The following is a 203,611-nucleotide window of genomic DNA, read 5'->3' on the forward strand; positions in this document are numbered from 1 at the left end:
TGCCAAACTACATTCATTCTATAGTGTAGATGCACCCTTTGGCAGAGGCTTGCTAAGGACCTTGGGAAACTGCAACTCCCATTATTCCACTGCCTTGAGTTATGGCATTTCAAGCGGTGCCAAACTACATTCATTCTATAGTGTAGATGCACCCTTTGGCAGAGGCTTGCTAAGGACCTTGGGAAACTGCAACTCCCATTATTCCACTGCCTTGAGTTATGGCATTTCAAGCGGTGCCAAACTACATTCATTCTATAGTGTAGATGCACCCTTTGGCAGAGGCTTGCTAAGGACCTTGGGAAACTGCAACTCCCATTATTCCACTGCCTTGAGTTATGGCATTTCAAGCGGTGCCAAACTACATTCATTCTATAGTGTAGATGCACCCTTTGGCAGAGGCTTGCTAAGGACCTTGGGAAACTGCAACTCCCATTATTCCACTGCCTTGAGTTATGGCATTTCAAGCGGTGCCAAACTACATTCATTCTATAGTGTAGATGCACCCTTTGGCAGAGGCTTGCTAAGGACCTTGGGAAACTGCAACTCCCATTATTCCACTGCCTTGAGTTATGGCATTTCAAGCGGTGCCAAACTACATTCATTCTCTAGTGTAGATGCACCCTTTGGCAGAGGCTTGCTAAGGACCTTGGGAAACTGCAACTCCCATTATTCCACTGCCTTGAGTTATGGCATTTCAAGCGGTGCCAAACTACATTCATTCTATAGTGTAGATGCACCCTTTGGCAGAGGCTTGCTAAGGACCTTGGGAAACTGCAACTCCCATTATTCCACTGCCTTGAGTTATGGCATTTCAAGCGGTGCCAAACTACATTCATTCTATAGTGTAGATGCACCCTTTGGCAGAGGCTTGCTAAGGACCTTGGGAAACTGCAACTCCCATTATTCCACTGCCTTGAGTTATGGCATTTCAAGCGGTGCCAAACTACATTCATTCTATAGTGTAGATGCACCCTTTGGCAGAGGCTTGCTAAGGACCTTGGGAAACTGCAACTCCCATTATTCCACTGCCTTGAGTTATGGCATTTCAAGCGGTGCCAAACTACATTCATTCTCTAGTGTAGATGCACCCTTTGGCAGAGGCTTGCTAAGGACCTTGGGAAACTGCAACTCCCATTATTCCACTGCCTTGAGTTATGGCATTTCAAGCGGTGCCAAACTACATTCATTCTATAGTGTAGATGCACCCTTTGGCAGAGGCTTGCTAAGGACCTTGGGAAACTGCAACTCCCATTATTCCACTGCCTTGAGTTATGGCATTTCAAGCGGTGCCAAACTACATTCATTCTCTAGTGTAGATGCACCCTTTGGCAGAGGCTTGCTAAGGACCTTGGGAAACTGCAACTCCCATTATTCCACTGCCTTGAGTTATGGCATTTCAAGCGGTGCCAAACTACATTCATTCTCTAGTGTAGATGCACCCTTTGGCAGAGGATTGCTAAGGACCTTGGGAAACTACAACTCCCATTATTCCACTGCCATGAGTTATGGCATTTCAAGTGGTGCCAAGCTGCACACATTCTATAGTGTAGATGCACCCTTTGGCAGAGGATTGCTGAGGACCTTGGGAAACTACAACTCCCATGATTCCATAGCCTTGAGCTACAGCACTTCAAGTGGTGCCAAGTTGCATATGTTCTATAGTGTAGATGCACCCTTTGGCAGGGGATTGCTGAGGACCTTGGGAAACTACAACTCCCATTATTCCACTGCCATGAGTTATGGCATTTCAAGCGGTGCCAAACTACATTCATTCTCTAGTGTAGATGCACCACTTTGGCAGAGGATTGCTAAGGACCTTGGGAAACTACAACTCCCATTATTCCACTGCCTTGAATTATGGCATTTCAAGTGGTGCCAAGCTGCACACATTCTATAGTGTAGATGCACCACTTTGGCAGAAGATTGCTGAGGACCTTGGGAAACTACAACTCCCATTATTCCACTGCCATGAGTTATGGCATTTCAAGCGGTGCCAAACTACATTCATTCTATAGTGTAGATGCACCCTTTGGCAGTGAATTGCTAAGGACCTTGGGAAACTACAACTCCCATGATCCTACTGCCTTGAGCTATGGCATTTCAAGCAGTGCCAAGTTGCATATGTTCTATAGTGTAGATGCACCCTTTGGCCAGGGGACCCTGGGAAACTACAACTCCCAAGATGACATCACATGGAGCCAGGACATTTCAAGCGGTGCCGAACTGCATTCGCTCCATAGTGTAGATGCACCCATTGACGGGATTGCTAAGGACCTTGGGAAACTACAACTCCCATGATTCCACAGCCTTGAGCTATGGCATTTCAAGTGGTGCCAAGTTGCATATGTTCTATAGTGTAGATGCACCACTTTGGCATGGGATTGCTGAGGACCCTGGGAAACTACAACTCCCATTATTCCACTGCCTTGAGTTATGGCATTTCAAGCGGTGCCAAACTACATTCATTCTCTAGTGTAGATGCACCCTTTGGCAGTGAATTGCTGAGGACCTTGGGAAACTACAACTCCCATGATCCCACAGCCTTGAGCTATGGCATTTCAAGTGGTGCCAAATTGCATATGTTCCATAGTGTAGATGCACCACTTTGGCATGGGATTGCTAAGGACCTTGGGAAACTACAACTCTCATGATTCCACTGCTGCAAGCTATGGCATTTCAAGCGGTGCCAAACTACATTCATTCTATAGTGTAGATGCATTCTTTGGCAGAGGATTGCTGAGGACCTTAGGAAACTACAACTCCCATTATTCCATAGCCTTGAGTTACAGCACTTCAAGTGATGCCAAGTTGCACACATTCTATGGTGTAGACGTACCACTTTGGCCGAGGATTGCTGAGGACCTTGGGAAACGACAACTCCCGGGATGCTGTCACATGGAGCCAGGACTGTTAAAGTGGTGCCAAACTGCATCCACTCCTTTTGCACTTTCCAGTTTGTTTTGCAATTGAATGTAAAGTGGAGTTAATCGGGAAGTGCCGGATCGGGACGATGTTGCCAATGTCCTTTTCTCTGCTTTAATGAGGAGCAATACTTGAAACGTCAGACCCTGTGTCCGTCGCGTGGTGATAAAATAAAAGGGGTCTTTTGAGTTTATTTACTGATGTGTCAATAAAGTTATTTTTCTACTGTCAAAACCTGTGGTTTGTAGTGTCGTGATGTTACGGCAGTCTACCATTGTTCCCATTTTTAGCAAGGCTACGATGCAAAAAAGACACCGAATCCTTAAAAAACGGAGATTGTGCATTTATCCAGAATGTCTGCCAATATTGTATACATTCCTTTATTCACAGCATCCCTGCTGGCTTACGTTACAGATGAAAATAAATGGCACTAATAAAGGCTAATAATAATGAAGTTTTTAAAAGTTATGCAATTTGATTAAAATATTCATTTAACATAGTTGAAACGTAATGATTAAAAAGTACCAACATCCTTAGCATTGCAAACTGTTTATTATTCTGAATGTCTCCGTATTTGCGGACTAGAAAGCTAGTATTATTATTACATTATTATTATTATTACTATTATTATTATTATTATTATTATTATTATTATTATTATTATTTCCCTGCTTCATCTCTCCAGAAGGAGACTCAAAGAGGCATAACAAAAGCATTCGCATACATTATTATTATTATTATTATTATTATTATTATCATCATCATCATCATCGCTATTTATTTCCCTGCTTCATCTCTCCAGAAGGAGACTCAAAGAGGCATAACAAAAGCATTAGCATACAACATTATTATTATTATTATTATTATTATTATTATTATTATTATTATTATTATTACCATATATACTCGAGTATAAGCCGACCCGAATATAAGCCGAGGTACTTAATTTTACCACAAAAAAACTGGGGAAACATTGACTCCAGTATAAGCCGAGAGTGGTAGATTTCAGAAATAAAAACAGATACCAATAAAATTACATTAATTGAGGCATCAGTTGGTTAAATGTTTTTGAATATTTACATAAAGCTCAAATTTAAGATAAAACTGTCCAACTCCGATCAGATCATTATTCTCATCTTCTTCAATGTAAATGTGCTTATGTATCCTTTTAATAATAATAGAGTAAAATAATACATGTAATAATAATAATAATAAATATAGGAAAATAATACAAGTAATAATAAATAGAGTAAAATAATAAATGCAATAATAATAGAGTGAAATAATAAATGTATTAGTAATAATAATACAAATAGAGTAAAATAAATGTAATAGTAGCAACAATAATAGAGAAAAATAATAAATGTACCATATATTTTTGAGTATAAGCTGACCCAAATATAAGCCAACCAGGACCCTCACCCGAGTATAAGCCGAGAGGGGCTTTTTCAGTCTTAAAAAAAGAGCTGAAAAACTAGGCTTATATTTGAGTATATACAGTATCTGTGGAAAGTCCTGGGTGAGAGAAGAACTCTTGTCAGTTGGAGGCCAGTGTGAATGTTGTAGTTAATCACCTTGATTCGCATTGAATAGCTTCATCTCCTGGCTTCTTCCTGCCTGGGGGCATCCTTTGTTCAGTGTCGTTCACTGCCCCTGGTTGATTCATGTCTGGAACTTCTCTGTTTTCAGAGTGTCGCTTCTCATTTACTGTTCTGATTTTTGAGTTTTTTAATACTGGGAGCCAGAGTTTTCCTACCTACCTCTTTCCTAATCTGTATTGTATAAAACTATTTGCACCTTTCTGGCCCACTACCCTTTTTAGGAGCCAACCCAAGTTTTTATCAAAGTGTGCTTATTGTTTATTGGTATATGTGATTTTATTTGTTTATTATTTGTTTTTATTGCTGAGTTTTATATTGCTTGTTACCTGGGCTTGGCCCCATGTAAGCCGCCCCCGGTTATAAAAATAAAATAATTATTATTATTATTATTATTATTATTATTATTATTATTATTATTATTATTATATACTGGGGTTATACTTGAGTATATACATTACTATTAGCAAAACATATGCATTTAAAATTAAACTCATTTCAGTCCTGGTCCATGGGGTGAGATTCCTCGAGTTGGAAGGGGACCCCAGAGGCCATCTAGTCCAATCCCAACAAGAGAATATATTTCTGCCAAAAAAAAACCACACTGGGATTGTAAAGGCTTGGCCAACTGAATAACCGATGACATTTAACTCTATTTCCAGGCTAAGGTCCCAACGAGTTCAAACCAATGGAGGAAATGACTTTCCTCCTAAAGAATGCTTGGTGGGTGAGACGGCCTCTTTAAAACGCATTGCCTGCCATGGAAGAATGCAACCCAACCTGTTTCTGCTTCACAGGGTTGCATTGTGGTGCATCAATGCGCACAACTATTTTGGGCCCTTGAGCTTCAAAAGGCATTTAATATCAAAGGACTATCTATGGTGCATCACTAAAAAATAGCCTTCCACCTTCCCAGTTCAGAAACGGAAATCCCGATGAATCCTCTGCCTTCCCACTTTTTCCAGCTGTTTTTAAAACGTCCTGGTTTCTTTCTCCTCCCCTCCCCTTTTGTCCTCAGCTCGCTTCAACTCAATTCAGGACGTATCCATCTACACTTCAGGGATGAATGCAGTTTCACTGCCATGGCTCAATGTCATGCAATCATCGGAGCTGTAGTTTCCCAAGGCCTCCTCTGCCCAAGAACGCTGGTGTTTTGCCAAACTGCATTTCAACAGCATTGAGCCACGGCAGATCAATTGGGGGCCAAAATGCATTCATTCTGTGGTGCAGATTCACCCTTATTAAAACTACAACTCCCAGAATTCCATTGTACTCAGCCAAGGCAGTCAAAGCGATGTCTGTGCCCAATTGCATTTATTCCATTGTCTTCTCCAGAAGGTCCTTGGGAAACTGCAACTCCCAGGAATTCATCTCATTGACTATACCAGCAAAAGTGGTGCCAAAAATGCATTAATTCCATTGTCTCATCTAGAAGGATAACTATGACTTTCTGGGCGAAGGACCTTGGGAAACTCCCAGGATCCCATTGCATTGAACCATGGCAGTGAAAGCGGTGCCAAACTGCATTAATTCCATCGTCTCTTCCAAAAGATCTCCTATGACTTTCTGGGTGAAGGACCTTGGGAAACTACAACTCCCAGGATCCCATTGCATTGAACCATGGCAGAGAAAGCGGTGTCAAAAATGCATTAATTCCATCTTCTCCTCCAGAAGATCTCCTATGACTTTCTGGGTGAAGGACCTTGGGAAACTACAACTCCCAGGATCCCATTGCATTGAACCATGGCAGTGAAAGCGGTGTCAAAAATGCATTAATTCCATCATCTCCTCCAAAAAGACTGCTATGACTTTCTAGGCCCTGGGAAACTACAACTCCCAGGATTCCATCTCACTGAACCATGGCAGCAAAAGTGTTGCCAAAAATGCATTAATTCCATTGTCTCCTCCAGAAGAACTCCTATGACTTTCTGGGTGAAGGACCTTGAGAAACTGCAATTCCCAAATTTCTGAGTTTCTGGGCAACTGACCTTGGGAAACTACAACTCCCAGGATCCCATTGCATTGAACCATGGCAGCGAAAGCGGTGCCAAAATGCATTAATTCCATTGTTTCCTCCAGAAGGATAACTATGGCTTTCTGGGCGAAGGACCTTGGGAAACTACAACTCCCAGGATCCCATTGCATTGGACCATGGCAGTGAAAGCGGTGCCAAACTGCATTAATTCCATTGTCTCTTCCAAAAGAACTCCTATGACTTTCTGGTTGAAGGACCTTGAGAAACTTCAATTCCCAAATTTCTGATTTTTTGGGCAACTGGCCTTGGGAAACTACAACTACAGGATCTATTCTGTTTATAATATGTTGTCATTTTCTGTGTAGCAAAGGCTATTATTTAGGGGAAAACATACATTATCATGTACAGAATCATGAATGGCAATTCCTGAATTGCAAACAGTCTTCAAAATTATGCCTTCTCTGTAGACTTTCAAGAATATTAATTTATTGTTTCCTTCAAGAAGAAAACTAGCAAAGGATCGACTATTTCAGTCTTACATGAAAGTTCAAATAAAAATTCAGACTGGATTCCCTCTCCCACTAATACAAAAGCTATAGCTCCCACTGAAAATATCAGTTCTCTTCTGAGAATATTCATAGAAACTAACATTTGTTATTAATTAATTACAAAAGGCCTTCGATGTTTAGTTGTTGCTGGATTGATCTATCTGTCTTTTCCATAATAGTCCCATTGTTGTTGTCTTGCCATTTTATACCGCACTTTATTGTCCATTCAACTGTAAAATTTCCTTTTTCCATTTCGTAACACTCTGCACTTTCCCTGGGATCTACGAATTAGTCTCCTGTTTTTAACACTGTATCCTGCTTGTTGATTTTAATGATTGTTTTTATTGACGTTGATGTTTTTTACTGGGATAATTGTTTTATTGCTTTGTTACTGTTATTTGTTTGTTTTATCGGGCCTGGCCCCATGTAAGCCGCCCCAAGTCCCTTCGGGGAGATGGGGCGGGGTATAAAAATAAAGTTATTATTATTATTATTATTATTATTATCATCCCATTGCATTGAACCATGGCAGCGAAAGCGGTGCCAAAATGCATTAATTCCATCTTCTCCTCCAAAAGAACTGCTATGGCTTTCTGGGTGAAGGACCTTGGGAAACTGCAACTCCCAGGATCCCATTGCATTGAACCATGGCAGCGAAAGCGGTGCCAAAATGCATTAATTCCATCTTCTCCTCCAAAAGAACTGCTATGGCTTTCTGGGTGATGGACCTTGGGAAACTGCAACTCCCAGGATCCCATTGCATTGAACCATGGCAGCGAAAGCGGTGCCAAAATGCATTAATTCCATCTTCTCCTCCAAAAGAACTGCTATGGCTTTCTGGGTGAAGGACCTTGGGAAACTGCAACTCCCAGGATCCCATTGCATTGAACCATGGCAGCGAAAGCGGTGCCAAAATGCATTAATTCCATCTTCTCCTCCAAAAGAACTGCTATGGCTTTCTGGGTGATGGACCTTGGGAAACTGCAACTCCCAGGATCCCATTGCATTGAACCATGGCAGCGAAAGCGGTGCCAAAATGCATTAATTCCATCTTCTCCTCCAAAAGAACTGCTATGGCTTTCTGGGTGAAGGACCTTGGGAAACTGCAACTCCCAGGATCCCATTGCATTGAACCATGGCAGCGAAAGCGGTGCCAAAATGCATTAATTCCATCTTCTCCTCCAAAAGAACTGCTATGGCTTTCTGGGTGATGGACCTTGGGAAACTGCAACTCCCAGGATCCCATTGCATTGAACCATGGCAGCGAAAGCGGTGCCAAAATGCATTAATTCCATCTTCTCCTCCAAAAGAACTGCTATGGCTTTCTGGGTGATGGACCTTGGGAAACTGCAACTCCCAGGATCCCATTGCATTGAACCATGGCAGCGAAAGCGGTGCCAAAATGCATTAATTCCATCTTCTCCTCCAAAAGAACTGCTATGGCTTTCTGGGTGATGGACCTTGGGAAACTGCAACTCCCAGGATCCCATTGCATTGAACCATGGCAGCGAAAGCGGTGCCAAAATGCATTAATTCCATCTTCTCCTCCAAAAGAACTGCTATGGCTTTCTGGGTGAAGGACCTTGGGAAACTGCAACTCCCAGGATCCCATTGCATTGAACCATGGCAGCGAAAGCGGTGCCAAAAATGCATTAATTCCATTGTCTCCTCCAGAAGAACTCCTATGACTTTCTGGGTGAAGGACCTTGGGAAACTACAACTCCCAGGATCCCATTGCATTGAACCATGGCAGTGAAAGCGGTGTCAAAAATGCATTAATTCCATCTTCTCCTCCAAAAGAACTGCTATGGCTTTCTGGGTGAAGGACCTTGGGAAACTGCAACTCCCAGGATCCCATTGCATTGAACCATGGCAGCGAAAGCGGTGCCAAAAATGCATTAATTCCATTGTCTCCTCCAGAAGAACTCCTATGACTTTCTGGGTGAAGGACCTTGGGAAACTACAACTCCCAGGATCCCATTGCATTGAACCATGGCAGTGAAAGCGGTGTCAAAAATGCATTAATTCCATCTTCTCCTCCAAAAGAACTGCTATGGCTTTCTGGGTGAAGGACCTTGGGAAACTGCAACTCCCAGGATCCCATTGCATTGAACCATGGCAGCGAAAGCGGTGCCAAAATGCATTAATTCCATCTTCTCCTCCAAAAGAACTGCTATGGCTTTCTGGGTGATGGACCTTGGGAAACTGCAACTCCCAGGATCCCATTGCATTGAACCATGGCAGCGAAAGCGGTGCCAAAATGCATTAATTCCATCGTCTCCTCCAAAAGAACTGCTATGGCTTTCTGGGTGAAGGACCTTGGGAAACTGCAACTCCCAGGATCCCATTGCATTGAACCATGGCAGCGAAAGCGGTGCCAAAATGCATTAATTCCATCTTCTCCTCCAAAAGAACTGCTATGGCTTTCTGGGTGATGGACCTTGGGAAACTGCAACTCCCAGGATCCCATTGCATTGAACCATGGCAGCGAAAGCGGTGCCAAAATGCATTAATTCCATCGTCTCCTCCAAAAGAACTGCTATGGCTTTCTGGGTGATGGACCTTGGGAAACTGCAACTCCCAGGATCCCATTGCATTGAACCATGGCAGCGAAAGCGGTGCCAAAATGCATTAATTCCATCTTCTCCTCCAAAAGAACTGCTATGGCTTTCTGGGTGAAGGACCTTGGGAAACTGCAACTCCCAGGATCCCATTGCATTGAACCATGGCAGCGAAAGCGGTGCCAAAATGCATTAATTCCATCTTCTCCTCCAAAAGAACTGCTATGGCTTTCTGGGTGATGGACCTTGGGAAACTGCAACTCCCAGGATCCCATTGCATTGAACCATGGCAGCGAAAGCGGTGCCAAAATGCATTAATTCCATCGTCTCCTCCAAAAAAACTGCTATGGCTTTCTGGGTGAAGGACCTTGGGAAACTGCAACTCCCAGGATCCCATTGCATTGAACCATGGCAGCGAAAGCGGTGCCAAAAATGCATTAATTCCATTGTCTCCTCCAGAAGAACTCCTATGACTTTCTGGGTGAAGGACCTTGGGAAACTACAACTCCCAGGATCCCATTGCATTGAACCATGGCAGCGAAAGCGGTGCCAAAAATGCATTAATTCCATCTTCTCCTCCAAAAGAACTGCTATGGCTTTCTGGGTGATGGACCTTGGGAAACTGCAACTCCCAGGATCCCATTGCATTGAACCATGGCAGCGAAAGCGGTGCCAAAAATGCATTAATTCCATCTTCTCCTCCAAAAGAACTGCTATGGCTTTCTGGGTGATGGACCTTGGGAAACTACAACTCCCAGGATCCCATTGCATTGAACCATGGCAGCGAAAGCGGTGCCAAAATGCATTAATTCCATCTTCTCCTCCAAAAGAACTGCTATGGCTTTCTGGGTGAAGGACCTTGGGAAACTGCAACTCCCAGGATCCCATTGCATTGAACCATGGCAGCGAAAGCGGTGCCAAAATGCATTAATTCCATCTTCTCCTCCAAAAGAACTGCTATGACTTTCTGGGTGAAGGACCTTGGGAAACTGCAACTCCCAGGATCCCATTGCATTGAACCATGGCAGCGAAAGCGGTGCCAAAATGCATTAATTCCATCTTCTCCTCCAAAAGAACTGCTATGGCTTTCTGGGTGAAGGACCTTGGGAAACTGCAACTCCCAGGATCCCATTGCATTGAACCATGGCAGCGAAAGCGGTGCCAAAATGCATTAATTCCATCTTCTCCTCCAAAAGAACTGCTATGGCTTTCTGGGTGAAGGACCTTGGGAAACTGCAACTCCCAGGATCCCATTGCATTGAACCATGGCAGCGAAAGCGGTGCCAAAATGCATTAATTCCATCTTCTCCTCCAAAAGAACTGCTATGGCTTTCTGGGTGAAGGACCTTGGGAAACTGCAACTCCCAGGTTTCCATGGCATTGAGTTCAAGAGCATTCCCTCCAGAGTGCAGAGAACCCAGTGGAGCAACACCGCCCCCGTGTGGCCAGTCGAAAGAATGGCCAGGAGGGCTGCACCTGGCCAGGTAGGAGTTTAGGATGCAGTAAATCACACTAAAAGTGCCTCTGCACCGCTTCCTTCTTTCTCCTTCTTCCTCCTTCCTGCTATTTGAGTATCTCTTTGCCCTTTTTTGGGGCCATCAAGGTGAGCAAAGCAAGGCGGGGCTCCCAAGGTGAGATATATGTACACAGGTGAACATATGGTTGCATCGGCAACAACCAGATCAACAAGTACAAAGAGTCACCGTCTTCTATTTCCAGCCTGGAGATCCCCAGGACAAACCCTGGCTTTGCATGTCTTTCCCTTCCTTCTTGGGACGCACTTCTTCCTGGGCTCAGCTGAAGATTTGAGCTTGGAAAAACGTGCCTTTTTTTTAGCAGAATGTGGAATAACGGGAATGGCAGGAAGTCACTTTCCTGGCCTTGTGAGACCTGCCATAAGCCAAATAGTACTATCGGTAAAGGTCAAGGTTTCCCCTGATGTTAAGTCCAGTCGTGACCGACTTTGGGGGTTGGTGCTCATCTCCATTTCTAGGCCGAAGAGCCAGCGTTGTCCGTAGACACCTCCAAGGTCATGTGGCCATTGGCATGACTGCATGGAGCGGCATTACCTTCCCGCCGGAGCAGTACCTATTTATCTACTCACACTCTGGGGGTTGGTGCTCATCTCCATTTCTAAGCCGAAGAGCCGGTGTTGTCCGTAGACACCTCCAAGGTTGTGTGGCCACTGGCATGACTGCATGGAGCGCCGTTACCTTCCCGCCGGAGCAGTACCTATTGATCTACTCACACTCTGGGGGTTGGTGCTCATCTCCATGTCTAAGCCTAAGAGCCAGCATTACCCATAGACACCTCCAAGGTCATGTGGCCACTGGCATGACTGCATGGAGCGCCGTTACCTTCCTGCCGTAGCAGTACCTATTGATCTACTCACACTCTGGGGGTTGGTGCTCATCTCCATGTCTAAGCCTAAGAGCCAGCATTACCCATAGACACCTCCAAGGTCATGTGGCCACTGGCATGACTGCATGGAGCGCCGTTTCCTTCCCTATTGATCTACTCACATTTGCATGTTTTTGAACTGCCAGGTTGGCAGAAGCTGGAGCTAACAGCTGGCGCTCACTCCGCTCCCGGGATTTAAACCTGCAAATTCAGCAGCTCAGCGTTTTAACACACTTCACCACCGGGGCTCCACCGGTGAGACTCTACTGCATTCAAAACCATTTAACCTACTGATGCCTCAGTTAATGTACAGTAGAGTCTCACTTATCCAACATAAATGGGCCGGCAGAACGTTGGATAAGCGAATATGTTGGACAATAAGGACAAGCCTATTAAACATCAAATTAGATTATGATTTTACAAATTAAGCACCAAAACATCATGTTAGACAACAAATTTGGCAGAAAATGTAGTTCAATAGGCAGTAATGCTACGTAGTAATTACTGTATTTATGAATTTCGCACCAAAATATCATGATATATTGAAAACATTGACTACAAAAATGTGTTGGATAATCCAGAACGTTGGATAAGCAAATGTTGGATTAGTTTTTGGTTTTGGTTTTTTTCTTGTCAGGAGCAACCGGAGTTGCTTCTGGAGTGAGAGAATTGGCCATCTGCAAGGACGTTGCCCAGGGCACATGGCCCAGATGTTTTGATGTTTTACCATCCTTGTGGAAGGCTTCTCTCATATCCCTGCATGGAGCTGGAGCTGATAGAGGGAGCTCATCCACGGTCTCCCTGGGTGGGATTCGAACCTGGCAGCTTTTGGGTCAGCAACCCAACCTTCAAGCCTTCAAGCCATCGGAGCCTGTTGGATAAGTGAGACTCTATTATAATTTTATTGGTATCTATTTTTATTTCTGAAATTTACCACCCTCGGCTTATACTTGGGTTAATGTTTTCCCAGTTTTTTTGCGGTAAAATTAGGTGCCTCGGCTTATATTCAGGTCGGCTTATACTCGAGTACAACAACAACAATTCTTTATTGATTAGTCACTTTTGACCATATCAAGACATGTAAAACATACAATACGTACACACTTACACATACATACAATAAAACCATGTAAAGATACAAAACATCCTGACCTGCGGCCTAATAACTCGCTCCTAGATAATTGTGCAAATACAAAGTAGAAAGGTTAAAATTAGTAATTTCCTAAGGTAAGATTTGAACGAGGACAGGGGTAAGTAAAACAAGTGTCTTGTCCATAGTAAATGTTAAGTTTGGCCTGGATCTTTTGACCCAAATCGGGATTTTAATATTATTGTGCATATTGACTTTTATGACTGTTTTTAATCATGTTGAAGTTTTACTGCTCGGTTTAATGTTTTATCTGATTTGTGCTGTCGTGTCTGGGCATGGCCCCATGTAAGCCGCCCCGAGTCCCTCCGGGGAGATGGGGCGGGATATAAGAATAAAATTATTATTATTATTATTATTATTATTATTATTATTATTATTATTATTATTATTAAGTTTGGATTTTGTTAATGGCAATAATGTCTCCGCTCTCAGCTTCCATCTTCTCATGAATGGCCAGCGCTTTTTGTGTAAAAAGGGCCACTTTTAAAATAGAGTTTTTATCTGAACCCTGTAGAAGGATATGCAATTTCTCCTTATTCTCTGAGTATGGCTCTCCAGCAGAGGGTCTAAATAGAGAGATCGGATCCTGTTGTAATTCTTAATTTTTTAAGAAAAAGTGTTCTGAGTCCTCCACTTCTGCAACAACCTCATGGCACCCACAGGTTCTCTTCGTATAGGGGATATTCTGATGTCTACCTAGCTTGGACTTAATGTCGAGCTGCTCGAATCTAGCCCGGGTAAAAAGTTTTCTAATATATAATGGAAGAGTCAAGAAGAGGTAGGTTTCCATGCCCATGTTGCATTTAAATTCAGCCAGGTATGGAGTGGCTCTAGGTTGCGCTATGATCATAAGATCATTTTGTGCAGCAGTGTCGAGGGCTCTTTGGTATACAATTGAGCACACTTTAGCCCCGAAATTTATTAGCTCGTGTGGGGCAAAACCTATAAAACTGACAGTGTGACCGAGTCTGCTTAGCCATGATGACCACTCTTTATGATTTTCTTGCTCTAATAGGTATATGGCTGGAAGTCTATGTGGTTGCATTTGTCTTGTTTTGTACCACCAATTAATCTACCTCTTCAGGATTACTATGGAAATTGGGGGAACTCCCATCTCTTATGTTGTTTGGGCCTCTGCTCCATGTAAGCCGCCCCGAGTCCCCACGGGGAGATGGTGGCGGGGTATAAATAAAGTTTTATTATTATTATTATTATCTCTGCTCTCACAACAGCGGACAGGGATGATCTCTCCACACCTAAGCCAATTTTCAAGTGACGAAGTTGGAACCTTTCTGCCAATGCCAGATCTTGATCCCCCCATATTTCAGCTCCATACAAAGCAATGGGGAACACCTTGGCCTTGAGAACCTTCAGAAAGGGACGTAAGGATCCCGGGAATATACGCGAGTATATACGGTATATAATGTCCAGGGTGGAAAAAGAACCCTTATCTATTGAAGCCGATGTGAATGTTGCAATTAGCAAGCCTGAATAGCATTGCGTAGCCTCGCGGCCTTACGGGAATGTCATGATTACGGCCACAGGCGAGGAGTGTCCGACTTTAAAACGTTCAAAACATGAAATGTCCAGTGCCGAGCTCCTCGCCTTATATGGCGGGGAGCCTTGGGTGTGATGCCCGAAGGCGGAAAGCAGGCCTCTCTTGTGCAGGTAGCGGCCTGTCCCTGTCGAATTGAGTTGTTTGTGGCCAAGCGTCGGAACCACTGCGGTGAACTCTCTCTCCGAGCCGCTTGCCGTTTCCTCTCCTTCGAGATACGTCTCTCTCTCTTGCCTCCACCTTCTTCTTCTTCTTCTTCCTCCTCCTCCTCTTTGGTGGCAAGCGTCCAGGTGCTCCTCCCAAGGCAGGTTGTGCCCGTTCTTTCTCAACCTGGGCTCACCTGGGCTCACCTGGGCTTCTCTCTTCCGGCCTCGGGGCCATGGCCTCTCACGCAAGTCCTCTCCGCTTCCCCCCTCGGTGGTCCTCGGCCCCCCCGCTCCCTGGACAAAGCCCTCCAAGGCCTGGCCAAGCTCCAGCAGCTGGTCAGCCAGCCCCGCCTGGGCCTGCGGAACAGCCCGCCACACTTCCCACACCTGCTCCTCCAAGCCTCGCTGGGCCTCCAGCGGGTCCAGGAACGGCACGGCAAGGAGGGCTCGGCACGGCTCCTGGAAGAAGGCCAGTATCTCCCCGTCTTCCTGGCCAATTTGCAGGAAAAGATCAAGCAGACGGTCCGGCTCTTCAAGGCGGAGAAGGAGGACGTCTTCAAGGAGGGTTCGCCGGCCAGGTAAGAACCATAGAAGTTAGCATTCTGGTAGCATTCAGAAAGAGCTTGGAAACCTGGCTCTTCACTCAGGCCTTTGGCTAAAGATGGCTCATCCCCATCACAATCCTGTATCTGTGACCATTCTTGTACTGGTTTGCACTTTTTACCTATGTCAACTTGATATAGACACAGGGTCTACTACTCCCATCCCAATTTGCACTTCCAAGAATTTGCAGCACTTTATCAGTCACCTCGTGTTTACAATACAGCAGAGTCTCACTTATCCAACACTTGCTTATCCAACGTTCTGGATTATCCAACACATTTTTGTAGTCAATGTTTTCAATATATCATGATATTTTGGTGCTAAATTCGTAAATACAGTAATTACTACATAGCATTACTGCATATTGAACTACTTTTTCTGCCAAATTTGTTGTATAACATGATGTTTGGGTGCTTAATTTGTAAAATCATAACCTAATTTAATGTTTAATAGGCTTTTCCTTAATCTCTCCTTATTATCCAACATATTCGCTTATCCAACATTCTGCCGGCCCGTTTACATTGGATAAGTGAGACTCTACTGTATTTATATGGTGCACCTTACCCAGTCTACTTTTACAACCTCTCCATTTTAATCCATGTTTTTATTACCCTGTTTCCCCGAAAATAAGACCTAGTAGAATTGCTGAATTCCTAAATATAAGGCCTCCCCTGAAAGTAAGACCTAGCAAAGTTTTTGTTTGGAAGCATGCCCATCGAACAGAACACCAGAGCATGCAGGATTTGTAAATGTACATACCATAGAGTGTTGTACATGGAAATAATGGTAATAACAAGAAATTCTTGATAGGATTCACAGTTTATCTGGTTATGCTGGTTTATGATGACAACTACTGTACAACATATAATGTTCATTTTTGGTTCAATAATAATAATAATAATAATAATAATAATAATAATAATAATAATAATAATAAAACTTTATTTATACCCGGCCACCATCTCCCCACGGGGACTCGGGGAGGCTCACATGGGGCAAGGCCCAACGAGCACAATTTACAAAAACAGCAGCATAAATACATTGAACAATATACTAAAAAAAATAAAACACAGTAAGACAATAAAACAAGAGTTAATACAGCAGTAATAATATCAATCAACCATCAAGTACAATTTAATCGACTTCATTGGTGGTGGTGGGGGGGGACTGCAGCAGCAATATAAAATATAAATGTAATTCAATAAATAAATAAATTCAATAAATAAATTCAATAAATGTGAATTCTTCTTCATGGAAAGATAAGACATCCCCTGAAAATAAGACCTAGCACATCTTTGGGAGCAAAAATTAATATAAGACACTGTCTTATTTTGGGGGAAACATGGTAGTTCTTGTCATTTGTTTTTATTGGCTAATGTTTAAATATTTATAACTGTGCATGTTCTTAGTCTATTGTTATGTTTTATATTGCTATTGTTTTTATTTGGGCTTGGCCCCATGTAAGCTGCCCTGAGTCCCCTTTGGGGAGATAGAGGCAGGGTATAAAAATAAAGTTGTTGTTGTTGTTGTTGTTGTTGTTGTTGTTATTATTATTATTATTATTATTATTATTATTATTATTATTATTATTATTATTATGCATTGCACCTTGTTAGCCTTATTCCTCTCCCTTAGTCTGAAGATTGAAGTACCAACTATACCGCTCCAGGGCATTGAACATGTTTTAATTGTTTTTAAATTGTTGTTGTTTGCTTTTTTGATGTACTGTATATACTCAAGTATAAGCTGACCCGAATATAAGCCGAGGCACCTAATTTTACCACAAAAAAACTGGGAAAAACAATGACTCCAGTAAAAGCCGAGGGTGGTAAATTTCAGAAATAAAAATAGATACAATAGAGTCTCACTTATCCAACACTCACTTATCCAATGTTATCCAATGTGCGTGTCACCTGGGATGGCGACATCAATGATCCAAACCTTTTTCTTGTCCGCAACTGTGATGTCTGGTGTGTTGTGTTCCAGAACTTTGTCAGTCTGGATTCGGAAGTCCCACAGTATCTTTGCGTGATTATTATTATTATTATTATTATTATTATTATTATTATTATTATTATTGAATCATAGAGTTGGAAGAGACCACATGGGTTCTGGGCCATCTAACCCAACCTGTTATGTTACTGTATACAAAAAACTGAGTTTTTGCAAGGACCAACAACAAGGTTAAGAGTGAGGTACAGTAGAGTCTTGTGCTAAACCACTGAGCTGTTGAATTTGCAGACCAAAAGGTCACAGGTTTGAATCCGGGGAGCGGAGTGAGCACCCACTGTCAGCTCCAGCTTCTGCCAACCTAGCAGTTCGAAAACATGCCAATGTGAGTAGATCAATAGGTACTGCTCCGGTGGGAAGTTAATGGTACTCCATGCAGTCATGCCAGTGGCCGTTTGTTTTGTAAATAAGTCACTGAATTAAGCTATATTTTATTTTGAATGCTGAAAAAATATAGTTTCTCCTACATCTGGATAAAGCTGTTTATTTTCTTCTCTGCTGAAACTCTGCTATAAAGAGTAGAGGAAGTTTCTTTTTGCCTCAATTAATGAAATTTTATTGGTATCTATTTTTATTTCTGAAATTTACCACCCTCGGCTTATACTAGAGTCAATGTTTTCCCAGCTTTTTTGTGATAAAATTAGGTGCCTTGGCTTATATTCAGGTCGGCTTATACTTGAGTATATATGGTATATACATTATTTAACCTACTGATGCCTAGCTTAATGTAATTTTATTGGTATCTATTTTTATTTTGAAATTGACCAGTAGCTGCTTTATTTCCCACCCTCGGCTTATACTCGGGTCAATACATTATCCCAGTTTTTTGTGGTCAAATTAGGTGCCTCGGCTTATATTCAGGTCGGCTTATACTTGAGTATATATGGTATATACATTATTTAACCTACTGGTGCCTAGCTTAATGTAATTTATTGGTATCTATTTTTATTTTGAAATTGACCAGTAGAAGCTTTATTTCCCACCCTCGGCTTATACTCGGGTCAATACATTATCCCAGTTTTTTGTGGTCTAATTAGGTGCTTCGGCTTATATTCGGGTCGGCTTATACTCGAGTATATACGGTAGTTAAAATATAAAATATGACATACTAAGTGCATACATAGTACATAGTAAGTACATAAACAATAGTATAAAAACAGAGGAACAGGAACATTGTAGCTAAAATAAATCAACCAAAATAGATGCAACCTTATTGCAATTTGAGACACATAGAATTCATGTTTGGGGAGCAATGCCTTTGCTTTTGTTATTTCTTCTCCCAGCTACGCTTTCTAGCCTTAAAACCCTGCCCATCCTATATATATATGAATGATGGAATCACGGCAGCGGACAAAACAACAAAACTAAACACCCCACAACCTTGAAAATTGACAGCACAACCCCTCATCCACGCCTCTGGGTTGATACAACAAAAAGAAAAGAAAAATAAAGTCCTAATTAGAGGGAGAGGAATAATTGTTTTTATCCAATTGCTGCCAGTTAGAAGGCTAAGCTCCGCCCACTTGGTCTCCTAGCACCCACTTACCCCGGGGACAGGCAGAGTTAGGCCTCATTTAGGCCTCTTCCACACTGCCTATAAAATACAGATTATCTGATTTGAACTGGATTATATGGCAGTGTAGACTCAAGGCCCTTCCACACAGCTATATAACCCATTTATAATCGTATTTTATCTGCTTTGAACTGGATTATCTTGAATATTTCCCATACCACTATACTTTGCCACAGCAACGCGTGGCTGGGCACAGCTAGTATATATATAGGCTTTGCAAAACTGCAAAACATACATACACACACACACACACACACACACACACACAAATACACACCATTTGTGTGCAAATTCTGCTTGCTGGCTGGCTGGCTGGACTTTGAGCTGCTTTTATCAGTTGCTGGGGAACAAAAGCCTCTCTGCTCCGGACTCTTAAGACCCGAGACCAAAACATGGCTCTGGGTCAAGGGAGTGTTTGTGTCCACAAAAGAGAAGTTATTCTTATAGAGAGTTTGCAAGGGCTTCCTGGGAGTTATAGCTTTACAAGACCTTTCGCCTTCCTTGCCTGACCAAACTACAAATCCCTCATCTTCCCTTGGCCAAAATACCACAACCTACATTTTTAAAAATAATCTCGCTTTGCGTTATTTCTGAATAAACGCACAGCTGTGCTTCTTGCAACCTCCAACAGATAAGAAGTAACTGAGTTGCTTTGAGAGATAAAGCGAGGTATAAATAATATTATAAAATAAAATATTATCAATATTATAAAATATTATAAATAATAATATCTGTATTTTGTAGAAATACATTTAAAGGTGTGTATTTTATATAATTGCTAAGTGTTTCTAGATCTGTTGTAACCCACCTCGAGCCACTTGGAGAGGCGGGTAAGAAATAAAATAACAACAACAATAATAATAATAATGATATGAACATTCTCTCTTTGCATTATTTGGGCTTACCGCAACCTTCAGCAACTCAAGAGACGAGCATTGGTTGATTGATTAATCAGTTGATTGATCGATTGATTGATTAGTGGATTGATCAATTGATCAGTTGATTGTTCAGTCGATTGATTGGTCAGTGGATTGATCAATTGATTGATTGGTCAGTTGTTTGATCAGTTGATTGACTGATTGGTCAGTGGATTGATTGATTGATTGATTGATTGGTCAGTTGATTGATCAATTGATGGTTGGTCAGTTGTTTGATTGATCAGTTGTTTCATTGATCAGTTGATTGATTGATTGGTCAGTTGATTGATCAATTGATTGGTCAGTTTGATTCATCAGTTGATTGATTGGTCAGTGGATTGATCAATTGATTTATTGGTCAGTTGTTTGATCAGTTGATTGATTGATTGATTGGTCAGTTGATTGACTAATCAGTTGCTTGATTGATTGATCAGTTGGTTGGTTGATTGATTGGTCAGTTGTTTGATTGATTGATCAGTTAGTTGACTGATTGATTGATTGATTGGTCAGTTGATTGATCAATTGATTGATTGGTCAGTGGATTGATCAATTGATCAGTTGATTGATTATTAAATTGATTGATTGATCCCTTCTTCTCTCTTGGCAGGAGGTCTCTGACAAAGCTTTCCCTGATCTTCAGTCACATGGTGGCCGAACTCCAGGCGCTTTTCCCGGATGGACAAGACCAAGGAAATACCTACCAACTCAAGAAACCAGAAGCCCAGGCCTTTTGGAGGGAGACGTGGGGCTCAAGGTGAGCAGAGGGAAACAAAACCCTCCCTGCGAGGCGGGTGGGCTTCACACCTGTGGAACGAATACCTTCATGTATTTCATAGATGGAAACCAGGGCTGCATCCGTATTGTAGAATGATTGCAGTTTGATGCCACTTGGAACTGCCATGACTCCATGCAATAGGATCCTGGGAATTATAGTTTTACTAAGGGCGAACCAGCACTGCAGGTTTAATGTGATTTTGGCCCCACTTTGGGCACCATGGCTCCAGGCTATGGAATCAAGGGAGTCCATACCTGGCGCTCTTGGGCAGAGAAGGCAAAATAATAATAATAATAATAATAATAATAATAATAATAATAATAATGACGAGAAACAACAGGAAAAACTCAGCTGCTATCAGGACCTCAAGATTGAACTTCAAAGACTCTGGCAGAAACCAGTGCAGGTGGTCCCGGTGGTGATGGGCACATTGGGTGCCGTGCCAAAAGATCTCAGCCGGCATTTGGAAACAATACACATTGACAAAATCATGATCTGCCAACTGCAAAAGGACACCCGACTGGGATCTCCGTGCATCATCCGAAAATACATCACACAGTCCTAGACACTTGGGAAGTGTTCAACTTGTGATTTTGTGATATGAAATCCAGCATATCTATCTTGTTTGCTGTGTCATAATAAAATAATAATAATAATAATAATAATAATAATAATAATAATAATAATTCTATTTATTACCCGCCTCTCCTTACGGCTTGAGGCAGAGTGCAACATACATCATAATACTAAAGTGTGTTCCATAAAAGCACATATCGAAATGTATTTCAATACATAGAATCAAAACGAAAATGCAAAGAATGTAGAAGGTGGGGACCTTGAGAAACTGCAACTCCCATAGCATTTCAAACAGTATTCAAACAATATTCATTACACAGTGTAGATGTACCCTTGGAAGTCTCTCCATCACAGAAAGTGATAGAAGGCCAAGCTGACATCATCACCATTATTATTATTATTATTATTATTATTATTATTATTATTATTAATTTGTTAGTTATCTTTCTCCATTAAATAATGTAGCTGCACCCTTGGAAGCCTCTCCATCAAAGGGGGTGATATAAGGCCAACTGACATTATCACTATCACCATTATTATTATTATTATTATTATTATTATTATTATTATTATTAATTTGTTAGTTATCTTTCTCCATTAAATAATGTAGCTGCACCCTTGGAAGCCTCTCCATCAAAGGGGGTGATATAAGGCCAACTGACATTATCACTATCACCATTATTATTATTATTATTATTATTATTATTATTATTATTATTATTATTAATTTGTTACTTACCTTTCTCCAAGACTTGAAGTGGGGTACAACATAGTGGGGTACAAAATACATATAGAAAGCATATGACCACTAAAAGACGCAGAACAAAGATTAAGTAAAAAGCTTGCAGGGAATTTATTTACAAATACAGTTTGGAAAGTTATTTTCTAAGACATATTGTTGTTTGTCTTTGCTTTGTTTTGAAAAATTACGCTATGTAACAAAATTTGAAACAAAATGCTCTGTTCCTGGTTTGAAAGTGTTATTTCCTGTTTAATTGTGCAGCACTTACTTTGAAAATAGTTGTTCTCCTCCAGAAACTTCATTTGCATGGCCACAAAAAAGGATGAACCGGTTGGAAGACTAGAGCAAAATGTGCTATAGTAGGATGTCCATAAAAACAAAGTTTTACATAGTATAATAATAGTATACTATTATAATTAATATAATATAATATGATAATTAATATAATAAAATACAATATAATATACGAGGGTTGAATGAAAAGTAATGCCTCCATCTACATTACTTGGGTTTGGATGGGAACAAGCCAGTGCCTGCCGCAGACCAGGACTGCCTTCTGTTGAGGAGTTATGAAGGTGGAGGCATTACTTTTCATTCAACCCTCGCAATATTGTGCTGCAGAATATCCTTCCCGCAGAAACAAAGTTTCGGCAGTTTCATAAACTTTCCCCATGTTTTTATGATAGAACCAATTTGAAAATGACATTGATAACCCAGGAACAAAAATATGTTACACAGTGTAATAATAATAATAATAATAATAATAATAATAATAATAATAATAATAATAATATACAATAGTAATATAATAATACAGTATAATAATATAATTATAATACAATGTAATCTATATATATATAAAGGAGTGATGGCATCACGGCGACCCACAAAACAACAAAACTACAGGCCCCCCAACCTCGAAATTTGACAACACAACCCATCATCCACGCCTCTAGGTTGATACAACAAAAAGAAAAGAAAAATAAAGTCCTAATTAGAGGGAGAGAAATAATTGTTTTTATCCAATTGCTGCCAGTTAGAAGGCTAAGCTCCGCCCACTTGGTCTCCTAGCAACCTACTCAGCCTACCCAGCCTCTCAATAATAATAATAATAATAATAATAATAATAATAATAATAATAATAATAATAATACAATCCTAAGGTTAGCAGATACCCCTAAGGGTCATCCAGTTCAACTTCCTTATATCATGCAGGAGGACACAATCCAACCACTCCTGACAGATGCCCATCCAATATCTGCACAATAATAATACACATCAAATCATAGCATCAGACAGTTAGTAGACACCCCTAAAGGCCATACAGTCCAACCCAATTCTGCCATGCAGGACACAATCCAAGCACTCCCGACAGATGGCCACCCGGCCTCTCAATACTAATACTAATACTAATACTAATAACAACAACATCACCATACAATCCTAAGGTTTGGAGTGATCATGCAGATCAACTTCCTTCTACCATGCAGGATGACACAATCCAAGCACTCCCGACAGATGGCCACCCGGCCTCTCAATACTAATACTAATACTAATAATAATAATAATAACAACATCACCATACAATCCTAAGGTTTGGAGTGATCATGCAGATCAACTTCCTTCTACCATGCAGGATGACACAATCCAAGCACTCCCGACAGATGGCCACCCGGCCTCTCAATACTAATACTAATACTAATACTAATAACAACAACATCACCATACAATCCTAAGGTTTGGAGTGATCATGCAGATCAACTTCCTTCTACCATGCAGGATGACACAATCCAAGCACTCCCGACAGATGGCCACCCGGCCTCTCAATACTAATACTAATACTAATACTAATACTAATACTAATAACAACAACATCACCATACAATCCTAAGGTTTGGAGTGATCATGCAGATCAACTTCCTTCTACCATGCAGGATGACACAATCCAAGCACTCCCGACAGATGGCCATCCAGCCTCAACAAGTTCTCACCACCAGACAACAGCACAGCAACGCGTGGCTGGGCACAGCTAGTAATTAATATAATAGAATATAATAACGTGCTGCAGGATGTCCCTCCCGCAGAAGCAAAGTTTCTGCAGTTTAAAAGACTTTGCCTATGTCGTAGAACCAATTCAGAAATGACATTGATAACCCAGGAACAAACACAGTGTCATGGCAATGCTTTTCTTCTTGAAGTGGCGCTTTGCATTGCATTCGACTTCAATATGCAACTGGGCAGACTGCAGGGTTTTGCATCTCTCAGGAGTGGATTGCATCGAGCCATTGCAGCCAAAGTGGATTGAATCCGCATTGTTTCTGCAGTGCAGACACTCCGTCCTTGTCTCTCCATTTGCAGGAGCCTGGTGTCCTGGGCCGAATTTCGGGAGGGCCTCCACCCGGTGCACCCCATTGAACCCGGCGCCATGGCCATGGCCTTGAAGTCCACCATCGACCTCACCTGCAGCGGACACATCTCCATCTTCGAGTTCGACATTTTCACCCGCCTCTTCCAGGTGAGTCCCGGTCCAAAGGAACTTATTTGTGGGCTCAACGTTAGGATTCTTCTCCCCCCCCCCCAATGAAGCCCGTAGCCAAGGGGGCAGTTTAGGGGTTCAAACCACCCCCTAAATCTTTCAGATCAAATAAACAAAACAAAATCTGGTTTACTCATGGATTTTAACTGCTTAACCAAATCCCCTTCCAAGTCTATGAGAAGCAAGCATTAATAATAATAATAATAATAAAACTTTATTTATACCCCGCCACCATCGACTTGGGGCGGCTTACATGAGGCCATGCCCAGAGCAATACAATATAACAAAATATAAAAACAACACATCATAACACATTAAACAATACAATAGATAATAATATACATTACAACACAAAATCAGAGTCCTTCCATAACTGCAACAATGATCTCAACCAATTTTTGATTATTCAGATGTCATTACCTACCTTTCTACCAATTTACTGTATATACTCGAGTATAAGCCTAGTTTTTCAGCCCTTTTTTTAAGACTGAAAAAGCCCCCCTCGGCTTATACTCGGGTGAGGGTCCTGGTTGGCTTATATTTGGGTCAGCTTATACTCGAGAATATATGGTACATTTATTATTTTTCTCTATTATTATTGGTATTATTACATTTATTATTTTTCTCTATTATTGTTGCTACCCTTACAGTAGAGTCTCACTTATCCTTCTCTTATCCAACATTCTGTATTATCCAACACAGTTTGCCTTTTAGTAGTCAGTGTTTTTGTAGTCATTTTTTCAATACATTGTGAAGTTTTGGTGCTAAATTCATAAATACAGTACAGCTATTACTATGTAACGTTCCCACATATTGAATTGCTTTTTCTGTCAATTTGTTGTAAAACATGTTTTGGTGCTTAATTTATAAAATCATAATGTAATTTGATGTTTAATAGGCTTTTCCTGAATCCCTCCTTATTATCCAACATTTTCGCGTATCCAACGTTCTGCCGGCCCGTTTATGTTGGATAAGCGAGACTCTACTGTACATTTATTTTACTCTATTTTTATTATTATTATTAATACATTTATTATTTCACTATGATCTTATTATTATTACATTTATTATTTTACTCTATTATTATTGGTATTATTACACTTATTATTTTTCTCTGTTATTGTTGCTACTATTACATTTATTTTACTCTATTTTTTATTATTATTATTAATACATTTATTATTTCACTCTGATCTTATTATTATTGCACTTACAGTAGAGTCTCGCTTATCCAACATAAACAGGCCGGCAGAACGTTGGATAAACAGGAGAGATTAAGGAGAGATTAAGGAGAAGCCTATTGCACATCAAATTAGGTTATGATTTTACAAATTAAGCACCAAAACATCATGTTATACAACAAATTTGACAGAAAAAGTAGTTCAATATGTAGTAATGTTATGTTGTAATTACTGTATTTATGAATTTAGCACCAAAACATCACAATGTATTGAAAACATTGGCTACAAAAATGCGTTGGATAATCTAGAATGTTGGATAAGTGAATGTTGGATAAGTGAATTCTGGATAAGTGAGACTCTACTGTACATTTATTATTTCACTCTGATCTTATTGTAATTACATTTATTATACTGTATGCTGGTTTTATATCTGTAAGCCGCCCCGAGTCCCTCTGGGGAGATGGTGGCGGGGTACAAAAATAAAATTATTATTATTATTATTATTATTTTACTCTATTTATTATTACATGTATTTTTCCTGTATTTATTATTATTATTATTATTATTATTATTATTACATGTATTATTTTACTCTATTATTATTAAAAGGATACATAAGCACATTTACATGAGAATAATGATTTGATCAGAGTTGGACAGTCTTATCTTCAAGTTGAGCTTTATGTAAATATTCAAAAACATTTAACCTATGGATGCCTTAATTAATGTAATTTTATTGGTATCTGTTTTTATTTCTGAAATTGACCACCCTCGGCTTATACTGGAGTCAATATTTTCCCAGTTTTTTTGTGGTAAAATTAGGTGCCTCGGCTTATATTCGGGTCGGCTTATAGTCGAGTATATACGGTATATAGATTATTATTACCACCATCATCATCTCATACCTTTTAATGTTAGTGTATTCTTATTTTGGGGAGGGGGTTAAGCTATCTATGCCTATACCCCAGGTGTCCCCTCCCCGAACTTCAAGGGCCGTATCTTTTTGGCACTTTTCTCCTTCGTTCGTTCTTTCTTTCTTTCTCTGCGTTTCCAGAGAGAGAAGGCCACGATGCGATGCGCTGACCACAGGGCAGGATGTGGCTTTGGGAGGTCCATCGCTCAAAGCTTCCATCCGTGGGAGGCGATGCCGTGGGTCACTCACCCGTTGCCGTGGCAACAACAGGCCTTGTTTCCGCTCCTGAAAAGGTGCAAAGACACACTTTGCAGATCTCGGCTCAGATTAAACCATTGAGCGCGCTGTTCCTTTAAGGAGGGCGAAAAGACACATGCATTTCCCCTCCAGAAGAGTCAACAACAAGTCCCAGCATTTGCAAAAGTACCAGAAGTCCTTTCAATGGCCAACGCAGGGGATGAGGGTTGATAGAGTGGAGTCATAAAAAGATCCAGAATAACCTGAACCGATGAGAGAGCTGAGCCCAAAACGAATGAGCGTCAACAGGGAGAAATAGAAAGGTTAGGGGACACATACGTACATATAGAAATTTACCACTCTCGGCTTATACCGGAGTCAATGTTTTCCCAGTTTTTTTGTGGTAAAATTAGGTGCCTCGGCTTATATTCGGGTCGGCTTATACTTGAGTATATACGGTAATTTTATTGGTATCTCGTCTTATACTGGAGTCAATGTTTTCCCAGTTTTTTTGTGGTAAAATTAGGTGCCTCGGCTTATATTCGGGTCGGCTTATACTTGAGTATATACGGTAATTTTATTGGTATCTCGGCTTATACTGGAGTCAATGTTTTCCCAGTTTTTTGTGGTAAAATTAGGTGCCTCGGCTTATATTCGGGTCGGCTTATACTTGAGTATATACGGTAATTTTATTGGTATCTCGTCTTATACTGGAGTCAATGTTTTCCCAGTTTTTTGTGGTAAAATTAGGTGCCTCGGCTTATATTCGGGTCGGCTTATACTTAAGTATATACGGTAATTTTATTGGTATCTCGGCTTATACCGGAGTCAATGTTTTCCCAGTTTTTTTGTGGTAAAATTAGGTGCCTCGGCTTATATTCAGGTCGGCTTATACTTGAGTATATACGGTAATTTTATTGGTATCTCGGCTTATACCGGAGTCAATGTTTTCCCAGTTTTTTTTTGTGGTAAAATTAGGTGCCTCGGCTCATATTCAGGTTGTCTTATACTCGAGTATATACGGTAATAATAATAATAATCATCATCATCATCGTCATCATTGTAACAATAACAATTATAATAATAATCTCCAGCCCTGGCCAACATTGCTGAAGAACTGGAGCTACCTTGCGGTGACGCACCCAGGATACATGGCCTTCCTCACCTATGACGAAGTCAAGGAGCGCCTCCAGACCTACACCAACAAGCCGGGCAGGTAACAAATACAAATTTATGACTATTATTATTATTGACACAAGGACATAGTATGACACAGCAAACAAGATGTATATGCTGGATTTCGTATCACAAAATCACAAGTCGAACACTTCCCAAGTGTCTAGGACTGTGTGATGTATTTTCGGATGATGCTGCAGATCCCAGTCGGGTGGCCTTTTGCAGCTGGCAGATTGTAATTTTGTCAATGTCCATTGTTTCCAAATGCCAGCTGAGATCTTTTGGCACGGCACCCAGTGTGCCCATCACCACCGGGACCACCTGTACTGGTTTCTGCCAGAGTCTTTGAAGTTCAATCTTGAGGTCCTGATAGCGGCTGAGTTTTTCCTGTTGTTTTTCGTCAATGCGACTGTCACCTGGGATGGCAACATCAATGATTCAAACCTTTTTCTTTTCCACAACTGTGATGTCTGGTGTGTTGTGTTCCAGAACTTTGTCAGTCTGGATTCGGAAGTCCCACAGTATCTTTGCATGTTCATTTTCCAATACTTTTGCAGGTTTGTGATCCCACCAGTTCTTTGCTGCTGGGAAGTGGTACTTGAGGCATAAGTTCCAATGGATCATTTGGGCCACACAGTTGTGCCTCTGTTTGTAGTCTGTCTGTGCGATTTTCTTACAGCAGCTGAGGATATGATCAATGGTTTCGTCAGGTTCCTTGCACAGTCTGCATTTCAGCTGATTTTTCAATCTTGGCCTTAATAGCATTTGTTCTGATGGCTTGCTCTTGGGCTGCAAGGATCAGCCTTATTATTATTATTATTATTATTATTATTATTATTATTATTATTATTATTATTACCATCATCATCATCATCATCTCTCCTTGGGCGTTCCCTAGTGTCTCCCTCCGGTACTGATGGTCCCTTTCACATTACATTCAGCAGGAAATGCTGCTTTGCTTTCAGCCTTTTGAAATTTTAGATAAGCATTAGATTCAAGTACATACATTATGTTATTATTATTATTACCATCATCATCATCATCATCCCTCCTTGGGCATCCCCAAGTGTCTCCTTCCGGTACTGACGGATCCTTTCTGCTCCTCTTTCTCTTTCTCCTTCCAAAGCTACATCTTCCGGCTCAGCTGCACCCGGTTGGGCCAGTGGGCCATCGGCTACGTCACCGAGAACGGGACCATCCTGCAAACGATTCCGCAAAACAAGCCCCTTTTCCAGGCCTTAATCGACGGACACAAGGAAGGATTGTGAGTGATGGGGCATCCAGAACAGGGCAGAAATGGGGCCGTTGTCCTTGTGAAGGGAGGCTGTGATAGGGATGGCAATTTGGCACCAAATCTGAAATGTCCGGTGTCCGGTGTGTGTATTTTGGAGACCATGGTTCTGCCAATGCACCTTCCAAATTCCAAAAAAGAGGATCCGTGCAAAAATGTACAAACTTCCGAATTCTCACCGTGACCTGTTTCCTTTCCTTTCCAGCTACATGTATCCCAACGGAAAAAACACCAACCCAGACCTGTCAGAATTGACGGAAGTCGTCCCTCGAAGCCGAATCCGGGTCAGCCAGGTAAGTCTAACCCAGTGGTTCCCAGACTTATTTGGCCTTCCGCTCCATTTCCAGAAAAAATATGACTCAGCACTCCTTGGAAAGGGGGGCGTGGCTTAGAGGGGTGGGTGTGGCTCTTGCTCAAGAGGGCGGGACTGAGCCTCTCCCCTAGTCCAAGATGCAGGGCTGGGAGGGGGAGGTGGGCGCGGCCACAAATGGGCAGCCAGGACTGGGATGGGCGGAGTTACGAGCTCTGAGGCAGGGCTGAGCTTCTATCCCTGTCCTGGATACAGGGGGCGGGGCTAGAGGAGGGGGCGGGGCCTCTTCCCAAGTGACTGATGGGGATGAACCTCTATTCCCTGCCCCCGTGTTCTAACAAGCGCCTCAGGAGAGATATAGAGGCTCAGCCCTGTCTCAGGCTCTTGGGAAGAGGCCCCACCCCCACCCCTAGCCCCGCCCTTTAGTCCTAAAAGGCCTCTCAGGAGAGGTATAGGGGCTCAGCCCTGTCTCGTGCTCTTCAGAAGAGGCCCCGCCCCCACCTGAAGCCCCGCCCTTTAGTACTAAAAGGCCTCACAGGAGAGGTATAGAGGCTCAGTCTTGTCTCGTACTCTTGGGAAGAGGCCCCACCCCCTCCTAAGCCCCGCCCTTTCATCCTAAAAGGCCTGTTAGGAGAGGTATAGAGGCTCAGCCCTGTCTCAGGCTCTTGGGAAGAAGCCACGCCCACTCCTCTAGCTCCACCCCCGTGTCCTAACAAGTGCCTCAGGGGCTCAGCACTGTCTCCAGCACTTGGGAAGAGGCCCCGCCCCTCCCCTGGCCCTGCCCCCAAATGCACCTGTGGCCATCACCGCCCCCCTGGATCGCTGCAGCGCCCACCAGGGGGCGGTAGCGCCCACTTTGGGAATCGGCAGTGTAGTCAATATATCCATTTGCCGTCTTTCAGGAGCAGTTTGAGCTCTACTGCCAGGTGGGCTCCACCTTCCAGCTCTGCAAGATCTGCGCCGAGAACAACAAGGACGTCCGGATCGAGCCTTGTGGGCACCTCCTCTGTCGCGGGTGCCTGGACGCCTGGCAGGTGGGGCCATGACCCCGGACCCCAAACCTTTTTGGGGGGTCCAGCACCACGACCATTTGGTCAAGGGGCAAGAGCAGTGGCTATTGCAATGACATCCTTCCAAAAAGCTGGGCAATAGCTCTTCCTTTCATCCTGTGTCTTGTCTCCTTCCTCTCGTTCTTCTCCATTCTCCTATCTATTTCCTTCTTCTATTTCCTCTTGTTTTTCTATATCGATTTTGCTGCTTTGAGGCTCCTTGCACAGAGAGAAAAAGCGGGCTACAAATAGAGTCTCACTTATCCAAAACTTGCTTATCCAAGCTTCTGGATTATCCAACGCATTTTTGCAGTCAATGTTTTCAATATATCGTGATATTTTGGTGCTAAATTCGTAAATACAGTAATTACAACATAACATTACTGCGTATTGAACTACTTTTTCTGTTAAATTTGTTGTATAACATGATGTTTTGGTGCTTAATTTGTAAAATCATAACCTAATTTGATGTTTAATAGGCTTTTCCTTAATCCCTCCTTATTATCCAAGATATTCGCTTATCCAAGGTTCTGCCAGCCCGTTCAGCTTGGATAAGTGAGACTCTACTATAAATATCATCATCATCATCATCATAATTTTCCTCCTCCTCCTCCTCTATTTCATTTTTTTCTTCCTTTTCTTCTTCTTCCTTGTCTTCCTTTTCCTTCTTTTCCTACTTCTTTTCCTTCCACATCCTCTGTTTGTCCTCTTTATCCTTTCATTTCTTCCTTTTTCTATGTTCCTTTCTTTTCTACATTCTCTCCTACTTCCTCTTGATTCTCTTCTTTCTGTCTTTCTTTCTGTCTTTCTTTCTTTCTTTCTTTCTTTCTTTCTTTCTTTCTTTCTTTCTTTCTTTCTTTCTTTGGCTACATATAAACAAAGCCTTGAAATGAGGGAAAACCCCAAGGCCTCCGGGTTCATCTTCATTTCCTGCAACTGCTTCATTTAAACCTTCATTTCGCTAAAATTCCAGCAAAGTTTGAGGCCTCACTTCTTTTTCATTGCAGAGACCTGATGGTGCATTAATGCATTGACGCATGAATTGCATCATTCCTGGGTGTCGTATTTGGATACCTGCCCTCCTGGGTAGAGAAGGCAAAACTTGCAAAACTACAACTCCCAGGATCCCATAGCATGGAAGGCTGGTTTCCTGCTGCTCCAGAGATACAATGGAGCCATGAGTTCAAATGGCAGGAAAAGATATTACAGTAGAGTCTCACTTATCCAAGCCTCGCTTATCCAAGCCTCTGGATTATCCAAGCCATTTTTGTAGTCAATGTTTGCAATATATCGTGATATTTTGGTGCTAAATTCATAAATACAGTAATTACTACATAACATTACTGCGTATTGAACTACTTTTTCTGTCAAATGTGTTGTATAACATGATGTTTTGGTGCTTAATTTGTAAAATCATAACCTAATTTGATGTTTAATAAGCTTTTCCTTAATCCCTCCTTATGATCCAAGATATTTGCTTATCCAAGCTTCTGCCAGCCCATTTAGCTTGGATAAGTGAGACTCTACTGTATTCGTAAACATTAGGAAGGCATTCCTGATGGTTAGAAAATACAGTCTGCTGCCCAGGAATCCCATGGAGTCTCCTCCTCTGGAGATTTTTAAGCAGAGGCTGGATGGCCATCTGTTGGGAGGGCACAAGTGGTGTCTTTTTGCAAAATGGAGTTGGATTAGATGGCCCTTAGGGGTCCCTTCCAACTCTACAATTCTACAAGGAAGATCCATTAGCTGAAAGCTTGGAATGATTGGATCATGTCTTACTTGCTAGAATGAGGTTGGACTGGATGACCCTTAATATAAATAATAATAATAATAATTACGAATGGGACCCTGAAGAAGGAGACAGAAGGCCTGATCCTTGCAGCCCAGGAGCAAGCCATCAGAACAAATGCAATCAAGGCCAAGATCGAAAAATCAGCTGATGACCCAAAGTGCAGACTGTGCAAGGAAACCGATGAAACCATTGATCATATCCTCAGCTGCTGTAAGAAAATTGCACAGACAGACTACAAACAGAGGCACAACTATGTGGCCCAAATGATTCATTGGAACCTATGCCTCAAGTATCACCTCCCTGCAGTTAAGAACTGGTGGGATCACAAACCTGCAAAGGTTGTGGAAAATGAACACGCAAAGATACTGTGGGACTTCCGAATCCAGACTGACAAAGTTCTGGAACACAACACGCCAGACATCACAGTTGTGGAAAAGAACAAGGTTTGGATCATTGATGTCGCCATCCCAGGTGACAGTCGCATTGAAGAAAAACAACAGGAAAAACTCAGCCGCTATCAGGACCTCAAGATTGAACTTGAAATACTCTGGCAGAAACCAGTGCAGGTGGTCCCGGTGGTGATGGGCACACTGGGTGCCGTGCCAAAAGATCTCAGCCGGCATTTGGAAACAATAGACATTGACAAAATTACGATCTGCCAACTGCAAAAGGCCACCCTGCTGGGATCTGCACGCATCATCCGAAAATACATCACACAGTCCTAGACACTTGGGAAGTGTTCGACTTGGGATTTTGTGAGACGAAATCCAGCATATCTATCTTGTTTGCTGTGTCATACAACGTCGTTGTGTCAATAATAATAATAATAATAATAATAATAATAATAATAATAATAATAAACTTTATTTGTTTTCCACCCTATCTCCCCAGGGAGACTCAGGGCGGATTCCAACAGACAACAGACAACTATCTATCTATCTATCTATCTATCTGTCTTATCTATCTATGGCCATCTAACTATGGCTACATGGCCATCTTTTAAGAAAGATCGGATGGTGTCTTTTTTCCCAGAACGGGGTTGGACTAAATGGCCCTTGTGGGCCCTTCCTATCTATCTATCTATCTATCTATCTATCTATCTATTTATCTATCTATCTATCTAATCTATCTATCTATCTAATCTATCTATGGCCATCTACCTATGGCTACATGGCCATCTTTCAAGAAGTATTGGATGTCTATGACTGACAGGTGTGTCCTGACCGTTGGCCTCCAACCTGGGCCAGTTGTTCTAACAGAGCTGTTCTTATCCGTCCCGGCAGCTCTCCGAAGCACATACCTGTCCCTTCTGTCGCCGGAAAATCTGTGGCCACGTGGACATCGTGATCGACCCCTTCACATTCGAGGAGAAGGCCCCCGGGGTGGAGGAAGAGGAGGGCGACGAAGGGGACTTGGAGGACATCGAGGCCGTGCTGCAGGAGCTGGTGGCCGCAAGGCAAGCCAAAGAGGTCAGCGGGAGAGGGTCCGCAAACTGGGCAACCTTGCCTCCTTCAATACGAGGGTTGAATGAAAAGTAATGCCTCCACCTTCGTTACTTGGGTTTGGATGGGAATATTTTAATAAACCAAACACAGAAATAATCCTTAGAATGTGCTCTTTAACTACCACTATTCACTTCTCCACATCATCACCAGACAATTGGATACATTTCTGCCAACGATGAACAAGGAAAACAGGATAACAACAACAACAATATTGTTGTCATTATTATTGTGTTGTTGTTGTTGTTGTTGTTGCTATTGTTGTTGTTGTCATTTCCTGCGCATAAAATGCAGTCTTTGGAGGAAAAACCCACCATGCAAATTTTCTGCAGAATACAAAATCTGAATTGCAGATAGTCCTCAGAAACTGTTCCCAGAGAAAGACTTTCTTGCAAAGGGGAGAAAGTTCCCATTGCAAGAAAGACATTGCTTCCTTTGAGAATAAAATTAGCAGAGAGTTCAGTCTTTGGCCAGGACTTGACCGGAAAGGGAAGAGAGGGGTGGCTTGATCGGGATTAGATCCACTCAGGACTTTCTCCTTCCAGAGTGCCGCAAATGCCATTTCTGCGACCTGGCCGGATCCTGGGTTCGAATTACCCCCGCTCCCTCCTCGGACGAATCTTCCGCGGCAGAAGGAGATGCCTTTGCCCAACCCAGACTATCAGGTGAGTGAAACCCTAGAAATTGTGGGCATTGTAGTTTCACAAAGGGCACATCTACACTGCAGATTGACAGGGCTTGAAATGTGATGGCTCCATGTTATGGAATCCTGGAATGTTGTCGCCTCTTTGGCCAAGAAGACCTTATAAAGCTACAACTCCCAGGATTCCATAACATTGAGGCAAGGCAGTTGAAGCAACGTCAAACTGCATTCATTCCACAACCTTCATCCAACCTTCCAACACCTTTTATTGTATGTATATTATGTTAATGTGTATTGACTTCGATGTATCCTGCTTCGAGTCATTATTATTATTATTATTATTATTATTATTATTATTATTATTATTATTATTATTTTATTATGACACAGCAAACAAGATAGATATGCTGGATTTCATATCACAAAATCACAAGTCGAACATTTCCCAAGTGTCTAGGACTGTGTGATGTATTTTCGGATGATGCACGCAGATCCCAGTAGGGTGGCCTTTTGCAGTTGGCAGATCGTAATTTTGTCAATGTCTATTGTTTCCAAATGCCGGCTGAGATCTTTTGGCACGGCACCCAATGTGCCCATCACCACCGGGACCACCTGCACTGGTTTCTGCCAGAGTCTTTGAAGTTCAATCTTGAGGTCCTGAGAGCGGCTGAGTTTTTCCTGTTGTTTTCCGTCAATGCGACTGTCACCTGGGATGGCGACATCAATGATCCAAACCTTTTTCTTTTCCACAACTGTGATGTCTGGTGTGTTGTGTTCCAGAACTTTGTCAGTCTGGATTCGGAAGTCCCGCAGTATCTTTGCATGTTTATTATTATTATTATTATTATTATTATTATTATTATTATTATTATTATTATTATTATTATACCTTACTGGTGGGTAATAAATCATATTGTTGTTGTTATTCAACTTTGCTGGCAAGTAACATCATCATCATCATCATTATTATTATTATTATTATACCTTACTGGTGGGTAACAAATCATAATGTTGTTGTTGCTGTTATTCAACTTTGCTGGCAGGTTACAATCATTATTATTAGGCAATCTGTAGAATACAGTTCAAAGTCTTTATAGAAAATAGCACAAAGTATCTAAAATAGCATAACCTTAATCTTGTGTCTCTATCTAAGGAAAACTCTTCTCCCTCGCTGCCAGAGCCAACTGGACTTTGTTGATGTTCACCTAGACTTGTGAAAGGTCATCCTTATCACTAACTTCAGCTTCCCTGTTAATCTGCGGCCTTTCTAGCAGTTCAGAGCTTCCAACATTTCCTTGATCAACCTGCTGAAATCTAAATCCCCCTTCATCATCAGACTGAACCACAACACCCATAGCCTTAAGCCACAGCAGTTCAAGTGGGGCCAAACTGCATCCATTCCACAGTGTAGATGAGCCTTGAGTGGGTCTGAAATACGGATAACCAACCAATTGACCACTTGCTTTCCTTTTTCCAGAGTGACTCTTCTTCCGACTGGGTCCGGAGCCGTCCCTTGCCGCGGCTTCCCCCGGACGGTCCAACGACATCGGTCCCTTGGGACGCGCCAGGACCCTCCCCACTTTTGGGGGCTCAACAGGAACCTCAAAACCTGAGCCGATGAGCGACGAACGGGAGAGACGGACAGGTGAGGATCCCTCTTTCCAATCCAGTTGATGAATCAAGCCGATCGTTGGATCCAGGTGGACGGAGAAAGTGTTACGCCATCCATACCGGAAGCCCACGCCTTGGCCAAACGGGACCAACGCTTAGAAATTGGGCATTGGTTTATTGAGGACTGGTCATCCCATTTCGGCAAAAGGAACAGAACAATGACTCGTTTCTTCATCTCACGGTCTCCAGACTTCTGGATCAGGAAGGATTTAGGGAGTTGCAAAGTGTGAAATCTCTTCCAAGGAATGCTGTGGAACAGTGGTTCCCAAACTTATTTGGCCTGCTGCCCCCTTTCCAGAACAAATATTACTCAAAGCCACTTGGAAAGTGGGCGTGGCTTAGAGGGGGTGGGCGTGGCTCCTGCTCAAGAGGGCGGGGCTGAGCCTCTCCCCGAGTCCAAGGTGCAGGGCTGGGAGGGGGAAGGGGAGGTGGGCGGGGTCACAAATGGGCGGCCAGGACTGGGATGGGCGGAGTTACGAGCTCTGAGGCAGGGCTGAGCTTCTATCCCTGTCCTGTGGAGCCTGCCAGGACACCGGGGGCGGGGCTAGAGGAGGGGGCGGGGCCTCTTCCCAAGTGTCTGAAGGGACTGAACCTCTCTACCCCTCCCCCTGTGTTCTAACAAGCGCCTCAGGAGAGATATAGAGGCTCAGCCCTGTCTCAGGCTCTTAGAAGGAGGCCCTGCCCCCAAACCCTAGCCCCGCCCTTTAGTCCTAAAAGGCCTCTCAGGAGAGATATAGAGGCTCAGCCCTGTCTCAGGCTCTTAGAAGGAGGCCCCGCCCCCTTCCCTAGCCCCGCCCTTTAGTCCTAAAAGGCCTCTCAGGAGAGATATAGAGGCTCAGCCCTGTCTCAGGCTCTTAGAAGGAGGCCCCGCCCCCTTCCCTAGCCCCGCCCTTTAGTCCTAAAAGGCCTCTCAGGAGAGGTATAGAGGCTCAACCCTGTCTCATGGGAAGAGGCCCCACCCCCTTCCCTAGCTCCGCCCTTTAGTCCTAAAAGGCCTCTCAGGAGAGATATAGAGGCTCAGCCCTGTCTCAGGCTCTTAGAAGGAGGCCCCGCCCCCTTCCCTAGCCCCGCCCTTTAGTCCTAAAAGGCCTCTCAGGAGAGGTATAGAGGCTCAACCCTGTCTCATGGGAAGAGGCCCCACCCCCTTCCCTAGCTCCGCCCTTTAGTCCTAAAAGGCGTCTCAGGAGAGATATAGAGGCTCAGCCCTGTCTCGCGCTCTTGGAAGGAGGCCCCGCCCCCTTCCCTAGCTCCGCCCCCTTTGTCCTAATAGGTGCCATCACCACCCCCCTGGATTGCTGCAGTGCCCACCAGGGGGCGGTAGCTCCTACTTTGGGAATCACTGCTGTGGAATATGAAGGAATTCCAGCCCAAGGATGATGCCATTGTTGTGTCGAAAGGCCTTGAAAATGCTTAGAGAGGACCTACGTTGTGGGAAGGCATGCGTTTGGCAAGCATCGTGGCTGGGAAATGCTCACACTGCAACACCCACATCCAGGACATCGCCATGCGGTTGAGTTCCTCTCTGGTTTACATGCGCCGTCGTTATTTCACTGTCCTCTTTTTCACCTTGAGTCCCAGTTTTGTGGGAAAATAGGAAATATTATTATTATTAATCATAACAACACTATGTAACAAGGTATTTGTTCCTGGGTGATCAATGTCATTTCCTTATTGGTTCTATCATAAAACACACAGGAAAAGTTGATTAGACTGCACAAACTTTGTTTTTACACGACATCCTGTCGCACATTTCGTTCTAGTTTCTCAGTTCATACAGAGAGTAGAGTCTCAACAATTCAACATAGTTTGTGCCACCATCAACAAAGATTTTGTTGTATAACAACTACAGTAGAGTCTCACTTATCCAAGACTCGCTTATCCAAGGTTCTGGATTATCCAAGGCATTTTTGTAGTCAATGTTTTCAATATATCCTAAATTCGTAAATATAGTACAGTAGAGTCTCACTTATCCAAGCTAAACGGGCTGGCAGAAGCTTGGATAAGTGAATATCTTGGATAATAAGGAGGCATTAAGGAAAAACCTATTAAACATCAAATTAGGTTATGATTTTACAAATTAAGCACCAAAACATCATGTTATACAACAAATTTGACAGAAAAAGTAGTTCAATACACAGTAATGTTATGTTGTAATAACTGTATTTATGAATTTACCACCAAAATATCATGATATATTGAAACATTGACTACAAAAATGGCTTGGATAATCCAGAAGCTTGGATAAGCGAGGCTTGGATAAGTGAGACTCTACTGTAATTGCAACATAGCATTACTGCGTTTTGAACTACTTTTTCTGTCAAATGTGTTGCAAAACATGATGTTTTGGTGCTTAATCTGTAAAATCATAACCTAATTTGATGTTTAATAGGCTTTTCCTTAATCCCTCCTTATTATCCAACATTTTCACTTATCCAACATTCTGCCGCCCCATTTAGCTTGGATAAGTGAGACTCTACTGTATTTTTTTAAAACCCTCTAAAATCAGGACAGTAAATAAAGAACAACACTCTGAAAACTGGGGAAATCTAGACAGGAAACAATCAGGGCCAGCTAACACGCTCCCCAGGCAGGAAGCTGCCATACTTTGAAGCTGCAAGGCTATTCTATGCTAATCAAGCTGTCCAATGGAAACACACATGCCTGGAACAGACAAAGGTTCTTTCTTTCTCCCACCCTGGACATCATTCCACAGGGATATATATATATATATAAACCCCACTGGCCTTGTTTCCAACAGACCTCACAACCTCTGAGGATGTTTGCCATAGATGTGGGCGAAACGTCAGGAAAGAATGCTACTGGAACATGGGAAAACTCACAGCAACCCAAATACTTGTTATTTGTGCTCATGGTTCCAACTAGATGAAGTTCTCACTTTGCCCTGAAGGTGGCGCCCATAGTCCATCCAAGAACTTGAAGCTTCACGTTCAAATTTCCTTAAACTCACAGCACCCCAATAATAATAATTTTATTACTATAAGTATTATTATCCCCATGAATCCTGGGAGCAGAGTGAGCTCCCACAGTTAGCCCCAGCTTCTGCCAACCTAGCAGTTCGAAAACATGCGAATGTGAGTAGATCAATAGGTACTGCTCGTATTGGCGGGAAGGTAACAGCGCTTTATGTAGTCATGCCTATGGCCACATGGCCTTGGAGGTGTCTATGGAAAACGCCGGTTCTTTGGCCTAGAAATGGAGATGAGCACCAACCCCCAGAGTCGGGCACGACTGGACGACCTTTACCTTTGCTTTATTATTGTTAGAAGATACAGGTACTTGATGTACCATATATACTCGAGTATAAGCCGACCAGAATATAAGCCGAGGCACCTAATTTTACCACAAAAAAACTGGGAAAACATTGACTCGAGTATAAGCCGAGGGTGGTAAATTTCAGAAATAGAAATAGATACCAATAAAATTACATTAATTGAGGCATCGGAAGGTGAAATGTTTTTGAATATTTACATAAAACTGTAATTTAAGATAAGACTGTCCAACTCTGATTAAATCATTATTCTCATCTTCTTCCATGTAAATGTGCTTATGTATCCTTTTAATAATAATAGAGTAAAATAAAACATGTAATAGTAAGAATAATAAATACAGGGAAATAATACATGTAATAATAAATAGAGTAAAATAATAAATGCAATAATAATAAGAAGAAGATCAGAGTGAAATAAAAATGTATTAATAATAATAAAAATAGAGTAAAATAAATGCAATAGTAGCAACAATAATAGAGTAAAATAATAAATGTAATAATACCAATAATAATTGAGAAAAACAATAAATGTACCATATATTCTCGAGTATAAGCTGATCCAAATATAAGCCAAGCAGGATCCTCACCCGAGTATAAGCCGAGGGGGGCTTTTTCAGTCTTAAAAAAAGGGCTGAAAAACTAGGCTTATACTCGAGTATATACAGTACTTCCTCTCTACAATTATGGATGGAAGGAGCATCCAATGCGTGGGGGACCTATGGACTACACAACCCAGAATCCACTAAGCTAGAACTTCCAAAGGCTTTGGATTCCCATTCCCAGTATCCTCCTTATATTTATATATCCAAACCTTGCTCTTCTTCCCCACCAAAATGCTGCAAGGTAGGACTTTGAAACCATTAGGAACAGGGCTTTTATTGGACTGCAACTCCCAGCATCCCCTATATATTCTGGCCTTGGTAACCTCTGAAATGTTGCAAGCGAGGACCTCCAGAACAGGAAAGAAAGGGATTTGACTTTGGACAGTGACTCCCAGGTATGCTTCCTTGGGATGCTGGGAATGGCAGTCCAAAAGGATGGCCAAGGGATCTAGGTTCGGCTTCAGAGTCTTCCGAGATCCATGGGGTGGGTCCCATAAGTCAACATGAGAGCATTGATCTTTCCCGGAATAGGAGCTGATCTCAGCCGTCCTTCCGGAGCCACTTCTTTCCCCCAAAGGCAACGGATCGATATATTCCTCCACTGAAAGCGCATAAAGCATCTCCGGATGATAGGACAGCCATGAACACAAGCCTGGTCCTGTATGGCATATATGGCGTATATTTTCATCTGGGAATAGATGATTTTTGGTGCCTGTTTGAGGGCCTTTTCAGGGTGCGTTCCTCCAAACGTGGTCATTGCTAATAGTCAACACGGATTTACCAAAAACAAGTCATGCCAGACTAATCTGATCTCTTTTTTCGATAGAGTTGGATTGATACAGGGAACGCCGTGGATGTAGCCTATCTGGATTTCAGTAAGGCCTTCGACAAAGTCCCCCATGACCTTCTGGTAAGGAAACCAGTCCAATGTGGGCTAGACAAAACTACGGTTAGATGGATCTGTAATTGGCTAAGTGAACGAACCCAAAGGGTGATTCTCCCCAAAGCGTCGTCTTCATCTTGGAAAGAAGTCATGAGTGGAGTGCCATCCACAGGGTTCCGTCCTGGGTCCAGTTCTGTTCAACATCTTTATTAACGACTTAGATGAAGGGTCAGAAGGCACGATCATCAAGTTTGCAGACAGGACCAAACTGGGAGGGATAGCTAACACTCCAGAAGACAGGAGCAGAATTCAAAACGATCTTGACAGACTAGAGAGATGATTGGCCGAAACTCACAAAATGAAGTTCAACAGGGACAAATGCAAGAGACTTCACTTCGGCAGAAAAAATGGAAATCAAAGATACAGAATGGGGAATGACACCTGGCTTGACAGCAGTACCTGAGAAAAAGATCTTGGAGTCCTCGTGGACAAGAAGTTAAACATGAGCCTACAATGTGATGTGGCGGTGAAAAAAGCCAACAAGATTCTAGCCTGAATCAATAGGAGTCTAGTGTCATGCTCCCCCTTATTCTATTCTGCCTTGGTCAGACCACTTTACCTGGAATCACACTGTGTCCAATTCTGGGCACCGCAGTTGAAGGGAGATGTTGACAAGCTGGAAAGCGTCCAGAGGAGGGAGACTAAAATGATCAAGGGTCTGGAGAACAAGCCCTATGAGGAGCGGCTTAAAGAGCTGGGCATGTTTAGCCTGCAGAAGAGAAAGCTGAGAGGAGACATGATAGCCATGGACAAATACGTGAAGGGAAGTCCTAGGGAGGAGGGAGCAGGATTGTTTTCTGCTGCCCTGGAGACTAGGACGCGGAACAATGGCTTCGAACTACAGGAAAGGAAGGAGATTCCACCTGAACATCAGGAAGAACTTCCTCACTGTGAGAAGGTCTGTTCAGCAGTGGAACTCTCTGCCGCGGACTGTGGTGGAGGCTCCTTCTTTGGAGGCTTTTAAGCAGAGGCTGGATGGCCATCTGTCGGGGGTGCTTTGAATGCGATTTCCTGCTTCTTGGCAGAATGGGGTTGGACTGGATGGCCCACGAGGTCTCTTCCAACTCTACTATTCTATGATTCTATGATTCTGCATTTTCCTAGGTCTTCTGTGTTATCCTTAACCTCAAGGGGATCCTCCAATTTCCAAATGAATGGCTTTTCCTTTAAGCCACTGCTAGATGACCTCAAGGGGATCCTACACTTTCCTATAAGTGGCTCTTCTTTGAGACACTGCTAGATGACCTCAAGGGGACCCTCTACTTTCCAAATAAACGACACCGAGCCAGTGCTAGGTGGCTCAAGGAGCAATAATAATAATAATAATAATAATAATAATAATAATAATAATAACAACTTTATTTTTATACCCTGCCTCTATCTCCCGAAAGGGGACTCAGGGCGGCTTACATGGGGCCAAGCCTGAATAAAAACAATAGCAATATAAAACACACAATAGACAAGAGACATGCACAATTAAAAATTTAAACTTTAACCAATAAAGTAAACGACCAAAACTTAATAAAAACATGGATTAAAATGGAGAGGTTGTAAAAATAGACTGGATAAAGTGCACTAGCCATCCGTTTTCCAAACAGATGGCCCTTTCTTTGAGCCACTGCTGGATGACCTCAAGGGGCTCCTCGACTTTCCAAATAAATGACCTCTCTTGATGATATCTGCAGTTTTGCACATCTCTGCGAATCTACTTCTTGCAGAAAGAGGGGCCTTCCTGTATATTCATAGTTCATAATATTAAAAGGGGAGATGGGGTCCCATAGTGCTGTAAAAAGAGCAAGGATGGAGGGCCAGAAGCCAAGGAGCAGCACCCCCACTTTGCAGGGCGGGTTTGGCCTCTTTCTGCCCTGGCTTTGTTCAGATGTGGGCCAAGAGGAAGCAGAGGAAGACGAGGATGCTTGTTTCCACGGCAACGGAGGAAGCCTTTTACTCAATGGGTGGGCAAAGGGGGGGGGGCACTGCCTGGGGGTACGGCAACACCGAGGAGAGTCACTGAGGAGGAAAGATGGGGTTTGACAGAACCAGGGGGTGAGAGAATAGGCCGGGGCTGCAATGCAGAAAAGGCGGCCTGAGGCGGATTGTTGATTCCATGCGACCCCCATCGAGACCCCATTGCCCTTCCCCACCCAGAAACCTCTCGCTCTCCGCTTGCATCAAAATCATGCTGTATATGGACTTATAAACAAATCCAATGTGGTATCTGTACCTGTTCAGGACCTGGATCAGACAGGTGGGCTTCCTCAAGGGGTACAAGAAAACCGCACTACAAACTAGAGCTGACAGCTGACACAACAAAACATTGCATGGAAAGTTCCTTGACAAAATTGAAGGAAAAGCTGATCAGGAGAAGACCTGGCTCTGGCTCACGAATGGGACCCTGAAGAAGGAGACAGAAGGCCTGATCCTTGCAGCCCAGGAGCAAGACATCAGGACAAAGGCAATTAATAATAATAATAATAATAATAGAAGACCTGGCTCTGGCTCACGAATGGGACCCTGAAGAAGGAGACAGAAGGCCTGATCCTTGCAGCCCAGGAGCAAGACATCAGGACAAAGGCAATTCAGGCCAAGATCGAAAAATCAGCTGATGACCCAAAATGCAGACTGTGCAAGGAAACCGACGAAACCATAGATCATATCCTCAGCTGCTGTAAGAAAATCGCACAGACAGACTACAAACAGAGGCACAACTATGTGGCCCAAATGATTCATTGGAACTTATGCCTCAAGTACCACCTCCCAGCAGCAAAGAACTGGTGGGATCACAAACCTGCAAAAATATTGGAAAATGAGCACGCAAAGATACTGTGGGACTTCCGAATCCAGACGGACAAAATTCTGGAACATAACACACCAGACATCACGGTTGTAGAGAAGAAAAAGGTTTGGATCATTGATTTCGCCATCCCAGGTGACAGTCGCATTGACGAAAAACAACAGAAAAAACTCAGCCGCTCTCAGGACCTCAAGATGGAACTGCAAAGACTCTGGCAGAAACCAGTGCAGGTGGTCCTGGTGGTGATGGGCACACTGGGTGCCGTGCCAAAAGATCTCAGCCGGCATTTGGAAACAATAGACATTGACAAAATTACGATCTGCCAACTGCAAAAGACCACCCTACTGGGATCTGCGCATCATCAGATAATACATCACACAGTCCTAGACACTTGGGAAGTGTTCGACTTGTGATTTTGTGATACAAAATCCAGCATGTCTATCTTGTTTGCTGTGACAGAATAAAATAATAATAATAATAATAATAATAATAATAATAATAATAATAATAATAATAATATTCTGCCTTGGGAATATGGATATTATTATTATTATGCCTTGGGAATGTAGGTATTATTATTATTATTTTATTGTATGACACAGCAAACAAGATAGATATGCTGGATTTCATATCACAAAATCACAAGTCGAACATTTCCCAAGTGTCTAGGACTGTGTGATGTATTTTCGGATGATGTGCACAGATCCCAGTCGGGTGGCCTTTTGCAGTTGGCAGATCGTAATTTTGTCAATGTCTATTGTTTCCAAATGCCGGCTGAGATCTTTTGGCACGGCACCCAGTGTGCCCATCACCACCGGGACCACCTGCACTGGTTTCTGCCAGAGTCTTTGAAGTTTAATCTTGAGGTCCTGATAGCGGCTGAGTTTTTCCTGTTGTTTTTCGTCAATACGACTGTCACCTGGGATGGCGACATCAATGATCCAAACCTTTTTCTTTTCCACAACTGTGGTGTGTTGTTGCTGTTATTATTATTATTATTATTATCATTATTATTATTATTATGCCTTGGGAATATGAGTTATTATTATTATTATTATTATTATTATTATTATTATTATTATTATTATTATGCCTTGGGAATATGGGTTATTATTATTATTATTATTATTATTATTATTATTATTATTATGCCTTGGGAATATGGATATTATTATTATGCCTTGGGAATATGGGTATTATTATTATTATTATTATTATTATTATTATTATTATTATTATGCCTTGGTAATATGGATATTATTATTATGCCTTGGGAAAATTGGTATTATTATTATTATTATTATTATTATTATTATTATTATGTCTTGGGAATATGGATATTATTATGCCTTGGGAATATGGGTTATTATTATTATTATTATTATTATTATTATTATTATTATTATTATTATTATTATTATGCCTTGGGAATATGGATATTATTATGCCTTGGGAATATTGGTTATGTTTATGATGATGATGATGATGATGATGATGATTATTATTATTATGCCTTGGTATTATGGGTAGTAGTCGTCGTCGTCGTCATCTTCGCTGCCATCATCGTCATAGTTTATGGTTGTTTATACCCCGCTGCCAGGAGAGAAATCCACTTCTTGCAAAGTTGAGAAGCATTAAAGCAATGCTCTCAATGCATGCAATCAAAACATGGGTAGGGCTTGGCATGGCTTCCTAGGCACCCCAAAGAGGAGCAGCCAGTTGCTGGGAACCTCCCAGTTGCTAGGAAAAGCCAGACTCCAAAGGGAAGGAAATGCATCCAGCCCTTTCCGCCCCATAATGAAGCCAGGCCCAACTTTGGCACACAGCTGCCCCCGGCCATTAGGAATAGCCAGCCTCTGGGGAGCAATGCGCGGCACACGCCCAATGCACACACAAATAAACTTCTAAGGGTGCGCCGAATGCAGTTTGGCATCACAGTTCGGCCTCAGGGCGACAGTCGCTTCTTCCTTTGGAGGTTTTTCGAAATTGAAGTTAGACGAGTCATAGAATCATAGAATCATAGAATAGTAGAGTTGGAAGAGACCACATGGGCCATCCAGTCCAACCCCCTGCTAAGAAGCAGGAAATGGCATTCAAAGCACCCCCGACAGATGGCCATCCAGCCTCTGCTTAAAAGTCTCCAAAGAAGGAGCCTCCACCACGGCCCCGGGGAGAGAGTTCCACTGGTGAACAGCCCTTCTCACAGTGAGGAAGTTCTTCCTGATGTTCAGGTGGAATCTCCTTCCTTTCCTGTAGTTTGAAGCCCTTGTTCCCTTGCGTCCTAGTCTGCAGGGCAGCAGAAAACAAGCTCCCTCCCTCCTCCCTATGACTTCCCTTCACGTATTTGTCCATGGGTATCATGTCTCCTCTCAGCCTTCTCTTCTGCAGGCTAAACATGCCCAGCTCTTTAAGCCGCTCCTCATAGGGCTTGTTCTCCAGACCCTTCATCATTTGAGTCGCCCTCCTCTGGACGCTTTCCAGCTTGTCAACATCTCCCTTCAACTGTGGTGCCCAGAATTGGACCCAGTGTGATTCCAGGTAAAGTGGTCTGACCAAGGCAGAATAGAATAAGGGGGAGCAGGACTTCCCTGGATCTAGACGCTATTCCCCTCTTGATGCCAGAATCCCATTGGCTTTTTTAGCAGCCGCATCACATTCCTGGCTCATGTTCACCTTCCTCCCCACGAGGACTCCAAGGTCTTTTTCGCACACACTGCTGTCAAGCCAGGCATCGTCCCCCATTCTGTATCTTTGATTTCCATTTTTTCTGCCGAGTCTCTCTAAGGACTGCTCTAGTAAGGTCTCCTCCCTGTATGATAGAATGAGGCTGGACTAGATGACCTTTGGGTTTCCCTTCCCACTCTAGCGGATTATGGACTGCCTTGGAGGGCAATGAATTCTCCTTCTGGGGAAGTCTTTCAAACCAAGGTTAGACGAGGCTCTTTCCAAAGATCATCACCATTATTATTATTATTATTATTATTATTATTATTATTATTATTATTATTATTTAGATGATCCTTGGATTTCCTTCCACTTCTAATAGCCTATGGATGGAGCCCATTGGAGGTCTTTCAAACCGAGGTTAGATGGGCCTCTTTCAGGAGTGCTTTAGTTGTGGATTCTTGAACGGTCAAATGGAGTAGGACTAGAAGACCCTTGGAATCCTTTCTAACTCGAATGGATTATGGATACAATGAACTCTCCTTTGAATGTCCTTCAAACCCAGGTTAGATGGGCCTCTTTCTGGAGTGCATTAGTTGTGGACTAGATGACCCTTATAGGCTACCTTGGAAGGCAATGGACTCTCTTACTTTGGAAGTCTTTCAAACCATGGTTAGATGAGCCTCTTTCCGGAGCAGTTTAGTTGTGGACTAGATGACCTTTGGGGGTCTCTTCTGACTCTAGTGGATCATGGACTTCCTTGGAGATCATTGCTCTCTCCTTCTATAGAAGTGTTCAAACACAGGTTGGATGGACCTCTTTCTGTAGCGCTTTAGTTGTGGACTAGATGACCTTTGGGGGTCCCTTCTGACTCTAGTGGATCATGGACTTCCTTGGAGATCATTGCTCTCTCGTTCTTTAGAGGTGTTCAAACCCAAGTTGGATGGACCTCTTTCCAGAGTGCTTTAGTTGTGGACTAGATGACCTTTGGGGATCTCTTCTGACTCTAGTGGATCATGGACTTCCTTGGAGATCATTGCTCTCTCGTTCTTTAGAGGTGTTCAAACCCAAGTTGGATGGACCTCTTTCCAGAGTGCTTTAGTTGTGGACTAGATGACCTTTGGGGGTCTCTTCCGGCACTCTCCTTTGAATGAATTTCAAACCCAGGTTAGATGGGCCTCTTTCTGGAGTGCTTTAGTTGTGGACTAGATGACTTTTGGGGGTCTCCTCCAGCACTCTCCTCTGAATGTCTTTCAAACCCAGGTTGGATGGACCTCTTTCTGGAGTGCTTTAGTTGTGGACTAGATGACTTTTGGGGGTCTCTTCCAGCACTCTCCTCTGAATGTCTTTCAAACCCAGGTTAGATGAGCGTCTTTCCAGAGCGCTTTAGTTGTGGACTAGATGACCTTTGGGGGTCCCTTCTGACTCTAGTGGATTATGGACTTCCTTGGAGATCATTGCTCTTTTCTTCTTTAGAAGTGTTCAAACCCAAGTTGGATGGACCTCTTTCCATAGTGCTTCAGTTGTGGACTAGATGACCTTTGGGGGTCTCTTCTGACTCTAGTAGATCATGGACTTCCTTGGAGATCATTGCTCTCTCCTTTAGAAGTGTTCAAACCCAGGTTGGATGGACCTCTTTCTGGAGCGCTTTAGTTGTGGACTAGATGACCTTTGGGGGTCTCTTCTGACTCTAGTGGATGATGGACTTCCTTGGAGATCATTGCTCTCTCTTTCTTTAGAAGTGTTCAAACCCAGGTTGGACGGACCTCTTTCCAGAGTGCTTCGGTTGTGTCTTCCTCATTGGGTTGGGTTAGATGACCTTTGGAGCCCCTTCCTTCCAGCTTGTGCTCCTATGTGCCTCTGTTTCAAGCAAGACAAATGCACCGAGTGGGATCTTTGCCTTGGGAATTCTCCGGCGGCCTTGCTCCTTGTATCCCCATAAGCATCTCTGCACAGCGCGTCCTTTCTTCCGGCCAAGTTTGCAGAATCCTTGGCTGGAGGCCTCGGGCGGCACTCAGCAAAAGGCGAGGCCGCGTGCGTTTGTGTCTTACATTTACCTAACAATCATCCGGGGAGCCGGAGCCTTGTAAATAATGCACGAACATTTATGATCTCGGCTTTCGCGGCGTTCAATAATGCAGCCGCTGTGTGTAATCTGCAATGTGAGACCTTATAAGTGTGTGTGTGTATATATATATATATATATATTCTCTCTCTCAAAAGGAAAAGATCCAGACATCGCCTGCCAGGAATCGAGTGTGAAAACTTCAGAGTTCTTTTCTCAGGAGGAAACGCAATGCAAAGGATGGAGAGGCAAGAAAATGGCCCTGATGCTTAACCGCTTGTCTTCGACTTTTCCATAGCCGCATCTACACTGTAGATTTAATACGGTTTGGTGCCACTTGAACTGCTATGGCTCAAGGCTATGGATCCCCAGGATATGTAGTTTAGCCTCTTAGCAAGCTACAACTCACAGGAAGCCATAGCATTGAACCAAAGCCATTTTTTTTTTCATGTCAGGTGCGATTTGAGAAACTGCAAGTCGCTTCTGGTGTGAGAGAATTGGCCGTCTGCAAGGATGTTGCCCAGATGCTTTGATGTTTCTACCATCCAGCTGGAGCTTACAGAGGAAGCTCATCCACGCTCTTCTCAGGTTGGGTTGGATTCGAACCGACAACCTTCAGGTCAGCAATCCAACCTTTAAGTCAGCAGTCCTGCCAGCACAAGGGTTTAACCCACTGTGCCACCAGGGGCTCCATACCAAGGCCAAACTGTGTTAATTCCACAGTGTAGAATGGGTGCACCATAAGATATTTGATGATCTTGGACACATTCAGGTATCCTTCTTGAGACTGACACCCTTAGGCTTTGAAGGCCTCGGAAGCTAAGCAGGGACAGCCCTGGTTGGCATTTGGATGGGAGACCACAAGGAATTACAAAGACAAGTATCCACTGTTTCAGATGTCATTAAACCTATATTTAGTCCAATGCATCAATATAAATACAGATACAAAAAAGCATTGCTATATACTGCTTGCCTTTTGATATTTAATATTTCGATCTTTCTATTTAGAGCCTCTGCTGGAGAGCCACACTCGTTTAGAGAATAAGGAGAAACTGCACATCCTTCTACAGGGTTCAGATAAAAACTCTTATTTTAAAACTGACCCTTTTTACGCAAAAAGCGCTGGCCACCCGCTAGAAGATGGAAGCGGAGAGCTGTGATATTAATGCCAATAACAAAATCCAAATTTAAAATTTACTATGGACAAGCCACTGGTTTTACGTACCCTTGCCCCCGCTTATACCTTACCTTAAGGGAATAATGAATTTTAATTTTAATCTTTTTATTCTGTATTTGCACAACTACCTCGGAGTGAGTTGGTAGGCCTGCAGGCTGGGATGCTTTGTATCTATACATGGTTTTACTGTATGTATGGGTAAGTGTGTACATTTTGTATGTTTCACATGTTTTGATATGGTCAAAATTGACTAATCAATAAAGAGTTGTTTTTATTTCTATATAGTTTTGGCCACCTTGGAGAGCTCTTACCAGGCCATTTTCAAACCTGGAACCAATTCTCCGGCCCACTAAAACGAGACCGAGAATTACGCTTGCCTTTTGGTATTTAAAAGCACAGGAGCCAAGGCGAGAGAGAAAGTTGGCCTCTTGAGGAACGAAGATTACGAAGTTGGGAAGAAATAGCAACACAGCTTCTGGGATGAATCAACCCAACCGGAGAGGGGCGTAGGGCCCATTTTGGAGGAAATGGTGAAGGATGTCATGATTCATAAAAGTTTCCAAAGGGAAGTCTTGTAATTGGGAACTTCCGGAAAGGAATCTGCAAAGAATGGGAAACGGAGAGACCGAGGCCTGGAGGGTGTGAGATTCACCATCCTTTCCAAAAATGAAGGCAAATGCAACACAGAGGGCATCCCGGCACAGCAGAATTAATACCATTTGTTACCAGTTGGGTATAAGGGCCCCCGGTGGCGCAGCGTGTTAAAGCGCTGAGCTGGTGAACTTGCCGACCAAAAGGGGTGGGAGACAAAAAATAAAGTTATTATATTATTATAGTTCATAAAACCAATTCAACAATGTAGAATGAACCCAAAATGCATTCCTTTGGACGTTAGGACCACATTCCTTGGTTTTGCACATTTAATTCCTTGCTTTTGCAACTTTTGCAACTTTTGCAACTACAGCAGGCTGGGCGAACAGAGGGCCAAAAATAGGCCCCAATTATAAAAGACGGGAGCCGGCTTTCTGACTACCTTGTAAGGCTAAAAACGAAATATGCAAGCAAAATAAAAATAAATGGGAAACGGAGCCAAGTTTTCTCCAAGTTTCCTTTCCCAAGAAGAAAGAATGCTGGAACATCTGCAAAAAAAACTGATGCTAAAAGGAGATGTTTTGGTTGCACTTTCCCTGCAGAACGAATGCGGTTTGGCACTGCTCGAACCGTCAAAAGCTCCATGTGATGGTAATCCTGGTAGTTGTAGTTTTTCAAAGTCTCAAATCTTTGCTGAAGAGTGCAAACTACAGCTCTTAGGATTCCTTCACTTCACTTCATTTCTTAATGAGTCGCTCTCCACCCGAGTGCTCCGAGCGACTTACAATTTAAAATATCATTCCACAATATAAAAACATTCAACATAAAAACATTCAACAGTGACTATTTGGCAAATTCGATCTGATCTACTCAAATGCACAACCAAAGAGCCAAGTCTTGAGCGCTTTTACAAAAGGTCGCAACTCCGACATTGCTCTAAGATATGGAGGCAATGAGTTCCACACAATTGGAGCATCGGTCGAAAAGGCTCTACTATGCCTTGTACCTCCCTAGGGCCCAGTACGTATAGGAGATTTTCCTGGGAGGATCGAGGTGACCACTGATGGAAGAAAGGAATGAGGTGGTCCCTAAGATATAATGGTCCTTGGCCATTTCGAGCTCTAAAGGTCAGGACCAGTGTCTTGTAAGAGATCCAATGTTCTATTGGTAGCCAATGCAGTTGTTTCAGAATCGGTGTAATATGGGATCTTATAGATGATCCCGCTAGCAGCCTGGCCGCCGCATTTTGGACCTTTTGGATCTTCTGGGTTTTTGTCTTCGGAAGGCCGGCGTATAAGGCATTACAATAATCCAACCTAGTGGTGACTGTTGCATGGATGACAGTTGCCAATGTTTCTGTCGAGAGGTAGGATGCCAATTTCCTTGCCGGGCGAAGATGAAAAAAGGCCAGTGATCTGAGCCTCCAGAGTCAGCGATGAGTCCAACACAACCCCAAGGCTTTTAACAGTAGCAGACGGGACCAGAACTTCCCCATCAAAGTCAGGCAGTGACTGGATTAACTCTGGTGGCTGGCCAGGCCAGAGTATCTCAGTTTTTGCGGGATTCACTTTTAGTCTACTTCAGGGGTCCTCAAACTTTTTAAGCCGAGGGCCGGTCCACAATCCTTCAGACTGTTGAGAGGCTGGATTATCATTTAAAAAAAATACAAACAAATTCCGATGCACACTGCATATGTCTTATTTGTAGTGCAAAAACAACAACAACAACAAGAACAATGAAAGAACAATAAAATATTTAAAAATAAAAACAATTTTAGCCAACATACATTTATCAGGATTTCAATGGGAAGTGTGGTCCTGCTTCTGGCCAATGAGATAGTCAAGTTAATTAGGGTTGTTGTTGTTGTTGTTGTTGTGTGCCTTCAAATCATTTCAGACTTTGGGTGAGCCTAAGTCTAAAATTTATTTATTATTTATTTACTGCATTTATTTACTACATTTGTATCACACCCTTCTCACCCCAAAGGGGACTCAGAGTGGCTTACAAATTATATGTACATACAATATATTATATTATTAGCATAGCACAATATTAGCATTATATATTACTATATTGAACTATACCACTATACTTTAATTTTATTAGTAATATTATATGTAATATAGAATATAGAATTAATATTATTATATGGTATTATTATTAGTGTTATATTGTATTACATTATAATATTATCAATATTATATGTATATACAATATATTATATTATAAAACTGAGAGCGGGGGCCAGGTAAATGACCTCGGAGGGCCGCATCCGGCCCCCGGGCCTTAGTTTGGGGACCCCTGGTCTACTTGCTCGCAGCCAACTCATCACTGCTTCCAAACACAGCTTAAAGTTCTCGGGAACCGTGGTTGTCCCAGGTTCGAGATGCAAGCGTAGCTGGGTATCATCTGCATACTGGTCGCACTCTAGGCCAAAGCTCCGCACGAGTCCAGCAAGTGGTCGGACGTAGATGTGAAATAACAGGGGCGAAAGGAGAGCACCCTGGGAAACTCCACAGCCAAGGCAGGAGCTCTCAGAGCTTTGGCCTGACCACTCCACCCTCTCTCTCCGGTCCCAGAGAAACCAATTGAACAATTTGAGAGCTAAACCTTGTACACCAGACATAGGCTTGAGCTGTTGCAGTTTGCGTGGGGTCAGTCTGCAAAACTACAACTCCCAGGATTTTAAAAAAAGCGAAATATACTCCCAAAGCCAGGCAGAAGTTACAATATTTTCTTTTAATGGCTAATGTACAGTGTAATGTGGGGGACAAAAGGGCAGCAGGCAGTAGACATTGTCCGAAGGCGGCAATGGAGCGATGGCATCGGATTTTGGGGTCACCATGGCCAGTTATTTTGGGGTATCAACTGACCGGGGTTGCCAACTGACCGGGGCTCTTGTGCTTTAAACAAGAGCTGGTTTCGCAGCAAGAAAAGAAAATCGGCGGATCAATTGCATGGAACCAAAAGGGGTCTCCAGAGGTCATTTAGTCTCACTACAGTAGAGTCTCGCTTATCCAAGCCTCGCTTATCCAAGCCTCTGGATTATCCAAGCCATTTTTGTAGTCAATGTTTTCAATATATCGTGATATTTTGGTGCTAAATTCGTAAATACAGTAAATACTACATAGCATTCATGTATAATGAACTTTTTTTTCCTGTCAAATTTGTTGTAAAACATGATGTTTTGGTGCTTAATTTGTAAAATCATAACCTAATTTGATGTTTAATAGGCTTTTCCTTAATGCCTCCTTATTATCCAAGATATTTGCTTATCCAAGCATCTGCCGGCCCGTTTATCTTGGATAAGTGAGACTCTACTGCATTTACTCTTTTTGCATTGTTTTTGTGTTTCATCTTCCCTGCAAATCCCATCCGCCATAGCTCCAAAGCCTCGCCTCATTTTCCAAGAGGCAACACCATTAAATATACCACGTTTTAAAAAAAAAAATCATAAAAAGTCCCCCCCCCCAAAAAAAAAGCCAGTGTCTTGACCAGACAAGTGCAAGGAGAAAATAAAAAAAAGTGGGCAAAGAAACACACCGCAGGCAAAAGCCCCAGCGAGACTCAGTCCTGTACAGACACACACTCACAAAAATATGCCATATATATAGATACGCTGTAGATCTATGGAGAGTGAAACAAACCAATACAATTCCATGGGGAGAGCGTCAAAATGAAGGTGGGCATGGACCCCAAAGGGACACAAGGAAGGGGGTGAAGCCAGGGTGAAGTGGCCGCCTCGAAGGGAAGGAAGGAAGGAAGGAAGGAAGGAAGGAAGGAAGGAAGGAAGGAAGGAAGGAAGGAAGGAAGGAAGGAAGAAGGAAGGGAGGGAGGAAGGAAGGAAGGAAGGAAGGAAGGAAGGGGGAAAAACCTGAGCAGAGGAGACGTCAAGAGAAAGGAGAAAGAACGTAGCTGGTTATGATGGGAGACTGAAGCATGGAAGGGTTGTTTTCTGAAAAGTGGGGAGAAAAAGAGGGAGTTAACGAGTAAGAAGACCCAAGAGAAGGAAGGGAAAAAAGAAGGGAAAGAGAAGACAAAAAGGAACGAAGGTGAAATGAAGAAAGGAAGAAGGAGGGAAGGAAAAGAAGGAAGAGGAAAGATGGAGGGAGCTAAAGAAGGAAAGAAAGAAAGGTGAGAGAGGGAAGGAAGGAGAAAAAGGAAGAAAAGGGAGAGAGGGAAGGAAGGAAGGAAGGAAGGAAGGAAGGAAGGAAGGAAGGAAGGAAGGAAGGAAGGAAGGAAGGAAGGAAGGAAGGAAGGAAGGAAGGAAGGAAGAAGACAAAAAGGAAGGAAGGTGAGATGAAGAAAGGAAAAAGGAGGGAAGGAAAAGAAGGAAGAGAAAAGAAGGAGGGAGCTAAGGAAGGAAAGAAAGAAAGGTGAGAGAAGAAAGGAAGGAGAAAAAGGAGGGAAGGAAAGAAGGAAGAAGAGAAGGGAAAGAGAAGACAATTAGGAAGGAAGGTGAAATGAAGAAAGGAAGAAGGAGGGAAGGAAAAGAAGGAAGAAGGAAGAAGGAGGGAGCTAAGGAAGGAAAGAAAGAAAGGTGAGAGAAGAAAGGAAGGAAAAAAAAGGAAGAAAAGGGGGAGAGGAAAGGAAGGAAGGAAGAGGGAAGGAAGGAAGGAAGGAAGGAAGGAAGGAAGGAAGGAAGGAAGGAAGGAAGGAAGGAAGGAAGGAAGGAAGGAAGGAAGGAAGGAAGGAAAAGAAAAGGAGCGAGAAGGTCAAATGGAAGGAAAGAAAGGTAATGCTTACGGAGACTTTCCAGAAGCCCTGTCCTTTTCTTCCAGGAAACCTTGACATTTTGGGCCAAGAAAGAAGGCGAATCTCCTCTGTGGTTGAAGCAAACCTGTTCTGGGTTGTTGTATGTTTTCCAGGCTGTATGGCCGTGTTCTAGAAGCATTCTCTCCTGACGTTTCGCCCACATCTGTGGCAGGCATCCTCAGAGGTTGTGAGCTATATATAGAAGTGGGAGAAACGTCAGGAGCGAATACTTCTGGAACACGGCCATACAGCCCGGAAAACACACAACAACCCTGTGATCCTGGCCATGAAAGCCTTCGACAACACATCAAACCTGTCCTGTTTTCCTGCGTCTTGGCAGAACGGGGTTGGACTGGATGGCCTGCCAGGTCTCTTCCAACTCTAGGATTCTGTTCTTGGAAGAACAGCGTTTCTCTCCAAGGCAAGCGAAGCCAAAAGCTTTTCTCTTGTAACGGCATTGTGTGAAAGGAAGGAACTGTGCATGGCAACATCATCAGGATCAAAGCGGGAGGCCACAACGTAACACCAAAGGAAGGAACATACAGGGATGTATCAGTGGCGCAATGGAACATTTTTTGCATTTGGACGGGATATTCGGACACGTAATACATGCAAGTGGAACCCTCCTCCGTGAAATGAAATCCGTGCATTCTTGGGGAGGCAAGACAGAACCTTTTGCGTGATCTGAGAAAGTTGTGTCTTCGGTTTGCTCCGAATGACCAAGGCAGCATCGCGTTACAAAAAGGCAGTGCGTTTCCGGCAACAAAGGGATTGTGTGAGGTTGGCAACGAGGGGAAGCGGCCGAAGAAGAAGAGGGCACGGGACCAAACACAGATTCATCCGGCATTTTGAAAGGAGGAAGACGGATACGGATCCCGCCCTCCGGCACCCAAAGTCTGGACGTACGGACGCTCAATTTGCACCCGCGGAGGAGGCCGAATCGGGTTTGGCAGCCGTTTCCCATTTTGGCATCGTTGTCGTCATCTTCATCCTCCGAGGTGGACGTTGGGTCCGGTGCCGAACGGAAAGGAGAGAGAAAGAAGAGAGAGAGAAACGTTCTTCTGTTCTCAACACTGCAGGGAACGTGGGAAGGGAAAGAAATAAAGAAGGGTTAAAAAATCAAAGAAAGGAAAGAGGACGAGAACAATCAGCATCATGGCTTATTATATTATGCACTTTATTAAAAGGCATTGAAATCATGTATCTTTTTAGGCCTGACCTCCCTTTTACCCATAGTGGCTGATGTCTGTACAGTAGAGTCTCACTTATCCAACATAAATGGGCTGGCGGAATGTTGGATAAGCGAATATGTTGGATAATAAGGAGAGATTAAGGAGAAGCCTGTTAATAATACAGTAGAGTCTCACTTATCCAAGCCTCACTTATCCAAGCTTCTGGATTATCCAAGCCATTTTTGTAGTCAATGTTTTCAATATATCGTGATATTTTGGTGCTAAATTCGTAAATACAGTAATTACAACATAACATTACATCTGTTGATTTGTTGTAAAACATGATGTTTTGGTGCTTAATTTGTAAAATCATAACCTAATTTGATGTGTAATAGGCTTTTCCTTAATCCCTCCTTATTATCCAAGATATTCAATTATCCAAGCTTCTGCTGGCCCGTTTAGCTTGGATAAGTGAGACTCTACTGTAATAATAATAATAATAATAATAATAATAATAATAATAATAATAATAATTTTATTCTTATACCCCGCCCCATCTCCCTGAAGGGACTTGGGGCAGCTTACATGGGGCCAAGCCCGGACATCAACAATATAAAACAAACAATAAAACAAAACCATCAGCAATAAAAACAAGTCATAAAAATCACATGGAAAATATACTGATAAAATCTTGAATTGGATCCAAAGAAACTGGGCCGAAAGTGCAAGTTATGTCGGTTAAACATCAAATTAGGTTATGATTTTACAAATTAAGCACCAAAACATCATGTTATACAACAAATTTGGCAGAAAAAGTAGTTCAATATGCAATAATGCTACGTAGTAATTACTGTATTTATGAATTTAGCACCAAAATATAGTGATATGTATTGAAAATGTATTGAAAACATTGACTACAAAAATGCGTTGGATAATCCAGAACGTTGGATAAGCGAATGTTGGATAAGTGAGACTCTACTGTATTATTACTTCATTTGCTTGGTTATTTATGTCTTATTATGGTAATAAGTAACTATATGTTCTAAGCTTGATTATTGTATTTTATGGATTATTGTTAATGGTTTTAGATATTGTTGCTGTTTTTATTGATTTGTTTGGCATTGAATTTTGCCAGTTGTTGTAAGCTGCCCTGAGTCCCCTTGGGTGAGAACAGCAGGGTAGAAATGTTGTAAATAAAATAAAATAAATATTATATGCAATGTTTTTAATCTATCTTTTTATTTGACTGTTGTATCTTTGTTCTTAATTTTTGCCATGTGTTTTAAACCGTTTATACTTTGGCTCTTGTTTTGGGCTGTGCCCCTATGTTTGCCGTCCCGAGTCCCTCCGGGGAGATGGTGGCGGGATAGAAAAATAAAGTATTATTATTATTATTATTATTATTATTATTATTATTATTGTTATTACAGTAGAGTCTAACTTATACAACATAAACAGGCTGGCAGAACGTTGGAAGTTTTAAAGATTTTTTTTTAAAAGATGTTTTTAAAATGTTTTTTAAATTGTTGATTTTAGCCGGTTCTTGTAAGCCGCTCCGAACCCTAGGGGAGTGGCGGCATATAAGTTTGAAAAATAAAAATAAAATAAAAAATAAAAAAATAAGCAAAAATGTTGGATAATAAGGAGGGGTTAAGAAAAAGCCTATTAAACTTCAAATTACATTATGATTTTACAAATTAAGCACCAAAAACATCATGTTTTACAACAAATTGACAGAAAAAGCAATTCGATACACCGTAACATTATGTAGTAAATACTGTATTTACGAATTTAGCACCAAAACATCGCAATGTATTGAAAACATTTATAAAAACATTGGCTACTAACAAACTGACTACAAATAAAGATAGAATGTTGTAGTAACAACATTGTCAGAAGTTAAATTCGTAAAAGTTCCGTCCTTGCTGCCTAGAGAGACAGCTTTGGATCAGGGCGGGAGCCAAATTGTGTTGGATAATCGAGAACGTTGGATCAGCGAATGTTGGATAAGCGAAACTCTACTGTATGTAGTAACAAATACTATGGAGCCCCTGGTGGTGCAGCAGATTAAGCTGCTGAACTTGCTGACCAAAAGGTTGGCGGTTCGAATCCAGGGAGCGGGGTGAGCTCCTGATGTTAGCCCCAGCTTCTGCCAACCTAGCAGTTCGAAAACATGCCAATGTGAGTAGATCGATAGGTACGGCTCTGGTGGGAAGGTAATGGCACTCAATGCAGTCATGCCTATGGCGACATGACCTTGGAGGTGTCTATGGACAACGCCGGCTCTTCGGTTTAGAAATGCAGATGAGCACGAACCCACAGAATCGGACACAACTGGACTTAATGTCAGGGGAAAATCTTTACCAAAATTTGAAACTTTTTTTTGTTCCTGGTTTAAAAATGTTATTTCCTGTTTAATCGTGCCATCATTACTTTGAAAGTTGTTGTTCTACTCCAAAAACTCTGTTTTTATGGCACAAACTAGGCGGAATTGGGTGAGACTCCCTGAGATCTTCATTGAAAAGCTAGAGTGAAATGACAACGTTTGCGCAGTTTAATCCACTTTCCCTGTGTTTTTCTGACAGAGCCAAATAGGAAATGGCTTTGATAACCCAGGAACAAAAAACGTGTTACAGATAGTGTTATCGGGGCAGTTTCATGATGTAATGCTTTTGAGTCCGCCTTGGCTGCAATGGAATCTCAAGATTTGCAATTTGGGGAAGGGTGTTTCGTAAAACTACAGATCCCAAGATGGCATAAATGGGGGGGGGGGGGGCAGCTCTGGCTAAACTACAAATCCCAGAATATACAAGAAAGAGTTCTGGTGAAACTACAAATCCCTGGGTGTCTTAAAAGGAAGGCTCTGGCTGAACTACAAATCCCAGCATATCATACAAGAGAGGATTGTGGTGAAACTACAAATCCCTGAGTGGCATAAAAGGGAGGCTCTAGCTGAACTACAAATCCCATAATGTCATACAAGAACGGGTTGTGGTGAAACTACAAATCCCTGGGTGTCTTAAAAGGAAAGCTCTGGCTAAACTACAAATCCCAGAATGTCATACAAGAGAGGATTGTGGTGAAACTACAAATCCCTGGGTGGCATAAAAGGGAGGTTCTGGCTATACTACAATTCCCAGCATACCATACCAGGGAGGGTTTAGCCGAGCTATAAAACCCATGAAGCTGTAAAAAGGAGGGTTCTAGTGAAACTACAAATCACTGGATGCCACAAAAGGGAGAGTGTGGTAAAACTACACATCCCAAAATTCTGATCAAACTACAAATCCAAGGATGAAATAAAAGTGAGAGTCTGGTTAAACTAAAAATCCCAGGATGCCATAATTAGGGGACTGTATTAAACTACAAATCCAATGATGGTGAAAAGCTGCTGCTTTTGCAACCGAAGCAAAATCAGAGCTCAACAAACTCCCCAGAAAGTGGGACCAAAGTGTGGAAAAGCTTTCCCTGAGGACTACAACTCCCAGAATCCCCCTCCTTTTTCCGTTCACCTCGTTGGTGCCTCCTCCACCGCCACCGCCCCCTCCGTGGCTCAGGAGCCCCGTCTGTTCGTTCCGCCTGTCCGTCTTCATCTCCACCACCGTGTCATCGGGGCTCCCCTCTTTGGGCGTCCTGGAAAGGGTGGAAAACGGGGAATGATGATGATGATGATGATGATGATGATGATTATTATTATAATGATTGCAGGTCAACTACACATCCCATGACCTACAACTCCTATAAACCGTGATGAATTCTCCCCAAACCTTTCCAGTATGTTCAGTTGCTGATCGCTTCCTCTGTTTGCTGTGTGCCATAGGAAACGGTAGGAAAGGGTTAAGGGAGAGGCAGTGGGCGGGATCATGCAAATTCCACACCAATGGAGAAAGGAACAATGCCATAGGAAAGGGTAGGAAAGGGATAAGGGAGAGGCAGTGGGCGGGATCATGCAAATACCACACCAATGGAGAGAGTAAGGAACACTGCCATAGGAAAGGCTAGGAAAGGGTTAAGGGAGATGCAGTGGGCGGAATCATGCAAATTCCACACCAATGGAGAGAGTAAGGAACACTGCCATAGGAAAGGGTAGGAAAGGGTTAAGGGAGAGACAGTGGGCGGGATCATGCAAATTCCACACCAATGGAGAAAGGAACACGGCCATAGGAAAGGGTAGGAAAGGGTTAAGGGAGATGCAGTGGGCGGGATCATGCAAATTCCACACCAATGGAGAGAGTAAGGAACACTGCCATTGGAAAGGGTAGGAAAAGGTTAAGGGAGAGGCAGTGGGCGGGATCATGCAAATTCCACACCAATGGAGAAAGGAACACTGCCATAGGAAAGGGTAGGAAAGAGTTAAGGGAGAGGCAATGGACGGGATCATGCAAATTCCACACCAATAGAGAAAGGAACACTACCATAGGAAAGGGTAGGAAACGGTTAAGGGAGAGGCAGTGGGCAAGATCATGCAAATTCCACACCAATGGAGAGAGTAAGGAACACTACCATAGGAAAGGGTAGGAAATGGTTCTGGGAGAGGCTGTGGGCAGGATCATGCAAATTCCACACCAATGGAGAAAGGAACACTGCCATAGGAAAGGGTAGGAAAGGGTTAAGGGAAGGCAGTGGGCGGGATCATGCAAATTCCACACCAATGGAGAAAGGAACACTGCCATAGGAAAGGGTAGGAAAGGGTTAAGGGAGAGGCAGTGGGCGGGATCATGCAAATTCCACACCAATGGAGAGTGAAAGGAACACTGCCATTGGAAAGGGTAGGAAATGGTTGTGGGAGAGGCAGTGGGTGGGGTCATGCAAATTCAACACCAAATGAGTAAGGAACACTGGGATGTCTGTGGTGGAGGAAAAACAGAAAATCTAGGATGCAATAGTCCCTGAATGAAAGCCTTCCCTTGGGTGGTGTTTGTAGAGGACATTGGCAGGGCTCTTGAACATGTTCACGGTGCTCGCCATAACCTGCAATGTCATTGGAGGGAAGGCCATTGGTGTCTCCTGAGGAGTGGGAGCTATTTCTGGAATGGGAGGTTGACTGTGAAAGTGGACACCCCAGTCAGACATACATACATATTTTCACTTTTATTATCTATCTATATCAGTGGTTCCCAAACTTATTTGGCCTGCCGCCCCCTTTCCAGAAAAAATATGACTCAGTGCCCCCTGGAAAGGGGGGCGTGGCTTAGAGGGGTGGGTGTGGCTTCTGCCCCACCCCCACCCCACCCCTAGCCCCGTCCTTTAGTCCCAAAAGACCGCTCAGGAGAAATATAGAGGCTCAGCCCTATCTCAGGCTCTTGGGAAGAGGCTCTGCCCCCACCCCTAGCCCCGCCCTTTACTCCTAAAAGGCCTCTCAGGAGAAATATAGAGGCTCAGCCCTGTCTCAGGCTCTTGGGAAGAGGCCCCGCCCCCACCCCTAGCCCCACCCTTTAGTCCTAAAAGGCCTCTCAGGAGAAATATAGAGTCTCAGCCCTGTCTCGGGCTCTTGGAAGGAGGCCCCGCCCCCACCCCTAGCTCCGTCCTCTGTGTCCCAACAAGAGCCTCAGGAGAGGTATAGATGCTCAGCCCTGTCTCAGGCTCTTGGGAAGAAGCCACGCCCACTCCTCTAGCTCCGCCCCCTGTGTCCTAATAGGTGCCATCACCGCCCCCCTGGATCACTGCAGCGCCCACCAGGGGGCGGTAGCGCCCACTTTGGGAATCACTGGTATAGATGAATCTGCTGTGTGCTTTCCCTGCTGAGCAAATTGGGTCTTTGAGCCATGATAAAGATTGATTGATTGATTGACAGGACAAGAGGGGCTGGCTTGGGGGTCTATGTCACTCACAAGGACCTCTTCTCTCTGCTGCCGCAGGGGAGCTGCCCTCGCCGCTGCATGAAGTAGAAGAATCCCACGATGAGCAGCAACAACAGGACGCAGACGCAGACCGCGATGACCGCCACCGTGCTGCCGCCTTGGCTCTCCTCGCCGTCCACTGTTTGGGGAGAAAGGCGCCCGTGAAACCCGGGGACAAAAGACCCCGACAGAAGCCCATGTTTCCATGCCCCCAATGCGCCCACCCGGCTGCTTCTCAAGACCCACCTGTGCGAAGTTCGGGGTTTCCTAGGGCAGCGTGCGCAAGACGGGGAAAAGCAGTTAATGGCTTCAAACCCAGGCCCACGTCGCAAAATAAATCCATCCCATGCCCGGGTTTTGACAAAGGGGCCAAAACTAGTAGCCACGGCCCATATTAGAAAAGGGAAGAGGATGAGAGGAAGAAAGAAAGAAGGAAGGAGGTTGGAAGGAAAGAAGAAAAGAAGAAGGAAGTGAAGGAAGGAAGGAAGGAAGGAGAGAAGAGAAGGAAGGGAGGAAGGAAAGAGAGAAAGAAGAGAGAGAAGAGAAGGAAGGCAAGAAAGGCAAGAAAGAAGGAAGGAAGGAGGTTGGAAGGAAAGAAGAAAAGAAGAAGGAAGTGAAGGAAGGAAGGAAGGAAGGAGAGAAGAGAAGGAAGGGAGGAAGGAAAGAGAGAAAGAAGAGAGAGAAGAGAAGGAAGGCAAGAAAGGCAAGAAAGAAGGAAGGAAGGAGGTTGGAAGGAAAGAAGAAAAGAAGAAGGAAGTGAAGGAAGGAAGGAAGGAAGGAAGGGGAGAAGAGAAGGAAGGGAGGAAGGAAAGAGAGAAAGAAGAGAGAGAAGAGAAGGAAGGCAAGAAAGGCAAGAAAGAAGGAAGGAAGGAGGTTGGAAGGAAAGAAGAAAAGAAGAAGGAAGTGAAGGAAGGAAGGAAGGAAGGAGAGAAGAGAAGGAAGGGAGGAGATGAGAGAAGAGATGGAAGGAAGAAAGGAAAGAGAGAAAGAAGAGAGAGAAGAGAAGAGAAGGGAGGCAAGAAAGGCAAGAAAGAAGGAAGGAAGGAGGTTGGAAGGAAAGAAGAAAAGAAGAAGGAAGGGAAGGAAGGAAGGAAGGAGAGAAGAGAAGGAAGAGAGGGAGGAGATGAGAGAAGAGATGGAAGGAAGGAAGGAAGGAGAGAAAGAAGAGAGAGAAGAGAAGAGAAGAGAAGGAAAGCAAGAAAGAAGGAAGGAGGTTGGAAGGAAAGAAGAAAAGAAGAAGGAAGGAAGGGAGGGAGGGAGGGAGGGAGGGAGAGAGGGAGAAGAGAAGATCAGAGAAGAGAAGAGAAGAGAAGGAAAGAAGTATGGAGATGAGAGAATAGAAGGAAGGAAAGAAGGGGGCAGATGAGAGAAGAGAAGGAAGGAAGGAAAGAAAGAGAGAGAAGAGAATTGAAGAGAAGACAAGGAAGGCAAGAAGGAAGGAAGGAAGGGAGGGAGGGAAGAGAATGAAAGAAGGATGGAGATAAGAGAATAAAAGAAAGGAAGGAAAAAAGGAGAGAAGAAAAGAAAGAGAAGGAAGGGAGGAGATGAGAGAAGAGAAGGAAGGAAGAAAGGAAAGAGAGAAGAGAAGGAAGGCAAGAAAGAAGGAAGGAAGGAGAGAAGGAAGGAAAGAAAGGAGAGAAGAGAATGAAAGAAGGATGGAGATGAGAGAATAGAAGGAAGGAAGGAGAAAAGGAGAGAAGAAAAGAAAGAGAAGGAAAGAAGGGAGGAGATGAGAGAAGAGAAGGAAGGCAAGAAGGAGAAAAGAGAAGAGACGGAAAGAAGGAAGGAGATGAGAGGAAGGAAGGAAGGAAAGAAGGAAGGAAAGAAAGGAGAGAAGAGAATGAAAGAAGGATGGAGATGAGAGAATAGAAGGAAGGAAGGAGAAAAGGAGAGAAGAAAAGAAAGAGAAGGAAAGAAGGGAGGAGATGAGAGAAGAGAAGGAAGGCAAGAAGGAGAAAAGAGAAGAGACGGAAAGAAGGAAGGAGATGAGAGGAAGGAAGGAAGGAAGGAAGAAAGGAAGGTGAGAAGGAAGGATAGAAGGAAGGAAGACAGGTAGGCGGACTAAAGACTTACCTGCCGGTCCCGGAGAAGATGGTTGTGTTGGGGAAACTATGGGGAGAAATGGATCCATTAGGTTTGTGTATAATTATGTATTATATTTGTGTATAAAGCAGGTATGGGTCAACATGGGCCGGCCCTCCAAGTGTTTTGGACTTCAGCTCCCATCATTCCTAACAGCCTCAGGCCCTTTCCTTTCCCCCCTCAGCCGCTTAAGCGGCTGAGGGGGGAAAGGAAGGGGCCTGAGGCTGTTAGGAATGATGGGAGCTGAAGTCCAAAACACTTGGAAGGAAGGCCGAAGTTGGCCCATGCCCGTTATAAAGTCATGCCACTCACCCATCACAAACTGGAAGGTCTGCTTGTCCGATCCGTACTTGTTCTGGGCCCAGCAGGTAACACCGCTCTGAACCAGTTCAGGAGTCACTTCCACGGACACGGTTTTTGCAGAGAGATCCTGGGAAAAGATGCAAAGGTCACCGTGGCTGCGTCCACACCAGTGGTTTTCCCCAGATGTTTTGGCCTTCAGCTCCCAGAAACCCAAACCTGGCTGGGATTCCCGGGAGTTGTCGGCCAAAACATGCTTTGGTTGAGAACCACTGATCTACACGGTGCGATTAATGCAGTTTGGTTCCACTTGGCTCAAGGCTATGGAATTGTGGGAGTTGTAGTTTGGCACCAGCACAAACTACAACAAATGCAGCTCCCAGAAAGTTTTATTCCACCTGTAAACAAATCCTTGACCAAACTGCTAAACTTTGCAGAATTGGATCAATTGATTTGTCTCCTTAGAAATAAGACAATGCAGCGTTTTCAAAATAATTGGAAGCCTTTCGCAGAATATATTGGTAGAATGTATATATATAAAAGGGTAATGAAATTTCGGCCTATGACAAAACAACAAAACTACACATCCCCGAAACACTAAACTTGGCAGCACAACCCCTCATCCATGCCGCTACGTTCATACAACAAAAAGAAAAGAAAAATAAAGTCCTAATTAGAGGGAGAGGAATAATTGTTTTTATCCAATTGCTGCCAGTTAGAAGGCTAAGCTCTGCCCACTTGGTCTCCTAGCAACCCACGCAGCCCAGGGGACAGGCAGAGTTAGGCCTCAGGCCTCTTCCACACTGCCTATAAAATACAGATTATCAGATTTGCACTGGATTAGATTCCAGTGTAGACTCAAGGCCCTTCCACACAGCTATATAACCCATTTATAATCTTATATTATCTGCTTTGAACTGGATTATCTTGACTCCTCACTGCCATATAATCCACTTCAGTGTGCATTTTATACAACTGTGTAGAAGGGGCCTCCAGTTCTAAGCAGATAATATAATATTATAAATATGCAGTAGAGGCTCACTTATCCAACATAAACAGGCCGGCAGAACATTGGATAAATGAATACGTTGGATAATAAGAAAGGATTCAGGAAAAGCCGATTAAACATCAAATTAGGTAATCATTATACAAATTAAGCACCAAAACATCATGTTATACAACAAATTTGACAGAAAAAGTAGTTCCATGCACAGTAATAGTGGTAATTACTGTATTACAAATTTACCACCAAAATATCACAATGAATTTAAAACCCTGACTACAAAAACACTGACTACTAAAAGGCAGACTGCATTGGATAATCCAGAACATTGGATAAGCGAATGTTGGATAAGTGAGATTCTATTGTAATATATACCACCATACTTCGCCACAGCAATGCGTGGCCGGGCACAGCTAGTACCCCATATACTCGAGTATAAGCTGAGTTTTTCAGACCTTTTTTAGGACTGAAAAAACCCACCTCGGCTTATACTCGAGTGAGGGTCCTGGTTGGCTTACATTCGGGTCGGCTTATACTCAAGTATATATGGGACATTTATTATTTTTCTCTATTATTATTGGTAGTATTACATTTGTTAGTTTATTAATTTGTATTATTACATTTATTATTTTACTCTATTATTCTTATTGTTACTATTATATTGCAGGTTACAGCAAGCACATCCCAGGGTTCCTTTCTCTTCTATTTGCATGACCCCGCCCACTGCCTCTCCCTTAACCCTTTCCTACCCTTTTCTATGGCACACAGCAAACAGAGGTATTGATCAGCAACTGGTTTGGGGATAATTCACTATGATTTATAGGACCTGCAGGGACTGTATAGTTCACCTGAACTCTGAACCACATCATCTATGGACCATTTCGCATTTCTTCCAGAAGTAGGATGCCTGGTCTCCCAGTATCTGAGACTAACTGGTATCATGCACCATTCCCAGTCTGTCTGTTGCTTCCAGACTCACCTCTCCAGTGACGTTCCAGCGGATCTCCGGTTCGGGATGCCCCAAAACCGAGCAGGTCAGCTCCATTACTTGGCCCGGGGTGTGGTAATGGGCAACCGTTTGGTGTTGCTCCATCTCTGGTTTCCCTGGTGAGAAGAAGAGGCAGTCAGGGCATGAAAACAACCCACTTCACTCATAATCCCATAGCAGTCAGTCCTGGTAGCTAAAAGATATTCGCATGGGGCAAAACGTTGCATGCATGGGGCAAAAAGATGTCTGCACAGCTGAAAAAACATGTTCACATGGTGCAAAAAGATGCATGCCTGGTGCAAAAAAAATGCATGCACGGTACAAAAAGATGGTTTTTTTTTTTTAAAAAAAATAATCTTTATTAGTTTTAACAGATTAATAAAAAAGCAAAATCCCAAATTGAGCGAAAAAGAAAAGGAGAGAAAAGGTTATGAGAAGAAAGGAAGGAAATGTAAAAAAAAAAAAAAAAGATAAAAAGAGATTTTAAAAAGTAGACATAAAAATGACTTCTCGGCAGTTTCTTCAAGGTAATTTGCCTTTTCTTTCTTCCTTAATGGTACAAAAAGATGTTCACATGGTGCGAAAAGGTATTTTAAAAAAGGTAAAGGTTTCCCCTGTATTTAAGAATTTAGCACCAAAATATCGCAATGTATTGAAAACATGTATAAAAACATTAAAAAGGTAAAGATAAAGGTTTCCCCTGACGTTAAGTCCAGTCGTGACCGACTCTGGGAGTTGGTGCTCATCTCCATTTCTAAGCCGAAGAGCTGGCGTTGTCCATAGACATCTCCAGGTCATGTGGCCGGCATGACTGCCTGGAGCGCCTTTACTTTCCCGCCGGAGGGGTACCTATTGATCTACTCACATTGGCATGTTTTTGAACAGCTAGGTTGGCAGGAGCTGGGGCTAACAGCGGGCGCTCACTCCGCTCCCGGGATTTGAACCTGGGACCTTTTGGTCTGCAAGTTCAGCAGCTCAGCGCTTTAACACACTGTGCCACCAGGAGCACATGGTGCAAAAAGATGCTTGTACGGTGCAAAAAGAGGTTTGCAAATTTCAAAGATGTTTGCACAGCACTGAAGCCACATTGGAAACATTGGAAATCCCGCTGAGTGTTCAGAGCAGCCTCTCGTGGCCGCATCCCAAAGCGGGCCTGTTGTGGCCTCCGTCCCATGTTAACTTTCAAGCCTTTCCTCCCACCATTTTTGCATCCAAACTTTGCTGCTCACCTTCCACCACGACCTGGACGGATTGCTCTTTGTCCAAGCCGGGGATGCTGGCGATGGCAGCCTTGCAGGAGTACGTCCCTGCCATGTGGTAGGTCAGCGAATCCAGGGTCAAAGTGGCCCCTTTCCCGACCTCTTCCTCTCCCTGCAAACGGAAAACAGGAAGACAGGCAGGGCCTTCTTGGGGGTGGCTCTTACGTCTTGGGACTCCGTACCCAAGTCCTAGCCAGGGCCCACCCTGCTTAGCATCCCAAGATCTTTTGGAATCGGATGATTTCATGGTATTTCGCCTCTTTCTTAGGCGAGGAAGGTTCAGAGGTGGATTTGGCAACCCACCTCTGAAATGCAGCTGTGTCGGTTTCCCATCCAAGTCCTAGCCAGGGCTGACCCTGGTTAGCATCCCAAATCAAGACAGGATCTGCTATTAGCACACCTATAGCGTTGTACTGATTTATGCCTCTCCTTACCAATGGCCTTTATTCCTACACAGATTTTATCCCTTGCCCCAACTCTGAATATGTCCACGGCACTGGTCCGTTGTTGGATTACTGACTTATGATGTTTTTATATATTTTATGTATTAATTTTGGAATGTAATTTTATGCTATGTATTATTCTGTTTTTAGGGCTTGATCGCCATGTAAGCCGCCCCGAGTCCCTTCAGGGAGATGGGGCGGGATATAAGAATAAAGTTGTTGTTGTTGTTGTTATAAGTATGACACAGCAAACAAGACAGATATGCTGGATTTCGTTTCACAAAATCACAAGTCGAACACTTCCCAAGTGTCTAGGACTGTGTGATGTATTTTCGGATGATGCGCGCAGATCCCAGTAGGGTGGCCTTTTGCAGTTGTTGTTGTTGTTGTTATTATTATTATTTTATTGTATGACACAGCAAACAAGATAGATATGCTGGATTTCGTATCACAAAATCACAAGTCGAACACTTCCCAAATGTCTAGGACTCTGTGATGTATTTATTATTATTATTATTATTATTATTATTATTATTATTATTATTATTATTATTATATTGTATGACACAGCAAACAAGATAGATATGCTGGATTTCGTATCACAAAATCACAAGTCGAACACTTCCCAAGTGTCTAGGACTGTGTGATGTATTTTCGGATGATGCTGCAGATCCCAGTAGGGTGGCCTTTTGCAGTTGTTGTTGTTGTTGTTATTATTATTATTATTTTATTGTATGACACAGCAAACAAGATAGATATGCTGGATTTCGTATCACAAAATCACAAGTCGAACACTTCCCAAGTGTCTAGGACTGTGTGATGTATTTTCGGATGATGCGCGCAGATCCCAGTAGGGTGGCCTTTTGCAGTTGTTGTTGTTGTTGTTGTTGTTGTTGTTATTATTATTATTATTTTATTGTATGACACAGCAAACAAGATAGATATGCTGGATTTCGTATCACAAAATCACAAGTCGAACACTTCCTAAATGTCTAGGACTGTGTGATGTATTTTCGGATGATTCGTGCAGATCCCAGTAGGGTGGCCTTTTGCAGTTGACAGATCGTAATTTTGTCAATGTCTATTGTTTCCAAATGCCGGCTGAGATCTTTTGGCACGGCACCCAAAATGCAGACTGTGCAAGGAAACCGACGAAACCATTGATCATATCCTCAGCTGCTGTAAGAAAATTGCACAGACAGACTACAAACAGAGGCACAACTATGTGGCCAAAATAATAATAATAATAATAATAATAATAATAATAATAATAATTATTATTATTATTATTATTATTATTATTATTATTATTATTATTATTACCTTCAGAGTATGTGGAACAAAACAGAAATGGAGAAGGGGGAAAAACTTTGCCAAGAAAACTTGCAGCCCTAGAAGTGAGCAAGGACGTGTGTGGGAGCACCAATAATGTTTCAAAGAGTGTGCCAGATAGCAAAAGCACATCTTTATTGGGCACTAAGAATCAGAGATTATTCTGGAGCAGAAATAACTCACTCTGAAGGCTTAGAAAGAATGTTCTCCCATGTTTCTGTGTGTAACTTTGAGCTAGAATTGTGATTCTGCAAAGTTTCAGTCTGTCTGTCTGCCTCTTGATAGCACTGGCCTTCCACGAGACCTTGGCCCTCATACTCCGGTGCACTATTTATCTTTCAAAACATACCCAAAATTTGGAAAGACCCACAGTGCTCTAAACTTCACGAGGCCACATATGTCCCGCTTCTGTGCTAGGAAGATGCTCAAAGGGAGAACCCAAAGGACCGCAAATTTAAGACCCAGGACTCCATTCATAACCATAACTCTCTCTTGGAGAGCAATGCACAATCCTTCTTTAGAAGTTTTCAAACCCATGTTGGCAGGACCTTTTTCTGGAATGCTTCACTTGTGTCTTCCAGCATGGGGTTGGACTAGATGACCTTTGGAGCCTCTTCTAACTTATGTTTCTATACTCCTCTATCTCAAATATGACAAATACATCAAGCTGGATCTTTAATGAGGGAATTCCCTGGCGTTGTTCCACGTATCTCCATAAGCGTGGTTGCACACTAAGGTTGAAAACTACCAAACCAACACTATGTAGGAAGCTGTAGAGATAGATGGTCTAAGGTAGCTTGCGGTTTCCCCATATTGTTCCTATTTGTACATGTCAAAGTTTGGATCCTTTTGAGGGGACTAAGCTTGGAAACATTGGAGCTCCATGTCGGTTGGAGGATTCTGGCAAGTATAGTCCAAACTTGGAAATGGGTGTTTGAAGACATTGGAACGAACTTTGGAAATCATGGAGCACCAATGTTGGTTGGGGATTATGGGAACTATAATCCGAACTTGGAGATGGGACTTTGAGGACTTACTTTGGAAATCATGGAGCACCAATGTTGGTTGGGGATTATGAGAACTATAATCCGAATTTGGAGATGGGACTTTGAGGACAAGGGAGCTAACTCTGGAAACCATGGAGTACCAATGTCATTTGGAGGATTCTGGGAACTATAGTCTGAACATTTCTCCAAGCATGGAGATGGGACTTTGAGGACATGGGAGCTTAGTCTGCAAACCATGGAGTACCAATGTCATTTGGAGGATTCTGGGAACTATAGTCTGAACATTTCTCCAAGCATGGAGATGGGACTTTGAGGACATGGGAGCTAACTCTGGAAACCATGGAGTACCAATGTTGGTTGGGGAATTCTGGGAGTGACAATCCCCAAATTTCCCTAAATTTTGGAGATGGGATTTCGGAGACACTCTTCTCACCTTCTTCCATGACAATTCAGGTGTCCTGGAGCCACTACCGGAGCAGGTCAGTTCTATGTTTCCGCTCACGTTGGCCACCGCCATCTTCCTTGGAGTCACAACGACTGGGTCCAGATCTGGAGAGGATGCAAATGGGGTCATATTGAGGGTTTAGTCCTGAAGGTCTATGGGTTTCTCCCCCGGAACTCCCTGCTGGGTTACCCACAGTGGACGAAGATGTCCGCTTCCTTCTCCAGGTCCACTTCCGGTGGACTGTCGAAGTCCAGCACTTGACACCGGTACGTCCCGCTATCGGCTTTGGTGACACGACGGAGGCGGAGGACGCCGTCCGGATTGGAGCCCATGTCGCGCTGGACCTCTCCCTTTTCAGACGTCTGGACCCAACGGGTGAAGACGGACAGACAGAGAACCAAAGAAGAAAGAGCAAGATGAGCCTCATCAAAGTCCTGCACTAGAGACTAGGACCCAACGGAGCCATGGGTTCAAATTGCACGAAAGGAGATTCCACCTGAACATTTGGAAGAACTTCCTAATGGTTTAAAATATGAACTCACAGATTTTAAAAAAAAATCTTCTTTGAAAAATAGCATCTCCTGTTTAATCACAAACATCCTGTATTAATTCACCATACAGGTACATTTCTTATTAAAGTTAAGTAATAGATAAGATGTAGTTCTCTCTGTGTGTTGAGTATGCAGGGTATCATTCTTAATCAATAAGTGAGTTGTACTCACTTAAGTCCATAACTCACACTTCTCTACTGAAGTCCAAACAGCAGTATGCATCCACCTCCACTGAGGTATTAAGAGATACTGAATACAGAATGGAGTCCTGAGCCTGAACATGCTCAGTACAATCACATGTCTATAACTCTTCCCACACCAAAGAGGTATAGTCAAACTGGCAATTCAACAAACACATAGAATACAGTTTAGCAAACAAATTAATAGTGAAAGGCTTGGGAGGTTGCTATTTCCAACATACATTGCCTGGAGGACCTTGCAAATTCCTACTACTACTACTATCATTATTATTATGTTTATTTATACCCTGCTTCTTCTCTTCACAAGGAAACTAAAGCATTTCCATACCATTTAAAATCAAGAAATATACAGACATTAAAACAGGATTAAATATAATTGGTATTTAAAAAATCAGTTAAAATCCGTAAAAAAATTCAAAACTAAAACCCCCAGCAGCCCCCTGACTTGATCTTAACAACCAGAACGGAACCCAATACATGGAAGGCAAACCACAGGACGAGGGGTGGAAGGATGCAACTGAAGACCATTAAAACTATGAAACTCTGGATATGGGTTCCATAGTTACGGAGGCCTTACTTGACAAGTTTGCGTCAAGACCAAATTGGGAATTTGACACCAAATTCCCAATAGAAATTTGCTAGGTAGTCCTCCTATGGTCGGTTCCTGACGTCTATAGTGCAAGTTGGCAAAATGACAATTTGCTTGGATTGTCTTGCAAATTCCTATACCATTTTTTCCACTTTGATTGTATAGTTATGGGTTGCAATGTTATGGGGTCTTACTGCCCAGGCTTTGGACAAATCCCATCAACCCAAGGAGACCAAGGAAGGTCTTCTCAGTAGTTGTAGAAGAGGACGCCACCTCTTTGGGAAGGTCCGCGTCTCTTGCATTGTCTCCAAATGTGCCTGGAGACAGGTGGGACCAAGGGAGACCCCTCACCCCAAGGATCTTCAAACTCAGGTGGGCCCAGGTAGGCAAAGGACCCCTGCGGTACCTGCACTTTGAAGAAGAAATACTCGGGTGGCGGAGAGCCGTCAGCCTGGCAGTGGAACTCCACGTCGTCGCCTTCCTTGATCAGCTCTGGAGACGCCAGAGAGAACTGGACGTTCTCGGTGTAGTCTGGGATCAGGGAGAACGGGAGAAAAACAGGATGGCGGCTGCATCAAAGCCCTGAAGGCAGGGCCGACCCAAGGTAATTTTCAACTGTAGGCAAACAGAATTTTGGTGTCCCCTCCCCAAACCAATCACTGAAAAATAAAAAACTTTGGATAAGCGAATATGTTGGATAATAAGGAGGGATTAAGGAAAAGACTAAATAAAGAACAACACTCTGAAAACAGGGGAATTCCAGACAGGAAACAATCAGGGCAAGCTAACACCTCCCAACCAAGGATGCCCCAGGGAGGAAGAAGCCAGGCTTTGAGTTTGCAAGGCCATTAAATGCTAATCAAGCTGGCCAATTGCAACATTCACACTAGCCTCAAACAGACAAGAGCTCTTTCTCCCAACCAGGACTTTCCACAGGTATATAAACCCCACTTACCTAGCTTCCAACAGACCTCACAACCTCTGAGGATGCCTGCCATAGGTGTGGACCTGGCCCCGGAGGTGAGTGGGCCCAAGCCGAAACTTAGAGGAGGCAGAGGGTGTGTGTCCGGGTGCGTGCGCATGCGTGCATGAGTGCACACCCCTACCTCCTCTTGGCTTCGGTCTGGGCCTGCTCGGCTTCGGGCTGCAGGGGGGGTGCGCACACGCATGTGTGTGCACATGGGAGCACCTCAACTGCGCTCCCTAGAGAATGGCACAAGTGCCTGGTTCACCTCGCGGTTGAACCGCCTCTGCCTGAGGCAGAATACAGAAAAAAGGGGGTCTCTCTGGGGCATTTTTGGCAAGGAAGGCAGATCCCTCCGAGCCTGTTTCTGTGGCTCTCGAGATGCCCAAACGAGGAAGGGGAAAGAGAAGGAGGAGAGGAAGGAAAAGGAAGAGAAGGGGGAAAGAAGGAGGAGAGAAAGAAAGGCGAGGAGCAGTTGAAGGAAAGGAAGAAGGAGGAGAGAAAGGAGAAAGAGGAGAGGAAAAAAAGGAGGAGGAGGAGGAGATGTTGAAGAAAAAGGAGAAGGAAGGGAAGGAGGAAGAGGAGAGAAAGGAGAAGGAGGAAGGAAGGAAGGAGAGGAGGAGGAGAAGTTGAAGAAAAAGGAGAAGAAGGGACCAGTTATAATGCATTTAAAACCACAAACAAAGTTAAAAACTTGGCATTATGGTAATGTCCTTTGACCAGAAGCTGGTCACTTGGTGTCGCTATTAGAATGTCCTCCGTGGCGCATGTGGCAGGGCTCAGAAAGCATTGTAATCGGTGGCCTGTGGCTTGCTCTTCTCCGCACTCACATCCCGCAGACTCTCTTAAGGTCGGCTCTGCATCTCGTGGTGCCCAAGCGCAGTCTGTTCAGTGCCTTCCAAGTCCCAGGAGGGAGTCTCTAATCCGGCGTCAGCCACTGATTGAGGTTCCGGGTTTTAGCCTGCCACTTTTGGACTCTTGCTTGCTGAGGTGTTCCTGCAAGTATCTCTGTAGAATCTTAGAAAACGATTTCTTGATTTAAGGCATTGGCATGCTGGCTGAGACCAGAACAAAGTATGTCCTGGAGATGTCCATGCCTTGGTCCATTCATTGCTGGCTGCTGCTTCCCAACGGAGGACAGATGATACAATACCGGCTAAGCCAGTGATGGCCAACCTATGACACGCGTGTCAGCACTGACACGCCTAGCTATTTTTCCTGACACGCTGCTGCATGCAGATTGATTGGATGACTATGTCTTTGTGGCCAAATTTGGTGTGATTTGGTCCAGTGGTTTTGTTGTTTACTCCATGGGAATTATGCACATTACATTTATATATATATATATATATATATATATATATATATATATATATAAATATATCATTCAATTATTATTCTATTATTATTGTAGCATATTATCATATTATCACCATTATATTATTATATTATTCATTATTCATGACTACATTGAAACTAGAATAGAGAGAAATCGGCGTGGAAACTGCAAGAGGGACCATAGATCATTGTACATGAAAATAATGGTAAATAGTTTTTGATTTATTAAATACAGTTATATATTACAATTATACATTTTTGTTATTTAAACTATACATATTGCAAAATTATGGGTTTTTTCTCGAAGTGACACACCACCCAAGTCATGCTAGGTTTTTTTTGGTGAATTTTGACACACCAAGCGCAAAAGGTTGCCCATCATTGAGCTAAGCAGTATAATTTCTCCAGCGACGTAGGGCATAGACATCCTGTGATAATGCGTCATGTCTCTTTAAAGGCCACATCCACTGTTTTAAAGTGGTGAGATGTATTCCACGCTGGGCATGTGTATTCAGGAGCAGGTGGCAAAGTGCAAAGGCCGACGTCTTCACTGTGTCTGGTTGTGCCAGTCGGCTTTCAGATGATATTATTTCTAGCAGCCACTTTTTGCTTGATATTCAAGCAGTGCTTCTTGTAAGTCAGGGCACGGTCCAGAGTGACTCCCGGGTATGTTGTGCTGCAAGGCTCCAGTGGGATTCCTTCCCAGTTCCTTTGTCTGTTATACCCCAGCCACCTTTGGGTTCTGAACATGGTTCAGAAATGAACTTTGACCAGGATGAAGCTTATTCTGACTTTTTGCCCAGTTCTCCTTCAAGTTCCTTCCAATTACAGACCCCAGCTGTGGATAGCTCTGATGCTTCCTTAATTGGGAGAGATACTGAAAACATGACTCCCATGGAAGAACCAGATGTCCCGAGTTCCCCAGGGAATGTATCCTTTAACAGAAGGGAGTTTCTGCATCGCCAGAGATCAGAAAAACAAGGGCTTCGAAGGAGTCAACGTTTGGCATCTAGAGGGGATAATGGATAGGAGATTTCCTTGGAAACCTTGGGGAGTTAGTTTCCCTTCACTGTGATTAGATCTAAGTTCCATAAAAGTGTCTTGCACTGTGAACAATTTGTGGTGTCAACGTAGCGACTTCTGAGAACACTTCACTGTTTCCAGTTCCCTGATTCCACCAAGCCAAGTCTCCTGTTCCTGGCGGCCAAGCCGAACCGCGACTCCCGATTTAATCCGGAGTAAATTCACGTCATTGCCTTGTTCCTGAATCCAGATTGCTTTTAGCTTTGTCCTCTGCCTGCCTTGATATCCAAGACTTCCTAGTAACTTTGGACCTTGTTATTCACTCCTGCTTTCTTGTTGTTTCCCCGCTCAAGAACTTCCCAATAGTTTTGAGCGTGTTTCGAATTCTGGACTTTGGACAATAATATTGGACATATCTCTTCAACTCTTTGGTCTAATTCATACCATTTCTTAAAGGACTATTGCTCACTCATCCTTTCCACTTATTCTTTCCTGAATTTATTATTGTTTTAATAAAGATATTATATATATATTTTTCGTGTCAGGAGCAACCGGAGTTGCTTCTGGAGTGAGAGAATTGGCCGTCTGCAAGGACGTTTCCCAGGGGACGCCCAGATGTTTTTGATGTTTTACCATCCTTGTGGGAGGCTTCTCTCATGTCCCCGCATGGAGCTGGAGCTGATAGAGGGAGCTCATCCGCGCTCTCCCCGGGTGGGATTTGAACCTGGCAGCCTTCAGGTCAGCAGCCCAACCTTCAAGTCACAAGGCTTTTATCCCCTAGGCCACCAGAAGCTCCAAGATATTATATAATTATTGATCTCTGTTTGGTTTCCAGTGCTCACGCTGCCTTGGGGTGCAACACTGTCTGTTCTTAAGGTGAAAAACACACATCTGCATTTTAGATGGATTAGGGATCAGCTGGTTCTCCCTGTAATAGGCAGTAAGTGCAGCTAAAGCTTCAGAGAACTTCTGTTCAACTATTTCAAAGCTCCCTTCTTGGGCGGTGATGGCACGATCATCAGCATAGATGACGAATTATGCTGACGAGCATGCAACGAAGAAGGAGCAGAGAAAGAAGAAGTTGAAAGAAAGGAGAAGAAGGAAGAAAAAGGAGAGGAAGGAGAAGGAGGAGAGGAAGGGGAAGAAAACAAAAAGCAAAAGGGAAGCAAAAAGAAAAGGAAAGTGGGAGGGAAAGAGAAAGAAAACAGAAGGGGAAGGAATAGTCCTCTGGCTGGAAACCCTCCCAAAACTGCCCACCCCAGGCTTCCATCGGAAAGAACCACGGCAGTTAAAGTGGAATGAAAGCGCTCCAAATATGTAGTGTGGAAAGGATAACACTTAAGGATAACACTGGCAGGTTCTGCTCCTTACAGTGTAGCGTAACCTGGAAGGGCTCCGTCTCGGCGCTGCCGGCCTTCCCGTGTGGCATGGAATAGTTGACTTTGCACCGGAAAGCGGACTCCTTGTCCTCCTTCTTCAGGTGCATGTACAGAGTGCTGGAGAGGGAGAAGAGGCCCGAGGTTTCCTTCACCGTCCGCGAAACCACATACAACTCTGGGGACGAAGGGAGAGACAGGGTTCAAATGCAGCAACAGCAGCAACGGGGATGAAGCCATTGGCTCTCCAAAGCCACCCATCCTGCATCCAAAGACATTGGCGTGAAAATATTGCAAAGACGTGCACACCTATTGCGGTGAAGAGACGTCGGAATGTTTATTTAATTTATATTATTATATTATAACTGCTGCCACCACTTGTAAAGATGTTTATAATGCGGCTACCACTATGGGAAGATATAGCCACTAGCTACTTAGAGAGGAGACCTTTTAATTTTTGGTTTTCTTCCTTCTTCTTGTTTGTTTTTGATCATAATATATATATGACAGAAGCTGCAATGTTTAAAAGAACAATAACACGTTTATTCTGGCACAAAGCTTAATGGTTACAGTAACTTTCTCTTTAGAGGCACTTTGGTTAACAGTTGCAAAGCTAGAATGAGGTGTTTCAAATTTCTTAAAATGTCACTTCTTTCTTTACTGCTCTGAACAGCAGTCACCCTATGAATTACAATCACAGATTATCTGTCCCTCATCAGGAGACAGACTACTTTAAAATAAGTCACCAAACTTATTTTAAATTGACTCAAAAATAAGCATTTGAGTCTCCCTGACCCCTTCAACGGAGGGTCAGTCTTCACTGTACCTCATCAGGGCACAGACTCCCTTAAAATAAGTCACCAAACTTATTTTAAATTGACTCAAAATTAAGCATTTGAGTCTCCCTGATCCCTTCAACGGAGGGTCAGTCTTCACTGTACCTCATCAGGGCACAGACTCCCTTAAAATAAGTCACCAAACTTATTTTAAATTGACTCAAAATTAAGCATTTGAGTCTCCCTGATCCCTTCAACGGAGGGTCAGTCTTCACTGTACCTCATCAGGGCACAGACTCCCTTAAAATAAGTCACCAAACTTATTTTAAATTGACTCAAAATTAAGCATTTGAGTCTCCCTGATCCCTTCAACGGAGGGTCAGTCTTCACTGTACCTCATCAGGGCACAGACTCCCTTAAAATAAGTCACCAAACTTATTTTAAATTGACTCAAAATTAAGCATTTGAGTCTCCCTGATCCCTTCAACGGAGGGTCAGTCTTCACTGTACCTCATCAGGGCACAGACTCCCTTAAAATAAGTCACCAAACTTATTTTAAATTGACTCAAAATTAAGCATTTGAGTCTCCCTGATCCCTTCAACGGAGGGTCAGTCTTCACTGTATCTCATCAGGGCACAGACTCCCTTAAAATAAGTCACCAAACTTATTTTAAATTGACTCAAAATTAAGCATTTGAGTCTCCCTGATCCCTTCAACGGAGGGTCAGTCTTCACTGTACCTCACCAGGACACAGACTCCCTTAAAATAAGTCACCAAACTTATTTTAAATTGACTCAAAATTAAGCATTTGAGTCTCCCTGATCCCTTCAACGGAGGGTCAGTCTTCACTGTACCTCATCAGGGCACAGACTCCCTTAAAATAAGTCACCAAACTTATTTTAAATTGACTCAAAATTAAGCATTTGATTCTCCCTGATCCCTTCAACGGAGGGCCAGTCTTCACTGTACCTTATCAGGGCACAGACTCCCTTAAAATAAGTCACCAAACTTATTTTAAATTGACTCAAAAATAAGCATTTGAGTCTCCCTGATCCCTTCAACGGAGGGTCAGTCTTCACTGTATCTCATCAGGGCACAGACTCCCTTAAAATAAGTCACCAAACTTATTTTAAATTGACTCAAAATTAAACATTTGAGTCTCCCTGATCCCTTCAATGGAGGGTCAGTCTTCACTGTACCTCACCAGGGCACAGACTCCCTTAAAATAAGTCACCAAACTTATTTTAAATTGACTCAAAATTAAGCATTTGAGTCTCCCTGATCCCTTCAACAGAGGGTCAGTCTTCACTGTACCTCACCAGGGCACAGACTCCCTTAAAATAAGTCACCAAACTTATTTTAAATTGACTCAAAATTAAACATTTGAGTCTCCCTGATCCCTTCAACGGAGGGTCAGTCTTCACTGTACCTCACCAGGGCACAGACTCCCTTAAAATAAGTCACCAAACTTATTTTAAATTGACTCAAAATTAAACATTTGAGTCTCCCTGATCCCTTCAATGGAGGGTCAGTCTTCACTGTACCTCACCAGGGCACAGACTCCCTTAAAATAAGTCACCAAACTTATTTTAAATTGACTCAAAATTAAGCATTTGAGTCTCCCTGATCCCTTCAACTGAGGGTCAGTCTTCACTGTACCTTCTCAGGGCACAGACTAACTGCTTCTTTTTCAAACCTGCACTTCTCCACCAAAACGGCAGTTGGCTCCGCCCACTTCTCGATGGCAACCAACTCATGAGTGCAGAGTAACTAAAATATTGACCCTTTTAAAACGCAATTAAACATGACTTTTAAAACGCAATTAAACATGACATCTGTAAACTAAAAAATTCACATTTGTTGCACCTATCAATGGCATTGATATAAGAGATGCCACTGCCCGTCATGGGACTTGAACATCCTGGAACCAAACCAAGGCTCCACCACAAGAGAGACATAATCATTACATATTTTTAAACGGCATCCTGACCTTTGTTGTGTTCTGTGGAGGGATTGAGGAGGCGTCCATCCTTGTACCAGCTGATGGCTGGCACCGGGTGGGCATTTTTGCTGGTGCAAGTAGCTATCTGGGAAGGGGGAGAAAAAGAAGGCACTGAATTATTATTATTATTATTATTATTATTATTATTATTATTATTATTATTATTTTAATGCTTACAGCAACATTTTTTATATAAAAATGCAAAAGTACTTGGCAAAGAAACACACCAAAAAGCAAAAGCGAAAAAGCATTAGCACTGGCATTAAACACTTTGAGTAAAATCGCTAGGTAAGAACCAGCTGACATTGGTAATGTTCGAACAAAGAACTGCCAAAAACTGTTAAAGTTAAACTAAACAATCATTGTTGTTCCAGTACGACAGTTGGAAAAATAATAATAATAATAATAATAATAATAATAATAATAATAATAATAATAACAACCCTATCAGGACCTCAAGATTGAACTTCAAAGACTCTGGCCAAAACCAGTTCAGGTGGTCCCGGTGGTGATCGGCACATTGGGTGCCGTGCCAAAAGACCTTAGCCGGCATTTGGAAACAATAGAAATTGACAAAATTATGATCTGCCAACTGCAAAAGGCCACCCGACTGGGATCTGCACGCATCAGCCGAAAATACATCACACAGTCCTAAACGCTTGGGAAGTGTTTGACTTGTGATTTTATGATAAGAAATCCAGCATATCTATCTTGTTTGCTGTGTCATAATAAAATAATAATAATAATAATAATAATAATAATAATAATAATAATAATAATAATACAATTAGTCAGGATTTCCAAGCAGTATGTCATCATTTGGTTAACAGAGAGATATAGAAGAATAATATAACGTGCATTTATGATGAGTCTATATTCCATTAAGGCTAGTAATAAATCATGTTCTTACTCCTAGAATAGTATATTTTTGCTTTTTAGTACATTAAGAATACTTTTTAATGTATTTCCTTAGATGGTAGAATACAAATGCATGCATTTCAGGCAGAATTATCCTATGGTCTGTTGTATCACTTTTTTATTTTAGGAATGTTCTTTTATTAAATAAAATAAAGCATAATAAATTATAATATGCAGGCAGTGAGTCAGAGCATTTCTCATGCCGGCCACATGGCCTTGGATGTGTCTATGGACAACGCCGGCTCTTCAGCTTAGAAATGGAGATGAGCACCAACTCCCAGAGTCAGACATGACTGGACTTAACATCTGGGGTAACCTTTACCTTTACCTATAGACTAGGATGTCTTAATGAAAATACCAATGTTGAATCCATCCTGTTCTAATTATACTATCTATTATTCCAGAGGTCATCAATTAAACAGTCTAGCTCCCTGCTTTTCCGGTAAAGCACTCCCATAAGATATCCCAGAAATCTCCATGCTTATTCAGATATTCCCAGGAATATAACAATTTCTCCATAAATAAAGGCACTGAATTATTATTATTGCTTCTTCTTATAATTACGAGGGTTATCCAAAAAGTAGATTATGTTTTGGAATTAAAAATGAACAAAGTATAGGAGAAAACATGTACCATATGCAGTTGAAAGCCAGACCCAAACACCACTTCTCAACATAGTCGCCATTCAAATCTAGGCACTTATCATAGTGATGAATGAGCTTGGCAACTCCTTCCCCACAAAACTCTGCCACTTGCGCCCTCAAAAAGTATAGGAGAAAACATTTACCATATGCAGTTGAAAGCCACACCCAAATACCACTTCTCAACATAGTCGCCATTCAAATCTAGGCACTTATCATAGCGATGAATGAGCTTGGCAACTCCTTCCCCACAAATCTCTGCCACTTGCGTCCTCAAAAGGTATAGGAGAAAACATTTACCATATGCAGTTGAAAGCCACACCCAAATACCACTTCTCAACATAGTCGCCATTCAAATCTAGGCACTTATCATAGCGATGAATGAGCTTGGCAACTCCTTCCCCACAAATCTCTGCCACTTGCGTCCTCAAAAGGTATAGGAGAAAACATTTACCATATGCAGTTGAAAGCCACACCCAAATACCACTTCTCAACATAGTCGCCATTCAAATCTAGGCACTTATCATAGTGATGAATGAGCTTGGCAACTCCTTCCCCACTAAACTCTGCCACTTGCGTCCTCAAAAAGTATAGGAGAAAACATTTACCATATGCAGTTGAAAGCCACACCCAAATACCACTTCTCAACATAGTCGCCATTCAAATCTAGGCACTTATCACAGCGATGAATGAGCTTGGCAACTCCTTCCCCACAAATCTCTGCCACTTGCGTCCTCAAAAGGTATAGGAGAAAACATTTACCATATGCAGTTGAAAGCCACACCCAAATACCACTTCTCAACATAGTCGCCATTCAAATCTAGGCACTTATCATAGTGATGAATGAGCTTGGCAACTCCTTCCCCACTAAACTCTGCCACTTGCGTCCTCAAAAAGTATAGGAGAAAACATTTACCATATGCAGTTGAAAGCCACACCCAAATACCACTTCTCAACATAGTCGCCATTCAAATCTAGGCACTTATCATAGCGATGAATGAGCTTGGCAACTCCTTCCCCACAAAACTCTGCCGCTTGCATCCTCAACCAGCCGGTCAGCCATTCCCGCAGCTGCGCATCGTCGCCAAAACGCTGTGTTGAGGACACAAGCGGCAGAGTTTTGTGGGGAAAGAGTTGCCAAGCTCATTCGGTATGGAATGGCGAAGACTTGTTCCTGGTCAATAGGAACCATCCTATTGGTTCATAGACTAGAAAACGGATTTTATATTTAAAACAATAAATGCAGGGGGGGGGGGGGGATAATGAAGAAAACGGAAGGTTAAAGTCACCTCGGAAGCGAATTCTCCAGTCACGGAAAGGGTCGCCGTGTTCTTCTGGAGCTCTGGAGGTTCGGGAGAATCTGTGGAAAGATTGACATTTCGTCAGAGATGTTGGAAGGGACACAATGCCCATGTTGGGAATCGCATTTTTCAGCCTGGGGGTGGAAAATAGTGAGCGTTCGTTCCACACTTAGTCTCCAAGGGCTCCAAGCTTTGTGCAAATTGCAGACCTTTGCTGAAAGGCTGGGAATGCAAACAGGATATCAGCTGTGTTTGTTTGTCTCCAAGGCAAAAAAATAAAAGGGGAAGTTTGCGGAAATTTCCTCTTGCAGATAAAGAGACAAACCCATCTCCGTATTGCTTCAGGAATCTCCCAATGTTGGTCTTTGGGAACCTTTCCTTGCTGATAAGGACTTTGTTTTTGAAGAGAGGCAAATTTTACATTTTCTCCATTGTTTCTGTTCTTTTTATCACTGTCCTACCTGCTCCCCAGCCTTGAAACTACACACACACACACACACACACACACACACACACATATTAGAAAACAGATAAAAGGTCACATAGCCAACATTTTCTCAGTTCTCTTTATGATATCCATCCAACTAAGAGCTGGTGCAAAACTCCAGCTGTTTCATTTGGTGAAGGAAGTGTCATTTCAACTGGGAAAATGCTGTTTTTGCTGCAAAACTCACAAAACTCACAGACTAAATACTGTATATACTCGAGTATAAACCTAGTTTTTCAGCCCTTTTTTTAAGACTGAAAAAGCCCCCCTCGGCTTATACTCAGGTGAGGGTCCTGGTTGGCTTATATTTGGGTCAGCTTATACTCGAGAATATATGGTACACTTATTATTTTTCTCTATTATTATTGGTATTATTACATTTATTATTTTTCTCTATTATTGTTGCTACTATTACATTTATTTTACTCTATTTTTATTTTTATTATTAATACATTCATTATTTCACTCTGATATTATTATTATTATTATTATTATTATTATTATTATTATTATTGCATTTATTATTTTACTCTATTTATTATTACTGTATATACTCAAGTATAAGCCTAGTTTTTCAGCCCTTTTTTTAAGACTGAAAAAGGCCCCCACGGCTTATACTCGGGTGAGGGTCCTGGTTGGCTTATATTTGGGTCAGCTTATACGCGAGAATATATGGTACATTGATAATTTTTCTCTATTATTATTGCTACTATTACATTTATTTTACTCTATTTTTATTATTTTTATTATTAATACATTTATTATTTCACTCTGATCTTATTATTATTATTATTGCATTTATTATTTAATTCTATTTAATATTACTTGTATTATTTTCCTGTATTTATATTATTATTATTATTATTATTATTATTATTATTATTATTATTATTATTACATGTATTATTTTACTCTATTATTATTAAAAGGATACATAAGCACATTGAAGAAGATGAGAATAATGATTTTATCAGAGTTGGACAGTCTTTTCTTCAATTTGAGCTTTATGTAAATATTCAAAAATGTTTAACCTACTGATGCCTCAATTAATGTAATTTTATTGGTATCTATTTTTATGTCTGAAATTTACCACCCTCGGCTTATACTGGAGTCAATGTTTTCCCATTTTTTTTGGTGGTAAAATTAGGTGCCTCGGCTTATATTTGGGTCGGCTTATACTCGAGTATATACGGTAAGACCTGAATTGCAAACAGGCTTCGAAAGCGGTGCCGGTTTTCTAGCAAAACACAGCAATTTGCAGACATTATGCAACGCAAAGGAGACACTCAAGTCTTTGTTCCTGGGTGACTCTTCTCCAGGTGTTGTGCTCCAGGCGGGAGGGAAAGTGGCTTTTTGCAGGTAGGCAAATTACCTGTTGCCGGGCAGGAAAAAAAACCTGGCCGTCAGGAAGAAATAGATTCGGATAGATAAAAGAATGATGGAAAGGGTTATTGCAAGGGTGCATATCCCAGCACCGAGCCAATAGCCAGGAATGCTGGGGGTTCCAGTATGAATACAGGCAGTCCGATAGGTTCTGTAGGTTCGGTCTTAAGTTGAATTTATACATAAGTTGGAACAGTTACATTTTATAAGTGTAACTCCAGCCACACACACACACATATATCTATCCTATCCTATTGTATCCTATCCAATTTGTCATCGATCCAATCCTTTGGGCTTCACTCAAATCTACCATTTGCCAAAATATACAATCCTGTGATTTCTTTTAGATAGGTAGGTAGATAGCTAGATAGGTAGGTAGGTAGATAGCTAGGTAGGTAGGTAGATAGCTAGGTAGGTAGGTAGGTAGCTAGGTAGGTAGGTAGGTAGCTAGATAGGTAAGTAGCTAGCTAGCTAGGTAGGTAGATAGGTAGATAGATAGATATAGGTAGGTAGATAGGTAGGTAGGTAGATAGATAGATAGGTAGGAAGATAGGTAGGTAGGTAGATAGGTAGGTAGATAGGTAGGTAGGTAGCTAGATAGATAGATAGATAGGTAGGTAAATAGATAGGTAGATAGGTAGGTAGGTAGGTAGGTAGCTAGATAGCTAGATAGGTAGATAGATAGGTAGACAGGTTGGTAGGTAGCTAGATAGGTAGATAGGTAGGTAGATAGGTAGGTAGATAGGTTGGTTGGTAGGTAGATAGCTAGATAGCTAGGTAGGTAGATAGATAGGTAGGTAGACAGGTTGGTAGGTAGCTAGATAGGTAGGTAGATAGCTAGATAGGTAGATAGCTAGATAGGTAGGTAGGTAGATAGGTAGGTAGGTAGATAGCTAGGTAGGTAGCTAGGTAGGTAGGTAGCTAGATAGATAAGTAGCTAGCTAGCTAGGTAGGTAGGTAGGTAGGTAGATAGATAGATATAGGTAGGTAGATAGGTAGGTAGATAGATAGATAGGTAGGAAGATAGGTAGGTAGGTAGGTAGCTAGATAGGTAGGTAGATAGGTAGGTAGGTAGCTAGATAGATAGATAGATAGGTAGGTAGGTAGGTAGGTAGGTAGCTAGATAGATAGGTAGATAGATAGGTAGACAGTTTGGTAGGTAGCTAGATAGGTAGATAGGTAGGTAGATAGGTAGGTAGATAGGTAGGTAGGTTGGTTAGTAGGTAGATAGCTAGATAGCTAGGTAGGTAGATAGATAGGTAGGTAGACAGGTTGGTAGGTAGCTAGATAGGTAGGTAGATAGCTAGATAGGTAGATAGCTAGATAGGTAGGTAGGTAGATAGCTAGGTAGGTAGATAGGTAGGTAGGTAAGTAGGTAGTTAGCTAGGTAGATAGGTAGATAGCCAGGTAGGTAGGTAGATAGAAAGGTAGATAAGTAGGTAGGTAGGTAGTGAGGTAGATAGCTAAGGTGCTCAGCCCTGTCTCCGGCACTTCGGAAGAGGCCCCGCCCCTCTCCTGGCCCCGCCCCCGTGTCCTAATAGGTGCCATCACCACCCCCCTGGATCCCTGCAGCGCCCACCAGGGGGCGGTAGCGCCCACTTTGGGAATCCCTGCTCTAAATAAATGAACAAAGACCGGAACCCCTCCAGCACAGCGCCTCCCAGTCCCATCCCGCAGGTATCAAAAGCCACGGAGAGGTCCGAGCAGACCAGCAAGGTCCTGTGTGCTGTTTGTAACTCGGGGACGGCCTGAGCCTTCTATATCTGAACCCCGGAGCGGGAGGGATCTCACCGAAGACCTTGAGCTGGGTCACTCCCACGTCGGTCCCCGAGGAGGTGGTCACCTGGCAGAGGAACTCCCTCTCGTCGCCCACCTCGGCCGCCCGGATGACCAGGCCGTGCTCGGCGTCCATGGAGGCCCGGTCCTTGTACTCCGTCCCGCCGTCCACCCCTTGCTGACCACGCTCGTCATACGCCACGCGCCGCTGCGTCCCCGTTTTGTCCGTCTGGAACATAACCATCAAGTTACTATTATTACTCTATTTATTTATTTGTACATAACAACACAGCACACACGCATATTAAGTCCAAGTGTCTGGGATTCGTCTCTAACTATTGGGCTCGTCCCAAGGGCCTGGGATATTAGAGATATTTGCTTAGAATATTGGGGGACACCTGCTCGACCCCACAACCATTGTCTTGTGGGGTCCCGCAGGGGTCAGTACTGTCCCCCATGTTCAACATCTACATGAAGCCGCTGGGAGAGATCACCCGGAGTTTCGGGGTGCGGTGTCATCTGTACGCAGATGATGCCCAGCTCTGTCACTCCTTCCCACCTGTCACTCAGGAGGCTGTTCAGGTCCTGAACCGGTGTCTGGCCTCTGTGTCGGACTGGATGAGGGCCAACAAATTGAAACTTAATCCAGACAAGACAGAGGTCCTCCTGGTCAGTCGTAAGGCTGAACAGGGAATAGGGTTACAGCCTGTGTTGGACGGGGTCACACTCCCCCTGAAGACACAGGTTCGCAGTCTGGGGGTTCTTCTCCTGGACTCATCGCTGAGCCTGGAACCCCAAGTCTCAGCGGTGGCCAGGGGAGCCTTCGCACAACTCAGACTTGTGCGCCAGCTGCGCCCGTTCCTTGGGAGGTCTGACTTGGCCACGGTGGTCCACGCTCTGGTTACATCCCGTTTGGACTACTGCAACGCTCTCTACGTGGGGTTGCCTCTGAAGACGGCCCGGAAGCTCCAACTAGTACAACGGGCGGCAGCCAGACTAATAACTGGGGCGGCAAACAGGGAGCGTACCACCCCCCTGCTAAGCCAGCTCCACTGGCTGCCGATATGCTACCGAGCCCAATTCAAAGTGCTGGTCTTGACCTATAAAGCCCTAAACGGTTCTGGCCCAATTTACTTATCCGAACGTATCTCCTCATATGAGCCAGCTAGATCCCTAAGATCATCTGGAGAGGCCCTGCTCTCGGTCCCACCTGCCTCGCAGGTGCGGCTGGTGGGAACGAGGGACAGGGCCTTCTCGGTGGTGGCTCCCCACTCGGCTGTGGAACACCCTCCCCACAAATATCCGACAAGCCCCAACTCTTCTGGGTTTCAGAAAGGCTGTGAAAACATGGCTGTGTGCACAAGCTTTTAACGAGTAATATGATAACGTCGACATGGTCCGATTGAAGGCTAAAGCATGAGGTTTTTAGACAAATGGATCTAATTTACATATGTTTTAATTTTTATAATGTATTTTAATGATGTATTTTTATAGTTTTAATTGATTATATGTACTGTTTTTTGTTTTATTATTATGTTCTTGGCATTAAATGTTGCCAACTGTGTAAGCCGCCCTGAGTCCCCCCGGGTGAGAAGGGCGGGGTATAAATTCTGGAAATAAAAAATAAATAAATAAATTATATTATTATGCAATATTATTACAAGAGACTCTTGGTTAACAAGACCTCAAGCAACCAGCACTTTCAAGCAAATGGCAAAAATATCATCATCATCATCATCATCATCATCACACGTGACTCTATTAACCAGAACTCTAGGAAACAGAACTTTCAAGCAACCAGCAAATTATTATTATTATTATTATCAACACAACGACGTTGTATGGCACAGCAAACAAGATAGACATGCTGGATTTCGTTTCGCAAAACCACAAGTCGAACACTTCCCAAGTGTCTAGGACTGTGTGATGTATTTTCTGATGATGTGTGCAGATCCCAGTAGGGTGGCCTTTTGCAGTTGGCAGATGGTGATTTTGTCAATGTCTATTGTTTCCAAATGCCGGCTGAGATCTTTTGGCACAGCACCCAGTGTGCCCATCACCACCGGGACCACCTGTACTGGTTTCTGCCAGAGTCTTTGAAGTTCAATCTTGAGGTCCTGATAGCGGCTGAGTTTTTCCTGTTGTTTTTCATCTATGCGACTGTCACCTGGGATGGCAACATCAATGATCCAAACCTTGTTCTTTTCCACAACTGTGATGTCTGGTGTGTTGTGTTCCAGAACTTTGTCAGTCTGGATTATTATTATTATTATTATTATTATTATTACTATTATTATCACAAAAGACTCTCAGTTAACTCTCAGGTTCTGGAGCGGGTGGTTGCCACGCAGCTCCAGGAATTCCTCGATGACACTGATTTTCTGGACCGCTCGCAGTCTGGCTTCAGGCCTGGGCACAGCACCGAGACGGCCTTGGTCACCTTGGTGGATGACCTCTGCAGGGAACTGGACAGGGGGAGTGTGACCCTGCTGGTTCTCCTGGACATCTCAGCGGCTTTCGATACCATCGACCATGGTATCCTTCTGGGACGGCTGTCTGGGATGGGGCTTGGTGGCACTGTTTTGCAGTGGCTCCAGTCCTTCCTGGAGGGCCGTTCCCAGATGGTGAAGCTGGGGGACACCTGCTCGGACCCCTGGCCTTTGACCTGTGGGGTCCCGCAAGGGTCTATTTTATCCCCCATGCTATTTAACATCTACATGAAACCGCTGGGAGAGGTCATCCGGAGTTTTGGAGGGCGTTGCCATCTCTACGCAGATGACACGCAAATCCACTACTCGTTCCCATCTGACTCCAAGGAAGCCCCTCGGATTCTGAACCAGTGCCTGGCCGCTGTGGCGGACTGGATGAGGAGGAACAAGCTGAGGATCAATCCTGACAAGACAGAGGCCCTCCTGGTCAGTCGCGCGTCGGATCGGGGTATCGGGTGGCAATCTGTGCTGGACGGGGTCGCACTCCCCCTGAAATCACAGGTCCGCAGTTTGGGGGTCCTGGATTCAGCGTTGACGCTTGAGGCTCAGGTGTCGGCAGTGGCCGGGAGGGCTTTTGCACAACTCAAACTTGTGCGCCAACTGCGACCATACCTCGTGAAGTCTGACTTGACCACGGTGGTGCATGCCCTAGTTACCTCTAGACTGGACTACTGTAATGCGCTCTACGTGGGGCTTCCCTTGAAGACGGCTCGGAAATTACAACTGGTCCAACGCTCGGCTGCCAGATTAATAACGGGGGCGAGCTACAGGGAGAGATCTACTCCCCTGTTTAAGGAGCTCCACTGGCTGCCGTTCATTTTCCGATCCCAATTCAAGGTGCAGACCATCATCTATAAAGCCCTAAATGGTTTGGGACCCACCTACCTTCGTGACCGTATCTCCTACCATAAGCCTGCCCGATCGCTGCGATCGTCAGGGGAGGCCCTCCTGTCGCCACTGCCTTTATCCCAGACCCGCCTTGTAGGAACTAGGGAGAGGGCCTTTTCCGCTGTGGCCCCCCGTTTGTGGAACTCATTGCCCATTGAAATCAGGCAAGCCCCCACTCTTTCAGACTTTAGGAAAGATCTAAAAACATGGCTCTTCCGATGTGCTTTCGGAGAGTAACTGTTACACACTTTTTTGTTACTCCCCCCATCATCTATCCTCCAGACTGTTTGCTATTTTATGTCTCTGCTCCCCGTGGTTTTATTCTTATCTTTTTCTCACCCCAGGTTTTAACTGAGTGTTCATGAGGCCCGCCCTGTTATATTGCTTTTTTGATTTTGTGTTGTACTATACATGATTATTTTTGTATTGTTGTAATTGTATTATGATATGTTGTTTTTATATTTTGCTATATTGTATTGTCCTGGGCATGGCCCCATGTAAGCCGCCCCGAGTCCCCGTTGGGGAGATGGTGGCGGGATATAAATAAAGTTTTATTATTATTATTATTATTATTAACAAGACCTCAAGAAACCAGCACTTTCAAGCAACTGGCAAAAATATCATCATCATCATCATCATCATCACACTTGACTCTGTTAACCAGAACTCAAGGAAACAGAACTTTCAAGCAACCAGCAAATTATTATTATTATTATTATTATTATTATTATCATCATCATCATCATCATCATCATCATCATCATCATCACAAAAGACTCTCAGTTAACAAGAACTCAAGCAACCAGCATCTTCAAGCAACTGGCAAAAATTATTATTAAGAGTATTGACTATTGTTATTATTGCTTTCCTCTCTTAAATGAGTCTCAAAACGGTCCAAATGGGACTAAATTTCTTAGAGAGTTTTCCATTTTCTAAAATTTGTATTTTATCCAATTTCACTGCATTAATTCCAAATTGCATTTGTTCTAAGATTGCAACAATTTACGAGGGCTGAATGAAAAGTAATGCCTCCACCTTCATTACTTGGGTTTGGATCGGAATATTTTAATAAATCAAATGCAGGGTTTCATACTTGGCACTTCAACAACACAACCGTTCAATGCTAAGGCTTCTCCGTCTGAACAGGGTTCCATACTTGGCACTTTAACAACACAACTGTCCAATGCTAAGGCTTCCCCGTCTGCACAGGGTTCCATACTTCGCCCTTTAACAACACAACCGTTCAATGCTAAGGCTTCCCCGTCTGCGCAGGGTTCCATACTTCGCACTTTAACAACACAACTGTCCAATGCTAAGGCTTCCCCGTCTGCGCAGGGTTCCATACTTGGCACTTTAACAACACAACCGTTCAATGCTAAGGCTTCCCCGTCTGCGCAGGGTTCCATACTTTGCACTTTAACAACACAACCGTTCAATGCTAAGGCTTCCCCGTCTGCGCAGGGTTCCATACTTCGCCCTTTAACAACACAACCATTCAATGCTAAGGCTTCCCCGTCTGCGCAGGGTTCCATACTTCGCACTTTAACAACACAACCGTCCAGTGCTAAGGCTTCCCCGTCTGTGCAGGGTTCCATACTTCGCCCTTTAACAACACAACTGTCCAATGCTAAGGCTTCCCCGTCTGCGCAGGGTTCCATACTTCGCCCTTTAACAACACAACCGTTCAATGCTAAGGCTTCCCCGTCTGCGCAGGGTTCCATACTTGGCACTTTAACAACACAACTGTTCAATGCTAAGGCTTCCCCGTCTGCACAGGGTTCCATACTTCGCCCTTTAACAACACAACTGTCCAATGCTAAGGCTTCCCCGTCTGCGCAGGGTTCCATACTTGGCACTTTAACAACACAACTGTTCAATGCTAAGGCTTCCCCGTCTGCGCAGGGTTCCATACTTCGCCCTTTAACAACACAACTGTCCAATGCTAAGGCTTCCCCGTCTGCGCAGGGTTCCATACTTCGCCCTTTAACAACACAACCGTTCAATGCTAAGGCTTCCCCGTCTGCGCAGGGTTCCATACTTGGCACTTTAACAACACAACTGTTCAATGCTAAGGCTTCCCCGTCTGCACAGGGTTCCATACTTCGCCCTTTAACAACACAACCGTTCAATGCTAAGGCTTCCCCGTCTGCGCAGGGTTCCATACTTTGCACTTTAACAACACAACCGTTCATTGCTAAGGCTTCCCCGTCTGCACAGGGTTCCATACTTCGCCCTTTAACAACACAACCGTTCAATGCTAAGGCTTCCCCGTCTGCGCAGGGTTCCATACTTCGCACTTTAACAACACAACCGTCCAATGCTAAGGCTTGCCCGTCTGCGCAGGGTTCCATACTTCGCCCTTTAACAACACAACCGTTCAATGCTAAGGCTTCCCGCCAAATGGAACTAACTGTAGAGGAGAATCTACTGAACAAGTTAGGACCTGCCGCAGACCAGGACTGCCTTCTGTTGAGGAGTTACGAAGGTGGAGGCATTACTTTTCATTCACTCTTGTATATTATGAAATTGTAGTTGTTGTTGTTGTAGTGGTTGTGGTGGTGTTTATCCCCCCCCCCCTATTTTTCTCTGAATGAAGGAGACTCAAATGCCTCCTGAATCAATGGACACCAGGACTTCAACTCTTCCATGATGCTTATCAAGGAACTCTGTGGTGCCCAAGGCTACTCTCACATTGTCTTAAATTCAGCTTTGAGGGAAGGATAGATTTCTGAGAAACTTTCTGAATCTTTCTAGTAATGGGTTAAGTGCCTTCGGTTGAATACTCACAATGAACCACTCCACCAAGACGTAGCCGTCCCCATCGGTCCCTGTGTGACTGCACAACATGTGCACGTCTTGGCCCAAAAGAGCCTCAATGACCACCGGAACGGACACCCGGACTTCGGACCGGCATTCTGGAGGAGAAAAGAAGGAAAGCTTGGGTTATATTTTTCCCCAAAGAAGAAGAGGAAATGGGATGCTAACAAAACATCTAGAACAGGCATAGGCAAACTTGGGCCCTCCAGATGTTTTGGACTTCAACTCCCAAAATTCCTGTTAAGGGTAGAAAAGGGTACAACTCTTGTAAATCATGGGGAATTATCCCCAAACCTCTTGTTCAGTTGCGGATCAATTCCTCTGTTTGCTGTGTTCCATAGAAAAGGGTAGGAAAGGGTTAAGGGAGAGGCAGTGGGTGGGGTTATGCAAATTAAGGAACTCTAGGATGTCCATTCTGGAGGAAAAACAGAACATCTCGGATGAAATTGTCCCTGCATGAAAGACTTCACCTGGGTGGCGGGCAGGATGGTGTTTGTGGAGGACACGGGCAGGGTTTTGGCGACATATTCATGGCACTCACTATAACCTGCATGTCGGTGGAGGGAGGGCCATGGTGTCTCCTGCTCAGTGGGAACTAGAGTTGTTTGTGGAGGTGAGAGGTATCGCACCGCAGGTTAGTTTCACCTTGCTGAACACACCAGGCTGTACACAGGTTGAAGTCTTTGGTAGTTTACTAGCTGTGCCCGGCCACACATAGCTGTGGCGAAGTCTGGTGGTATGGAAAATAAAGTATTGAGGAATTGGTGGTAGTTAAGGTAAAGGGTAAAGGTTTTCCCCTGAGATTAAGTCCAGTCGTGTCTGACTCTGGGGGTTGGGGGTCATCTCCATTTCTAAGCCGAAGAGCCAGCGTTGTCCGTAGACTCCTCCAAGGTCATGTGGCATAACTGCATGGAGCGCCGGTACCTTCCCGCCGGAGCAGTATCTATTCATGTACTCTCATTTGCATATTTTTGAACTTTAGAGTTGACAGAAGCTGGGGCTAACAATGGGGGCTCTCTCCGCTCCCCCAATTCAAGCCTGCGACCTTTCGGTCCAGAAGTTCAGCAGCTCAGTCCTGAATATAATATAAGATTATAAATGGGTTATATAGCTGTGTGGAAGGGCCTTGAGTCTACACTGCCATATAATCCAGTTCAAATCATATAATCTGTATTTTATAGGAAGTGTGGAAGAGGCCTAGGTGAGGCCTAACTCTGCCTGTCCCCTGGGCTGAGTGGGTTGCTAGGAGACCAAGTAGGCAGAGCTTAGCTTTCTAACTGGCAGCAATTGGATAAAACCAATTATTCCTCTCCCTCTAATTAGGACTTTATTTTTCTTTTCCTTTTGTTGTATGAACGTAGAGGCATGGATGAGGGGTTGTGCTGCCAAGTTTAGTGTTTCTGGGATGTGTAGTGTTGTTGTTTTTTCCTAGGACGAAATTTCATTACCCTTTTATATATATAGACTAGCTGTGCCCGGCCACGCGTTGCTGTGGCGAAGTATGGTGGTATGGGAAATCATATAATCTGTATTTTATAGGTAGTGTGGAAGAGGCCTAAGTGAGGCCTAACTCTGCCTGTCCCCTGGGCTGAGTGGGTTGCTAGGAGTCCATGTGGGCGGAGCATAGCCTTCTAACTGGCAGCAATTGGATAAAAACAATTCTTCCTCTCCCTCTAATTAGGACTTTATTTTTCTTTTCTTTTTGTTGTATGAACGTAGAGGCATGGATGAGGGGTTGTGCTGCCAAGTTTAGTGTTTCTGGGATGTGTAGTTTTGTTGTTTTTCCCTAGGCCGAAATTTCATTACCCTTTTATATATATAGATTAGGAAATAGGAAATAAATACTTCTTAAAAAGCAAAAGTAAAGATCCAAAAGATTGTTGCAAAACCAAGGATAAAGAATAATCCAAGAAAACACTAGGCATCAAACAAGGTTCCATTAATACATGACAAAGTCCCATGAACTTGAACACACAAAGCTGCAAGATAATCCGAGAAAGCATGAGCTGCTTCTAGACCCAAACGAGACATTGCTTTTGACAAAGGTTCCTCTCTCAGCACACCCTTTAATATTTAATATTCCCTGCATAGAATGAACGCATTTCTTTGGCCTCTGACCTCTTTCTTGTTTGCTATTCTGACACTCCTGCGAACCCGAAATTCCAAACGGCCAGTTCCCTGTTGTGGGAATGCCTCCCTGGTCCTCATCTCTCACGGCAGGGACACTCTGAACCTGAATCCCATAATTCCCATCAGAGTCACCTTGAACCTGAATCCCATCATCTTGAACATCAGGAACCCGAATCCCACAATCCCCATCAGAGTCACTCTGAGACTCCAGCTGAGTCACAACAGGAGGTTGCCTGTGCAAGTGGACACCTCCTCCACATTTTTCACTTTTATTATGTGTATTGATAATGCAATTTGGAACGGCACTATATGGTCAGTGTAGAACCATATAATGCATTTGACTTGCATTGCATGGGTCTACTACTACCCATAGCATATAACGCAGATCCAGCCTGAAACTCTCCTCTCCTTGCAGAATTTCAAGCATGCCGACCCTGCTGAGTCGAGCTGTTCTGAAGACTCTCTCACCCTCCAGATTCCCAGCCCCGTCTCCTCTTTCCTGGCTAAAAATATCAGCGGTTGGCCACTCCTATCACTCATTTCTTGCTAGGAGCTCAGCGTCTGGGCAGCTTAGTCGAAAAGGAAAGTACGGGGCATCCTTATCATTCACTTGCTAGCAAGCAATCCACTTCATGGCTGCATTTGGATGCCTAAGAACACAACGACACTGCCGAATAATGTCATTTGAAAGCACATTATATGGTCACTGTCGAGTCATATAATGCAGTTTGGAAGCAGATAACCAACATCTTGGAGATGGGCGTTTTGTAAGGGTCTTAACTGGAGAGGTTTCACCTGGACAGCTGGAGATTGACCCTGTATGCACAATACAGGGTCAATGAGTCTATACTGGCCATATAATGCTGTTTCAAATTACATTATATGACAGTGCAGATGGAACTTGAGTTGCCTTTCTTAAACACTCAAGTTTCATTACGAGTAACTGCAATGGTTCAAAACAATATGCAAAACTGTCATATTTCCAAGCTTCAATTCAAGACCATTGGTTCGACTGTCCAAATATAGTGTCTGTTTTGGAAGCAAGGAGCCAAAAGCTTGGAGGTGGGCATTTCAGAGGAGCCTTACCTGGAGGAGAGTCACCAAGAGATGTTTAGGACTGAACCTCAAAGCTTTGGTTTACCAAAATACATAAATGGGAATTCGAACCACGATCTCCAGAGCTGTAGTCCGACACTCAAACTATTGCCTCTCCAAGGATTTTCATGCCTGGGATTTTTTTCCAAGGAGGTTGGCCATTGCCTTTGTCTGAATTTGATAGGATTCGAACCCTGCTCCTCCAGGGTCCCAACTCAACACTCAAACCACTCTGACACATCGTATTCCACCCAAAGGGGAGAAAACGCTGTTTAAGGTTATGTCTTGATGTTACTCTCTTTGTGACCAAGCACAATCCGAAGACCCAAAGACCTCAACGGCGGAGCAGGCGGAGGATAACATGGTACATGTTACAACGGCTGTGAAGGCGGAAGAAGGCTGCAACAGACTGAGAAGCCACTGTCGTTGTGTTAACCACACCACTGCTGGAACCTCACTCTGTGAAGACTGTGTGTTGACCGGCCGTGCACCGACCTCCACACATTAAAAAAAATCACGCACAGGCGTCTTCCAACAAAAATAAAAACAAACCTACAAAAGTCCCATGGCGATCAGCGAGTGGCGACGGGGGCAGGACTGTGAAATCTGGAAGCCCCTAGTCACAGACTGGCACATGGGCGGTGGATATGGACTCAGTCGTTCTACCTCAAGGACCGAGGCAGTTGAGTAGTCCGGCAGCTGTATCCATGACTGAGCAGCCCTTTTTAGGATCCGCTCTGCTCACCCCACACGGGGAAGGGGCTAGAAAAGGTGCCCTAAACATAGTCTGCCTCTCCTACCCTGACTGGACTGCCGCGTCCAGAGGGGTCACCACTCTGCGGCCAAAAAAGAAAAATGAACTTTGGAACATGGAACGTACGGACATTGTTAGATAACACTGACAGCGAGCGCCCCGAACGCAGGACTGCTCTCATTGCAAGAGAGCTGGGACGCTTCAAGATCGACATAGCAGCCCTTCAGGAGACCCGGAGAGCAGGAGAGGGGCAGCTGAAGGAAGAAAAGGGAGGCTACACCTTCTTCTGGAAGGGACTACCTGAAGAAGAGCGAAGAAGAATACACGGAGTTGGCTTTGCTATCAGAAACGACCTGGTGAAGCACCTGACTGAAGCACCCACTGGCATCAACGAACGACTTTCAACCCTCCGAATTAACCTTGCCAAAAACCAACAGGCAACCATCATATGCGCCTATGCACCAACTCTAGATGCTGACGAAGACATCAAGGAAAAATTTTACTGTCAGCTGGATACCATCCTATCGGAGATACCTAAGGAGGACAAAATCATCCTCCTGGGGGACTTTAACGCAAGAGTCGGAAGGGACTCTGACCTGTGGCCAGGGATCATAGGAAAAGACGGGGTCGGAAACAGCAACTCGAATGGCATCTTGCTTCTCACCAAATGCGGAGAGCACAACCTTGTCATCACCAACACGCTCTTCCGCCAGAAAAACAAGCTCAAGACATCATGGAAGCACCCTCGGTCAAAGCATTGGCACCTCCTGGACTATGTTATCACACGTGCCAGAGACCGCCGCGATGTGCTTCTCACAAGAGCCATGACAGGTACTGATGACTGCTGGACAGACCACAGGCTAATCCGATCCACGATGGCTATCAAGATCGTCCCCAAACGCAGACTCCAAGGAAGGAAAACAAGGCGAAAAATGAACACCCAAGCCCTTCAGGTGCCCTCCAAACGAGCCCTTCTCCAAACAACACTCAAAGATCATCTACCCACAGAACACCCCGAAAATGTTGAGGAACATTGGAACAAACTGAAGACCTCCATCATCACAGCCTGCGAAGAAAGCATTGGATACCTAACTAAGAAACATCAAGACTGGTTTGATGATAACGACAAAGAGATCCAACAGCTGATTGATAACAAAAGGAAAGCCTTCCAAACATGGCAGAGAGACACCAACTGTGCTGCCAAGAAAAAGATCTATGCCAGTGCAAAAGCCGAGGTCCAAAGAAGGACCAGAGAACTCAAGAACATCTGGTGGACAAAGAAGGCTGAAGAAATCCAACACCTTGCAGATACCCATGACGCTCAGGGATTTTTCAAAGCCACAAAGATCATTTATGGACCAAGAAACCATGGCATACAGCCCCTACGCTCATCAGATGGAACCAAAATTCTGAAGGACAAAACATCAATTGCACTACGTTGGAAAGAGCACTACCAGAACCTGCTGAATCGCAGCTCCAATGTGGCCGAAGAGACCCTCTCACAAATCCCGCAACAACAAACCAGGGATGAGCTTGCAGCACTGCCTAGTTTGGAAGAAGTCAGCAATGCCATCAGCCAACAAAAAAACAACAAAGCTAGCGGACCTGATGGGATTCCCGCTGAAATCTTCAAAGAGGGTGGACCTGAGCTGATGCAACAACTCCACCAGCTTATTGAAAAGGTGTGGATGACCGAGAAAATCCCAGCAGACTTCAAGGATGCCACCATCATCACCCTTTTCAAGAAAGGGGACAGAACAGACTGCGGGAACTATCGTGGTATCTCCCTTCTAACCTCCGCCGGGAAAATCCTCGCAAGAATCCTTGCAAACCGCCTTCTCCCTGTCTCAGAAGACACCCTCCCAGAATCCCAGAATGGCTTCCGCCCCTCCAGAGGAACAGTGGACATGATCTTCACTGCTCGACAGCTCCAAGAAAAATGCAGGGAACAAAACCAACCTCTGTACATGGCATTCATTGACCTTGCAAAGGCATTCGACACAGTGAATCGCAGCGCTCTCTGGACCATCCTCCAAAAAATCGGGTGCCCTGACAAATTTGTGAACATCCTGCGGCTCCTCCATGATGACATGATGGCAACAGTCTTGGACAGCAACGGCTCCCAAAGTGACCCATTTAAGGTTGAATCAGGTGTCAAGCAGGGATGTGTTATTGCCCCCACCTTATTTTCCATCTTCATCGCTATGATACTTCACCTTGTTGATGGGAAGCTTCCCACCGGAGTGGAAATCATCTATCGGACAGATGGCAAGCTATTTAACCTCAGCAGACTGAGAGCCAAAACCAAGGTCACCACAACATCTGTTATAGAACTCCAATATGCTGATGACAACGTAGTCTGTGCGCGTTCAGAAGAAGACCTACAAGCCACTCTAAACACCTTCGCAGAAGCATACGAGAAGCTCGGCCTCTCACTGAACATCGAGAAAACCAAAGTGCTCTTCCAACAGGCACCAGCTAATCCCTCTGCAAAGCCAGGAATACAGCTTAACGGTGCAACATTAGAAAATGTTGACCATTTCCGCTACCTTGGTAGCCACCTCTCCACAAAAGTCAACATCGACACTGAAATACAACACCGCCTGAGCTCTGCGAGTGCAGCATTTTTCCGTATGAAGCAGAGAGTGTTCGATGACCGGGACATCCGTAGAGAGACCAAGGTGCTTGTTTATAAAGCCATTGTCCTCCCAACCCTGCTCTATGCCTGCGAAACGTGGACTGTGTACAGACGTCACACCAAACTCCTGGAGCGTTTCCATCAGCGTTGTCTCAGGAAAATCCTGCAAATCTCTTGGGAAGACAGGCGGACAAATGTCAGCGTGCTTGAGGAAGCAAAGACCACCAGCATTGAAGCGATGCTCTTACGCCATCAACTCCGTTGGACTGGCCACGTTGTCCGAATGCCCGATCACCGTCTCCCAAAGCAGCTCCTCTACTCTGAACTCAAGAATGGGAAACGGAATGTTGGAGGGCAGGAAAAGAGATTTAAAGATGGGCTCAAAGCCAACCTTAAAAACTGTGGCATAGACACTGAGAACTGGGAAGCCCTGGCCCTTGAGCGCTCTAATTGGAGGTCAGCTGTGACCAGCAGTGCTGCGGAGTTTGAAGAGGCACGAACGGAGGGCTTAAGGGAGAAACGTGCCAAGAGGAAGGAGCGTCAAGCTAACCCCGACCGGGACCGCCTTCCACCTGGAAACCGATGTCCTCACTGCGGGAGAATATGCGGGTCAAGAATCGGTCTCTTCAGTCACCTAAGAACACACGCCCAAGATACCAAGGTTGGAAGACCATCGTCCTCGAACGTCGAGGGATCGCCTAAGTAGTAAGTTTGTGTTTGCACAACACAAAAGATAAGAAACTATATTAACCTTGGGAAAAACACTGAATGTCAGACTTCATGAAGTTCCTTTTTTGGCCCAGAAGACAGTCATGCAGGATGCAGAAGTCTGGGAATTGCAATCCAATCCGACACCAAGACAATTTCCTAACCCGTGCAATATCCTTCTGGACTTTGTGGCCACCGGGCTTTCTGCCGGCCTCATTTGCAGTCCGGATGCCTCCCTTCTTGGCACGGCATCTTTTCCAAAGAGCTACACGTTTGCCTCTAATTTGGGGCACCTTCTCAGCACGGCTCCTTTTTCCAGAGAATTGCATTTTTTGGTTCTAACTTTCAGCACCTTCTTAGCACGTCTTCTTTTCCAGAAAACTGCAGTTTTGAATTTTACTTTGGGCACTTTCTTGGATTTGTATTTTTACTTCGAACTTTGGGCACCTTCTGGATGGTTCTTCCAACTCTAGGATTCTACGAGTCTCTGATTCTATGACCTTCTTGGCATGGACTCTTTTCCAGAAAATTGTGGTGTAGCCTCTCACTTTGGGCACCTTCTCAGCACAGCTTCTTTCCAATGCACTGCATCCTTGCACCTAACTTTGGACACTTTTTTGGCTTGGCTTGTTTTCTTGAGAGTGACATATTTGAATCTAACTTTGGGCACCTTCTTAGCATGGCCTTTTAAAAAAGAAAAGCCACACTTTTACACCTATCTTTGGGCACCTTCTTGGCATGGTTGTTTCCCTAATGACACCTTTGCATCTAACTTTGGGCAACTTCTTTGCATGGCCTTTTAAAAAAGGCATTACATTTTTGCTTCTAACTTTGGGCACCTTCTAGGTGCTACCTATTTCTTAAAGAATCACACTTTGGCACCTAATGTGGGCACCTTCTTGGCATGGCCTTTTTAAAAAAAGAAATAACCACACTTTTGCACCTATCTTTGGGCACCTTCTTGGCATGGTTGTTTCCCTAATGACACCTTTGCATCTAACTGTGTGCACCTTCTTGGCATGGCCTTTTTTAAAAAGCATTACATTTTTGCGTCTAACTTTGGGCACTTCTAGGTGTTACCTATTTCTTAAAGAATCACACTTTTGCATCTAACTTTGTGCACCTTCTTGGCATGCCTTTTAAAAAAGAATAACCCCACTTTTGCACCTATCTTTGGACACCTTCTTGGCATGGTTGTTTCCCTAATGACTCCTTTGCATCTAACTGTGTGCACCTTCTTGGCATGGCCTTTTTTTAAAAAGCATTACATTTTTGCATCTTACTTTGGGCACCTTCTAGGTGTTACCTATTTCTTAAAGAATCACACTTTGGCACCTAATGTGGGCACCTTCTTGGCATGGCCTCTTTGCTAAAAGCAATGCATTTTGGTCTCTACTTGTGGGCATCCTGGCTTTTCCGGGGAGGCGCTTGCAACTAGAGCGGCCAATTTTGGCCTCGTTTCCTGCGACATTCTGCAAAAAAGACCCTCTTTTCTCCCTGTGAACCGGTCCCTCTCCCTCTTCCTTGGGCATCCCAGCTGGTTCCCTGGCGCTCGGCGGTTTGTGGGCGCTGGGCCTTGCCAGAGACCCCCCTTTCCTGCCCATCTTGGAGATGAAAGCCAGCCTTTTCCCCCACGGCCTTATTCGGAGGGGCTTATCCGGGAACAAAGCCCCCAGCGCCAGCCTGGAATCTCAAACAGCTGCTGCCTCGCCTCTCCGTGGGGCCTTTCATACGGCAGAGACCCCGGCAAACCCCGTGCCAAAGAGATGCATTATTCCTCCCCCTCCCCGTATATTTAAATTCACGATTGGCCTTAAGTGGGGCCAAAGGGAGATAATAACTGTCCGACGTTCGTCAGGGGTGCAAAAGGAAGGGAGGGAGGGGGGGGGGCGAGGGTGGGATAGAGATTTTCTTTTTGTTTAAGCAAATGAGAAAATTCCCACTAGGGCCGAACAAAGGAGAGCCGAGTCGAAAGTGGCCTTTTGGGCATGCACCGTAGTTGGGCAACAAGGCCATACATTTATTTATTATTTATTTGCGACATTTATATACCGCCCTTCTCACCCCGAAGGGGACTCAGGGCGGTTTACAAGTATATATACATACAATATATTATATTATACATCCATATCGCAATATTATTAGTAATATTGCATGTAATATAAATATACAATTATAATAGTGAATTATAATAATTATTACATTGTATTCAGAGCCGGCCCTAGGTAATTTTCAAGTGTAGGCGAAAAAAAATTTGGCGCCCCCCCCCCCAACCAATCACTGAAAAATAAAAGCGTTGGATAAGCGAAAATGTTGGATAATAAGGAGGTATTAAGGAAAAGCCTATTAAACATCAAATTACATTAAGATTTTACAAATTAAGCACCAAAACATCATGTTTTACAAGAAATCAACAGAAAAAGCAGTCTCGACTGTGCCCCCCCGTATGTTTTGCGCCCATTGTTGGACCGGCCCTGATTGTATTACATCATATTATTATTATTATTATTATTAATATTAATAATTATTAACATTTGCAGGAGGATGGAAATATCGGTGTTAAAGTGGCCACTATAACAACAACAACAACAACAACAACAACAACAACAACACAATTGGAACCATTATGGCTAATTATTGCAGGAATTATGATCTAGCATTGGGCTCCCAATTTATGGCAAACCAAAGGCCATTTCCAGGCAAGATTTGTTTGGAAACGGTTTGCCTCTGAGGCTGAGAGAGTGTGACTTTGCTCAAGGTCACCGAAGAGCTGAGCAGGGATTCGAACCCAAGTCTACGGAGTCACAGTCCTATATTCAAACTACCACATACAGTAGAGTCTCACTTATCCAACGTTCTAGATTATCCAACTCATTTTTGGAGTCAATGTTTTCAATACATCGTGATATTTTGGTGCTAAATTCGTAAATACAGTAATAGCATTACTGCATATTGAACTATACAGTATACAGTAGAGTCTCACTTATCCAACATAAACGGGCCGGCAGAACATTGGATAAGTGAATATGTTGGACAATAAGGAGAGATTAAGGAAAAGCCTATTAAACATCAAATTAGATTATGATTTTACAAATTAAGCACCAAAACATCATGTTATACAACAAAGTTGACAGAAAAAGTAGTTCAATACACAGGAGTTATGTTGTAATTACTGTATTTATGAATTTAGCACCAAAATATCATGATATATTGAAAACATTGACTACAAAAGTGTGTTGGATAATCCAGAACGTTGGATAAGCAAATGTTGGATAAATGAGACTCTACTGTATTACATTTATTTTACTCTATTTTTATTATTATTAATAATACATTTATTATTTCAGTCTGATGTGATTATTGTTACATTTATTATTTTAATCTATTTATTATTACATTTATTTACTGTATTTGTTAGCATTATTCCATTTATTATTTTACTCTATTATTATTAAAAGGATACATAAGCACATTGACATTGAAGAAGATCAGAATAATGATTTGTTCAGAGTTGGACAGTCTTATCTTAAATTAGTTTTATGTAAATATTCAAAAACATTTAACCTACTGAGGCCTCAATTCATGTAATTTTATTGGTATCTATTTTTATTCCTGAAATTTACCACTCTTGGCTTATACTGGAGTCAATGTTTCCCCAATTTTTTTGTGGCAAAATTAAGTGCCTCGGCTTATATTTGGGTCAGCTTATACTCGAGTATATACGGTAATATTGGTAATATCCGTTTGTCAGAAGCCAAGAGAGTGTGACTCATCTCGATGAGTTTCTTGGCTAGGCAGGGATTCGAACTCAGATCATTCTTAGGATAATCACCCACTTTCAATAATTTTCAGGATTCTACGTCTTCATCTGTGTTACGAAATTTAACGTATATGTACTAGCTAGCTACACTGCATTGTAGAATGCATGCAACTGGACCCCTCTTGCCACGGCTCAATGCTATTGAATCCTGGGAGTTGTAGTTTTCCTTGGCCAAAGAGTGCGTTGAATACTGAGATATCCAGCCTGCCTTTTTTCGGGGAGAAGTACAAAGAAATCTGGATGGAAGGAAATGGTGGCGGAACCTAAAACAAGCCCCTACAACTCCCTCTTTTGCACACGTTAAAACATGTCCATGTCATGCGCCCCGGAGTTATCCAACGTCTGGTGCCGGAACACGTTTTGCATTCCTGTTCTTTGCAACCCAGACTTTCCCTTCCGCCAAAACTCACTTTTTAAGGTAATTCCAATGAACTGAGAATGAATGCAATCTGGCATCACTCGAAAACTGCCATGCCTGAAGGCTATGGAATCCTGGGAGTTGTAGTTTTACTAAGGGCAAACCCACACTCTAGAACGAATGGAATCCTGGGAGTTGTAGTTTTACTAAGGTCACATCTACACTCTAGAACGAATGGAATCCTGGGAGTTGTAGTTTTACTAAGGGCAGATCTACATTCTAGAATCAATGCAATCTGGCATCACTCGAAAACTGCCATGCCTCAAGGCTATGGCATCCTGGGAATTATAGTTTTACTAAGTGCAAACCCGCACTCTAGAATGAATGGAATCCTGGGAGTTGTAGTTTTACTAAGGGCAGATCTACTTTCTAGAATGAATGCAATCTGGCATCACTCGAAAACTGCCATGCCTCAAGGCTATGGAGTCCTGGGAGTTATAGTTTTACTAAGGTCACATCTACACTCTAGAATGAATGGAATCCTGGGAGTTGTAGTTTTACTAAGGGCAGACCTACACTCTAGAATGAATGCAATCTGGCATCACTCAAAAACTGCCATGCCTCAAGGCTATGGAATCTTGGGAGTTACAGTTTTACTAAGGTCACATCTACACTCTAGAATGAATGGAATCCTGGGAGTTGTAGTTTTACTAAGGGCAAACCCAGACTCTAGAATGAACGAAATCCTGGGAGATGTAGTTTTATTAAGGGCAGACCTATACTGTAGAATGAATGGAATCTGACATCACTCAACCTGCCACGCCTCAAGGCTAAGGAATCCTGAGAGTTGTAGTTTTACTAAGGGCAAACCTACACTCCAGGATGAATGGAATCTGGCATCACTCGACCTGCCATGGATCAAGGCTACAGAATTCTGGGAGTTGTAGTTTTACTAAGGGCAGATCTACACCGTAGAAAGAATGGAATCTGGTGTCACTCGAACTGTCATGGCTCAAGGCTACGAAATCCTCAGAGATGTAGTTTGGAAAGGCACCAGCTCTCTTGGGCAGGCAAGGCTAAAGACCTTGGAGAACTACGACTCCCAGGAAGCCATAGCACTGAGCCTTGGAGGTTCAAGTGAGGTCAAACTGCATTCATTGGACAGTGAAGACGAACCCTCACTTGCACACCAAAGTCCCAAACATCTTCCAAAGCAACCAAGGCTTCTCCAAACAATTGCACGAAAAACACAAAAGGCCCGGGCGGGAGTGTTGCAATATGCCTAACAATGCAATAAGCATCTCGCACACATCGTGCGCAAGGCTAAATTGTATGCAAATGAGGTTTAATTGCGCATAAATAACTCCAGCAGGTTCGCCAGCTTGCCACGCTCCGCTTGGCGCGATTGCCGGAGCCGAACCCAGTCAGGTCTCAATTGACAGAAAGGCATTATTTGAATTAATCTCGCCCAGAAACCCAGGTGGCGGAGGAAGAAGAATCCAAAACGAAGCTGTAAAAATCCTTACATTGTGATCAGATCATTTTGCAATCTCTATAATCAACGGTAAATGGATGTTTTCCTAGAGAAAAAGGATTTTCACACACAGGCATCAGCTTAAACTTGGCTAATGGATTGGAAATAAATGTTGTCCTTTTCCATTTCGTTTTTCCCTTTCATTTCCTCCCCCATCTGAGTAGTGTCGTGCTATTATTATTATTATTACAGTAGAGTCTCACTTATCCAACACTCGCTTATCCAACGTTCTGGATTATCCAACACATTTTTGTAGTCAATGTTTTCAATATATCGTGATATTTTGGTGCTAAATTCATAAATACAGTAATTACTACATAGCATTACTGCGTATTGAACTACTTTTTCTGCCAAATTTGTTGTCTAACATGATGTTTTGGTGCTTCATTTGTAAAATCATAACCTAATTTGATGTTTAATAGGCTTTTCCTTAATCTCTCCTTATTATCCAAGATATTCGCTTATCCAAGCTTCTGCTGGCCCGTTTAGCTTGGATAAGTGAGACTCTACTGTATTATTATTATTGACATGACATAAGTCTGACACAGCAAACAAAATAGATATGCTGGATTTCGCTGTATTATTATTATTATTATTGACACAACAACGTTGTATGACACAGCAAACAAGATAGATATGCTGGATTTCGTATCACAAAACCACAAGTCGAACACTTCCCAAGTGTCTAGGACTGTGAGATGTATTTTCGGATGATGCGAATTGGATAAGTGAATATGTTGGATAATAAGGAGAGATTAAGGAGAAGCCTATTAAACATCAAATTATAATTTTACAAATTAAGCACCAAAACTTTATGTTATACAACAAAGTTGACAGAGAAAGTAGTTCAATACACAGTAATGCTATGTAGTAATTACTGTATTTACGAATTTAGCACCAAAATATCACGATGTATTGAAAACATTGACGACAAAAATGTGTTGGATAATCCAGAACGTTGGATAAGCGAGTGTTGGATAAGAGAGACTCTATGCTGTTGAACAAATGCAGTTTGACGCCACTTGTACTGCCACGGCTCAATAATATCAAATACTGGGAGTAGTAGTTTGGCGGATCACCAGTATGGCTTGGCAGAGAAGTCCTTGTCAAACTACAACTCCCATGATTCCATAGCGCTGAGCAGTGGCAGTCAAAGCGGTGCCAAAGTGCATTAATTCAACAGTGCAGAAGATGCACCAAATAAAAAAAAACAAGAACATATTTCATATTTCCAAGATTTGCAATGGAAGGATATAGCTTTGCAAGGTAAAAGCAACAACACTTCAGTCCTGTTAAATGCAGTCAGTTGTGACGGATTGCAAGGAGCATTTTTTTTTTTGCTTTTTTCAGCACAGTTGTGTGCAAACAAAGGAATGATGCCCTGTGTCCGTAGCTGCCAGTTGTCTCTGTTTAATCCCATCTCCATGGCTGCGTGTGTGGGCAAACCAGAGACCCTGAAATGCATTTTTTGCACCGTTCTGGTTTTGCAAAACGAGACTCGGGAAAGCTCTTTTCCTCCCTTTCAAAGCTCTTGGGTTGCTTTGGCTACAATGGCAGGGAATTGCACTCTGCACATGTTTGGGAGCATACTTTTCTCACCTGCATGGATTTTAAAGGGATGTTAAAGTGAAAAAAGAGCTTTAACATTGTGGCTCCATGCACAAGTTGCAATAAGCCATGGTTTGCACTTACTATGATTCATTGCTGAAGCCAGCAGGAAAACGATGTCTATTTCTAATCAGATTTCTGGAGAAACAAGCCACAATTAAGAGTCTGGGAGTCACAAGAAGCCATTGTCCAAACAAACCTAGTTTCCTATTTCTAGACAAACAAGCCAGGAATTAAACCACGATTGAGAGTTTGGACGTCTCAAGAAACCATTGGCTGAAACAAACCGGAGTTTGTGAACCACAAGCAAACGTGGGACTGTGACTGCACAGAACATTGGATAAGTGAAAATGTTGGATTATAAGGAGGGATTAAGGAAAAGCCTATTAAACATCAAATTAGGTTATGGTTTTACAAATTAAGCACCAAAACATCATGTTTTACAACAATTTTGACAGAAAAAGCAGTTCAATACACTGTAACGTTATAGTAATTGCTGTATTTACTAATTTAGCACCAAAACATCACAAAGTATTGAAAAGATTGACTACAAAAACATTGACTACTAAAAGGCAGACTATGTTTGATAATCCAGAATGTTGGATAAGTGAGATACTACTGTATTATTAAATTATGATTAGTATTATTGGAGCCCCTGGTGGTGCAGCGTGTTAACCTGCTGAGCTGCTGAACTTGTGGACCGAAAGGTTGAAAGTTTGAATCCGGGGAGCGGGGTGAGTGCCCACTGTTAGCCCCAGCTGCTGCCAACCTAGCAGTTCAAAAACATGCAAATGTGAGTAGATCAATAGGTACTGCTCTGGCGGGAAGATAATGGCGCTCCATGAAGTCATACCTATGGCCACATGACCTTGGAGGTATCTATGGACAATGCCAGCTCTTTGGTTTAGAAATGGAGATGAGCACCAACCCCCAGAGTGTGAGTAGATCAATAGGTACTGCTCTGGTGGGAAGTTAACAGCACTCCATGCTGTCATGCCAGTGGCCACATGACCTTGGAGGTGTTTATGGACAACGCCGGCTCTTTGGCTTAGAAATGGAGATGAGCACCGACCCCCAGAGTCGGACACGACTGGACTTAACATCCGGGGAAAACCTTTACCTTTATCTCTATCTAATAGTATTATTGTATTTTATGTCTTTATTTGCTGTTGTTCTAATGTCATATATTTTGGACACTATGTATTCACAATATGGCAAAACTGTAAGCCACTCTGAGTCCCCTTCGAGGTGAGATGCGCGGGATGAAATATTAGAAATAAAACAAATAATAAATAAATAAATCTTTCAGCTTCCCGGATCAAAAACGGATTTCTGTCCTCTCGAATTCGGGAAAACCGATCAGGGCCTTCACTGAAATCTGGGACACCGAAACTGACCAAGGTCTACCCGGATTGCACAAGCCTAGTTGCATAATGTGTTGGGTCCTTGGTATCAAAACCCAAGGGGCTAGATTCATAAATCCATACAATTCCATACAATACAAATCCACACCATTGGTTCTATCATAAAAAACCTAGGGAAAGTTGATTAAACTGCAAAAGCTTTATTGTTGCAGGAGGGACATAGAATCATAGAATCGTAGAGTTGGAAGAGACCTCATGGGCCATCCAGTCCAACCCCATTCTGCCAAGAAGCAGGAAATCCCATTCAAAGCATCCCCGACAGATGGCCATCCAGGCTCTGCTTCAAAGCCTCCAAAGAAGGAACCTCCACCACAGTCTGCGTCAGAGAGTTCCACTGGTGAACAGCCCTTCTCACAGTGAGGAAGTTCTTCCTGATGTTCAGGTGGAATCTCCTTTCCTGTAGTTTGAAGCCATTGTTCCCTTGCGTCCTAGTCTGCAGGGCAGCAGAAAACAATCTTGCTCCCTCCTCCCTATGGCTTCCCTTCACGTATTTGTACATGACTATCATGTCTCCTCTCAGCCTTCTCTTCTGCAGGCTAAACATGCCCAGCTCTGTGTGTTGTCGAAGGCTGGTGTTCTTACCATACATCAAGGGAACTACTGACCGCATAGGGAAGCTGATGAAGAAGCACAACCTACAAACTATCTACAGACCCACGAAGAAAATCCAACCAATGCTACGGTCAGCGAAGGACAAGAGGGATCCTCTCTCTTCTGCAGGAGTCTACCGTATCCCATGCAGCTGTGGACAAGTCTACATAGGGACCACCAAACGCAGCATTGCCCAAACAAGAGTCAAAGAACATGAAAGGCACTGCAGACTAATTCAACCAGAGAAGTCAGCCATAGCAGAGCATTTGATGAACCAGCCTGGACACAGAATACTATTTGAGAACACAAAAATGCTGGACCATTCTAACAACTATCATGTCAGACTACACAGAGAAGCCATCGAAATCCACAAGCATGTGGACAACTTCAACAGAAAGGAAGAAACCATGAAAATGAACAAAATCTGGCTACCAGTATTAAAAAACTCAAAAATCAGAACAGTAAATAAAAAGCAAAACTCTGAAAACAGAGGATTTCCAGACATGAATCAACCAAGGGCAGTTAACGACTCTAAACAAAGGATGCCCCAGAGGCAGGAAGAAGACAGCAGATAAGCTTTTCAATGCTAATTAAAGTGATTAACTACACAACATTCACACTGACCTCTCTCACCCTAGACTTTCCACAGATATATATTAACCTCTTTGCTTAGTTTTCTCCATACCTCACAACCTCTGAGGATGCCTGCCATAGATGTGGGCGAAACGTCAGGAGAGAATGCTTCTGGAACATGGCCACACAGCCCGAAAGACATACAACAACCATGCCCAGCTCTTTAAGCCGCTCCTCATAGGGCTTGTTCTCCAGACCCTTCATCATTTTAGTCTCCCTCCTCTGGACGCTTTCCATCTTGTCAACATCTCCCTTCTACTGCGGTGCCCAGAATTGGACTCAGTGTGATTCCAGTGTGATTCTCACCAAGGCAGAATACAATACAAAAGGAGCATGTCTTCCCTGGATCTAGACCAGGGGTCCTCAAACTTTTTAATTCGAGGGCCGGTCCACAATCCTTGAGACTGTGGAGGTGCCAAATTGTCATTTGAAAAAAATACGAACAAATTCCTATGCACACTGCATATGTCTTATTTGTAGTGCAAAACAACAACAGCAATGAAAGAACAATACAATATTTTAAAATGAAAACCATTTTAACCAGCATAAACCTATCAGGATTTCAATGGAAAGTGTGGTCAATGAGATAGTCTAGTTAATTAGGATTGTTGTTGTTGTGTGCCTTCAAGTCATTTCAGACTTTGGGCAAGCCTAAGTCTAAAATTATTATTTATTTATTTACTACATTTATATCTCACCCTTCTCACCCTGAAGGGAACTCAGGGCAGCTGTATGTACATACAAAATATTATATTATTAGCATAGCACAATATTAGTATTATATATTACTATATTGAACTATACCACTATACTGTAATATTATATGTAATATATAATATATAATTAATATTATTATATGGTATTATTATTAGTATTATATTGTATAACATTATAATATTTTTTATATATAATACTATATATTGTATTATTAAAACTGATATAAAATATTATATTATAAAACTGAGGGCGGGGGCCAGGTAAAGGACCTTGGAGGGCCGCATCCGGCCCCCGGGCCTTAGTTTGGGGACCCCTGATCTAGACGCTATTCCCCTATTGATGCGGGCCAGAATCCCATTGGCTTTTTTCGCTGCCGCATCACATTGTTGGCTCATGTTTAACTTTTTCCCCACGAGGACTCCAAGGTCTTTTTCGCACACACTGCTGTCAAGCCAGGCATCGTCCCCCATTCTGTATCTTTGATTTCCATTTTTTTCTGCCAAAGTGGAGTATCTTGCATTTGTCCCTGTTGAACTTCATTTTGTGAGTTTCGGCCAATCATCTCTCTAGTCTGTCAAGATCGTTTTGAATTCTGCTCCTGTCTTCTGGAGCGTTGGCTCTCCCTCCCAGTTTGGTGTCGTCTGCAAACTTGATGATCGTGCCTTCTGACCCTTCGTCTAAGTCCCCTTCCAGCGGAGTGGGATTCGAACCCGGGGGTCCGTCCAAAGCGTGGTCCGGAAAGCCCTCCAAATAGCCCTCCCTGCCTGGTCGTATCTCCTTTGAAGCGCAATCCCGTCTCCTTATCGGTTCCCGACGGAGGGGATTCGGATGGAGACCCTCGGCACAAAAGATGCCCGGCGGCCACATCTGAGCCCCTCTGCTCGTCCGTCTGGACCCCGGCCAAGGCGGAGTGACAGATTAGCCTCATTAGCCAGAGTCCCCTCGCCGTGGGGACGCCGCGATTGACAGCTGGGGCTAAAACCACAGACCGGCAAGGCAGACCCCCTCCCCATTAGCACCCACTGCCTCACAAGCCCCCGCCAGACATGAAGGCCAAGGAAGGACGGATTAAGGACGAGTGTCCAATCGCATCACCTCCGGGTTTCTCCGGGACCCTCAAAAGGGATGGAGAGACATCTCTCTCTACTCCGGGCTGAACTCAATGTTTACAAGATCTTGCGGCACTTCTGGGTGCAGCCCAATGGTTCAGGATCCCGGGAGACATAGTTTTGCATGGTCCTTGGCATTGCTGCCAATCAGTCGTGGCGCCTTGCCAATCTACAAAGATTTGCAGCTTGTGCTGTGCATTATTCTTATCATTATTCCCATTTGATCTGGTTTGTTCTTGATCCACCCCTGTGAGCTTTGCGCAAGTGTACCATTTGCCAAATTATTATTACAGTGGAGTCTCACTTATCCAACATAAATGGGCCAGCAGAACGTTGGATAAGCGAAAATGTTGGATAATAAGGATTAAGGAAAAGCCTATTCAATGCCAAATTATTTATTTATTATTTAATACATTTATATCCCACCCTTCTAACCCTGAAGGGGACTCAGAGCAGCTTACAAATTAAATTTATATACAATACAGTAGAGTCTCACTTATCCAACATAAATGGGCCGGCAGAACGTTGGATAAGTGAAAATGTTGGATAATAAGGATTAAGAAAAAGCCTATTCAATGCCAAATTATTTATTTATTATTTAATACATTTATATCCCACCCTTCTAACCCTGAAGGGGACTCAGAGCAGCTTACAAATTAAATTTATATACAATACAGTAGAGTCTCACTTATCCAACATAAATGGGCCGGCAGAACGTTGGATAAGCGAATATGTTGGATAATAAGGATTAATAAAAAGCCTATTCAATGCCAAATTATTTATTTATTTATTTATTTATTATTTAATACATTTATATCCCACCCTTCTAACCCTGAAGGGGACTCCGAGCGGCTTATAAATTAAATTTACATACAATACAGTAGAGTCTCACTTATCCAACATAAATGGGCCGGCAGAACGTTGGATAAGCGAATATGTTGGATAATAAGGAGGCATTAAGGAAAAGCCTATTAAACATCAAATTAGGTTATGATTTTACAAATTACGCACCAAAACATCATGTTATACAACAAATTTGACAGAAAAAGTAGTTCAATACGCAGTAATGCTATGTAGTAATTACTTTATTTATGAATTTAGCACCAAAATATCACGATATATTGAAAACATTGACTACAAAAATGCGTTGGATAATCCAGAACGTTGGATAAGCGAGTGTTGGATAAGTGAGACTCTACTGTATTCCTATTTGATCTGGCTTGTTGTTGATGCACCCTGGTGAGCTTTCCGCAAATCTACCATTTGCCAAATTTGGCAAATTATTATTACAGTAGAGTCTCACTTATCCAACATAAACGGGCCAGCAGAATGTTGGATAAGCAAATATGTTGGATAATAAGGAGAGATTAAGAAAAAGCCTATTAAACATCAAAATAGGTTATGATTTTACAAATTAAGCACCAAAACATCATGAAAGAAAAAGCAGTTTAATACACGTTAACGTTATGTAGTAATTACTGTACGAATTTAGCACCAAAACATCGCAATGTATTGAAAACATTGACTACAAAAACATTGACTACTAAAAGGCGGACTGCGTTGGATAATCCAGAACGTTGGATAAGCGAATGTTGGATAAGTCAGACTCTACTGTACTATGTGTTGTCGAAGGCTTTCATGGCCAGAATCACAGCGTTGTTGTGTGTTTTCTGGGCTGTGTGGCCATGTTCCAGAAGCATTCTCTCCTGACGTTTCGCCCACATCTATGGCAGGCATCCTCAGAGGTTGTGAGGTATATACTCACAACCTCTGAGGTGAGGTGTATATACCTCACAACCTCTGAGGATGCCTGCCATAAATGTGGGCGAAACGTCAGGAGAGAATGCTTCTGGAACACGGCTATACAGCCCGGAAAACATACAACAACCCTTTGCCTTGACCCAAGGCAGTTCAAGGGCCATAAAACTGCATGCATTCTACAGTTGGGCAAGTGTGAGATTCTCATAGGTCAAGGTGAAAAAAAAAAGGAAGTCGAAATGAGATGCCCGGAAACACTTAGGAAACACAACAACATTTTGGTACACAAAACAATGACGAAACTCCGGTGTTGTGAAAACCCGAGCGGAGGAAACACACACAATTTGCCACTCCGTATTCACCAGAGGTGAGAAATGTTGTCCCTATTTGTTTATTTTTTTTCAGATTACACTATGTAACAACTTTTGAAAAGTGTTTTGTTCCTGGTTTGAAAGTGTTTCCTGTTTCATTGTGCGGTCCTTATTTTGAAAGTACAGTAGAGTCTCACTTATCCAACATAAACGGGCCCGCAGAATGTTGGATAAGCTAATATCTTGGATAATAAGGAGGGATTAAGAAAAAGCCTATTAAACATCAAAATAGGTTATGATTTTACAAATTAAGCACAAAAACATCATGTTATACAACAAATTTGACAGAAAAAGTAGTTCATTACACATTAATGCTATGTAGTAATTACGGTATTTATGAATTTAGCACCAAAATATCACAATGCATTGAAAACATTAACTACAAAAATGCATTGGATAATCTAGAACCTTGGATAAGCAAGTTTTGGATAAGTGAGACTCTACTGTAGTTGTTCCACTCCAGAAACTTCATTTTTGTGGCTGCCACAAACTAGGTTGAATGGGTTGAGACTCAATGAGAAATTCATTTGAGGGAAAAAAGCAAAATGTGCTGTAGCAGGATTTATTTATTTTTATTTATCGTGTCAGAAGTGAATTGAGGATACGGTTATAATGTATTTAAATTTAAAAACACAAAGAAAGTTGAAAACTTGGCATGATACTAGATTTCCTTTGACCAGAAGCTGGCAACCGTGAGAAGGTCCTCCGTTGTGCATGTGGCAGGGCCCAGACTGCATTGTAGTCAGTGGTTTGTGGTTGGTTCTTCTCCGCACTTGCATGTTGTGGACTCCACTTTGTGGCCCCAATTCTTAAGGTTGGCTCTGCATCTTATGGTGCCAAAGCGTAGTCCGTTCAGTGCCTTCCAAGTCACCCCCATCTTCTGTATGCCCAGGAGGGAGTCTCTCCTCCGGCATCAGCCACTGATTGAGGTTCCGAGTTTTAGCTGCCACTTTTGGACTCTTGCTTGCTGAGATCTTCCTGCGAGTATCTCTCTAGATCTCAGGAAGCTGTTTCTTGATTTTAAGGCATTGGCATGCTGGGCAATATCCGAACATAGGATGGGTCGAAGATGTCACTGACTTGCCTCTTTTAAAAAGCAGCTAAAAACCTGGCTTTTTAGCTGTGCTTTTGAATAAATTAGTCCCCAATACCAAAAGTTAGATTAATACTGCTTTCTCCCCACAGGTCCCTCTTTCCATAATAATCTGGACATCTGTCATCGGTCTAGAAACATTTGCACTTTTTTATTAGCTGGTTTTCCCCGTAATAGGCAGTAAGAGCACCTGAAGCTTCAGAGAGCTTCTGTTCAACCCTTTCAAAGCTCCCTGCTTGGGCGGTGATGGCATGATCGTCAGCATAGATGAATTAGATGGATTAGGAATTAGCTGGTTTTCCCCGTAATAGGCAGTAAGAGCACCTGAAGCTTCAGAGAGCTTCTGTTCAACCCTTTCAAAGCTCCTTGCTTGGGCGGTGATGGCATGATCGTCAGCATAGATGAATTGGATGGATTAGGAATTAGCTGGTTTTCCCTGTAACAGGCAGTAAGAGCACCTGAAGCTTCAGAGAGCTTCTGTTCAACCCTTTCAAAGCTCCTTGCTTGGGTGGTGATGGCACGATCGTCAGCATAGATGAATTGGATGGATTAGGAATTAGCTGGTTTTCCCTGTAACAGGCAGTAAGAGCACCTGAAGCTTCAGAGAGCTTCTGTTCAACCCTTTCAAAGCTCCTTGCTTGGGCGGTGATGGCACGATCGTCAGCATAGATGAATTGGATGGATTAGGAATTAGCTGGTTTTCCGTGTAACAGGCAGTAAGAGCACCTGAAGCTTCAGAGAGCTTCTGTTCAACCCTTTCAAAGCTCCTTGCTTGGGTGGTGATGGCATGATCGTCAGCATAGATGAATTAGATGGATTAGGAATTAGCTGGTTTTCCCCGTAATAGGCAGTAAGAGCACCTGAAGCTTCAGAGAGCTTCTGTTCAACCCTTTCAAAGCTCCTTGCTTGGGCGGTGATGGCATGATCGTCAGCATAGATGAATTGGATGGATTAGGAATTAGCTGGTTTTCCCCGTAATAGGCAGTAAGAGCACCTGAAGCTTCAGAGAGCTTCTGTTCAACCCTTTCAAAGCTCCTTGCTTGGGTGGTGATGGCACGATCGTCAGCATAGATGAATTGGATGGATTAGGAATTAGCTGGTTTTCCCTGTAACAGGCAGTAAGAGCACCTGAAGCTTCAGAGAGCTTCTGTTCAACCCTTTCAAAGCTCCTTGCTTGGGCGGTGATGGCACGATCGTCAGCATAGATGAATTGGATGGATTAGGAATTAGCTGGTTTTCCCTGTAACAGGCAGTAAGAGCACCTGAAGCTTCAGAGAGCTTCTGTTCAACCCTTTCAAAGCTCCTTGCTTGGGTGGTGATGGCATGATCGTCAGCATAGATGAATTAGATGGATTAGGAATTAGCTGGTTTTCCCCGTAATAGGCAGTAAGAGCACCTGAAGCTTCAGAGAGCTTCTGTTCAACCCTTTCAAAGCTCCTTGCTTGGGCGGTGATGGCATGATCGTCAGCATAGATGAATTGGATGGATTAGGAATTAGCTGGTTTTCCCTGTAACAGGCAGTAAGAGCACCTGAAGCTTCAGAGAGCTTCTGTTCAACCCTTTCAAAGCTCCTTGCTTGGGTGGTGATGGCACGATCGTCAGCATAGATGAATTGGATGGATTAGGAATTAGCTGGTTTTCCCTGTAACAGGCAGTAAGAGCACCTGAAGCTTCAGAGAGCTTCTGTTCAACCCTTTCAAAGCTCCTTGCTTGGGTGGTGATGGCACGATCGTCAGCATAGATGAATTGGATGGATTAGGAATTAGCTGGTTTTCCCTGTAACAGGCAGTAAGAGCACCTGAAGCTTCAGAGAGCTTCTGTTCAACCCTTTCAAAGCTCCTTGCTTGGGCGGTGATGGCACGATCGTCAGCATAGATGAATTGGATGGATTAGGAATTAGCTGGTTTTCCCTGTAACAGGCAGTAAGAGCACCTGAAGCTTCAGAGAGCTTCTGTTCAACCCTTTCAAAGCTCCTTGCTTGGGTGGTGATGGCATGATCGTCAGCATAGATGAATTAGATGGATTAGGAATTAGCTGGTTTTCCCCGTAATAGGCAGTAAGAGCACCTGAAGCTTCAGAGAGCTTCTGTTCAACCCTTTCAAAGCTCCTTGCTTGGGTGGTGATGGCACGATCGTCAGCATAGATGAATTAGATGGATTAGGAATTAGCTGGTTTTCCCCGTAATAGGCAGTAAGAGCACCTGAAGCTTCAGAGAGCTTCTGTTCAACCCTTTCAAATCTCCTTGCTTGGGCGGTGATGGCACGATCGTCAGCATAGATAAAACTCTCTCTCCTTCCTGACATTGGCTGGTCATGTTCCGCAAAAACAAAGCCTTTGCAGTTTAATAGACCTTTTCATACTTTTGTAATAAAACCAATTAAGAAATGGCATTTCTAACCAAGGAACAAAAACTGTGTTACATAGTGTTATGGGTGCATCTACACTGGGGCACAAATGCACTTTGGCCCCTTGTACCCAGCTGTATAAAATCCACATTGAACCGACTTATATGGCAGTGTGGACTCCGATAATTCAATTCAAAGCAGATATCGTGGATCATCTGCCTTGATATTCTGGATTACTGTATATACTCGAGTATAAGCTGACGCGAATATAAGCCGAGGCACCTAATTTTACCACAAAAACTGGGGAAACTTATTGACTCGAGTATAAGCCGAGGGTGGGAAATGCAGCAGCTGTGGGTCAATTTTAAAAATAAAAATAGATTTTACTCAGAAGTGTTTAATGCCAGTGCTAATGCTTTTTGGTGTGTTTCTTTGCCAAGTACTTTTGCATTTTTATATCGCCACTTGTTCAGATTTATTATTTTAATTTTTTTATATAAATATGGACACTTTAGCTTTGTTTTTTTTTCTCTCTCTCTCCCTTTTTGATCCTTTTTTAATCGCAGTTTTCCTACTTTCTATACAATGAAATGTTCTCACTCTTTTGATGTTAATTTACTCTATCTTATAAGGTAAAACTTCAATAAAAATATATATATAAAAATAAAAAATAGATATTAATAAAATTGCATTACAGTAGAGTCTCGCTTATCCAACGTAAACGGGCTGGCAGAACGTTGGATAAGCGAAAATGTTGGATAATAAGGAGAGATTAAGAAAAAGCCTATTAAACCTCAAATTAGGTTATGATTTTACAAATTAAGCACCAAAACATCATGTTATACAACAAATTTGACAGAAAAAGTAGTTCAATATGCAGTAATGCTATGTTGTAATTACTGTATTTATGAATTTAGCACCAAAATATCACGATTTATTGAAAACATTGACTACAAAAATGTGTTGGATAATCCAGAACGTTGGATAAGCGAGTATTGGATGAGTGAGACTCTACTGTATATATATAAATATGGACATTTTAGCTTTGTTTTTGGTTTTTTCTCTCTCTCTCTTTTTGATCCTTTTTTAATCGCAGTTTTCCTACTTTCTATACAATGAAATGTTCTCACTCTTTTGATGTTAATTTACTCTATCTTATAAGGTAAAACTTCAATAAAAATATATTAAAAAATAGATATTAATAAAATTGCATTATTTGAGGCATCAGTAGGTTAAATGTTTTTGAATATTTATATAAAACTGTAATTTAAGATAATAATAATAAGACTTTAATAAGATAAGACTGTCCCACTCTGAATACTCAAGTATAAGCCGACCTGAATATAAGCCGGCCAGGATGGGAGTTGTAGTTTTGCAAGGTCTTGGGCCTTCTTTGTGCAAGAAGAATGCAAACGACAAGTCCCAGGATTCGATTGCCATAGCAGTAAAAGCGGTGCCAAACTGCATTAACACGAAAGTGTAGATGCACCCACAGGGAGGACTCTAAATGATAATAAACCCTTCCTGCCAGACGCAAAAAGCACCTCTCCTTGCTCTTCCTGATGCATATTTTATGACCAAGAAAACTTTCTGGTAAGTGACTAATTTGGGAGGACATTTGGAGGAATGATCTTCATTGCAGTTTAATAAATAAAAGCCGAGGCTTAATGCATTAAACACGAGCCAGGAGCCAAGGCAGCTCTGGAAACCGCAGGGCCGGCTGTCCTTTCCGTCGTCCATTAAAATTACTCAATTTACGGACAGATTTTTAATTGATTAAGTCTTGCAGGCCCAACGCTTATGGGGTCAGATCCGCCGATGAGCGGAAGAGCCGTTCCGGATTAATTTATAACAGAGGTTGGAAAATGTTCCTCTTTGTGGGGGGGGACTATTCGTCCAAAAAGACTTTTTGGGACTATAAATCCCAAAATCCTAGGAAGAAAGGATTACGGACCTTGGAAAACTACAACTCCCAGGATTCAATCACGTTGGGCGCTTAAAGTCGTGCCAAACTGCATTCCGTTTGCAATACAGATGCACTCAGAAAAGGCTCAAGGGCTTGGGGAACTATAACTCCCAGGATTCTATGGCATTGCACCATTGACTTATTAAAGTGGTGCCAAACTACAACTCCCAGGATTGTATAGCATTGCGACATTGATTTATTAAAGTGGTGCCAAACTCTATTTAATCTGCAGTGTAGATACATCCAGAGCAGGCTCAAGACCTTGCAAAACTATAACTCCCAAGTTTTATAGCATTGCGACATTGACTTATTAAAGTGGTGCCAATCTGCATTCATTCTAGTGTTGATGAATTCAGAGGAAGAGAAACACCTTGTAAAACTACAACTCCCAGGATTCAATCACATTGGGCGCTTAAAGTCGTGCCAAACTGCATTCCGTTTGCAATACAGATGCACTCAGAAAAGGCTCAAGGGCTTGGGGAACTATAACTCCCAGGATTCTATGGCATTGCACCATTGACTTATTAAAGTGGTGCCAAACTACAACTCCCAGGATTGTATAGCATTGCGACATTGATTTATTAAAGTGGTGCCAAACTCTATTTAATCTGCAGTGTAGATACATCCAGAGCAGGCTCAAGACCTTGCAAAACTATAACTCCCAAGTTTTATAGCATTGCGACATTGACTTATTAAAGTGGTGCCAATCTGCATTCATTCTAGTGTTGATGAATTCAGAGGAAGAGAAACACCTTGTAAAACTACAACTCCCAGGATTCAATCACATTGGGCGCTTAAAGTCGTGCCAAACTGCATTCCCTTTGCAATATAGATTTGCTCAGAGGAGGCTCAAGGGTTTGGGGAACTATAACTCCCATGATTCTATGGCATTGCACCATTGACTTATTAAAGTGGTGCCAAACTGCATTCACTCTGCAGTGTAGATAGGTCCAGAGGAGGCTCAAGACCTTGCAAAACTACAACTCCTAGGATTTTATAGCATTGCAATATTGACTTATTAAAGTGTTGCCAAACTGAATTCCCTCTGCTCTATAGATGCGTCCAGAGGAGGCTCAAGACCTCAGGTCATTGATTCCTAAGTTCTTCTAACAAAGATTTGATGGCCAAGGTTTGATTGCGTCTCTCTTCCTGGCAGAATGGGGTCAGACTAGATGGCCTTTAGGAGCTCCCTCCAAGGTCCCTATTCTCTCATCTCTGCTTGACATATCAGGAGTTAAGCAATAAAATGGTCTGGAAACAGCTGTCTCAGGCCTTTTGTTTGACTGTGGATGGTATAGATTTTGCAAAATCAAAGAGCGCAGCCTCCTTCCTGAGCGTTAAGTGGTCCCTTAAGATATTATCCGGATACGATTTCATGCCGCGGAAGAGACACAGGTTGGAAGCAGGTTCAAGTCCAGGCACAGCAATGGCATCGGCTTCGTCAGAACGGCCATTACCAATCCAATAAGCCTTTATTGGCAATATACGAGGGTTGAATGAAAGGTAATGCCTCCACCTTCGTTACTTGGGTTGTGATGGGAATATTTTAATAAACCGAACGCAGAAATAATCCTTAGAATGTGCTCTTTAACAACCACTATTCACTTTTCCACATCATCACCAGGCAATTGGATACATTTTTGTCAACAATGAACAAGTTTTCTGAAGCTGTCACGGAAGAAGTCGACACTCTGTTTCCGCAACCGGCGTCTCACAATTCTCTCAACATCTGATAGCCAAGAAAAGCAATTATGTGACCCACACGTTCTTCTGAGATGCCGATGATGCTTGAAATTTCTCTCTGAGTGATATGACGATCGTCCTGAATCAATCTGTCATCCTTTTGCTTGTGAAACTCGGTGATTGCTGTCACAGGACGTCCAATTCTTTGTTTGTCACATAAGTCAGACATTCCCACCTCAACACCTTTAAACTTACTCACCCAACAACGCACAGGACTCACATCAACACAATCACCACAAACAACTTGCATTCTCTGATGAATCTCCTTTGGGGTGACACCTTCTGCGGTCAAGAATTCAGCGACTGCACGTTGCCTAAGTCATATTGACCGACCGTCTGCGCAGGGTTCAATACTTCGCCCTTAACAACACATCCGTTCAATGCTAAGGCTTCCCGTCTGCTCAGGGTTCCATACTTCGCACTTTAACAACACAACCATTCAATGCTAAGGCTTCCCTGTCTGTACAGGGTTCCATACTTCGCCCTTTAACAACACAACCGTTCAATGCTAAGGGTTCTCCGTCTGCGCAGGGTTCCATACTTTGCACTTTAACAACACAACCGTTCAATGCTAAGGCTTCCCCGTCTGCGCAGGGTTCCATACTTCGCCCTTTAACAACACAACCGTCCAATGCTAAGGCTTCTCCGTCTGTGCAGGGTTCCATACTTCGCCCTTTAACAACACAACCGTCCAATGCTAAGGCTTCCCCGTCTGCGCAGGGTTCCATACTTCGCCCTTTAACAACACAACCGTCCAATGCTAAGGCTTCTCCGTCTGTACAGGGTTCCATACTTCGCCCTTTAACAACACAACCGTTCAATGCTAAGGGTTCTCCGTCTGCGCAGGGTTCCATACTTCGCACTTTAACAACACAACCGTTCAATGCTAAGGCTTCCCCGTCTGCGCAGGGTTCCATACTTCGCCCTTTAACAACACAACCGTCCAATGCTAAGGCTTCTCCGTCTGTGCAGGGTTCCATACTTCGCCCTTTAACAACACAACCGTCCAATGCTAAGGCTTCCCCGTCTGCGCAGGGTTCCATACTTCGCCCTTTAACAACACAACCGTCCAATGCTAAGGCTTCTCCGTCTGTACAGGGTTCCATACTTCGCCCTTTAACAACACAACCGTTCAATGCTAAGGGTTCTCCGTCTGCGCAGGGTTCCATACTTTGCACTTTAACAACACAACCGTTCAATGCTAAGGCTTCCCAGTCTGTGCAGGGTTCCATACTTCGCCCTTTAACAACACAACCGTTCAATGCTAAGGCTTCTCCGTCTGTGCAGGGTTCCATACTTGGCACTTTAACAACACAACCGTTCAATGCTAAGGCTTTCCCGTCTGCGCAGGGTTCCATACTTTGCACTTTAACAACACAACATTCAATGCTAAGGCTTCCCAAATAATTGCCAAAACTATTATTCCCCAATGGAAAGAATAGGACAACTACATGGATCACAACCCTTTGGAAGACCGAGTCTTGAAATTAATTTGTTGTTGTTGCTTTGTTGTTACTGTTATTATTCCCTGCTTTTCTCTCTCGACCCAAAGCAACAGTCCAAAGTGGCCAAAGCACAAGCACTTGGACCCAACTTGGATGATAATATTTGAGGTTTCGGTCCGTTTGGTTTTATGGACAGGAAGATTCATAAATATTTGAGAAACAAATCTCACGTTTCGCCTCGAAAGCTCTTGGAGCGAGGCGTAGAACCCGGCCGCAACAAAACAATCAAAACCCACAAAGAATAACCATTAAAATAAAATTTTAAAAAATGTAGAAACAAATCAGATAAAAGGCATCTCGGAGGATAAATATAAACCCAGAACGGCATCGAAACGCCAGGAACCACTTTTAGTGTCAAGGCTGGATGTTGTAGTTGGGCGAGGCACCAGAGAGAAGGCTCAAGGCCTTGGGAAACTACCAAAGTGGTGCCAAAGTGCATTAATTTGCCTGTGTAGACGCATCTCAGGGAGGAAAGGGTTACACAGCGGCAGAGAAAAAGGGAACAGGTGGTGTTCAGCCGAGGAACAGCTGTGCCGGCCAATAACCGAGATGAAAAGAAAAGAGCCGAGCAACCCAGGAATTGGAAATGCATGGAGAGGAAAGAAGAAACCAGCAGCTCCATCTACACTGGCCATTTAATGCAGTTCCAAACCAGCTTTAAACTGCGGTGGCCAGGCAACAAACTCCTATGAAAATCCTATTGAGATTTGTGTTATCAAACTGGATCCAGGATTTCATCTGCACAGTGAAAGTCCTTTTTTAAAGATTAGTTTGAAACTGCATTAAATCATCAGTGTAGACGGGCCACCCTGGAAAGAATTCTCCAAACCCAGCCAATGCGTTCAATGCTATTCTTGGGCTGGATCTACATTGCCATGTGTAGATGCATATAATAATAATACTTATTAGACGCATATAATAATAATACTTATCCAACACTTATCCAACATTTGCTTATCCAACGTTCTGGATTATCCAATGCATTTTTGTAGTCAATGTTTTCAATACATGGTGCTAAATTCGTAAATACAGTAATTACTACATAGCATTACTGCATATTGAACTACTTTTTCTGTCAAATTTGTTGTATAACATGATGTTTTGTTGCTTCATTTGTAAAATCATAACCTAATTTGATGTTTAATAGGCTTTTCCTTAATCCCTCCTTGTTTTCCAACATATTCGCTTATCCAACATTCTGCCGGTCCGTTTATGTTGGATAAGTGAGACTCTACTGTAGTAGGTACTGGGATTTATAGTTCACCTCCAATGAATGAGCACTCCGAACCCTTCCAATGATGGACCAGGACCAAGTTTGACACACAGGGCTCCCATAACCAACAGAACATAATAATAATAATTTTTTAACTGATTTATATTGCACTGTATAATTTTTATATATACGTTTTATTGTAAGCTGCCCTGAGTCCCCTGTTGGGTGAGAAGGGCGGGATATAAATATTGTAATAAATAATAATAATAATAGACAATTTTGGGGAAAAGGGAGTTATAGTTCACCTTCATCCAGAGAAACAGTGACCCACACCGACAATGGACCGGGACCAAAATTTGCACAGAGAAGCCTTATGACCAACTGAACATACTGCAGGGGTTTGTGGGAATGGGCCTTGATTCTGGGAGTTGTAGTTCACCTGCATCCAAAGAGCACTGAACCCAGCCAATGACGGATCTGGACCAAACTTGGCACACAGACTCAATATAGCCTACTGTGGATACTGACAGATGTTTCGGGACAATTGCTCCGGGAATCTGGGAGTTGTAGTATTTCACTTCCATCAAGAGAGCACTGCAGCCAGGCAATGACCAGCCAACAACGGATCTGGACCAAACTTGGTACAAAGACCCAAAATGGCCAACTTTGAATCCTGGCAGGGTTTGAGGAGGATTGACCCACGATTCTGGGAATTGTAGTTCACCCACTCCAAACTGAGAATACCTATCATTCAAAGACAAACAATTCCTTTCTCCAATAACCCAGGCATCGCCGGGTCCCCAAGCTAGTAATAATAATAAATCCAAGTTCCACTCAGTGCACTTTGCCCAGCTCATTTTATGTTTTTATTGCTGTGTTTTTATGTGTTTTATAATGATTGTGATTTTTTTAATGCCTTTTAAATTTATTTGTGTGTTTTTGTATTTGATATTATTGTATACTGTATGCTGGTTTTATATCTGTAAGCCGCCCCGAGTCCCTCTGGGGAGATGGTGGCGGGGTACAAAAATAAAATTATTATTATTATTATTATTATTATTATTATTATTTACACAACGACTTTGTATGACACAGCAAACAAGATAGATATGCTGGATTTCGTATCACAAAATCAAAAGTTGAACACTTCCCAAGTGTCTAGGACTGTGTGATGTATTTTTGGATGATGCGCAAAGATCCCAGTCGGGTGGCCTTTTGCAGTTGGCAGATCATGATTTTGTCAATGTCTATTGTTTCCAAATGCCGGCTGAGATCTTTTGGCACGGCACCCAGTGTGCCCATCACCACCGGGACCACCTGCACTGGTTTCTGCCAGAGTCTTTGAAGTTCAATCTTGAGGTCCTGATAGCGACTGAGTTTTTCCTGTTGTTTTTCAGGGTTGTTTTATTATTATTATATAAAAAAAATGTTTCCAAATGCCGGCTGAGATCTTTTGGCATGGCACCCAGTGTGCCCATCACCACCGGGACCACCTGCACTGGTTTCTGCCAGAGTCTTTGAAGTTCAATCTTGAGGTCCTGATAGTGGCTGAGTTTTTCCTGTTGTTTTTCAGGGTTGTTTATTATTATTATTATTATTATTATTATTATTATTATTATTATTATTATTATTATTATTGTGCAACTGTCACTCTCAATATCCAAATGCCATTTTTTTTTTAAAGGGGGCTAGAAATCGGTCCATATAAAGCCCGAGCAAGGATTTTAAGGCAAGACGTGTCACACGAACGCTGTTTATAGAAAATACATTCGCCAACAAAGGGAAGAGCGGAAGAAAAGGAAGTCAAGCGGGGAACACTTTTCCAGGGCGGCAGGAAGACCGGCGGAGAACAATGGTCCAAAAAGGAAGAGCCCGTCGGCGAAAAAGGACTCAAGACACCTGCAAGAATGAAGAAAAGCTCCCAAAGTTGGAAAGTCTGCAAAATCCCTGTGTTCAGGCTTGTTGGGGATGATGGGCCTTGCAGTCCAGAAGGAGTGCCTGAATTGTAGGTTGAATGCCGTTTATGAGCATTTCCCCTGCCACGGCTCAATGTTATTGAACCCCGGGAGTTCTAGTTTTACTAAGGGTCCATTTACAGCTTGACCCTACTTGAATATCAAATAGACTGCAGCTTGATGTGACTTAACTCCATTCTGTGGATATCCTGGGAGTTGTAGTTTTACTAAGGGTCCAGCAACATAATGCAGCTTGACCCGACTTGAATTCCATTCCGTGGATATCCTGGGAGTTGAAGTTTTACTAAGGGTCCAGCAATAGACTGCAACTTGACCCGACTTGAAATCCATTCCGTGGATATCCTGGGAGTTGTAGTTTTACTAAGTGTCCAGCAACATAATGCAACTTGACCCGACTTGAATTTCATGCCATGGATATCCTGGGAGTTGTAGTTTTACTAAGTGTCCAGCAACATAATGCAGCTTGACCCGACTTGAATTCCATTCCGTGGATATCCTGGGAGTTGAAGTTTTACTAAGTGTCCAGCAACATAATGCAACTTGACCCGACTTGAATTTCATGCCATGGATATCCTGGGAGTTGTAGTTTTACTAAGTGTCCAGCAACATAATGCAGCTTGACCTGACTTGAATTCCATTCCGTGGATATCCTGGGAGTTGAAGTTTTACTAAGTGTCCAGCAACATAATGCAGCTTGACCCGACTTGAATTCCATTCCGTGGATATCCTGGGAGTTGTAGTTTTACTAAGTGTCCAGCAACATAATGCAGCTTGACCCGACTTGAATTCCATTCCGTGGATATCCTGGGAGTTGTAGTTTTACTAAGTGTCCAGCAACATAATGCAGCTTGACCCTACTCAAACTCCATGTCATGGATATCCTGGGTGTTGTAGTTTTACTTAGTCCTGCAACAAGATGCAGTTCAACTCTAATTGAACTCCAAGCCATGGAAATCCTGGGAGTTGTAGTTTTAATAAGGGTTCAACAACAGGTCTAAGCCTTGAATAAACCAACTAACATGATATTTAATAGGTTTTTGCAAGAAGCATCCGAAAGCCAAGGTGCCACTCTCTCGGCCGATTCTGAGTTTGGAGCTTTTGAAGGTTTCTGGATGAAGGATGGGAAGGAGGTTGCAAAGGAATCCGAGATGCGTCTTTTCCATGAGGGCTCGGAAGGGGAAAAGCCGCCCTTTATCAAAACACACCGACGGCTAATTTCGATCAAAGCCAAGGACGGGCGCTTCCTCCAAACCCGGGAAAAGGAAATTTCCCTTCGGTTGTTGTTGTTGCTGCTGCCGTGTGCCTACAAGCCATCCCTGACTCATGAAGACTCGAAGGTGATCTTATCGTGATCGTGAGGCCGAGAGAGTGTCACTCACCCAAGGTCACGCCTGGAGTGGGGATTCGAACTCCATTCGCCATAGTCCAATGCTCCATTGGGTGCATCTACACTGTAGAATGAATGCAGTTTGAGCCCACTTGAGTTGCCAAAGCTCTCTGTGATGGAAGCTGTAGTTTGCAAAGTGCAATTCCCAGGACTCCATAGCATTGAGCTTGGCAGTTCAAGTGGCACCAAAATAATGTATATAATAATAATAATAATAATAATAATAATAATAATAATAATAATAACAACAACAACAACAGGAAAAATTCAGCCGCTATCAGGACCTCAAGATTGAACTTCAAAGACTCTGGCAGACACCAGTGCAGGTGGTCCCAGTGGTGATCGGCACATTGGGTGCCATGCCAAAAGATCTCAGCCGGCATTTGGAATCAATAGACATTGACAAAATCATGATCTGCCAACTGCAAAAGGCCACCCGACTGGGATCTGCACGCATCATCCGAAAATACATCACACATTCCTAGACACTTGGGAAGTGTTCGACTTGTGATTTTGTGATACAAAATCCAGCCTATCTATCTTGTTTGCTGTGTCATACAATAATAATAATAATAATAATAATAATAATAATAATAATAATTGTTATTATTATTTTATTTTTATACCCCGCCCCATCTCCCCGAAGGGACTCGGGGCGGCTTACATGGGGCCAAGCCCAGGTCACAAACAATATAAAAACATAACAATAAAACAATCAATCAACAATAAAACAAGTCATAGGTCAAGATACAATAAATATACTATGATATACTCGAGTATAAGCCCTTTTTTAGGACTGAAAAAGCCCCCCTCGGCTTATACTCCATATTTGTATGCATGTTTTTATCCTTTACAATTTTATCTTGTAAATCGCCTAGAGCATCTTGGGTGGAGGGATGCACGGAATAAATAAACAACAACAGATTCTGTAGTGAAGCACCTTAGTAAACTACAACTCCCTGGAGTCCACGGCACTGAGTCACTGCAGCTAAAAGTGGAGTCATACTGTACTCATTCTCCCGTGTGTTCCAAGCTGCATGGCTTTATGAGCCGAAGAAAGTTTGCCTATATAAGGAACAAATGAAAGATCTTAAAGTAGGGCAGGATCTGGGCAGGAACTGGAATCATATCCTGGCTTAGTTTTTATGGGAAATAAATGATTGCTGGGTTGTGGTGATTTTTCCAGGCTGGCCACGTTCCAGCAGCATTCTCTCCTGACGTTTCACCCGCACAGACAGACTACAAACAGAGGCACAACGATGTGGCCCAAATGATTCACTGGAACTTATGCCTCAAGTACCACCTCCCAGCAGCAAAGAACTGGTGGGATCACAAACCTGCAAAAGTATTGGAGAATGAGCACACAAAGATACTGTGGGACTTCTGAATCCAGACTGACAAAAGTTCTGGAACACAACACACCAGACATCACAGTTGTGGAAAGGAAAAAGGTTCAGATCATTGATGTCACCATCCCAGGTGACAGTCGCATTGACGAAAAACAACAGGAAAAACTCAGCCGCTATCAGGACCTCAAGATGGAACTTCAAAGACTCTGGCAGAAACCAGTGCAGGTGGTCCCGGTGGTGATTGGCACACTGGGTGCCGTGCCAAAAGATCTCAGCTTATCAGCTTTTCCTTCAATTCTGTCAAGGAACTTTCCATGCAATATTTTGATGTGCCAGCTGTCAGCTCTAGTTTGTAGTGCGGTTTTCTTGTACTGGTGTTTTGTCTGCTGTGCTTTGAGGAGTTTCTGATTTTTGACTTCAATCAAAGCAGGTTCTTCACTTTGCTTGACATATTCTGCCAGGGCATGTTCTTCTTCTTCTTCTTCTTCTTCTTCTTCTTCTTCTTATTATTATTATTGTCTGGTGATGATGTGGGAAAGTGAATAGTGGTCATTAAAGAGCACATTCTGAGGATTATTTCTGCATTTGATTTATTAAAACATTCCCATCCAAACCCAAGTAACGAAGGTGGAGGCATTACTTTTCATTCAACCCTCATATTACTGAAGCATGGCTACACTGCCTGAAAGACTCACAGCAACCCAATGATTCTGGCCATGAAGGCCTTCGACAACATAAAGATGAAGAAGAACATTTTAGGCAACACAAAGATGACTGCATGCCCCTCTGCTCTGCAAATCCCTCCGAAGGCCAAGGACGGGATCCACTTGCTCTCTTTGCTTCCCTTTGGAGAAAGAGAGAGGCTAGAAAGATCTCAATCCATGCCGTGCTCTTCTTGGCAACCGCGGCCCAGATCTCGTGGGAGGCTTCCAAAGGGGAGAGAGGGAATTCCAGCTATGTGCCACCCTCTTTGTTCTCCTCCGCGGTCAAAGAAGGAGGAACACGATTTCGGGTTCTTAGGGCCGTGAAGACACACACACACACATACACACACACACAAGACCTCCCAACGTCTCCGGAACAATCGGAATTTTGCAGAAAATGTCGCAAAAGGGAGAAAACGCACAGAGATATCATCCTTGCCAAGGCACAGAAGTTTTGCTCATTTTTCTCTCTGAAAGCATTATTGTTGTTGTTATTTTATTTGCCGCTTAAGAAAGAGATAAAAGTGGGAAATAATAACAGCAGTAGTAGTACTATCAAGGCTCAGATTTATATTATATGTCGCCACTTTGCATCTCAAGCAAGAGATAAAAGTGGAACATGAATATAATAATAATAATAATAATAATAATAATAATAATAATAATAATAATAATAATAGAATCATAGAATCGTAGAGTTGGAAGAGACCTCATGGGCCTTACAGTCCAACCCCATTCTGCCAAGAAGCAGGAAATCGCATTCAAAGCACCCCTGACAGATGGCCATCCAGCCTCTGCTTCAAAGCCTCCAAAGAAGGAGCCTCCACCACAGTCCGCGGCAGAGAGTTCCACTGCTGAACAGCCCTTCTCACGGTGAGGAAGTTCTTCCTGATGTTCAGGTGGAATCTCCTCCCTGTAGTTTGAAGCCACTGTTCCGTGTCCTAGTCTGCAGGGCAGCAGAAAACAATCTTGCTCCCTCCTCCCTAGGACTTCCCTTCACGTATTTGTACATGGCTCTCATGTCTCCTCTCAGCCTTCTCTTCTGCAGGCTAAAAATGCCCAGCTCTTTAAGCCGCTCCTCATAGGGCTTGTTCTCCAGACCCTTAATCATTTTAGTCTCCCTCCTCTGGACGCTTTCCAGCTTGTCAACATCTCCCTTCAACTGTGGTGCCCAGAATTGGACACAGTGTGATTCCAGGTAAAGTGGTCTGACCAAGGCAGAATAGAAAGAGGGGGAGCAGGACTTCCCTGGATCTAGACGCTATTCCCCTATTGATGCAGGACAGAATCCCATTGGCTTTTTTTGCCGCCGCATCACATTCCTGGCTCATGTTCCCCTTCCTCTCCACGAGGACTCCAAGGTCTTTTTCACACACACTGCTGTCAAGCCAGGCATCGTCCCCCATTCTGTATCTTTGATTTCCATTTTTTCTGCCGAAATGAAGTCTCTTGCATTTGTCCCTGTTGAACTTCATTTTGTTAGTTTTGGCCAATCATCTCTCTAGTCTGTCAAGATCGTTTTGAATTCTGCTCCTGTCTTCTGGAGTGTTAGCTATCCCTCCCAGTTTGGTGTCGTCTAATAATAATAATAATATCAAGGTTCATCATTATATTATATGTCGCCACTTAGCATATCAAGCAAGAGATAAAAGTGGGACATGAATATAATAATAATAATAATAATAATAATAATAATAATAATAGCAGTAGTAGTAATATCAAGGCTCATCACAATATTATATGTCGCCACTTAGCATCTCAAGCAAGAGATAAAAGTGGGACATGAATATAATAATAATAATAATAATAATAATAATAATAATAATAATAATAATAATAATAGCAGCAGTAGTAGTGATATCAAGGCTCATCATTATATTATATGTTGTCCAAATCTGAAGTGGGCTGGGTTCAGTGCTGTTTGTATAAGGGTGAACTACAACTCTCAGAGCAAGAAGTGAGTGAAGCTACTTGGTCCATCCTCCCCCAATCTGCCCCACGACGGAAAGGGGTTCGTGGGGGTTCTGTGGGCCAAGTCAGGTCCAGTTCCGTCACTGGTGGGCATCGCAGTGGCCTGTGGGAGCCGTAGCGATTGAAAGTACTACAAATCCCATCACCCATGGTCCATCGTCCCACAAATGGCACCAGGCCGTAAAGTGCATCATGGGGGTTAAGTGTGCCAAGTTTGGTCCATGTCAGTGATTCCTGGCGGTCACAGCGGCCAATCAGAAAACTGCCACATACATACACACATACATACATACCCACATACAAACACAAACACTATATAGATATAGACTAGCTGTGCCCAGCCACGCGTTGCTGTGGTGTTGTCTGGTGGTGTTGGTGAGAACTTATTGAGGCTGGATGGCCATCTGTCAGGAGTGCTTGGATTGTGTCATCCTGCATGGTAGAAGGAAGTTGATTTGCATGATCACTGCAAACCTTAGGATTGTATGATGATGTTATTATTATTATTAGTATTGAGAGGCTGGGTGGCCATCTGTTGGGAGTGCTTGGATTGTGTCCTGCATGGCAGAATTGGGTTGGACTGTATGGCCTTTACAGGTGTCTCCTAACTGTCTGATGCTATGATTTGATGTGTATTATTATTGTGCAAATACTGGATGGGCATCTGTCAGGAGTGGTTGGATTGTGTCCTCCTGCATGATATAAGGAAGTTGAACTGGATGACCCTTAGGGGTATCTGCTAACCTTAGGATTGTATTATTATTATTATTATTATTATTATTATTATTATTATTATTATTATTATTATTGAGAAGCTGGGTGAGCTGAGTAGGTTGCTAGGAGACCAAGTGGGCGGAGCTTAACCTTCTAACTGGCAGCAATTGGATAAAAAAAATTATTACTCTCCCTCTAATTAGGACTTTACTTTTCTTTACTTTTTGTTGTATCAACCTAGAGGCGTGGATGATGGGTTGTATTGTCAAATTTCGAGGTCGGGGGGGCCTGTAGTTTTGTTGTTTTGTGGGTCGCCGTGATGCCATCACTCTTTTATATATATAGATAGAAGATATAGATAGAAGCTCAATAGATTAACACTAGATTTATCTCTCCAGAAAGACTCAAAGCAGCTTCCCTGTGTATTTTCCCCCATTTGAACCCCGGTTTCCCCTCTGAGCGCCTTCTTCTTCTCCATTTTCTTCCACTCTTTTTCTTTCTTTTCTTCCTTCCTTTCTTCTTTCCTTCTTTCGGTGTGACTTGTCCCCTGCCGTCGGCCGCATTGTGTTCCTCCAGCCAAGCGTGTCAACCTCTTCAAATCGCCGAGAAGAAATTAATGATTTCTCTCCCGTCTTGCTTTCTCTCTCCAAACACGGAAAGCCTGGCTCGCCTCCGGACAAAAGGCCCCGGCTTTGAATCCCAGGGGTTTCCCAAAGGATGATGGGAGTGGCAGTCTGAAAAGGGAGCCCAAGTGGGACTGCAGGAACCACCTTGGAGCCTTCCTTATCTATGGAAATCCACGTGATTTAAACACCCACGATCGCACACCAGATCCGACCCCAAAACTTCCAAAGTGTGGGTGAACCACAATTGGGACCACAATTCCCATCATCCCCACTTATCCAACGGAAGATAGTTCCATCTTGTCTCCTGTGCCATAGCAACATGCTATGCTAATTTTATATACATATATATATAATTTATAAATATATAATATACTAGCTGTGCCCGGCCACGCGTTGCTGTGGCAAAGTGGTGGTGGTATTGGTTAAAAATTGTTGTGTAATTTTTATTTGACGTTATTTGTATTTTTTAATTAATTTTATTGTAAGTGATCTTTTTATTTATTATATTTTATTATTTTCTTGTATTATTTTTAGTTATTTTCTGTTATAGTATTTTATTGTATTAATCTTTTAGTGTTTTTAATTATTTTTTCGTGTTTTTTATTATTTTTTATTGGGTTGCTAGGAGACCAAGTTGGAGGAGCTTAGCCTTCTAACTGGCAGCAATTGGATAAAAGCAATTATTCCTCTCCCTCTAATGAGGACTTTATTTTTCTTTTCTTTTTGTTGTATCAACCTAGAGGCGTGGATGATGGGTTGTGTTGTCAAATTTCGAGGTTGGGGGGCCTCTAGTTTTGTTGTTTTGTTGGTCGCCGTGATGCCATCACTCTTTTATATATATAGATTGTATATACCGTATATACTCGAGTATAAGCCGACCCAAACATAAGCCGAGGCACCTAACTTTACCACAAAAAACTGGGAAAACATTGACTCAAGTGTAAGCTGAGGGTGGTAAATTTCAGAAATAAAAATAGATACCAATAAAATTACACGAATTGAGGCATCAATAGGTTAAATATTTTTGAATATTTACATCAAGCTCAAATTTAAGATAAGATTGTCCAACTCTGATCAAATCATTATTCTCATTGTCTTCAATGTAAATGTGCTTATGGATCCTTTTAATAATAATAGAGTAAAATAATACACGTAATAATAATAACAAATACATGAAAATAATACAAGTAATAATAAAAAGAGTAAAATAATAAATGCAATAATAATAATGAGAGTGAAATAATAAATGTATTAATACAGTAGAGTCTCACGTATCCAACATTCGCTTATCCAATGTTCTGGATTATCCAACACATTTTTGTAGTCAATGTTTTCAATACATCGTGATATTTTGGTGCTAAATTCGTAAATACAGTAATTACTACATCGCATTACTGCATATTGAACTACTTTTTCTGTCAAACTTGTTGTATAACATGATGTTTTGGTGCTTAATTTGTAAAATCATAACCTAATTTGATGTTTAATAGGCTTCTCCTTCATCTCTCCTTATTATTCAGCATATTTGCTTATCCAACTTTCTGCTGGCCGATTTATGTTGGATAAGTGAGACTCTACTGTAATTTTATTTTTGAAATTTACCGATAGAGGCTGCTACATTTCCCACTCTAGTCTTATACTCGAGTCAATCAGTTTTCCCAGTTTTTTGTGGTAAAAATTAGGTGCCTTGGCTTATATTTGGGTCGGCTTATACTCGAGTATATACGGTATATGTTTTTAAGCTTTGTACAATGTTTTTATTATGTATTGCTAATTGATTTAATTGCGTTTGTGTTGTTGATTTTTATTGAATTTGTGGGCACTGAATTTTGCCAATTGCAAGCCGCCTCGAGTCCCCTAGGGTGAGAAAGGTGCGGTAAAAATGTTGTAAATAAAATAAAATAAAATAAAATAAATAAGTGATTCCGGCCATGAAAGCCTTGGGCAACACAAAAGCAATTGGCTTGGAGGTCCCTTTCTCTCCTTTTGTGCCAGGAAAGTGCCCGACTTGGGCGGCTGCCCTTGCAAGCCACTAACTCCCTTCCCTCACCCTCGTTAATTAGCCGGCTTCGTTAACGGCATCTGGATCAAGACGCAGTGCCCTCCGGCTGCCCCCTCTCCCTCTTCGCCCAAAGACGGGCATCGCGAAGGGACAGGCAGCTCCGCAAGGCCTATTTCCAGACCAAGGCTGGGCCGGTTGGGCTCTTTTTTTAGCTCCTCCGGGGATTTGGGGCCCAGAAGGGATCCGGCTATTCATAGCCACTGCCGGGCATTCGGTTCCCAGAGTTTCTGATGGATGGATATCAGGCCAGTCTGCAGAAAGTATGCGCTGGGCTTCAATTGCACACCTACATTGCATGCACGGTCCGGCCTTTGCACACCTACATTGCATGCACGGAATCCTGAGAGTTGTAGTTTGGATCACAGGCCATCCTTGGGCAAGCCTCTCTCTCTCAGCCTCAAGAGGAGATCAAAGGGAAATCCCTTTTGAACTAATCTCACTAAGACAGGTTCGTTGCAGTGTCACCGTAAATGGAAAATGACATGAAGATGCACAGAATCAAAACTAGGATCCTGAATTTTGTTCAGAAGCAAATAAGAGGCAGATAATTATCCGCTGATGAAAGGAGGAATCCAGGGAGTTTCAGAAAAACATCTACTTCTGCTTTATTGACTATCCTAAAGCCTTCGACTGTGTGGATCATAATAAACTATGGCACATTCTTGGTGGTCTGGGGAGACCAAGTCCCCTTGTCTGTCTCCTGAGAAATCTGTATAAAGACCAAGTAGCCACAGTCAGAACAGACCACGGAACAGGAGAAGGGTTCAAGATTGGGAAAGGAGTGTGGACATCAGGGCTGCATCCTCTCACCCTCCCTATTCAACTTGTACGCAGAACACATCATGCGACAGGCGGGGCTTGAGGAATCCAAGGCCGGAGTTAAAATTGCTGGAAGAAACATTAACAACCTCAGGTATGCAGATGATACCACTCTGATGGTGAAAGCCAGGAGGAGCTGAGGAGCCTTATCATGAAGGTGGAAGAAGAAAGTGCAAAAGCCGAGCTGCAGTTAAACGTCAAGAAAACGTCAAGATCATGGCAACGACACCTGTTGACAACTGGCAAATAGAGGGAGAAAACGTGGAGGCAGTGACAGACTTTATATTTCTAGGCACGAAGATGACTGCAGCCAGGAAGTCAGAGGAAGTCTTGGGGAGAGAGCAATGGCCAACCTGGACAAAATAGTGAAGAGCAGAGACATCACACTGGCAACGAAGGTCCGCATAGTGAAAGCCATGGTATTCCCCATAGTAACCTATGGATGCGAGAGCTGGACCATAAGGAAGGCTGAGCGAAGGACAAGAGATGTTTTTGAAGGAAAATCCTGAGCGTGCCTTGGACCTTGGCAAGAAGATCCAACCAGTCCATCCTCCAGGAAATAATGCCCAATGGCTGCTCACTGGAGGGAAGGATATTGGAGGCAAAGATGAAGTATTTTGGCCACATCATGAGGAGACAGGAAAGCTTGGAGAAGATCACGATGCTGGGGAAAAAGGAAGGAAAAAGGAAGAGAGGCCGACCAAGGGCGAGATGGATGGACGGTATCCTTGATGGTCCAGGAGGTCACAAAGTGTCGGAAACGACTATGCGACTGAGCAGCAGCAGCAATGGTTTGAGGCCCCTGATGGCACAGTGTGTTAAAGAACTGTGCTGCTGAACTTGCGGACCGAAAGGTCCCAGGTTCGAATCCCGGGAGCGGCGTGAGCCCCCGCTGTTAGCCCCAGCTCATGCCAACCTAGCAGTTCAAAAACATGCCAATGTGAGTAGATCAATAGGTACCGCTCCGGCGGGAAGGTAACGGTGCTCCATGCAATCATGCCAGTGGCCACATGACCTTGGAGATGTCTACGGACAACGCTGGCTCTTCGGCTTAGAAATGAACATGAGCACCAACCCCAGAGTCGGACACGACTGGACTTAACGTCAGCGGAAACCTTTACCTTTACCTTTAATGGTATGAAAAAGGCACACCTGGCACCCTTGTCTCGGTGCTGTATTTTGCCTTGGCTGCTGTTTCGGAGTGTTTTCCTCCCTTTGCGGCCCCTTCTCCCCCTCCCTTTGCCTATGGCTGGGGCTTGGAGGGCCCCCCAAAGTGGCCAGACCGGTTTCGTCTCTCTGGAGACCTCAAAGGCGCCATTCTTTGCGAACAGCAGCCAGAAAAGGGAGCAAATGCAGGGAAGAATACACAAGAACCCACCTCCAAGAGCAGACAGATTTAATTGCATATTAAACTATCCCGGCAGCAGGCTTTCAAGCTGCGATATTCATGGTCTTGGCTTGCTCGGAGCCACTTTGCAAAGTGCATCCACAGGGCAGAATTCGTGCAGTTTGATACCATTTGAGCGACAATAAATGTCATAAAATCAGGGGACTTTATCCTTGGCTACATCGGGGTGCAGGCCCTTCTTCTTGAACCCGCATTCCCAAATATTCTGAACTGATACGATCTGCAGAGATTAGCATCCTAGCACATGCCGGAGGGGCAAAATAATAGGTTTTTAGGCATCTCAATCGGAGAAGCACACCGAAGATATAACAAGATGTAACATATTCTGGCAGGCCTGGGACCACATGCCGAGAGAGCCATCTGTGGGCTTCTCCAATGGCCGGGAAGCTCTCCGCATGGCATCTGCATCCCCACGTAATTTGGAGACATGGGAGAAGAATAAAGATCCTTGGAGACAAAGGCATTAAAAAGCCAATGTGATCCAAGGCTGCATCTATAGAAGAACAGTAGAGAGGAAAGTCCTCGTCCAACTCCCTTCTGCTTTGTAATAACAACCGTGTCCAGTTCTGGAAAGAACAAGTCAATAACACTATGTAATGTGAGTTGTGTTTCTGGATTACCAATGTCATTTCTTAATTGGGTCTACCATAAAAACATGGGAAAAGTTTATCAAACTGGCGAAACTTGTTTTTTGCGGGAGGGACATTCTGCTTTCGCACATTATCTAATAATAATAATAATAATAATAATAATAATAATAATAATAATAATAAGAGATAATGTGCGATAGCAGAATATGTAAAGCAAAGTGAAGAACCTGCTTTGATTGAAGTCAAAAATCAGAAACTCCTCAAAGTACAGCAGACAAAAAACCAGTACAAGAAAACCGCACTACAAACTAGAGCTGACAGCTGGCACAACAAAACATTGCATGGAAAGTTCCTTGACAAAATTGAAGGAAAAGCTGATAAGGAGAAGACCTGGCTCTGGCTCACGAATGGGACCCTGAAGAAGGAGACAGAAGGCCTGATCCTTGCAGCCCAGGAGCAAGACATCAGGACAAAGGCAATTCAGGCCAAGATCGAAAAATCAGCTGATGACCCAAAATGCAGACTCTGCAAGGAAGCTGACGAAACCATGGATCATATTTTCAGCTGCTGTAAGAAAATCGCACAGACAGACTACAAACAGATGCATAACTGTGGCCCAAATGATTCATTGGAACTTATGCCTCAAGTACCACCTCCCAGCAGCAAAGAACTGGTAGGATCACAAACCTGCAAAAGTATTGGAAAATGAGCACGCAAAGATACTGTGGGACTTCCGAATCCAGACTGACAAAGTTCTGGAACACAACATACCAGACATCACAGTTGTGGAAAGGAAAAAGGTTTGGATCATTGATGTCGCCATCCCAGGTGACAGTCGCATTGACGAAAAACAACAGGAAAAACTCAGCCGCTCTCAGGACCTCAAGATTGAACTGCAAAGACTCTGGCAGAAACCAGTGCAGGTGGTCCCGGTGGTGATGGGCACATTGGGTGCCGTGCCAAAAGATCTCAGCCGGCATTTGGAAACAATAAACATTGACAAAATTACGATCTGCCAACTGCAAAAGGCCACCCGACTGGGATCTGCACACATCATCTGAAAATACATCACACAGTCCTAAACACTAGGGAAGTGTTCGACTTGTGATTTTGTGATACGAAATTCAGCAAATAGATCTCATTTGCTATGTCATACTATGTCATTGTGTCTATTATTATTATTATTATTATTATTATTATTATTATGTCAACAATCTTACAAAAAACAAATCTCGGCTATCAAACATCTATGAAATCTCACAAAATTTCACATCTGATGTACATGGATTTTTATTTTTATTTTTCGTGTCAGGAGAAACTGGAGTTGTTTCTGGAGTGAGAGAATTGGCCGTCTGCAAGGACGTTGCCCAGGGGACGCCCGGATGTTTTTGATGTTTTACCATCCTTGTGGGAGGCTTCTCTCGTGTCCCCGCATGGAGCTGGAGCTGATAGAGGGAGCTCTCCCTGGGTGGGATTCGAACCTGGCAGCTTTCAGATAAGCAACCCAACCTTCAAGTCACAAGGCTTTTATCGCCTAGGCCACAGGAGGCTCCCATGTACATGGATGACCTGAAGCTGTATGGGAAAACAGAAACTGAAATCCAGTCTCTGACCAACACTGTCCGAAACTTTAGTGCTGATATCAACGTGGAGTTTGGTTTGGACAAATGTTCAACAGTGGCATTGAAGAAGGGAAAAATCATTGAAAGTGAGGGCATAAATATGCCTAATGGCCAAACAATAAAGTGTCACCAGCCAGAGGGCTATAAATATCTGGGCATATTACAGCTGGACAACATCAAGCATGAAGATGTGAAAACTCTGGACAGCAAAGAATACACACAAAGGGTCAGAAAAATTCTCCAAAGCAAGCTTAATGGAGGCAACACCATCAAGGCCATAAACACCTGGGCCATACCTGTCATAAGATATGCTGCTGGCATTATAAATTGGACACAGGCGGAACTGGACAATTTGGACAGAAAAACAAGAAAACTCATGACCATTCATCATTCTCTGCACCCTCGCAGTGATGTTAACCGGCTATATCTGCCTAGAAGATCAGGGGGCAGAGGACTCTTGCAAGTAAAACAAGCAGTCAAAGAAGAAGAACATGCCCTGGCAGAAGATGTCAAGCAAAGTGAAGAACCTGCTTTGATTGAAGTCAAAAATCAGGAACTCCTCAAAACACAGCAGACAAAAAACCAGTACAAGAAAACTGCACTACAAACTAGAGCTGACAGCTGGCACAACAAAACATTGTCGTTGTGTCAATGATAATGATAATAGGGTCCCTCCCAACTCTATGACTTTCCTGCAAACAAGCCCTTCTTGCACAAGAGTTGGACTGGATGGACTTGGGGGGTCCCTCCCAACTCTAAGGCCAAGAAAGGAGCTGTTCTTGCAGCATCGGATCCCAAGACTCTGGGAAAAGCTAACGCAGGGGACCTGGAATGCGGGAGGCGAGGGCTGAGCAAACAACCAGCTGGGACTTGTTTGGGTAAGGAGAGCAACCCTCCCAAGGGCTTCTTGGAGAGACGGGGCCCCGGGGACTTGGGTGTGATTTACACCAGCGGCACCTCCTTCTCCTCCTTCCTCCCTCCCACATCCCACACGCAACACTTTGGCATCCAAAGGCTATCATCCACTTCATAAACATCCTCCCTTTTCTCGTCTCTTTTTGTGCCAGCCTCTGGCGGCATCTGCAAAAGCTTGGGCTGGAATGGGACTTGAACCACCCTCTGGAAGCTCTTTTCTAGGAAATATGCTTTGGGGAAACTAGTGGCCGCAACTTCTAATCCTCATGGAGCTTTTGGGGATTATGGTGCACTCCGTCAAATTTCGGGTACGCGCTGTGTCCACCTGGTTTAAGAAGTTGGGAGTGGAATTGGAGACCGAAAGTGATAAGTGGGTTATTCATAGAATCATAGAATAGTAGAGTTGGAAGAGACCTCATGGGCCATCCAGTCCAACCCCATTCTGCCAAGAAGCAGGAAATGCAAGTCATAGTTATTACAGTAGAGTCTCACTTATCCAACACTCGCTTATCCAACGTTCTGGATTATCCAATGCATTTTTGTAGTCAATGTTTTCAATACATCATGATATTTTGGTGCTAAATTTGTCAATACAGTAATTACTACATAGCATTACTGTGTATTGAACTACTTTTTCTGTCAAATTTGTTGTATAACATGATGTTTTGGTGCTTAATTTGTAAAATCATAACCTAATTTGATGTTTAATAGGTTTTTCCTTAATCTCTCCTTATTATCCAACATATATCCAACGTTCTGCCGGCCCGTTTATGTTGGATAAGCGAGACTCTACTGTATTAATAACTTATTAATGCAAGTCTTAGTTTTACAATGTCTTTCACCTTGTGCGCCGCCAAACTACAACTCCCAGGATTCCACCGCATTGAGCGCTTTGAGTATCCTTCTGAACAGATAAAGCGGGGTATAAATAAATATTATAATAATGAATTTCACTTATCCAACATTCACTTATCCAACGTTCTGGATTATCCAACGCAGTCGGCCTTTTAGTAGTCAATGTTTTTGTAGTCAATCTTTTCAATACATTGGTGCTAAATTCGTAAATACAGTAATTACTACATAACACTGCTGTGTATTGAACTGTCAAATTTGTTGGATAAGTGAGACTCTACTGTATTATTAAAGCAGTGCTAAACAGTGTTTATTCTACAACATAGATGCACCCAGAGGACGCGAAAGACCTTGCAAAACTACAGCTCCCAAGATTTCACCGCGCTGAGTCATTAAAGCAGTGCCAAACGGTGTTCGTTCTACAGTGTAGATGCACCCAGAGAAAGACTTTTCAAAACTACAAATCCCAGGATGCCACAGCATTGAGTCATAGCGGGTAAAATAGTGCCAAACTGCACGGATCCTACAAGAGTAGGTGGTGTACCTGTAGGAAGGCACCTTTGAGACCATTCCATTTACAGTAGAGTCTCACTTATCCAACATAAACGGGCCGGCAGAACGTTGGACAAGCGAATATATTGGATAACAAGGAGAGATTAAGGAGAAGCCTATTATACACCAAATTAAATTATGATTACAAATTAAGCACCAAAACATCATGTTATACAACAAATTTGGCAGAAAAAGTAGTTCAATATGCAGTAATGCTATGTAGTAATTACTGTATTTACGAATTTAGCACCAAAATATCACGATGTATTGAAAACATTGATTACAAAAATCCAGAACGTTGGATAAGCGAGTGTTGGATAAGTGAGACTCTACTGTATCTGTAAGAGTGTTTAACAAATATTTCAGGGGAAAATGCTTTCATAAGATTAATGAATATATATTTTTCTTCTTCCTGACTTGCAAAGGGTGTCTTTCTCTTTGCAAAACATTCCCTTGATTAAGAGCGAGGGAGGCTTTGCAAAAGAAAACACACTGATAAGGGAGGAGAAGAGAGAAATAGATCACGTATTGCAAGCAACAGCCTGCAGGCTTTGCAAAAGAAAAAAACACTGATAAGGGAAGAGAAGAGAGAAATAGATCACGTATTGCAAGAAATAGCTTGCATGCTTTGCAAAAGAAAAAACACTGATAAGGGAGGAGAAGAGAGAAATAGATCACGTATTGCAAGAAATAGCCTGGAGGCTTTGCAAAAGAAAAAACACTGATAAGGGAGGAGAAGAGAGAAATAGATCACGTATTGCAAGAAATAGCCTGCAGGCTTTGCAAAAGAAAAAACACTGATAAGGGAGGAGAAGAGAGAAATAGATCACGTATTGCAAGAAATAGCCTGCAGGCTTTGCAAAAGCAAAAACACTGATAAGGGAAGAGAAGAGAGAAATAGATCACATATTGCAAGAAATAGCCTGCAGGCTTTGCAAAAGAAAAAACACTGATAAGGGAGGAGAAGAGAGAAATAGATCACGTATTGCAAGAAATAGCCTGCAGGCTTTGCAAAAGAAAAAACACTGATAAGGGAAGAGAAGAGAGAAATAGATCACGTATTGCAAGAAATAGCCTGCAGGCTTTGCAAAAGAAAAAACACTGATAAGGGAGGAGAAGAGAGAAATAGATCACATATTGCAAGCAACAGCCTGCAGGCTTTGCAAAAGAAAAAACACTGATAAGGGAGGAGAAGAGAGAAATAGATCACATATTGCAAGCAACAGCCTGCAGGCTTTGCAAAAGAAAAAACACTGATAAGGGAGGAGAAGAGAGAAATAGATCACGTATTCCAAGAAATAGCCTGCAGGCTTTGCAAAAGAAAAAACACTGATAAGGGAGGAGAAGAGAGAAATAGATCACGTATTGCAAGAAATAGCCTGCAGGCTTTGCAAAAGAAAAAACACTGATAAGGGAGGAGGAGAGAGAAATAGATCACATATTGCAAGCAACAGCCTGCAGGCTCCGTTGCCGGCCTTGACCTTGACCCGATTATAAGCTGGAGGAGGTTTTTTCAGCTCATAAATAAGGGCTGAAAAACTCAGCTTATCTTCGAATATATATGGTATTCCGTGTGGAGCTTGGAAATTCACGAAATGCAAAGTCAACATGCGAACTCCAGGCACACACTGTATACACACATTGTTTCAGAAGGTGGAATCAAGAGTGAAACTGGATGCCGAAAATGACAATTGTGTTTTGAATGCTAATCGCAAACATTCAACGGAGAGTTAAGGAAGACAGTTAGCTACAATTACAACAGCGAGGACAAAGCTCCGGTGCCAGCTGGCTGGGTCGGTGCCCGTTCTCTGCGAAGAATTGGAAACCATCCCGTTTCTCTTTGGAGGATTTCTTTGGTGAAAGCAAGAAGTGCTCACAATCAGAACCAAAGCCGCACCCTTTCGCCCTAACCTCCGAGGTGCACACCGTGGTCCAGGTATGAGGAACTTTGCACAAACCCACCCACGCTCTCCAAAGGACACTCGAGCCTGGCATTCCGAGAAACTCTCCAACACAGGAATGCTCACAAGGATTAGTGACTTCGTAATAACTTTTATAATCCAGTAGTACACAGAGCAGAAGTTTTAAGGCAGTGGTTCTTAACCTTCCTAATGCCACGACCCCTTAATATAGTTCCATTTTGAAGATTTAAAACACAATCCTGAATCACTCTGGGTCCAGATTCTAGAACCTGTCACGCCTTCCAAAGTCATAGATTTCCAGACGAAGCTCCTACAGAGTGTATCTTTTTGGATTTTCACACTCCAAACGGAACATCCAAGGGGTTGAACAATACCAACTCTAATGACTCTTTCTTGTAAAAATGGAAAAATTGATTAAGGCTTTTGCACAAGGTCTGATGGATGATTGGCCTATATATTCGGTGTTGCACTGTGTTAAATCTTTTATATATTGTATTTCACTATGTTATTTAACTATTTTAACTATTTTATTCTTATTTTATTGTATTATGATATACTGGTAGTGATCCTTGTATGTTGGTTTTATATCTGTAAGCCGCCCCAAGTCCCTTTGGGGAGATGGTGGCGGGGAACAAAAAAAAATTATTATTATTATTATTATTATTATTATTATTATTATTATTATTATTATCCTGCCAGTTGTGTAAGCCGCCCTGAGTCCCCTTGGGGAGAAGGGCGGGGTAGAAATATTGGAAATAAATAAATAATTGTAATAATTGTAATTGTAAATAACCTTTAGCCGCTATATATGTTCCCTATAGGATCCATATTAAAAAAAATTCAGAAAAACAACTTAAAGGAAAGACTACAATCCACCTGAGGAAGACTCTTTTGAATTGAAACCAGTTGTGGTTTTGGAGTCTACAATCCACAGTAAAGAAATACGAACAATCTATATATATAAAAGAGTGATGGAATCCCGGTGGCCGACAAAACAAAAAAATTACAGGCCCCCCCAACCTCAAAATTTTGTCATTTGGGAGTTGTACTTGCCAGGATTTATAGTTCACCTATAATCGAAGAGCACTGATTTTGTCATTTGGGTGTTGTAGTTGCCAGGATTTATAGTTCACCTATAATCAAAGAGCATTCTGAACTCCACCAATGATGGAATTGAGCCAAACTTGGCACACAGAACTCCCACGACCATCAGGAAATACTGAAAGGGTTTGCTGCCCATTGACCTTGAGTTTGGGAGTTGTAGCTCACCTACATCCACAGCACTATGAACTCCAACTATGATGGATCTGGACCAAACTTGGCACAAATACTCAATACGCCCAAATTTGAACACTGGTGGAGTTTGGGGGAAAAAACCTTAACATTTGGGAATTGTAGTTGCTGGGATTTATAGTTCACCTACAATCAAAGAGCATTCTGAACTCCACCAATGATGTAATTGAGCCAAACTTGGCACACAGAACTCCCACGACCAACAGAAAATATTGGAAGGGTTTAGTGGGTGTTGACCTTGGGTTTGGGAGTTGTAGCTCACCTACATCCAGAGAGCACTGTGGACTCAAACAATGGTGTATCTGGACCAAACTTGGCACAAATACTCAATATGCCCAAATTTGAACACTGGTGGAGTTTGGGGGGGGGGGGGACTTAACATTTGGGAGTTGTAGTTGCTGGGATTTATAGTTCACCTACAATCAAAGAGCATTCTGAACTCCACCAATGATGGAATTGAACCAATCTTGGCACACAGAACTTCCACAACCATCAGGAGTCCCAACCCAGAAGTTGAGAAAGGCTGTTTTAAGTTTTGGAAGAAAGTGGGCTTCCCGGCAAAGAGAAGGTTTGGAGCTCAATGACTCAGGTTACATTTACAGAAGAGTGAGGACAAGAGCCAGTGATTACTCTGCATTAGTTCACTTATAATAGTTTGACCAAATAGCACAGTTTCATTGGCCAAGAGTGGCTGGGATGGGAAGATGAGGAGGCCAGGGTCCATTCCCATCCTCAACAGATACGTCACATTCTTTTTTGCGCATTAAAGTGTGTTTCATGCAGTTCCTTCCCATCATAGCACATCATCCTGGCCATGAGTCACTGCTGAGGCATTCAGATCCAGGAAAAGAGGTGATGCCAACCACCGATGGAGTTATGGGCAAGGCTTCAAATGGAAAACATCCAACGGGAGTGTTGTCGAAGGCTTTCATGGCCGGAATCACTGGGTTGCTGTGAGTTTTCCTGGTTGTGTGGCCATGTTCCAGAAGCATTCTCTCCTGACGTTTGGCCCACATCTATGGCAAGCAGCCTCAGAGGTGGTGAGGTCTGTTGGAAACTAGGCAAGTGGAGTTTTTATATATACACACACACACACACACACACACACACACATACTGTATATACTTGAGTATAAGCCTAGTTTTACAGCCCTTTTTTTAAGACTGAAAAAGCCCCCCTTGGCTTATACTCGGGTGAGGGTCCTGGTTGGCTTATATTTGGGTCAGATTATACTCGAGAATATATGGTAAGTTTATTGGTATCTCGGCTTATACTGGAGTCAATGTTTTCCCAGTCTTGTTGTGGTAAAATTAGGTGGGTCGGCTTATACTCGAGTATACGGTAATTTTATTGGTATCTCGGTTTATACTGGTGTCAAAGTTTTCCCAGTTCTTTTGTGGTAAAATAAGGTTCCTCAGCTTATACTTGAGTATATATGGTAATTTTATTTGCATCTCGGCTTATACTGGAGTCGATGTTTTCCCAGTTCTTTTGTGGTAAAATTAGGTGCCTCGGCTTATATTTGGGTCGGCTTATACTCGAGTATATATGGTAGATTGAATTGGTTGCGATGAGATAGTCATTGAAAAACTATGGCAAAATGTGTTATTGCAGGACATCCCTCTCATAAAAAATAAAATATAATTTTGTGGTTTAACACCATTTTTCCTTGTTTTTATGATGGAACCAATCAGGAAATGACATTGATAATCCAGGAACAAAAATCGTGTTACATAGAGTTATGCACGTTTCTCCTATTTCTCCAGTTTTCCCTCACTTTTCCCAAAATAACCCCATCCATTGAAAAGGTGGGGAGATGGGGAGATATCGAAGAGTCCGTCAAAGGAGAGGAGGGATCAGCAGACATCTCTCCCCAATAAACACAAATAGGCTTTTCCACTTGAGAGGCTGCCGTGAGAGAGAAAGTCATCTGCCAGGTGCCAAAAGAGTCCGAGAAACAAGGCTCTCCGAGAAAGGAGAGGAGAAGAAAAGAGGGCGAGAAAAGCAGACTTTCCCAATAATCTATACACATAATAAAAGTGAAAATATGTACTATATATACTCGCGTATAAGCCTAGTTTTTCAGCCCTTTTTTTTTAAGACTGAAAAAGCCCCCCTCGGCTTATACTTGGGTGAGGGTCCTGGTTGGCTTGTATTTGGGTCAGCTTATACTCGAGAATATATGGTACATTAATTATTTTTCTCTATTATTGTTGCTACTATTACATTTGTTTTACTCTATTATTATTATTATTATTATTATTATTATTATTATTGACACAACGACGTTGTATGACACAGCAAACAAGATAGATATGCTGGATTTCGTTTCACAAAATCACAAGTCGAACACTTCCCAAGTGTCTAGGACTGTGTGATGTATTTTCGGATGATGCGTGCAGATCCCAGCAGGGTGGCCTTTTGCAGTTGGCAGATCGTAATTTTGTCAATGTCTATTGTTTCCAAATGCCGGCTGAGATCTTTTGGCACGGCACCCAGTGTGCCCATCACCACTGGGACCACCTGCACTGGTTTCTGCCAGAGTCTTTGAAGTTCAATCTTGAGGTCCTGAGAGCGGCTGAGTTTTTCCTGTTGTTTTTCGTCAATGCGACTGTCACCTGGGATGGCAACATCAATGATCCAAACCTTGTTCTTTTCCACAACTGTGATGTCTGGTGTGTTGTGTTCCAGAACTTTGTCAGTCTGGATCCGGAAGTCCCACACTATCTTTGCGTGTTCATTTTCCACAACCTTTGCAGGTTTGTGATCCCACCAGTTCTTAACTGCAGGGAGGTGATACTTGAGGCATAAGTTCCAATGAATCCTTTGGGCCACATAGTTGTGCCTCTGTTTGTAGTCTGTCTGTGCAATTTTCTTACAGCAGCTGAGGATATGATCAATGGTTTCATCGGTTTCCTTGCACAGTCTGCACTTTGGGTCATCAACTGATTTTTCGATCTTGGCCTTGATTGCATTTGTTCTGATGGCTTGCTCCTGGGCTGCAAGGATCAGGCCTTCTGTCTCCTTCTTCAGGGTCCCATTCGTGAGCCAGAGCCAGGTCTTCTCTTTATCAGCTTTTCCTTCAATTTTGTCAAGGAACTTTCCATGCAATGTTTTGTTGTGCCAGCTGTCAGCTCTAGTTTGTAGTGCAGTTTTCTTGTACTGGTTTTTTGTCTGCTGTGCTTTGAGGAGTTTCTGATTTTTGACTTCAATCAAAGCAGGTTCTTCACTTTGCTTGACATATTCTGCCAGGGCATGTTCTTCTTCTTTGACTGCTTGTTTTACTTGTAAGAGTCCTCTGCCCCCTGATCTTCTAGGCAGATACAGCCGGTCAACATCACTGCGAGGGTGCAGTGAATTATTATGGCACAGCAAACAAGATAGACATGCTGGATTTCGTATCACAAAATCACAAGTCAAACACTTCCCAAGTGTCTAGGACTGTGTGATGTATTATTATTATTATTACTATTATTATTATTATTATTATGGCACAGCAAACAAGATAGACATGCTGGATTTCGTATCACAAAATCACAAGTCAAACACTTCCCAAGTGTCTAGGACTGTGTGATGTATTATTATTATTATTATTATTATTATTATTATGGCACAGCAAACAAGATAGACATGCTGGATTTCGTATCACAAAATCACAAGTCAAACACTTCCCAAGTGTCTAGGACTGTGTGATGTACTATTTTCGGATGATGCGCCCAGATCCCAGCAGGGTGGCCTTTTGCAGTTGGCAGATCATAATTTTGTCAATGCCTATTGTTTCCAAATGCTGGCTGAGATCTTTTGGCACGGTACCCAGTGTGCCGATCACCACCGGGACCACCTGCACTGGTTTCTGCCAGAGTCTTTGAAGTTCAATCTTGAGGTCCTGATAGTGGCTGAGTTTTTCCTGTTGTTTTTCGTCAATGCGACATTGATGTCAATGCGGTGACATCAATGATCCAAACCTTTTTCTTTTCCACAACTGTGATGTCTGGTGTGTTGTTTGGAGCTTGAGTTTGAATGCTGAACTGGAGCTGATTTATCCAAGTTGGAGTTGCCGGAGGTATATTGTTGCTGCAACGTCTGAAGAACAAGACTGTTGCATCTTAGCTGAAGATAAGGACTTTATCATTTACTAGTCATCGTGTGAAAGCAGCTGAAAAATCCAAGGACTCTGCTGTATTTGTAAATACCTTTATATAAATCTTCTCTTTGTTAAAAAGACAGTTTGTTTCGCGTGTTCTCCTTAACCAGAGGGTAAAACTTCCGAAGAAAGGGGGTTGCAAGTTTAGAACCCCAATTGACTAGAGAGGTTTGGAGAGAATTCACCATAGTTTACAAGAGTTGTAGAGACTGGGATGTATAGGTCACCTCCAATCTAAGAGCACTTTGAACTCCACCAATGATGGACCTGGAACTCACTTGGGACACAGAACCCACATGACCAAGAAAAAAAAATTGGAGGGATTTATAGGAGTTGTAGTTCACCTACATTCACAATAATAATAATAATAATAATAATAATAATAATAACTTTATTCTTATACCCCGCCCCATCTCCCCAAAGGGACTTGGGGCAGCTTACATGGGGCCAAGCCCGGAACAACAATATAAAAACAAAAGCAAACAATAAAAACAGTCATAAAAGTCACATACAAAATAACTATGAACCTAAACAATGATAGATCTGGACCTAACTTGACATGCATATCCAATATGCCCACATTTGAATCCTGGTGGGATTTGAGGGGAGTTGGCCTGGGCATTTTGGAGTTGTGGGTACTGGGATGTATAGTTCACCTGCAATCAAGGCACACTCTGAACTCCACCAAAGAGTTCCCAACCTAGTATCCCATACACCTTAAAGTCTACAACATATCTATATTGAAGGAGAACCAATAACAAAATTGAACACCATTGAAAATCTACAAGATATAAGAATTGGAATTCAACATACAAATCAAAATTCAACATAAGAGTCGGCACCTTTCAGGCTCTTGGAGGAAGGAGTGGGATTGGATAGGAAGAGAAAGGCGATGAAAAAAGCAACTGCCTCCCCCAACATTTTCCCCTCCCAATACATACGCAAATAGGGTTTTTTTTTTCACTTGAACAGAATAGAATAGTGTTTACTGTCATTGTATATCGTACAACGAAATGAAATGCTATCCCCTATACGCATGGTATGTGCAGAATTACAAAAATAGAACACACATCCTTCCACATTCTAATCATAATGCCATATCAGTGTGAAATCACAGAATTCTATATAGGCTGGATCTATACTGCCATAAAATCCAGATTATCAAAGCAGATAATCCACATTACTTGCTTTGAACTGGATTATATGTGTCTTCATTGCAATATAAGGTAAAGGTAAAGATTTCCCGTGACGTTAAGTCCAGTCGTGACCGACTGGGCGTTGGTGCTCATCTCCATTTCTAAGCCGAAGAGCCGGCGTTGTCCATAGACACCTCCAAGGTCAAGCACTGAGCTGCTGAACTTGCAGACCGAAAGGTCCCAGGTTCAAATCCCAGGAGCGGAATGAGTGCCCGCTGTTAGCCCCAGCTCCTGCCAACCTAGCAGTTTGAAAACATGCAAATGTGAGTAGATCAATAGGTACCGCTCCAGCAGGAAGGTAATGGCGAGCTATGTCGTCATGCCGGCCACGTGACCTTGGAGGAGCCTACGGACAATGCCGGCTCTTCGGCTTAGAAATGGAGATGAGCACCAACCCCCAGAGTCGGTCATGACTGGACTTATAGTCAGGGGAAAACCTTTACCTTTAACACTGTGTATATAATGTGATTAGGGATGGCATTTAATTTCGTTGTACCCGACACAATACAGTTATTCCACTCTATTCTACTTTGACAGAGAAATAAGCTGGCAGGTGCCGGAAAACTCCTATTACCAATTGGCAAATTTCAATCTCTTCGAAAGAGATTGGAAAAGACAACAGCAAAATAGTGAGAAAAGCAGTCATTTCTCCCAATGGGCACACACACAACAACCAAGAGGTGAGGCTGGAGAGCCAAGCGGCTGGGCTGGCAGGTGCCAAAAAGAGTCCAAAGCAAGAAAGCTCTTGGGGAGAGGAGAGAGATTGCAAAGAAGGGAAAATGAGACATTCTGTCCCTAAAATATACGCACAAATACCCCCTTAATACACGTAAAGAAGGTGGCTTTTCCCACTTGAGGAGGGAGCAATGATGTTGAGAGAAAAAGCCAGAAGAGCCCAAGAAACAAGTGAAGAAAGAAACAAGAGAGGAGTGGGTTTGAGGTTTGGAGACGGGAGGGGGGACCTCGGAGAGGAAGGGGCGGAGCCAAAATTGGGGAGGGGAGAGAGCAGGTGAAGTTCTCAACAGGGACAAGGGGGTTGGTTGGTGGTCTAGGGGGAAAACGGGGAGGATCCCTTCATGCTCCAGGGCGCAGCAGCCTCTCCAAGAGGAGCCCTTTTTCTGTGCGCCCTGGGACTTCTAAGACTTGAGAGATTCCTTTTCGCTCCCAGGGCGCACGGAGCGGCTTCCCTTGGGGAGGCTCCTGCGCCCTGAAGAAAGAAGGGATCCTCCCCAAACTCTCCCAAACCCTCAAGGGAAGGCTCTTCTTTCCGTTCTTACCTGAACAAGCCAGGAGCAAGACCCCGACCCAAAGGAAGCCCCCTCGCCAAAGCGGCGCCTTCGCAGAGCCGCGCGCCGGAGCCATCGTTGCGCCCTCGAGTCTCGCCTTCGCTTCTCTGCGCCTCTGAAGCCGCTGCTTCAACGCCCCCCCCCCTCAACGTCCCGCCCCCCCGAGGCCCCGCCCACTCCCCTCAGGACACGCCCCCTCGGCTGGTTAAAGAGAGAGAAGAAAAGGAGAGGAGGAGCGAAAGAAAGAGAGGAAGGGGAGCTTCTTTCCAGGAGGCTCAGGGTCCCCAAAAGGGAACAAAGGGGATTCCCTTCCCAGAATCAAAACCAAGCCTATGCCGCTTCCACAGCTCTCCCCAATCTCTCCTCAGCTTGAGTTTTCTCCTGAATTCGGCTGAAAACAAGGACACACTTCCCTTTGGGAAAAGCTGTCCATAGAGTTTATTATTAGTAGTCAAGGTAAATGTTTCTCCTGATATTAAGTCTAGTGATGTCCGACTTTGGGGCTTGGTGCGCATTTCCATTTCTAAGCCAAAGAGCCCACCTCCAACCTATCTACAGTAGAGTCTCACTAATCCAAGCCTCGCTTATCCAAGCCTCTGGATAATCCAAGCCATTTTTGTAGTCAATGTTTTCAATATATCGTGATATTTTGGTGCTAAATTTGTAAATACAGTAAATACAACATAACATTACTGCGTATTGAACTACTTTTTCTGTCAAATTTGTTGTATAACATGATGTTTTGGTGCTTAATTTGTAAAATCATAACGTATTTTGATGTTTAATAGGCTTTTCCTTAATCTCTCCTTATTATCCAACATATTCGCTTATCCAACGTTCTGCCGGCCCGTTTACGTTGGATAAGCGAGACTCTACTGTATATAAAAGAGTGATGGAATCCTGGCGACCGCCAAAACAACAAAACTAAACACCCCACAACCTCGAAAATTGACAACACAACCCATCATCCACGCCTCTAGGTTGATACAACAACAACAAAAAAAAGAAAAATAAAGTCCTAATTAGAGGGAGAGGAATAATTGTTTTTATCTAATTGCTGCCAGTTAGAAGGCTAAGCTCCGCCCACTTGGTCTCCTAGCAACCCACTCACCCAGGGGACAGGCAGAGTTAGGCCTAACTTAGGCCTCTTTCACACTGCCTATAAAATACAGATTATCTGATTTTCACTGGATTATATGGCAGTGTAGACTCAAGGCCCTTCCACACAGCTATATAACCCATTTATAATCTTATATTATCTGCTTTAACTGGATTATCTGGACTCCACACCTTTACCCTTTACCTCAACTACCACCAATTCCTCAATACTTTATTTCCCATACCACCATACTTCGCCACAGCAACGCGTGGCCGGGCACAGCTAGTACTATAATACAGTAGAGTCTTACTTCCACCTGTAAACAAATCATTGACCAAATTGCTAAACTTTGCAGAATTGGATCAATTGATTCGTCTCCTTAGAAATAAGACAACGCAGCATTTTCAAAATACTGTATATACTCGAGTATAAGCCTAGTTTTTCAGCCCTTTTTTATGACTGAAAAGGCCCCCCTCGGCTTATACTCAGGTAAGGGTCTTGGTTGGCTTATATGTGGGTCAGCTTATACTCAAGAATATATGGTACATTTATTATATTTCTCTATTATTATTGGTATTACTACATTTAATATTTTTCTCTATTATTATTGCTACTATTATATTTATTTTACTGTATTATTATTATTATTATTATTATTATTAAAACATTTATTATTTCACTCTGATATTATTATTATTATTTTACTCTATTTATTACTACATGTATTATTTTTCTGTATTTTATTATTATTATTATTATTATTATTATTATTATTATTATTATTATTATATGTATTAGGACCGGGCTGTGGCGCAGGCTGGAAAGCAAGCCAGCTGCAAGAAATCAACAAATCACTCTGACCAAGAGGTCATGAGTTCGAGGCCAGCCCGGTACCTGCATCTTGTCTCTGTCTCTGTTCTGTGTCATGGCATTGAATGTTTGCCTTTATGTGTGCAATATGATCCGCCCTGAGTCCCCTTCGGGATGAGAAGGGCGGAATATAAATGCTGTAAATAAATAATAAATAAATATTATTTTACTCTATTATTATTAAACGGATACATAAGCACATTTACATTGAAAAAGATGAGAATAATGATTTGATCAGAGTTGGACACTGTTCTCTTAAATTTGAGCTTTATGTAAATATTCAAAAACGTGTAACCTACTGATGCCTCAATTAATGTAATTTTATTGGTATCTATTTTTATTTCTGAAATTTACCACTCTTGACTTATAGTGGAGTCAATGTTTTCCCAGTTTTTTTGTGGTAAAATTAGGTGCCTCGGCTTATATTCGGGTCGGCTTATACTCGAGTATATATGGTAATGTAATTTTATTGGTATCTATTTTTATTTCTGATATTTACCACCCTCGGCTTATACTGGAGTCAATGTTTTCCCAGTTTTTTTGTGGTAAAATTAGGTGCCTCGGCTTATATTCGGGTCGGCTTATACTCGAGTATATACGGTATTTGGGATTGGGAGATCTCTGATTCGCAGCAGCTCTTTCCTTCTCGCCAGGAGTGTCTGACCCACCTCCAAATTCTAGCTCAATTTCACAATTCCCAGGATTCCATAGCCATCAGCCATGGCAGTTCAAGCGAAGCCAAACTGCATTCATTCTGCCAGTGTAGATGGTTGCGTTGTCTAACATGTTTCCGGCCTCTTAAAAATAACATTCAGTTGTTGGTGTTGTTTCAGGCCGGGCTCAGACGTGGTCCAAAGAGGAATCAAATGCCAGGATGCACCACCGGTCGTGGCTCATTCTGCAACCTCTCCAACGGTGCAAGGAAAGGGAAGTCCATGAAGCAATGCGATTAAGGGAGGGGAGCGGGGCAACCAACACATCATCACACATCTGGGATTAAAGATAAAAAGTCCTGCCTGGGCATGCGGATTCCGGGAACGCAGGCAGCAGCATCGCTTTGGGGGCTTGGAAGGGGAGCATTCGCCTCCTGTGGTATGCCAGGTATCAGATCTACGAGGGTTGAATGAAAAGTAATGCCTCCACCTTCGTAACTCCTCAAACGATTGCAGTCCTGGCCTGCGGCAAGTCCTGGCTTGTTCAGTAGACTCTCCTCTATAGTTCCATTTGGAGGGAAGCCTTAGCATTGAATGGTTGTGTTGTTAAAGGACAAAGTATGGAACCCTGCGTAGATGGGGAAGCCTTAGCATTGAACGGTTGTGTTGTTAAAGGACAAAGTATGGAACCCTGCGCAGACGGGGAAGCCTTAGCATTGAACAGTTGTGTTGTTAAAGTGCGAAGTATGGAACCCTGTGCAGACGGTTGGTCCATGCGACTTAAGCAACGTGCAGTCACTGAATTCTTGGCAGGAGAAGGTCTCACCTCAAAGGATGGTCATCAGAGAATGCAAGCTGTTTGTGTTGATTATGTTGATGTGAGTACTGTGCGTTGTTGGGTGAGTAAGTTTAAAGATGCGGATGGAGCTATCTTGAAACCGGGCAAAATTAGACTGTCCTTCAGAAGTATCCTTCTTCAAAGAAAAATTTAAAGGTGATGAAAGACATTTCCTTGTTGACATCAAAAGCTCCAAGAAGAAAGGCAAATGGGACATTTTGGGATGGTCAAGGATGTCCCTGGCAACATCCTTTGGAGAGCTGGAAGTATTATTATTATGTTGTCGAAGGCTTTCATGGCCGGGATCACAGGGTTGTTGTATGTTTTCCGGGCTGTATGGCCATGTTCCAGAAGTATTCTCTCCTGACGTTTTGCCCACATCACTATATATACCTCACAGCCTCTGAGGATGCCTGCCATAGATGTGGGCGAAACGTCAGGAGAGAATGCTTCTGGAACATGGCCATACCTCACAACCCCTGAGGATGCCTGCCAGAGATGTGGGTGAAACGTCAGGAGAGAATGCTTCTGGAACATGGCCATACCTCACAACCTCTGAGGGTGCCTGCCATAGATGTGGGTGAAATGTCAGGAGAGAATGCTTCTGGAACATGGCCATACCTCACAACCTCTGAGGGTGCCTGCCAGAGACGTGGGTGAAACGTCAGAAGAGAATGCTTCTGGAACATGGCCATACCTCACAACCTCTGAGGGTGCCTGCCAGAGACGTGGGTGAAACGTCAGGAGAGAATGTTTCTGGAACATGGCCATACCTCACAACCCCTGAGGGTGCTTGCCATAGATGTGGGTGAAACGTCAGGAGAGAATGCTTCTGGAACATGGCCATACCTCACAACCTCTGAGGGTGCCTGCCAGAGACGTGGGTGAAACGTCAGGAGAGAATGCTTCTGGAACATGGCCATACCTCACAACCTCTGAGGGTGCCTGCCATAGATGTGGGTGAAATGTCAGGAGAGAATGCTTCTGGAACATGGCCATACCTCACAACCCCTGAGGATGCCTGCCAGAGATGTGGGTGAAACGTCAGGAGAGAATGCTTCTGGAACATGGCCATACCTCACAACCTCTGAGGGTGCCTGCCATAGATGTGGGTGAAATGTCAGGAGAGAATGCTTCTGGAACATGGCCATACCTCACAACCTCTGAGGGTGCCTGCCAGAGACGTGGGTGAAACGTCAGAAGAGAATGCTTCTGGAACATGGCCATACCTCACAACCTCTGAGGGTGCCTGCCAGAGACGTGGGTGAAACGTCAGGAGAGAATGTTTCTGGAACATGGCCATACCTCACAACCCCTGAGGGTGCTTGCCATAGATGTGGGTGAAACGTCAGGAGAGAATGCTTCTGGAACATGGCCATACCTCACAACTCCTGAGGGTGCCTGCCAGAGTTGTGGGTGAAACGTCAGGAGAGAATGCTTCTGGAACATGGCCATACCTCACAACCTCTGAGGGTGCCTGCCAGAGATGTGGGTGAAACGTCAGGAGAGAATGCTTCTGGAACATGGCCATACCTCACAACCTCTGAGGATGCCTGCCATAGATGTGGGCGAAACGTGCTCAATGCTGTGGAGTTTGCATTCTTCGGCAGAAAAGGCTCACGACCCTGTTGCCATAGATAGCACTGAGCCACGGGAAAGAGTATCAAACTGCATTCGTCCTATAGTGCGGATGCATCCAAGGCTAAGCGTTTGCTTCATTCTTCTCCTCTGTGGCACTTCTCCAGAACAATACTTTCCCTTGCTTTCTGCATTCGAGTACAAGAAAACCGCACTACAAACTAGAGCTGACAGTTGGCACAACAAAGTATTGCATGGAAAGAAAAAGAAGGGAAAATAAAGACTGTGCAACAGCTTGCCGGGAACGGCCAGGTTTGCAACCTGCTCTGTTTGCGGATCGTTTTGTTGTCTTTCTTCCCCTTCTGTTTCAGCCAGCTGACCTTCAGCCGCAGGAGGAATTAACTGACTTGTTGATCCTGGTGGGCCCAGAAGGGAAAAATGGGAGCAATGTCTGCCCTTGAAAAGGAGCCGAGCAGATTCCTAGCACACAAAATGGGAAGGAAAAGCGGAGGAGACGTCTCAAGCTGCGTCTCCACTGTGGAATTAATGCAGTTTGGCACCACTTGAGCTGCCGTGGCTCAATGCTGTGGACTTTGGATTATGCTTTCTTAGTATGGGCTTCAAAACTGGAGGTGTCCTCAGATGTTTCCTGCTATAATAATAATAATAATAATAATAATAATAATAATAATAATAATAATAATATTAATGGGTGAGAAAAATTCTCAAAAGCAAGCTCAATGGAGGCAACACCATCAAGGCCATAAACACCTGGGCCATACCTGTCATAAGATATACTGCTGGCATCATAAACTGGACACAGGTGGAACTAGACAATTTGGACAGAAAAACACGAAAACTCTCGACCATTCATCATTCACTGCACCCTCGCAGTGATGTTGACCGGCTATATCTGCCTAGAAGATCAGGGGGCAGAGGACTCTTACAAGTAAAACAAGCAGTCAAAGAAGAAGAACATGCCCTGGCAGAATACGTAAAGCAAAGTGAAGAACCTGCTTTGATTGAAGTCAAAAATCAGAAACTCCTCAAAGCACAGCAGACAAAAAATCAGTACAAGAAAACCGCACTACAAACTAGAGTTGAGAGCTGGCACAACAAAACATTGCATGGAAGGTTCCTTGACAAAATTGAAGGAAAAGCTGATAAGGAGAAGACCTGGCTCTGGCTCACGAATGGGACCCTGAAGAAGGAGACAGAAGGCCTGATCCTTGCAGCCCAGGAGCAAGACATCAGGACAAAGGCCATTAAGGCCAAGATCGAAAAATCAGCTGAAGACCCAAAATGCAGACTGTGCAAGGAAGCTGACGAAACCATGGATCATATCCTCAGCTGCTGTAAGAAAATCGCACAGACAGACTACAAACAGAGGCACAACTATGTGGCCCAAATGATTCATTGGAACTTATGCGTCAAGTACCACCTCCCAGCAGTAAAGAACTGGTGGGATCACAAACCAGCAAAGATCGTGGAAAATGAACACGCAAAGATACTGTGGGACTTCCTAATCCAGACTGACAAAGTTCTGGAACACAACACACCAGACATCACAGTTGTGGAAAAGAAAAAGGTTTGGATCATTAATGTCGCCATCCCAGGTGACAGTCGCATTGACGAAAAACAACAGGAAAAACTCAGCCGCTATCAGGACCTCAAGATTGAGCTTCAAAGACTCTGGCAGAAACCAGTGCAGGTGGTCCCGGTGGTGATCGGCAGACTGGGTGTCATGCCAAAAGATCTCAGCCGGCATTTGGAAACAATAGACATTGATAAAATTACGATCTGTCAACTGCAAAAGGCCACCCGACTGGGATCTGCGCGTATCATCCGAAAATACATCACACGGTCCTAGACACTTGGGAAGTGTTCGACTTGTGATTTTGTGATACGAAATCCAGCAGATCTATCTTGTTTGCTGTGTCATAATAAAATAAAATAATAATAATAATAATAATAATAATAATAATAATAATAAGAAGAAGAAGAAGAAGAAGAAGAAGAAGGAGAAGAAGAAGAAGACGACAACGACTTAGGAAGTGTTTGACTTGTGATTTTGTGATACAAAATCCAGCATGTCTATCTTGTTTGCTGTGTCATAATAAAATAATAATAATAATAATACTTAGGAAGTGTTTGACTTGAGATTTTGTGATATGAAATCCAGCATATCTATCTTGTTTGCTGTGTCATAATAAAATAAAATAATAATAATAATAATAATAATACTTAGGAAATTTTCGACTTGTGATTTTGTGATATGAAATCCAACATATCTATCTTGTTTGCTGTGTCATAATAAAATAAAATAATAATAATAATAATAATAATAATACTTAGGAAATTTTCGACTTGTGATTTTGTGATATGAAATCCAACATATCTATCTTGTTTGCTGTGTCATACAATAATAATAATAACAACTTTATTCTTATATCCCGCCCCATCTCCCGCAAGGGACTCGGGACAGTTCACATAGAGACCAAGCCCAGAAATACACAATAAAATACACTCACATAAATACGTTTAAAACATATAAACATAAAATCATAAAACATATAAAACATCAAAACATACTCAAGCAATAGCTACTAGTCATGTGCAATGAACATATTCCATTGGGGCAAAATATACCAGTTAGCCACAGGTGCAGGTGAAACACCAGGAGAGAATGCTGCCGGAACATGGCATTACAGCCCAAAAAACTCAAAGCAACCCAAAGTTTTTACAGTTTGCAGGCCTGCCAAGGGGATGCTGGGCACTGCAGTCCAGCAAAGGCTTTGGTCCGATTAGGAGCCTTTTGCCGGCTGCTGAGTAACCACAGACAGCCTTCAGGATTAGCCCGGCCAAGGCTTCGGGGTTGGAATAATTCCAGGAACGCCAGTTTGCAATCATAAAGAAGGAGAAAACAAGCTTTATCTCCGCTATGAGATTACTACAGGTCAGCAGGGCAAGGCATTGGAGAGGATTGTCCGGAACAACTGTTTGGGATTGGGATCTCGAGAGAGCCCTGCTGTTGTAACATGTCAGGAGATTCCCATTTAGCAAGCAGCCCGCATTTGCTTGCTTGGTACCTTTTTGACTACAATTACAGCATGTAACACAATTTTTGTTCTTGGGTTACAGTATAAATGCCATTTCCAACACATTTCCTAATGGCTTATTTCATAGAAGCAGGGGGAAAGTTTATTAACCTGCAAAAACTTTGTTTGTGCAGGAGGAACATCCTGCAGCACATTTGGCTCTAGGAGTTGTTGTGCATTTTATGGGCCATGTTACAGAAGCATTCTCTCCTGGCGTTTCACCCACATCTCTGGCAGGCACCCTAAGAGGCTGTGAGGTATGGCCATGTTCCAGAAGCATTCTCTCCTGACGTTTTGCCCAAATCTATGGCAGGCATCCTCAGGGGTTGTGAGGTATGGCCATGTTCCAGAAGCATTCTCTCCTGACATTTCACCCACATCTATGGCAGGCATCCTCAGAGGTTGTGAGGATGCCTGCCATAGATGTGGATGAAACGTCAGGAGAGAATGCTGCTGGAACTTGGCCATACAGCCCCGAAAATGCACAACAACCCTGTGATTCCGGCCATGAAAGCCTTCGACAACACATTTGACCATACCGATAGTTTTTCAATGACTATCTCAACCAATTCAACATACAGTAGAGTCTCACTTATCCAACGTAAACGGGCCGGCAGAACGTTGGATAAGCGAATATCTTGGATAATAAGGAGGCATTAAGGAAAAGCCTATTCAACATGAAATTAGGTTATGATTTTACAAGTTAAGCACCAAAACATCATGTTTAACAACAAAAGTAGTTCATTACACATTTATGCAATGTAGTACTGTACAGTAGAGTCTCACTTATCCAACATAAACGGGCAGGCAGAATGTTGGATAAGCGAATATGTTGGACAATAAGGAGGCATTAAGGAAAAGCCTATTAAACATCAAATTACATTATGATTTTACAAATTAAGCACCAAAACATCATGTTTTACAACATATTTGACAGAAAAAGCAGTTCAATACACAGCAATGTTATGTAGTAATTATTGTATTTATGAATTTATCACCAAAACATCACAATGTATTGAAAAGATTGACTATAAAAACATTGACTACTAAAAGGCAGACTGCGTTGGATAATCCAGAACGTTGGATAAGCGAATGTTGGATAAGTGAGACTCTACTGTATTTATGAATTTAGCACCAAAATATCACGATATATTGAAAACATTGACTACAAAAATGCGTTGGATAATCCAGAACGTTGGATAAGTGAGACTCTACTGTATATACATATCATTTATCAGTTGCTATATGTCTCTATGACTTCCAAAGCTCTTTATTTTTCGCAATATTCATGTGTTTTAATTTTCTAGTTTAAAGAAAAGGTTTAACTACATTTATTATTATTGTTATTTTTATTTTTTTATTATTCTCCCAGGAAGTTTCCTTAGTCCAATTCTAGGTGAATATTTATTTTTTCTTTTAGTAAATACTCTTTCATGGGTCTGCAATCCCTGCTGTTTTTGGGAGTTCTGTCCTGCGCTAACCTCTGTGTCAATAGGTCCATATTCATCACATCCATCACTTTATTAATCCACTAGCTGTGCCCGGCCACGCGTTGCTGTGGCAAAGTGGTGGTGGTATTGGCTAAAAATTGTTGTGTAATTTTTATTTGACGTTATTTGCAATTTTTTTATTAATTTTATTGTAAGTTATATTTTTAATTATTATATTTTATTATTTTCTTGTATTATTTTTAGTTATTTTCTGTTTTTATAGTATTTTATTGTATTAATTTTTAGTGTTTTTTTATTATTTTTTATTGGGTTGCTAGGAGACCAAGTTGGAGGAGCTTAGCCTTCTAACTGGCAGCAATTGGATAAAAGCAATTGTTCCTCTCCCTCTAATTAGGACTTTATTTTTCTTTTCTTTTTTTGTATCAACCTAGAGGCGTGGATGATGGGTTGTGTTGTCAAATTTCAAAGTTGGGGGGCCTGTAGTTTTGTTGTTTTGTGGGTCGCCGTGATGCCATCACTCTTTTATATATATAGATGTCTCCATACTAGGTACTTCCTCTGTTTTCCATACTTGCTACAATATTTTCCATACTTGTTACCTTATTACAATGGCTTTGGAAGCTAAGCAGGTTCAGCCCTGGTTAGGATTTGGAGGGGAGACGGCCAACAAATCCCATCAGTTATATTTCAGAAGAAGAGTAGGAAAAAAAAAAACACCTCTGAAGAGTCCTTGCCTAGAATCCTAGAGTTGGAAGTGACGTCTAAAGGGGTCTAACCTAAAGGAAGGCACCATCAAAGCCTGCCCAACAGATGGCCATGCCGCCTTTGCATTAAAACCTCAAGGACTAATTGGCCAAAATATAAAGAAATTTTAGTAAAAAAAAAAAAAGAATGGTGAATATCAGTTAAAAAGTCAAACCGAGATAAAACAAAAATTTAAAAATCTTTCATGGTTTCAATATGCTCAAATAAAAGAACAATTTGAAAAAGGTTGAATAGATTGAGACCCAATGAGATCTTCATTGAAAAGCTAAAGCAAAATGTGCTGCAGGATCATGTCCCTCCCGCAAAAGCAAAGTTCCTGCAGCTTAATAAAACTTTTCCATGTTTTTATGATAGTACAGTAGAGTCTCACTTATCCAACATAAACGGGCCGGCAGAACGTTGGATAAGCGAATATGTTGGATAATAAGGAGAGATTAAGGAAAAGCCTATTAAACATCAAAATAGGTTGTGATTTTACAAATTAAGCACCAAAACATCATGTTAGACAACAAATTTGACAGAAAAAGTAGTTCAATACACAGTAATGCTATGTAGTAATTACTGTATTTTTTTATTATTTTATTTATTATTAAACTTATATACCGCTACTCCCGGTTTGGCTCGGAGCGGTTTACAAAAATAGATTAAAACAATACACTTGGCTTTAAAATAACAATAAAAACAATAAAGGCAACAATAAAAGCAACAATAAAAACAGACATAGCCCCGAGTCTTTCACCCATTGAATTTAGCACCAAAATATCATGGTGTATTGAAAACATTGACTACAAAAATGCGTTGGATAATCCAGAACATTGGATAAGCGAGTGTTGGATAAGTGAGACTCTACTGTACCAATTAGGAAATGGCATTTATAACCCAGGAACAAAAAATTGTGTTGCATAGTATTATTGGCCAAAAAAAAAAGGATCCCCAGAAGGCTCAAGTTCTGAAAGCGTCTTTATCTCGTTGGAGGAATCCAAGCCCAGAGGCCAGGACGGATGACCTTTGCGTGCCCCAAATGGGCCAGGGCTTGGCCCCTTCAAAGGCAGCATTTTCCACATTCCAGTGATGTTCCATTGCAATGAAACAACACCTTACGCACATAAATGCCAGAATTTAGGGCTAAAGGTCAGCCCCTTGTGTGGCCGAGACGGGGACTTGGAAGGGCATCCAAACAGCATCTTATAGGGATATGGTCACATGCAAACCCCGTTCCCAAGGCTTTCCTGCTCCCATTGTGTTTTTAAACCTTTGCATGGCCCTCGCCGGACATTAAATCCAATGTTAAGCCTATGTTGAGCTGTTACGATTGTCCATCAGGTTGACTTTGAATCATAAAGGAGAGATAGCCCAAATCTTTGGTTAATGACTTCCCGGCTCATATGGTTGTCAATTGAATTCCTCCCACCCCAAACCTCAAAAGGCTGTATTCCTATTTGATTTTATTTCATCCCAAAGATTTCACTGCATCCAAAGAGTCTAAAGGAGGAAGAGAAGGTCAATTGATAGGGATCCCATGCAATTTTGTCAGGGTTCTTTGTACGGTTTTTACACTTTGTTTTATTGTGCCATTGCTCCCAAGTTTTGTTTTGTTTTTGTACGGACAGGCACCCTATGGGATGCTGTTGTGTGCCTGGTTTGTATTTTAATGTTGTTTTATTGTAATGTTTTGGGCTTGTTTGGGCTTGGCCCCGTGTTAGCGGGATATAAAAATAAAGTTGTTGTTATTATTATTATTATTATTATTATTGACACAACGACGTTGTATGACACAGCAAACAAGATAGATATGCTGGGTTTCGTTTCACAAAATCACAAGTCGAACATTTCCCAAGTGTCTAGGACTGTGTGATGTATTTTCGGATGATGCGCGCAGATCCCAGCAGGGTGGCCTTTTGCAGTTGGCAGATCGTGATTTTGTCAATGTCTATTGTTTCCAAATGCCGGCTGAGATCTTTTGGCATGGCACCCAGTGTGCCCATCACCACCGGGACCACCTGCACTGGTTTCTGCCAGAGTCTTTGAAGTTCAATCTTGAGGTCCTGATAGCGGCTGAGTTTTTCCTGTTGTTTTTCGTCAATGCGACTGTCACCTGGGATGGCGACATCAATGATCCAAACCCTTTTCTTTTCCACAACTGTGATGTCTGGTGTATTGTGTTCCAGAACTTTGTCAGTCTGGATTCGGAAGTCCCACAGTATCTTTGCGTGCTCATTTTCCAATACTTTTGCAGGTTTGTGATCCCACCAGTTCTTTGCTGCTGGGAGGTGGGACTTGAGGCATAAGTTCCAATGAGTCATTTGGGCCACATAGTTGGGCCTCTGTTTGTAGTCTGTCTGTGCAATTTTCTTACAGCAGCTGAGGATATGATCAATGGTTTCGTCGGTTTCCTTGCACAGTCTGCATTTTGGGTCATCAGCTGATTTTTCGATCTTGGCCTTAATTGCATTTGTCCTGATGTCTTGCTCCTGGGCTGCAAGGATCAGGCCTTCTGTCTCCTTCTTCAGGGTCCCTGTCTCCCCCCCGCAGGTGCCACCTTGACGTGGTGGGGGGGCTTAGCTGCTCCAATGATGACTGAGGGCTGTGCTGGCGGTAGTGTAACTACCGGCAGGTCCAACCAAGCCAGAGAGGCCTCAGCTGAGGAGCAGAACTAAGAGCACCTAACCCATTAGCATTATGGAGAATCAAACCCAAACGAAGTCTATACTGGCTCGGTCGTCACCCAGGATAAAAAGGACCGCGGTGGATGCTGCTGATTCTGGACATCCATCGACAAGTGGGCTACGGAATCATCAAAACCCAAATGAACAGTCACAGAAGTGGCAGAAATACACAATGCCAGAAAACCGCACTATTATTATTATTATTATTATTATTATTATTATTATTATTATTATTATTGTATGACAGAGCAAACAAGTTAGACATGCTGGATTTCGTATCACAAAATCACAAGTCGAACACTTCCCAAGTGTCTAGGACTGTGTGATGTATTTTCGGATGATGCGTGCAGATCCCAGTAGGGTAGCCTTTTGCAGTTGACAGATCGTAATTTTGTCAATGTCTATTGTTTCCAAATGCCGGCTGAGATCTTTTGGCACGGCACCCAGTGTGCCCATCACCACCGGGACCACCTGCACTGGTTTCTGCCAGAGCCTTTGCAGTTCAATCTTGAGGTCCTGAGAGCGGCTGAGTTTTTCCTGTTGTTTTTCGTCAATGTGACTGTCACCTGGGATGGCGACATCAATGATCCAAACCTTTTTCTTTTCCACAACTGTGATGTCTGGTGTGTTGTGTTCCAGAACTTTGGATTCAGAAGTCCCACAGTATCTTTGCGTGCTCATTTTCCAATACTTTTACTTGGTGATCCTACCAGTTCTTTGCTGCTGGGAGGTGGTACTTGAGGCATAAGTTCCAATGAATCATTTGGAACTGTGTGATTTTCCTACTCTTCTTCTGATGGGATTTATTGGTCATCTCTCCTCCAAATCCTAACCAGGGCTGAACCTGCTTAGCTTCCAAAACCATTGCCATAAGGCGCATCCACCTGTCTGCAGTGCCTGTCTGTCTGCGGCCATGGGGTCAGTGCTTGCATCCCTTTCTCATCCCATTCCTTCCCCTTTTCCCACCACCTGAAACGTCATTATTTTGTAGGTTTCCTTCCCCAGGCCTTGGATTTTTCCTAAGAGGCTTCATGGCCTGGAAACCCCCACAAAGCGGCTTGAGACGATCCTTATCGCTGAGCCACAACGACAACAATGAAACCCACAACAGACGCTTTGTGCTTCTTTCTTATTATGCCGGGATGCTTCAGTTTGGGACAAGTCTCTGCAAGCGACGCAGCCTCGGGGTCGCATTACGGCAAATACCTGCGTTCCAGTCTTCCGGCATGTTTTCTTTTCCATTGACTTCAAAAACAAGCAGCAAGATTGGTGTAATGAAGAAGGAACTGAGTGGGGTTCATAATGATATTAAAGAAATAAAAATAGCTAAACTAGAACAAACTTAAGACAATTTGCAAAAGATAGATGGATAAATTGGATATTAAGAATGCCAGGATGGATATAATTCAAGAAGGATTGGAACAAAGAGAGATGGAGTTCCAATTGAGATTTAGACACATTCAGGAAGAAACTAAAGAGAATTTAAGAAAAATTATTGTGAACTAGCTGTGCCCGGCTACGTGTTGCTGTGACGAAGTATGGTGGTATGGGAAATAAAGTATTAAGGAATTGGTGGTAGTTAAGGTAAAGGTTTTACCTTACATTAAGTCCATTATAAATGGGTTATATAGCTGTGTGGAAGGGCCTTGAGTCTACACTGCCATATAATCCAGTTAAAATCTGATAATCTGTATTTTATAGGCAGTGTGGAAGAGGCCTAAGTGAGGCCTAACTCTGCCTGTCCCCTGGGCTGAGTGGGTTGCTAGGAGACCAAGTGGGCGGAGCTTAGCCTTCTAACTGGCAGCAATTGGATAAAACCATTATTCCTCTCCCTCTAATTAGGACTTTCTTTTCGTTTTGTTGTATCAACCTAGAGCCGTGGATGATGGGTTGTGTTGACAAATTTCGAGGTTTGGGGGCCTGTAGTTTTGTTGTTTTGTCCGGTGCCCTGATTCCATCACTAGAGGCATGGATGAGGGGTTGTGCTGCCAAGTTTAGTGTTTCTGGGATGTCTAGTTTTGTTGTTTTGTCCTAGGCCGAAATTTCATTACCCTTTTATATATATAGATTTAGTAGCACATATCCTACAACAATCAGAGGCACAGACAGATGAATTAATTGACAGGGTCTACAGATCATCTACAAACTATGCAAAAAAGCATAAAGTCTCCAGAGACATAATTGTCCATTTCACCAAGAAAAGAATCCGTGATGAAATTCTGAGACAGAACAGTACAAATCCAACTTTCTACAAAGAGAAAAAGATAGCCATCCTAAAAGAACTCCCAAGGACGACACTGAAAAAAAGAAGAAAATACATGTTCTTAACAGAAAAACTTAAGAAACTGCAAATCAGGTTCAGATGGGAGAAGACGGAAGGAATCATGGTGACATACAGAGATCAAAGGCTTTGGCTAACAACGGAAGAGAAGGCAAAAGGTTTTTATAAAAAACTAGCTGTGCCCGGCCACGCGTTGCTGTGGCAAAGTGGTGGTGGTATTGGTTAAAAATTGTGTAATTTTTATTTGACGTTATTTGTATTTTTTAATTGATGTTATTGTAAGTTATCTTTTTATTTATTATATTTTATTATTTTCTTGTATTATTTTTAGTTATTTTCTGTTATTATAGTATTTTATTCTATTCATTTTTTAGTATTTTTTAATTATTTTTAGTGTTTTTTATTATTTTTTATTGGGTTGCTAGGAGACCAAGTTGGAGGAGCTTAGCCTTCTAACTGGCAGCAATTGGATAAAAGCAATTATTCCTCTCCCTCTAATTGGGACTTTATTTTTCTTTTCTTTTTGTTGTATCAACCTAGAACCGTGGATGATGGGTTGTGTCGTCAAATTTCGAGGTTGTAGTTTTGTTGTTTTGTGGGTCGCCATGATACCATCACTCTTTTATATATATAGACTAGCTGTGCCCGGTCACGTGTTGCTGTGGCGAAGTCTGGTGGTATGGGGAATAAAGTATTGAGGAATTGGTGGTAGTTAAGATAAAGGGTAAAGGTTTTCCCCTGACATTAAGTCCAGTCGTTTCTGACTCTGGGCGTTGGTGCTCATCTCCATTTCTAAGCCGAAGAGCCGGCGTTGTCCGTAGACACCTCCAAGGTCATGTGGCTAATGACAGGACTGCATGGAGCGCCCTTACCTTCCCGCCAGAGCGGTACCTATTGATCTACTCACATTGACATGTTTTCAAAGTTCTAGGTGGCAGAAGCTGGGGCTAACAGCGGGTGCTCACTCTGCTCCTTGGATTCGAACCATCGACTTTTCGATCAGCACATTCAGCAGCTCAGCAGTTTAACTTGCTGCACCGCCACGGGCTTCTTAGTGCTCTGTACTGTTGAGTTAATGAAGTTTGACGGCACTTGAACAGCCATGGCTGAAAGCTATGGCATTCTGGAATTTGCAGACAGGAAAGGCTCAAGACATTGCAAAACTGCAACTCCCAGGATTCCATAGCCAAGCGATATCCAACTGCATTGACTCTCTAGTGTAGATAAATCCATGGCAAGTGAGGAAAGGGAAGCATTGGGCAAAGTGCCCATCGAAGGGGAATTCCTTCCCAAAATCCTCTGTGTGCTTGGCAGACCCCCAAGTTTCTGACCCTAATCCCGGAATCTGTGCCCACCCACCCAGCATGGCATTCCATTCTATGCAAAAGTATGCAAAAGCGCATCGTCTTAATGCTTCCTTTGCAAACAATCCTTCCTGAACGCTGGGATTTTTTTTTTTGCATTCTTTCCAATATTTGACTGCATTTCTGCAGCCTGTTTGTTTTTGGAGAGCAATAGCGACCTTTGCTTTCTTGGACACGAAAAGGAAAGGTAGGCCGCACAAAAGCCAGGCCTTTTTTTGGCAGGAATGAAAAGTCTGGTTATTGATCTGTGTGTCGTGTGGAACAACATTAGAGAACGGCAAACCGAACCGTGGGCCAAAGCCAAGCTGAAGGTTGGCCACCTCGAGTGCACCTACACCATGGGATTAATGCAGTTTAACTCATAGACACCACTTGTGCCAAAGAGGTGTGGAGGTGAAGAAGACCCTTAGTAATTGGTCAAGTTTAGATAAGCCGAGATATATTGTGACAGCGCGAGTGGCACCATCTATATGTCGAACTGTAAGTTGCAAGATTTGAATTATCATGCCTGATTTTGCCTTTACCTTGTAAATGTAGTTGGATTGATTGGTTATTTATAGCTGTCAATCAATGTTGTTTGCACCAGTTATATTGCTCCCTCAGCTCAATTGTTTGACTCCACTCTTTCCTGGAGTGGGTCAGTGTTTCCTTTTTCATTCCACCATCAAGCTTTCTATCAAATTGACGTGAGAGAGAGACTTGGCTCTAAAAGCCCTTGATTAAGTTACCTCTCAGCACCAATTCTGAGGTTCTTACCCTTCAGACTTGTGCTTCATGTTCAGGGCCAACCTGGACGACGTTGAGGAGTCTCAAGCGCCTTCAGATCAGTTCTTTGACACCAGAGGAAGACTGTGTCTTCAAACATAGGCCATTTGGACTGAGGCTGAGGATTGCTCTGGCATTCACAGCCATCGAGAAAGAGGGACCTGGAAAAGCTTCTCAGCTGCAAAGCTCTTTGGATTTAAGACAACCAAAGACTGTAATGTATATTTTCCTTTACCCCTTTGAAACTTCCAGCTTATTGCCTTAAAGGGATAACCTTTTGTGAACAATAAAACCAGTTTTGAGTTATCTACAGTGTTTTGGTCCTTGGGAATTCCAGTTTCCTTAAAGGAGGGGAAGAAGCAATCCCCTGGGGAAAGATGTCACCTCCATGCCTCTTTCGCTAAGAGTTATAGCCCCAGGCGCGACGGCACATATATATTCTTTATTTACGATGCCACGCTTCGCGGAAGCCATTCAATATGGCTTTATGTGATGGAATCCCGGGAAATCTAGTTTTGTATGGCCTTGAGCCTTCTCTCCCAAAGAGGGCAAACTACATCTCCCAGGACTGCATCACATCGAGTGGTGTCCAACTTCACTTGTTCAGCAGTATAATGATAATAACCTATCTATCCATCCATCCATCCAGGTTAAGAAGACCCTCAGTAATTGGTCAAGTTTAGATAAGCCAAGATATATATTCTTTGTTTACGATGCCACGCTTCACAGCAGCCATTCAACATGGCTTTATGTGATGGAATCCTGGGAGATCTAGTTTTGTATGGTCTTGAGCCTTCTCTCCCAAAGAGGGCAAACTACAGTTCCCAGGACTACATCACATCGAGTGGTGTCCAACTTCACTCGTTCAGCAGTATAATGATAATAACCTATCCATCCATCAATCTGTCTATACACATAATAAAAGTGAAAATATGTATGGTTGGCAGGTGTGCCCCCTTCCACAAATACCACAGCTATAACTCCCACTACTCAGAAGCCACCAATGGCCCTTCCTCCAATGACATTGCAGGTTATGGTGAATGCCGTGAACATGTCCAAGAGCCCTGCCCATGTCCTCCACAAACATCACACTGCCCACCACCCAAGGGAAGGCTTTCATTCAGGGACAATTTCATCCTAGATGTTCTTTTTTCCTCCACCACAGGCATCTCAATGTTTCTTACTCTCTCCATTGGTGTGTAATTTGCATGATCCCGCCCACTGCCTCTCCCATAACCCTTTCTTACTCTTTTCTGTGGCACACAATAATAATAATAATAATAATAATAATAATAATAATAATAATAATAGTTCTGGAACACAACACACCAGACATCACAGTTGTGGAAAAGAACAAGGTTTGGATCATTGATGTTGCCATCCCAGGTGACAGTTGCATAGATGAAAAACAACAGGAAAAACTCAGCCGCTATCAGGACCTCAAGATTGAACTTCAAAGACTCTGGCAGAAACCAGTACAGGTGGTCCCGGTGGTGATGGGCACACTGGGTGCTGTGCCAAAAGATCTCAGCCGGCATTTGGAAACAATAGACATTGACAAAATCACCATCTGCCAACTGCAAAAGGCCACCCTACTGGGATCTGCACACATCATCAGAAAATACATCACACACAGTCCTAGACACTTGGGAAGTGTTCGACTTGTGGTTTTGCGAAACGAAATCCAGCATATCTATCTTGTTTGCTGTGCCATACAACGTCGTTGTGTTGATAATAATAATAATAGTAATAATAATTTTCCATTTCTAACCCGTCTCTCCTTACAGCTCAAGGCAGGGCCATTAAAATACACCATCAAACACATATCAAAGCTTATATTATAATCCATTTCTACAAAAGGCACAGATTCAAATACACAGAACGAAGATTAAGGATGCATTCGGTCGGTGATGGTAACACGAGCCGCATGAACTTTCGAGGCATGTAATGCGCACGGGAAGGGCATATTAAAAGGAAAGGGCAGCGGCAATGATGACCAGTTGGCATCAGCTTGGTGTGGTTGCGTGTGTTGCGTGATCAATGTGGGAACATTGCCTATCTGTTGCAGTAGGATCTCATCTGTAGACAGATATGTTGGTCTGTTTCAGTTTATACAGGATGAATGCATGGGAACCAAAGCGCTTGGGATTATTTTTATCATTATTATCATCATTATTATTATTACTAGCTTAGGTCTCCGGCATTGCCCAGGTTATTATTATTTCCTGCTTTTATTTCTTGCTTGAGACACAAAGCAGCATACACACACACACACACACACGTATACAGTAGAGCAGGGGTCCTCAAACTTTTAAAGCAGAGGGCCGGTCCACAATCCTTCAGACTGTTGAGGGGCCGAATGATCATTTGAAGAAAAAAAAATGAACAAATTCCTATGCACACTGCATATGTCTTATTTGTAGTGCAAAAACAACAACAACAACAACAACAACAAAAGAAAAATACAATATTTAAAAATAAAAACAATTTTAACCAACTCAAACCGACCAGGATTTCAATGGGAAGTGTGGACCTGCTTCTGACCAACAAGATAGTCAAGTTAATTAGGATTATTATTGTTGTGTGCCTTCAAGTCATTTCAGATTTATTTATTATTTATTTATTTACTACATTTATATCCTGTCCTTCTCACCCTGAAGGGGACTCAGAGCGGCTTACAATTTATGTCTATATACAATAGATATAATAGAACAATATTAGCATTATATATTACTATATTGAATTATACCACTATATTGTAATATTATTAGTAATATTACATTTAATATATAATATATAATTAATATTATTATATGGTATTATTATTAGTATTACATTGTATTACATTATCATATTTCTATCAATATTATATGTATATACAATATTATATTATTAAAACTGATATAAAATATTATATTATAAAACTGAAGTCAGGGGCCAGGTAAATGACCTTGGAGGGCCGCATCCGGCCCCCGGGCCTTAGTTTGGGGACCCCTGCAGTAGAGTCTCACTTATCCAAGCTAAACAGGCCGGCAGAAGCTTGGATAAGCAAATATCTTGGATAATGAGAGATTAAGGAAAAGCCTATTAAACATCAAATTAGGTTATGATTTTACAAATTAAGCACCAAAACATCATGTTTTAGAACAAATTTGACAGAAAAGGTAGTTCAAAATGCAGTAATGTTATGTTGTAATTACTGTATTTACAAATTTAGCACCAAAGTATCACGATATATTGAAAACATTGACTACAAAAATGGCTTGGATAATCCAGAAACTTGGATAAGCGAGGCTTGGATAAGTGAGACTCTACTGTATATATGGATTTTGAATGTATCATGGGTAGGGTTCAGTGTGCTCTCTTGTTGTAGGTGAACTACAACTCCCAGAAATGAAAGTCAGTTCCCCCCAGTATGTTCAGTTGGTCATGGTGGTTCTGTGTGCCAAGTCTGATCCAGTTCCATCGTCAGTGGAGTTCACAGTTTCTCTGGTGGTAGGTGAACTACAACTCTCAGAAATCAAGGTCTATCCCTCCCAAACCCCTCCAGTATTCAAAATTGGGCGTATCAGGCATGCGTGCATCATCTATTGCAGGGGTCCCCAAACTTTTTAAGCAGAGGGCCGGTCCACAATCCTTCAGACCGTTGAGGGGCCGAATTATCATTTGAAAAAAAAAATACAAACAAATTCCTATGCACACTGCACATGTCTTATTTGTAGTGCAACAACAACAACAACAACGAAAGAATACAATATTTAAAAATGAAAACAATTTTAACCAACATAAATCTATTAGGATTTCAATGAAAAGTGTGGGCCTGCTACTGGCCAATGAGATAGTCAAGTTAATTAGGATTGTTGTTGTTGTTGTTGTTGTTGTTGTTGTGTGCCTTCAAGTCATGTCAAACTTTGGCCGAGCCTAAGTCTAAAATTAATTATTTATTTACTGCATTTATTTACTAAATTTATATCCCACCCTTCTCACCCCGAAGGGGACTCAGAGCAGCTGTATGTACATACAATATATTATATTATTAGCATAACACAATATTAGCATTATATATTACTGTATTGAACTATACCACTATACTATTATATAATATGTAATATATACCATATAATTAATATTATTATATGGTATTACTATTAGTATTCTATTGTATAACATAATATTATATGTATATACAATATATTATATTATTAAAACTGATATAAAATATTATATTATAAAACTGAGGGCGGGGGCCAGGGGCCGCATCCGGCCCCCGGGCCTTAGTTTGGGGACCCCTGATCTATTGTGTTCACGGTGCTCTCTGGATGTAGGTGAACTACAACTCCCTCAAATCAAGGTGAATTCCCCCCAAAGCCCTCCAGTATATTGGGTTGGTTGTAGGGGTTCTGTGTGCCAAATGTGGTCCAGGTCCATTGCTGGTTGGGGTCACAGTGCTGTGTCTTGATGCAGGGTGAACTACAGCTTCCATCCCATTGAGTCAGTGCCCCAAACTCCTCCAGTCTGTTCAGTTGCTGATCAATTCTGCTCTGTTTGCTGTGAGCCATAGAAAAGAGTAGGAAAGAGTTATGGGAGAGGCAGTGGGCGGGGTCATGCAAATTACACACCAATGGAGAGAGGCAGAAACACTGGGATGTCTGTGGTGGAGCCTTCTTTGGAGGCTTTTAGGCAGAGGCTGGATGCCTCTCTGTCAGGAGGGCTTTGATTGTGTCTTCCTTTATGGCAAAAAAGGCAGTGGATTTTTCCTTGGGGTCTCCTCCAACTCCCGGATTCTAGGATTCAATAGTAACTGAATGGCCATCTGTCAGGAGAGATTGGATGGTGTTTCCTTTATGGCAGAATGGGGTCAGACTGGATGGCCCTTGGGAATCTCCTCCAACTCTAGTATTCAACAGTAGCTGGATGGCCATCTATCTGGATGGATCAGATGGCGTTTTCCTTTACGGCAGAATGGGGTCAGATTGGATGGCCCTTGGGGGTTCCTTAAAACGCTGTGATCCTATAACGTTGCCTAGAAAACCTCCTTGGGGTTGCCGAATGTCCGAAACAAAGGCAAACACAGTACAAAGTGCACGAAAGATGGCTACCAGTATTTAAAAAACTCAAAAATCAGAACAGTAGATGGGAAGCAACACTCTGAGGGCAGAGGAGAGGAGTCCCAAGGACGGCTAATGACTCTGAACAAAGGATGTCCCCCAGGCAAGAGACAAACCTTTCCAATGCTAATTAGGGTGATTAACTGCAACATTAATGCTGGCTTCCAACTGACAAAGGACTCTTGTCACACCATGGACTCTCCACAGTTATATATTTACCTTCCTAGTGTATCCATGCCTCACAACCTCTGAGGACGCCTGCCATAGATGTGGGTGAAACGTCAGGAGAGAATGCTTCTGGAACATGGCCATACCTCCCAACCTCTGAGGACGCCTGCCATAGATGTGGGCGAAACGTCAGGAGAGAATGCTCTGGCACATGGCCATACCTCCCAACATCTGAGGACGCCTGCCATAGATGTGGGTGGAACGTCAGGAGAGAATGCTTCTGGAACATGGCCATACCTCACAACCTCTGAGGACGCCTGCCATAGATGTGGGCGAAACGTCAGGAGAGAATGCTTCTGGAACATGGCCATACCTCCCAACCTCTGAGGACGCCTGCCATAGATGTGGGCGAAATGTCAGGAGAGAATGCTTCTGGAACATGGCCAGAGAGCCTGGAAGACATGCAACAACCCTGTGCTGCAAGCGCCTGGGTTGGGTCTGTGGGCGAGAGGAACGTGTGAGGTCCGTGTTGCAGGGCCCCTTTGAGAGGAGCCAGCGCGGCCTGGTATCGGCGTCATCGGCTCCGTCTGTCAGCAGCTTCCCTCCCGGCAGGACCCGGCCAGGGCGGCAACGTGATGGATGGCCCCGGGGCCAAGGCAGCCAACCATCCATCCCTGCCACAGCCGTGACTTTCCCTGCCCTGCCCTGCCTTGTATTCCTGGGCCTGGAGGTGCCTGGCAGGGATTGCGCAGCCCCTGGGATTCCCCGAAAACAGGCCTGGAAACTCTCCGAGGTTCCCGAGACAGAGCCAGGAATGAACTGGATCCCACTCAAACGCTCATGGCGTAATGCTATGGAATCCTGAGAGTTGTAGTTTTGCTAAGGGCGCGTCTCTACGCAGTTGGATCCCACCCAAGCTGCCCTGGCTCAATCCTATGGAATCATGGCAGTTGTAGTCTCTACACTGTTGAATGAATGCAATTGGATCCCAAATTGTCATGTCTCAATGCTATGGAATCCCAGGAGTTGTAGTTTTGCTAAGGGTAAATCTCTAGATCGTATAATGAATGGAGTTGGATCCCACTCAAACTGTCATGTCTCAATGCCATGTAATCCTGGGAGTTGTAGTTTTGCTAAGGGTACATCTCTAGATTGTATAATGAATGAAGTTGGATCCCATTCAAACTGTCAATGGTGCAATGCTATGGAATCCTGGGAGTTGTAGTTTTACTAAGGACACTCTGTACACTGTTGAAGGAATGCACTTGGATCCCAAGCTGTCATGTCTCAATGCTATGGAATCCCAGGAGTTGCAGTTTTCCTAAGGGTACCTCTCTAGATAATGAATGAAGCCAGATCCCACTCAAACTGTCAATGGTGCAATGCTATGGAATCCTGGGAGTTGTAGTTTTCCTAAGGGCACTCTCTACACTGTTGAAGGAATACAATTGGATCCCAAGCTGTCATGTCTCAATGCTATGGAATCCCAGGAGTTTCAGTTTTTCTAAGGGTACCTCTCTAGATCATATAATGAATGAAGCCAGATCCCACTCAAACTGTCAATGGTGCAATGCTATGGAATCCTGGGAATTGTAGTTTTCCTAAGGGCACTCTCTACACTGTTGAAGGAATGCAATTGGATCCCACTCAAACTGTCATGGCGTAATGCTATGGAATCCTGAGAGTTGTAGTTTTGCTAAGGGCTCGTTTCTACACGGTTGAATGAACGCAGTTGGATCCCACCCAAGCTGCCCTGGTTCAATCCTATGGAATCATGGCAGTTGTAGTTTTACTAAGGATACGTCTCTACACTGTTGAATGAATGCAACTGGATCCCAAACTGTCATGTCTCAATTCTATGGTATCCTGGGAGTTGTAGTTTTGCTAAAGCATTGAATTTTGCCATTTATTATGTTTTAAACTGCTTTGAGTCCCCCCCAGGGATGAGAAAAGCAGTATAGAAATGTGTTGTCCGTAGACACCTCCAAGGTCATGTGGCCATTGGCATGACTGCATGGAGTGCCGTTACCTTCCCGCTGGAGCGGTACCTATTGATCTACTCACATTGGCATGTTTTCGAACTGCTAGGTTGGCAGGAGTGGGAGCTAACAGTGAGTGCTCAAGCCGCTCCCAGGATTTGAACCTGGGACCTTTTGGTCTGCAAGTTCAGCAGCTCAGCGCTTAAACGCGCTTCGCCACCGGGGTTCCTCATATACATATATATATAAATAGATAGATAGATAGATAGATATAGATATAGATATATAGGGAGCCCCGGTGGCGACATATGTTAAAGCACTGAGCTGGAGACCGAAAGGTCCCAGGTTCAAAGCCCGGGAGCGGAATGAGTGCCCGCTGTTAGCTCCAGCTCCTGCCAACCTAGCAGTTCAAAAACATGCCAATGTGAGTAGATCAATAGGTACCGCTCCGACGGGAAGGTAAGGGCGCTCCATGCAGTCACGCCAGCCACATGACCTTGGAGGTGTCTATGGACAATGCCGGCTCTTCAGCTTAGAAATGGAGATGAGCACCAACCCCCAGAGTCAGACATGACTGGACTTAACATCAGGGGAAACCTTTACCTAGCACCAAAATATCACGATATATTGAAAACATTGACTACAAAAATGGCTTGGATAATCCAGAAACTTGGATAAGTGAGACTCTACTGTGTATACGGTATAGTAGCGACATTGTTGGAAATTAAATCCATAAAAAGTTCAATCCTTGTTGCCTAGAGAAACAGCTGTGGAGGCAAACTATGTTGGATAATCCAGAACGTTGGATAAGCGAAGGTTGGATAAGTGAGACTCTACTGTATTGACTTTTTTTTGACCCCTGCTAAGCTTTGCGGAGCCACAGGAAATCCCTGGAGGGCCACACACGTTCCCCTGATTCCATGCAATATTTATTTGTCCTGCGATGGCAAGAGATAGAGCCGGGAAACAACTTGTGCCCGGGGTTGAGAAAAACACCCTGCGGCAGAGAAGGCAATCTCTTTGGAGGCATCAGGTTGCAGATCAGGGCCGTCCTGAGTGCCGCCCGGCTGCTGCCCCCGAATCCATCCATCAAGCCCACAAAACAAAACACAAAGCCGGGGGCAGTTTGCAGAAAAGGCAGGCAAGCCGGACCTTTGCTCCAAGGTTGTCTTTCCAAGGCAGGGGTCCCCAAACTACGGCCCATGGGCCACATGTGGCCCCCTGAAACCATTTATCCGGCCCCCTCGGCCGTGGCTTTGCTTGTGCCTTTTATCACAGGATTTTTATTATTATTTAATTATTTAATTATTTAATTCATTATTAAGGAGTGTTTTGTTTGTGCTTTGGGTGCACAAAGGCAGAAGGCGGTTGGTGGTTGTTTGATATTATTACTGTTATATAAACCTTTGTTTTAACTTCTGTTTTATCATCTTCTTGTGTTTTAAACTGTGTATATTGTTTAATGTATTTGTGCTGTTACTTTTGTAACGCTGTGAGCCGCCCCGAGTCCCCACGGGGAGATGGTGGCGGGGTATAAATAAAGTTTTATTATTATTATTATTATTATTATTATTATTATTATTATTATTATTATTATTGGACTAAATGGCCAAAGGGGTCTCTTCCAACCCACTTTATTATTATTATTATTATTATTATTATTATTATTATTATTATTATTATTATTATTATTATTACAGTAGAGTCTCACTAATCCAAGCCTCGCTTATCCAAGCCTCTGGATAATCCAAGCCATTTTTGTAGTCAATGTTTCCAATATATCGTGATATTTTGGTACTAAATTCGTAAATACAGTAATTACAACATAACATTACTGCGTATTGAACTACTTTTTCTGTCAAATTTGTTGTATAACATGAAGTTTTGGTGCTTAATTTGTAAAATCTGAACCTAATTTGATGTTTAATAGGCTTTTCCTTGATCAGTCCTTATAATCCAAGATATTCGCTTATCCAAGCTTCTGCCGGCCCGTTTAGCTTGGATTAGTGAGACTCTACTGTATTATTATTATTATTACTAGCTGTGCCCGGCCACGCGTTGCTGTGGTGTTGTCTGGTGGTGTTGGTGAGAAGTTGTTGAGGTAGTGGTGGTATTGAATGTCTGTTGTATGGTGGTCTTTATGTTTAGTGTGCATTTGGTTGTTTGTGTACTGTGAAAGTGGTGAGGATAGAGGGGGGTCTATGTCCCTGTGTAGTATTGTATAGTATTTATACGTTGTCCATGTGTTGTGAATACTTGGATTGTGTCCTGCTGCATAGTAGAAAGGGTTGGCCTGGATGGCCCTTAGGGGTCTCTCCAAACTCTTGGATTCTATGTTTCTATTATTATTATTATTATCATCATCATCTTCATAATCATCATTATTATGTAGAGGCTGGATGGCCATCTGTCAGGAGTGGAAGAGGCCTAAGTAAGGCCTAACTGTGCCTGTCCCCTGGGCTGAGTAGGTTGCTAGGAGACCAAGTGGGCGGAACTTAGCCTTGTAACTGGCAGCAATTGGATAAAAACAATTATTCCTCTCCCTCTAATTAGGACTTTATTTTTCTTTTCTTTTTGTCGTATCAACCTAGAGCCATGGATGATGGGTTGTGTTGTCAAATTTCGAGGTTGGGGGGCCTGTAGTTTTGTTGTTTTGTCCGCTGCCCTGATGCCATCACTCTTTTATATATATAGATTATCATTGAGGCTAGGTGGCTATCTGTCAGGGGTGCTTTGCTTGTGCTTTTGGTGCACAAAGGCAGAAGAGGGTTGGACTAAATAGCCCAAGGGGTCTCTTCCAACCCTCTTTATTTATTATTATTATTATTATTATTATTATTATTATTATTATTATTATTATTATTAATATAGTCCAGCCCTCCAACGGCTTGAGGGACAGTGCCCTGGCCCCCTGTTTAAAAAGTTTGGGGACCCCTGTTCCAAGGGGTCCTTTAGTTGTCTTGCAATGGGGAGGGGGGATCTAAACCATTTTGTGTCTCCAGATATAAGCAATGCTTCAGTCCTGGAGATGGCTTTCTTCCAAGCCGGTGTTTTGCAGAGGCCCACCTCTTTCGCTCATGAAAGCCGATCTCTGTTTGATCAAGCCGGGCATTTCGAGGGAGAAACAAGACCCAAGCAAAGGGGAGGTTGGAAGATCGGAGCCCAAAACAGGTTTATCGGCCTCGTTTGCCAAAACCCCTGCTCACAAAGTGTTGCCCTTGTGCAGAAAAAAAGGAGAGTTTTGCAACATCTGGCTGGCACCACCGCAAAGGAGGAATGATTAGAACGCATTCAAAAACATTGCCTTGTCAGTCTACATCTGTGAGACTATCAGGGTGAATCTGCACTGGAGAATGAATGCAGCTTGACGCCACTTTTGAGGTCGAGCAAAACAAGCTTACTGCATTCAACCTTATCTGACCTGCAGCAGGGAGTTCCACAGATCCAGCGAGAAGCCTTGCTGGAACCAGCCAAATCATGAAATGTGTGTTTCAACAGCAGCTTATAACTCAATTTGTTGTATCCATAGACCCTCAGCTGGAGAATCATACTCACTTAGAGAATAAGGAGAAAATGTATATCCTTCTACAAGGTTCAGATAAAAATTCTATTTCAAAACTGGCCCTTTTTACGCAAAAAGCGCTGGCCATTCGTGAGAAGATGGAAGTTGTGAGCTGACACATTACTGCCATTAACAAAATCCAAACTTAACATTTACTACGGACAAGACACTTGTTTTACTTACCCCTGTCCTCATTCAAACCTTACCTTAGGAAATTACTAATTTTAACCTTTTTACTCTCTATTTGTACACTTATCTAGGAGCGGGTTATTAGGCCGCAGGTCAGGATGTTTTGTATCTTTACATGGTTTTATTGTATGTATGTGTAAGTGTGTACGTATTGTATGTTTTACATGTTTTGATATGGTCAAAAGTGACTAATCAATAAAGAATTGTATTGTTATTGTATTGTTGTATCCAGAACGGAATAAAAGAGTTGGAAGATATAGATATCTGTATGAATGAAATAAAAATAAATCTCTTGTTTGCACTTGTGTGTCTTGTACCGTTAATCTGTGTCGTGTAATGTTTTGTGTCTTTTAAATTTGTTTTAATGATTCCTTTGTAGGTTTAATTCTATTTTAATGCTTATAGTCTGCTTTGGAATATTTTAAGAAGGAAAAAGTGGTGTACAGTATAAATTAATAGTACAGTAGAGTCTCACTTATCCAACGTTCTGGATTATCCAAGCTATTTTTGTAGTCAATGTTTTCAATACATAGTGATATTTTGGTGCTAAATTCATAAATACAGTAATTACTACATAGCATTACTGTGTATTGAACCACTTTTTCTGTCAAATTTGTTATATAACATGATGTTTTGGTGCTTAATTTGTAAAATCATAACCTAATTTGATGTTTAATAGGCTTTTCCTTAATCTCTCCTTATTATCCAACATATTCGCTTATCCAAGGTTCAGCCGGCCCGTTTATGTTGGATAAGCGAGACTCTACTGTATCTGTATTAATGAAATAAAAATAAATCTCTTGTTTGCACTTGTGTGTCTTGTACCGTTAATCTGTCTCGTGTAATGTTTCACGTCTTTTAAATTTGTTTTAATGATTCCTTTGTAGGTTTAATTCTATTTTAATGCTTACAGTCTGCTTTGGAATATTTTAAGAAGGAAAAAGTGGTGTACAGTATAAATTAATAGTAATATCAAAAATAAAATATAGTATCCTAACAATAATGCTAATACTACAATCAATATAGCACAACTTCTAGTTTTTAACAGCATTTTCTAAATTGTTGCTATCTTATGGTCTGCTTTGGAGAATTTTTACAGGGGAAAAGGTGACATACCGAATAAATAAATAATAAAGTAAAAAGTAAAGGTTTTCCCCTGACGTTAAGTCCAGTCGTGTCCGACTCTGGGGGTTGGTGCTCATCTCCATTTCTAAGCCGAAGAGCCAGCGTTGTCCGTAGACACCTCCAAGGTCGTGGCCAGTGGCATGATTGCATGGATCACCATTACCTTCCTGCTGGAGCAGTACCTATTGATCTACTCACGTTTGCATGTATTTGAACTGCTAGGAAACCCAAGAGGTTTCCTAAGGAGTCATAGGATCCTAGTATGGTAGAAAGCTCCACTCTAGGATCCACAGTCAACAGGTGGCCATCTGGCTTTTGCTTGAAAGCAGACCTGAGCAAACTTCGGCTCTCCAGGTGTTTTGGACTTCAACTCCCACAATTCCTAACAGCCTCGCATAGTTAAATCTCAGTTTTCTTTTCCAGGTTTATTCCCATTATTTCAACCTTATTGGTTTTCCGATGTTTCTTGCCCACCATTACGTTTTCTGTTGGAAGGGAGAGCGAGAGCCAGGAGGCCGGGCTCGCTTGGATTCCTTCTCCGCCTTAGATTCGGTCTCCGAAACCCAACCCCTCCTTCGGCTTCGAGCTCTTCTTGCCAAAGTAGCTCTTTGGATGCCAGCCACGGATCCCTTGAAGTGTTTGAAGCCCAAGCGGAGGGACAGGTTGTGCGGAATTTCACACATCCGTCCCGCAGAAGAAACGGCCTGCACATTTGGCCTGGAGTTCATTGCCACCACGTCTTGTTGCAAAACACGTCCCACTCATGGCACTTGGCAGCCGAAGATGGTGATTTCAAAGAATGCAGGTGGTCAAATCTATGGCGGGAAGACGATGTTGCTCAGTTGAATGTAAGCAGATTGACGTTGCTTTCACTGCCATGGCTCATTGCTATGGACTCATTGGAGTTGTAGTTTTACAAGGGCATCTACACTTGAGAGTGGGTGTGGTGTGATGCCAATTTCACTGCCATGGCTCATTGCTATGGACTCATTGGAGTTGTAGTTTTACAAGGGCATCTACACTTGAGAGTGGGTGTGGTGTGATGCCAATTTCACTGCCATGGCTCATTGCTATGGACTCCTTGGAGTTGTAGTTTTGCTAAGGGTGCATCTACATCAGGCATGGCCTGATTTTATAATAATTATTTATAATTTATAATAATTATAATTATATTATTATATTAATAATATATAATATACACAATATAATAATATTAATTATATATTATATATTAAATGTAATACTACTAATAATATTACCATATAATGATATAGTACAATATAGTCATTTAATACTTATATTGTGCTATGCTAATAATATATTGAATGTTCATTTGATTTGTAAGCTGCTTTGAGTCCCCTTCGGGGTGAGAAGAGCGGGATATAAATGTAGTAAGTAAATAAATAAATAAACTTGGCCCCTCCGGGTGTTTTGGACTTCAACTCCCACAACTCCTGACAGCCAGTAGGCTGTTAGGAATTGTGGGAATTGAAGTCCAAAACATTTGGAGGGCCCAAGTTTGCCCATGCATGATCTACATTGCACTTTCTACTCTCACTACGATTTGTTCCCGGGAGTTGTAGTTCTGCAAGGTCTCCACATCTGCATTGTAGCATTTGACGCCACTTGAACTGCCATGATTCAATGTGATAGAACAATGGGATTTGTAGTTTGGCAAGGCACCATAATCCTCCCTGGATGGGGGAGGCGGAAGGCCTTGAGAAACTACAACTCCCTGGATCCCAAAGCATTTGGACTATGGCAGTTCAAGCGGGGCAAAAGCGCATTCATTCTGCTGTGTAGATGCCTCCGGAGGTAGTCAAAAGAAGGTGAGATGTTCTGGAAACAAAGGAGAGCGCCCTTGGATGGCAGGAAGTTTAGCAACATCTTTGGTGAAACCTTCCTTTTTGCTGACCGACCGCAGGAAGTCAGATTTCCCCTTTGGCTGCAAAATGAATGCACGGAGTAGTTGCAGGAGAGATGCAAACTCACCTCCTCTGGTCCCCATTGAGTAGGTTGCATTCCAGGTAACGCAGCACTGAATGGAGCTTTCTGGTTTGAAGGTAGATCTAAGGGACAGGTTGCTCCCCAGATACGGTTGGACTACAACTCTCATCGTAGTTCTACTACAACCCCCATTATGGTTTTACTACAAGCCCCATCATGGTTGGACTGCAACTCCTATCATAGTTTGACTGAAACTCCCATCCTGGTTAGATTACAACTCCCAGGGTTGGACAACAATTGTAATCACAATTGAATTATAACCCCCATCACAGTTGGACTACAACATGTTTGGATGACAATTCCCATCATGACTTGACAGAATACAACTCCCATTATGGCTGGACTACAACTCCCACTATGGTTGGAATACAACTCCCATGGTGGTTGGACTCCACTTCTCATCAACGTTAGTCTGCAACTTCCATCATGGTTGGACGACAACCCCTATGATGGTTAGATTGTAATTCCCATTATAGTTGGGCTACAATTTCCATTATGGTTGGACTACAACTCCCAGCATGACTGGAATACAATTCCCATCACGATTGAACCACAACTCCTATCATGGTTCTACTACAACTCCCACCATACTTGGACTACAATTCTAATCATGGTTGGATTACAGCCCCCATTATGGTTGGACTACACATCCCATCATGACTGGCCTACAATTCCCATTATGGTTGGAAAACAAATCCCATTGTGGTTCTACCATAACTGCCATCCTAGTTGAATTACAACTCCCATCATGGTTCTACTACAAACCCCATCATGATTCTACTATAGCTCCCATCACAGTTGACTACAACTCCCATCATAGTTGGACTACAATTCTAATCATGGTTTTACTACAACTCCCATTGTGGTTGGAGTACAAATCGCATTGTAGTTCTACCATAACTCTCATCCTAGTTGGATTACAACTCCCATCATGGTTCTACTACAAACACCATTGTGGTTCTATTACAATTCCTATCAAAGTTGACTACAACTCCCATCATAGTTGAATGACAATTCTATTCATGGTTAGACTACAACTTACATCATGGTTGGACTACAACTGCCATCACAGTTGGATGGCAATTCTATTCATGGTTGGACTACAACTCTCATCATGGTTGGACTACAATTTTAATCATGGTCTAACTACAACTCCCATCATGGTTGGAGTACAAATCCCATTGTAGTTCTACCATAACTCCCATCCTAGTTGGATTACCAAACCTTCTTAACTTTGCCCTTTCTATCTTGTGGAATTGTGCAATATAATCTAATTCAGACAGCACTTTAAACACTGACACTACATCTGCCCTGTTGGCTTGTTGCAAATTGCCTTTTTACATTTAATGTTTTAACTGTTTACTAATATTAGATCTATTAGTAAACATGTCCTAAATGTTTGATTTATATATTTAAATCTCTATTTTTGTTATTTTTGAGTTCGATAAGTAAACTTGATGTTGCTCATTTTATTGTTTATGATTTGATCAGTCTGTTATGTTTTCTAATGTATGGTTGGCATTTTGCCATTATGTTGTAAACCGCTTTGAGTCCCCCCAGGGGTGAGAAAAGCGGTATATAAATGCAGTAAATAAATAAATAAATTACAACTCCCATCATGGTTCTACTACAAACACCATTATGGTTCTACTACAACTCCCATCACAGTTGGATGACAATTCCCATCATGACTTGACAGAATAAGCACAATTGACCAAGAGGGGCAGGAGTTCAGGTAGAGGCACCGAACTGATGAAGAAAGAAAGAATAGAAAACCTTTAGTAACATTTGTTGTTGTTGTTGTTGTTGTTGTTTGCCTTTCAGTCATTTCTGACTAATGGTGACCTTGTTATTATTATTTTTCTGAGGCCGAGAGAGTGTGAGTCACCAAAGTCACCCAGTGTTTCCATGGCTGAAGCCTGTGGATATATCTACACTGTAGAATAAACAACAACAACAACAACAACAAGTAAGGCAAAAATATACTATTGGAATACTATGGAAATCCCAGGGATAGCTCAACACTGACACCTAGTGGCAGGGATCCACACTGCAGTGTAAAACGTAAGGAACCATTCAGGAAGCAATCCATAGCCCTTATGCCTCTCCCCTTCTTCCTGGAAGGCTCTTAATAGCAGTTTGGCAGGAAAGAATTCAACAGGTGCAGCTTCCTCCTCCTGCTATTGCTTTGTTGCTAGGGGCATTCATTGCTACAAAGGGGTTTTCTAGGGTCAGAGGCGACTTAAGGCCCGTGCATTACACACAGAGGTCTTGAAACACTGCAGCTCAAAACCAGAAGAAGTACACAACTGGTTTTCAGAGAGGACCGCAAACTAGTCTTGATGGTGAGGAAACCACTTCTGGAGTCACTTTGGTTGGACTAGATGACCTTCAGTGGACCCCTTCAAATCAAAGCATAACCTAGAGAGAAACTGCAAGTCTAATAATAATAATAATAATAATAATAATAATAATAATAATAATAATAATAATAATAATAATTGAACTTCAAAGACTCTGACAGAAACCAGTGCAGGTGGTCCTGGTGGTGATGGGCACATTGGGTGCCGTGCCAAAGATCTCAGCCAGCATTTGAAAACAATAGACATTGACAAAATTATGATCTGCCAACTGCAAAAGGCCACCCTACTGGGATCTGCACGCATCATCCGAAAATTCATCACACAGTCCTAGACACTTGGGAAGTGTTCGACTTGTGATTTTGTGATATGAAATCTAGCATATCTATCTTGTTTGCTGTGTCATACAATAAAATAATAATCCGACTGACAAAGTTCTGGAACACAACACACCAGACATCACAGTTGTGGAAAAGAAAAAGGTTTGGATCATTGATGTTGCCATCCCAGGTGACAGTCCTCAAAGCACAGCAGACAAAAAACCAGTACAAGAAAACCGCACTACAAACTAGAGCTGACAGCTGGCACAACAAAACATTGCATGGAAAGTTCCTTGACAAAATTGAAGGAAAAACCGATAAGGAGAAGACCTGGCTCTGGCTCACAAATGGGACCCTGAAGAAGGAGACAGAAGGCCTGATCCTTGCAGCCCAGGAGCAAGACATCAGAACAAATGCAATTAATAATAATAATAATAATAATAATAGAAGACCTGGCTCTGGCTCACAAATGGGACCCTGAAGAAGGAGACAGAAGGCCTGATCCTTGCAGCCCAGGAGCAAGACATCAGAACAAATGCAATTAATAATAATAATAATAATAATAATAATAATAATAATAATAATAGAAGACCTGGCTCTGGCTCACAAATGGGACCCTGAAGAAGGAGACAGAAGGCCTGATCCTTGCAGCCCAGGAGCAAGCCATCAGGACAAAGGCAATTAAGGCCAAGATCAAAAAATCAGCTGATGACCCAAAATGCAAACTGTGCAAGGAAACCGACAAAAACCATTGATCATATCCTCAGCTGCTGTAAGAAAATCGCACAGACAGACTACAAACAGAGGCACAACTATGTGGCCCAAATGATTCGTTGGAACTTATGCCTCAAGTACCACCTCCCAGCAGAAATGAACTGGTGGGATCACAAACCTGCAAAAGTATTGGAAAATGAGCACGCAAAGATACAGTGGGACTTCCGAATCCAGAATCCAGCCTCTGTTTGTAGTCTGTCTGTGCAATATGATCCATGGTTTCGTCGGTTTCCTTGCACAGTCTGCAATTTGGGTCATCTGCTGATTTTTTGATCTTAGCCTTGTTTGCCTTTGTTCTGATGGCTTGCTCCTGGGCTGCAAGGATCAGGCTTTCTGTCTCCTTCTTCAGGGTCCCATTCGTGGACACTGTTCTACTGTGTAGATTATTATTATTGTTGTTGTTTATCTTAAAAGAGACTGCAAGTGGCTCACAAGGATAAGAACAATACAATGCAATACAAACGTATAAACACTAAAATAGAATTAAACATGGGGCTACTAAAAATCTTCAACATGCAAGAGGTTCATGGGGAAAATATGTTTTATTATTACCGTATTATTATTATTATTATTATTATTATTATTATTATTATTTTACAATTCAGTTGCAGTTGGAAAGAGATTAATTCCTCCGCAATTTCCCTTTGTCTCCACAAAACCTCTGGGAAAATAATAATACAGTAGAGTCTCACTAATCCAATCCTCGCTTATCCAAGCCTCTGGATAATCCAAGCCATTTTTGTAGTCAATGTTTTCAATATATTGTGATATTTTGGTGCTAAATTCGTAAATACAGTAATTGCAACATAGCATTACTGTGTACTGAACTACTTTTTCTGTCAAATTTGTTGTATAACATGAAGTTTTGGTGCTTAATTTGTAAAATCATAACCTAATTTGATGTTTAATAGGCTTTTGCTTACTCCCTCCTTATTATCCAAGATATTCACTTATCCAAGCTTCTGCCGGCCCGTTTAGCTTGGATAAGTGAGACTCTACTGTAATAATAATCACACAGTCCTAGACACTTGGGAAGTGTTCGACTTGTGATTTCGTGATATGAAATCCAGCATGTCTATCTTATTTGCTGTGACAGAATAAAATAATAATAATAATAATAATAATAATAATAATAATAATAATAATAAATAATTTCAATTTTTAAAAAATCCTAAATGTATGTACTAAAACCCAAGTTCTTTTAGTACAGTATTGCAGCCTGCAAGCTGCCACTAGGGGGCAGTGGAGGCCTGCAAAATGGGTCCAAATGAGGTGTGTCTGCAAAACTGGGAGCAGAGAAAAATCAGGGCTGAGATAGGAGATATTGATCCCATTTTGGGGGAGAAACAGGTTTGAATCCCTTTTAGGAACTCCACAATAAATGCAACTCCCTATGAAACAGTTTGAAGTCTCGCAACGTGAAGGCAGATAGAATAACTTTGCAACTCTAGGCGTGTGTAACGGGCCTATGGCAGTTGTGGTTTTGCAAGGTCTTTTATTGTCCCAAGGAGGGCAAACTACAACTTCCAAGATCTCCTAGGAATTGATCCGTGACACAGCAAAAGGCTGTGTCTGCATTGCAGGAGGAATGTACTTGGCCCCCGCTTGAACGGTCATGTCTCCGTGCTATAGAAATCCTGGGAGTTGTAGTTTCCCAAGATCCTTGGCCTTCTCTGAATGCATTTACATTGTACAATGAATGCATTTGGCCTTCTCTGGATGCATTTTACACTGTGGAATGAATGCAGTTTGACTCTACCTTTAATTGCAGTGTCTCAGTGGGATAGAAACATTGGGAGTTGTAGTTTTCCATGGTCTTTGGCCTTCTCTGAGTGCATTTACACTGTGGAATGACTACGTTTGGTCTTCTCTGGATGCATTTGCACTGTGGAATGAAAGCAATTCGACCCTACCTTTAATTGCCATGTCTCAGTGCTATAGAAGCATTGGGAGTTGCAGGTTCCGAAGATCCTTGGCCTTCCCTGGGTGCATCTACCAAGAACAAGAATACATCAGAACAATAATAATCATCACAATAACATCGATAGTAATAATAATAATTCTCTGGGTGCATCTACCAAGAACAAGAATACATCAGAATAATAATAATCATCACAATAACATCGATAGTAATAATAATAATTCTCTGGGTGCATCTACCAAGAACAAGAATACATCAGAATAATAATAATAATCACAATAACATCGATAATAATAATAATAATTCTCTGGGTGCATCTACCAAGAATAAGAATACATCAGAAGAAGAATAATAATAACAATAACATCGATAATAATAATAATAATTCTCTGGGTGCATCTACCAAGAACAAGAATACATCAGAATAATAATAATAATCACAATAACATCAATAATAATAATAATTCTCTGGGTGCATCTACTAAGAATAACAAGAATACATCAGAAGAAGAAGAATAATCACAATAACATCGATAATAATAATAATAATAATTATTATTATTATTATTATTATTATTATTCTCTGGGTGCCAAGAGAATAACAAGAATACATCAGAATAATAATAATAATTTTCTGAGTGCATCTACCAAGAACAAGAATACATCAGAATAATAATAATAATTTTCTGAGTGCATCTACCAAGAACAAGAATACATCAGAATAATAATAATAATCACAATAACATCGATAATAATAATAATTCTCTGGGTGCCAAGAGAATAACAAGAATACATCAGAATAATAATAATAATTCTCTGGGTGCATCTACCAAGAACAAGAATACATCAGAATAATAATAATAATAATCACAATAACATCGATAATAATAATTATTCTCTGGGTGCCAAGAGAATAACAAGAATACATCAGAATAATAATAATAATTCTCTTGGTGCATCTACCAAGAACAAGAATACATCAGAATAATAATAATCACAATAACATTGATAATAATAATAATTCTCTGGGTGCCAAGAGAATAACAAGAATACATCAGAATAATAATAATAATTATCTGGGTGCATCTACCAAGAACAAGAATACATCAGAATAATAATAATAATAATAATAATAATAATAATAATAATAATAATAATCACCATAACATCCATAATAATAGTAATAATAATTCTCTGGGTGCATCTACACTGTGGAAGGAATGCACTTTGGTCCCGCGTTAAGTGCCACTTGTCTCAATGGGAAAGGAAGGAGGCGGTGGCTGGCCGGGGGCGTGGCTTGGCGCTGGCTCCTCCCCGAGGGGGCGTGGCTCCAGCCTCACCGGGCGCTGGCAGTCGTCTTGAGCCGCCAGACGGGTTGGCTGCTCTCTCTGGTTCTCTTTTTCTGAGAGGCTTCTCCGGAGATCCGGAGCGACTCCGCTTTCGGGCCGGGCGTTCCAGGCTGGGCTCGGCCTCCTTCGGAAGACCCCCCATGGGCCCCCTGTGGAGCCTCGGCGCCCTGCTCTGCCTCCTCCCCGGTGAGTAAGCCCGTCCCTCCCTCCTTCCCTCCTTCCTCCTTCTCCGTCGGGAGAAAGTTTTCCTTCGCCTCGGCCAAGATGGCGAGCCAGGCCACCTGCCCCGCTGGCCTCCCGCCCGGAAGAGCGAGAAAATAAGCCTCTGGTTACCCTGGGCAACCCCCGCGGTTCTGATCCGCTGTAGCCTTTCCCACGCTTGCTATTAGAGTAGACCTATTGGATCCCGTGCACTTACTCCCGTGTAAACTCAGTTGCCTTAGCGCCCCCAACTCCACTGGGTCTCTATTGGAGTAGACCTATTGTAACCCAAGTATTTACTCCCGTGTAAACCCAGTTGATTTAAGTATATCTCTATTAGAGTAGACCTATTGTAGCCCAAGTATTTACTCCCGTGTAAACCCAACTCCACTGGATCCCTATTAAGGTAGAACTATTCTAACCCAAGTATTTACTTCCGTGTAAACCCAACTCCACTGGATCCCTATTAAAGTAGAACTATTCTAACCCAAGTATTTACTCCCGTGTAAACCCAACTCCACTGGATCCCTATTAAAGTAGAACTATTCTAACCCAAGTATTTACTCCCGTGTAAACCCAACTCCACTGGATCCCTATTAAAGTAGAACTATTCTAACCCAAGTATTTACTCCCGTGTAAACCCAACTCCACTGGATCCCTATTAAAGTAGAACTATTCTAATCCAAGTATTTACTCCCGCGTAAAGCCAACTCCATTGGGTCTATTAGAGTAGACCTATTGTAACCCAAGTATTTACTCTCGTGTAAAGCCAGTTGATTTAAGAATATCTCTATTAGAGTAAGCCTATTATGACCCAAGCATTTACTCCCGTGTAAACCCAACTCCAGTGGATCCCTATTAAGGTAGAACTATTCTAACCCAAGTATTTACTCCCGTGTAAACCCAACTCCTGGGTCCCTATTAGAGTAGATCTATTCTAACCCAAGTATTTACTCCCGTGTAAACCCAGTTGATTTAAGTATATATCTATTGGAGTAGACCTATTGTAACCCAAGTATTTACTCCTGTGTAAACCCAACTCCACTGGGTCTCTATTAGGGTAGGCCTATTGTAACCCAAGTATTTACTCCCATGTAAAGCCAGCTGATTTAAGGATATCTCTATTAGAGTAGGCCTATTCTAACCCAAGTATTTTCTCCCGTGTAAACCCAACTCCTGGGTCTCTATTAGAGTAGATCTATTCTAACCCAAGTATTTACTCCCGTGTAAACCCATTGATTTAAGGATATCTCTATTAGAGTAGGCCTATTGTAACCCAAGTATTTACTCCCGTGTAAAACCAGTTGATTTAAGGCTATCCCATGCATCGGGGCCTCCCAATTGGTGTTCTATTAGAGTAGACTCATTGTAACCAATGCATTCACTCCCGTGTAAACTCAGTTGCCTTAAGGGATGCTGCCATGGTTTCCCCATTAGAGTAGACCCATTGGGACCATTGCATTGACTACCGTGTAAACTCAGTCCCATGCATTCAACGCCCCTACTCTAGTTTTCCCTTTAGAGTAAACCCATTGGGAACATTGCATTTACTCCCATGTAAACTCAGTTGATCAAGGATATCCCATGCATAGGACACCCCAGTTTTCTATTAGAGTAGACCCATTGGAACCAATGCATTTACTCTTGTGTAAGCTCAGCTAGTCTAAGGGGATGGTCCCATGCATTGAACTCTTAATAGTTTTCCCATTAGTATAGATCTATTGGATACAATGAATTTACTCCCGTGTAAACTCAGTAGGTCTAGGGATGGTCTCATGCATTGACCGCCTACTCTAGTTTCCCCTTTTGAGTAGACCCATTGGAACCAATGTATTTACTCCCACGTAAAGCTCGTTGGACTGAGACCGGATCCAATCCTTGTTTTGCTTTCTATCCCAGATCTGAACTCATTAGAAATTAAGGGCTTTTTTGTTGGATGTGGGGAAAAATAAGACACCCCCGGGGGAAACTGGGTTTTCCAGGGAGGCGGAATATTATACATTATATATCAATACTATATATCTCCAAAATAGTATTATTAATATTAATATTATTAGTAATACCAATAATAATAGTATTTCTTTCCCGCCCCGCTTCGTTGCTCAGACGGGTCACAGCGTAATCAAAACACACAGGCATTGCCAAAATTTTACTGTAAACACACATATTGAAATGTAAATTTCATATATATACTGTATGTATAATATGTATGAGGTGATAGAGAAGGCGCCATATAGTAATAGATAGATATAAATAGGAGAGATGATCTATGATTCTATCAACATGGAAATTCCCAGAAACTATACATCCCAGAAAGTGTGTCTCTGGATGGAACCATCTCTATAAACACACCTAAATGATACATAAATCATATAAATATGATTTATATATAATATACTATTTTATCTTTATATATATATATATATATATATATATATATATATATATATATATATGATTTATATATTATAAATAATATCTTTATATAGTATAATATTAAATATATATTTATATATATTAAATATTATAAAATTAAATATATATATTTATATATTATAGTTATATATTAAATATTATAATATTATATATTATATATATTATATATTTACATATGTTATTTATATATAATATATAATATTTATATTATAGTTATATATTAAATATTATAATATTATATATATATTATATATTTATATATGTTATTTATATATAATGTATAATATTTCTGGACATATAGAGATGGTTTCTATCTCGGTATTATCGACATTATACACAGAAAGTGTGTCTGTGTAATGTATGAGTGTATATGTGTATTTATTTATATATGATATAGAGATGAGTCCATACATTGATCTATCAATCTGTCTCATCTATAATTTTGTAGATATTATCAACATGGAAATCCCAGAAAGTGTGTGATATATGTATATATAGATATGTATATATGTGTGTGTGTATTTATATATATGTATGTGGGTATATATGTATATATATGTGTGTGTGTGTATATATATGTAGATATTATAGAGATGGATCCATAATATGTACCTATGTCTCCTAGAAAGTGCGACTATGTGTGTGTGTATCTAGTGTTTGTATATACACAACACATAAATATACATATACAAACACTAGATATATGTGTATATGTGTTGTGTATATGTATAAAATATGCATACATATACAAAGTATATATGTATGTCTCTGTGTGTGTATGTGTAGTGTAGAAAGTAGTGTTTGTATATGTATGCATCTTCATGTGTTTTGTGTGTGTATATATATGAAATATATATATATCGTAGTGAGCTATCATATAGGGTGTGTGTATTTCCAAGATATCTCCAAAATAATATATGTTATCAACCCATCTCTACAATCAATCTATGTATGGGTTGATAATATATGTTATTATTTTTGGATATATCATGGAAATCTCAGAAAGTGTGTGTGTATATATAAAATACTAGCTTTGCCCGGCTGTGGCTTATGGGAATCCTTTGTTGGCCAGATGGAATAGCAGTGAATAGCCTTGCAGTCTCAAAGCCTGGCCGTTTTCTGGAGTAGCTGGAGCTTTTTTTTGTATGAACGTAGAGGCATAGATGAGGGGTTGTGCTGCTAAGTTTGGTGTTTCTGGGATGTGTAGTTTTATTGTTTTGTCCTAGGCCGAAATTTCATTACCCTTTTATATATATAGATATATGTATATATGTGTATGTATATATATATATAGAATAAGAGCTTTCCATGTAGATGTGTATATCTATATAGCATCAATGGTAGAGAGAGGTCCATGGAGATCCCCAAAGTCTGTATCCCAGAAAGTGTTGTGTCTTTGTGTATTTACACATATACATATTATTTACACCTATGCACATTGATATCTCAATATTGTGACAAGGGCTTCTTCTGTAGTTTTGATATCTGATAGCCCCCTTCTTCCTAAGCCCAATTCACTCCTTTTTTATTAAATAGAATTATTTCCAGTGCAGATGGGGATTCCTACCCAATAGGAAGTCTTGTTTCCCCCCTTGTACAAAAATAAAATAATAATCCCAAAGCCCACCAGTATTTTTTTATATATATATTTTTGTCCAATTGGCTTCTTGATTATTTCGTAGCCAGGAGCCATGGAGTTGCTAAGGGAAAGAGAGCCGTTTGCTCCTCCTTTTGCAAGCCTGCTTCGAATGTCTATGCCTCCTCCGTGCAAGGAATAGGAGAAGCGGCAAGGAAGAGGCAGCCAATAGAAAGCCTTCCAGGTGGGACTACAACACCCATCACTCTGCATCGTGGGAATAGTCCCGAGACACTTAGAAAAAGCTACCTTTCCCCCATCATTAGAGCCAGCCCTAGGTAATTTTCAAGTGTAAGCAAGCAGTTATTTTTGGTGTCCCTGCCCCCAAACCAATCATTCGCCCGGTTTTATGTTTTCCGGACTGTCTGGCCATGTTCCAGAAGCATTCTCTCCTGACGTTTCGCCCACATCAATGGCAAGTATCCTCAGAGGTTGTGAGGTCTGTTGGAAACTATGGCCATGTTCCAGAAGCATTTCTCTCCTGACGTTTCGCCCACATCTATGGCAAGCATCCTCAGAGGTTGTGAGGTCTGTTGGAAACTATGGCCATGTTCCAGAAGCATTCTCTCCTGACGTTTCGCCCACATCTATGGCAGGCATCCTCAGAGGTTGTGAGGTCTGTTGGAAACTATGGCCATGTTCCAGAAGCATTCTCTCCTGATGTTTCGCCCACATCTCTGGCAGGCATCCTCAGAGATTGTGAGGTCTGTTGGAAACTGTGGCCATGTTCCAGAAGCATTCTCTCCTGACATTTCGCCCACATCTATGGCAAGCATCCTCAGAGGTTGTGAGGTCTGTTGGAAACTATGGCCATGTTCCAGAAGCATTCTCTCCTGACGTTTCGCCCACATCTATGGCAAGCATCCTCAGAGGTTGTGAGGTCTGTTGGAAACTATGGCCATGTTCCAGAAGCATTCTCTCCTAATGCTTCGCCCACATCTATGGCAGGCATCCTCAGAGGTTGTGAGGTCTGTTGGAAACTATGGCCATGTTCCAGAAGCATTCTCTCCTGATGTTTCGCCCACATATATGGCAGGCATTCTCAGAGGTTGTGAGGTCTGTTGGAAACTATGGCCAAGTTCCAGAAGCATTCTCTCCTGATGTTTCGCCCACATCTATGGCAGGCATCCTCAGAGGTTGTGAGGTCTAGGCCAGTGGGATTTATTTATCTGTGGAAAGTCCAGGGTAAGAGAAGAACTCTTGTCAGTTGGAGACCAGTGTGAATGTTGTAGTTAACCACCTTAATTAGCATTGAATAGCTTCCTTGCTTATTTTCTCCATACCTCGCAACCTCTGAGGAAGCCTGCCATAGATGTGGGCGAAACGTCAGGAGAGAATACTTCTGGAATATGGCCATACAGCCCGGAAAACATACAACAACCCTGTGATCCCGGCCATGAAAGCCTTCGACAACACGAAGAACTCTTTGTCAGTTGAAGGCCAGTGTGAATGTTGTAGTTAATCACCTTGATTAGCATTGAATAGCTTCATCTCAAGGCTTCTTCCTGCCTAGAGGCATCCTTTGTTCAGAGTCGTTAGCTGCCCCTGGTTGATTCATGTCTGGAACTACTCTGTTTTCAGAGTGTTGCTTCTTATTTACTGTTCTGATTTTTGAGTTTTTTAAATACTGGCAGCCAGATTGTGTTCTTTTTCATGGTTTCCTCCTTTCTGTTGTAGTTGTCCACATGCTTATGGATTTCAATGGCTTCTCTGTGTCGTCTGACATGATAGTTGTTGGAGTGGTCAAGCATTTCTGTGTTCTCAAATAATATTCTGTGTCCAGGTTGGTTCATCAAGTGCTCTGCTATGGCTGATTTCTCTGGTTGAGTTAGTCTGCAGTGCCTTTCATGTTCTTTGACTTGTGTTTGGGCAATGCTGCGTTTATGCGTAGTTTGCTTACCGCTTGAGCCGCCCTGCCCATCATCCTTGTTTTGATATACAACTGAGCCCTTTCGCTCCGCTATTGGCTTTAGAGGGCAATGGCCAACAGCCTGCTGGGATTTGTGGTTTAGGCAGTCCTTAGGGATTCTCTAGTGGCAAACCTAGCTAGACCTGATCGGAAAATGGTTTCCTATTGCTTGTGTCTTGAGGCTGAGAGAGTATGACCTGCCCCTGTGGAGTTTAAGTGGGAATTTGAACCCAGGTCTCTATTAAGATCCTAGTCCTCAACTTTAGATCCCCTCCAAACTATAGATTTTCTTTTTAAAAGTCCTTTAAGAGTTTCTGTTGCCTTCGGCTGAGGCCGAGAGAGTGTGACTTGCCCCAGGTCACCCAGTGGGTTTTTTATTGGCCCAGCAGGGAACATAATAATAATAATTATTATTATTATTATTATTATTATTATTATTTAATTATTTTTATAAATAATAAAAAGAATATTTATTTTTTATTTTTTTACTATTATTATTTTACTATGACACAGCAAACAAGATACAGTAGAGTCTCACTTATCCAACATAAACGGGCTGGCAGAACGTTGGATAAGTGAATATGTTGGATAATAAGGAGGCATTAAGGAAAAGCCTATTAAACATCAAATTAGGTTATGATTTTACAAATTAAGCACCAAAACATCATGTTTTACAACAAATTTGACAGAAAAAGTAGTTGAATACACAGTAATGCTATGTAGTAATTACCGTATTTACGAATTTAGCACCAAAATATCACGATGTATTGAAAACATTGACTACAAAAATGCGGTGGATAATCCAGAACCTTGGATAAGCGAGTGTTGGATAAGTGAGACTCTACTGTAGATATGATTTTGTGATACAAATCCAGCATATCTATTTTGTTTGCTGTGTCATACAATAATAATAATAATAAGGTAGAATCTCACTTATCCAAGATAAACGGGCCGGCAGAACATTGGATAAGCAAAAATCTTGGATAATAAGGAGGGATTAAGAAAAAAAGCCTAATAAACATAAAATTACATTACGATTTTGCAAAATAAGCACCAAAACATCATGTTTTGCAACAAATTGACAGAAAAAGCAGCTCAATACACAGTAACGTTATGTAGCAATTACTGTATTTATGAATTTAGCACCAAAACATTGCAACATTTACTATAAAAACAATGACTGCTAAAAGGCAGACTGCCTTGGATAATAGAGAACCTTGGATAAGTGAAGCTTGGATAAGTGAGACTCTACTGTACTTTGTATTTATTACCTGCCTCTGATCTAAGCAATCCTGGGAGGTGTAGTTTTGGAGAAATTCTAGCACTTTTTTGGCAGTTCAGGTGGAGTAAAGCTGTGCTAATTTACAATGCAGATGCACCCTTTTGCAAAACTACAAATCCCAAGACCCCATCTTCTTATACCAGTGCGGTTCAAGTCTTGAGTTCTACCTCTGCAAAACTTCAAATCCCAAGATCTCATAGCATTGTGCCATGACAGTTAAAGTGGTGTTAAACTGCATCAGTTCTGCAGTGTAGACGTGGACCTTGGAGGTCCCTCGGTCATAGGATGGAATGGATGGGAACGATGCACCAACTGCAAATCCCAGGGTGGTTGCCATGGCGACTAAAGCCGAATCGTAGAGCTGCGATGGGAGGATAGAGCTTTGATCTCTTTAGCCACTGAGTTTGATGTTTGATATTGATTATATTTTAAAATGTAAAAGGAAGTAGTGTGGCATATGGTCTTCTGTGGCTTTGTTTTGCATTAAAACATAAAACATTTGGAATGCTTTTGTTGCATCTTCCTCTATGGCAACATGAGTTTGGTCTAGATGATCTTTTGGGCTCCCTTCCGATTCTAGCCGATTGTGGACTGCCTTGGAGGGCAATAGGCTTTCCTACTTAGGAGATTTTAACATTGAAGGTGGATGGCCATCTGTCAGGTGTGATTTACTTGTATTATTTTTTAATTGTTGTATGGTTCTGCTTTTATTTGTATTGTATTGTATTGTTTTTATCATGTTGGAAACCTCACTGAATCCCCTGAGGAGATAGGGCGGTATATAAATAAAATTGCATTACAGAAGAGTCTCACTTATCCAAGCTAAGCGGGCCGGCAGAAGCTTGGATAAGCGAATATCTTGGATAATAAGGAGGGATTAAGAAAAAGCCTATTAAACATCAAATTAGGTTATGATTTTACAAATTAAGCACCAAAACATTTTATACAACAAATTTGACAGAAAAAGTAGTTCAGTACGTAGTAATGTTATGTTGTAATTACTGTATTTACGAATTTAGCACCAAAATATCACGATGTATTGAAAACATTGACGACAAAAATAGCTTGGATTATATAGAGGCTTGGATAAGCGAGGCTTGGATAAGTGATACTCTATTATTATTATTGTTATTATTCGTGTCAGGAGCGACTTGAGAAACTGCAAGTCACTTCTGGTGTGAGAGAATATTATTATTGTTGTTGTTGTTGTTGTTGTTGTTGTATGACACAGCAAACAAGACAGATATGCTGGATTTCGTATCACAAAATCACAAGTCGAACACTTCCCAAGTGTCTAGGACTGTGTGATGTATTTTCGGATGATGCGTGCCGATCCCAGTCGGGTGGCCTTTTGCAGTTAGCAGATCGTGATTTTGTCAATGTCTATTGTTTCCAAATGCCGGCTGAGATCTTTTGGTACGGCACCCAATGTGCCTATCACCACCGGGACCACCTGCACTGGTTTCTGCCAGAGTCTTTGAAGTTCAATCTTGAGGTCCTGAGAGCGGCTGAGTTTTTCCAGTTGTTTTTCGTCAATACGACTGTCACCTGGGATGGCGACATCGATGATCCAAACCTTATTCTTTTCCACAACTGTGATGTCTGGTGTGTTGTGTTCCAGAACTTTGTCAGTCTGGATTCGGAAGTCCCACAGTATCTTTGCGTGCTCATTTTCCAATATTTTTGTAGGTTTGTGATCCCACCAGTTCTTTGCTGCTGGGAGGTGGTACTTGAGGCATAAGTTCCAATGGATCATTTGGGCCACATAGTTGTGCCTCTGTTTGTAGTCTGTCTGTGTAATTTTCTTACAGCAGCTGAGGAAATGATCCATGGTTTTGTCGGTTTCCTTGCACAGTCTGCATTTTGGGCCATCAGCTGATTTTTCGATCTTGGCCTTAATTGCATCATCATCATCATCATCATCATCATTATTATTTAGTTGGTTCGCCTTGTGCGGCAGAAATGGGGTTTGGACTAGATGACCTTCAGGGGTCCCTTCCAGCTGTATATGACGCCCACAACTGGGTGAGTAAGTTCTCCAAACAGTCTGTTTGCGGTGACTCATTTTCTCAATGGAAAGCCTTGGGGTTTTTCCGAATGGTTCAAAGACTTACGGACGCATCCATCTGGTTTAAAATTCTGTAATGAAACTTCTTGAAATGCGTGGCTTCGCGTCTGTATATTTTGTAATTAAAATATTGCTAGAGCGTGGCGCAGCGTTCCTGTTTGTAGGGTTTTCCTGTGGCTGAAATACTTGGGTGTTAACGTGGATTGCAAGGTTGCAAACTGGAAAAAGGGCTCCCGTCACTTTAAGGAAGACCCGGAAGAGGGGAGTTTGGGGGGCGGGACTTGCCACGAAAGCAGGTAAAAAGCCACACCTGGTGCAGGTGTATATGCCTGTCTAGATATGTATTTTCAAGTCACTTCTCCAATGATAGCAATGCCATTAGTTTTGCATCTGTTGACTTATGGTGACCTCATGCATTTTGTAGGGTTTTTGCCAATGCTTTCCTCAAATACAGCTTACCATATATACTCGAGTATAAGCCGACCCAAATATAAGCCGAGGCACCTAATTTTGCTACCAAAACCTGGGAAAACTTATTGACTTGGGTATAAGCCGAGGGTGGGAAATGAAGCAGCTACAGGTCAATTTCTAAAATAGATACCAATAAAATTACACTAATTGAAGCATCAGTAGGTTAAATCTTTTTGAATATTTAGATAAAACTGTAATTTAAGATAACACTGTCCAGCTCTGGTTAAATCATTATTTTAACCTTCTTCAATGTACTGTATATACTCGAGTATAACCCTAGTTTTTCAACCCTTTTTTTTAAGACTGAAAAAGCCCCCCGTGGCTTATACTCTGGTGAGGGTCCTGGTTGGCTTATATTTGGGTCAGCTTATACTCGAGAATATATGGTACATTTATTATTTTTCTCTATTATTATTGGTATTGTTAAATTTATTATTTTTCTCTATTATTGTTGCTACTATTACATTTATTTCACTCTGATTTTATTATTATTGCATTTATTATTTTACTCTATTTATTATTACATGCATTATTTTTCTGTATTTATTATTATTATTACATGAATTATTTTACTCTATTATTATTAAAAGGACACATAGGCACATTTACATTGAAGAAGATGAGAATAATGATTTAATCAGAGTTGGACAGTCTTATCTTAAATTTGAGCTTTACGTAAATATACAAAAACATTTAACCTACTGATGCCTCAATTAATGTAATTTTATTGGTATCTATTTTTATTTCTGAAATTTACCACCCTCGGCTTATACTGGAGTCAATGTTTTCCCAGTTTTTTTTGTGTGGTAAAATTAGGTGCCTCGGCTTATATTCGGGTCGGCTTATACTCAAGTATATACGGTAAATGGGATTAAGTATCCATCCAATAATAATAAATACACTAAAATAATAAATGTAATAATAATAGAGTAAAATAATAAATGGATGGTTAGCACGGTGCCAAAGTGCATCCATTCTATAGTATAAATGATCCCGTAGAGGACAAAAGATCTTGGGAAACTATAAATCCCACCATTCCTATTGCATTGAGCCGTGGATGGTTAGCTTGGTGCCAAAGTGCATCCATTCTATAGTATAAATGATCCGGAGAGGGCAAAAAACCTTGGGAAACTATAAATCCCACTATTCCATTGCATAGAGCCATGGATGGTTAATGTGCCAAAGTGCATACATTCTGTAATATACATCGGAGGGCAAAAGATCTTGGGAAACTATAAATCCCACTATTCCATTGTATAGAGCCATGGATGGTTAATGTGGTGCTAAAGTGCATCCATTCTGTAATATATATTGGAGGGCAAAAAACCTTGGGAAACTATAAATCCCACTATTCCATTGCATAGAGCCATGGATGGTTAAAGTTGCGCCAAAGTGCATCCATTCTGTAATATACATCGGAGGGCAAAAGATCTTGGGAAACTATAAATCCCACTATTCCATTGCATAGAGCCATGGATGGTTAAAGTTGCGCCAAAGTGCATCCATTCTGTAATATACATCGGAGGGCAAAAAACCTTGGGAAACTATAAATCCCACTATTCCATTGCATAGAGCCATGGATGGTTAAAGTTGCGCCAAAGTGCATCCATTCTGTAATATATATTGGAGGGCAAAAGATCTTGGGAAACTATAAATCCCACTATTCCATTGCATAGAGCCATGGATGGTTAATGTGCCAAAGTGCATACATTCTGTAATATACATCGGAGGGCAAAAGATCTTGGGAAACTATAAATCCCACTATTCCATTGTATAGAGCCATGGATGGTTAATGTGGTGCTAAAGTGCATCCATTCTGTAATATATATTGGAGGGCAAAAAACCTTGGGAAACTATAAATCCCACTATTCCATTGCATAGAGCCATGGATGGTTAAAGTTGCGCCAAAGTGCATCCATTCTGTAATATACATCGGAGGGCAAAAGATCTTGGGAAACTATAAATCCCACTATTCCATTGCATAGAGCCATGGATGGTTAAAGTTGCGCCAAAGTGCATCCATTCTGTAATATACATCGGAGGGCAAAAAACCTTGGGAAACTATAAATCCCACTATTCCATTGCATAGAGCCATGGATGGTTAAAGTTGCGCCAAAGTGCATCCATTCTGTAATATATATTGGAGGGCAAAAGATCTTGGGAAACTATAAATCCCACTATTCCATTGCATAGAGCCATGGATGGTTAATGTGCCAAAGTGCATACATTCTGTAATATACATCGGAGGGCAAAAGATCTTGGGAAACTATAAATCCCACCATTCCATTGCATAGAGCCATGGATGGTTAAAGTTGCGCCAAAGTGCATCCATTCTGTAATATACATCGGAGGGCAAAAAACCTTGGGAAACTATAAATCCCACTATTCCATTGCATAGAGCCATGGATGGTTAAAGTTGCGCCAAAGTGCATCCATTCTGTAATATATATTGGAGGGCAAAAGATCTTGGGAAACTATAAATCCCACTATTCCATTGCATAGAGCCATGGATGGTTAATGTGCCAAAGTGCATACATTCTGTAATATACATCGGAGGGCAAAAGATCTTGGGAAACTATAAATCCCACTATTCCATTGTATAGAGCCATGGATGGTTAATGTGGTGCTAAAGTGCATCCATTCTGTAATATATATTGGAGGGCAAAAAACCTTGGGAAACTATAAATCCCACTATTCCATTGCATAGAGCCATGGATGGTTAAAGTTGCGCCAAAGTGCATCCATTCTGTAATATACATCGGAGGGCAAAAGATCTTGGGAAACTATAAATCCCACTATTCCATTGCATAGAGCCATGGATGGTTAAAGTTGCGCCAAAGTGCATCCATTCTGTAATATACATCGGAGGGCAAAAAACCTTGGGAAACTATAAATCCCACTATTCCATTGCATAGAGCCATGGATGGTTAAAGTTGCGCCAAAGTGCATCCATTCTGTAATATATATTGGAGGGCAAAAGATCTTGGGAAACTATAAATCCCACTATTCCATTGCATAGAGCCATGGATGGTTAATGTGCCAAAGTGCATACATTCTGTAATATACATCGGAGGGCAAAAGATCTTGGGAAACTATAAATCCCACCATTCCATTGCATAGAGCCATGGATGGTTAATGTGCCAAAGTGCATACATTCTGTAATATACATCGGAGGGCAAAAGATCTTGGGAAACTATAAATCCCACTATTCCATTGCATAGAGCCATGGATGGTTAATGTGCCAAAGTGCATACATTCTGTAATATACATCGGAGGGCAAAAGATCTTGGGAAACTATAAATCCCACTATTCCATTGTATAGAGCCATGGATGGTTAATGTGCCAAAGTGCATCCATTCTGTAATATACATCGGAGGGCAAAAGATCTTGGGAAACTATAAATCCCACTATTCCATTGCATAGAGCCATGGATGGTTAATGTGCCATAGTGCATACATTCTGTAATATACATCGGAGGGCAAAAGATCTTGGGAAACTATAAATCCCACTATTCCATTGCATAGAGCCATGGATGGTTAACGTGGTGCCAAAGTGCATCCATTCTGTAATATATATTGGAGGGCAAAAAACCTTGGGAAACTATAAATCCCACTATTCTATTGCATAGAGCCGTGGATGGTTAAAGTTGCGCCAAAGTGCATCCATTCTGTAATATATATTGGAGGGCAAAAAACCTTGGGAAACTATAAATCCCACTATTCTATTGCATAGAGCCATGGATGGTTAATGTTGTGCCAAAGTGCATCCATTCTGTAATATACATCGGAGGGCAAAAGATCTTGGGAAACTATAAATCCCACCATTCCATTGCATAGAGCTATGGCAGTTATGGTTAATGTGGTGCCAAACTGTACTAATTCAACAAGTCGAGAAGAAGCACCCTAACTCGAACTCCAAACCACGGCGCTATTTTCTTCCCAGCCTCCTTGATTATTATGGGATGTTTTAGTTGGCGCATCTGGGCGCACCTCTCCCTTTGGTCGCAATCCGGACATAATTGCCTCCCTTCCGAAGGGAGAGGACGGAGCTGATCCTTTGGGACTTTTTGGGAACCTGTTGGGTTGCGGCGCACACACCTGTTGCCCCGGGAAGGAGAGCTTGTATGTCACGAGGAGTAAATGACGTGGTTGTTTGCTCTTCCAAAGGGGAAAATAAAATACTCTTGGCAGGCGG

The 203,611-nt window shown here is 42.5% G+C and overlaps 3 protein-coding genes across 8 annotated transcripts in view; 2 read left to right on the forward strand and 1 right to left on the reverse strand.

The window, feature by feature from the left end:
• The first annotated feature begins 14,769 nt into the window (after nucleotides 1-14,769).
• Nucleotides 14,770-36,420, forward strand: cblc (Cbl proto-oncogene C). The gene is made up of 10 exons (XM_062962094.1): nucleotides 14,770-15,433; nucleotides 20,566-20,712; nucleotides 24,410-24,566; nucleotides 28,013-28,134; nucleotides 29,221-29,358; nucleotides 29,591-29,678; nucleotides 30,598-30,729; nucleotides 33,820-34,005; nucleotides 34,584-34,703; nucleotides 36,159-36,420. Exons 1-10 carry the CDS (start codon nucleotides 14,787-14,789, stop codon nucleotides 36,300-36,302), a joined length of 1,881 nt encoding a protein of 626 aa, XP_062818164.1. The 5' UTR covers nucleotides 14,770-14,786; the 3' UTR covers nucleotides 36,303-36,420.
• Nucleotides 36,421-53,197: 16,777 nt separating this feature from the next.
• On the reverse strand, nucleotides 53,198-188,124 carry bcam (basal cell adhesion molecule (Lutheran blood group)). 3 transcript variants are annotated; one of them, XM_062962097.1, is made up of 17 exons: nucleotides 188,058-188,124; nucleotides 92,594-92,721; nucleotides 86,445-86,658; nucleotides 82,772-82,842; nucleotides 79,912-80,008; nucleotides 77,140-77,322; nucleotides 72,850-72,974; nucleotides 71,297-71,465; nucleotides 71,092-71,207; nucleotides 67,847-67,988; nucleotides 66,609-66,733; nucleotides 64,639-64,756; nucleotides 64,318-64,353; nucleotides 62,491-62,511; nucleotides 62,236-62,383; nucleotides 59,917-60,037; nucleotides 53,198-56,305 (listed from the first exon to the last, which is right to left on the reverse strand). In XM_062962097.1, exons 1-17 carry the CDS (start codon nucleotides 188,068-188,070, stop codon nucleotides 56,300-56,302), a joined length of 1,833 nt encoding a protein of 610 aa, XP_062818167.1. In that variant the 5' UTR covers nucleotides 188,071-188,124; the 3' UTR covers nucleotides 53,198-56,299. The 3 variants fall into 3 exon arrangements, with proteins under 3 accessions (XP_062818167.1, XP_062818165.1, XP_062818166.1); XM_062962095.1 differs by lacking the exon at nucleotides 188,058-188,124 and adding an exon at nucleotides 151,116-151,262; XM_062962096.1 differs by lacking the exons at nucleotides 62,491-62,511; nucleotides 188,058-188,124 and adding an exon at nucleotides 151,116-151,262.
• Nucleotides 188,125-189,336: 1,212 nt separating this feature from the next.
• The window catches only part of nectin2 (nectin cell adhesion molecule 2), a 116,382-nt gene continuing 102,107 nt past the window's right edge, over nucleotides 189,337-203,611 (forward strand). For all 4 annotated transcript variants that reach the window (XM_062962776.1, XM_062962777.1, XM_062962778.1 and 1 more), the window contains exon 1: nucleotides 189,337-189,600. In XM_062962776.1, the coding sequence (XP_062818846.1) occupies nucleotides 189,555-189,600 (46 nt within the window). In that variant the 5' untranslated portion in view covers nucleotides 189,337-189,554. The remainder of the gene's footprint in view (nucleotides 189,601-203,611) is intronic.

This window comes from Anolis carolinensis, unplaced genomic scaffold (genome assembly GCF_035594765.1).
Source record: "Anolis carolinensis isolate JA03-04 unplaced genomic scaffold, rAnoCar3.1.pri scaffold_10, whole genome shotgun sequence".
NCBI classification, from domain to species: Eukaryota; Metazoa; Chordata; class Lepidosauria; order Squamata; family Dactyloidae; genus Anolis; species Anolis carolinensis.

What these genes read in the sequence shown, in the direction of transcription:
- cblc (XM_062962094.1), top strand. Translation starts at nt 14,787, where the DNA reads ATGCCCGAAGGCGGAAAGCAGGCCTCTCTTGTGCAGGTAGCGGCCTGT. An exon ending in CCGCAAGGCAAGCCAAAGAG is followed by an intron (nt 34,006 to 34,583) that starts GTCAGCGGGAGA and finishes TTCTCCTTCCAG; the next exon opens with AGTGCCGCAAATGCCATTTC. An exon ending in TGCCCAACCCAGACTATCAG is followed by an intron (nt 34,704 to 36,158) that starts GTGAGTGAAACC and finishes TCCTTTTTCCAG; the next exon opens with AGTGACTCTTCTTCCGACTG.
- bcam (XM_062962095.1), bottom strand. Translation starts at nt 151,200, where the DNA reads ATGGCTCCGGCGCGCGGCTCTGCGAAGGCGCCGCTTTGGCGAGGGGGC. An exon ending in TCTTGGTGGAGTGGTTCATT is followed by an intron (nt 86,659 to 92,593) that starts GTGAGTATTCAA and finishes GTTATGTTCCAG; the next exon opens with ACGGACAAAACGGGGACGCA. An exon ending in CTCCACAGAACACAACAAAG is followed by an intron (nt 77,323 to 79,911) that starts GTCAGGATGCCG and finishes CTTCGTCCCCAG; the next exon opens with AGTTGTATGTGGTTTCGCGG.